This window comes from Schistocerca serialis, chromosome 11 (genome assembly GCF_023864345.2).
Source record: "Schistocerca serialis cubense isolate TAMUIC-IGC-003099 chromosome 11, iqSchSeri2.2, whole genome shotgun sequence".
Classification (NCBI taxonomy): domain Eukaryota; kingdom Metazoa; phylum Arthropoda; class Insecta; order Orthoptera; family Acrididae; genus Schistocerca; species Schistocerca serialis.
In genome coordinates, this window is record NC_064648.1 from 148,763,462 (window position 1) to 149,051,819 (window position 288,358).

A 288,358-nucleotide genomic window follows, 5' to 3' on the forward strand; every position below is an offset into this window, starting at 1 on the left:
TGCATCCTCTTTCCAATGTGCAGCTTTTCATCACCACAGACGCAAGCGATACTGCCATCGGCGCTGTCCTTAGCCAGACAATCGACAGCCAAACTTCGCCTCTGCAGTTCTTCTTGTGCAAGCTCACCAATGCACAACGGAAATATTCCGCGTTTGATATGGAGTTGCTCACGGCCTACGAAGCGATTAAGCATTTTAAGACTGACATTGAGGGACGCCATTTCTATGTTTTAACGGACCACAAACCCCTAGCTGCGGCCATTACAAACCCACCAGCTGACCCGCCTCCTCGCCATTTCAGATACATGGACTCCATATCTCAGTTCACCGCCGATGCCACATAAAGGGTGCTGACAAAATAGTTGCTGATTTCCTTTAACAATTCGACACCGTCCATTCACTATTAGACCTTTCTGAACTGCCTAACCTCCAACCTGCCGACAAGGAAACACAAAACCTGATTTCAGATTCTACTTTATCACTATACTTCGTCCGCACCACCTTCCCTGGCATTTCTGGTGGGATCTGGTGCAACCACAGTATGGGCACGTTACGCCCCCTCATCCCAATGACGCTCCGTTATGCTGTCTTCAACGCACTGCATAATTTAGCCCACCCTGGTGTTCGTGCGTCCGCCCGCCTCGTAGCGGAGCACTTTGTGTGGTGAAATGTCAACAAGGACTGCCAGCAATGGGCACACTCCTGCGTCGCATGCCAATGCTGCAAAGTACACAAGCACACTTCATCCCCCCTCGGCGCCTTTTCGATCCCTCCTGGGCGTTTCCAGGATATTCACATTGACGTTGTCAGCCCTCTCTCCCCCTCTAACAGCTTTCATTATGTTCTCTCGTCTATCAACCGAACAACTCGCTGGGTCGAGGCTGTCCCCCTCACCAATATTACGGCAGAAACTGTTGCTTGAGACTTCGTCGAGTCATGGGTATCGCATTTTGGATGTCCAGCTATCATCACGACTGACCAGGGCAGACAATTTGAGTCAGCCCTGTTCAACAGGATTTATAACATTTGCGGCATCCGGTACATCTGTACCACAGCATATCACCAGCAAAGTAACGGGTTAGTCGAGCGCTGGCACCGCACTTTCAAGGCGCCTCTTCGATGCCACGACTCTCTATGGACGGAGGCCCCTCCTCTTGTGCTACTCGGCATTCATGAGATCTGTAAGGAAGACCTCAAAGGCACAACAGCCGAGTTTGTATACGGCCAGAACATTGTTCTCCCTGGCGAACTTGTGAGCCCTTCCACTTCTCTCCCTCAGTCTGACTTACCTTCCTTCGTGGCCCGCATCAGACGCCACTTCATCAACCTCCATATCCCTCCACCCGCCAGTTATTCCCGCCCTAAGGTTCACGTCCCGAAATCTCTGGACAATTGCGAGTATGTCATGCTCCGAGATGACACTGTCCGTGCTCCCCTCCAACCTCCATATACCGGCCTGTACCGAGTTCTCAGCCAACACCTATCACATCCAGATAAAATATTCAACTGTTACAGTCTCTCTCAACAGACTTAAGCCTGCTCATGTCGAGCCTTCTTCTACCACCCTTCAGGCCATGACCACACCACTCACTCATGGCTCACGACACTTCGACCACTCCCTCCACGTCGGACTTACACACTCAATCGAGTGACTTCCACCTCCAATCATTGAGCTCTCCTCTGACCTCACCTTCTACTCCAGTCTCACGCACTCCGTCAAGTGACCACATGCTCCCCACGTCATGCTTACGTACGATCACACCCTCGCTGCCGGGCCCTTCGCCGGTCCCTTCGACCTCTCCACCATCGCCTGCCTCGCCCTGTCGAGGTTTCTCATGGCCCCCATCTAGAACGTGCCCTAGCTCGAGGTGTTTGTGCCTGTCCCCCCAGACATAATCCACAACATGTCAATAATACTGCGCGATTATACACTGTTTGGGTTGTGTTTCTCTTCACCCAGTGCTCATGACACAACCTCCGCCATTCCCTGCCACCTGGTGAAATGTGTTCCCCTCCTGCCCGATGTCGACCTGGACATGCTTCGTGTGTTTGCCACACGCACCGGAGACGTCGTCGTCGCTCCGTTCCACCCACAAACCACCGGCCTACCTGTCACCGCACGACCAGCATGCCCAGTACGACTCCCGGCTCGCTTCAACGACTTCCAGGTTCGGTGGCCGAACTTTCCTTCATGACATCTACCCACACAGCTCCCTGACGATGCTTGACCCTGGTCCGGCTCCCGCAGACCACCCCTGCCGACGCCATAGTCACCCCTCTCCCCCCTGGCCTCTCAAGAGAACTCCTGGGGGACGGGCGGGAGGGGTGGGGGGGGGGGGCTATGTGCCGCTGATGAAATCGACACCAACATCGATATGCATTCATTTTTGGACTCTAAGCATTATCTTTGGCTGTTCTGCCATGTTCACTTCAGTTCTTTGTGATCCTTGTATGTGTTAAGGTTAATAAATGAACTATTGCTAAATAGGTGTGATCATTGGTGCAACCAGCCCGGTAATCCTCCTCAAATGAAACCCATGTCCTCTGATAGTTTCAGCACTGTATCTGGAAGTTTGTCACAGATTGATTGTAATTCAGATACTTCTGTTTGAATAATGGTTACATTTTTTTCTGACTTACGGTTCTTATTTCTGTAATATCATGCAGAAATGTTCCTTCCTCTCTCTTTGATATTTACACATGAAAGAAAAAAATTTACATTGTTAGTTTACATAAATTAATATTTTCATCTACATTTGTCCTGTCATGGTCACCGATTACAGTGTAATTTTTGAAAAGAAAGTGGTGATAGTTCTTATTAGAGAGAGTTTTTATCAAATATGTGGACAGTATTATTACTGTTCCTTTGTGAAATAACACTACATTGGATGACAGCGGCTGTGCCTATGATTCACATCATAAAGGGAAGAGAGAAATACAATTTCATTAACATTATTTATCAAAGTATCAAATACCTAAAATTTCGTTCCATAGCTGACCATTTATAAAAGAGATTTGCAGTTTTTACACCATGACTGATGACATGCTGGCAGCATCTTGGCTTTGTTTTTGTCCTATTTATGACCAAGGCAATGTACATGATTTCTTCTCTGGCAGGTTGTAACAAATCACTTGACAAATAAATAAAACACACTTTGCTTTAACTTTAAACTGTATTTTTTTTTTCAGGAAATACATTCAGCATTCCAGTGATATTTTAGCCTGTTGGTAAGAAGAAAGGACAGACTGTGTTCTGGAATAATCTGAGAGAGTTTATAACACTACTGTCTGCTACTGCTATACCATAACCTTAAAGTTGAAGGCAGGTCGTGAAATAAAACTATCTTGTTAAAGCAATTATGGTATAAAGCAACAGAGCAGTGTTACCCTCTGAGAGGAATTTTGTTGTGTTGACCACATTGTACCTAACGGAGGTGGCTTATCGGAAGTGAAAGTCACAATTACATAAATATTTGAACAGTAACAAACAACATTTTTGCCTAGCTATACTGTTTAAAGAATAAGGAAAACGGTCGCCAGCCTAATTAGGCAAGAGAAAGATTAACGTTCTCATTTAAGAAAGTAGGTATGGGCAACTTTAACGGACAAACACAACCTATACTTGGCCACACGTGAGTGCAATGAACTCTGACACATACATATGTTTACGGTAAGATTGAAGCTAACAGCTAGAGCAGCACAAACTATTTGCAAAAATATAACAGATACTGAAACTCACTATTATTTTCAGGGCTTGTTCAAACTGAATGGTCTTTATAAGATTACCATTAACATTCACTGCAGGATCATAAATTGGACATAGGTAAAGTCTCTCTCAGTTAAATACTTTACTATTTAAAATGAAAGTTGATTGGAATCCACTAACAGGTTGCTTCTCACTATCTTTTGAATAAAGAAATTATGATTTTCATAAATAGTGGTCTTCCCGTTACTTGTTACCTGGCATTAGCACAATAGACAAACTGTGGATTCTGTTATATTATTAATATGCACATCCAATACACAAGAGAGACAAACACTTAGCAATCATGAACATATAATTTTCTACTATTGCAGTTTTCCACCTTTACCACAGTGAAACACAATGTTGACAAATTTGCAAGAAACTGACTCACCTTGTAAAATTTACTACAGGTAGCACTATGATCATTAACTAAGCAAAACTTCAACCTCAATTTTAAGTACTTTAATCTATAAAAGAAACAGCAAATTGTCTTTATTACCACAGTCTTCTACTTTCAAGTAAATGATTAAATAGGTGACTTTGAAACTTCACAAAGCTACATTTACTGCCTCCCACAATTTCACTAAAGCCACAGTAAATCTGAATATTCCCTTTTCATCAAAGATCAAACAACATTATGTAATTAACTGTCTAACTTTGAGGCTTTCATTTTTTTCCACAAAATAGGACACTCCGTAATCATAACTCAAATGGAGAGGAACCTGAGAGGTGTTGTGATAGGGAAAAAAATCAAGGTAGGTACATAAATTCAATTATAAGTTACCTTATATTTGTGCACACTAAATCGCCCAATAAGCTGATCCTTCACTGTACATTATTATAGTACTCCTTTACAGTGATTGTGCAATGTGGTGGCAACTGCATGTTGGTAGGCGGATTTGCAGACAGAATTGCTGGGCTCTGTCCCTTCTTGGTGGCGATGATGGATACCAATTCCAGAATCGTTCCAGCTATTTGCCCATCCATCCGAGGCATTGGAAAGCGGCAGAAAAAACCTCTCTTGGAACCAACAGAATATGCAACTTTTAAATGGCAGTTCACAGTTTGGTAGCTCGTCCCCGACTGACTCTCAATTCCAGCTTTTCTACCTAGGCCAACCATAATTTGCGTGCGCTACACATTTCCGTTCCTGAGGGGAACCACTACACCTTTTATATGCAAACTAACTAAGAAGCCTAAGTGAAGGTCAGCAGTTAACATAACAGCAAACATACATTTTAAATAAGACAGAACATTTGCACATATTGACATTTCTACAAAAAATTATTCACACAGGAATTACGATTATATACAGCAAGTTTTCTTTCCTCCAAATGGGACAAAGAATTTAAATGACAGATATACTACATTGCATATAATCAAACTACGACATCAAAGTTTTAACAAAGGAAAGAGTATACAATTTTATGTTATCGATTCAAACACACACATTTACAGAAGCTCAACGATGTAACATTAAATAAAACAAAAGGCAAAATAAATCAGTAGAGCATTAGAACTATGGTGTTACAAGTTTCTTGACATGTTTCATCCAAAGAGAGCCTCTAGCATCTAGAGGTGCACATTCACATGTACTGTCATCCATGCCACTGCACTTGCAATAAAACAATCTTAATGTTATGAGTAAAACATAATTAAAAATTCCAGAGTAGCACTTGCAAAAATTTTCTTATCCTTTCTTGCTCCATATTTATTTATTATACTGCATTAACTTATGAGAAAGAAGAAAGTTCCATGGTTCTGATCACCATAAACTTTAATATGATGAAATAAATGTAATAATTAAGTTATCTAAAAGACCAGATTACAACCAGTCAGGCTCTGAGTATGTCCTCTCACATTCAGATAACACACTGCTTGCACAGCTGATGATGTTTATTTCGCTTGTGCCACTCTTTTGTACTATATGAAACAGTCAGTCATCAAGTCCAGAGCAGGATGCGACTGATGGAGCACAAAAGTCTTTTTCCACATCTGGATGGTGGAGCATATTTGAACATAACAAAGCCATTTGATTTGTTAAAAGCTTTCTGGCACTATGGTGTTCATATCTAGGGTACGTTCTTCTTTAATAGGTCAAGCAGTTCTTGATTACTGAGGTGCTGTTTGGGAACAAAATTTCAGAAGAAAACTCCTTCAACTGTTTCTTTATTGTAGGAAGAGGGAACTTGTATTAAGGTTTTATTTTATACAGGTCAGGAGCGATCCTGGTAGCGGATATAATGTGTCCTAAGAATTTTATCTGCTGTTTGGCAAACTTTGATTTTCCAAGGTTGGCAGTAACACCCAATTCTAAAAACTTTTTTAATACTCTCAATAGAACATGCTCCCACCATGTATACATAACAGTCAGTAGATCATCCACATAAACGGCTGGCTTGAGAACTGTATCAAGAGCAGGGCTAAACATACCAGAACTAATATTTAATCAGAATGGTAATACTTTAAGTCAATCTGAACATCCTGAGAAGATAAACACCATATACATTTTACAATCCTTTCATGAGTTCACCTCCCAGTATGAGGATCTCAAATCGATAGTAGTTAGATAATTTGCTTCATGAAATCTCTGAAGCTGCTCCTTGAGCACTTCTGGTCAGACCCTAACAGGTACTACAACTTTTTTTATAGACCAGGGGTCAAAAACTAGCCACACACTTGCTGCTTTCGATACTGCTAACAGTACACAGTTGTACACGGATAGTGAAGTTTCAGTGATATTCCAACCCAGCATGTTAAATACCTTCTGCTTCCACTGCATCCCTTTTCGCCCATGGAATGGAATAAGTTTGGTGTGGAAATGTATTGTGGGGACTGACATTCATATGATGTATGTAACCCCTCATCACTCCAGGTTTACTGTAGAAAATCTGAACAAATGACAGTACTAACTTTGCCAATTCAGCTGTCTGATGTTCGTGAAGGCACCCAGATTATTGTATCTTGGTGTAAATGTAGTCGGTATCAAGCAAATCTCTTCCACATTCATTGACACAGGTTCGTCACATTCACACAATGTCACCATATGCCCACAGCACCTTGCTGGCTTCTATTTTTAACTTAAGAATCTGCCATGACATGCTCTAGTACAAATTAAATTCAACATTATTTCTTCCCCCCTCCCCCCCCCTCCCCAATATTTAGTAGGCAAGTTCCACTTCAGAGGCTGACTGTTGCATCCCCACATTGTAGGTATTCCATATGCAGTGAGCAAGGTGCAGGTAACCTCTATTTGGGATGGGTCCATCACACTTGAGCAGTATTCTAGAACTGGTCATACAAGTGATTTGTAAGCAATCTACTTTGTAGACTGATGTCACTACCCCAGTATTGTTTCAATAAACCAAAGTCTTCTGTCTGCTTTACCCACAACTGAACACTGGTGTTATAATCATAGATTTCTGAAGTGCACAGTTTTGCAGTTCTGAACATTTGAAGCAAGTTGCCAATCTTTGCACCATTTTGAAATCTTATCAAGATATGAATGAATATTTATACAGCTTCTTTTGGATAGTACTTCATTATAGGTAACTGCATCATCTGAAAAAAAGTCTCTGGTTACTACTGATATTGTCTTTAAGGTCATTAATACACAACATGAACAGCAAGGGTCCCAACATTGTTCCCTGGGGCACATCTGAAGTTACTTCTACATCTGCCGATGACACTCCACCAAAGATAACACGCCGTGTTGTCCCTAACAAAAAGTCCTTAATCCAGTCACAATTTCTGTTGATACCCCATATGACCATACTTTTGACAATAAGCGTAGGAGTGGCAATGAGTCAAATGCTTCTCGTAAATCAAGAAATATTTGATTAGAAGCTGGAAGCTGTTCTTCAGGGACCTTAACCACTTGTATAGGTTTGGAATGTTGCTATGGCCAACCAGGAGCTGGTTCAATGTAGGTTACTGGCCTATTGCATCCTATATATGTGGTGGTCCACTAAAATTGGGTTGCCACTGATTTCCATTATTTGGAGGGGCCCTGTACTCCTCATTAGGTGTATTTCTACCCATCTTGTATCCAGGATGGTACGATGTTCATTATTTTTGTTTTACCACAAAAAACCTGAACTGTTTTGCATCTGATTATGACTGTTTCCATTTTTAGGGGCAGCTGGAGGCAGGATGCCATTGTTGCAAGTGACAACATGATTCTGACCATTGTTACTGTGGTTCGTGGAATGCTGTGTTGTCATGCCAGCATCGTCATTAATATACTTGGCATCCCCCTGAATCAGATCGAGTGAATCTACTACAGACAGAAAGTTTTGTACAGTATCTTCCAGTGCATGAATTGATTTTTCGCAAATGCAGTTTGCCTTTCAGTATTCCTATGACGCCTTTATATGCTACTGGATTATCCCAGTAGTGTGTTTCTCCTAAATACTTTGCAAAATGTGTTTGGAGTCTGTCTTGCTTTGAGATGTATGTCTCAGGACTGTACACCTCATATCTTAAGTGAGCTTGTATATGCTCTGACCAACACTTCACAAGGAAAGCCTGTTCAAATTGATCAAAAATTGAACATGCTTTGGAAGTTGTGGTGGCCCACAGTGCAGATTCTCCTAGAATGTATGATACTACAAACTGTATTTTTTGTCTCTCACTTTAAGTTTTAGGTAAGTTTTCCTCAAACTTGAAAAGAAAGTGATAGAATGTGGATACTTTTACTCAGGTGCATATACCTGGAAGTGCCAGTGCTTGGGAAAATTTTCTTCTAAAAAGCACACTCATTAATGTGGGTGCTGCCTCAACTGAATCACATGAACATTCTGGGCATGCGCTACTACGCCCTTAGTAACGCAGAATAGACTGAACATATTGCCCTTGTGTTACCATACTTTTTTTCATATGTGCCAATGTATATATTGTCTTATGCAGTGAGTACTTTATCATTTAACTTCCCGTTTCAGGACAGAGACCTGTGTATTGACAGTGTCACACCACTCAGGTAAATATCTGTCTTACCTGGCCAAGCTCACGTTATATTGTCTCTCGTGTAGTCCCTGGTTCAGATAGAATTTCTGCAGCAACAGATTGTACTACACCATGATTTTTCTTTTCAGCCTTCTCAAGAACATCAGTATTTTTCTCCGAAATACATTCATTAAACATTTTGTTAAACTGTTCACCCTGAGCGGACAGGGTCTGATTTATTCTCAGTTCTTGCTAAAGTGACGAATATTAATTTTTTGCATAAATTTTAAAGTATTAGTTTCCACCCTAGTCTGAATACTTTTTATTTCTTAAAATCCTCTGACAATTGGCTCTGCACACCCAGTATTTCACAGTATGCTTCTGAAGGACTTGCTATTTCAGTTTTTATGGAAACCAAAGTGATGGTAATCTGATTCTTTATATCTCTACCTACATCACTGAACCTTTGTTCAATTCAGTTGTTTTACAACTGGATCCAATTTTTTTGAAAGGCCATATGGTTGAAAAATTTGAGATCTGAAACATCTGAAATTGTTAGGCTAAGCAAAAAAATGCTACAAAATTGAAATGCTCTATTTGATGTTCAGTGATGAACTTAATTTAGTATACTTGCTATTTTTAAAACGTATCCTTTTATGTCTTCATAGTAAATAAGGAATCCAAGTCAAATGGTGTGGACTCATGCAAGTTATTATATTATGTGCTAGTTCTTATTCAGTCTCTTCTGAAGCAAGTTATCATTCCCACCTATTCAGTTCAGAGAAAATATCTTGATACTGATTTCGAAAATCACCTAGATCCAAAGACATATCTTGCACACTTGTTTGAAAAAATATCCAGGAATTAAAAACAAAATCACCAAAGAAGAAGGAAAGAAAATATTGAAGAAACGTGTGAAGTTTTTTGTACTTGTTAAACAATCACAGTAAATATTGCTTGATAACATTGAAATACTGAGGAAATTTTCTCTTCTTTAAGTTTCAGAGGCAGTAGTAGTGATTCCTTAATTCCCTGTTCAAAAGCTTTCAATTTGATAATGATACAATTACAAGGATTGAATTACAGTGGCAAAAGTTGACCATTGTACAGTGGGGTAACATTAACAATTCCTGCCAGTTTGTACTTCCTGGGTCGAATGGTGAGGTAGAAAGAATATTCAGCCAGTTGAATCTCCTGAAAATGAAGATAAGGAATTGAATGCGTATGGAAATGGTAAATGCCATATTAAGGATTCATGCAAGTCTTTGCAGAAAAATCAGTGCTGCCCTAGCTATGTACTTCCTGAGTTAGTTCTCAAAACAATTAGGACAATTGAAGCATATAAATCAAGACCATCAACTTCTACTGTAGGTTCTCTTTCCCATGACGATGATAACAGTAATGATGAAGATGAAATTCTTATCCAATTTTAGGTTAGTTTAGTAAAAAGAATCTTATTTATGCAGTCTATTTCTCGAGTGAATGGCATTCCATTATCATTTCTATGGTACCAAATAAAAATTTAAAATCTAGTTCTTTTAAAGAATTTTAGTTTTTTACCCTCATTTCAATTGGAAAAAGTTATGCAGTGTGTGGCACTTAAAATCCAGATAAATGAAACTTTTTTTACAGCAAACTTATTAAAGCAAATACAGATGAAAATGAAAATTCTTTTACAAATAAGTAGTTGTATGATTCAAGAGTAACATTACTTGGTGTAACCCCCTTCAGAGGCAATGACCACCTCCAATGTCCTGAAATGGTTGCATGCACTCTTTAAAACAGCACTGATACTTCAGTAACAGTGTGTAGAGATGTGACATTAGGGTTCCTCGTCTTAGTATTAACTCTTTTGACTATGCTCTAAACATAGTAGTTGAGGGGGGTCAAATCCAGGCTATTTGGGAGCCAGAACTCCTTTGACCAGAACATGCCAACATTATATGAGAGCCAGTTTTGGACTAAATGGCTCATATGAGATCCTTCTCTGCCATGTGACGCATTGTTCGTTGGCTGACATTCAACACTGATGCCAATTTCCTCAGCGATTGCCCCAGGTCCTTATAAATCAGTGCCTGAGCTTTTTCAATGACTGCCACAGTTCACAATACGCGTTTCCTTGAATGAGGTTTCCTTGCTGGTGTAGGGGTAATTTCACTACATAAAGGAAAACACTTGCGTGGATTATTTACTGGGAATATCACTTTTATTGTACTGCACAAACACAATACATACATATGTTAATGCGGGAATCGAACACACTGTTTCCTCCAAAGAACCTCACCCACAAAAAGAATGTTCCAGTGTCCTGTCGACTATCGACTTGTCACTCCCAGTGTGAAGCACCCGGTATGGTGGGGTAGTTAAACTTCAATTCTCTGTCTGTCCCAGTGCGGATTGTGCGGGTGTGGGTGCTGCTTGATGACTCCGCTGCTGCATTAGGTCCCCTGGTGTGGAGCTCCAGTGCGTCACAGCTGTCTGGCTCTGCAGAAGGTGTGGTTTCATTGCGAGTTGTGTCTGAAGTTGTCTGTGAGATTGCAGTCGGTGCTGTCATTATCCTAGCGGCTTTTACGCACTCCGTGGAAACCTTGGTCGACTTTCCCTGGAGGAGAATATCTATTGTGTGTCTGCCCCGTCCTAACACTTGGTACGGTCCAGTGTATGGTGGCTGTAAAGAATGATGTACCAGGTCTGTGCAGAACATGATGTGGGAACAATTATCGAGGGACTTGTGTATGAACACTGGGTGCGTGCCGTGCTGAGATGTCAGGGCTGCACGTAGCATCTCTGCCTGCTTCCTCATTTGTTGCAAGAGGTGGGGTAGTTGTGTCTCATCTGGGAGAGGAACTGGTGCAAGGAATTCTGCTGGAACATGTATTGGTTCTCCATATACCAACTCTGCCGGGGAACAACTGATGTCTGTTTTTAATGCTGTCCATAACCCCGGCAAAACCAATGGCAACGCTTGAGTCCATGAGTCCTCGTGGCATATCAGGGCAGTCTTTAGAGTCCGGTGCCACCTTTCCACCAAACTGTTGTTGGCCAGGTGGTAGCTAGTTGTCCGGTTTCGTTGGAAGCCGCAAAGTTTCGACAGCTGTTGGAACAGTGTCAACTCGAATTGGCGTCCTTGGTCGGTGGAAACGAAAAATGGGCACCCAAAACGAGCTACCCAAGTTTCCAAGAATGCCCGTGCAGTAGTCTCTGCAGAAATGTCCCTGATTGGTGTGGCCTCTGCCCACAGTGTGCAATGATCTACTGCCATAAACAAGTACCTGTAATCTTCCGAAGGGAGGAGGGTTCCAACCAAGTCAATGTATACATGCCGAAAACGTGCTGTTGGGGTTGGGAATTGTCCTACTGGAGTGTGAACATGGCATCCCACATTGCTACGTTGACACTGATAGCAGCTGTGGGCCCACTCCCGTGTATCTTTCTCGATTGAAGGCCACACAAAGTGGTCTGTCATTAACTTCACTGAGGCATTGGTTCCTGGGTGTGCCAGGTTGTGAATGCTGTCTAATACCTTTCGTTGGAAGTGGGGAGTGACGTATGGGCGTGGTCTAACCATGGAGGTGTCGCACCATACCTTAAATGGGACTTATCCCGTTAATGCGCGAGAAATAGTCTGCCACAATGTTGTCGGCACCATGGGTGTGATGCACGTCTGTCGAAAACTGGCATATAAACTCGATATGGCGGGCTTGGCAGGGGGAACATGAATCGCTGATTTTGTAGAAAGCTGCCACGAGAGGTTTATGGTCGGTGTATATGGTGGATCGCCTGCCCTCAACAAAAGGGCGGAAGTGCCTGACACTTTCATACATTGCGAGGAGTTCCCTGTCGTATGCACTCTAATGAGTTTGACCCATCTGTAGTTTTTGTGAGAAAAAACTTAGTGGCTGCCAATGACCCTTCACTCCTGTTGTAGTGCTGCACCGATTTCAACTTGGCTTGCGTCCACTACTATGGCTAGCTGATCTTGTGGTGCAGGGTGTGCAAGCCCCACTGCGTTGTGAAGGCAGTTTTGCCATGCCTTGAAAGGAGAGTCCATCTCGGGTGTCCATGGGAGTGGGCAGTTGCCAGTTTTGTTGTGTTCAGCCAAGGCATTGTTCAGTGGCGTCTGGATTGCTGCTGTTCCGGGGAGGTGGTGACGATAGAAATTTATCATTCCTAGGAATCGTCGGAGATGGTGGTAGTTTTGAGGCTGTGGTAGGGTACGCAACAACTCCAGCTTCTCTGGCAGTGGGAAAATGCCCTGAGCTGACACTTTATAACCCAGGAAGGTCACCACAGGTTCCCCAAACCTGCACTTGTCCTTGTTCAGTGTTGCTCCATGAGTAATAAGCCTGCTTTGTACCTCGTTTACGTGTTTCTGATGGTCAGAAGCATTCCCTGAAAACACCAGAATATCGTCTAAATAGGCGAAACAATATGGTAGCCCTCGTAACACTCTGTCCAGAGACCGTTGCCATGTTTGGGCAGCATTGTTCAGCCTGAATGGCATCACCAAAAATTCAAACAGCCCAAATGGGGTTGTCACTGCCGTCTTTGGTATGTCCTGCTCTGCCATTGGGATCTGATTATAAGCCTTACGGCAATCCAAAACACTAAATATGGTCGCCCCGGCCAGTGAATTGGTGAAATCCTGTATATGTGGCACAGGGTATCTGCCCGGAACAGCTCGGGCATTCAAAGCTCGATAATCACCGCATGGACGCCATGATCCATTCTTTTTACGGGCGAGGCGCAGAGGAGAGGACTGTGGTGTCACCGCCAGACACCACACTTGCTAGGTGGTAGCTTTAAATCGGCCGCGGTCCGTTAGTACATGTCGGACCCGCGTGTCGCCACTGTCAGTGATCGCAGACCGAGCGCCACCACAAGGCAGGTCTCGAGATACGGACTAGCACTCGCCCCAGTTGTACGGACGATGTAGCTAGCGATGCACACTGACGAAGCCTCGCTCATTTGCAGAGCAGATAGTTAGAATAGCCTTCAGCTAAGTCAATGGCTACGACCTAGCAAGGCGCCATTAGTAGTTTATTGCCTGAATCTACAGAGTCTCACTTGTATCATCAATAGCGATGTACAACAAGGATGAATTAAAGTTAAGTATTCCAGCAGCTACGTACTTTTCTTTATAGCATTCATTACGTATCCTGTTTCAGACCTATCTCTAGCCTGCGTGAGTTAACGCGTGCCTTTCGGCTACTTCCGAGTGGCGTGGCTGTTAACCTACGTCACAACAAGGACCATGGACTGTTGGATGGCTTATAGTTCCTTCTTGTAGTATCTCGTTGAACGTGGTCTTGGTTTCCCACAAGTGTTCAGGTGCAAGCCTGCGAACACGTGAGGAGACTGGTGGGCCTGGAGTTGTACAGATGTGGTGCACCATCTCATGCTTCGCCCTGTTCTGTCTTGTTCCATGTTGTGGCTTAGGTGTCGCCTTTGCGGTTGAAGCAGCAGGAGCCTGTTGTTGTGCCGTCAACTGTTTTGATGTCATTTGAGTCATCTGCAGGTCAGATTACTTCGTCGCTATGGTGTCCTCCCAGGTGGGTGCACTGAGGTTATCTACCCTTGGGCATGCATGAGACATCGGACATCCTTGTATTCCTGGGATAACCCATCCATTGGCAGAATGGACGAGTTGTGACTTGCGTAAATCCACGGACAATGCATGTTTTGCCAGGAAATCAACACCTAGTATAGGTTGGACGATATCGGCCATAACGAAGGTCCAATTGCATTTTTCTGGTAGCCCAATGTCCACTGCCAGTGTTTTCTGTCCATATGTGTGGATGGCAGAATCGTTGACTGCTTTCAAAGTGGTGTCTTCAGCACGTTTGTCTGAAGGGAAGAAATTTACAGGCAGAGTGCTGACATCTGAGCCAGTGTCAACCAAAAGCATCCATCCTGTAGAGCGATCGGGAACGAAAAGTCTTTTTCTAGCTTACAGCTGTGGGAGAAGGCCATCCGCATAACGTAGGCTCATGCTGGAACGGGGGTGTTCTCCTCCCATGCATCTGTGAGATTAGGTGCAGTTGCTTGTTGTCACCGTCGGCTGTGCCTAAAGCAGGCCGTGGGATGTGTTTGGGTGCGAGCACGGTGCCTCACACTTCGTAGCTTGCGCGCCGAAACGCTGGTGGAACCAGTAATAACCGGTGCCGTTGTTTGAGTGACGCGGCGGGCACGTCGGCTGGCGAAGACGCGTGTGTGTGTGTTAAGCACCGCACGTCTCGTGGCTCTAGCCACTGCAGCTGGGCGGTCAGCTGATCGATGGCAGCGCAGAGAGATCGGAAATCTTCGGTCGCGTCCGGTGCTCGTCGTGCTGTCGTGGCAGCACAAGCTGGAGGCGCCGCGTCAATCGGCTCCGGCCGTGCTCGGCTGGTGTCGTTGGCCGAGGTGGTTGCGGCGGCGGCCACTGTGGCGCGCGAGTCGAGCAGGAAGTGCGCTCTATTGGCCACTTGCAGCAACTCCCTTAACGGCCGGCCCTCATAAGCAATTAAGGTTAAGCACACCTGCGGAGGTAACTGTTGTTGCCAGATGTGCACAAGTAATGTGTCTGAGAACGTGGAAGAGTCCACTATAGCACGTAAATGCCGGTAAAAGTCTGAAGGCGACCTGTCACCACGTTTCTCGTGGTGCAGGAGCTGTGTTACCTGCTGGTCCACAAGTTTTGTGCAACGCGAAATTAACGCCGTCTTGAGGGTGGCGTAGGCTTGTTGTGGTGGGGGTTGCATAATTTTATCCGATATCACTGATCACGCAGGTTGGTACAGGTTGATATCACTAGCGTGAACTGTTCAATATCATCGACCATTTGTTGCTGCACGAAAATGTTCTCCATAATAGCGAACCAAATTTCCGGACGTTCGGGAACGAAAGGTGGGAGCCGAATTTGTTACCGCGACGCGGGTGGGCCACGAGAGCCGGCGAACGGAAAGTTTGAAACTCGTGGGAGCGGCACCGACGCGGGTGAGGAAAACGCGAGCACATTTGGTCTGATATCGGAGTGTCCTGCGGGCTGGTTGTGCGAGGCAATATCCTGTGGAGGCGGCGCAGGAACCGGCGGTTGCCGCGCCGCGGTTGGAAACGTAACGTCGTGGACGAATTCGGTATGAGATGTAGCAGTCCGTGGCACTGCGAACTGAGGGGTTTGCTGCATGGTGTCGAGCTCCTTCTTGATATTCTGGATGACGCCGTCGATGTCGCGGAAGAGGTTCTGTGCACACATGTCGATACGAGACGGCGCGGAAAATATCTAAAGAAACTTGTCTACTGCCACACCGCTTAGTTACAGGGTCACCACTTATATAGGGATAATTTCATTATATAAAGGAAAACGCTTGCGTGGATTTTATACTGGGAATAATCACTTTTATTGTACCGCACAAACGCAATACATACATACGTTAACGCGGGAAATGAACTTTCCTCCAAAGAACCTCTCTCGCAAAGAGAATGTTTCAGTGTCCTGTCGACTATCGACTTGTCACTCCCACACAGTGTTACCTACACAGAAGCAGTAAGTTTTGAGGTGCTAGTGCTGATGGGAAAAGCATTGGAATTTGGTCCATTTCAAGTTGTCTTCGACAATGTTGAATACAACACCCAGACACTTGTTGGAATTAGTAGTTTCCATGTAATGGAGGGAATGTAATGTACCACACCACCCAAATATAAGCCATTTTCCACATTGTTGTTACTATAATTTTCCCATTGTGAAGTCTTGTGACCTCATTATTTTTAACAAAAATTGTACATTGTTTTCAACTCTACTTATTTACCTATTCCATGGTGTGACCTGAAATTAGTCATCTATTATCATACTTAGGTGTAACATACCTACATATATTCTCATTTTACTGATGAATTAAGTAAATATGGGGCCAGTGGTGCACAAATCGTGAAGAGAATGAAACTACTTTGAAATTTCTTCAAAATTATTGTATTAATAATAGAATATTATGATAATTATTATTACTGTTATCAAATGCAAACTAAAGCAAATTATTATGTGATTTACATAAGTTATTTGAACACCTTTTGATTTTAGAAGTGATGAAAGCTTTCAATTTGTCATTTGAATGAACTTCATAACATATTACGAGATGAGGAATTGGATTTTACTGGTGGCGCCTAAAAATGAAATGAAATGTCGTGTGACGAGGGCCTCCCGTTGGCGCCTAAAATTATGCTAACTTTAACATGGGCCATACGTCATACAGTTGGTCTAACGAAAAAAGACGTTACAATCTATTCTATGAGAAATTTTATGCTCTCTATTTTCAACAATAGACAACTTCGCCGAAAACTAATTCATTTCCGAGTTATAAGCGAAAAACCCAAAGAAGTGTATCTTCTGGGGTTTTTCCATTTTTGACTCACTTTCAGGATGAAATTTTGGTGGGACATTCAAAATTTGGATTCAGCACCCTCGAAAATACGTAGAAAGCTTGGCTATCTATCATAGAAGCTCGAAAATAGCGCCGAATTCTATGCGAGATTCTTATGATAGTTTCCACAATGAAACCTTGTCTAGAAACGTGGCAGAAAGTCCAAAGTTTCTGGTCATATGTGAAGTATGCTAGCAGCAAGAAACAATCAACGCCTTCGCTGTGTGACTGCAATGGAAATACTATCGACAACAGTACTGCCAAGCAGTGTACTAAACACATCCTTCCGAAATTCCTTCACCAAAGAAGGCGAAGTAAATAATCTAGAATTCGAATCAAGAACGGCTGCCAACATGAGTAACGTATAAGTAGCTATCCTCAGGGTAGTGACGCAACTTAAATCACTTAACAAAAGCAAGTCTTCCAGCTCAGATTGTATACCAATTAAGCTCCTTACAGAGTATACTGATACAATAGCTCCATACCTAACAAACATATACAACTGTTCACTCGACAAAAGATCCATAGCCAGAGACTGGAAATTTGCACATGTCACACCAATATTCAAGAAACACAGTCAGAGTAGTCCACTAAATTACGGGCCCATATCATTAACGTCGATATGCAGGAAGATTCTGGAACATATATTGTATTCAAACATTATGAATTACCTCAAAGAGAATGGTCTATTCACACACAGTCAATACGGATTCAGAAAACATAGTGTTTCATAAGAACACAACTAGCTCTTTACTCACACGAAGTGTTGAGTGTATCGACAAATAATTTAAAATTTATTATGTATTTCTAGATTTCCAGAAGGCTTTTGACACTGTACCATACAAGTGGCTTGTAGTGAAATTGTGTGCTTATGGAATATCGTCTCAATTATGTGATTAACGTCGATATGCAGGAAGATTCTGGAACATATATTGTATTAAAACATTATGAATTACCTCAAAGAGAATGGTCTATTCACACACAGTCAATACGGATTCAGAAAACATAGTGTTTCATAAGAACACAACTAGCTCTTTACTCACACGAAGTGTTGAGTGTATCAACAAATAATTTAAAATTTATTATATATTTCTAGATGTCCAGAAGGCTTTTGACACTGTACCATACAAGTGGCTTGTAGTGAAATTGTGTGCTTATGGAATATCGTTTCAATTATGTGATTGGGTTCGTGATTTCCTGCCAGAGGGATCACAGATGGTAGTAATTGATGGAAAGTCATCGAATAAAACAGAAGTGATATTCTGGCGCTCGCCCTCTGCTGTTCCTTACCTATGTAAACGATTTAGGACACAATCTGAGCAGCTGTCTTGCAGATGATACTGTCGTTTATCAACCAGTAAAGTCATCAGAACATCAAGATAAATTGCAAAACGATTTCAGAAAGATATCTTTATTGTAGAAAAATTGGCAATTGACCCTGAATAACGGAAACTTTGAGGTCATCCACATTAGTGGTAAAAGGAATCCGTTTAACTTCGGTTACATAATAAATCACTCAAATCTGAAGGCCATAAATTCAACTAAATACCTAATAATTACAATTATGAACACCTTAAATTGGAACGAACACATAAGAAATGTTCTGGGGGAAGGCTAACCAAAGACTGGGTGTTATTGGCAGGATACTTAGAAAATGTAACAGATCTACTAAGGAGACTGCCTACACTATGCTTGTCTGTCCTCTTTTAGAATACTGCTGTGTGGTGTGGGATCCCTACCAGATGGGATTGACAGAGTACATCGAGAAAGTTCACAGAAGGGCAGCATGTTTTGTATTATCGTGAAATAGGGGAGAAAGTATCACTGAAATGATACAGGGTTTGGAAAGCACATCATTAAAACAAAGGCGTTTTTCGTTGCGACAGAATCTTCCCACAAAATTTCAGTCATCAAGTTTCTCCGCAGAATGCGAAAATATTTTGTTGACGCCAACCTACATAGGGTGAAACGATCATCATAATAAAATAAGGGAAATCAGTCCTTGCACAGACAGACATAGGTGTTCAGTCTTTCTACGCACTGTAAGAGATTGGAATAACAGAGAATTATTGTCATGGTGTTTCCATGAAGCCTCTTCCAGGCACTTAAATGTGATTTGCAGAATATCGATGTAGATGTAGAAAAATACTACAAAACGTTTATCTAAGAATCACCATCAGTCTCAGATAAGTAGTAGCATTGTGTACGAAATTGGCAGTATGCACATATGTGTACTTTTTTTGCTACTCATACATAAGATAATGTTGTTAATAGCAAATATACACCAACGAACCAGAACATATGACCACCTTCAACATGGCGACAATTGTGTGCTTCATGAATTTGACATGTCTCTAGTAGGTTTAAGGAGTGTCATTGATTTTCTATGGCAGTTTACACAGTTCCCAAAAATTATTGGCTGTTGATTTTTTGAGTGTGAGCCTGGTTCCATTAGCATCCCAGATGTGTTAGATAGCTTTAAGATCAGGGTAATTTGATGGTCAAGACATCACCATTTGGGGCAGCGGGTGGAATAATTGTTCAATGTTCCTATTATTTATTTAATGCTGTTGTTTGCCGTTCTCAACACTGGCTCTCTAACTACAATATTGGCAACCAGAAAGTGATTAGCAAAACGTGAAACCTGTAATTAGAATTCCTAGTGCCCACTTCATCTGAGAAATACATTTATAGCTAAAGCTTATAGCTCTGAGGAATTAGGAGATTGTCTGGGAATCATAATCAAAAACCATTCTCTCTGAAATGTTCACTATATTCTGAAAGTCACAGACCAAAAAGAATCCACACACTCCAACTACCAGAACAGTTCAGATTCTAATGCGCTGATGCAACTATAACTGTTCAAATTAAATGTTTAAGTGAATGCTCACCATAATTTGATGATAATGTTCATCAAACGCCACGCTAATAATAGTAGAATGTCTGTCCTGCGGCGGCACGTGAAAATACGACATACGCAAACTAAAGATAGATCATTAAAGTCATCCCAAAATTAACACTTCACTCGAAAACGATTTCATGGTTACGCGTATCCCGAGTAAATTATTACTGCATTCGAGGCTGTTTATATCAACGATACCGACGCGACGCGACTTCCAGCACAGGTGGTGTGCTAATCAGCATCTGGAGAGAACTGGGGCCTACCTTTTCTCTCGCAGCGCGTGTGGACGGCTTGGGGAACGCCTGATCAAATCTGCTCTTCCGACTAGCTGCTGGGCTAGTAATGCACCACTTTAAGTTATCGAATAAATCATTGCTTCCTTTGCTGATGGCCGATGAAGCTCTCAATTTAAATGTGCAATCAGCACACAGGTAGTTAATCATAATAAAAGTCTGACGTGGCTAAGTCAAATATTTTGGGTGAGGGAATTAATTTAATTACACTACACGCAGTAGACGAGCTCTGAACTTGCTCTTTGGAGATACGCTATCGCTATAGTTTTATAGTTATTCAGTTGAAACTTCTCAGATCTTTATGACTACAGCGGATCTCCCTTCTACTTAAATTTAAACATCCTAGCTTTATTTATTCGCCTACTTAATCTATCTTGCTTCCTTAATTTCTAAGACAAAAACCAGAAAATCATGAATTTCAACTAAAATTTTCGTTTGTGAGATCCAGAATACTGTTTCTACTAAATTATTATGCAAAAGGAATCTAAATATAAATTTGTAAGTTTCTAGCTCTTTTCTGTTGCGCCAATGATTTTTACAGAAAAGCATTCAAATTTCGAAAATGGTTAAAGTTATTGAACTGATATTCAACACATATTGATTTTGTATTACTCCTGACATGCTAGAAACGTTTCAGCTTATTTACTTCATTTTAAAGTATTGCGGAATATTTATGATGTCAGAGCTAGTTACAGCAGACTGGCTGGCACACAATTGAAAGACTGATGTGAATTTTATAAGGCGTGAGTACGCTGCTTCCCTACAACCATGAGTTAACTCTCATGCTTCTCCAACCACTGTAGCATGATTCGCCCTTGTGGCATGGACATTTACCCCGCTGAAAGACGCCAGCACCAACAGGACAGGCTGCAGGTAGTCCACAAAAATGTTCCCTTTGTCCACAGGTGTCACGGTACCCTCGAAGGCAACAACTGATCCCATGGTGTCTCAAGTGAATTTCTCTCATAGCATAATACTAGCCCGACTAGCCTGCATCTGGGGCACTGTTTCAAGCAGCCATTTGCCTAGATGATGGCATATCCAGACATGACCATTGACCTGGTGGTACACCCAATCATGTAACTTATTTCTATTGATCTGGTCCAAACTCAATGATCCTGTGCTCACTGCAGTTGTTGGGTAAACACCGGGCATATGGATCATCTGTGGTGTTCTCCATGTTTAACTGTGTGTGCTGAATGGTGTTCCCCAAAACACTTCCGGCTTCACCAGCGTCATAATCCATTGTTAGATCCACTACAAATCATTATTTCTTCTGCTTTAGAGAGCAAGCACGCCTCAAATGTCCTCATCTGACGTTCCTGGTCATAAATCAGCTTGTGGTTTCTTGATGGCAGCGATCACAGTGAAAAATAATTGGCTGAAAATTTGGGTTGGGACAGCACTATCTACAGTCAATTATGTGGTCAATATAAATACACTCTTTGGTTCACAGGTTTCACTTCTATGATCGACAGACCCCCTCCCTCACTGAATTAGTTATGGCCAGTCCATATCTTAATTATGTAATTAAGTCTCATTTACCAGGTATGCACATACAGCCCTTCTAATTATACAACAATAATCACTGTGCAGTATAATCTAATCAACCTGCAATGGTCTCACTCAGATGAAACAATACATGCGGCACTTTTAAATTACAGTTAGTCAGCAATCATTCTTAATTGTCCTTTACTGTTGGGGTTTTGCAAAAATTACAACTAAAGTTTCACATTGTTAAATACAAAATTTAGATCATTTACAATTGTAATTTTACATCTCAAATTAATTGAGGAGTGCAGAAAAATTGGTTGTGTCTGAACTTTATGTTACAATAGAAGTTTTGACTGAAATAAGCCTTCGTGATGAAGATAACTGCAAAAATAGCTAAATAAACAATAACCTTCATAAAAGTGCCAAGTACCTGGAAAGTAATTTAGTGCTTTTGTTCCTATCATGTTTTGGAGATTAGCTACATCTGTTTACATGTCAACAATGTGACTGAACTAGGAAACAATTACTGTTAAGTAACTGAACTGAGCTTTAGCAAAACTAGTTACCTGAAATGGTTCAAATTAATTAGGAAATTATTGTGAGTAATGTAATTTAGCCAAGTTGGGCCGATCTTATCCTCAGAATTACAGAATTATCTCTTTATCTTTCACTAACACTAATGATAACTAAGATAACAAAAATGTATCATTCAAGGAGGCAAATAACAAAACAAAATGGGAATGGGTCCCATCTAATTTTGCTACACACCTCCTTTAGTGAGAAACGTGCAACACCCAGATCAAATTTGCCATCGTTGGTGATGAACTAGTGTAGCAGCCTAACATTTATTTTAATGATGGTTACTTAATGGATAACAGCTGATCGGATTTAACTGCTATGGGAGATGTTTCACCTGGAATTTAACTGCTCAATAATACTATGTTCAAGGTAGAGAGGTTTTCCAGTTATCCAGGTCACGAAAGTTTGCAGTATGTGAGTTAATATACTATCGTTAAACACAATAGGAGACAGTCGCTACCTATGCCATACCTATCTTCATGTCTAATCTGAACACAGGTCTAATACACTGAAATATCATCACTCAGTCTTATAATATTTTGCACATTTTATCCTCATTGCAGTCCATTTGCTGGTTTGTTAGATATGAATGCATAATATAGGCACCCTGTGTTTATAATCACATTTGCTAAAAATCCTTTGTGATCATTCAGTATAATTATATTTTATCGTGGATCAACCCACCACAATTGGGATGCACTTAATCAGTATGGTATGCCTCCTCCTGCTATGTCACTGCAATCACCACACTCAGCTCACTGACTAAACTGCACATAACAACAACCTACAACTGTAGGTCCCTTACATCATTTCCATAAAAGACTTCTTTGGAGTCATGGGCAAAAAAGACAAGATAAAACGTTGTTGAGTGTTGCAAAAATAAGATAAACAACATTAAATTCAAGAACAAATAATAAAGATTGTGATGTATCATGGATTAAGTCCCTCTGACTTCAGTAGTGAGCTGCCTGTACAAAAACATCATACAAAAATTTCAGCACATCTTAATGAAAAGTGGTAAACAATTTTGTAGCACAGTGCAACTCTCATTTAACTTCTTGCACTTGCCTCTTTGCTTTGTCATCCTTTCAGTAGGGCTTTTTTTGTTCATACTGACACCCTTATTTCAGCTTAATTCGGGCCCAAATTACGAAAGGTAGAGAAGAAATACCACAATTAATAACAATGCCATTTTATCCCTATCAAACTGTTGACATGAAATGTGAGGAACAAAACACAATTCAAATATATCAAATCAAGCAACTAATTGAGAATTCTTTACATTCTATTAGCTCAGTCGAAAATGTAGATGCTAACTTAATGTTCTAAAGATGATTTACAGAACTACATACAATTATAACTGATATGGTTGTCCAGAAATAAACTTTAGAAGAAATGGCCTTTTAGTTCGCAATAGAGTAGTTATTGTGGTTAAATAGTTACCATTATTGCCAGTAGGACTGATGTAGAGCTTCCTTGTTCAGTAGACGTATGATAAAAAAACTTCAGCTGTTGTATTCATTATTTAGTAAATAGTAAAATAACTCTACTTATGAAGCTTAGTACAAATACGCTATTCATGAGAATAGCTTCACTTGTTATCTTCATGCTTTTTTCATCAGTTACATATAAATATATACAGATATAAATAGGACAACTCACGTGAAAACGAACGAGTGTTCAGGTATTAGCTCTGAAAATTCTTCATATTCAATATACCTTTCAAATCCCCATAAACGTTAAACATCCAATACATTCTCTCTCTCTCTCTCTCTCTCTCTCTCTCTCTCTCTCTCTCTCTCTCTCTCTCTCTTCCTCCATGCTCCTTAACTTCTGCGTTTTTTTAAATTGGAAGCCCCATTTTTTATTACATATTCGTGTAGTATGTAAAGAAATATGAATATTTTAGTTGGACCACTTTTTTCGCCTTGTGATAGATGGCGCTGTAATAGTCACAAACGTATAAGTACATGGTATCACGTAACATTCCACCAGTGCGAACGATATTTGCATCGTGATACATTATCCGTGTTAAAATGGACTGTTTACCAATTGCAGAAAAGGTTGATATCATGTTGATGTATCGCTATTGTGATCAAAATGCCCAACGGGCATGTGCTATATATGCTGCTCGGTATCCTGGACGACATCATTCAAATGTCCGGACCGTTCGCCGGATAGTTGCGTTATTTAAGGAAACAGGAAGTGTTCAGCTATATGTGAAACGTCAACCACGACCTGCAACAAATGATGATGCCCAAGTAGGTGTTTTAGCTGCTGTCACGGCTAATCTGCGCATCAGTAGCAGACAAATTGCGCGAGAATCGGGAATCTCAACACCATCGGTGTTTAAAATGCTACATCAACATCGATTGTACCCATACCATATTTCTATGCACCAGGAATTGCATGGCGACAACTTTGAACGTCGTGTACAGTTCTGCGACTGGGCACAAGAGAAATTACGGGACGATGACAGCTTTTCTAGCACGCGTTCTATTTCACGACAAAGTGTCATTCACCAACAGCGGTAATGTAAACCAGCATAATATGCACTATTGGGCAACAGAAAATCCACGATGGCTGCGACGAGTGGAACATCAGCGACCTGGACGGGTTAATGTATGGTGCGGCATTATGGGAGGAAAGATAATTGGCCCCCATTTTATCGATGGAAATCTAAATTGTGCAATGTATGCTGATTTCCTATGTAATGTTCTACCGATGTTACTACAAGATGTTTCACTGCATGACAGAATGGCAATGTACTTCCAACATGATGGATGTCTGGCGCATAGCTCGCGTGTGGTTGAATCGGTATTGAATAACATATTTCATGACAGGTGGATTGGTCATCGAAGCACCATACTGTGGCCCGCCTGTTCACCGGACCTTACATCCCAGGATTTCTTTCTGTGGGGAAAGTTGAAGGATATTTGCTATCGTGATCCACCGACAACGCCTGACAACAGGCGTCAGCGCATTGTCAATGCATGTGCGAACATTACAGAAGGGGAACTACTTGCTGCTGACAGGAATGTCGTTACACGTTTTGCCAAATGCATTGAGGTTGACGGACATTATTTTGAGCATGTATTGCATCAATGTGGTATTTACAGGTAATGACGCTGTAACAGCATGCGTTCTCAGAAATGATAAGTTCACAAAGGTACATGTATCGCATTGGAACAGCCGAAATAAGATGTTTAAACATGCCTACGTTCTGTATTTTAATTTAAAAAACCTACCTGTTACCAACGGTTCGTCTAAAATTGTGAGCCATATGTTTGTGACTATTACAGCGCCATCCATCACAAAGCGAAAAAAGTGGTCCAACTAAAAAATTCATATTTCTTTACTTGTTGTTGTTGTTGTGGTCTTCAGTCCTGAGACTGGTTTGATGCAGCTCTCCATGCTACTCTATCCTGTGCAAGCTTTTTCATCTCCCAGTACCTACTGCAACCTACATCCTTCTGAATCTGCTTAGTGTATTCATCTCTTGGTCTCCCTCTACGATTTTTACCCTCCACGCTGCCCTCCAATACTAAATTGGTGATCCCTTGATGCCTCAGAACATGTCCTACCAACCGATCCCTTCTTCTGGTCAAGTTGTGCCACAAACTTCTCTTCTCCCCAATCCTATTCAATTCTTCCTCATTAGTTATGTGATCTACCCATCTAATCTTTAGCATTCTTCTGTAGCACCACATTTCGAAAGCTTCTATTCTCTTCTTGTCCAAACTATTTATCGTCCATGTTTCACTTCCATACATGGCTACACTCCATACGAATACTTTCAGAAATGACTTCCTGACACTTAAATCAATACTGGATGTTAACAAATTTCTCTTCTTCAGAAACGCTTTCCTTGCCATTGCCAGCCTACATTTTATATCCTCTCTACTTCGACCATCATCAGTTATTTTGCTCCCCAAATAGCAAAACTCCTTTACTACTTTAAGTGCCTCATTTCCTAATCTAATTCCCTCAGCATCACCCGACTTAATTAGACTACATTCCATTATCCTTGTTTTGCTTTTGTTGATGTTCATCTTATATCCTCCTTTCAAGACACTGTCCATTCCATTCAACTGCTCTTCCAAGTCCTTTGCTGTCTCTGACAGAATTACAATGTCATCAGCGAACCTCAAAGTTTTTATTTCTTCTCCATGAATTTTAATACCTACTCCGAATTTTTCTTTTGTTTCCTTTACTGCTTGCTCAATATACAGATTGAACAACATCGGGGAGAGGCTACAACCCTGTCTTACTCCCTTCCCAACTACTGCTTCCCTTTCATGCCCCTCGACTCTTATAACTGCCATCTGGTTTCTGTACAAATTGTAAATAGCCTTTCGCTCCCTGTATTTTACCCCTGCCACCTTTAGAATTTGAAAGAGAGTATTCCAGTCAACATTGTCAAAAGCTTTCTCTAAGTCTACAAATGCTAGAAACGTAGGTTTGCCTTTCCTTAATCTTTCTTCTAAGATAAGTCGTAAGGTCAGTATTGCCTCACGTGTTCCAGTGTTTCTACGGAATCCAAACTGATCTTCCCCGAGGTTGGCTTCTACTAGTTTTTCCATTCGTCTGTAAAGAATTCGTGTTAGTATTTTGCAGCTGTGACTTATTAAGCTGATAGTTCGGTAATTTTCACATCTGTCAACACCTGCTTTCTTTGGGATTGGAATTATTATATTCTTCTTGAAGTCTGAGGGTATTTCGCCTGTTTCATACATCTTGCTCACCAGATGGTAGAGTTTTGTCAGGACTGGCTCTCCCACGGCCGTCAGTAGTTCCAATGGAATATTGTCTACTCCGGGGGCCTTGTTTCGACTCAGGTCTTTCAGTGCTCTGTCAAACTCTTCACGCAGTATCATATCTCCCATTTCATCTTCATCTACATCCTCTTCCATTTCCATAATATTGTCCTCAAGTACATCGCCCTTGTATAGACCCTCTATATACTCCTTCCACCTTTCTGCTTTCCCTTCTTTGCTTAGAACTGGGTTTCCATCTGAGCTCTTGATATTCATACGAGTCGTTCTCTTATCTCCAAAGGTCTCTTTAACACTCTCTGTACCAGGCCTATTTTATGCACCCGTCCCTAGAAACCGGGCAATTTTACCAATATTAAAAAAATTACTGCATCAAATCTACTGTTTGGATTGTGGCAAATTTGGTACCATCTTGAAGCTGCACATTTCTACTTTAATTCTGAGTGAAAGAAACTACTTTACAATGCACAGCTTTAAGGTACAGTTATAGAAATCACTTAGATGTTTTAAGAATTTAGAAAAAGTCATACGAATAAGGGAATACAATTGTGATTTATTTTTAACCAAAATTGTGGCACTACATTACATGTTTCTGATAGTATACAGTATTACATATAAATTTCACACAGAATCATATTGTTTTTTAGTGTGGAAAATTTTAAAGCAAGGTTCCAGGCAGAGTGCAACGCCACACTGTTCACATTCGTATCGTGTCTCTTTGCGAGAAGCCTTGCCACTCTGTTTCTTGCTCCTGGAACTGCACACGTGACACACACGAGCAGCATACTTCTTAGTAGTTGCAGGTATGTGCTGCAAAAAATGTCTCTTTGTTAGCCGACCTACAGTTCCTTCATTTCTTGGAATGAATTCAAGTGTGTCGTCTTCAACAAGCTGAACTGCAAGCACTGTTATAAAGTCTGTTATTGTAATTTTCTTCCTGTGCACTGCATTGTACAGCCAAAATGCATTTGATACTCCCATAAGCAGCAAATGGAAATATAATTTTCGCCACCATTTCACAGTTCTGTGCTGGAACGGATTGTACTGCAGGCGTTGGTCTCCAATATCCACTCCAATTTTATTGAGGTTGTAATCAAGTACCTGAAGTGGTTTCAATACTACAGACCCATTTCTCTTAGTATGCGTACCAAATGTTGCTTGATGCCTTGTAGACAATGTATACACATCTCTCTTATCTTTCCACTTCATTGCCAATACATTATCTTTACGCCGAAAAGACATTTCGCCCTTTTTCAGCTTAGCAGATACTAAATCTTTAGGCAATCCTTTCCTGGATTTGTTCACAGTACCAACAGCTCCAGTGCCTTTCTCTGCCAGTTGCTGAAATAGCTCTGGACTGGAATAAAATCGATCTAAATACACAGTGTGGCCTTTGTTCAGCAAGCTGCTGTCAGACAACAATCGCAAAATAACCGCAGACGAAGAATTGTCAACAATATGCTTACCAGCATAAACTTCAAAATTTACAACATAGCCACTACTGGCTTCAGCAACAGCATATACTTTCAGTCCATACTTATGAGGCTTATTTTGCATGTAAACACGGAAACTCACACGACCTCGAAATGGGCAAATTCCTTCATCAATTGTCACTTTTTCTGAGGGACGATATGCCTGGATACATCGCTCCTTCAAATTATTATAATATGGCAAAACTTTGTAAAGTGGATGAAATCCATCTTCGCCTGGTTTTTTCTGATTTGAATTGTCAACAAGATGCAAGCATGACAGTATCTGAGTGAAACGCAAACGGCTCATGACATGGGGACAAAAGTTACAACTAAGAACAGGATTAGTGCTCCAATGGTCCGCAATTTTGGGCTTTTTCGAAACACACATGTGGAAAATAATACCCAAGAAACGCCTCATCTCACTTATAGTCACTGGCTTCCACGAACTCAAAACTGAATGGGGCTTCAGATTATTTCCTCTTCTTTTCTTCTGTATTGTCTGTGATGCATACAAATTTGTCTGTCTCTTGAGTTCATTTACGTCACTGTCAGTAAGGAACACTTTACTGCAATCCAGTACAGAACTCGACTCATCAATATCCACTAGTATCTGCCTGGGTGTCGTGTTGACAGGCAGAGGTCGGTAGGTGTCAACTGCAGTCCACTCACTGTCTTTCGGATACGGCACAGCTGCTGGATTTGAAGCAACACCTTCAACATCATTCTCGTCTTCATCTGAAGACAAACTGTCATCAATCTCGTCTTCTAAAAAGAATATCACATTATGTGTAACTACATACATCGTTTACACATGTTCAACAGATATGTGCGTACTGCACAATTACGTGGAAAATTCGGAAATACGTACCTTCAAACACACCATTGCATTCAGAATCGTCTGAATCACTCTCTACATTATCCAGAGTGTCGCTATGATTGATCAAATCCGCAATTTCTGCGTCTGATAAACCGCGCCGAAACATGATGACAAACAACTGAATGATATACAGACTGAGAACGCAAAGATAAGTTTTAACATGAATTACAGCGCTGCCGTGACATCTATGGACGCATTTTGTTAATAAACATCTGAAAAACGTATAGCGCTGGCCAAACCCGTAGAAATAACGTTGCAGTGTTTTGAATGAAATTAAATGTAGCGGCCCGTAAATTTTACGGGCTTGGTGATTTTCGCGCGATCCCAGGCCCGTAAATTTTACGGGCTTGGCGCTTAGAGTGTTAATTTTCCTGTAGGCGGTATCTATCTTACCCCTAGTGAGATAGGCCTCTACATCCTTACATTTGTCCTCTAGCCATCCCTGCTTAGCCATTTTGCACTTCCTGTCGATCTCATTTTTGAGACGTTTGTATTCCTTTTTGCCTGTTTCACTTACTGCATTTTTATATTTTCTCCTTTCATCAATTAAATTCAATATTTCTTCTGTTACCCAAGGATTTCTACTAGCCCTCGTCTTTTTACCTACTTGATCCTCTGCTGCTGTCACTACTTCATCCCTCAAAGCTACCCATTCTTCTTCTACTGTATTTAATTCCCCCATTCCTGTCAATTGCTCCCTTATGCTCTCCCTGAATCTCTGTACAACCTCTGGTTCTTTTAGTTTATCCAGGTCCCATCTCCTTAAATTCCCACCTTTTCTTTACTTACTACACGAATATGTAATAAAAAATGGGGGTTCCTATTTTAAAAAAACGCACTTGTTATCCTTTTGACTTATGGCAGCGCCATCTACTGGGCCTATCATAGCGCTATCTGGTTTCCCCCTTCAAGGTAGATAAGTTTCGTTCTTTGTAGTTTTTTCGTTTGACGCTTATTTCGTGAGATATTTGGCTCGGTCACGGATAATGGACTACCCTGTATATTTCCTTGCAAATGGTTGACATCTTGCTTGATTTGCTGATCTTGGTTCTGCCTCTGTTTTGCTATCTCTTCCCTCTAATTCACAGTTAGATCAGTTTCCTCTGTTTCTAGTTATTAATAGTGATGTTGCTTTTTGTGGCACTTCTGTCATATCATTTAATGTGTTGGTCATAACGTATCTCATCTTCAATCTCCTCTTACATTTCAGTCTTAGCTTCCATAACATCTTTCTGTCCTCCTCCTGTTACCTCAGCTCTGAGTCTATTCATATCATCTCTGCCTCTATCTGAATTTCCTTGCAGTCTGGCACATCTTTCTTCATGGCCTTTGTTCCTTTTTCCTTCACACTCCTGCCACCACTTCTTCCAGCTTTCTTTACTCTCTTGGAATACTACCTTCATTCCTTTTAAATTTGTGTGATGTCTTCTCTGTGGTTTCCTGGGATGTTTTTTCTAAACACTCTTTGGTTCTGTGCACACTTACTTTCTTGTTTTTAAAAACATTTCTAACTAGGGTTGTATCCTTTCCCCATATAGAGTTGGCTTCTCTCTTTCTCTTTTTACTGGCGTTCAGCGTAACTGGTTGACTGGTGTGTTGAGCTGTCAGCTGACAGTCGACAATTATTAATTTCTGAATCATCTCTATCTTCCTGTACAATCTCTCTTTTTCTTTACGTTTCACCCTCAACTCCTGTTCTGGCTCAGAAGACGTCTTGGTTATTCACAATGAGCTGAAAAGTTTCTGAATAGAACCCTTTGGTAAACCAAATGCTCCTCCTAATTAACAGTTAATTCAGTAAACCTTCACTGCAGCATTTCACTTAAACCAAATTAACAAAAAGGCTATCAGTACTGAATACAGTAATCTTCACAAGCCTACCAGAACCAAATCCGAAAATCAACATTTGGAGTTTTACACTAAACATTTACATGATTTATATCATACATTATAAACTGATCAACATATGAACATGTAATTCACCATAAATACTTCATCTGATTTGCTGCTCCTTCATAGCATCGCTGCTTAGTTGTATAAACATGCAAACTTGAGCATCCAATACTTCAGAGGAAAATCGTAAAATATATTGGAATTACTGTTTATAATTCTCTACATTAATGCAAAAAACGCAATTTGAAGCCATTTATTTGCTCTGAAGATTGCGTAATGTTGGTTACCATAGCGCCAGCAGATCTTATTCACTCATCCACTGACACCAGCACAAGTAGCGATGTTTTGTATAACAACGGTGAGACGTGTAATGTGTGAGCAGATTTTGTGTCCGATATTGCCTGACCCCTATCTGTTTCTTTACAATTACTACTTGCTACATTGGAAGAGTATCAATTCACTTAACGTACAGTTGTCAAATGCAGCACAAAATTGCTTTGGAGATGGGTTGCTGCAAAAATCGCTTCTGTGCCTTATAACTGAAAAAAGTTTTCTAATGTGTCTTGGTTAACTTTACGTGAGAATAATTATAATTTTGTTCCAGTCAGTACCTCATCAGCAAGCATTTTCAATGCACATATATTACTTGGAAGCTCCTTTACATATTTTATACTCTTGGAGTTATCTTTCCCATCACAGTCTAGAATTTCCAAGAATGAATCCATGACTTCATAACTTGTAGAACATCCAAATGCGCTGAATCACTACTGATATAATTTTTTAAAGGCACAAGCCCTTTGACACTTCATGTATTAAACGCATCTAAAACGTCATTAACTTTCTGAAAAAATACTGAAGTACCAATTGCAGATAATGGCGTACTACCACACACAAGTGTCAATACCAGCCGCCACTCTGTGGCTTAACACACAAATTGCAGTACCCACCTTCATTTTTGGAAAAGTTGACAGTTCCACAGCTTTTTTAGTGAGCTTGTGAGCTAACTTCTTTTTTCTTTGCAAGTCATTTGAATGGGGCTGGGAAATGTCCTTGCAAGAAGTAGTACCAACCGAACCATCATTTGATGTATGAATTATGTCGTACTTATACAGATTGTTTCTCATAATCGTTAACAAATGTAGGTGTCATAGAAAAAATAGGTCTTCTGCTCCTCATATATCATACTTGGATTGTCCTGTGTAATTCCCAGTCCCTTTCTCCAAAAATTTGAACCCTGGTCAGTCACACAAGTCTTCACAACTAACCAAATTTCCTTACTTCTTTGACTACTTCATGAATATAGCAGTCAAAAGGATAGCTGCCACTGTTCCATTATTAAAATAGCATAGCAATGGTTATTGAAACCTATTCGTCATTTTACTGTTCATGTAAAGTCCAAGTCCTCAAAGCTAATACCAGTCATAAGTGGTGTCATATCTTAAATTTGTCATTAGAGATATTCCATTCAATGATATATTCACTAGTCTACCAGTATTAGAGAAATGCTGCATTTTCTTCTTTAAAAGATGGATATATTGTCACTTATGCCACAATTTATTTTTATGCCTTCCACATACCTTTGTAATGTACGCATTGATGGAAGCATAAAACATTACGACGAAAACGTTTGTGGCAGTTTCCTTGTCACTGAGAGTTGAGATGGCTTATTTGGGATGTGAAACAGCGGCGACAATGTATTCCACACGAGTTAATTATTGTCTGCATTCATGAACTGGTTTGCTTTGAAGTGTATGAACAAAAGTTAACATTTTTATATGACTAAACATGGTCTTCCTTCATAGGGTCTTCTCGTCTGCTATTCACAAGCCATTTTCTACTCCTAAAAAGAAACATTAATCGTAAATACATGCATAGTTTGCAAGCGAATCCTGATGATACAGTTTAGGATCATAATGGTACATATCTCTCAGGGTCCTTAGGAAACTTAAAGACAGGCGGATGTGGTGTCGTCTTGTTGTTGCTGCAATTTATTTCGCCACAGATGCTCCCATTTGTAAAAATCATTGTACAAATAAAAATAAACAACTAGTAGTCACTTTGGCTTTCACGATCGCACTGTACTCAACAGTTTTACTTGTGCACCGCTTGGCGCGCTGCTAGCGAATTAAGCAACAAAATTGAGGTGAAGTGTCGCGACTATTATGTTACACTGTACCACTCGTGGCACTTGAAGTCGCTACTATCGCACGGCGCAGTGTGTGATTCGTGTGCTATGTCCAGATTCCTTGTACGTGGCAGGTGTAGTGACGTGTAGAATCATCTTGCCGCTTCCTGTTCTTTGGCTCGGTTTCTCCGGATGCTTGTGTGAGGTCAGTCAACAACTGCATCGCTGTCAAAACTAGTGTATACGTTATGGTTTATGGGTCATTGTAAAATTATCCGGTTTCAGCCTTTTGAGGCACAAAATTTTAGACAGAAAATCACAAGAAAAAACTGCTCTAATTAGTTCATAATGGGCATTTGGCCTTATTGGGTATGGTAATGTCCATAGAGGTCTTTCTTTAACGTCTGAATTTCACAGTTTTCTTACGCTGATTTTAACATTCACACTTTTAGACATTGTTCATTGTGACAGTTTCTACTGTTTGGCATTGTGAAAACACACATCATTCACGATATACAAACATTATTGCCCTGGACAGTCGAAATTATACTGTTGTTTCTGCAATTTTTGGCTTTCAAAATTAAGTTTTATCACACTCGCTGCAGTTTAATATTCATTATTATTTGATCCTAAGAATAGGTCCTAGGCATGGTACCCACGAAGCAACACCCCTGATTAAATTTGCTGTCGTTGGCGATCAAACAATGTAGCAGCCTAACCTTTTATGTTAATGTCTGTTACCTAATGGATAAGAGCTGATCGGCTTTAACCACTACAGAAGTTGTTTCAATAGAATTTTGGCAGCTCAATAACATTACGTTCAAGTAAAAGAGGTTCTGCAGCAATCAAGATCACAAAAGTTTGCAAAGAGTAAGGAAATATGAGGATGGATAAAAAAAATCATCTGATTTAAAAAAAAATAATCATAACTACTTTGTTATTTGAGATATGTGCATGAACAATTTACAATTGGAAGGACCAAACTCTCAAGTTTTACATGGTTCCCACTAGGAAGCAGCAGTGTGTGGCCACTTCAGTTCTAGTAAAAATGGTGTTGGGACAATAGAAAGTGTTTCGAGTTCTACATTTTGCACAGTGTGGGTCAGTAATAACTGTTCAGCGTGACTTTCATACTACATGTGGTGTGGATTCTCCTACAGCACAGAGCATTAGATAATGGCGTGAACAATTGAGAGAAACAGGTTGTTTGTGTAACAAATCGCCGAGCTGTCCCCGAGTGTCTCACACAGATGTCAAACACATCCGCCATAGTTTCACAAGGACTCCACAGAAATCCTTTCACTGTGCACCTCAACATGTCCTCAATGTCCGTCTATCGTGTGTTGCATTGACGTTTGAACATGAAAGCATACAAAATTTAGCTACTGCGTGCTCTTCATGAAGGTGACAAACAACAGTGTGTGGAGTTCAGTAATTTCATTCTTTGCAAGATGGAGGATGACAATTTTCTTCCATGCTTAGTGTTTAGTGACAAGGCAACCTTCCATTTAAATGGGAAGGTTAGCTGTCATAAGTGAGAATATGGGGTACGGAACAATGATATGAAGTTGCACAGCATGAGAGGGACTCTCCAAAATGTAATGTATTTTGTGCAGCTTCAAGGGAAAAGGTGTATGATCCATCTTTCTTTACTGAGAACACTGTTACAAGAAGCACATATCTCAATATGCTTGAGAACTTTCTTTTCCCACAGTTGGAGACTGATTCAAATGAGTTCCTTTACCAAGAGGACGTTAAAAATGGGGTACAGCCACATTGGTAACTGGAAGCGCTCTAATTTTTAAATCAAGGTATTACTGAGCCATGGATCAGTCGCACTGGACCAAATGATTCAGCCTTATACACTACTGACCTCCAAGGTCACCAGGCCTGACTGTATGTGATTATTTCTTATGGGAGTTTATAAAAGACTCTGTTTATGTGGCTCCATTACCAACAACAATGAATGAGCTGTATGGATATGGTATGTGTTCTTTCAGACATGTCTGAAAGAACAGCTACCATAGGTGACCATGCAGTGCTCTAAAATGAAACAATAATTAAATCAAGACCCTACACTGCCAACAGGCATTGATATACATCAATGGGGACAGCTGAAAATGTGTGCCCTGACCGGGACTCATACCCGGGATCTCCTGCTTACATGGCAGACACTCTATCCATCTGAGCCACCGAGGGCACAGAGGATAGTGCGACTGTAGGGAGTTATCCCTTGCACGTTCCCCATCAGACCCACATTCCCAACCTAATGTGCACACACTACATTCATAGTGCCTCTGCCATCTTCATATAGTTAAGGCTAACCGGCCATTGACCTCCTTCTTCTGTGCAGATGCACACATATTGCCTGAACTCTTACGGGACTCAGTAAGATTGTCTGCCATGAGTAATGAGTGTAAAGGGCAGGGGCACTACGAATATACTATGTGGACATTAAGTTGGGAATGTTGGTCTCACAGGGAGCGTGCAAGGGATAAGTCCCTGCAGTCGCACTATCCTCTGTGCCCTCGGTGGCTCAGATGGATAGAGCGTCTGCCATGTAAGCAGGAGATCCCAGGTTCCAGTCCCAGTCGGGGCATACATTTTCAACTGTCCCCATTGATGTATATCAATGCCTGCCGGCAGCACAGGGTCTTGATTTAATTACCATTTCATGAATGAACTGAGTTGTGGCACAACAGCAGCTGTGGAAGCTGCAACTCAAGACATGCTCACTGCAGTGTGGGAAGAATTTGAATACTGCATTGACATATGCCATATATCTCAAGGGAGCATATTGAACGCCTATGAAGAGGTATGAAAGAAACTTTTTGAGTTTCTCATTCACCAAAAAAATTCATTTTATATGTTCATTAGTTTCAGAAATATAGACAAGCATAATTGGAAGAATTTTTTTGATACACCCTGTGTTATCGTCAAACACCATAGGATACATTCGCTACATTTGTCACACATATCGTCATAACTAATCTCAGCTGAGGTACAGTATATGGAAATATCACCAATCCTCATTATAGTATTCTGCACACATTATCATTACTGCAATCCATAGGCTGACACAGTAGATATGAACACATAATATTGGTACTCCATAATTTTAATCATAATTTGCTAAAAATTATCTGTCAGTACTCAGTATAATTCCTTTGGCTTACTGAGGGTCAACCCACGGCCATGAGGAGCATGGCTAAGAGGACATGTAGAATAGTGTAACCATAATAAGTGATTTAAATGGCAGAGCGGAGGTGTGCCCATAGGCTCAATAGCGCCCTCTTTTGTGTGACCTTACAGGTCACTATTACATAATGCTCAGTCAGTGTGGAAGCATCATATAACATGAAACAGTGAGGTGTATTTGGAACCAGTGGAAAGTAGAGGGCTGTACACTGATGACTGCCACTTGTCTGCTTGGCATAACAGACAGAAGAGTTTCACCCACAGTGTTGGTGTTACTTTGGAACACTGCAACGCTTATGGACATACCTTCTGCGGGCGGACTGGTGGTACACACGTGCCATTGCATCAGCTTCCATTGACCAGAATCCACCAATGTCGCAGGCTGCGATAGGCACATAATGCTGACACTGGTTTTCTGAGTGGCAAAATGTAGTGTTTTCAGATGAGCCCTACTTCACCTTATCCTACAGTGATTGTCGCATGTACATTCGATGCCACTGTGGTGAACACAGTTGTGCAGACTGTATTGTTGAGTGACGTAGCAGACACATGCCAAGTGTGATGATTCGGCCTGCCATTGCCTAGAACACACAATCCTTGCTCCTACAACTTGTGGGCAATCTGAACAGTTACTGCTAAATCAGGGAGGTTTTACAGCCTTCGGCACTGCACATCCTGCAGGCCATTCCACGTACCATATTTCAGCATGACAACACCCAGTCATGTTGTCAGAAATGTGTAAGCCTTCTTTGAAGAGAGCGGGTACCATTTGTTCACTGGATGGCCTGTTCACATGACATGTCGCCCATAAAACCTGTCTGAGATATGGTCAGTCAGCAACGTGTTTGTTCAGTTCCTCCTGTTGCCACAGTTGATGCTTTGTGGACTAGCCTACAAAACAAGTGGCAGAGTATTTCCCAACAGTGTATTCAAGCTCTCTTTGATTCTATGTCATGATGTCTAACAGCTCTGACTACAGAGTGTCATGATACTACTCTATACTGAATTTCCACAGTCACGATGCGTGTACAGGACTGTAATACTAATAATTTCTGTAGTATCATCATGAAAAATGAATTTCGTTATGACCACATCTCTCGGTCTTCGTGTTTCACTTTTTCAAAACAGCAGTGTATAGTTATCGCTGAGTGAGCCACCTTGGATCCCTCACACATGAACATCCAACACCAGATCGCCTACTCACAGTTTCACTATCCTTTAGTCACTTTCCATAGATGCTCACGACAACAGCACTTGAGCAGCCAACCAGCGTTGCCATTTCTGACATGCTTGTTCGCAGGTGCTGGGCCACAAAAATTTACACTTTGACAAAGTCACGTATGTCAGCTCATTTCTCCATTTGTAGCCTGTATTGTCACTAGGATGAGCCTGCATTGGTCTCCACTCTGCTTATCTGATTTCTGTACGGAATGCCTGCAGTACTACCTGGCGCCATTCGTTCCTGCAGTGGACGGTGGCCAGAGTGTTTTGGTTCGTCACTGTACCTTCACACAAAAGTCAATTCATAAAATATATAGTACGACAAATTTTCCATCCTTGGTTGCCCTCTACACCAATACACTACTGTCTATTTGGAAGCAGTATTGCAAGTGAATCGCTTTTTTGTATTAAAAAGCACAGCATGCGATTTGGAGCTAAAGAGATTAGTTTTATACATAAATGAATTTAGTTGTTTGTGCGCTGTTTAGTACTGGGTAACGTCTACATACAGATAACTAGATAAGCATCTGCACCATCTAGCTTTAAACTATAATTTCATTTGCTAGTATAAAGCACATGGACAACTCCTGAGAGAGCAGCAAGTGTGATTATTCAGAACTGGAATTTAATTCAAATCCATGGTACTTAGGAAATCTATCAAAACAGTATTCTTTGTAATTGTCTCCTTTCTTATACTCCAAATATGATTTCATAGTTTGTATTTTTCTCACTTACTGTGAATAAACATGTTGTTTTCTCAAATCTCTGCTTTTATTTCATAATATTTGTTGTTATGTAAGTGTCAGACTCTATTCCTAACTTTTAAGTTGTTATGACGTTTCTTATTTTCTACCAAATTCATATTGTGTCATGCCTGTAATAATGCAAAATATTCCTATCACATCCCGAGGGTGGAGTTTACAAGGGATATAGTGACAGGGGTGCCTGGTGCAGGGAATACAGAAGGTTGGCCAAAGTGAGAAGGAATCTTCTGCCCAACTGAACGTTTCCCCCTCGAAATTTAGGTACCAATTACAAGCAATGGGGGTGGGAGGTGGATGACAACTACAGAAGTGAAACACTTCTATAGAACCAGTGAGCCCTAGCCCTAGTATAGAGAAAAGTGCAATGCGAAACAGCCCTAACATACTACAGGCTCAGGAGACATTGGAGAGTTGGTGGCGAGCATCAAGCACAGTTTTTTAACCTTCCCAGTGTCTGTTATGTGAGGCTATCTGCTAATGTTAGGATAATTTAACACATACTGCAAAATTTTTTCAGAAGTTTAGAAGGAAATCCAGATTATGATTATGATTATTATTATTATTATTATTATTATTATTACTATTTTAGTGTTTCACCTCTTCTTGACAGGAGATTTTGTTAAGGAAACAGTTGTGCCATTGATGGAATGATATAACTTTAGAGAGGATTAGTTGCCAAGATTCTTGGTGGAAATAAGGGGTCAGGTGTTCTTTGCTGACTAGAAAGAAGGAGTTTCGCCTCTGAACTTGGCACTGAACACATAAATACATTGCAGGCAGCACTCTCAACTGAAACAGCAGAGTGGGGTCCAATGTTCGAGTACTTGCCACTGTGATTGTAGCATCGTACTGGATGGAACCCAGACATGGTGTCACATTGTGCTCATACTGCACTGACACCAATAGCGAACATGATTAGCGCCTCTGGTATGTTGGGACCTTCATGAACTAGAAGTTAAGTTTCATGATCTGTTTCACATTCCCATGTTTCTCAGTGCATTTTCGTTTGCATGGGCTTCTTCAGTTCTCTGTGTAGAAAATCAATCACAGTGATTGATGTGTAGCAGGATGAGGTAAATTTCAGAAAGTCAGATACGTGATTATTAACTAATCTTGACCCTCCACCAGCTAACTTTGCATTCAAATAGTTCACTTTAGAGATTCCCATAGTTAATATTCTAGGCTTGTAATTCTCATGATTTGACTATTTACTTATATGCTTGTCCATTCTAATGCTTTCTCCAACAAACTGAAGAGTTCAATTAAATCATGTCTTTGATTTGAGTAGCTGTTGCCTCCCATACCACATTTAGTATTTTTCAAAGATAAAATGCAAATTTCCCACCTAAAGATTCACTGCTTGGCCCATGACCTTTCATAGCGTTAATCGATCTGTTACATACCTTTATTCCAGCACTGAGTCTCAAGAGTGTTATGTATCACGACTACTTCTGGTTCAGTTAAAGTCACACACACATATGGGGTTTTGCACACTTCATTTGTGTTCTTACAACAGTACCTTCAACTGTGAAGATTAAAGTTTGCCTCCTGATTTTTCTGGTTTAACAATCTCACCAATGAAAGTGAGAACATAGAGTTTCATAATAGAAATTAAGTAAAGTAACACTCAGTAGAATAGTTACAATGGGTTTTCGAAATTTCAAAATGGACTGGAACTTGGAATTTTACCAGGTTAAATTGGCACACTTCTGCACTTACCTTCAAGTCCGATGAAAATTAAAGGGTGGTGTGATTTTGTAAATTCAGTAGTATCTCCATCGAAAATGTTCCCTGCACTTCTTTTCCTTGCATTGTCAGGTGAATTTCAATACACTACCTATGAAATGCTTTTCTCAAAATGCAGGCTGTAACTTTAAATACATTTATTACAAATTTGTAGCAGCATTTAAAACGTCTCCACATGACAAAATTTATCACAACACTCTGTCTCATACCACCATGCTTTTCCTATAATTTTGCAGTTATTAGAATTTCGCCTGAAATTGCACAAATTGCAGTAAGATTCTACAATCCTGGATAGCTAATTAGTTAATGCAGGAGCATTTCTTTATGAACGTTCATATGTAACAATAGCTTAACATAATTACACATACTAACTTATTTGTCCCAATAATGCTTTCCACAAAAGTGTTAATTACTATCATATTATGTACTCATAAATACGCATGTTCCTAGCATGTTTTTGATTGTGTAATATGTGATACACTTACTACTTATTGAACCAGATGTCGAAATGGATCAATAACTGTGTTTGCTTATATACAAACAATGTTGGCGGCATTTTCAATACAATATTTCCATGTGCTGATTGAAATTTACACAATAGGTTGATCAATTACATTCAAAACATTCGTTTTAATATGAATGATGCAAGAATAAAACATTCAAGTTGGATGTTGTATATGCACATAACAATTTGTGGTGTGCTGCAGTTTCATTCTATATACATCACCACAATTTTCCACAGTACATACACACTCTCCCCACCGCACTGAATATCACACATAAGACATACAGATGAGACACTGACAGGGTATGCATGTAGTGGAAGTGGGAGATTTTTTACAAAAATGTTATGGTGTATGTCTGTTTGCACTAAAAGATAGTGACAACAAGCAATCTATCAATCACATTATATGAAGTTTGTTATTTACACAAAGTGTAAGTGTCAATCAATGTTTTTACATCAGAAATCAATTTACATAGACACACAATTTCCCATGTTGTGAAAGGTGTTCACCAAATCCTTTTCGATAGCACACGTGTGCCCCTCTTTCCTCACACAGTTTTAGAGTCACCTCCAAGATTCAAGTATGCACCTATCTTCATCATCTTGTATCCTACTTCTTCCAAATCTGGTCTAGCACTTCAACCTCAACACATCAAGTAGTTTCAGAAAATTATGTATTGAACTCATTACCAAACAACCACTCACAGCATGATTAAAGGATAACAGATATCATCAAACAATCAATGCACTTGGGTAGGTTTAATAAATCATAATGTCACAATAATTCAGTCTTATGAAAGTAACAAATTATCACAAGCAATAACACGATTAAATGTAGGGATATACAGCTAAAATGTATACACCTCAAATAATATTAGTCGTTGACATGGAGAAGTTAGTAATAGTTTCTTTGCCATCCAACCAGTCATAATGCTATTTATAAGTGCAATTTATGCTAGCAGCAGGGATTTATGTGCTATATATGAATCAAGGTTACAAAATAAAAGTATTAATTAAATTTTCTACTAATTAGAACCAAGATTAAATCATTTATATTCAGATTTATCTATATTATCTATTCATTATGGTTGAAGGCTCGTTCTCTATGTTTATTTTGTATGTGAGTTACATGGATAGACAGAGATTAATTCTCGCTGCCATGAGAACTTGGTAAATATATACACTTATGCTGTTTCATTACACCAATTTCGTAAAATCGATGAGTAGTGTTTACAGTGTAGACATGAGCAATGCGACAGCACAAATAGTATTTTAGTGTTTTATATGATCTTGTGAAGATGTGTTATGTAAAATCCATTTATCTCTCTCTGTTCATCTACTATGCTGTGTAATGATGTAGAAGGAATCCTTAGAACAGGTTTCCTCAGCTTAGATTATAAGTGACACAGAGATACAAATTATTTTTGTGTCCTTCTCTGAACTTTAGACACTGAATAGCAAAAGCTAGCAAATTTGCAAATAGATATCACATTAGTATTTACAATCTTAGATAGTAATTATAAGTCATGATCCTTAACAACAAGTTTCCTCTTACTTCAGTATATTCCAGTAGTAAATGAATCATAGTTAGGAGTGTTCCTTCGTAGTACTGTCATCTGTTCATCTTTCAGTCAACATAGTATACATCAGTGTTCTGGCATAATGTATGGATTAGAAATGGCTGAATTCAGTTACTGTGGCAATAATTAGTTGACTATGCTTCTGATATAATGATTGAAAAATAGTTTAAACAGTATCCATCAAATTCAGTTGGTTCATTGTATTTAAAAAGTGCTTTCACATAAATATAGATCATTCCAACAAGTTACTTGAAGTATTTGACCAACATTTACACATGACATTATGTGCATCCAGTCTTTCATACAGAAGCAACCATTAGAAAATCATATACTTAAATAATACCAGTCAGGTTGTACAAGCTGTTTCTGCCTATCCCAAATGATTATTAATCCACACTCATATAAAGAACGAATGAAGAAATGTTGAATGTGAAATGTTGGTATTAACAAATGGATACTTCATGATTCAATAACACTTAGTACATGCAAGTACTCAACTGTATATATACTTCATATACGGCAAACCCTAATTGTAACAACATGAGAAAATGACCAATCCTGTTGTTCAGTAAGTATTTTCCAATTAAAATTTGAAAAATATCGTAACAAGTAATTTACATGCTTTACAAACTACCTCTGTGATTGAATGTGCTTCTAGACATCAATAGTCCATTGAATTTATCTTTTCACAAAATTATTTGATAACAGTAAAACTCCAAGTCTAGTATAGCATCAGAGACAACAATTTACCCACACGTTTTCTACATCACAAATAACTCTCTGGCTTCATTCCTACTTGAGAAACCCCCAATTTCTCTTTGTGCATAATTCTCTTAAAGAGTCTAGACTTGCTACAAGAAACACTCAATTTGTATAAGTTTATTCCAAACGTTTTCCATAATTAACTGTTCTTCTATCTTGAGGATTGAAACACATGTTGCATCTCAGACCCATCAGATGTAATTCGTGTATTTCTTTATACAGCCATCAGACTTATAGTAAACACAAGACAAACCTCCATCTTATTCCCAGATACAAACATGTTACAGTAGAGAATACTATAACTACATAATAATAATAATCATCAAAGTATTCTAATACATATCATACTTCATGAATGTCTCAAAAAAAAACATGAAGAAAATCCCTACATTCCATCATCACAGCATACATAAACCAACATGAACATCATAATATTCACATTCACACCCAATATGACAACATAGTTCCTCAATTCACTGCTTTCACATAGTAAAATATTCTGACTACAGTGCATTGATTTACAAATGACAATCATCCTGCACATGTTCAATACTTTCAACCTCTTTTGCAATATATATCAAACATTTATTCGGTTCACTGATAAAATTACACATACATGACACAAAGTACTCACATATTACAGTTCTCATAAATTACGCATGATCTGAAAAATAATATGCTCACTCCATGCATCACCCACAGTAAAATGTAGACATGAAAAGAGACAAAAGTTGTTTAAGTTTGAAAACTGAGCTCAATATTCTCCTCTCACAACAAAATTCTACTAACAGTTCCATTTTCTCATAATAATTTCATTCAGATACTGACTTCAAATCTCAAACATGACAAAAGTAAACCAACAAGTCTGACTTCCTATCTTTCCAGCCACAAACAGAGCACAAGAGTTCCCTAAAACATTGAAAACTTTATGTTTTTCTGATTTCCATAAAAACAGATAGAACAGAAACCCAAAGTATATCTAATCTCAGAACATGCAAAATATCCTTTTTCTTCAAAATCAAACAAATTATTCCTTTTTAAAATAGAAGACAAATTAGTCGCTACATGAGCATAAATATAAACAGATTTTTCTATCTGAACAGCATAAAGTACCTTAAATGTAATCATGTTACAGAATTCCTGAGAAGCAATATGAAATATTTCATTTCGGAAGCATAACATACTTTTTTAAATCTTTGGAAATTAATAGACAATCGTTTCAGTAACACTGTTGTGGATCCACAGTTGATAATATCTAATATATGTACACCTAGCACATGTAGGAGGAGGATAGCACAATAACAGGGGATAACTTATCTGTAGATTAGTCAGAGAATAAAAGTCGCAAAGAAATAGAACGTTTTCTAAAAGTATGCCACATTAGTGCAGGAACTGGTGTTCATCAAACACATAGTACACAAGTGAGTCTATTTCCACCTCTCCGCTCCCCGAGGGCACTGAAATTTTGTTTCATATAGATCATCGCTGTTTTTATCATTTTCTTGTACTTCTAACATGAATTTCTTTGAAAGCTCTTATTTCGACTTCACATTACATGTATACATCGAAAATGTGGAATGGTAGTTGGAGCTAGACGCAGGGGACTTTCTATTTCGGTAATCGTTAGGGAATTCAGTATTCTGGGATCAACAGTGTAGATAGTGTGCCAAGAGTACCAAATTTCAGGCATTACCTCTTACAACAGGCAACGGCGACGACCTTCACTTATCTACCGACAGCGGTGGCGTTTGCGTAGAGTTGCCAGCGCTAACTGACAAGCAACACGGCGAGAAATAACCCCAGAATTCATTGTGCGACGTAGGACGACGTATCCGTTAGAACAGTGCGTTAATGGGCTATGGCAGCAGTAAACCAATGCAGGTGTCTTTGCTAACAGCACAACATCACCCGCAATGCCTCTCCTGAGCTGGTGATCATAGCAGTTCGACCCTAGACGGCTGGAAAGTCATAACCTGGTCATCTGAGTCCCGATTTCTGTTAGTGACAGCTGATGATAGGGTTCGAGTGTGGTGCAGACCCTATGAAGCCACAGACCCAAGTTGTCAACAAGGTGCTATGTGAGCTGATGGTGGCTCCATAATGGCGTGGGCTGTGTTTACATGGAATGGACTGTGTGTTCTGGTCCAGCTGAACAGATCATTAACTGGAAGTTGTTATAGTCAGCTACCTGGAGACCATTTGTTCCCAAACAATGATGTCACGTCACCAGCTCTGATGGTTCAGAATTGGTTTGAAGAACTTTCTGGATAACTCAAGAAAATGATTTGGCAACTCAGATCGCCAGCATCACTCACATCGAACATTTATGTGACATGATCGAGAGGTCCGTCCATGCACAACATCCTGCACTGACACAGTCACAATTATGGATGGCTATGGAGACAGCGTGGTTTAACATTTCTCAGGGGAATACCAACAACTTGTTGAATCCATGCTATGTCGAGTTGCTGTTCTATGCCAGATGCATGGTATTAGGAGATACCCCATGACTTTTGTCACCTGAATTATTACTATGTGTTTATGTTGTGTACAAAGTTCCACATAGTCAGCACGTACACAACTTTCCCACTAGAGCGCGCCCCGCTAAGCACAACAGCGCAGGCGCAGCGCTCGTCTGTCTCCGCACTACGAGATGGCGCTGCCTTAGAGACGGACCAAATTCTGCTTCTGCCGATCCGCATATTAATATGTAACACAGCCAATGAGATTGCTGCTAACGTAGAACCTTTTCTCCTCGCAGATCACACTCGCACAGGGATACCTGAACGCTCGAGGTATTACAATGAGTGTACAGACCTCCGATCAGTCAGTCTGCATTAGTCTGCACCAGTCTGCCTTAGTCTGTACCAGTCTATAGTCATGTTTCAATCTGCGCCTAATAAGATTACCATATTCCTGTACATAGCCATGAAGATAAATGTATAGACACTTTGTCAAGTATCGGAGATATGTGAGAATAAGGTTAACGTACCAAGACCAAAAGAACTTCAGGTTGTCAATTGTAAACGGCATCCAGAATCAAGTTACGTAATGTCTATTCTTTTTACTATTTTAATAAATGTGTGTGAAAATTAATCAAGTTCTGTTTAAAGTTGGTCACCGTCAATCTGCTACTCTAAGCGTGCAAGTGGCATTTCTATCGTCTGACCTAACGGCAGAAGATAAACACGCCACGATAAGACCACGAGACATATTGCTGACACTCGCCTACTTCGTTAGAGCGACAAGTCAAATAATCTGATGGTGTGTGTACCGAAGGTCTTACAGTACGCACACCACAGTTTATTGGTATGTGGGTTCCGTTTTTTCATTATATGATTTTTGTACTGTGTTTGGGTCGAAATTGTTTATGTAGGCTATATATTGGAGTATAGTTATTTCTTTCGGTATTATAAGTTGTTCTAGTGGTAGATTAGGAATCCCATTACTCATGGAATGGAAATACGTGTATTTTTGGGAGTCTGAATGATAAGCGCTATTGTGTCTGTTGTAGTTGCCACACAACAATCAGTAACATGCATAGATACGCAGACATTAGTGACGTCTCGATGCAGTCGGCAACGATGAATAGGAGAGGCTGAAGAAGATACGCCCTCTTTCTCAGGACAGCAGCGTCCTCACACAGAGGTCAATATAGAGCCGAGCATGGTAGAGGTCTGTCCCAGTTCATGACCTCAGTTTCAGCTGTCAACATACATGATTAGGATTAAAGAGTTATTCAGGTCTTAGGTGGAAGTATACTTTTTTAAGTGCTGAACATTTTACTTTAAGGGATGCATTGTACTTTAAGTGATGTTTTAATAGTCAATGACATTTGTAAGTTACCAAGCACTTATGTGGAAAATAAAGAGAAGTAATATTTGGCATATTGTACTTCTGATGATTCATCTTCCAGAGCAATTAAAGAACCTACAGTTATGCCTAGATGATGGTAGCTTCGTCTGGTCATAACAGTACACGTTTCAGAAGTGTGTTTGTTGTTCCTGATTTTCATTTTTAATTCTAGGAGGTTAAAGATTCTTGAGCGTAAAATATGTTCCATAATTATCCAACGAATGATACAATACGATATAGGCCCATAATTACTTCCATCTGCCCTATGACCTTTCTTTAAAACAGGAATGACCTGCGATATTTTTCAGTCACTAAGTAACCTCTGTGGCTCCAGTGATCAACGATAAAATCCTGCTAAAAGGGCAGCAAGTTCTTTCGCATAATCTTTGTAGAATCTTACAGGTGTCTTATCTGGCACTGATGCCTTTCCACTACTAATCGACTGAAGCTGTTTTTCTGTTCCGCGATCAGTCATCTCAGTTCTGCCATTTCCACGTTCGCACGATGATTGAAAGGATGAACCGCGTGCTACGATCTTCCACGGTGAAACAATTTCGGAAGGATGAATTCATTATTTCTGCCTTCTCTCTGTTACCTTCCGTTTCCGTGCCAGAATGGTCACTGAGGAAATGAACAGAGGATTTCGAACCTGTTACTGATTTCAAAACTAAACTAAACAACGCCAGAACAGGCGATGAAGGCCCGACCGTACCGACCGACCGCCGTGTCATTCTCAGCCCAGAGGCGTCACTGGATGCGGATATGGCGGGGTATGTGGCCAGCACACCGCTCTCCCGGCCGTATACCAGTTTACGAGACCACTTACTGATCTTACGTAAAACCAAACCTATTAGGGTTTTTACTCAGATCGGTTGGCAAAATTTTACTTTCAGAGTCGTTGAACGCTTGTCTCATTGTTCCGCTTACACTCGTTTTCACTTCAGCTTTCGTTTGTCTGCTATGTTTTGACCCATCTTGAATCTGTGATGAAGCTCTCTCTGTTAACGTAGCAGTTTTATAACACCGCTATTAAACCATAGTGAGTTTCCCATCCCGTAAGTCCTCGTTCAGAACATACTTGTCTACAATGCTTTTGAATTTTTTCTATTTGTGCTCCATATCTTCATCCTCATTATACTCTGCAATTTGCATCCTGTCTCTCTTGCTAAGTAAAAATGTCTTCCTACCCTTCTTAACATTCCTTGTAAAACCCGTAACCATGGTTGCTATGAGAGCCTTATGATCACAGATACCCACCTCTACGTTAACTGAGTCGATAATTTCAGATTTGTTTGTTGCTAGGAGCTCCGAGAGTTGTTTCGCTATCCGCTTGACGTAATTTTCTGATACGACATTCCGCATAATGTCACACAAATCCCTGTCTCTGATACCAGTTTAGATAGCATGACTCTCCAAAACTGTATCTGGCAAGGTGAAATCACCACCCTTTACAACCAGGAAAATTACTAACGATATTGCGTAAGCTCTCCCTGAAGTGCTGTACCACTACAGTTCCTGACCCAGGCGGGCTTTGAAAACACCCAAACACCTTGTTTGACCGAGCTGTGATGCTTAACTTCACCCCATGGTATGGTCATGTGACTAGGGCCTCCCGTCAGGTAGACCGTACGTCGGGTTCTAGTCTTTCGATTTGACGCCACTTCGGTAACTTGCGCCTCGATGGCGATGAAATGATGATGATTAGGACAACTCAACACCCAGTCCCTGAGCGGAGAAAATCTCCGATCCAGCCAGGAATCGAACCGGGCCCTTAGGACTGACATTTTGTCGCTCTGACCAATCAGCTACTGGGGGCGGACAACTTGACCCAGATTAATTCAAATTCAGAATCCGTGATAACCTCGATGGATATTATCGAGTTCTCTACTGAAGGAAATACGCCACTACCGCTGGCGGACTAACCTATCCTTACTGTAAACATTCCATTTCTGAACTTGAGATTTCGTGATATTCAGATCCAGTTTCAACTAATGTTCTGTTCCTAATAATTTCTGAGTATCATAACCTTAAAGAAGCGATATTAATTCAGTGAGCTTTTCTTGGATACTGCTGCAGTTTACTGACATCATGTTAACCTTTTCTACACCCCACATGTTGGGACGAGCATGCACGAAAACATTGTGGCTGATATAACTTCGATTTTGGACGGCAATTCATCTCTGATCTCGGTGGAGGGGTGGGGGGCGGGGGGTGGCGGATTGGTCTAACCTAAAATCCCCCATGCACATGACATACACTCCGCTACACTATTAGCCGCTTCCTGCGTGTTAAGGGGACTCCTACAGTTGTGCAGTCGATAGCGGGGGTCGAGAAATTCGCATCCGATAGCGTCACAGAGGCGTCTGAGGCGCTGGCGTAGAGATTCCACTCTGCTACACACCAGAGGACCGCAATCAACCCTTGCTGTGTTTCCAGAATGAAATTTTCACTCTGCAGCGGAGTGTGCGCTGATATGAAACTTACTGGCTGATTAAAACTGTGTGCCCGACCGTGACTCGAACTCGGGACCTTTGCCTTTCACGGGCAAGTGCTCTACCATCTGAGCTACCGAAGCACGACTCACGCCCGGTACTCACAGCTTTACTTCTGCCAGTACCTCGTATCCTACCTTCCAAACTTTACAGAAGCTCTCCTGCGAACCTTGCAGAACCAGCACTCCTGAAAGAAAGGATATTGCGGAGACATGGCTTAGCCACAGCCTGGGGGATGTTTCCTTGCTGTGTTGCTATAAATAGCTTAGCCTCCACCCTGTGTGCAGGGAATATTCTTAAATTATTCTTGTAGTTCCTCTTTTAACCTCTCCCGTCCCAAGAGAGATATTAGAATGAGCACTAAGAGGCTTTTGTTATCCACCGCAACTATCTCGCCATTCATCATTAATGTTCAGAGTGTCAGCGACTAAGAACGACAAGCACACAGTGACAGGATTGCTAGAACAGTGTGTCCATGGTTGCAAGTCCTTAAATAATTTCAAGCAAAGTCGGCTCCATTCAGCGAATGACGCCACACCTGTGATGGCGCCGTCTGTATGAGTGATCTCGTGAGAACACGGTGCTCTGTCGTCGATTCCGATTGGGCAGACCGTTATCTCACGTGTCTGTCTGATACACCAGAGAAATACGAGCTCATTTCCTTTTTATGAGAAGCTTCTATTACATACGGCACCAACGAACGCTCATTCCCTCCTGGCCACAAAATTTGTTGGACGCGATATCGTATTTGTAAACGGGGATTATTACTTTCGTAATTGTAAGATACGGCAGAGCTATAAATCTAATGTCCATTTAGCAACAGGAATAGGTAACCTTTGTAGCGTGTGTTGTACGCTTTGTTGACTGACATCATGGACATTTCAATGACATGGAACATTTACTGCAGACACGAACGCTACAAGCTGCTTCTGTCAATAATTTTACTTGCGAAGTTGTTTAACGTAGACCTCGTGCTGGAGGTTTGATAAAAGTTGCTCATAACGAAATTTTCAAGATGACGTACAAAATACAAAACTAACTCTCGGTAGTTATATTGCTAAGCAAAATAATTTCGCTTTGGTACCATTAACTTCTTGACCCGTCTACAATGCAGTTTCGATGGAGTTTCGATTTCTCAAAAAAAAGGCCTATTTATCTCATATTTATACTGAAACATACAAATAATGGGACACATAGGATATACGAGGGTAAGTCAGTTATTATCCACAAAGTACTTATAAATGGTTCAAATGGCTCTGAGCACTATGGGACTTAACTTCTGAGGTCATCAGTCCCCTAGAACTAAGGACATCACACACATCCATGCCCGAGGCAGGATTCGAACCTGCGACCGTAGCGGTGATGCGGTTGCAGACTGTAGCGCCTAGAACCGCTCGGCCACACATGCCGGCAAAGTATTTATAAAATTTTATTGTTATCAAATAGGAAACTAAACAAGAACATCATTTTTCAGCATAGTCTCCTTGCATTGCAACACACTTTGTCCAAATTTGTACAAGCTTCCTGATGCCCTCGTAAAAGAAGGTTCTCGGTTGAGCTGCGATCCAGGAAAGCACCGCTTCTTTCACTGCTTCGTCCGAGGCAAATCAGCGGCTGCTTAAGGCCTGTTTGAGTGGACCAAACAAATGATAGTCAGAAGGTGCAAGATCGGGACTATATGGAGGATGACCCAGTGCTTCAAATTTGAGTTTCTGGGGCTGAAACAGCGGTGTGGGCAGCAATATGCGGACGGGCATTGTCGTACAACAACAAAACACCTTTTGACAGCAATCCTCGGCGTTTGCTTCGAATTGCAGGCTTCAGCCTGGCAGTAAGCATCTCACCGTAACGTACACTGTTTACTGTTGTGCTCCTTCCCCCATAATGTTCCAGCACTGCTCCTTGTGCGTCCCAAAAAACCGTAAGCATCAGTTTTCCTGCGGACGGCTGGGTCTCGAACTTTTTCTTTCACGGCGAATTTGGATGTTTCCATTCCATACCCTGCCGTTTACTCTCCGGTTCGTAATGATAGATCCATGTTTCGTCACCAGTAATGATCCTGTCTAAGAAGTTGTTCCCTTAGTTACCATAGCGATCCAAATGTTTTTTGCACATGTCCAAGCGCGTTTGTTTATGCAACTGTGTGAGTTGTCTTGGGACCCACCTTGCTCGAACTTTATGAAACCCAAGTCTGTTGTGGATGATTTCGAAGGCAGAACCGTGACTAATTTGCAGACGATATGCCACTTCGTCAATAGTTAATCGTCTGTCTAAGAGAATCATTTCACGTGAACGATCAATGGTTTCTTAATTTGTGGCGGTAATCGGTCGTCCGGCACCTTCATCGTGCGTAAAACTTGTGCGACCATTTCGGAACTTTTCAATCCATTCGTAGACAGTCTGTTGGGGCAAAAAACTGTTCCCGTACTGTATCGAAGGTCTTTGATGAGTTTCGGCCCCTGATACACCATCCGACCAGAAGAAAACTGATCACTGAAAGTTGCTCTTCTTTAGTGCAAATAGCGGAGCAGCCTTGATTAACAGCATGGCGCCGGCCTGAGTGGCCGAGCGGTTCTAGGCGCTACAGTCTGGAACCGCGCGACCGCTACGGTCGCAGGTTCGAATCCTGTCTCGGGAATGGATGTGTGTGATGTCTTTAGGTTAGTTAGGTTGAAGTAGTTCTAAGTCCTAGGGGACTGATGACCTCAGAAGTTAAGTCTCATAGTGCTCAGAGCCATTTTTAACAGCACGGCAGCGATAACGAAACGAACCAAGCAGCTTGATAATTGCGAATATATAACAACAAATAAAAAAGCATGCGTCATCAACGTAAAACGGCAGTACTACCAAAATAAACAAAAACATAACTAAATTGCGGATAATAATTGACTTACCCTCGTAGTACAAATTAATGACGAAGTAGCATAAACAGTTGATGATGAGCTTTTTCATTTAGGACAGTCAAGGACAACCAGTGGAAAGAGTGGAAAAGAAATCAACAGAAGGGTTAAGCTAGGGTGCAGTAATGAACAGGATTTTCGAACCCAAATTTCGTAAACAAATTGAGCTTTATCAAATTTGCCAATTATATAACCTCGTTCTAAGATAAATGTTCTAAGAACTGTTATAGTTTTAAGTGTGGTAAAATAAGTTGTAGATTTTCCAGTGTAGTTTTTCACTGTTAAAGCTGAATCTTATTTTAGGTAAATGGTCTCTGCAAGACAGTGGTGACAAATGCTCTCAACGTATTAACCTTACTGCACGCACAGTTATAACAAAGTGCTGTTATGCAAACTCAAACAAAATCGATACAATGTTACTGAATGAATGAAGAGAAACTTTTAGGAATCTACTGAACTGAGTTTACCCTCACTGTTAGGGTGTGAACGTGTTGCGTAATGTATACTGCTGTAAAAGAAATGGATAGACGTAATAATAATGATGAGCGTATGGCATTGGTGGCCGGGAGACCCCTCGCGGCCGGCCGGTGTGGCCGTCCGGTTCTAAGCGCTTTAGTTTGGAACCGCGTGACCGCTGCGGTCGCAGGTTCGAATCCTGCCTCGGGCATGGATGTGTGTGATGTCCTTAGGTTAGTTAGGTTTAAGTAGTTCTAAGTTCTAGGGCACTGATGACCTCAGTAGTTAAGTCCCATAGTGCTCAGAGCCATTTGAACCATTTTTTAGACCCCTCGCAGGGTGGTTCGGCCGCCACTCCACAAGTTCTTTGACGCCAGTACAGCGACTTGCGAGTGAATGAGGATGAAATGATGATGAAAGACACACGACAGCCAGTCATCTCGAGGCAGAGAAAATCCCCGATCCCGCCGGGAATCGAGAACGCTACCGCAAGACCACGAGCCGCGGACATGGATAGACGTATTTGTAGCTCATAGAGGTATACAGAGAGGTGACAAAAGCCACAGGATATCCCCTGATATCGTGTTGGGCCTCCTTATGCTGGTTTAGTACAGCAACTCGAAGTAGTGTGGACTCAACAAGCTGTTGAAAGTCCCCTGCAGAAATACTGGGCCACTCTGCCTCTACAGCCGTCCACAATGGCAGTGGTTTTGCCGCAGTAGGATTCTGTGCACGAATCGACATCTCGATTACGTACCATAAATTATCGATGGGACTCATGTTGGGCGATCTGGCTGGCCGAATCATTCGCTGGAGTTGTCCAGAATGTTCTTCAAACCAGTCACGAAGAAGTGTGGCCTGGTGACATGGCACATTGTCATCCATAAACTTTCCATCGTTGTTTGTGAATAAGAAGTCCACGAATGCCTGAAAATGGTCTACAAGTAGCTAAACATAACCAGGATCCATCCCTTTCCTTATAAATCCACTCCACACCACTATGGGGCCACCGCCAGCTTGGGCAGTGCCTTGTTGACAACTTGAGTCCGTCCCTTCGTGGGGTGTGCACCACACTAGAACCCTACCATCAACTCTTACCAACTGAAATCAGGACTCATCTGACAGGCCAGGGTTGTCCAGTCATCTAGGGTCCAAATGGTACTAAGCTCAGCACACGGGCTACAGGTGATGATGTGCTCTTGGCAAAAGCACTCCCTTCGGTCGTCTTCTGCCATAGCCCATTAACACCAAATTTCGCCGCACTCTCCTAGTGGATACATCGCTCGTACGTCCCACATGGATTTATACGGTTATTTGACGCAGTATTGCTTGTCTGTTAGCACTGACGACTCTACAAATGGCTCTGAGCACTATGGGACTTAACATCGGAGGTCATCAGTCCCTTAGAACTTAGAACTACTTAAACCCAGCTAACCTAAGGACACCACACACACCCATGCCCGAGGCAGGATTCGAACCTGCCACCGTAGCAGTCGCGCTGTTCCAGACTGAAGCGCCTACACCTGCTCGGTAGCCGCGGCCAGCGACGACTCTACGAAAACGTTGTGTTCTCGGCCGTTAAGTGAAGGCCTTCGGCCACTGTGTAGTCCGTGGAGAGAGGTAATGCCTGAAATTTGGCATCCTCGGCACACTCTTGTGACTATGAATCTCGGAATACTGAATTCCCTAACTATTTCCGGAATGGAATGTCCCAAGCTGCAACTACCATTCTGAGTTCAGAGTCTGTTAATTTCCGTCGTGCGGCCATAATCACGTCTGAAGCCTTTCCAGATGAGTCACGTCAGTGAAAATGACAGCTATGTATGTGCAGATCGCTATCGCATGATTTTTGTCATGTCAGTATGTTACTGATTAGATAATTAGAGGGTCCTTGAAATTCTATATTTTCGAGGAACAGGAAGTACGGAAACTCAATACACATAGCAGCTCTGAGTTTGTGACTAAGGCCGGTATTACACTATCAAATTTCTTTGTCAACTATCTTTGTCCAATATCTTTGTCAAAGATATTTGATGGTGTAATAGGGAACTTTGTCAAATGTCGTCCAATATTTGATCAAATCTAGGGCCTCGCTGTAGATTTGATCAAAGATGTCGCTTGTCTTCTGTTCACTGCAGTGTGACATGTTACCACACGGAGCGCTAGCATTGCTGCAGCATTCTGTCGTCTGTAGTGTTTTTATAAACATTGCCAGTAAATACAATTGGTGTGTGCCGACAATTACAAAATTACTAGAGTTGTATGAAGCTGATGAGGCGCTTTACAACGTGAGGCACGCAGAATACAAAAACAGATTAAGAAGATTGGAGACCCGACCTGACCTGACCTAACCTAACCTAACCCAACCCTCTCCTGTAGCAAGGAATCGGAGTGTTACAGTGAGCCTGTCTTCTGCAGATGTAGCAGTTCTTAAGTGAGTATTGTGCTTTGTGATATGAGGATACACTTCATTGAACACATACAGAAATGTATGTACATCCATTCTTAAGTAATTGATGTACGACTTGACGTCCTCCACTATAAGCTCACGTAACAAGTTTTGTTGAATGCCCTTATTGTGTCGTCGTAAAACCCACAGCTTCACCCAGGTATGTTTCCTTTTATTCCCCCCTGCTTCTCCTCCACTGTGCACACAGTGCAACTGTGGTACACGCAACTGCTGCGATTAATAACAAGTTGTTGTTGTCAACCATCTTCAACTTTGACGAAAAATATGGTGACTGTGTAATACCCCTTCTAGCGCTACGTCAAAGATCTTTGTCAAATATATTTGACGGAATATTTGATCACATCTTTGATCAAATCTTTGACAAAGAAATTTGATAGTGTAATACCGGCCTAAACAACGACGCAGACGGCGGTCCGCTGCGCAACACACAGGAGGCGGTGGCGGCGGTATATAAGGAGACGTGGCGGCTGGGGATCGCAGTGGGCCAACGCCATCTGCGGCGACGACGATGGCTCAGAGCGCGCTGCGTCCACTGTTGGCAGCCCTGCTGGTTGTCATGGCGACGGCAGGTGTTCCCAAACAAGGTGGGTCTACGTCGCAGTAAAAATTATACAACCGCGGATGAAACGTCTGAAACGGCCAGACCAGTTGTATGGTTAAAATTTTAATTAGCTTTTGTTATCACTGCAAAGCGTTAATCCATGCATCATTTCTTGACGTTTCTTATTACCTTTGCGTTTAGATTTTAACGGCACTCTCCAGTTACGCGCAATCATCCATTTTTATGGTTCTGTGCCTCATTTGGTAAAAACGGATCGCTTATAGGATCGCTTTGCTGCCCACCTGTCTCTCTGTCTGTCCCTCTGTTTGACTGTTAAGAACCATTTTTCTCAGGAATGGGTAGGCCTATCAAGTTGAAATTATATGGTGTGAAAAAAAATTTTTTTTTTTGTTATTTACTAACCAACTCTCCATCCATCTGTTTTTCTCAGGAACGGGTAGGCGTATCAGGAAGAAATTTACACTGCTGGCCATTAAAATTGCTACACGAAGACGAAATGCAGATGATAAAAGGGTATACATTCGACAAGCATACTAGAACTGACATGTGATTACATTTTCACGTAATTTGGGTGCATAGATCCTGAGAAATCAGTACCCAGAACAACCACCTCTGGCAGTAATAACGGCCTTGATACGCCTGGGCATTGGGTCAAACAGAGCTTGGATGGCGTGTACAGGTACAGCTGCCCATGCAGCTCCAACACGATACCACATTTCATCAAGAGTAGTGACTGGCGTATTGTGACCAGCCAGATGCTCGGCCACCATTGACAAGACGTTTTCAATTGGTGAAGGGTCTGCAGAATGTGCTGGCCAGGACAGCAGTCGAACATATTCTGTATCCAGAAACGCCCGTACAGGACCTGCAACAAGCGGTCGTGCATTATCCTGCTGAAATGTAGGGATTCGCAGGGATCGAATGAAGGGCAGAACCACGGGTCGTAACACGACTGAAATGTAACGTGCACTATTCAAAGTGCTGTCAATGCGAACGAGAGGTGACCGAGACGTGTAACCAATGGCACCACATACCATCACGCCGAGTGATACGCCAGTATGGCGATCACGAATACACGCTTCCAATGTGCGTTCACCGCGATGTCGCCAAACACAGATGCGACCATTGTGACGCTGTAACTGCAGCCACGGTCTCCGAGGTGATAGTCCGTGTTGCTGCAAACGTCATCGAACTGTTCATGCAGATGGTTGTTGTCTTGCAAACGTCCCCATCTGTTGACTGAGGGATCGAGACGTGGCTACACGATCCATTGCAGCCATGCGGATAAGATGCCTGTCATCTCGACTGCTAGTGATACGAGGCCGTTGGGATCCAGCACTGCGTTCCGTTTACCCTCCTGGACCCACCGATTCCATATTCTGCTAACAGTCATTGGATCTCGACCAACGCGTACAGCAATGTCGCCATACGATAAACTGCAATCGCGATAGACTAAAATCTGACCTTTATCAAAGTCGGAAACGTGATGGTAGGCATTTTTCCTCCTTACACGAGGCATCACAACCACGTTTCACCACGCAACCCCGGTCAACTGCTGTTTGTGTATGAGAAACGGTTGGAAACTTTCCTCATGTCAGCACGCAGGAGGTGTCGCCACCGGCGCCAACCTCGTGTGAATGCTCTGAAAAGCTAGTCATTTGCATATCACAGCATCTTCTTCCTTTCGGTTAACTTTCACATCTGTAGCACTTCATCTTCGTGGTGTAGCAATTTTAATGGCCAGTAGTGTATGTCACATATTAAGGTACATAGTCCCTTAGCATTGTGACAAATGCTAGCCTCTAACACAAAACAAGCAAAAGATATACCGCCGTTTATGTCACATATTTTGACACTCACAAACTGACTCATAAAAACATGTAACGTACTACCCCTTGGCCTAGAATTATGAATTCGGGCAATAAGCAAGATTTCACAGTAACACCAAAGGAAAAAATCCGAAAATTGAGAATTTGTAATTAAAGCTGAAATTTCTATCGTGTACTACGGTCTACCGCCTCTTGGAGCTGTAAGAAGTTACGCTTCTAAGTCAATGCCATGAAAAGACAGTGTCATTTACGTGACATATTTTGATATTCGCAAACTCACTCATTGAAGCCTATAGGATACATCCCGTTGACGTAAAATCATTGAATTTGGGAAGAACCAAGGCTCCACAGAGCAAGGAAAGGAGAAAAATCATAAAACTGTTAATTTTTAATTATGTCACACAAAAAAGTTTCTTTTGAAATTTGTTATCTGTCTTCAAACTTAAAACATTCCCAGTAACGATATCTTGCCAGTATTAATGTCGATATCTCGCAAAAATGATCTAGATCCTCAACTCTCACTATGGAAGAACTCTCTATATACACAAATAGAGCCACCGTTAGTATACGTCTACCCAAATATGTAATTCCCCTGGACACACACACACGCACACACACATTTACATCCTTCATTGCATGTCAGAAGATATACTAAGGTTTAAATAAGAAATTAAAAACTTGTTGGAATGTTGTTTTTACTTTTAATTTCCTGCACAAACAAATACATATATTATACTGACACTATATCTTACCAGTTTTAGGTGGAGAGTGTTTTGAACTATGAATGCGTAAGATACCTTTAGAAGTCGGGTTGAACTACCTCTGCCAACTGTAGCAAAAAATTTGCCTTAACTAGTACCAAATGCTTTGTGTACTCCAATTTGCTTTATGTTGTAGATTGCCTTTTTTCTTTTTCTTGTTTTGAAATGAGTGGGGAGACTAATCCCGGTGCATAAGGGAATTCGATTGCGAGTCTCACCACAACAAAAGGAATCAGGGATTCCTATGACCATTTGTCACTTCTGATCTCGTGGTGGGTCAGAATGAGGACAAAGGTTGGCAGCCCTTCAAGGGGGAGGCGGGGCTAATGCCCCCACAGCACTCAGCTACCTGCGGACAGTGTACGTTCTCGCTTGTTTTACTGTCGCGGCCAACTGCCGCAATATACTATATGCATAATATCTGAAACGCTACCATATGGCTGCCATCAATTTCGCTGGCATATCATTATTCAGAATGACAGTGCATCATGTAATTTCAAATTATTTCGAAAATCAAGTTTATGGCAGATACAGTCTATAAAAATGAAAACAAGCATCTTCTGTTCACAGGCAAATCGTGTTGTTGCCGATTTGATCGAAATTTGTTGATAAGAGGTCGAAAGGGATAAAATTTGCAATAACAAAGATGGCTATAAAAAGCAAAATTAAAAACTGAACCCAGTTTGGCTTAATGTTTTTTATATGTGCCTAAAATTTGTTTGGTTAGAGGGATACAAATCGTAAATCGGATCTTGTAAAGACAAAATATGCATTTTAGCCAATGTTAACAGAAACATCGCAAATTAGGTGGAACTACGTACCTCAGTCGCAGCATATTGACCTCGAGCTTCGGCAGAGATACATCAGCTCCTTCGAAAGAGTTTGTTTTTTAAACGAAAGTACAAAATAGAAAAGTTGAGCTATACTTTCGCATAAGGCTTTCGTACTTGTGTAAAGATGGCCCCCGAATTTCGAGAAATAAATTATTTTTTTTCGAAATTCTTGATAGGTATATAGATATAGAGATAGATATATATAGATATATAGTCCTAGAGTTCTTTGTACAAAATTTGAATAAGTCTGCACAATTTCGAATTACGATCACAGTTATGAATACTTAACAAGAATGACCATACTGTTCAAAAGACTGTAAGCAGTATCGTAACGTGTATCCCTCACATCCTTCGCAGTTAACTTTTTTTTGCTGATTGTTGCCTACTTCTTTACTAATAGGCTTCAAAGAGACATTTCATCCAATTGATCGTGTTTTCTTTTAACAGAATTCCATGATATTCTTCTATTTAATAAATATTCTGCCGCTCGTGTTCCTCACGAGAAACAAATTTTTGTTGCCTCCTGTAAATTACCACAGGATCTCCATATTACTTCAGATTATAGAGTACTTCGCAGCGCAAATTGAATGTATGTTAGCACGATCACTGAAGACGCTGCAGAATCTATCCATGTCACAGTTTTACCTTAAAATGTTAAGTGAAATTAGGGGACGAAACTCTACGTAATCTTACACAGATGTCTAACCAATGGCGGGTTGACTGTTATGTTATCTGAGGAGAAAGTTTTCAAGTTTGAGTAAGTATCTAACTGACAATTTTCGGCAGAACTCTTGGACTGCTGTCCAGAACTGTAAACGAAACTGTTATAGAAATTAATTATTTTTTTTTTACATAGAGAGGAGCCTCATTACTACAATTTTCCCGTAAACAATTATCATCACAAAGAAATGTGATTAGGGTTTTTTGCAGAAATCTTGGGAACTATTTAAAGCTGTGACCACCATTTTTTTTTCAAAACTGGCAAATAATTTTTTCACAAAGTTAAAATTTTCCCAAATAATTGCGAAATTCTGCAGAACTTGTTAAATTTTGCGCAGGTAACTCAAAAACTGTATCATATCTGTCAAGAACTCTAAACATAATGTATATGTTTGTCGAAAGTCGGGTGCTAGCTTCACCAGACTGTGTGTGAGAGAACAGTTGATGGAAGCGATGGCCCACGAAGTGTCTTACGACACTACAAATAAGAGGTGATTTTGTCTTTCAGCAAATGTTAGCTGTAATTTTTTTATTTTGCCGACTGGCTACTAGTTTCGGTACACAGTACCATCGTCAGGATATCCCCTGCCATGCACTCGTCACACTGGCTTCCCAAGTAAATGTGTCAAAAATGAGTATTTGACAAAGCCAGTGTGATAAGTGCATGGCAGATGATGTCCTGACGATGGTACTGTGTACCGAAACTAGTAGCCAGTCGGCAAAATAAAAAAAATGGTGACTGTAGACTACGCGATATGCTTTTTCAGTGTCGCATTGTCGGCTGTTCCATCGACAATATGTCTGGAATGTGTGTTAGTCACAATTTCTAAAATGGATGGGGTTGTTGGGTTGTTTTGGGGAAGGAGACCAGACAGTGAGGTCATCGGTCTCATCGGATTAGGGAAGGACGGGGAAGGAAGTCGGCCGTCCCCTTTCAAAGGAACCATCCCGGCATTTGCCTGGAGCGATTTAGGGGAATCACGGAACACCTAAATCTAAGATGGAAACCAAACGTGTAAACTTAAATTACGCGCTAAGAACTGAGAGACTAAACGGGGAACAGCGAGTATGAGTGGTAAAAATGCTTCCTGAAGCAAACGGAGTAAGTGACTGCCGAAGGTAAATGGCTGTTTATAAATAATGTGAGGTACCATCGAAACATCAGATGTTTTTTCCTGAAGTCAGTTCACATATAGTAATAGATACTGTCAGAGAATGTAGTGCCCGTGCGCTATTTTTTGTAGTATATTAAAAATACCTCTACTTCTTAGTCTTAAAACAGGTACAAGTGACAAAACATTGTACTTACTGTGCTATGTTTTGAAGATGTTTTGTTACAACACACTGATGTACATAGTAAATTACATGATTATTCAAAAACAAGGATATGTGGTTAAATAAACAGAAATTAATATAATAAGCTGGAAAAATAAGTAAATACAAAAAAATTGGAATATGAAAACGAAAATTGGTGTAGATCCGACGCATATGAGCGATTATTCATAATCACTTTCTATAAATTGAGGTGACAAAATTCATAGGATGGTGACATGAACATGTACATGTAGCGGTAGTGTCAAGCGCAAAGGTATAAAAGGGCAGTGCATCATTTGTGCTCAGGTGATCCATGTAAGAAGCCATCCGACGTAATTATGGCCGCAAAACGGGAATTAACAGACGTTGAATGCAGAGTGGTAGTTGGAGGTAGACGCATGGGGCATTCCATTTCAGAAAAGGTTACGGAATTCAATATTTCGAGATCCACAGTGTCAAGAGTGTGCCGAGAAGACCTCACCTCTCACTATGGACAATGCAGTGATTGACAGCCTTCACTTAACAACCAAGAGCAGCGGCATTTGCATACAGTTGTCAGTGCTAACAGACAAGCAATACTGCTTGAAGTAACCACAGAAATTAATGTGGGACATACAACGAACGAATCCGCTGGGACAATGCGGCGCAATTTGGCATTAACGGGCTATGGCAGCAGACGACTCACGTGAGTGGCTTTGCGAACAGCATCTCACCCGGGCTCGTGACCACTTCGGTAGGACCCTAGAGGACTGGAAAGCCATGGCCTGGTCAGATGAGTCCCTGTTTTACTTGGCAAGAGCTGATAGTCGGGTTTGAGTGTGAACCAGACCTCACGAAGCCATGGACCCAAGCTGTCAACAAAACACTGTGCAAGCCAGTGGTGGCTCCATGATGGTGTGGGCTGTGTTTACATGTAATGGACTAGGTTCTCTGGGCCAAGAGAATCGATCATTGACTGGAAATGGTTATCTTCAGCTACTCGGAGACCATATGCAATCATAGAATTCGTGTTCCCAAACAACGATGCCAAAAGCCACAGTTGTTCATCGTTGGTTTGAAGAACATTCTGGGGAGTTCGTGTGTATGCTTTGGCCACCCAGATCACCCGAACATTTATGGTACATAATTGAGAAGTCAGTTCGTGCGCAAAATCCTGCAGTGGGAACACTTTCGAAAGTATGGATGGCTGAAGAGACAGCAAGGCTCAATATTTCTGGAAGAGACTTTCAACCACTTGTTGGGCCCATGCTGTGTCAAGTTGCTTCACTATGCTGAACAAAAGGAGGTTGAACACGATATTATGAGGTATTTCATGACTTTTGTCACCTCAGTGCAAATCACAGTCAGTACGTATAGAATCATAAGTATTTCCTCCTGTGGTATCTCTTAAACAACGCCCTTTCTGGGCAACACTCATGACGCTGTACCATTCTGTTGTGCAATTTTAAGTCATCTCTTGCCCCTCTCTACCATGTCCTCTACTTTCCCCACTTCCTCTTTTTACACCCACAGTAACTACTCTCTGAGAATGGGATATATAGTTATAAAACTCGTGATAAAGTGGGGAGATGTAGTTCTCCAGCTTCTTAGGACTTCTCCATTTCCCACATTTCATTTCAAACCCGTCTTATGCAAATGCTGCAGAAGAGATGTTGATGGGTGATCAATATCGATCCACCAAGAATCCTCTTACATGAACTCAAGATAACAGTTTAGTGAATATTCGAACTGCACGGTTAGTATTTCATTTGCTGATTCAGATGCACCTGATATTCCTCCTTTTTGTATTGTTTTCTTCTTTGTTTCTAGCAACTTTATCCTTTGGTGTGGCTTGCATGGGTTTCATTGAAAGAAAGTTTTATGTTTTAATTTTCACCATGCAAAACGTTTCGCTAAGCTGCTTCTCTTCTTCTATCCTGTCTTGGACGACAAAGCGCTTATTTACCTTTTCGCAGCGACCAAAAACTTTATCACCTCCCATATGCATATGGCAAGGTTCAAGGACCTTATGATTTATTGTGTCAACATCCAGCCATTGCCTCAAGATGTACAAGCGGTATTTCAAAAAAATAGCCTATTTAAACATGCATTAAATATTACTACAAGTAGTCGCAAAAGCATACACATCACGCTGTTGCTGTACTTTCAAGCAAGAAAAAAAAGAAAAAATACAAACCTGAAACTTCAGTAAAGACTAATTCTCCTTCTCTCCGTCATTTGACGTATACTAGCTGTGTTCTAACATTGGCTTAGAGCTTAAACTTTATCAAGACAGAATGCGTCGCTATGCACGAAATCGATTGTACTTCTTTTTCTAAGAAGAGATCAACACATTAATTTTCCAGATACGCATTTAGATCACTTTCCTGTGAAATGTCACTTGTACCACGTGCACTCATCGTCCCTGAAATGCAAGGTGAGTAATCGGAGCCGACCGGAGTGACCGAGCGGTGCTAGGCGCTTCAGTCTGGAACCGCGCGACCGCTGCGCTCACAGGTTCGAATCCCGCCTCGGGCATGGATGTGTGTGATGTCCGTAGGTTAGTTAGGTTTAAGTAGTTCTAAGTTCTAGGGGACTGATGACCTCAGTTGTTGAGTCCCATAGTACTCAGATCCATTTGAACCATTTGAATGATCGGAATGAAAAGATACTCATGTTGTCAATCAATTTTGTGTTGTAACCGAAAGTGTCTGTTGTATTACACCAGAACCAGCTTCGACAACATGAAAATTTATTTGCTGTGACGCCACATGCGCAGGACTGCTCAAATCGCTCGCCAATATTTTATGAAGTTTTAGACTTCAATACACATTTAAAGGGTTATTACGAGGGCAGTTCAATAAGTAATGCAACACTTTTTTTTTCTCAGCCAATTTTGGTTGAAAAAACCGGAAATTTCTTGTGGAATATTTTCAAACATTCCCGCTTCGTCTCGTATAGTTTCATTGACTTCCGACAGGTGGCAGCGCTGTACGGAGCTGTTAAAATGGCGTCTGTAACGGATGTGCGTTGCAAACAACGGGCAGTGATCGAGTTTCTTTTGGCGGAAAACCAGGGCATCTCAGATATTCATAGGCGCTTGCAGAATGTCTACGGTGATCTGGCAGTGGACAAAAGCACGGTGAGTCGTTGGGCAAAGCGTGTGTCATCATCGCCGCAAGGTCAAGCAAGACTGTCTGATCTCCCGCGTGCGGGCAGGCCGTGCACAGCTGTGACTCCTGCAATGGCGGAGCGTACGAACACACTCGTTCGAGATGATCGACGGATCACCATCAAACAACTCAGTGCTCAACTTGACATCTCTGTTGGTAGTGCTGTCACAATTGTTCACCAGTTGGGATATTCAAAGGTTTGTTCCCGCTGGGTCCCTCGTTGTCTAACCGAACACCATAAAGAGCAAAGGAGAACCATCTGTGCGGAACTGCTTGCTCGTCATGTGGCTGAGGGTGACAATTTCTTGTCAAAGATTGTTACAGGCGATGAAACATGGGTTCATCACTTCGAACCTGAAACAAAACGGCAATCAATGGAGTGGGGCCACACCCACTCCCCTAACAAGAAAAAGTTTAAAGCCATACCCTCAGCCGGTAGAGTCATGGTTACAGTCTTCTGGGACGCTGAAGGGGTTATTCTGTTCGATGTCCTTCCCCATGGTCAAACGATCAACTCTGAAGTGTATTGTGCTACTCTTCAGAAATTGAAGAAACGACTTCAGCGTGTTCATAGGCACAAAAATCTGAACGAACTTCTCCTTCTTCATGACAACGCAAGACCTCACACAAGTCTTCGCACCCGAGAGGAGCTCACAAAACTTCAGTGGACTGTTCTTCCTCATGTACCCTACAGCCCCGATCTCGCACCGTCGGATTTCCATATGTTTGGCCCAATGAAGGACGCAATCCGTGGGAGGCACTACGCGGATGATGAAGAAGTTATTGATGCAGTACGGCGTTGGCATCGACCAGTGGAATGGTACCGTTCAGGCATACAGGCCCTCATTTCAAGGTGGCGTAAGGCCGTAGCATTGAATGTAGATTACGTTGAAAAATAGTGTTGTGTAGCTAAAAGGTTGGGGAATAAACTGGTGTATTTCAATGCTGAATAAAACAACCCCTGTTTCAGAAAAAAATGTGTTGCATTACTTATTGAACTGCCCTCGTAGTATTAATATTGCTGTAAAAGTAACTTATTAGTTGACTTTCATTCATCTGAGTCTTTATTTTTGTATTATTGAATCGAATGGCCTGTTATTTAAGAGTGTGCTTACGTCGTTCATCGAAGTCTCAGCATTGTGCATTTCGCGGCGTGCAGTTGCAGCTGTGGCGGTTCTAAAGCTAGGTACTTACAAAGTTGTTTATGTACTGTTGTTCGGTTATTAAATTTATTAGTTTCCAACAGTGTCTCGTCCTGTTTCCGGTGAAATAACGGTTCAATAAACATTTGGAATTTTTGTCCACTGTGTTTATAGAGTTGTTTGTGCGTTGTAGTCATTTATTAAATTTAGTACTGTAGTTTACAACTGATGTTTCTTATCGCTTATAGTGAAATATTTCAGCGAAACTCCCTTTTACTGTATTTAATTTCGTTGGGTGTTCCAGTGGTCGCTTGAATTTTTAGTTCTAGATAATAAATTGTGTGAAGTTTTTATGATATTCGTATTGGTTGTAGTTTAGTCACATTAATGAAGTAGTTGCTTTCTTAGTACAGAATGAAACTCGAGATCACTGTTGTTAGTTATTTAAATAGTTCTACTGTAGTAACTGAACTTAGGTAATGTAGATGTTCAATTTCTTCAGTAACTTTACATTTTACCATGAGGGAGAAGTTTGGGCTTTACCGTAGGTTCGTGAATAGTGGGTTATGGTATGAGATTTGTTCAAAGTATTTTCATTGGGGGGAATGCAGTGGGGAAACCAGTGGGCAGTCTAGCGAGATTCTCTCCGGGAAATGCAGAATTTGTAGCAGAAATAAAGTTGACAGAGGGGCAGGAGCGTAAGATCTGAGCTCTTCAGGTGCAGTTTCAAAATGCAAAGGAGGAACTACATATGATAAGGAGGGTGAATGACATTCGGGAATGGAACTGGCAGTTGGAAAAACTGCAGCTAGGAGGAGACTATATTCAGACAGTTGTACTTTGCGTATAACCAGTAGATTTGACCAACTAGCAGAGTGTAGTGGAGCCCCTTGTAGCTGTAGATCTAGCAAACGTGCAGCAGTTCTCAGCAGTTAGGGAGCTTAAGTCAGTTGCAAAGTGTAACAGAAAGAAGAAGGTTCTGCTGCTAGGTAGATCACATGCCAGAGGTGTGGGCCAGCAGTTGCAGCAAGTGTTGGGGAGTGAGTAGCGGGTCCCAGCATTGTGAAGCCTAGTGCCGTGTTGGCTCAGGTGATTGTTAACATAAGGGAATTATGTAGGAATTTTACGAAAGAGAATCAGGTAGTGATTGAGGGTGGGGTTGGTAATAGTCTTGTTATGGGCGGGGAGTATGATGTAGGTGGTGATCTGGTAAAGATAACTAGTCAAATTAATGGCACAAATGTGCACTTCGTGCAGCCGTTTCAGCGTCATGATCGGCCTCATCTTAATACTGCTGTTAAGCGTGTTAACATGGGATTGGAGAAGGCACTGATGGCAGAGGACATGGGTCACATTGCAGTGGTTCCAGTGGTGCCAGTTGAGTCCATCAGGCAGGTTTCACTAGGCATGGCCTGCACCTCAACAGGTATGGCAACGGGAGGCTGGCGAAGCTTATAGGTGAGAGTGCAGTGGGCGGTGGTGGGATCACTCATGGGAAAATTACTGTAGTAGCTGGTGTTAGAGCTGCGCCTTTTTTAGATTGAAGTCAGCTGATAGGTATCCCTGCTTCAAGGAAGTCCCTCCAACAAAGGAATTAACTTCAGAGGAGGCCAGATATCCAAGTAGTGAAGGAATTACCATATTTCGTCAAAATATAAGTCATTATTGGTACATCAGAGCACCACTTAAATAATTTGACGATTCAGAGGCTTCCTTTACCAGAATACGGATTAATTGGCTGTTATTCAAGGAATTCTTTCCGGAGTGAACATAAAAAACAGTATTCCACTTGAGTCCATGGACATGTAATGGCACAGCACTGAACAGGTATATGTATGTTGTGCAGGGGCAGTTGAATTTAGTGAAACTAAACTTCTAATTGTTGTTATTTATAGGTCCCCTAACTTCAGAGCATTTCTGCCCGAGTTAACAAGAGTTCTTGGTTCACTTTATAGGAAGTAACAAAAATTACTTCCATGTGGTGACTTCAGTACTAATTTTGTATGTGACTGTGCAAGAAAAAGGATTTTGGAAGATCTCCTAAATTCATACAACCTGATGCAGACTGTTTTCTCCAACCAGGGTGCAGCGAAACAGTAGCATAGCCATAGACAATATTTTTATTCATTCTTCATTATTAGATGGGCATTTTGTTAGTAAAAGGGTGAATTGCCTTTTAGACCATGATACACAAATTTTAACACTAATAGGATTTTGTACTCAAACAAATGTTGTACATAATTACAAAGTACGTAGGAAAGCTGATCCAAAGGCAATAGAGAGTTTTTTAAACCTCGTTAAGGAACAAGAGTTGCTGGTTGTTTATAGTGCTGATAACATAGATGATGAATATAATGCTTTCCTTAAAAATTTCTCATGCTCTTTGAGAGTTTCTTTCCATTAGAATGTCCTAAACAGGGTACTCGCAGTAAAAGGCAGCCTGGGTGGCTGACTTGTGGGATAAGGATATCATGTAGAACAAAGTGGGAATTATTTCAAAATGTTAGAAGTAGTCACGATCGAGGTACAGTAGCCCATTACGAACAGTATTGTAAAGTGCCTAAAATGTTATTATGAAAGCAGAGAGGATGTGGGATGCAAATACAATAAATAATTGGCAGGATAAAATTAAAACCATGTGGTTTTGTTGTGAAGGAAGTGTCTGGTCAGCAGCACAAGATCGACGATATAGTCAGTCCATAGTAAAAATATTTCTGTTACCGATAAATCAGACGTACAAACAGTATTTAACAATCATTTTCTGAGCATTGTCAGTGAATTAAATAAAAACTTAGTTTCTACAGGGAATCATATAACACGTTGGAAAATGCCTTGTCATGACTGATGACTGAGATACTACTCTGTGATAGTGACAACAGGGAGATTGAATCAATAATTAAATCACTGAAGACTATAGACTCTCATGAATATGATGGGGTACGTAGCATAATATTAAAGTATTGTGCCACAACTGTTAGCCCTGTGCTTAGCCATATGTGTAATTTTTCTTGTAAGAAAGACCAGTTTCCTGAACGATTTAAGTAGTCAGTAGTAAAGTTACTTTACAAAAATGGAGAAATGGATTATATAGATAATTTTAGACCCATTTCTATGCCATCGGTACTTGCTAAAGTTATTGAAAAATCTATACATTAAGGATAAATGATCATTTCATTTCACATTATTTGCTATGAAATGAACGGTTTTAAGAGTAGTTTAACAACTGAAAATGCTATAATCTCTTTTCTCTGTGAGGTACTAGATGGATTAAACAAAAGGTTTCGAACACTAGGCATTTTTTTATTTAACTAAGGCGTTTGATTTTGTTGATCACAAAATTTTGCTCCAGAAGTTGGACTATTGTGGAAAACTGTGAGTGACTCACAATTGGTTTACCTCTTACTTTAGCAACAGACAGCAAAAGGTCATTATTTACAGTGTTGAGAAAGGCTGTGATGCGGGATATAGTGGGTTACAGTTAAGTGGGGGTGCCCCAGGGGTCAGTGTTGGGGCCACTCGTGTTCCTTGTTTTATGTAAAAGATATGCCCTCTAGTATTGCAGATAATTCTAAAATGTTTCTTGGTAGTAAAGGATGTTGTGTGCAACGCTGGCACTGTTTCAAATACTGCAGTGCACGACGTAAGTTCGTGGCTTGTAGAAAATAAACTAACGCTAAATCACAGTATGACTCAGTTTTTAGAGAGTATAACACACAATTCAATTAAAACTGATGTTTAATTTCATGGAATGGGCGTATGATTAGTGAAACTGAATAGTTCAGATTTCTAGCTGCTCATATAGATAGTAAGCTTTCATCGAAAGCCCAAGCCGAGGATGTCGTTCAAACACTTAATGCTGCCATTTTCACTGTCCAAAAGTAATCTGAAGTAAGTGATAAGGCGGCAACTGTGGCCGAGAAGTTCTAGGCGCTTCAGTCTGGAACCGTGCTGCTGCTACGGTCGCAGGTTCGAATCCTGCCTCGGTCATGGATGTGTGTGATGTGCTTAGGTTAGTTAGGAATAAGTAATTCTAAGTCTAGGGGACTGATGACCTCAGATGTTGAGTTCCATAGTGTTTAGAGCCATTTGAACAATTTGTAAGTGATAGTTAGATACGAAAAGTAGTCTGCTTTGCTTTTTTTCCATTCGCTTATGACGTATGTATTATATTTTGGGGTAACTCTTCCCATTTTAAAATTTTTGTCTCATAAACGGGTGGTTCGGGTAATAAATGGTGCAATTCCCTCTTGTCGTCCCCTGTTCACTAGTCTGTATATTCTGACACTGGCCTCTCAATATACAGGGTGCGTCAAAAAAATTTATACACACCTTTAAGCGTCATAGAAAATTTATTTCCCATTCTACAATGTTAAATTTCTGGAAATCGAAAGCTTAAAGTCCAATTGGAAAAATAAATATACTTTGCAAATGTGATTAATGTTCAAACTGGTGGCCTTCAGCATCATACATTTCTGAGTATGAGTCACCACCGATTCCGTACATCGTACCAAAGTGTCCAATGAGATTTCTGCGCACACTGCCTGAATCTCATTCCAAAGTGTGTCCAGGATACGCGGTTTACGTTTGTACACCTCATCTTTTACTGTGCCCCATAAGAAGAAATCCGGCGGCGTGAGGTGTGGAGAGCGTGCAGGAAACTCGATTGGTCCCCTGCGTCCTATCCACTGGCCTGGCACATTGTGATCCAGGTATGCTCCTACGTCCCTATGATAGTGCGGCGGGGCGCCATCTTGTTGGAAACAAAACTCATCATTACCGTATAATGCACGAATGGCAGGGAATATGGAGTCGGAAAGCATTGTTAGGTACGTTTCTCCAGTAACAGTACCTTCAATGCGGAAAGGCCCCTTGCAGCCTTTTCAACTGTGAGGATTATCTTCAGCCCATTACACACAATTGTGCCTATTGACAGTTTCATTGAGTCTGAATTGGGCTTTATCCGACCAAATTATGCTACCCATAAATCCCGGTTCACGTCTCACCATCTCCTGAACCCATTCACAAAATTCTCACCTTCCATCTGGATCGTCGTCACTTAGCTGTTACACCACTTAATTATCTGCTTCCGCGCTTCAAAGCTCAAACGCACGACCGCCATGTTGCAGTTACTTCTTTGCCACTGCTGCCACCTGTTGAAGAAACATAACATTACTTTCTCACAGATATTTAACCTTGTAGAATGGGCAATAAATTGTCTATGTTAGTGCACAGTGTATATACATTTTTTTGACGCACCCTGTATATGTTGTTGTTGTGGTCTTCAGTCCTGAGACTGGTTTGATGCAGCTCTCCACGCTACTCTATCCTGTTCAAGCTGCTTCATCTCCCAGTACCTACTGCAACTTACATCCTTCTCAATCTGCTTAGTGTGTTCATCTCTTGGTCTCCCTCTACCATTTTTACCCTCCACGCTTCCCTCCAATACTAAACTGGTGATCCCTTGATGCCTCAGAACATGTCCTACCAACCGATCCCTTCTTCTAGTCAAGTTGTGCCACAAACTTCTCTTCTCCCCAATCCTATTGAATACCTCCTCATTAGTTATGTGATCTACCCATCTAATCTTCAGCATTCTTCTGTAGCACCACATTTCGAAAGCTTGTATTCTCTTCTTGTCCAAACTATTTATCGTCCATGTTTCACTTCCGTACATGGCTACACTCCATACAAATATTTTCAGGAACGACTTCCTGACACTTAAATCTATACTCGATGTTAGCAAATTTCTCTTCTTCAGAAATGCTTTCCTTGCCATTGCCAGTCTACATTTTATATCCTCTCTACTTCGACCATCATCAGTTATTTTGCTCACCAAATAGCAAAACTCCTTTACTACTTTAAGTCTCTCATTTCCTCAGCATCACCCGACTTAATTCGACTACACCCTGTATATATATATATATATATATATATATATATATATATATATATATATATATATATATTCTTTATGCTCTGAGCGCCCGTAAACCCCCCCCCCCTTCTTTATGCTCGCTTCTTGTCGACAATATCAGCTTATTCCCAAGACTTAGCAGATTTGACTCACTTAATACTAGGCACAGATCCAATCTACATTTGCATCTGACTTCCTTGACTCCTGTACAGAAAGTCGTGCAGTATACTGCTGCAACTATTTGCAGTAAGCTACCACAAGCATTCCGAAATTTTTGTAGTAACGCACGCACTTTCAAATCGAAACTGAAGAGTTTCGTCAAGGGTCACTGATTCCATTTTGTCGAGGAGTCCCTTGAAAAATTAATCTGATTCCTGTGTTATATTGCTGATTGCGTTTACATAAACTTATGGCTTGTCTTTTGTCTGGGTTCATAAACATTTTATTACATCTCTTATCACTTTTATGTTGGTCAAATGGCACAAATGGCTCTGAGCAGTATGCGACCTAACTTCTCACGCCATCAGTCGCCTAGAAGTTAGAACTAATTAAACCTAACTAACCTAAGGACATCACACACATCCATGCCCGAGGCGGGATTCGAACCTGCGACCGTAGTGGTGGCTCGGTTCCAGACTGTAGCTCCTAGAACGCACGGCCACTCCGGCCGGCTTTTATGTTGTAACTCCATGTACTGACACGTTCCATGACCTTGGACATTTGCTCCTCAGTTTGGTCCTACGGAACCAGATGTGTAAAATAAAGTAATTAGAATAGGTTACTACCGACAAACGGCATCCATTTGAAGCAGACGACCATACACAAATCGAGTGCATTCAACCGACCTCAGACTGATTTCAAATGGTTCGAATGGCTCTGAGCACTATGGGACTTAACATCTAAGGTCATCAGTCCCCTAGAACTTAGAACTACTTAAACCTAACTAAGCTAAGGACGTCACACACATCTATGCCCGAGGCGGGATTCGAACCTGCGACCGTAGCGGTGGCTCGGTACCAGACTGTAGCGCCTAGAACCGCACGGCCACTCCGGCCGGCTTTTATGTTGTAACTCCATGTACTGACACGTTCCATGAGCTTGGACATTTGCTCCTCAGTTTGGTCCTACGGAACCAGATGTGTAAAATAAAGTAATTAGAATAGGTTACTACCGACAAACGGCATCCATTTGAAGCAGTCGACCATACACAAATCGAGTGCATTCAACCGACCTCAGACTGATTTCAAATGGTTCGAATGGCTCTGAGCACTATGGGACTTAACATCTAAGGTCATCAGTCCCCTAGAAGTTAGAACGACTTACACCTAACTAACCTAAGGGCGTCACACACATCCATGCCCGAGGCAGGATTCGAACCTGCGACCGTAGCGGTGGCTCTGTTCCAGACTGTAGCGCCTAGAACCGCACGGCCACTCCGGCCGGCTTTTATGTTGTAACTCCATGTACTGACACGTTCCGTGACCTTGGACATTTGCTCCTCAATTTGGTCCTACGGAACCAGATGTGTAAAATGAAATAATTAGAATAGGTGACTACCGACAAACGGCATCCATTTGAAGCAGTCGACCATATACAAATCGAGTGCGTTCAACCGACCTCAGACTGATTTCAAATGGTTCGAATGGCTCTGAGCACTATGGGACTTAACATCTAAGGTCATCAGTCCCCTAGAACTTAGAACTACTTACACCTAACTAACCTAAGGACGTCACACACATCCATGCCCGAGGCAGGATTCGAACCTGCGACCGTAGCGGTGGCTCGGTTCCAGACTGTAGCTCCTAGAACGCACGGCCACTCCGGCCGGCTTTTATGTTGTAACTCCATGTACTGACACGTTCCATGAGCTTGGACATTTGCTCCTCAGTTTGGTCCTACGGAACCAGATGTGTAAAATAAAGTAATTAGAATAGGTTACTACCGACAAACGGCATCCATTTGAAGCAGTCGACCATACACAAATCGAGTGCATTCAACCGACCTCAGACTGATTTCAAATGGCTCGAATGGCTCTGAGCACTATGAGACTTAACATCTAAGGTCATCAGTCCCCTAGAAGTTAGAACGACTTACACCTAACTAACCTAAGGACGTCACACACATATATGCCCGAGGCAGGATTCGAACCTGCGACCGTAGCGGTGGCTCGGTTCCAGACTGTAGCGCCTAGAACCGCACGGCCACTCCGGCCGGCTTTTATGTTGTAACTCCATGTACTGACACGTTCCATGACCTTGCACATTTGCTCCTCAATTTGGTCCTACGGAACCAGATGTGTAAAATGAAATAATTAGAATAGGTGACTACCGACAAACGGCATCCATTTGAAGCAGTCGACCATATACAAATCGAGTGCATTCAACCGACCTCAGACTGATTTCAAATGGTTGGAATGGCTCTGAGCACTATGGGACTTAACATCTAAGGTCATCAGTCCCCTAGAAGTTAGAACGACTTACTCCTAACTAACCTAAGGGCGTCACACACATCCATGCCCGAGGCAGGATTCGAACCTGCGACCGTAGCGGTGGCTCGGTTCCAGACTGTAGCGCCTAGAACTGCACGGCCACACCGGCCGGCTCAGACTGATTTGAAGAGAGCGGAGACCTGAGCAGGACGGTCTCACAACGTGACGTATTGTTTCAGGCAGGTGGAGGCCACTGGGCGGGGCGAGAATCGTGAACGGCGCGCGCGCACTCGTCGGGCAGTTCCCGCACCAGGCGCTCGTCCTGGGGGACGGAGTGGTGCTGTGCGGCGGCTCGCTCATCTCCGAGCACTCAGTCCTGACGGCCGCACACTGCACCGTCAAGTGAGTGCGAACAGCAGCCGGGAGGCCAGCTGTGCGTGGCGTTCAAAGAGTAACGTTGTCTCAAGCGGCAATACCTAAGTTCGTGTGCCGGCCGCAGTGGCCGAGCGCTTCTAGGCGCTACAGTCTGGAGCCGAGCGACCGCTAGGGTCGCAGGTTCGAATCCTGCCTCGGGCATGGATGTGTGTGGTGTCTTTAGGTCAGTTCGGTTTAAGTAGTTCTAAGTCCTAGGGGACTGATGACCTCAGATGTTAAGTCCCATAGTGCTCGGAGCCATTTGAACCATTTTGAACCTAAGTTCGTGAGCTGAGCCTTCGCTGTTGAGTGGATGTACAGGGTGAGCACAAAGTCTTGCCCCAATAATAAGTTACATTTGATGCCGTTGCATAGGTTAGTGTTAGTACACTACTGGCCATTAAAATTGCTACACCACGAAGGTGACGTGCTACAGACGCGAAATTTAACCGACAGGAAGAAGATTCTGTGATATGCAAATGATTACCTTTTGAGAGCATTCACACAAGGCTGGCGCCTGTGGCGACACCTACAACGTGTTAACATGAAAAAAGTTTCCAACCGGTTTCTCATACACAAACAGCAGTTGACCGGCGTTGCCTGGTGAAACGTTGTTGTGATGCCTCGTGTAAGGAGGAGAAATGCGTACCATCACGTTTCCGACTTTGATAAAGGTCAGATTTTAGTCTATCGCGATTGCGGTTTATCGTATCGCGACATTGCTGTACGCGTTGGTGGAGATCCAATGACTGTTAGCAGAATATGGAATCGGTGAATTCAGGAGGGTAATACGGAACGCCGTGCTGGATCCCAACGGCCTCGTATCACTAGCAGTCGAGATGACAGGCATCTTATCCGCATGGCTGTAACGGATCGTGCAGCCACGTCTCGATCCGTGAGTCAACAGATGGGGACGTTTGCAAGACAACAACCATCTGCACGAACAGTTCGACGACGTTTGCAGCAGCACGGACTATCAGCTCGGAGACCACGGCTGCGGTTACCCTTGACGCTGCATCACAGACAGGAGCGCCTGCGATGGTGTACTGGACGACGAACCTGGGTGCGCGAATGGCAAAACGTCATTTTTCGGCTGAATCCAGGTTGTGTTTACAGCATCGTGATGGTCGCATCCGTGTTTGGCGACATCGGGGGGAGCGCACATTGAGAGCGTGTATTCGTCATCGCCATACTGGCGTATCACCCGGCGTGATGGTATGGGGTGCCATTGGTTACACGTCTCGGTCACCTCTTGTTCGCATTGACGGCACTTTGAACAGTGGACGTTACATTTCAGATGTGTTACGACCCGTGGCTCTACCCTTCATTCGATCCCCGCGAAACCCAACATTTCAGCAGGATAATGCACGACCGTATGTTGCAGGTCCTGTACGGGCCTTTCTGGATACAGAAAATGTTCGACTGCTGCCTTGGCCAGCACATTCTCCAGATCTCTCACCAATTGAAAACGTCTGGTCAGTGGTGGTCGAGCAACTGGCTCGTCACAATACGCCAGTCACTACTCTTGATGAACTGTGGTATCGTGTTGAAGTGGCATGGGCAGCTGTACCTGTACTCGCCATCCAAGCTCTGTTTGACTGAATGCCCAGGCGTATCGAGGCCGTTATTACGGCCAGAGGTGGTTGTTCTGGGTACAGATTTCTCAGGATCTATCCACCCAAATTGCGTGAAAATGTAATCACATGTCAGTTCTAGTATAAAATATTTGTCCAATGAATAGTCGTTTATCATCTGCATTTCTTTTTGGTGTAGCAATTTTAATGGCCAGTAGTGTAGTTTTTTTAAGACCACTTACGTTAGTAAACCTCAACGTGTGCTCCCTTGGTAGCTCGGAGAATGTCGAGGCGTTATTCCAGTTGTCGCCAGGTGTTTCGTAACATGTGTTCTGTCACAGTACCCACAGCAGCTTGTATCCTAGCCTTCAGTTCGTCGACGTCAGCAGCTGGTGTGCCGAGGACTCTGTCCCTGATATAGCCCAAGGCTAGGCAACCACAAAGCCTTCACGATCTACCATTCCTTACCAACATATCAAAGTGACCAACTTTTAAAAATTCAGTTGCTACATTTTTAATTTTTGGATACCAGTACTGTAAAATAACTATTTAAAATAAGAGTTTTAAATCTTCACTACTTATTCGAAACATAATAATTTTATTTCATAATATTCTCAAATATATTCTCATACCAATAACACAAGAATTATTTTAAATTTAATGTGAAATCTGAGTAGCAGTTTTGTCAATAATTTCCTCGGTATTTGGTGTAAACTTGTTACACTTAGTCGAATACACGAGTCCAGATGTTCATCAGTCAACCTTGTTCTGTTTCTATTATTTATAAAGTTCATATTTGAAAACAGTGATTCACACAGGTAGGTGGCAGCAAACAAGGCCCTTTATTCTAAGAGCAACACTAAAAATGACTCTGAGCACTATGGGACTTAACTTCTGAGGTCATCAGTCCCCTAGAACTTAGAACTACTTAAACCTAAATAACCCAAGGACATCACACACATACATGTCCGAGGCAGGAGTCGAACCTGCGACCGCAGCGGTCGCGCGGTTCCAGACTGTAGCCCCTAGAACCGCTCGGCCACCCCGGCTGGCGAGAGCAACATCAAGAAAAATGGGATATTTCTCCTGAGGAATTAGAGGCCAACATGTTTTGGGTTCTCCAACACTTTCGAGAAACAAATAATTTTTTAATAATATTATTTCAAGTTCCAGAGCTGCCCTATCTATTTCAAAAACTTTCGCAATGGAAGAAGATACACTCCTGGAAATGGAAAAAAGAACACATTGACACCGGTGTGTCAGACCCACCATACTTGCTCCGGACACTGCGAGAGGGCTGTACAAGCAATGATCACATGCACGGCACAGCGGACACACAGGAACCGCGGTGTTGGCCGTCGAATGGCGCTAGCTGCGCAGCATTTGTGCACCGCCGCCGTCAGTGTCAGCCAGTTTGCCGTGGCATACGGAGCTCCATCGCAGTCTTTAACACTGATAGCATGCCGCGACAGCGTGGACGTGAACCATATGCGCAGCTGACGGACTTTGAGCGAGGGCGTATAGTGGGCATGCGGGAGGCCGGGTGGACGTACCGCCGAATTGCTCAACACGTGGGGCGTGAGGTCTCCACAGTACATCGATGTTGTCGCCAGTGGTCGGCGGAAGGTGCACGTGCCCGTCGACCTGGGACCGGACCGCAGCGACGCACGGATGCACGCCAAGACCGTAGGATCCTACGCAGTGCCGTAGGGGACCGCACCGCCACTTCCCAGCAAATTAGGGACACTGTTGCTCCTGGGGTATCGGCGAGGACCATTCGCAACCGTCTCCATGAAGCTGGGCTACGGTCCCGCACACCGTTAGCCCGTCTTCCGCTCACGCCCCAACATCGTGCAGCCCGCCTCCAGTGGTGTCGCGACAGGCGTGAATGGAGGGACGAATGGAGACGTGTCGTCTTCAGCGATGAGAGTCGCTTCTGCCTTGGTGCCAATGATGGTCGTATGCGTGTTTGGCGCCGTGCAGGTGAGCGCCACAATCAGGACTGCATACGACTGCCAACACCCGGCATCATGGTGTGGGGAGCGATCTCCTACACTGGCCGTACACCACTGGTGATCGTCGAGGGGACACTGAATAGTGCACGGTACATCCAAACCGTCATCGAACCCATCGTTCTACCATTCCTAGACCGGCAAGGGAACTTGCTGTTCCAACAGGACAATGCACGTCCGCATGTATTCCGTGCCACCCAACGTGCTCTAGAAGGTGTAAGTCAACTACCCTGGCCAGCAAGATCTCCGGATCTGTCCCCCATTGAGCATGTTTGGGACTGGATGAAGCGTCGTCTCACGCGGTCTGCACGTCCAGCACGAACGCTGGTCCAACTGAGGCGCCAGGTGGAAATGGCATGGCAAGCCGTTCCACAGGACTACCTCCAGCATCTCTACGATCGTCTCCATGGGAGAATAGCAGCCTGCATTGCTGCGAAAGGTGGATATACACTGTACTAGTGCCGACATTGTGCATGCTCTGTTGCCTGTGTCTATGTGCCTGTGGTTCTGTCAGTGTGATCATGTGATGTATCTGACCCCAGGAATGTGTCAATAAAGTTTCCCCTTCCTGGGACAATGAATTCACGGTGTTCTTATTTCAATTTCCGGGAGTGTATATTCAATAGTTCAATGTCAGCCCAAGGGAAAGATACAGACTGAGTTACCACTGAAATCTATATTATAGCCCCAGAAAAAGCCAAGGGGCGTAATGTCTGGGGAGAGGAGTAATGTCCGGATCGGTGTATTGGAAAGAACGGTCCAACACCCCGGTAACCACGCTGTCCAGACATTACGCCCCTTGACTTTTTTTGGGGGCCATATCAAGGACGGAGACTTCGTCACACCAGTTGCTGACGACGACGAACTGAAGGCTAGGATACAAGCTCCTGTGGGTACTGTGACAGAAGATATGTTACGAAACACCTGGCGGGATCTTGAAGCCGGCCGCGGTGGCCGAGGGGTTCTAGGCGCTTCAATCTGGAACCGCGCGACTGCTTCGGCCGCAGGTTCGAATCCTGCCTCGGGCATTGATGTGTATGATGTACTTAGGTTAGTTAGGTTTAAGTAGTTCTAAGTTCTAGGGGACTGATGACCTCAGGTGTTAAGTCCCATAGTGCTCAGAGCCATTTGAACCATTTTTTGGGGAACTTGAATACGGCCTCGACATTCTCCGAGCTACCAAGGGAGCACACGTTGAGGTTTACTAACGTAAGTGGTCTTAAAAAAAAAACTAGTAACACTAACCTATGTAACGGCATCAAATGTAAATTATTATGTCAACGGTTATTCTGTTGTAAATTGTTATAATCAGGTCAAAACTCTCTACTCCTCCTGTACTATGTAACAGTTGCAGCTTAAAACACAGCTGATTCCAGTTCTTGCAGGTACTGTTTCAGTCATTTGCTTTTGTAACATTTCCCATGTTTGTCATGATGAGTAGTGAATATTAATGCCAGACTTCCCGATCATCAGGGATAGGTTGAGAGTACAGACTGGAAAATTTGAGGTGTAAAATGTAGCTCTGGTCGCGCAGGATTGAGGCGTGGTGAATAACCGGAATGAAAAGACAAAGATAATGTCAATTTTGTGTTGTAACCGAAACTGTCTGTTATGTTACACCAGAACTAGGTTCGACAACGTGAAAATATTTTGGTGCGCTGGCCTGCTGTTCAAATCGCTCGCCAATATTTTATAGTTTTCGGCTTTGTAAAATGACTTTTTTTAATAATAATATCAATATTTATATATGCGTATGGAGAGAGAGAAATTGATTTTTGATTGAGATTTTTACTTTAAGTCGTAACTGGTACCTGAATTTTGGTTGCTGCCTCTTTGAATGATCAGCTTCTACACCAGTTGGTGACGTATTGCAATTTGGAGGAAGTTATTATTCTTTATGGTTTAAAATATGACTCTGTTAGTTACTTGGCCGTATTGCGGATAGCTTTGAGCCCAAGTTTTCGTAGCTTTTTATACCTAAGGGACCACTGTTGTAAGTAAGTAAGATCAAACATCAATCTGCTTTTTGTGAGAAAAGGAGACTGCTTGGCACACAAACGTCCTTCAAACTACACGTCCTGCTACATCAAAATTAGTCAGTGGAGTTCAGCACCATACTGTTGTACAAGAACATAATCCAATTACTGTAATTAAGAAATTATGAGAGGTTGTTACTTACTGAATGAAAACTATAGAGAATGCATTTCTTTTCCTGTATTTTAGTGAACTTTGTACACTTACAATTCTGTCGATTGATAGACGGCGACGACAATGAAGTTCACCTCCTTTTCCAAAAACAAGATATTTCTATTCTTCACTTCCAGAAAATTTGTATACATAAATGTTTGGCAATTCTTACACATACTTCACTCGGTTTTATCACTAAAATATCAATTTTCAGTAAATGTAACAATACGTTCTGAGCGACGGCCTAGCAACACGTCCTCTTTCCACAAGATACAGATCAATAGTCCTCTTTTTTATTAATAAATCGATTGTCTTTTTTTTTTTTTAGAGTCCATACTCAAAGATTCTCTAATACTATTGTTGCGGGGATTGCGCGCTAAAGAGTTTCTTGCTGTTCAGCTGCGCTTCACTTCACTTCAAGTACTTTTTGAATCACATTTACATTTACGGTATTTACGTTCATTACTGACCTTCTCAGAATAAAATCAGGCACAAATTAGTTAAAGAAAAATAACAACTTCAGATACTTATTTTAAAGATTATTGGTGTGAATGTTTGCTGTAAAAGTAATTTATTAGTGGATTTTCATTCATCTCAATCTTTATTTTTGTGTTACTGATCGAGTGGCCTGTTATTCCTGAGTGTGCTTAGTCTAGGGTGTCCATTTCATTTTCATTGAAAAAGGGGACATTTAAAATAAATTAGAGAAAAACGTGGGACAATGAAGGAAAAAAACGGGACTTCAATATTGTATTGACTAAATTTAATACACATACAAGTTTACCGTTACAACGTGCACTCAGATGATCCCAAATCACTTTTTTCAATTATTCTGCCACACTATCACCGTACTTTTCACTTTTATGTACTTTATCAAGAAGTGCATTTTCGTTTGAAATTGTATCATAAGAGTCGGTACACGATACACCATGAAAGTGTGTTTTGACAATGAGCAAGGCCCTCACTGTTTAAACTTTCATTCTGTTTTTTTTTTTTTTTTTCATCTGACCACGAAGAGTTCACTAACGAAAACACACGTTCCATAGCAGCATTTGACCCAGGAATTGCCAGACAAAACTCCACCAAATCAATCATGTTTTTCATGTTAATGTTTTTACTTTTGAAATAAGCAAATATTTTACACCACGTTGCACTAACACTTTCTTTGTCTCCTTCTTCACTTTTTATGAGGTTCTGTGCACACGAAAATTCATCGAACAGTTCGTCTTCATCGACAGGAAAATTTGGTACAATACTTTTAACAAATACACAACAGTCCTGAATATTATTTCTCTGTAGCTGCTCCTTTTCAGTATTAACCCAATCAAATGCCTTAAAAGGTATGAGAAATGGTAAACACCATTCTTTAATATTTAAAATTACTTGCGATTTTTGACAGTTCGGTACGTGTTTGGGGTATGCTGAAAGTCATCACACGCCTCCTAGCGCTAAATAATTGCGCAGTTAATAGCTAGTCAAACAACGAGTAACGTAAAATACTCTAGCCAAGCGGAATCATAAAAAAAGGGACATTTGAGCGTCCCCAAAATAACTTTCGGGACAGCGGGACATTTTGGTAAAAAACGGGACTGTCCCGGGGAAAACGGGACGAATGGACACCCTAGCTTAGTCGTTCATCGAAGTCCCAGCACTGTGCATTTCGCCCCGTGCATCTCCGACTATGGCGGTTCTAAAGCTAAGTACTGACAAAGCTGTTCGTGCACTGTTGTTCGCTTATTAAATTTATTAGTTTTCAACGGTGCCTCGTGCTGTTTTTGGTGAGATAACGGTTTGATAAACACTTGGAAACTTGGAACGGTCAGCAATTTCATTTAAGAACAATCTGTGTTCTATAGCTGTTCAGATTTCGGGAAACACTTGCTAGCGTGAATGAAAGAGTTTGTGCATGACTGTGTTAGGATTAGCACGGGTTCGGCAGTGAATGTGTGTATTATCAATGTTCTGAATATACCGAAGTTTTGCCGGTATTTCCACCTTTCATTCGAAATTAAAAAACCTTTTCCCGATTCTTGGAATAGTTACGTCGTATGCAGCCTGGTGCGAGTTGCAGTTCGGCAGGTTTCTGCTCGAATTTCCAACCGGAAACCTGCTGCAGCGAGTTCTACATCTACATCTACATCCACACTCCGCAAGCCACCTGACGGTGTGTGGCGGAGGGTACCTTGAGTGCCTCTATCGGTTCTCCCCTCTATTCCAGTCTCGTATTGTTCGTTGAAAGAAGGATTGTCGGTATGCCTCTGTGTGGGCTCTAATCTCTCTGGTTTTGTCCTCATGGCCTCTTCGCGAGATATGCGTAGGAGGGAGCAATATACTGCTTGACTTCTCGGTGAAGGTATGTTCTCGAAACTTCAACAAAAGCCCGTACCGAGCTACTGAGCGTCTCTCCTGCAGAGTCTTCCACTGGAGTTTATCTATCATCTCCGTAACGCTTTCGCGATTACTAAATGATCCTGTAACGAAGCGCGCTGCTCTCCGTTGGATCTTCTCTACCTCTTCTATCAACCCTACCTGGTACGGATCCCACACTGCTGAGCAGTATTCAAGCAGTGGGCGAACAAGTGTACTGTAACCTACTTCCTTTGTTTTCGGATTGCATTTCCTTAGGATTCTTCCAATGAATCTCAGTCTGGCATCTGCTTTACCGACGATCAACTTTATATGATCATTCCATTTTAAATCACTCCTAATGCCTACTCTCAGATAATTTATGGAATTAACTGCATCCAGTTGCTGACCTGCAGTATTGTAGCTAAATGATAGAGGATCTTTCTTTTTATGTATTCGCAGCACATTACACTTGTCTACGTTGAGATTCAACTGCCATTTCCCGCACCATGCGTCAATTCGTTGCAGATCCTCCTGCATTTCAGTAAAATTTTCCATTGTTACAACCTCTCGATATACCACAGCATCATCCGCAAAAAGCCTCAGTGAGCTTCCGATGTTATCCACAAGGTCATTTATATATAGTGTGAATAGCAACGGTCCTACGACACTCCCCTGCGGCACACCTGAAATCACTCTTACTTCGGAAGACTTCTCTCCATTGAGAATGACATGCTGCGTTCTGATATCTAGGAACTCTTCAATCCAATCACTCAGTTGGTCTGATAGTCCATATGCTCTTACTTTGTTCATTAAACGACTGTGGGGAACTGTATCGAACGCCTTGCGGAAGTCAAGAAACACGGCATCTACCTGGGAACCCGTGTCTATGGCCCTCTGAGTCTCGTAGGTAGCTGCAGGCAAAGGATGAAAGGAAACCGCGCCGCCTCACATGGTGCATCTGTGCCGGGAAAACAGTTAAAAAGCCGTAGTAAAAAGTACGATGAATCCGAGGTTGAGAGAAATTTTGTGAAAGACCGTACAGTGAACGATGATGAAAAATTAAGTAAATCGGTATGTGCGGAATTTTGAATGGAACCTGTAAGAGTTGCCGGAGAGACGTACAAGAAAGAAAAAGATGTTGAACAGCCACAATCGTGCATCGAAGCAGCAGACGGCGTCACAGCGGTATCAACGAGCAGCGGTACGGCAGGGCAGCGCTGCCAACTTACACGACGAGCGGGGACCCTGAAACTGGGACGGCAGACGCAGGAGGTCGGACTCCCAATTTCAGCACGCCAAGGCTGCAGCGTTCAACGAAAGGTAAGTTTTCTACATTTGTGTGTGGCTGTGTGTGCTGGAACACTGAGTAACATGCAAAGTGATGTTGTTGTTGTTGTGGTCTTCAGTCCTGAGACTGGTTTGATGCAGCTCTCCATGCTACTCTATCCTGTGCAAGCTTCTTCATCTCCCAGTACCTACTGCAGCCTACATCCTTCTGAATCTGCTTAGTGTATTCATCTCTTGGTCTCCCTCTACGATTTTTACCCTCCACGCTGCCCTCCAATACTAAATTGGTGATCCCTTGATGCCTCAGAACATATCCCACCAACCGATCCCTTCTTCTGGTCAAGTTGCGCCACAAACTTGTCTTCTCCCCAATCCTATTCAATACTTCCTCATTAGTTATGTGATCTACCCATCTAATCTTCAGCATTCTTCTGTAGCACCACATTTCGAAAGCTTCTATTCTCTTCTTGTCCAAACTATTTATCGTCCATGTTTCACTTCCATACGTGGCTACACTCCATACAAATACATTCAGAAATGACTTCCTGACACTTAAATCAATACTGGATGTTAACAAATTTCTCTTCTTCAGAAACGCTTTCCTTGCCATTGCCAGCCTACATTTTATATCCTCTCTACTTCGACCATCATCAGTTATTTTGCTCCCCAAATAGCAAAACTCCTTTACTACTTTAAGTGCCTCATTTCCTAATCTAATTCCCTCAGCATCACCCGACTTAATTAGACTACATTCCATTATCCTTGTTTTGCTTTTGTTGATGTTCATCTTATATCCTCCTTTCAAGACACTGTCCATTCCATTCAACTGCTCTTCCAAGTCCTTTGCTGTCTCTGACAGAATTACAATGTCATCGGCGAACCTCAAAGTTTTTATTTCTTCTCCATGAATTTTAATACCTACTCCGAATTTTTCTTTTGTTTCCTCTACTGCTTGCTCAATATACAGATTGAACAACATCGGGGAGAGGCTACAACCCTGTCTTACTCCCTTCCCAACCACTGCTTCCCTTTCATGTCCCTCGACTCTTATAACTGCCATCTGGTTTCTGTACAAATTGTAAACAGCCTTTCGTTCCCTGTATTTTACCCCTGCCACCTTTAGAATTTGAAAGAGAGTATTCCAGTCAACATTGTCAAAAGCTTTCTCTAAGTCTACAAATGCTAGAAACATAGGTTTGCCTTTCCTTAATCTTTCTTCTAAGATAAGTCGTAAGGCAAGTATTGCCTCACGTGTTCCAGTGTTTCTACGGAATCCAAACTGATCTTCCCCGAGGTTGGCTTCTACTAGTTTTTCCATTCGTCTGTAAAGAATTCGTGTTAGTATTTTGCAGCTGTGACTTATTAAGCTGATAGTTCGGTAATTTTCACGTCTGTCAACACCTGCTTTCTTTGGGATTGGAATTATTATATTCTTCTTGAAGAAGTGATGAAGATTTTGTAAATACGCTAATAGAGGAAGAACTCTTATTCAGTGTAAGTGCTTCACAAAATAACGCGCCTTAACAGAAAGAAGGAGTAGATGCTAAAGTAAAAGAGGAGGTTTTTGACGATACTTTTTGTTATTTATGGACAGTGTCGTAGAATCTGCTTCAGTATGTCAGTTAATGCAACTAGTGGGTGTAATGTAAATCCTGAAAGTGACATTAAGCATGAAATCGGTAACAATTTTGATGATGAGCACTAAAGTTTAGTGCCCAGGGAAAGGCATGTTGTAACGATGATAAGGAATATACAGTGGCCACATAGTTAAAGGAAGTTTAACACATATGACGAAAATTGTACCTGGATGAAACTGAAGAACAGTTATTATAAACGGAATATGAAAGAATGTGGAGATTATATATATATATATATATATATATATATATATATATATATATTGTAAATAAAAAATTATGTTTCTGCCCAGTAGAGGTAAAAAATATAAAGAAGAAGTGATGCAAAGAGACACTGCATAAAAGTGGTAACTATCATCATCATCATTTAAGACTGATTATGCCTTTCAGCGTTCAGTCTGGAGCATAGCCCCCCTTCTACAGTTCCTCCATGATCCCCTATTCAGTACTAACATTGGTGCCTCTTCTGATGTTAAACCTATTACTTCAAAATCATTCTTAACCGAATCCAGGTACCTTCTCCTCGGTCTGCCCCGACTCCTCCTACCCTCTACTGCTGAATCCATGAGTCTCTTGGGTAACCTTGCTTCTCCCATGCGTGTAACATGACCCCACCATCTAAGCCTGTTCGCCCTGACTGCTACATCTATAGAGTTCATTCCCAGTTTTTCTTTGATTTCCTCATTGTGGACAACCTCCTGCCATTGTTCCCATCTACTAGTACCTGCAATCATCCTAGCTACTTTCATATCTGTAACCTCAACCTTGTTGATAAGGTTATCTGAATCCACCCAGCTTTCGCTCCCATACAACAAAGTTGGTCGGAAGATTGAACGGTGCACAGATAACTTAGTCTTGGTACTGACTTCCTTCTTGCAGAAGAGAGTAGATCGTAGCTGAGCGCTCACTGCATTAGCTTTGCTACACCTCGCTTCCAGTTCTTTCACTATGTTGCCATACTGTGAGAATATGCATCCTAAGTACTTGAAACCGTCCACCTGTTCTAACTTTGTTCCTCCTATTTGGCACTCAATCCGTTTATATTTCCTTCCCACTGACATTACTTTCGTTTTGGAGATGCTAATCTTCATACCATAGTCCTTACATTTCTGATCTAGCTCTGAAATATTACTGTGCAAACTTTCAATCGAATCTGCCACCACAACTAAGTCATCCGCATATGCAATACTGCTTATTTTGTGTTCACATATCTTAATTTCACCTAGCCAGTCTATTGTTTTCAACATATGATCCATAAATAATATGAACAACAGTGGAGACAGGTTGCAGCCTTGTCTTACCCCTGAAACTACTCTGAACCATGAACTCAATTTACCGCCAACTGTAACTGCTGCCTGACTATCCGTGTAAAGACCTTTAATTGCTTGCAAAAGTTTGCCTCCTATTCCATAATCTTGTAGAACAGACAATAACTTCCTCCTAGGAACCCGGTCATATGCCTTTTCTAGATCTATAAAGCATAGATACAATTCCCTGTTCCACTCATAACACTTCTCCATTATTTGCCGTAAGCTAAAGATCTGCTCCTGACAACCTCTAAGAGGCCTAAACCCACACTGATTTTCATCCAATTGGTCCTCAACTAATACTCGCACTTTCCTTTCAACAATACCTGAGAAGATTTTACCCACAACGCTGACTAAAGAGATACCTCTATAGTTGTTACTATCTTTTCTGTTTCCATGTTTAAAGATTGGTGTGATTACTGCTTTTGTCCAGTATGATGGTAACTATGTATTATAAAATGTTTGTAAATAATTGCATTATGTGAAATGTTTTTTTCACATTGTTCTCAAGCTGAGTTAAAGTAAAGAAAAAGTTTTAAGTCTTGCTTTCAATAGCAACTATTTTTTTGTAAAAACTCATTAAGTCTTCTAAAGGAAATAAATTCTGGAAAAAAAATGTTCTAGTAGATTGGTTAAAGTAAAATAAAGAGGCAATACTCTTAATTTACTTTCACTTGAAGTCAAGTTAAACGAAATATAAAATTTGTAAATAAGTTCTTGCTATAATAAGTGATTGTGCATTAGAATGTATGTAAAGAAAGTAGTCTTAGATGGAAGTATGGTTCCAGGAACAATCTTGCATAGTTGTAAACCCTGGAAGGACAGATATGTGGAGAATGGAAGAATGCTATCGACAGTACAATGCAAAGTTGCCATAATCAAAAACAAGGGAAACATATGTGACTAAAAGACTATAGTGATGTGCCGGTGTTAAGGTAGGAGAAATGCCATTATTAAATGGAATGACACAAATCACAGTGCCTTAAAAAGAAGTGGACAAGTAGTTAACCTCAAAAAGCTTTCATGAAACATGAATTTAAGAATGTTGAAAATGTTATTAATATGTTGATAATTTATATTGAAGATTTCCATCAATTTTGTGAAGTAAGAAATGATTTTTCATAAAGAAATTAAAAGATTAGAATAGGTTAGCTGTAGACTGCCAAGTCCAGAGTAAGCAATTTGTAGTTTTAGTTTACAAGAATGAGAATTTTTTGAAAGATTTAAAATTTGAAGCCAGGATCGATAATTTCTATAATTCTAAAACTTTTGAAAAAAAAAATTGTACTTATGTCGCTCCTGTCTAGAGTCTGTGTATCAGCAGAATGACTCATGTGTGCTCAGTGACAGATGGTGTGAAGCGGGTTCAGTCGAGTACATAGTTCTAATTTTCATCCACCACAGTACAGCAGCGGACAGAGACATTCAAAAACCAGGTCAAGAGAATGTTTTTGTGAGCTGTTCTGCTTATTTCTTAAAGGCTTTTTTGTCTATTTATGTTTGTACAATTTTGTATATGCCATGCCTTTAGTTGTGTGAATGATGCATGAATGTGGTCTAAAGTAAATATGTTGATCATTGTTCTATTGATGAACTTTGTACAATGGGGAATTTTGTATCACAATATGTTAAGTAAGTTTATGGTAAAAGGAAAGCTAATTCGAGTGCAAATGAGAATAGTTAATGACGTCATGTATAAAAAAAATCAGTATGTTAAATATTTATTTCGCGAAAAAGCACAGTTGGAAAGTGTGTTATTTGTGATTGGTCAGTCATGAAAAGCGCGGGCTAACGCCGGAGAATAATGTTGTACTATTGGCCTTAAAGATAACTGACCAATCAGAACAGAATATTCCTCGTGCACCTTTTCTCTTGGAGACATACAAGGTGCATCTTTGCAAGATGTGACAACCCTGCAGGCTTGCGTAGGCACAGAATCTTTGACCTTGGTCTATACGCTGCTTCTAGTCCAAGCGGCACATCGATGCAACTGCTCAGTCGTGAGTTCTGCTGTAATAAGTTAACACGTGTTTGTGTCTCTCGTCGTGGCAATGGAACCGCATAATATTGTGCAATGGTATGCCATTTCTTTTTGCGTTAAATTGGGTGAAAACGCGACAAAAACTTATGGTAAGCTTCAGAAGGCTTTTGGAGTGGAGGTTATGTCAAGAGCTCAAGTTTTTCGTTGGCATAAAATGTTTAGTGAAGGCAGAACAAATGTTGAAGTTGAAGACTGCAGTGGACGACCATCAACCTCATGGACAGATGTCAAATTCGCCAGGGAGGGTGAACTTGTACGATCTGATCGAAGATTATCCGTGAAAATGATTTCAGAAGAACTGAACATCAATCGAGGAACAGTTCGTCTAATAATGATTGAAGATCTTGGTGTGAGAAAGATTTGTGCATAATGGTCCCCAAAAACCTCACACCACAACAGCGAGAAAGACGAAAAAATGCGGAAGCCGATCTGTTAGAGCAAACGGAAATAAATCCAGAATTGTTGAGCCGTGTTATCACTGGTGATGAAAGTTGGTTTTTTCAGTACGATCCGGAGACAAAACGCCAAAGTTCGCAATGGTGCTCAAAGGAAGCACTCAGACCAAAGAAAGCTCGCAAGTCAAAGTCAAAAGTGAAATGCATGCTTGTATGCACAGGGAACTGTTCATAATGAGTGGGTGCCTCCTGGACAAACAGTTAACCAATATTACTACAAAGAAATCTTAGAAAGACTTCGTAAAAGAGTACTTTGTGTCTGTGCCAACATTGCTGATAATTGGATTCTGCAATACGACAATGCGCTCTGTCAGTACAGCAATTTTTAATCTCAAAACAAATTTCAGTACTACCACAGGAACCTTACTCACCAGATAAAAGCTCTGTGCGACTTTTTTTCTATTTCCAAAAGTCAAAACGGCGGTCAAGGGACACCATTTTCAAACAACACAAAATGTCCAAAAAGCTGTGACGAGGGTCTTGGAGAATATTACAGAAGATGAGTTCCAGAAATGTTACCATCAATGGCAGAAGCGCTGGAAAAAATGTGTACAATCAGAAGGGAACTACTTTGAAGGAGACAACACTAAACTTGTCTAAAACGGTAAGCAAAAATTTTTTCACGTCAGTCCCATTACTTTATTGTCGCACCTCGTAGAATGCTAACAACAATCTAAGGGGTCCGAGTCCAGACTTTCAATGGCATGGTCGGTGTGCCAGTGAAATTCGCACCCAGTGAAATTACGTGCCCTTAGCGCTAGGATTTCACCCGGAACAAATCCCGCCCAGTCACCCCCCCTCCACGCCTATCCATAGTGTAAGGCCCTCCCCTAAACAGCCGCCAGTTCCGCAAACTGGAAGCTACAACAAAGTTGTTATCGTCGCAGTCCAACACGTGTTATACTGTGACGAAATTCAGTAACGATAAGAAATTTAAGCTTTTCTGGATAGTAATGTAATATGAATCTGCATTATTAAAGAAATAAAAATATTTATAGAGAATTGAAAGCATCGCCAGCAATAGAAAACAAAAAATAACGTGATGCTATTTAGGGGCAATAAGGAGAAATTTTCATTAACTAATTCACTTACTATAATATGTTTATTTGGGGGAAACAGCAGAGCAAACATACAATGCGAAAACAATGGCCTTGAATCTGTCATGTCGGCAGTAAAGCCACGGATGCACTCGAATAACTCCGTTGTCTAAAATCACCGTTATATGGAAATAAGTGAAGGTTGTTCTGTTTATGTAGGCCCTCATAGTAGCTCACGAAAATTAAAGAATATAAGAATGTCATAAAGTAGAAATGCCCAATGAAAGCAGTAAGATATTTGCATGTATGACATATTTCGTTAGTATTTGCATGGGTAATGGGTGAATTTTAACTTGTAAATTCTTCCAATACCATACCTGCGCATTATAAACGGGGTTACAAAGGATTGTGGGTGTTTCTGTGTGATTAGTGACCTATATGCTGTTGCAAACGTCTCAGGAAAATAATGTGTCGTTATTCTTTGTCCTGTCTGTTTTTAACCAAAAGATTGATTAATTTCGTAAATGTCATTCAAACCATTTTTTAAAAATAATAATGTGATGTTTATGTTTGTCACAGAGCAGTTATGGAGGAAATATATTCTGCGGTGTTTCACGGCTGTAAAACGTCCTTCATGCTGTGCTAGTTCTTCTTTCACCCCTAAAATTTTTCAGCAAAACTATTCAGTGAATAGCACGCAAAATCAGCTTGGATCGATCTAGCAACAACAAAGTAATTTTGATGCCCTCTGGAAGTATAGTGAACATTGGTGCTTGTTTCACATATATTGCCTGAGTTCTGAAACTTAAGTGTCAAGTACACTGTGGTTCCTCTTTCTCCAAACAAATTATTCTTTGAGGGTAGGTTTATCCTGTTTTAGGTTTGGGTGCTTTTCCTCACATAGATGTATGTTTCTTAATAGGCTATTCATCTGGATACTGAGTTCTCGTATTTAAAGAATTCAGTGATACATTGCTTTCTGTGGAAGTACCTGGCACAGCTGAGGCCAATTGTGCACGTTTCTTGTAATGTGTCTTTTAACCACCGGGGAAAATTGAAGACCTAGCAAGATATTAATGTAACATTCACTCCAAGTGCAGCCGAACGCGGTAAACCACGTGGGTGAACTGAAACGATGCCCAGGCGTCGAACAAAGACCGGGAAAACCGGGGGTGAGTGGGCGGGACTTGTTCCGGGTGAAATCCTAGCGCCAACGATTCCTGTGAAATAATTGGCACCCAGAAAAGGTCGAGGAAAGGTCCTATAATCTCTCCGTCCGATCTCCGCCCGGCAGGTAGAAACGCCGCTCGGCAGGTAGGAGAGCCGAAAGCCTTATACACTCCTGGAAATTGAAATAAGAACACCGTGAATTCATTGTCCCAGGAAGGGGAAACTTTATTGACACATTCCTGGGGTCAGATACATCACATGATCACACTGACAGACCCACAGGCACATAGACACAGGCAACAGAGCATGCACAATGTCGGCACTAGTACAGTGTATATCCACCTTTCGCAGCAATGCAGGCTGCTATTCTCCCATGGAGACGATCGTAGAGATGCTGGATGTAGTCCTGTGGAACGGCTTGCCATGCCATTTCCACCTGGCGCCTCAGTTGGACCAGCGTTCGTGCTGGACGTGCAGACCGCGTGAGACGACGCTTCATCCAGTCCCAAACATGCTCAATGGGGGACAGATCCGGAGATCTTGCTGGCCAGGGTACTTGACTTACACCTTCTAGAGCACGTTGGGTGGCACGGGATACATGCGGACGTGCATTGTCCTGTTGGAACAGCAAGTTCCCTTGCCGGTCTAGGAATGGTAGAACGATGGGTTCGATGACGGTTTGGATGTACCGTGCACTATTCAGTGTCCCCTCGACGATCACCAGTGGTGTACGGCCAGTGTAGGAGATCGCTCCCCACACCATGATACCGGGTGTTGGCCCTGTGTGCCTCGGTCGTATGCAGTCCTGATTGTGGCGCTCACCTGCACGGCGCCAAACACGCAAACGACCATCATTGGCACCAAGGCAGAAGCGACTCTCATCGCTGAAGACGACACGTCTCCATTCGTCCCTCCATTCACGCCTGTCGCGACACCACTGGAGGCGGGCTGCACGATGTTGGGGGGTGAGCGGAAGACGGCCTAACGGTGTGCGGGACCGTAGCCCAGCTTCATGGAGACGGTTGCGAATGGTCCTCGCCGATACCCCAGGAGCAACAGTGTCCCTAATTTGCTGGGAAGTGGCGGTGCGGTCCCCTACGGCACTGCGTAGGATCCTACGGTCTTGGCGTGCATCCGTGTGTCGCTGCGGTCCGGTCCCAGGTCGACGGGCACGTGCACCTTTCGCCGACCACTGGCGACAACATCGATGTACTGTGGAGACCTCACGCCCCACGTGTTGAGCAATTTGGCGGTACGTCCACCCGGCCTCCCGCATGCCCACTATACGCCCTCGCTTAAAGTCCGTCAACTGCACATACGGTTCACGTCCACGCTGTCGCGGCATGCTACCAGTGTTAAAGACTGCGATGGAGCTCCGTATGCCACGGCAAACTGGCTGACACTGACGGCGGCGGTGCACAAATGCTGCGCAGCTAGCGCCATTCGACGGCCAACACCGCGGTTCCTGGTGTGTCCGCTGTGCCGTGCGTGTGATCATTGCTTGTACAGCCCTCTCGCAGTGTCCGGAGCAAGTATGGTGGGTCTGACACACCGGTGTCAATGTGTTCTTTTTTGCATTTCCAGGAGTGTATTACTGCAATGTGTGGCCGCAGTAATGTTGCCAGCAACACTGCTGCAACACGTCAGTGCCCGGGCGATATCCGTCTCAGTTCTTGTCTGTATGTGTTTACGTTTCACTCGCAGCATCGATTCATGTATTCTTCTTCCTCAGCCGACAGTGCTGCTGTGTCAAACAGCATTATTTCGTTCTTGGAGATTAGGTTCGTCTAGTCAATTACAGGAACCACTGCTCAAAGAATGCAGAAATACAGAAGCAGCTACAGGTAAGTAAAACTGGGCAAACGAGACAACCAATGAGAAATCCACGAACGTGATAAATGCATCTACAACTAGAGGCGAAGAAGCAGAAAGTAATGTACATAAAGAGCGTTTTCTGAAAAATGACGTTCTCACTGCTATCGTTTTAGCAGATCTGCAGTACTGAATAGAAATTTTATTCTACATCGGTTATTAAAACGCCTGAACATTTCTGAAGCTTCATCGAAAATTTTAACTGTGCATCAACTTGCAAACTGTTATTATTTTATTACGATGGTTGTATACATTACTTTGCACGCCTTATGACTCTGGTCAATTACTACTTTAATAAAATCTTTGAGCCCTTCCACCAAAGCATTGCAAATGCCTTGTACCATGAAGCATATTGAAAATTTTTCAGTGCGTCGCATCTGGCAGCTCAAAAATGTGTAAGAAAAGACATTTTTTAAATATTTACAACAAAGCTGGTAGTTAATTGTTTAGTGTTGGTTGACTAGTTTCGGACTTCGCCCATTTTTACAAGCCACTTCTTACACAGAACAAAATCTGTTGCGATTCGATACGTTGACAGTAGATGATACAGGTATCATAAATAATATGGTTCATATGGTAAGTATTTACGTATTTTGTATTTAGGATGTGTTCGGTGTGACAATTCTACTTACGTCACCACACCTAAATGTATCTCATATCTTCGTTCGAAGATGTCACAATTCTATTTACACCTTACTGTACCGTATCATTTTCGGACATGTGTGAAAGAACAGATACCATCTTCATACACAAACAGAACTGTCCACACCAAACACATCCTAAATGCAAAGTACGTAAGTAGCTGCCATATGAAGCGTACCATTACTGATAGGCTACATGTATTACCTACTTTCGACGCATCGACTCATTACAAATTTTATTCTCTGTAACGACTGCCATCTGAAAATTGGCAAAGCCCAAGACTTGTCAGCCAATACAAAATAACTAGCAGCTGTGGTGTAAACTTTTAAAAATGTATTTCTTTCAGCTCTTGAGAGAGCTCTGTGTCAACCCCCACTAGCCGAAAACGAACGGTTGCAACTCGTATAGATATAGATAATAGAGGTATTGGTTTTACCAGTTTTCGTACGAATTACTTTTAAACGACATATTCGAAATCGGATTTCAGCATTCGGGAAAAGGTATGTTCCCAGTCCCAAGCTAAAGCTTCGGAAGCAGTTAGCCTGTTTTAAAAAAGAAAGCATCCATGATGCCCTATTTCAGCCGGCCGAAGTGGCCGTGCGGTTAAAGGCGCTGCAGTCTGGAACCGCAAGACCGCTACGGTCGCAGGTTCGAATCCTGCCTCGGGCATGGATGTTTGTGATGTCCTTAGGTTAGTTAGGTTTAACTAGTTCTAAGTTCTAGGGGACTAATGACCTCAGCAGTTGAGTCCCATAGTGCTCAGAGCCATTTGAACCATTTTTTTGCCCTATTTCTTTTCTTACTAATTTTTTCTTTGTAGAATGCAAATGTAGGAGAGCTCCACTCACATCCACTATCTTGCTTTTGTTTATTACGCGGCCATAGCGAGGCTCATGTAAACACATTTGGCCCGGAAATGTTTCGCCGCAAATATTGCCGGGCAACAGTGGCCGGCAATGTTGCCGTACAATTGGCTGTCATTCGTGTGGCCGTGGCATTTCCAGACAACACTGCAGGCCTACATTGAATGCAAATTTTTACAGTCCGTGTAAACGTACTTTTACTTCGTCAAAGGGTGAAGGGGACTAGTGATGACCGAATACGATTCGTAATACTACGTTACTTATTATGAGAAGTGATCATTTTTTCTGTTAGATGATTTTTACTTAGTACTATATCTTCAGAGACTACAAGCGAAAACTGAGAAACCAATTTACAAACACAGAATTTAAAGATGTAATCACTTGTACTTCACAACGAATACTTTAAAATAAACATAATGTAAAATATGGGCCGCAGCCGTGGATCAGCATATAGTACATGTAATGTATCTAAGACGCATTGTCGTACTAACTAAAAGTCCAGGGTTTGGCGCGAGTATAGGTGAAATTGTTGTACACGGCTTCTCACGTTGCACCTAGAGTTACATACGCACAGCCCTTGTACTGGGGGCTTTCATCTTCGCACATTATGCGACAACACATGTACATGTTATACTATTCGTAGTTATGAGCCATACTTTTTGATGTTTATTTTAAAGTATGCTTTTGACAAATAGAAGAGATACAATTTTTAAATTATATGTTTGTAATTTTGTATATATGTTTCCGATTGTTTCCGGAGAGGGACGACGTTGGCCGACACAGGCCATATGAGAAAATTTTGTGATTGCATCAGAGAGAAAACGAAAAAACATGAACAGTCAATCATGGTACTCCAACATGAAACGTCATTTCTTATAGGAAATGATAACAGCCAATCATGGTACTCCAACATGAAACGTCGTTTCTTATAGGAAATGATAATGTTGCGTGTATGGATTTTTCTTAATAAACAGACTCCCATCACACTTTATCAGGGCTTTGGACTGGCTAAATGGCAAGAGCAAACTGTCATTTAGGCGTGTTTAAAATCAGTTTTTTGTGTTTTTAAAATTTTTTGTTTTTGTATTTAATCTTTTAAATTTTATATTTTATTTTTAAATTTGTAAGTTACTATGAGTATTTACATTCTGCCATTCTTTTCATATATATCGTCCAACATTAACATATGACTTCATTCAAATTTTTGGACATAAGAGATTGCTTTCAAACAAGCCTTCCTCTTCATACTTTCCTACTATTTTTTCCAGCCTTTCATCAAGTTTCCTATAAGTTGTTTTCTTTCGTTTGCCTTCCACACTTAACTGGGACCTCATTAATGCACATGCAGAGTTCTCTGCTTCTGTCCTCATACACTCGATCACGTCTTTAATTCCAGGATTCGGTTTTCCGAGAAGATTTTGAATTTTGCTGTGCCAACCTTCTACAGCGTTGGTGGTGCGATGGCACCGTCTGTGGCAGTTCCAAAGACTGATCGGGTTTTCATCATTTTCCAACCACCTGTCTACAAAATAGTCGAAAAACTGAGAAAGCTTGTGAATGTATCACGAGCCAGCCACTGCAGACATCTTCAGGTCGAAGGAACGCCAGAGCAGCACACATGCGAATTAGCGGCCTTACTTCTTCGTTTTCTCTGTATTCGCAAGTAAGTCCCAAGTCTTGCACTTTCCTCCACAGAGAGTTCTTCATATGGATATGGCTGGCATGCACTTGCACCGACACGATCACAACTTTTAGTGCAGAAATCGCAGCTGGTTCGAAATCAACGGTGACATTACTGGATTTCCATTCTGCATTGTGCACAACATTGCGGGAAAGACGGATATATGTTTATTTTCTTTCGTTTGTAAAGAATGCAAAAGCCACTGGATAGATGTTTGTTTCGTACTTTGAACTTCCGAAATCTGCATGAATACTATATATTTGAAAAATTGCTTGCTACAGCATTTGAAGGTCCCATCCATAAAAAAGTCTTGTTTGCTCTTTAGAGCCTCTCTTCCGGCTTTTACGTTAAAAACTATGATCCTACGAATCTCCAAAACTGTCACCACTTACGAGAATACTGCTGCCGTCATTCATGTTTAGTAACTCTGTTTGAAGGTCAATTTCTTGTCGTGTTTCTGGCTCTTTCTGACAGTCATTCGATTTACCCGATGGATGTATAATATCGTCTTCATTCCTTGCTCTTCTGGCATTTCGGCAACAAAATCATACCCTCGATTTTGCAAGTCGCCTAACTCTTCGGTATATATTTTAGAAATCGAAGTCTCTTCCTCTCGTGAATGGCGAGGTTCATCTTTGCAAACCACGACACCACACAGTGCGATACAGATGGGCCCAACAACATGCCGAATGAACCGCTCAAGATTGGCATTAGGTTCTCTTCACCGATGAGTATCCCATATGCCTTCAAACAGACAATCGTCAGAGGCAACGCGGTCAGGCTGAACGTCTTAGACACGCTGTCCAGCGAGGGTGTCTGGACAGTTGCCACTCCGGGCATTTGCCACGCCGGAAATTTGTCACGGTTTTACCTGCTCCGAAGGGTTCAGTCTCTTGTGTCCCCCCCTCCCCCCCACCTCCACCTCCTCCATCTTCCTCCTCACCCGCCCGCCCAGTTTGCTTTCGAAGTTCCTAACGTGACCATCAGTATGGAAGTTATTACAACCAACAAGGGCCGGCCTCCTGCTCATTACAAAGGTTACGCGTATCTTAAACACAGGGAATCTAAAGAAGGCGGCCGAAGACTTCCGGCATAAGAAGTCAGCCTCATTCTGCCAACGGCCTTGTCAAAGAGGGCGAAGGAGCGGATAGAGGTTCAGGGCACTCTCTTGTCCTAGGGGTGGGAAATTGCCCCTAAAGGCGGAAGAATCAGCAATGATCAACGACATGAGGATGCAGAAGGCAATGGAAACCACTGCATTAAGGACACGTAACGTGTATCCACAGGACATGTGGCCTGTAATTGAAGAAGTGTCATGATGATCTCTCCATTGGCAAAAGAGTCCGGAATAGTCCCCCATTCGGATTTCCGGGAGGGGACTGCCAAGGGGGAGGTTACCATGAGAAAAAGATTGAATAATCAACGAAAGGATAACGTTCTACGAGTCGGGGCGTGGAATGTCAGAAGCTTGAACGTGGTAGGGAAACTAGAAAATCTGAAAAGGGAAATGCAAAGGCTCAGTCTAGATATAGTAGGGGTCAGTGAAGTGAAGTGGAAGGAAGACAAGGATTTCTGGTCAGATGAGTATCGGGTAATATCAACAGCAGCATAAAATGGTATAACAGGTGTAGGATTCGTTATGAATAGGAAGGTAGGGCAGAGGGTGTGTTACTGTGAACAGTTCAGTGACCGGGTTGTTCTGATCAGAATCGGCAGCAGACCAACACCGGCAACGATAGTTCAGGTATACATGCCGACGTCGCAAGCTGAAGATGAACAGATAGAGAAAGTGTATGAGGATATTGAAAGGGTAATGCAGTATGTAAAGGGTGACGAAAATCTAATAGTCATGGGCGACTGGAATGCAGTTGTAGGGGAAGGAGTAGAAGAAAAGGTTACAGGAGAATATGGGCTTGGGACAAGGAATGAAAGAGGAGAAAGACTAATTGAGTTCTGTAACAAGTTTCAGCTAGTAATAGCGAATACCCTGTTCAAGAATCACAAGAGGAGGAGGTATTCTTGGAAAAGGCCGGGAGATACGGGAAGATTTCAATTAGATTACATTATGGTCAGACAGAGATTCCGAAATCAGATACTGGATTGTAAGGCGTACCCAGGAGCAGATATAGACTCAGATCACAATATAGTAGTGATGAAGAGTAGGCTGAAGTTCAAGACATTAGTCAGGAAGAATCAATACGCAAAGAAGTGGGATACGGAAGTACTAAGGAATGACGAGATACGTTTGAAGTTCTCTAACGCTATAGATACAGCAATAAGGAATAGCGCAGTAGGCAGTACAGTTGAAGAGGAGTGGACATCTCTAAAAAGGGCCATCACAGAAGTTGGGAAGGAAAACATAGGTACAAAGAAGGTAGCTGCGAAGAAACCATGGGTAACAGAAGAAATACTTCAGTTGATTGATGAAAGGAGGAAGTACAAACATGTTCCGGGAAAATCAGGAATACAGAAATACAAGTCGCTGAGGAATGAAATAAATAGGAAGTGCAGGGAAGCTAAGACGAAATGGTTGCAGGAAAAATGTGAAGACATCGAAAAAGATATGATTGTCGGAAGGACCGACTCAGCATACAGGAAAGTCAAAACAACCTTTGGTGACAATAAAAGCAACGGTGGTAACATTAAGAGTGCAACGGGAATTCCACTGTTAAATGCAGAGGAGAGAGCAGATAGGTGGAAAGAATACATTGAAAGCCTCTATCAGGGTGAAGATTTGTCTGATGTGATAGAAGAAGAAACAGGAGTCGATTTAGAAGAGATAGGGGATCCAGTATTAGAATCGGAATTTAAAAGAGCTTTGGAGGGCTTAACGGTCAAATAAGGCAGAAGGGATAGATAATATTCCATCAGAATTTCTAAAATCATTGGGGGAAGTGGCAACAAAACGACTATTCACATTGGTGTGTAGAATATATGAGTGTGGCGACATACCATCTGACTTTCGGAAAAGCATCATCCACACAATTCCGAAGACGGCAAGAGCTGACAAGTGCGAGAACTATCGCACAATCAGCTTAACAGCTCATGCATCGAAGCTGCTTACAAGAATAATATACAGAAGAATGGAAAAGAAAATTGAGAATGCGCTAGGTAACGATCAGTTTGGCTTTAGGAAAAGTAAAGGGACGAGAGAGGCAATTCTGACGTTACGGCTAATAATGGAAGCAAGGCTAAAGAAAAATCGAGACACTTTCATAGGATTTGTCGACCTGGAAAAAGCGTTCGACAATATAAAATGGTGCAAGCTGTTCGAGATTCTGAAAAAAGTAGGGGTAAGCTATAGGGAGAGTCGGGTCATATACAATATGTACAACAACCAAGAGGGAATAATAAGAGTGGACGATCAAGAACGAAGTGCTCGTATTAAGAAGGGTGTAAGACAGGGCTGTAGCCTTTCGCCCCTACTCTTCAATCTGTACATCGAGGAAGCAATGATGGAAATAAAAGAACGCACACGCTATGCCCGAACTCGTACGTGACTTGGTAGATTAATCTGCCACGAGTAATGAGTATGATGGGCAAACATCTATTAGACGCACTACGAATGTAGTGTTGTGGACATGTTGGGAATGTGGATCTCACGGGGAGCGGGCAAGGGATAAGTCCCTGCAGACGCACTATCCTCTGTGCCCGCGGTGGCTCAGATGGATAGAGTGTCTGCCATGTAAGCAGGAGGTCCCGGGTTCGAGTCCCGGTCGGGGCACACATTTTCAACATGTCCCCAATGAAGTGCATCAACGCCTGCTTGCAGCTAGGGTGTCTATTTAATTACCATTTCAATAAAAGAAAGGTTCAGGAGTGGAATTAAAATACAATGTGAAAGGATATCTATGATACGATTCGGTGATGACATTGCTATCCTGAGTGAAAGTGAAGAAGAATTAAATGATCTGCTGAACGGAATGAACAGTCTAATGAGTACACAGTATGGTTTGAGAGTATATCGGAGAAAGACGAAGGTAATGAGAAGTAGTAGAAATGAGAACAGCGAGAAACTTAACATCAGGATTGATGGTCACGAAGTGAATGAAGTTAAGGAATTCTGCTACCTAGGCAGTAAAATAACCAATGACGGACGGAGCAAGGAGGACATCAAAAGCAGACTCGCTATGGCAAAAAAGGCATTTCTGGCCTTAATTTGATGAAGAAATTTCTGAGGATGTACGTCTGGAGTACATCATTGTATGGTAGTGAAACATGGAGTGTGGGAAAACCGGAACAGAAGAGAATCGAAGCATTTGAGATGTGGTGCTATAGACGAATGTTGAAAATTAGGTGGACTGATAAGGTAAGGAATGAGGAGGTTCTACGCAGAATCGGAGAAGAAAGGAATATGTGGAGAACACTGATAAGGAGAAGGGACTGGATGATAGGACATCTGCTAAGACATGAGGTACTAGAGGGAGCTGTAGAGGGCAAAAACTAGAGGAAGACAGAGATTGGAATACGTCAAGCAAATAATTGAGGACGTAGGTTGCAAGTGCTACTCTGAGATGAAGAGGTTAGCACAGGAAAGGAATTCGTGGCGGGCCGCATCAAACCAGTCAGTAGACTGATGAAAAAAAAAAAAAAAAAGGTGTTGTTTCGTGGATGTGCTTACGCCGAAAAGCGGATCATTGCAAGAGAAAGCTGCTTTCGAGGAACGGAGAAGTGTTGAACGTGTTAGAACATCTTTGTGGACCACCTGACGATGCGGCTCAGAAAGTGAGAAAGCAAGCGGAGAGAGCGAAGAGAAAGCCTCGAGAAGAAACTACACAGTTATCGGAGATATACGCGGATGAAATGGGAAATCTACGTAATAAAGTTTATGACTTTGTTAAAGTGGTGCCTAATTCCGAATCTATGAAGAGAACCATGCGTCGTCGATGGAGTCAAGAGTGGGGGATCCAACAAGAGCCTAAGAACTCTTATGAAATTGATCTTCATGAAGATCTATTAAAATGGGAGATGGCAGTAGTTTTCTTCTGGAAGACGATAGATTAGAGGTGTGAATAATGATTTTTAGTAGAAGCAAAGGAAAAGAAAGTTTAAAAACATGTTCCCATTTTTTTATGGATGGAACATTTAAGAGATGCAGCAAGCAGTTTGCACAGGTCTACACCATACACGTAGACTTAGGAGGCCCGATTAAAGAAACAAACATTCTTCCTACTGTATTTGCACTGCTCCCTAATAAGAAGAGACACATATGTTCGTCTGTTTTGTCTGATAAAACAGGCAGTCTCTGAGTGGTGTCCTAGACAAGTAAAGGTGGACTTTGAGGCAGCTGCGATATCGGCCATTCGTCAAGTTTTTCCCACAACTGAAATAAATGGATTCTATTTCCATATGAAGAAGAGTTTATGGACAAGAATTTGATTTCTCGGTCTAACTGAGGAGTACAGCTAAAACGAGGATTTAAGACTTCACGTCAGCATGTGTGCAGCACTGGCAGCTGTAAAACTGGAGGAAGTAAGCAATGGATGGATTGAGATTCATGCACAAGCTCCTGATAACTGAAGGTTCTCTCAATTTTTTGACTACTTTGTGGATAACTGGCTAGAGAATGAGGATATCGCAATAGAAATGTGGGACTGTTACGGAAAAAGGCACCGATCGACGAATGCTGTTGAAGGGTGGCACAAGAAAATAAATAGTATTATTGGAAACCCTCACCCTAAAATCAACTATTTGGTGGAGTGCCTGAAAAAGGAAGCAGAGCTCACAAACTGCATGCACATGAAATTGGAAATGAATATTGAAGGTAAGAAGAGGAAGAAGAAGTACTTGAACCTGGACGACAGGATAGAGAGAATCGTAAATATGAAGAGACTGGCAACATTAGGCCTTGCTTGAAAGCCATTGCCCATATTCAGAAACTGGACTAAAATACGTTAAAAATAATGTATTAAAAACTATGAAGACCACTGAGTTCTCGCAGGTTACTGAGATAAAATTATTAAAACATTCAAGCAGCATTATCGGAGCTAATATTAAGTTGTAATTGTAAATAGAGTGTACATTAGTTCAGCGTATTTAGGCTGATTTTTACACACGCCAGAATGGTAGATGGTCATTTATCATTTTCACGGTCCAAAGCCTGTGCAATATCTTCCAGTATTATGGCCATACTATTAAATAATTGTGAGTTCTAAAATAATTTTCTGAAGCTTCAGAATCGCAACTAGTACCTAAAATATCATGGTTTGTTAAACTGATAGTATACGCTTTCGTAAAAGAAAATGGGAACTGAACCTTTGAATTGCACCTAAAATTGACATCCCAAAACTGATCTGATGCTAAGGTTGACAATTTCGGCACCTCAAATATTTTTTATTTAAGTATAGCTGCCAACATTTATAGTAGATGTAAATCTACTTCAGTACATTTAGATATAGTCCTTTAAAAATTAAAATTTCTTACTAAATTGTTGATTATCTTTAAACAGGTCAGTAAAGGCAAGGAGCTTACTACTGAAAATTAATTGTTACTAAAGAACATCAGAAAAATATGTATTAGACCTACTTTTGTTATACGTTAGAGATTTTTTGAAAAGATATTTGATCATTTCCTCTGTCACTGACAGTGTAATTTCAGTTGCTTTGCAACACCAGGGATATCTACTTCTAAATATCTACTTCTAAATTATGTTTGCAGCTGCTCTCATTTAGAATTCTGGAATATTTTCTTCGTCTTCTTTGGTGAAGGAATTTCGGAAAATGCATTTACTAACTCCACTTTAGTGGCACTGTCATCAGTAACATTAACGTCGCTGTCGCGCAGTAAAGGTACTTACTGAGCCTTTCCGCTGGTTTACTTAACATGGGACCAGTATCTCTTTGGATTTTTCGCCACATTTCTAGAGCGAGTTTCGTTGTGGAAACTATTAAATGCATCTCGCATTGAAATCCGCACCAAATTTCGAGACTCAGTAAAACTTCACCAATCTTGGAGATTTTGCGTTCGTCTAAATTCTACGTGCCTTTTTCGGTGCTCCTGCAACAGCTTTCTGTCATGTTTTGTGTACCAAATACCTTGAGTGCTGTTGATACTATTTCTTTGAACTTAAGCCACATATGGTATTCATTTACAAAGTTTGGAAGTATTGGAGACTATCTCTTAGAAAGATGTCACCCGAATTTTTAGCTGCTTTTATAAATAGATATATTTCGCGTTTAGTTTTGGTGAATTTCTTTGTTACGGAAGTGAGCCTCTCTACGACTGCGTGTTCACTAATCCCTATATCCGTCGTGATGCTCAGGATTATTTGTGGCTAAGAGGTCAGGTGTGTTTTCGTAACCATTTACAATTTGAATGGCCTCGTCAACTAATTGCTAAAAATAATTTTTAAAAAAAGCATTTAGAACAATTACGGAAGTTGTTTTCTATTTACAATAGGGTGTATGAAAATGTATTTTTGTCAACATGCGGAAGGTAGATTGAAGTAACTGCCAACTATAATTGTATGAGTAGGGTACCTATTTGTGATGAGACTCAAGTTTTCTTTTCTTTGAACTGTTCAGCAACTGTTTCATCTGAGACAGGGGGTCGGTAAAAGGAGCCAGTTATTAATTCATTCCGGTTGTCGAATATAACCTCTGCCCATACTAAGTCACAGGAACTACCTGCTTCAAAGTCGATTGTGAGCGTACATTACTTTTCCGTAAGTTGTCCTTCTTGTTTCTCTTGTAGTGCGGACAATTACAATTACGGCTTTTCCTTCCAGAACCTAAGATGCTTTCTCTGTGACCCTGTAAATACCAGAACTAAACAATGTAGAACAACAACGTACGTTACAAAAAATGTTTCAAATGGCTCTGAGCACTATGGGACTTAACATCTGAGGTCATCAGTCCCCTAGAACTTAGAACTACTTAAACCTAACTAACCTAAGGACATCATCACACACATCCATGCCCGAGGCAGGATTCGAACCTGCGACCGTAGAGGTCGTGCGGTTCCAGACTGAAGGGCCTAGAACCGCTCGGCCACACCACCACGTTACAAGCGTAGCGTTCTGTATTACTTCATTTCCTTATTTCTAACATTTTAAAATTCTAAGTCGACTTTAGATGACATGTCAATCATAGATGTTCTTATCTCTATTTATCAAACGTGTTTTCAGTTATGTTTTGAGCATTGTTCCGCTACACTACATTAACTAATGTTTTTAGAGAGTAAATTAATATGGAGTATGTCGTTCTCCTTTTCAAACATTCACAAACCCATTTATGCGTTCCCTATTGTCTTTTGGGCATGCAGTTGTAGTAATTAAAGTGGGCACAAATGCAGTGGTCAAAAAGAAATGATTACCGTACATTCGCATTCTCTTTACATCGTTCCTTTCTTGTTGCTCCCCTGCCGATGGACTGTTTCAATCGCGATCAGTAAGCGTGAAAGGAAGCTACCGTACAGGCAGAGGGATCTATATTTATACGTGGCAGAACTAATTACATACTGACATAATCGTCGGTATTGCTTTCGGTTCCCAAAAGTAATAAATATTTCGATTTCGGAAAAGAAGCTCTGTATTTGGCCAATATGTCGAAGAAGAAGGTCCCTTACGTACTGGTCGTATCGAGTAAGATGTGGAGGCGGCGGTTTGAAAGCGGACAGAGGTAGTACGAGGAAGGGCGTCCCTTACCTGAGGGATCACTACCTGGGGAAGGAGCAAGTGTGGCTAATGTCCGGCGTGGCAAATGTCCGGCATTCTCCAGCGAGTGCAGCAGGGCGGAGGTTCCCTGCTGTTTTGGGTTGGCATTATGTGGGGCCGACATACGCCGCTGTTGGTCACGGAAGGCGCCGTAACGGCTGTACAGTACATGAATGCTATCCTCTGACTGATGGTGCAACCATATTGGCGAGGCATTCGTCTTCATGGACGACAATTCGCGTGCATATCTTGTGAATGACTTCCTTCAGGATAACGACATGGCTCGACTAGAGTGGCCAGCATGTTCTCCAGACTTGAATCCTATCGAACATGCCTGGAATAGATTGAAAACGGATGACGTCACCCACCAACCACTCTGAGGGATATACGCCTAATCGCCGTTGAGGAGTGGGACAATCTGGACTAACAGTGACTTTATGAACTTGTGGATAGTATGCCACAACGAATACAGGCATGCGTCAATGAAAGAGGACGAGCTACTGGGTATTAGAGGTACCGGTGTGTACAGCAATCTGGACCACCACCGCTGAAGGTCTCGCTCTATGGTGGTACAACATGCAATGTGTGGTTTCATGAGCGATAAAAAGGGCAGAAATGATGTTTATGTTGATCTCTATTCCAATTTTCTGTACAGGTTCCGGAATTCTCGGAACCGACGCGATGCAAAACTTCTTTTGATGTGTCTAGTTTGAAAACCATACAGCGTACTTAATATGCCACCGCATTATTACGAACTGGAAAAACTTTAATTGTAACATCATTGCAACAGCAGCCTGAAAGACTATATGATGCACTTCTCTTGTGACAAATAAGAGTGACTGCTGGCTGAACTGAAGGCACCCTTAGGGAAAAATTGAGTTAAGGCTAAATCAGCAGTGATAAAAATTTTCATGGTCAGTTATCTGAATTCATTGAGTGTTTTAACGCAAAGCCGGTTTGGCCGAGCGGTTCTAGGCGCTTCAGTCTGGAACCGATGGAATTGCGCCACCGCTACGGTCGCAGGTTCGAATCCTGCCTCGGGCATAGATGTGTGTGATGTCCTTAGGTTTGTTAGGTTTAAGTAGTTCTAAGTTCTAGGGAACTGATGTCCCCAGATGTTCCCATAGCGCTCAAAGCCATTTGAACAATTTTTTTAATGTAGAGGAAGAACTGTTTGGTAATAAATATGGCTGATAACATCAAGCAATAATTAATCCTGTGGGAAAAATCAGCTTCAAGTTCACGATACAGAACACTTCGTGGAATTCGAGGAGATCATCTGTGCACCAGGTGTGGCTCATTATGTTTCAATAACTGAACCATTTCATCGTCAATTCTGAAAGAGATTCCAAGACGGTGCACTACTCAAGACGGACTTCATTTCATTTACCATACCGTTCTCGCTTGTGGCTGCTAATGTATCTCATTACTTCCAACTTGAGCTCCTCGACGTAGAGTGTAGTATCCGGGTCAGCTGTATCCAGCTCAGTGACCTGTATTTCCCGTCGAGAAATCTGCAAGACATTTATGAAATGTACCGCAAGAGCAATCTCCCAATCACCAGACAAGATGCTTAAGTTATTTCAGTCTTTAGTTCAACATATGTACATGAACTTTTTTTTCTGTTATGAATTTGACAAGGCCCTACGAAAGTTAGCATTTAACAAATTTTAATCTGTGTATTTTTATCTGTGTGACTGTTAAGAACCATTGTTCCAGATGCATTATACATTCTTATATCGAAGTGTCTTTAAATTTATAAACATCAGTCTTATTGTATATAAAACTTTTTGTAGTTCTGCTCATTTTATTAGTACGATCTAATGCACAAAGTTAGTGCTTGGTAGAAAAATAAAAAGTTGAAAATAAACACTAGTGACAAAACACTGGTTATAGAAGCATGCTACAATATTCGACTCTTAGAAACATTTGTGCTGCATTGCAGATACGTCATCCTAAGTTTGACAGTTGTGGAACCATCTCACTCACACACCTGCTTGGAATAACACAGTGGTGGGGGAAGCAGGAGCACGCGAGCGGACTCAACTGCTCTCGCCGAGTGAGAGTGCAAATCTTAGCCAGGCCTGGTCTAAATATAGGTCTCAAAGTTTTTATAGCGAACCTATTCATCCATTTCTACCAAAACGAGTAATATTTCTGTTCTTGTCTAATTTTGATGCCCAGTAATGTTATTCATCTCGTATGTAGGATAAATCAATTAGTAGACTATATATCATTTCCTAATTTTTAATCACTCGTCCTCGATTTTTTAGAAAGATCTACATCTACATACATACTCCGCAATCCGTCATACGGTGCGTGGCGGAGGGTACCTCGTACCACAACTAGCATCTTCTCTCCCTGCTCCATTCCCAAACAGAACGAGGGAAAAATGACTGCCTATATGCCTCTGTACGAGCCCTAATCTCTCTTATCTTATCTTGTGGTCTTTCCGCGAAATGTAAGTTGGCGGCAGTAAAATTGTACTGCAGTCAGCCTCATATGCCGGTTCTCTAAATTTCCTCAGTAGCGATTCACGAGAAGAACGCCTCCTTTCCTCTAGAGACTCCCACCCGAGTTCCTGAAGCATTTCTGTAACACTCGCGTGATGATCAAACCTACCAGTAACAAATCTAGCAGCCCGCCTGTGAATTGCTATACGTGAAACCAAAGTATACAGTGCTATTGATCAACAGAGGTTTGCTCCATCACTAATCATTGTCACTCCATATGTATCTGTTTTAAACAAGACTGCACAACACAGAAAAACGTACACTTGTCGATACCACTGTTCGACAGCCTATTAATTCACTACAAATTCGCTGCCTGACTTCATGCAGCCAAGATCTAAAAAAAGATCATTATCAAAGAGTAAACTTAACTTCTAGCAAACACAGAATAAAGTGAGAGTATGTTTATTTATGCCAACACTTCAGCACTTAACACATACATCCACTGATATTAAGAGTATTACACTAACGCAATAGTCGGTATGAACTCATCACAAGCATGTAACATCATATCACTAATATGAAAGAGATATAATTAGATTGTCCATGTGCAGTCAGATATAAAATTGTTGAAAGTGACCTCCATAATGCGATACACATCACTAAAAATATCACTGCACATTCGTAAAAAAATATTGTAATATTTATTGACTACTTGCACCAACATGTCATTCAGTTTGTTTTTGTGTTGAAATTTGATAAAACGTTGTAGTTCAGAATGAGATTTTCACTCTGCAGCGGAGTGTACGCTGATATGAAACTTCCTGACCGATTAAAACTGTGTGCCGGACCGAGACTCGAACTCGGGACCTTTGCCTTTCGTGGGCAAGTGCTCTACATTGTAGTTGTTTCTCGCCTCTCAGTTTCGAAAGTCCACCATGTATACGATCTCCCACCCGTAAATTCCTCTCTGACATAGCTCTTCTGTCTCCCTCTTTCCGTGTTGTTTTTCGCTGTCCTCTTTTCCTTCTATAAAATGTAGTCCATTCTATCATCTTCTTAAGCTATTTGTCCTCACCCACATAGCGCACACACCCATATAGTCTCCATCGTTTTGCTTTGAATATATCCATTACATCGACGCCCATGTTCATTCTCTTCCATATGTCTTCATTTTTAACTGTATCCCCTCAGTTTCAGTTTGTTTCTACAGTTTGATACTAGTGTGACGGTGATACTTGTAAGCAAAATTCTTGAAGTACCCTCATGAGAAATAATCAGGTGGGGTAGATCAGAACACAGGAGGTGCCAATTCCCTTTCAAAGTTAATACCACGAAAATACTCATGTATAAAAGTCATGGTGTACATGACGCAGAAGTGACATGCGGAAATCACTTCTAATTTGTTGGTGTTAATGTGCTATGTTTATGAATTGTGCATACAGTTTTCTCAGGTAAGTGAAAATGTGCATATCACTCACCTATGTGATACTGCATGCCATACTACCACCGTTTGAGAATGCAGATGTTACTCCCTGCGCTGGAGTCGATTTTCCATTTCCCAAATGCATCAGTTCTGTCGAAGGTGCAAACATACCTCCTCACACAAAAGCCTGTCATCTAGCTCTTCATCATCTACAGTACCAGATGACAGTCAAAGAAAGACATACGTATGAACCTTCTTCTCACAACTCTTAAACAGCACACGTTCAGTACAGAAGCACCTTTACACACTTGAACGGTGCTGTGTGGACGCTACCAGTGTAGAGACGAGATTGGCTGGAGATATTGTCTCACACGGAGTTCAAAGGACTCGACGGTATCACCTTGCACATCCATAATTTTGCCATAAGGCACTATGAGTCACTGTGTAAGTGGATCCCTATGTATATCGTACTCTGTGGTGTAATGTGTAACACATTTCTCCTTCAGTTATAAAAACAACTCACCAAGCACAAAAATTTAGATTCTACCACAACAAAATTTACATTCTACGATAACGTTGCATCACAATTTGAATAACTGTGACATTAAGTTGGACCACAACATGCATCTGTTTGCCAAAAGCTGTCACCATACAAAGGATGTTTGCAGACACTCGCTGTGGAACTAAGTGCCAAATATTTCCTCAAAAATTAGCAAAACGAGGCCTTGGGCGACATATCACATCGAGCTCTCGCAACGTACAAAAGTCCTCTATTGCTGCATTTGACGACCACAGCTGATCAACTGCTCTCTCGCACCTACCATGTTGTGCACTACGTGTAGTCACCTTCTCGACCCCCTCCCCCACGAAGACATCAGGTGATGCTGGTCTTGGAAATCACCCTTCTCTCAGTCAAGATATCGCCCTCAGTGCCTTACCTACTTCAAAGCCTCAGAATCCACAGATTCAACATTCTCCAACGCAGAATGTTCTCACTGACATGTCCCCTAAACTGTCTGTGAATTGAAAGACACCCCTTGAACCTTGTTTTCCCTGGCTGAAATCTCTTCAACCTGCGTGGCATAATGCATGAGGACTCATACTTTATCAGCCTGGTAAACCACCTACATGATCACAAAGACACTGTCAATTTCGGCCCACCAACTCTCCAGAATTGCTCAGCTGCCAAATCATCGATAATCTAGCAGCTATCGCGCCCTCCATCTGAAGTTAATGCGCTACATTGTCCACGAAGAAAGCTTTTGTTCACAAACTCCATCCGAATTCTGGGGCCAGCTATGGGCTCTAGTCAGTGCCTACTGATACCTGACATCACTATCCACAGTGCTGCAGAGCTTCAGGTCCACCTCATTCCCAATCTTCATTTTCCACACAGTTTCCACAGAGCAGATGTGGATAATCCCATACTGGATATAGACTTCCTGAAACATTTTGGGTTGTCACCTAGTATCCAGTCAGTTTCATTGCTTCACCACGCCTCCATCTCCCTACTCCCAGGGTTGTTTGGCTCTACTCCCTTTTCCCCCCTCTAATGACCCCCTCCTTATATCTCTCTCCAAGTGCTCCAATCTAATTGCTCAACTCACCATATCACTGGTCAAGCTTACACTCGAGTTTCTGTGATGCGCCAGCTGATCAACGCAGCATCCATGCAATTGTTGTAAGCTCATCAGACACTGTCAGCTGTCCATTGAGTATCCATCACACGCCGACAACACTTTGGCAACCATGCCCACGTCCTCTCTGGCGCCATCTACTGCACAGGACTCCAACACCAAAGACATTTTTCTCTCCATGATTCCTCCCAATGCGTCCTGCCCTTTGGGCTAATGAAGACATTACTCCTGCAGCTTCACGTGATGATGGTTATGTACAATTAATAATAGTACTTTTCACAATACCAATATCATAGAGAGATCCCCTGTATGACATAAGGCCCATTGCCTCAATCCCAAAAAACTGTGCTCCATTTGTGCAGGGGCTTCAAGGTTCTGAACCCTCGCACTATTACAGAAAATCATCTAGTTGCACACACTCAAGAGTTCACCCAACTGCATAATGGTGCACGTGTGTTCAGTCTACTTGATTGCCACAAAGCTCACCACCAAATTCCCTTGTTCAAGGACGACATCCCAAGAATGCTCTATGTCTTTGCAGTCTTCGAGTACTGTTTCACATACTGTATGGTCCCAAAAATTTGGCCCAGACTTGACAACGGTTTACTGATTCTTTAATTTTCAATCTCCAATTCGCATTTGCACATTCGGATGACACCTTGATTGTTCCCCCTCCGCAACAAACATCAACAGCACTTGGCACATCCAGGATACACTTCAAAACAATTACGTCGAAATTAACTGCAAGAAGTTTCAACTACCTCGCTACAGTGTAACTTTTCTTGGTTTCATGGTATTGGCATCTCTTCGATAGCCAACTGCATTGAATTTATCTGACACCTACATCTACCAATTGGACTTTCATGAATTGTGAAGATTCCTAGAAGTTAAGACTTCTACTGTCACCATCTCCCTTATGCTGCCTCCATCCAGGCACTGCTCACTGACCACCATCTGCTTGCAGATGCCATCTTCAACCTGAGCAAAGAAGTGCTTCCCTGATGCCTGTGGTACATGGACCTAATCAGCCAGTTTTCGAGTCCATGGTGAATGATATCAAGTCCCCCACTGGCCTGGAGGAGTTGGCCCATCGGCGGGCCGACGACATCGAGGTGGCAGACGTGCTAAAGAACACAAAATGCTCGCTGGCTCACGTGCCACGCCAACTAGCTGGCTACTAATCTGCAACATTTAGGGGGGGGGGGGCGGTGTACTCTCCGACCATTGGTACCTCCCCCTCTCTGATGGTCAGCTCTCAACTTCCTATAATCTCTCGCTCACCCAGCCTCAAGCTGGCTGCCAAACGACTCGTCTGGCTGGGGGGAACGATTGTCGCGATTGGATGTGGATCAGTGTACATTTCCAAGGCAGTAAAGTGGGACGATATGCACAGGCTCCTCTGGGACAGTTCTCCGTACCATAAATTCCAAAGCTCCCTGCCTGACATAATATTGACAAACTCCCAGAGGTGACTCTGCTATGAAATAATTAACAGTGACCTTGTTTCACATTACTGAAACGTATTTTAACGAATAACTACAACTACATACATAAGACACCAATGTAACGGAGTGTGATTTACTCAATCTTTAATTGATAAGGCAGTGTATCTGGTAGAAGTTCATAACCGAGTCTCTGAGTGAGAACATTCCCAAACATGCCATACATCCAACTGATCAAAGAGCAGTAGTCCTTCACTCAGAATAATGAAACTTTCGCCATCCCATCTAACTGTACCAACAGGACAGATCGAAGATTCATACACAAGAATTCACATCATGTAAGTTCAATACAGCACTCTACTACAGCAGCCCACTTGCAATGTCGTTAGCAGAGCTTCAGAAACCGCGAAACTGCCCGGCACTACCCCATCAGACAGTGTGCTACAATGCAAGTGGCAACAGAACGCTCATCAACACAACTCGTATCACTCGCTGGCCACAATCAAAAGTATCCATCCCAGTGCCAGTTCACCTTGGTATTTCTTTTCTAAAATTCACATATATCATTTTATACAATTTTGGCTCTGTAACATCAGAAAGTATGGTGAAGCTCAACAGCTTTTGGAAGCACATCCTCATGATTTCATTTAGTGAACTGAATACCTTCCATTCGGGAGGTCGACGGTTCAAACCGACGTCTGGACATCCAGATTTAGGTTTCCTGTGATTTCCCTAAATTGCTCCAGGCAAATTTCAGGATGGTTCCTTTGAAAGGGAATGGCCGATTTCCTTTCCCATCGTTGACAAAATCCTAGCTTGACCTCTACATTAAACCCAATATTCCTTCCTTTGAATGCCTTGTCCCTACCTACCATTGCTCACCACAGCACTACATATACAATTTCTGCTGTTGTCACTTGTTGGGTCCTTTGCAAGCTGCCTCTCTGCCTCGTGGCTCCATTCTTTTAGGAAAAAGAAGCTAAACACTAACTAGTAACAAAACCCCAGTCGATTTGGAGAATTGTGCCAGTCGCACAGCACAAAGGAGCCACATGTAACACTACTGGTTGCTACAGATACGGCTATCACATGATCTTTTTGGTCTCGCTATTACTTACATAGGACTATAAAAAATTTACCTAAGCTTTGACCTAAGGAATGTGTGAGTCACAGCAAAATCTCCTACGTTGTCACTTTCTGGTAGTAAACTGAATGGCAACACAGGTGTAAATACAAAGAGTAGTGGGAATAGTATGGCCAAAACCGACATACACAAAGTATACTCGGTGATTTTTGTTTCTGTTGAGGTATTCAATCAGAAGACTGGTTTGATGCAGTTACCCGTGCTAGTCTGCCCTGTTCAAGGCTCTTCTTTCTTCTCCTTCTTCTTTATCCTGGCCTTATCCGATGTCTCCAAGGGATCAGCTTGTCAGTGTTAGGATTTGGCAGAGTTAGGGGTAGAGAATGGTTGGATCCCTTCCTACCACTGCCACCACTCCTTTTCCCTCCTTTTGAATACAGCAAAATGCCATGGTGATCTAGTTTATTTTGTATAGGCACTACAAACCACATGACCACAGCATTTTGGTATATAGATCTTATTGTTGACACTCGCAAATAATGCGATAGGCATAAGCTTCTGAAGAGCACTAAGTACCACAAGCCTGTTAAGAAATTAAATTTCTTTTCTGCAACTCATTGCTGATTATTTCGCTCTGTTGTTGTTCTCAGTTTAGAGACTGGTTTGATGCAGCTCTCCATGCTACTCTATCCTGTCCAAGCGTCTTCATCTCCGAGTAACTACTGCAACCTACATACTTCTGAATCTGCTTACTGTATTCATCTCTTGGTCCCCCTCGACGATTTTTACTCCCTGCACTTCCTTCCAATACTAAACTGGTGATCCCTTAAGGCCTCAGAATGTCTCCTGCCAATTGATCCTTTCTTATAGTCAAGTTGTGCCACAAATTCCTCTCCTCCCCAGTTCTAGTCAGTACCTGCTCATTAGTTATGTGATCTACCCATCTATTCTTCAATATTTTTCTGTAGCACCACATCTCAAAAGCTTCTGTTTTCTTCTTGTGTAAACTGCTTATCCTCCATGTTTCACTTCACTTGGCTACAGTCCATACAAATATTTTCAGAAAAGACTACCAGACACTTAAATCTATACTCGGTCATAACAAATGTCTCTTCTTCAGAAACGCTTTTCTTGCCATCGCCGGTCTACATTTTATATCCTCTCTATTTCGACCATCATCAGTTATTTTGTTGTCCAAATAGCAAAACTCATCTACTACATTAAGCGTCTCGTTTCCTAATCTAATTCCCTCAGCATCACCTGATTTAATTCGACTACATTCCTTTATCATCGTTTAGCTTTTGTTGATGTTCTTCTTATATCCTCCTTTCAAGACACTGGCCTTCTGTTAAACTGTTCTTCCAAGTCCTTTGCTGTCCCTAACTGAAATGCAATGTCATCGGCAATCATCAAGGTTTTTAGTACTTCTCCCTGGATTTTAATTCTTATTTCAAATTTTTCTTTTGTTTCCTTTAGTGCTTGTTAAATAAACAGATTGAATAGCATTGAGAATAGGCTGCAAACCTGTCTCACTTCTTTCACAACCATTGCTCCCCTTTCGTACTCCTAGACACTTATAGCTGCCACCTGATTTCTGTACAAATTGTAAATAGCCTTTTGCTCCCTGTAATTTACTCACCATCAGAATTTGAAAGAGAGTATTCCAGTGAACATGGTCAAAAGCTTTCTCTAAATCCACAAATGCTATAAAAGTATGTTTGCCTTTCCTTCACCTATCTTCTAAGATAAGTCGTAGGGTAGTATTGCCTTGTGTGCTCCTACATTTCTACACAATCCAAACCGATCGTCCTCAGTGTCGGCTTCTGCCAGTTTTTCCATTCATCTATTAGGAATTCGTTTTAGTATTTAGCAACCGTGACTTTTTAAACTGATAGTTCGATGATTTTAACATCTGTCAGCACCTAATCTATTTGGAATTATTACATTCTTCATTACACTGAGGGTATTTCGTCTGTCTCATACATCTTGCTCACCATATGGAAGAGTTTTGTCATGGCTGGCTCTCCCAAGGCTGTGAGAGCTGTAACGGAATGTTGTTTACTCCCAGGGCTTTGTTTTGACTTAGGTCTTTCAGTGCTCTGTCAAATTCTTCATGAAGTATCATATCTCCCATCTCATCTTTATCTACATCCTCTTCCATTTTCATAATATTGCCTTCAAGTACCTCGCCCTTGTATAGACCCTCTATACACTTCTTCTACCGTTCTACTTTTCCTTCTTTGCTTGGGACTGGTTTCCCACCTGGGCTTTTGATAATTGTATGGGTGGATCTCTTTTCTCCAAAGGTCTCTTTAATTCTCCTGTAGGTGACATCTATCTTACCCCTAGTGATGTATGCTTCTACATCCTTAAATTTGTCGTCTAGCCACTCCCGCTTAGCCATTTTTCACTTCCTGTCGAGCTCATTTCTGAGACGTTTGTATTCCTTTTTTCCTGCTTCATTTGCTGAATTTTTATATTTCTCCTTTCATCAATTAAATTCAATATTCCCATCTATATAAGTCACAATTCTAAATACGAGGCCTGTTCAGAAAGTAAGCTCCGATTGATTGCCAAATTGAAACCACAGTGAACATCAGAAATGTTTTACTTGTAACAATTAGCTACACGTTTCAGCTACTTCTCTACGTAGTCGCCGTTCTGACTTAGACTTTTGTCATAGCGTTGTACCAACTTTTCAATAGCCTCATCATAGAAGGCAGCCGCCAGTGCTTTCCGCCAATTCTCCACGCTGGCCTACACTTCGTTGTCTGTGTCAAAATGTTGTCTTCAAAGACAGCGGTTCATGTGACCAGAGATGAAACTCAGGGGGAGACAATTGCGGACTGTATTGTGGGTAATCTCACATTTCCATTTGAAAACGATGCAGGAGCATCTTCATTGCCCCTGCAGAATGCGGCTGAGAATTGTCTTGAAGAAGAAACAGCACGACAGTTATGTAATGTTAGCTGCATAGCTTCAGGCGAAATTTCTCACCAGGCCCTCGTACTTGGCGGCAGACACTATTTTCTAGACATCTTTACGCACTCACTGCGAGCTCAGAAATGAGAAGAGCGACGTGATGCTAACTGGGGTTAAACTAGAGACACTACCCAACACATCTGTGCAAAGCTTTATCGGATTTTCATAGTCGTTTCCATTTCGCGACCGATCGGAGCTTACTTTCTGAACGCCTCTCGTAAATCAAAATCTTATGACACATATAATATTAATTGACTGAGGTGCGAAACATCAATTGAATTCTAACTTATAGTCTCATCTCATCACATGTATGGCTAATCAAGTTTGGCATGTCAACAAATCGATAATGAGCATCTATCGAATTCATGTCATATTTGAGCCGTGCTGTGGCTCGCGTTGGTGCTGTTTGTAGGTTTCCGTCCCTGTTGCAGGCCAGACGGTATCATTTAGTTGGCATGGTTGCGGTTGTTTGTCTTCGTATGTTGACTGGCGCCACTCGGTTTTGCAAGCGTTATCTGTCCGCTAGTGGCAGCAGTGGCGATTATCGATATGTAGTAACTGTTGGCCTATCTGTGGGGCGACGTCGTTGTTTTTACAGAGCGTGTGAATGGGCCAGTTCAGTTGGGGACTCAGGAGGAGCCAGGTCCGTGCAGTGCAAGAACTCGCTAGGACCGCTGGCGGTGCCCATCTACTGCCGGATGGAAGGGCTGTGGTCACGAGGGTGCACGACCTCGTCGTAAACCAGATCCTGCAGGCTTTAAGATGAGTTCATTTCAATCCAAGTAGAGAAACCTCCACCATTGTGACATCTCGCGATTCTCCAGTGACTCGGGTTTGTGTTGCTGCTCGTAGTTTCACCGAGGCGAAGAGCAGTGAGTGGAGTGTTTGGGGAAAGCGGATCTGATTAGCTTTCCTCGATTTCTTATTACTACTTACTGCTTACTTCTTATGACTACTTACTGCGTTCAGCTTCTTACAGTTTGTTAAGTTCAACCAGCAGTATTTTTCCTGCCTGGTGGCCACTAACACCCCAGTTACCTTCCCTGGGGGTTGGTGTATGTAACGGCAGTGTACGTTTCCTCGCCTTGCCGCTGCTGTGTGGTAAGGCGTGTAGTTTTGACAGCTTTCTTGACTGTAGGCCATTTGTGATTCTTCTACTCCACTGGTAGTGATTCCTTTCTCGTTCCAGGCGTTCTAAGCACACTATTCTGGGGGCGTAGTGCAGTCCACTGGTTCCAGCTTTTGGCCCGCATCTCGTGGTCGTGCGGTAGCGTTCTCGCTTCCCACGCCCGGGTTCCCGTGTTCGATTCCCGGCGGGGTCAGGGATTTTCTCTGCCTCGTGATGGCTGGGTGTTGTGTGCTGTCCTTAGGTTAGTTAGGTTTAAGTAGTTCTAAGTTCTAGGGGACTGACGACCATAGCTGTTAAGTCCCATAGAGCCATCCATCTTTGGCGTGTTGTTCCATTCTTGCATTTGGTTTATTAGACGTCAGGTAGCTTTAGCAAAATTATCATTAGTCATTCGTCAGACTGAGTTACCATCTTGTGAAGTGAATGCAACTTTTGGCTGCCTATCTCATCACTCGCGAAAGTGTTTGTTGCCGGACCTTCTCAGAGGTGGATTCCTGGAGCACCATCTGTGACTGGCCCTTGTGTTTTGTTATTGTATTATTTTTTACCATACCTTGTAATGCCTATTGTTACGACAGAAGGCCACTTGTTACGACTTCTGCAGTACATTCCCGCTGTCCCTATACATATGCGACATTCCCGCTGTCCCTATTCATACCCGCTGTGTCATGGCCGCCATGAAGACGTGCTGCTGAAGTGCTCCTCGCTTTGATCGTGTTTTTGTGGTGTTTTCTTCGAGTTTTGTTATGAAAGTGATATCAGTGATTGCTGTTCTAAGGTACTGTACTGTGCATAAAATTTGAGATTATAAGTGTGCAAAATAAGGCATAGAAGATCTTTCTTTAATATAGGCTGTTAATGAGTCCTGATTGCCTATAAGTCAATGAATATTTCTCTCAATTAGTGTCTTCGGAACTTAAATTAGGAAATATGCTCTACTATTTCCTTTAGTGCTTGAAAAGTATTCTATGTGTGGATAATGAGACTGAATTGAGTAGAATGATGTTAGAAACTATATATTCCAACGTATTTTAGTTTTGGCGCGATAAATTGGTCTGCCATTGCTGCTTACGTAGTGACGTCATTTTGGCGGTAACAGTTCCGACAGGTTATCTCACCACCTGTTGGTGATTTGCTGTGGCTCCTCTACGTCATTACGGAGGGAAGCCCCATGATCGGCGGTTCCCCTTCTATTATCCGTTAAAAGGGGACTGTTTTCATATCGGCGCGAAACTGGTCGGTTTCTAGTGTGCAATTTGATTTGCTGGAATCATAACAACGTCATCTTGGCAGAATTATTTTATTGATTTTATTGATTGACCAAACCGGCATGGAGGGAGAGTATTTTAATTGAAGACGTACTGATAACAATTCGCAACGTGTCACTACTGGACACAAGGTAATTTACGCGGGAGAAACCGAACTAGGCGCGCGTACTGAACGTGCACAGATCTACGGGACAGTGGACGTAAAGAGGCACCAACGGAGTGGTACCCTACACGGACAAGATGTGAAAAAGCAAGGTACACCATCATATAGATCGAAAAAGAGTGAAGAAGCACATGGAAACAAAATGGCAACTTTTGATACACCGAAAAGTGCATCAAACGCCGAGAAAATTACCGCAGTAGAAGAAATACTTAGTGATTTTGCGGCCGAATTGAAAAGTAAGAAGGTTTCCACCAATGTCTCCCAACTCGTGAGAAATAGAATTTGGGCATTAGTACTGACACAATCGAGACTAGAAGGAGAGATAGATGTGTTAAATACAGAAAACACCCGACTTCGACAACAAGTAGAGGTGCTCACTACAACTAGAGCACTACAGGATTCGCAGTCCACTGAGGCCCTCCAACAGGCGAGGCTCGAAGGCCAAATAGATATGTTAAAAGAGGAAAATGACAGGTTGAGACAACAGGTGGATGAGTTGCTGCGTGAAACGATACCAGATGCAAAACAGAAAATACAAAATCTAGAGGATGAATTGCGGAAAGCACGAGAGGAAAACAGCCACCTTCAAGGCGTTGGGATAAAAACGACACAGACTTTCGCATCTGTGGTTGCAGTAGGTAACCCAAAACAACGTAAATCGGTTGCGAAGATGGAAAAAGCCAAGGAAAAGCAGGCTACAACACTATTTTTCAGACCTACAAACAATCAAAACACCAAAGATGTTCGGGACGTATTGACGAGAGAAATAGATCCTCAACAAGAAAAATTGAAAATTATGGCTATAAGAACCACACCGACAGTGGTGATAGTTGAAACGGCATCCGAAGAAGACTGTAAAAAGTTACAGGCAAAGGCAGAAACGATACAACATATTAGGTGTGAAGAAACTAAAAAACGAAGACCATTACTTATATGTCATGGGGTCCCAACTACAGTTATGGAGAATGAATTTTTATTACAGCTTTATAAACTAAACATGGAAGGAAATATTAGCGAAGAAGAATTTTCTGAAGGGGTGAAGATCAAATTTAAAGCAGGGCAGAAGGGGAGGAGCACAACTAGCATAGTGTTGGAAGTTACACCAAAGATAAGAACAATTCTTTTGAATCAAGAACGAGTTTTTATAAATTTTTTGGCACTGTATATTGAGGACTACGATGCAATAAGTAAATGTTTTAAATGCTGTGGGCTAGGCCACACAACTAAGTACTGTGATGATGAACAAATAACCTGCGCCAAGTGTGGGGAGAAGGGACATAAAAAAGCTGACTGCCTGTCAAGGGAACCTCCAATAGGATGCATTCCATGTAAAAGAAGAAACAAAGTATGTAACAAAGGAGGAAGCTCAGACTGCCCAACATACAAGATGCTGCATGACAGATTGATTGCTAAAATCCAATATGAATAGAGAAGGAAATGTAAATAAATTGAGGATATTACAGTTAAATATGAAGAATAGCATCACTGTGAGTAACGAGCTTCCTAAGGCAATGGAGGAGACACGAATTGATATAGCATGTTTGCAGGAACCGTATTCAAGAAATGGCAAACTGATATGTATCCCAAGTAATAGTAGAGTGATAACAGGAGATACACCACCGATGGCAGCATTGGTTGTAAAACCAGTAGATATAACTATTACTAAAATTACCCAGTTAAGTAATACTCATGCAACAACAGTAGAACTGAAAAGAGGAAACGATACGTGGATAATAGCATCCTTGTACGCCCAATATTCCCATGACATAGAACCATATGCAGATTGGATTAAGATGGTGGCCGAATATGCAAGGGGAGGAAAACTGCTCATCGCAGCTGATATTAACGCAAAGTCAACCGTTTGGCATGCAAACACTACAGATGATAGAGGAAGAATCATCAATGAAATCCTCGCTGAGCACAACCTATACGTTCTAAACAAAGAGGGAGAACCACCAACGTTCGACAATGGTAGGTCACAGAGCGAGATAGACATAACCATAGTAAACGACAAAGCCTTACCACACTGCCATAGGTGGGAAGTGCGACCAGGGCTTGTACATAGTGACCATAATGGGATAGTGATAGAGTTACATGGCACTCTAGAGACAAGTAATCGAGAAGGAAAGCAGTTCAATCTGAAGAGAGCAAACTGGCCTAAACTGAGACAGATAGTAGAATCAGCTGATCTTGCTTCAGAACGTGGTAGTGTGGACTACAGAATCCACGTCCTCACGCAACTGTTAGTGAGGGCACAGGAAGAAAGCATTCCAAAGCACAACTGCAGGCCCAAAACACGAACGCCATGGACAAATGAATTATCCCTACTTCGAAAAGATAGTAGGAAGAAACGCAAATTTTATCAAAAGGCGATAACCGCACAAGATAAAGAAATTAGACTGGCTGACTATCGTGATGCGAAGGCAAAATATAAAGAAAAATTAATCGCCGGAAGGAAACAGCATTGGGACAATTATGTCAAAACGCAACTAGCTGAAAATATTTGGGGCACGCCATATAAGCTATTGACGGAGAAGATTAAATCGCCCACCATACTGTCAACACTGAAACAAGGAAATGGGAACATGACGAGAGGATGGAGGAGTACTGCGGAATATCTGCTTTTTAAACTTTTGCCAGACGATGACTTGACGTCAGATAACCCAGAACACGCGAATATGCGACGACGTTTTAATGATGTCTATCTGACAGAAGCAGTAACTCCCCCTTTCGCGAATGAAGAAGTACAAAGGGCAATTCTCAGTATGAAAAGTCGGAAAGCACCGGGCCCGGACGGTATATATCCGGAGACATTACACCAAGTAGCAGTACAGATAACTCCTTTCCTGACAAAGGTTCTAAACGATGCATTATCAGAAGGGAAAATACCGGCTTCCTGGAAAACAGCAAATACGGTGATAATAAAAAAGGCAGCCGATAAAGACCCTACAAATCCGAGGTCATACAGGCCCATATGTTTATTAAACACCTTGGCGAAAGTTCAAGAAAGACTTTTATGTGATCGTCTGCAGGCCCACAGAGAACTTCAGGGGCTTAGTGAGCATCAGTATGGTTTTCGCAAGAATAAGTCAATAGATGACGCCATCAATCAAGTGCTTCGAATTATTAATGATACTGACAGGAAATACGCAGTAGCAATATTGATAGATATACAAGGAGCATTTGACAACATGTGGTGGCCTGGATTGTTCTTGCGGCTAAGAGAGCTGCAGCTCCCAGGAACCCTGTACTACAGCTTCAAAGATTACTGCCGAGATAGGGTCGTCCAATGGGAAGAAGGTAATAGGAAGGTAGTCAAAAAGATAACAAAAGGATGCCCACAAGGATCTATCCTAGGGCCCCTATTCTGGGATATCACAATTGAGCCACTTCTCAGTCTCATGGAAGAAAGTGTTAATACAGAAGGGATCGTGGGCTATGCTGACGATCTAACAGTTTTAGTCACGGCGAACTCAAGAGCTGAATTGGAAACAAAGGCAAATGACACCTTGCTTGAAATGAACAATTGGTGCCAGAAATATAAGCTAACAATAGCCCCAGCAAAGACGTTATATATGTTGATGAAGGGAAACTTACAGCGGAATCCAATGATAAGATTGGGTAATAATAACATTGCCAGGAAGAAGGTGACTAGATACCTTGGAGTCCAGCTAGACGAAAGATTATCATTTATGCAGCATATAAAGCTCACAACCGACAAGGCGGTAGCTATTCTACATAAACTCGCCAGAATAAATACCGCAGAGTATAGGATGCCACTAAGCATGATTAAGACATATTATTATGCAATATACGAGTCGATAGTGAGTTTTGCCTGTAGCACATGGGCACACAGATTACGTCTATCGACATATGTGACTGCCGCCAGAAGTGGTCAGAGGAATGTACTCCTGCGGCTGTCTGGCGCTTTTGGAACAACATCTACTGAAGCCCTATGTGTAGTGCTTGGGACGTATCCTATAGACATAACAATAAGGTACAGAGCAGCAGCATACTGGTTGAGACGAGGACAGAATCATAAAGTTCAGGAGATAACGGACGAGGATGTCCGAACCAGATATGACTTAAAGCGATGGAGACTGATGGAGTGGCAAAGGCAGTGGGACACCAGTGAAAAGAGCAGGCGCGTATATGAATTTTTTCCTGATATTGAAGAGCGCCTGAAAATGAGACATGCTGACCCAGGCGTAGGCATGATGCATTTCCTTACGGGTCACGGACCGTACCCAACGTATTTTAATCGTATACATCATGACAGAGCTGCCAATTGCATATGCGGAAACGTGGGCACACCAGAGCATGTTGTTCTCCAGTGCAATAGACATGAACCTGGTGAGGCATTACAACTACTACAAGATGATGTGAAGCAAGCGCTGCGGGACCCTGATAAATGGAAGCTAATTAGTGAGATGGCAGATAGAGTCTCGAGGGCCCTTAAGGAGGAGTACAGAAGAGACAGACAACTCCAAGCTGCGCAGATCCGGCCACAGCAACGACAGATACTCCAGGACGACAGTGACAGCGAAGAAACAGAGGGAGATAGCACTGAAGAGAGCTAACACGATGGGCATATTAAGAATTGTAAAGTTGTAATGCTCTCTTGGCACAAATAGAGACTACAGATTTGATGTACTAAATGCAAGTTTTAAGACTGACTAATTGTAAGTTTTATGAATTGACGTAGTAGTAATATTTTTAAGCTTTTAAATTGTTTTTGAGAAATTTAAGCTAGTGACTAACAACAATTTTAATGTAAATATTTACGTCCATGGCAAGCTTTATGTAATCACATCCTAGAAAGGTAACGTTATAAATGTGTTAAATGCATGTAAAACAGCGAGCTACACATGAAATCGTTAATCCTAAGTTTTATATTCCTTTTAAATTGGTAAAGTTTTATTGGTCTTATAGATGCAAATTAATATGAACACCAAATTAAGACTGTTTCAATTGAAAGTATGCATTCTAGATAAATGAACAATAACTGTATGTATAGTTAATTTAAACAAAATTTTATCAATATACTCCAGCATGTTTAAGACATAATCTTTAACCATTACTTAATCTTGTATAATATCTTAACTTATTTAACTTAAACTTTAGAATTATAATTTAAATCTATGTATATTTATTTTGTAATAAGTATTTATAGCTGCAATCTATACTTAGAATGAGGGCATAGTGGTCCACCTCCACGTTGGTGGGGCACGGGCAACGACACACAAGTATGGTTGTAGCGCTCTGTGTGTCGGCTAAGAGACCTGCCCATTAGCTAGAAAGGACCCGTCTTATGTATAAAGATGGCGGGTTATTACAAGAGTAGCAGCAGTGAAAAAAAAAAAAAAAAAAAAAAAAAAAAAAAAAAAAAAAAAAAAAAAAAAAAAAAAAAAAAGTACTTGTTAACAGCATACACAGTGGCTGTGGCAAAGACTGAGACGGCGTGGAATTTTACAATAATTTATTGAACTTTCTTTACAATTTTTCCCTCATCGTCGCTGCCCAGCCCTGCTGCTGCTGCTGTGTAGATTCTCCAACAATGTGCGCAATTCGCGCTGCTGCTCGCACTCAGGCCAGCAGTGCTCCGCTGAAGCCAGGATGCCCTGTGGTTGAGAGGTCAGCTGCCGCCGCCTGCTGCACCGGCGGCTGGGAAGCCGTCAGTCGCGGTGTCCGTGAGCTCAAATGACGGACGGACGACGCGCCGTGGGGCCGGGTTGCCGTGGAGTCCGGGCGTCAGTCCCCGGCGGCGCCTGTGGCCGAGACTGCGCTGCGGCCGGTTCTGCTGGAAGTTCTCGCTGTAGTCAGTCAGCCGCGGTGCCGACCGAACTCGGGCCGACCTCCAGAGCTGAAGTAGACATCTGGCGGCGAACGGATGACTCCTGTGAGCTGGAACAGACTTCCGGAATCGTCATCTACGAAGATTGAACATTCGGACAGGGACCACATCCGTCCTCAGATCCCAACTGCTTCCTAATGACTTCTGTCCGTTGCTGCCTGCGCTGCACTATTTATATCGGGCAGGAGGACGTTTCTTACCCTCGGTGGTAGCTTTTTGTTATTACTCGTGCAGTATATTGCAGCGTAACAGAGCGTGCCGGCCTCACTTCTCCTTACTCAGCACTCTCCAGGCTTCGCTCGGTGCTCGGTCAGTGTGCGTCCTTGCGTCAGTTTGTTGGTAGACTGCTACTGTCAGCAAGGCTACCTGTGCTGCACTTACTTCGCAACGTCTCGGTCGCCAGCTGCCTCTGTTTGGCCATTCTCCACTGCGTGAAGCAATGCTTACTACATGTGGCCGCAACACTATATTAAAGGTTATGTATGTCTAGTTAATAGTTCTGGTCGCCTTCTGGAATAAATCTAGCAGTGTAAGGGTTGTTTTACAAGGTTACCATCATCTTATTTCACCCGTTTGGTGGTCAGTTGCTTGTTTCTTTTATTAACCTTTGCTTGTATTTGCTGTTTTACAGCAGGTTTCTAAATTTTTTATATAATTGCCATTCCTGGCGTATAAGGCCTTCAGCTGTGACTGTGGTCATTTGCTTAAAAAAAATTGGAGATTTGTATTTTAGCAGTAAGCCTTAAAACCTTATTTACTGCCATTCCTGGTGTCTGATACCTTCTGCTGTGTTTGTGGCCACTTACTTTTTAATATTTCAGTATCTGTAAGTTGTAATTGCAGCGAGTTCTAAAACATTCTTAATTTATTGCCATTCTTGGCGTGTAAGGCCTTCAGCCATGATCACGGTGGCTTGTTCTTTTTAAACATAATCTGTATCCGTATTTTATGGTGATTTGCTAAATTGTAATGCACTGAAAACATTATTATTTACACTGTTGTTTATTTCTTCATTAATAATGTGTGGTATTTTTTTATTTATTGTTGAGTCTGGAATTACTGTTTTAAAAATAAATGTGTGTAACTGTAAACGGCAACCAATAGTAACTGATTATGGCCCCGTCCACAATCGTAACCGAATCCTGCCTCTCCTTCACTACCACCTGGTTTCAATATTGATCTTATTCTTATAGATTTATAGATTTGCGGTATAAGGAGGCATTTGAATGTGCAGAAACAGAGGAAGCAGAGGAAAATAATTTCAACGAAATGTTGTCACGCAGACAAACTGATGGTTCAAATGGATCTGAGCACTATGGGACTTAACTGCTGTGGTCATCAGTCCCCTAGAACTTTTTTTTTTTTTTTTGGTCATCAGTCTACTGACTGGTTTGATGCGGCCCGCCCCGAATTCCTTTCCTGTGCTAACCTCTTCATCTCAGAGTAGCACTTGCAACCTACGTCCTCAATTATTTGCTTGACGTATTCCAATCTCTGACTTCCTCTACAGCTTTTGCCCTCTACAGCTCCCTCTAGTACCATGGAAGTCATTCCCTCATGTCTTAGCAGATGTCCTATCATCCTGTCCCTTCTCCTTATCAGTGTTTTCCACATATTCCTTTCCTCTCCGATTCTGCGTAGAACCTCCTCATTCCTTACCCTATCAGTCCACCTAATTTTCAACACTCGTCTATAGCACCACATCTCAAATGCTTCGATTCTCTTCTGTTCCGGTTTTTCCACAGTCCATGTTTCACTACCATACAATGCTGTACATCCTCAGAAATTTCTTCCTGTTTTTGATATTAGTAGACTTCTCTTGGCCAGAAATGCCTTTTTTGCCATAGCGAGTCTGCTTTTGATGTCCTTGCTCCGTCCGTCATTGGTTATTTTACTGCCTACGTAGCAGAATTCCTTAACTTCATTGACTTCGTGACCATCAATCCTGATGTTAAGTTTCTCGCTGTTCTCTTTTCTACTACTTCTCATTACCTTCGTCTTTCTCCGATTTACTCTCAAACCATACTGTGTACTCATTAGACTGTTCATTCCGTTCAGCAGATCATTTAATTCTTCTTCACTTTCACTCAGGATAGCAATGTCATTAGCGAATCGTATCATTGATATCCTTTCACCTTGTATTTTAATTCCACTCCTGAACCTTTCTTTTATATCCATCATTGCTTCCTCGATGTACAGATTGAAGAGTAGGGGCGAAAGGCTACAGCCTTGTCTTACACCCTTCTTAATACGAGCACTTCGTTCTTGATCGTCCACTCTTGTTATTCCCTCTTGGTTGTTGTACATATTGTATATGACCCGTCTCTCCCTATAGCGTACCCCTACTTTTTTCAGAATCTCGAACAGCTTGCACCATTTTATATTGTCGAACGCTTTTTCCAGGTCGACAAATCCTATGAAAGTGTCTTGATTTTTCTTTAGCCTTGCTTCCATTATTAGCCGTAACGTCAGAATTGCCTCTCTCGTCCCTTTACAATAAAAAAACTGATCGTCACCTAGCGCATTCTCAATTTTCTTTTCCATTCTTCTGTATATTATTCTTGTAAGCAGCTTCGATGCATGAGCTGTTATGCTGATTGTGCGATAATTCTCGCACTTGTCAGCTCTTGCCGTCTTCGGAATTGTGTGGATGATGCTTTTCCGAAAGTCAGATGGTATGTCGCCAAACTCATATATTCTAGACACCAACGTGAATAGTCGTTTTGTTGCCACTTCCCCCAATGATAGAACTTAGAACTACTTAAACCTAACTAACCTAAGGACATCACACACACATGCATGCCCGAGGCAGGATTCGAACCTGCGACCGTAGTGGTCACGCGCTTCCAGACTATACCGCCTGGAACCGCTCGACCACCCCGGCCGGCAGACACACTGAAGAACCAAAACCTTAGATCTACTCCCTACGAACCCAGTGAAGCCATTTTACGGTACACTCTTGGAGCCTGCAGAAAATAAAATCTGTTACTGATGCGTTTTAGGGTTATTTTCTTTACTTAATGAGTCCCAGTAACTCTGTGATTCATAGAACTCCTTTTCCTTCGCCAGTCGTAAGTCTTGGGTACCTTCACCTATTACTGCATTTCATGGAATTTGGTTCGTCTTTTAGTGTAGCGTTTCTGATGAAATACAGGTTACCCTTCAGGCCGACATATGTAGTCCCTTGCATAACTGTTTATCGCCCAAATGTCCTATGGCTTCATTCCAGTTTTTTCCTCTGGAGTCTCCAGCACCGCGAAATAGCATTCCAAAGGCATAAACCACAATATTATCAACCACGCCCATGAAAACAACCAAGGGTTTCGCTGCTAAGTGCTAGAACACTGGTCCCTTGCTGATAGACTTTCAGGCTTTACTTCAGTATTCTGCCACGTCAACAACACCAACCGAAGTAAGTCATCTGCACACATTCGTATTTCCTGCGGGCAGCGATGACAAAATTAACAAGCTGGCCACCACAGTCATTGCAGTCGGCTGGTGCCCACACTGGGTTGCCCTGTCTCTCCACCTAGACTGCTGCATGCAAAAGCCGTGTGCTCTATGATGGGCAGGGCACGTCGCTATCTGAGCACGATGCTAGCCACGGCCAAGACACTTCGCTGCAATCTCAGATCAGTTTACCATGCGCTGCACTCATTTTGCTACCATATTTGGATTTCTCTCTTATCAGTGGTTTCGGACTGTGGTGTCACCGCCAGACGCCACACTTGCTAGGTGGTAGCTTAAATCGGCCGCGGTCCATTTAGTACATGTTGTAAGTAGGCTGTTTAGGTTTTTTTAGTGGTAACGCCACCTCTGTATGAAAATCACTGGCTGTGCTGTGTGCAGTCTGTGGCTAGTTTGCATTGTTGTCTGCCATTGTAGTGTTGGGCAGCGGCAGCTGGATGTGAACAGCGCGTAGCGTTGCGCAGTTGGAGGTGAGCCGGCAGCAGTGATGGATGTGGGGAGAGAGATGGCGGAGTTTTGAAATTTGTCATGAACTGCTATATTTATATATGATGATATCAAGGTAAATACATTGTTCGTTCTCTATTAATATCTTTCATTTGCTAACTATCCCTATCAGTAGTTAGTGCGTTCAGTAGTTTGAATCTTTTATTTAGCTGGCAGTAGTGGCGCTCGCTGTATTGCAGTAGCTTGAGCAGCGAAGATTTTTGTGAGGTAAGTGATTTGTGAAAGGTATAGTTTAATGTTAGTCAGGGCCATTCTTTTGTAGGGAATTTTGAAAGTCAGATTGCGTTGCGCTAACAAAATATTTTAGGTTTTTTTAGTGGTAACGCCACCTCTGTATGAAAATCACTGGCTGTGCTGTGTGCAGTCTGTGGCTAGTTTGCATTGTTGTCTGCCTTTGTAGTGTTGGGCAGCGGCAGCTGGATGTGAACAGCGCGTAGCGTTGCGCAGTTGGAGGTGAGCCGGCAGCAGTGATGGATGTGGGGAGAGAGATGGCGGAGTTTTGAAATTTGTCATGAACTGCTATATTTATATATGATGATATCAAGGTAAATACATTGTTCGTTCTCTATTAATATCTTTCATTTGCTAACTATCCCTATCAGTAGTTAGTGCGTTCAGTAGTTTGAATCTTTTATTTAGCTGGCAGTAGTGGCGCTCGCTGTATTGCAGTAGCTTGAGCAGCGAAGATTTTTGTGAGGTAAGTGATTTGTGAAAGGTATAGTTTAATGTTAGTCAGGGCCATTCTTTTGTAGGGAATTTTGAAAGTCAGATTGCGTTGCGCTAACAAAATATTGTGTGTCAGTTTAAGCACAGTCATATATAAATTGTTCAAAGGGGACGTTTCAATGTCGGACCCGCGTGTCGCCACTGTGTGATCGCAGACCGAGCGCCACCACAAGGCAGGTCTCGAGATACGGACTAGCACTCGCCCCAGTTGTACGACGACTTTGCTAGCGACTACACTGACGAAGCCTTCTCTCATTTGCCGAGAGACAGTTAGAATAGCCTTCAGCTAAGTCCATGGCTACGACCTAGCAAGGCGCCATTAGCCTTACATAGTTTGATAGTTATCGTATGAAATGTCTCATCAAGAATGCTGTAATTCACATCAAAGAATAAAAGATAAGTATTCGAGGAGCTGCATACTTTTCTTGTTAGAATTCACTACTTATCCTGTTCCAGAATTCACGCCCGTCTGCTTAGATAGCGTGCATTTAGGCCGCCTCTATTTACAAGGTGTTGGCACATTTGCCAACACATCATTGGCGACGAGGCAACGGAAAGGGTCTTGTTCTTTCTAATTGCTTACATTTACTTGTGTCATGACTTCGCCACAATCTCCAGATGTACTGTCCGAATTTTATCGCTTGCAGAATCAGCAGACGCAGGCGTTATTGGATGCCCTTGGACAGCTCGTCCAGGGTCAACGTGCACTGCAACACGACGCGGCAGCCGCCGCTTCGCCGCTACCGCAGCCACAACATGCAGTTGCACCGCAGTTTCGCAATTTTGACGCGGCGAACGAGACTTGGACCGAGTGGTCACGCCAGTTTGGATTTCATCTCGCCGCCTACAGAATTCAAGGTAACGAGCGGCAGCCTCACTTATTGTCTTGTGTCGGCGTGCAAACGTATCGTGTGATAGTGAAATTGTTTTCCCGACGCGACGTAGCGACTCTGTCCTACGATGAAATTTTGTCGGCATTGGACGCCTATTTCAAAGAAACAGTTAATGGAGTTGCAAAACGGTATACGTTCTTTCGTACAAAACGTACGGCCGGTCAACCTAATCGGGAGTGGGTTGCAACTTTGCAAGGCCTTACTAGGGATTGTGCGTTTGAATGTGACTGTGGCCTTCCTTATTCAGATACTATGGTGCGTGATGCAATAGCACAGAACGTTTCTGATGTTCGCATACGAGAACAGATTTTGAAACTAGTTAATCCATCCCTTCAGCAAGTGATAGACATATTGGATAGACAAGACACACTTGACTGTGCTCAGGAATCATTTGGAACTTCGCCAGCTGTGTGTCGCATTAACCGGGCGCGCTGCAAGGAACTGCAAACAGCCTTCGCGCACGTCCGCACAACCACGTGTCCCGCGAAAGCGAGCAAATGCAGTGCTGAAATCATGCCCGCGGTGTGCAACTAGACATTCGCGTGAACATTGCCCGTCACGCCAAGCTATTTGCTTTTTCTGTAATAAGAAAGGACATGTTCAAAGTGTTTGCCAGAAAAAGCTCAGATCAGACAATCACAATCATTCCAGGCCCTTTGCTTCGCGCCGGAATCGAACCAAGGACACTCAAGCTCGTGGACCTTCGCCCATGGACATTCATGTTGTTAATTCCACTTCGTTCAGTGCCACTGTCTCTAACTGTGACGGTGTTCGTCCCACAAAAAGTGTGCGGCGACGTCGCCGGAAATCACGTCAATTAGCAAGTGATGCTGTGCCTGTATCAGTTCAAATTGCACGAGACAGTCGCTCTTGTCGTCAGCAGGACAATAAACTTTTTGTAGATTTGGACTTTCATGGCAAGGTCATACCATTCCAGCTCGATACCGGAGCTGCAGTTTCATCTCAATCAGCTGCGCCTCTGTCGTCGCACGGGTTCTGCCGCTCCCCGTCTGCTTTCAGCGACGGTGCCGTCCGGTCAGCGCCCTGGGGACCCATCTACTGGCTCGCCTCATCCCCAGGTGTTACCGACGATGCCTTCCATTCTGCCCCATGGCGACGCGCCGCCGCCGCCGCCGCCGCCGCCGCCTGTTCTCCCGCCGGCGCCGCCCGCAGTGGACGCTTCGCTGCAGCCGCCAAGCTCCTCCATGGGTCACGCGCCGCTGATCGCTTCCCGTGACCAGCTGTCCTCCGCCATGGAACTCTTGCCGGCTCCGGACCACATGACGTCGTCGCGCGTCGGGTACCCCGACGCAATGGAGGTCGACCCTTCGGCCCCCCCTGTCTCATTACGGGCGCATACACCGCATGTTGACGTGCACCCTGGACTAGGTTTTCAGGCGTTTCCTAGCTCCCCTCGGACCGAATGGCCGGGTGCGGGTGGCACAGCCTCGCCTGTTGTTAGGCTCCCCACCTCATCGCATACGTCAACATGGGGTCCTCCCCACGGCGGGCGGAAGCCTTATCTCACGACCGTTCGCCGATTTGCGGGGGAGGAATGTGGTGTCACCACCAGACACCACACTTGCTAGGTGGTAGTTTAAATCGGCCGCGGTCCATTTAGTACATGTCGGACCCGCGTGTCGCCACTGTGTGATCGCAGACCGAGCGCCACCACAAGGCAGGTCTAGAGATACGGAATAGCACTCGCCCCAGTTGTACGACGACTTTGCTAGCGACTACACTGACGAAGCCTTCTCTCATTTGCCGAGAGACAGTTAGAATAGCCTTCAGCTAAGTCCATGGCTACGACCTAGCAAGGCGCCATTAGCCTTACATAGTTTGATAGTTATCGTATGAAATGTCTCATCAAGAATGCTGTAATTCACATCAAAGAATAAAAGATAAGTATTCGAGGAGCTGCATACTTTTCTTGTTAGAATTCACTACTTATCCTGTTCCAGAATTCACGCCCGTCTGCGTTAGATAGCGCGCATTTAGGCCGCCTCTATCTACAAGGCGTTGGCACATTTGCCAACACATCACGGACAGTTATCACATGGTTACGATGAAGTGCGAGAGCTTTTTTTACGTTTCCTATGCGTTCGACAAAACTACAGTATTGTGAATTTATTGGTAAATGAATTGCGCTTCTGTTTGTCACACTCTCTAAAAGTGTTTCTGCATATATCTGTAGACATTTCAAACATACACCTATTACAGCTGAGCAGCGACTTATAGACTGGTCTGCTGCATCTGAATGTCTCATGTATTGATTTTCAATCAACCATATGTAGCAATTAGTTCTACCGCCAGTCTCTGCTTAAAAACTGCTGATACTACATTTACTGTTGCAGCTTCAAGAAGTACCATATACGCCTGGGAGGCATCCACATGACGGAGAACGATGATACCACCATCTGGACCGCGGAAGCCATCTGGGCCAGGGCACATCCAGAATTCAACGCGTTTGGGAAATCAATCAATGATGTGGCTGTTATCTTCCTGCCTAAGCGTGCTCCTTTGAGCAGTGAGTGGTGCAAAGTACAAAATAACACAGACTTCTTGCTTCATAGGGCGCGAGCTGGCGCCTGTGTGTGTGTGTGTGTGTGTGTGTGTGTGTGTGTGTGTGTGTGTGTGTGTATGAGGGATAAAGAGAGAGAGAGAGAGAGTAGGGGAGTGCGCTGTTTGCAGTTACTTAATGTCAGTAATGTGATGAAACGTTGATGCATTTACATTTCTTTCCGTTCTTGATTCATTTAATCAACTGTTCTTATGTTACCAGAATCTTCCATCGGTTCTTGGTAGAACAAAATTATAATAAGTGAGAAGCACCAGTTTCCTTTTGTTCTACAATACTACTTTTAATTTTGTTAACCGGGTTTCGGCTTACGAGGCCATCTTCAGACAATTACTGAGTATTGTTACCAAAGTAGTTACAATGTTTGCAAACAACATTGGAAGAGATGTAACACGTCTAGACTGAAGCATAAACATACAATAAGTAATATCGTTGACAGAGTGGTGGTAATGCAATGAAAAAGAAAAAAATTGAACAGTAAATAAATAAAAATGGAGTAGACAGGAAAAAACTTTAACACAAAATAGGAACAGCCTGCCTACATAATAGTTTCTATTAATAAAAATAAAATAAAATAAAATAAAGTTAGTACTTGACGAGGTTACATCAGGAGGTATTATTATAATTGTTCAGATATTTATTACACAAGTTATCTGATTGTATGGTGTTGTCCAGTTATTTGTTGGTCGTAATCACATTCAGCATCAGTACTTTCTTGTCTCCAAGGCACTTGGCAATGTGCCAAGTCCATGGAGGAAAGGGGGGTCACTAGGCCATTCACGCCCCCCCCCCCCCCCCCCCACATCAAGTGCCCCCACTAGTTAGCCAAATGTGGTAAAGTATCAGGATTTCCGAAAAAAATTGGCGGCTATGTTGCATTACTGACTCCCAAAAATTCGTTTTAGGACTGGACCACCAGACACAATGTTAAATTCCATTCGAAGCTATATATCATTCGCTGTGAAATACTGGAACGAGTGGGTAGCATATTTCTCTCTCTCTTTCTTTGGGTCCTCAGTCTTCTGACTGCTTGATGCGGCCCTCCATGAATTCCTCTTCTGTGACAGTCTTTTCATCTCAGAGTAGCGCTTGCAACCCAAGTTCTCAATTATTTGCTGGATGGTATTCCACTCTCTGTTTTCCCCCCAGTTTTTATTCTCTACAGCTCGCTCTAGTACAATGGAAGTTATTGCTTGATGTCTTAACAGATGTCCTATCATCCAGTCCCTTCTTCTTATCAGTGTTTTCCATATATTCCTTTCCTCACCAGTTCTAAGTCCCATAGTGCTCAGAGCCCCACCAGTTCTGTGGAGAGCCTCCTCATTCCTTACCTTATCAGTCCACCTAATTTTCAACATTCTTCTGTAGCACCACATCTCAAATGCATCGATTCTCTTCTGTTCCGGTTTTTCCACAGACCATGTTCGACTACCATACAGTGCTGTGCTCCAAACGTACATTCTCAGAAATTTCTTCCTCCAGTTAGGACCTACGTTTGATAGTAGTAGATTTATCTTGGTCAGAAATGCACTGTTTGGCAGTGCTTGTCTACATCTACATCTACATATATACTCCGCTAGCCACCAAGCGGAGGGCACAATTCGCGCCAAAGTCATATTTACCCCCCTCTGTTCCACTCGTGGATCGCGCGAGGGAAAAACGACTGTCTGAACGCCTCAGTACTAGCTCTTATTTCCATTATCTTTGAATGATGATCATTACGCGATTTGAAAGTTGGTAGTAATAAAATATGCTCTACATTCTCGGTGAATATTGGATTTCGGAATTTTCTGTTTAGCGCGTCGGCTATCTCCAAGTGTGTCCCACTTCAAACTTTCTATGAGATTTGTAACGCTCTCGCGATGGCTAAATGCACCAGTCACGAATCTTCTTCCTTTTCTGTGGACCTTCTCAATCGCTTGAATCAGACCCAACTGGTAAGGGTCCCATACAGACGAACAATACTCTAAGACTTGAACCAACATATTGTAAGCTATTTCCTTTGTTGAAGGATTGCATCGCTTCAGGATTCTACCAATAAACCACAATCTAGAGGTCGCCTTACCCGTTACTTGTGTAATCTGATCATTCCATTTGAGATCATTTCGAATAGTCACACCCAGACACTTGACTGATGTTACCGCTTCCAAAGACTGATCCTTTATTTTGTACTCGTACATTAATGGGGATTTTCGCCTTGTTATACGCAGTAGGTTACACTTACTAATGTTGAGAGAGAACTGCCAGCCATTACACCAGGCATTTATTTTCTGCAAATCCTCATTGATTTGTTCACAACTTTCGTTTGATACTACTTTCCTGTAGACTACAGCATCATCGACAGACAGTCTAAGGCTGCTCTCAATACCATCAACCAGATCGTTTATGTAAATACACTCCTGGAAATTGAAATAAGAACACCGTGAATTCATTGTCCCAGGAAGGGGAAATTTTATTGACACATTCCTGGGGTCAGATACATCACATGATCACACTGACAGAACCACAGGCACATAGACACAGGCAACAGAGCATGCACAATGTCGGCACTAGTACAGTGTATATCCACCTTTCGCAGCAATGCAGGCTGCTATTCTCCCATGGAGACGATCGTAGATATGCTGGATGTAGTCCTGTGGAACGGCTTGCCATGCCATTTCCACCTGGCGCCTCAGTTGGACCAGCGTTCGTGCTGGACGTGCAGACCGCGTGAGACGACGCTTCATCCAGTCACAAACATGCTCAATGGGGGACAGATCCGGAGATCTTGCTGGCCAGGGTAGTTGACTTACACCTTCTAGAGCACGTTGGGTGGCACGGGATACATGCGGACGTGCATTGTCCTGTTGGAACAGCAAGTTCCCTTGCCGGCCTAGGAATGGTAGAACGATGGGTTCGATGACGGTTTCGATGTACCGTGCACTATTCAGTGTCCCCTCGACGATCACCAGTGGTGTACGGCCAGTGTAGGAGATCGCTCCCCACACCATGATGCCGGGTGTTGGCCCTGTGTGCCTCGGTCGTATGAAGTCCTGATTGTGGCGCTCACCTGCACGGCGCCAAACACGCATACGACCATCATTGGCACCAAGGCAGAAGCGACTCTCATCACTGAAGACGACACGTCTCCATTCGTCCCTCCATTCACGCGTGTCGCGACACCACTGGAGGCGGGCTGCACGATGTTGGGACGTGAGCAGAAGACGGCCTAACGGTGTGCGGGACCGTAGCCCAGCTTCATGGAGACGGTTGCGAATGGTTCTCGCCGATACCCCAGGAGCAACAGTGTCCCTAATTTGCTGGGAAGTGGCGGTGCGGTCCCCTACGGCACTGCGTAGGATCCTACGGTCTTGGCGTGCATCCGTGCGTCGCTGCGGTCCGGTCCCAGGTCGACGGGCACGTGCACCTTCCGCCGACCACTGGCGACAACATCGATGTACTGTGGAGACCTCACGCCCCACGTGTTGAGCAATTCGGCGGCACGTCCACCCGGCCTCCCGCATGCCCACTATACGCCCTCGCTCAAAGTCCGTCAACTGCACAAACGGTTCACGTCCACGCTGTCGCGGCATGCTACCAGTGTTGAAGACTGCGATGGAGCTCCGTATGCCACGGCAAACTGGCTGACACTGACGGCGGCGGTGCACAAATGCTGCGCAGCTAGCGCCATTCGACGGCCAACACCGCGGTTCCTGGTGTGTCCGCTGTGCCGTGCGTGTGATCATTGCTTGTACAGCCCTCTCGCAGTGTCCGGAGCAAGTATGGTGGGTCTGACACACCGGTGCCAATGTGTTCTTTTTTCCATTTCCAGGAGTGTATTAAAAAGGAGAGGACCTATTACGCTGCCCTGGGGCACACCTGAAGTTACTCTTGTTTCTGTTGAAGTCTCCCCATTCAGGACGACATACTGCTCCCAGTCTGTCAGAAAACTTTCTATCCAACCGCATATGTCATTGGATAGACCGTAAGCGCGCACTTTTTGTAGCAAGCGACAGTGTGGAACCGAGTCGAACGCCTTTCGAAAGTCGAGAAATATGTCACCAACCTGGGAGCCGGTATCTAGAGCCTGTTGCATATCATGCACAAAGAGGGCCAGCTGTGTCTCGCATGACCGCTGTTTCCTAAAACCCTGCTGGTTTCTGCAGATGAGCTTCTCGGAGTCTAGAAAGGTCATTATGTCTGAACACAAAATATGTTCCATGATTCTACAACAAATCGACGTCAGTGAAATTGGCCGGTAATTATATGCATCCGATTTTCTACCCTTTTGATAGATTGCTATGACTTGGGCCTTCTTCCAGTCCCGTGGAACTTTCCGCCGTTCCAATGATCTCTGATAGATGCCGGATAAGAATGGTGCTATATTTGTAGCATAGTCAACATAAAATCTTACGGGGATACAATCTGGGCCAGATGCCTTTCTGGCGTCTAAGGATTTTAACTGTTTTACAATCCCAGATACACTAAACACTATGTCAGCCATCCTTTCGTTTGTTCGATAATTGAAAGGGGGAATGGTGCTGCAGTCCTCTATCGTAAACGAGTTTTTGAAAGCTAGGTTTAGAATTTCGGCCTTCTGTTTATCATCATCAGTTACATTACCCGTACTGCAGCAAGAGAAGGTATTGAATTATTTGTAGCGTTCATAGATTTTACGTACGACCAAAATGTTTTGGGATTATTTTTAGAATCTGCAGATAAAATATTGCTTTCAAATTCGTTAAAAGAGTCTCTCATTGTCCTTCTGACAACTGCTTTCATTTCGCATAATTTCGGTTTTGTCAGCAGGGCAGTGACTATGTTTAAAACGACTGTGCAAAATTCTCTGCTTTCTCAACAACTTCCTAATGTGTTTGTTGTACCAAGGTGGATCCTTCTATTTTTTATGTCATCTTCCCTCTGTTCATCATAGCCAATTTTGCTGCCTAGGCACTATAACTCCTTAACTTCATCTAAATTGTGATTCCTAGTTCTGATTCTCAGTTTCTCGATGTTCTCATTCCTACTACTTCTGTCTACCGTCAATCGATGTTCTGTACCCATTAAGCTGTTCGCCGAGGGAGGTACCTCAATGGTTATCACACTGGACTCGCATTCGGGAGGACAACGGTTCAAACCCGCGTCCGGCCATCCTGGTTTGGGTTTTCCGCGATTTCCCTAAAATCGCTTCAGGCAAATGCCGGGATGGTTCCTTTGAAAGGGCACGGCCGATGTCCTTCCTCCCCATCCTTCCCTAATCCGAGCTCGCGCCCCGTCTCTAATGACCTCGTTCTTGACGGGACGTGAATCCTTTCACCTTGAATTCTAATTCGAGTCTTGAAACTTCCACCGCGCATGGTAGCCGCGCGGTCTCGAGCGCCTTGTCACGATCCGCGTGGCTTCCCCCCGTCGGAGGTTCGAGTCCTTCCCTCAGGCTTGGGTGTATGTGTTGTCCTCAGCGTAAGTTACATTAAGTAGTGCGTAAGCTTAGGGATCGATGACCTTACTAGTTTGGTCCCGTAATACCTTACCACATGTTTTGAAACTTCCATTAATTTCTGTCGTTGCTTCTTCAGGATATAGATTGAACAATAGGGGTGAAAGATTATATACCTTTTTAATCTGAGCACTTCATTCTTGGTGCCCCAGTCTTATTGTTTCCTTTTGGTTCTTGCACATTTTGTATGTTACTCATCATTCCCCGTAGCTTACCCCTATTCTTATTATAATTTCGAACATCATACATCAGTTTTCATTGCTGAAGAACGCTTTTTCCAGGTCGACAAGCCGTATGAACTTGACTTGATTTTTCTTCAGTCTTGCTTCCAATATCAGTTACGACATCACAACTCCTTCTCTGATGCCTGTAGCTTTCCTACGGCCGAAGTGATCGTCACGTTACCGATCTACAGTTTTCTTTTCCATTGTTCTGTATACTATTCTTGTCAGCAACTTGGATGCATGAGCTGTTAAACCGATTTGTGCTACAGTTATCGCACTTGTCGGCTCTTGGAAGCTTCGGAAATGTGTGGATGATATTTGTATAAAAGGCCCATGGTATATCTCCAGTCTTATACATTCTACACACTGACGTGAATAGTGGTTTTGTTGCCACTTCCCCAAACGTTTTTAGAAGTTACGATGGAATGTTATCTTTCAAATTCTGATTACAATACTGGATCCCCTAACTCTTTCCTGTCGACTCCTGTTCCTTCTTCTACAACATCATCAGACAAGCCCCCCTCCCCTACCCACCCAACGAAGCCTTCAATGTATCCTTTCCACCTACTCACTCTCTCCTTTGTATTTGACAGTGGAATTCCCACTGCATTGCTGATGTTACAGCCCTTCCTTTCAATTTGACTGACGGTTGTTTTGACTATTTTACATGCTGAGTCAGTCCTTCTGACAATAATTTCATTTTCAATTTCATCAAATTTCTCAAGCAGCCATTTCTCCTTAGCTTCTTTGTACTTCCCATTTATTTCATTCCTACGTGACTTGTGTTTCTACATCCCTTAATTTCCATGAACATTTTTGTACTTCCTTCTTTCATCGATAAGCTGAGGTATTTCTTCTGTTACCCATTGTTTCTGCACACTCACTTTCCTTTAACTGAGCTGCCTACTGAGCTATTCCTTATTGCTGATCTACAGCCTCAGAAAACTTCAAGCATCTCTCCTCATTCCTTAGTACTTCCATATTTCACTTCTGTGCACACTGAGTCTTCCTCACCAGTATCTTAAAACTGCCACCTACTCTTCATCATTACTAAATTGTGGTCTGAGTCTATATCTGCTCCTGGGTATGTCTTATAGTCCAGTATCTGATTCCAGAATCTCTACTTGATCATGATGTAATCTAATTGAAATCTTCCCGTATCACCCGGTCTTTTCCAAGTATACCTCCTCCTGTTGTGATTCTTGTACAGAATATTCGTTATTACTAGCTGAAATTTATTACAGAACTCAATTAGTCTTTCTCTTCTCTCTTTCCCGCTACCAAGCCCATATGCTCCCGTAACTGTTTCTTCTACTCCTTCCCTACAACTACAACTGCTTTCCAGTCCCCCATGAGTACTTTATTTGTATCTCACTTTATTTCTCTAAAAGTATTTAAAAACCAAGATTGTGCTTATAAAATATAAACAACAAATTAAGAACTCGTATTGTTGAAACTGAGTTATACCTTAAATAGCATCCCACAAACGATGAAAACGCGAAATGAAAGCAAGTACTGTTTGATATTCCGCTTGCTCCTGGATCCATCAGATGGCTAAACAGTAGAAAAGAATGCTTACTGCCACCAGCAGATGGCTGCGCTGTAAAATCGAGTAATGTTCGAGCTTTGTACCACAGCGTCTTACTGCCACCAGTAGATTGCTGCAAGGTTAAAAAACGCAACAAGGCCGTAAATTAATTATTTTACACATCTGAGATGTTGAAAAATACTAAAATGTCTAAAATACGTAAGCAGTGCAAAATCTGCGTCGTTAACACTGTGTATCCACAACCTGGTTGAGGCTAATACATGAAAAAAACGCTCTAAGAGTCAAATCAATTAATGTGATGTCACTATATTGGAAAAATGTGTCAGCATTTTAGAAGAAGGTACGAGTTAATTTCCATATATACACACATTAGTGTCCAAAGTGCTGAAGTATACAACCCACTGCTGGATTTCCACACCTAGTAACAGTTAACATTTGAGAATGAAGGGCTAATAATTCGATGACGTAGAACTAAGCTGACTTGGATTATAACTACAGAAAAGCACGTGCCGGCCGCGGTGGTCTCGCGGTTCTAGGCGCGCAGTCCGGAACCGCGCGACAGCTACGGTCGCAGGTTCGAATCCTGCCTCGGGCATGGATGTATGTGATGTCCTTAGGTTAGTTAGGTTCAAGTAGTTCTAAGTTCTAGGGGACTGATGACCACAGCAGTTAAGTCCCATAGTGCTCAGAGCCATTTGAACCATTTTGAAAAACACGTGATAGCTAAATTACTATGCTGAGCAGGCAGATTTACTCTCTAATCGTAACTAAATGGGTCTACGGTTGTCAGTCACAGTTCACCCTCAAAATAATAATTTTCTCATTTAAATTGTTCTTGGGCACCAGTTTAGGACGGACAAAGTTAATGGACCATGATATACACTAGAAAAAAAAAATACACTCCTGGAAATGGAAAAAAGAACACATTGACACCGGTGTGTCAGACCCACCATACTTGCTCCGGACACTGCGAGAGGGCTGTACAAGCAATGATCACACGCACGGCACAGCGGACACACCAGGAACCGCGGTGTTGGCCGTCGAATGGCGCTAGCTGCGCAGCATTTGTGCACCGCCGCCGTCAGTGTCAGCCAGTTTGCCGTGGCATACGGAGCTCCATCGCAGTCTTTAACACTGGTAGCATGCCGCGACAGCGTGGACGTGAACCGTATGTGCAGTTGACGGACTTTGAGCGAGGGCGTATAGTGGGCATGCGGGAGGCCGGGTGGACGTACCGCCGAATTGCTCAACACGTGGGGCGTGAGGTCTCCACAGTACATCGATGTTGTCGCCAGTGGTCGGCGGAAGGTGCACGTGCCCGTCGACCTGGGACCGGACCGCAGCGACGCACGGATGCACGCCAAGACCGTAGGATCCTACGCAGTGCCGTAGGGGACCGCACCGCCACTTCCCAGCAAATTAGGGACACTGTTGCTCCTGGGGTATCGGCGAGGACTATTCGCAACCGTCTCCATGAAGCTGGGCTACGGTCCCGCACACCGTTAGGCCGTCTTCCGCTCACGCCCCTACATCGTGCAGGCCGCCTCCAGTGGTGTCGCGACAGGCGTGAATGGAGGGACGAATGGAGACGTGTCGTCTTCAGCGATGAGAGTCGCTTCTGCCTTGGTGCCAATGATGGTCGTATGCGTGTTTGGCGCCGTGCAGGTGAGCACCACAATCAGGACTGCATACGACCGAGGCACACAGGGCCAACACCCGACATCATGGTGTGGGGAGCGATCTCCTACACTGGCCGTACACCACTGGTGATCGTCGAGGGGACACTGAGTAGTGCACGGTACATCCAAACCGTCATCGAAGCCATCGTTCTACCATTCCTAGACCGGCAAGGGAACTTGCTGTTCCAACAGGACAATGCACGTCCGCATGTATCCCGTGCCACCCAACGTGCTCTAGAAGGTGTAGGTCAACTACCCTGGCCAGCAAGATCTCCGGATCTGTCCCCCATTGAGCATGTTTGGGACTGGATGAAGCGTCGTCTCACGCGGTCTGCACGTCCAGCACGAACGCTGGTCCAATTGAGGCGCCAGGTGGAAATGGCATGGCAAGCCGTTCCACAGGACTACATCCAGCATCTCTACGATCGTCTCCATGGGAGAATAGCAGCCTGCATTGCTGCGAAAGGTGGATATACACTGTACTAGTGCTGACATTGTGCATGCTCTGTTGCCTGTGTCTATGTGCCTGTGGTTCTGTCAGTGTGATCATGTGATGTATCTGACCCCAGGAATGTGTCAATAAAGTTTCCCCTTCCTGGGACAATGAATTCACGGTGTTCTTATTTCAATTTCCAGGAGTGTATAATCGATTTTGCTTCACATTACTGCTGTTGTTACAAATGGCACAGTGCTACTGGAGGCTATGTAAATAACATCAATTTGCAGTCAGAAGGCTCCCTGAAAGCTACATAGACTGTGTTTTTTTTGTATTATTACTCACAATATTCTAAGTATATGTCAGCAATGCAAAAAAATGAGATGTTCACATTGTAGTGGCATGTAAATACGTGTAATGTTTAATCAGTCTGTGCTGTTACATTTCTGTAGACTGTGCCTCACGAAAATAAAACCTGTAACCAACTACAATACCACAATCACATGCCCGAGACAACTGTCTTACAGGGAAGCAACGAATAAGGTGCTTCTATTACCAACTATGTCCGCCTCCGTAGCTCATCGGTAGCTTTACCGCCTGCCACGCTAGGGAGCCCGGGTTGAATTCCCGCCAGGGGACTGGGTGTTGTGTGTCCTTCATCATCATTTTCACCATCACTGACACGCAAGTCGCCGAAGTGGCGTCAGCTACAAAGACTTGCATTACGGCTACCGAACCCCGGAGGGGATATCCCGGCCATTAATTCCGTACGATCATTTCATTACCAAATATCGCTTAAACTTGTAACGTGCTGGGGCACACAATACTCCTTAAAGCCTGTACTATGGTAAGTTAACGGGCTTCACCTTATGAGAAAGGATTTTAGTATAGATATTGACCGCGTGTACCTAAATGGTGGCAAATCAGACTTACACCCACTCTGTAATAACAATGATACGTCAAATAAGTCCGAAATGCAACTACACGCCAGGACGGACAAAAAACAACACAGAAGATGCTACCAATTTGTTAATAATACGGTCGCCACCCTAATTAGGCATTAACTGAGTTTCTTACCTGTACAAGCTGATGCACATTCATGCAAAACAACACGTAGTAACACTGCATAATATAGTAAATTTTTAGAACCAGAAAATCTATTGAACTGATAATTTCACTTTCTGTACTGATGTGGATAAACCATAAATACATAACACTACACTATAATGTTTACTACAAATCTTCGTACTGTCTATTGATCTGATTAAAATCGGGCATACGTTACCGTAGAAATAACACTTTCGAGTCACACATACAATGTCAATTTTGATAAAGATAAAACACTGATAAATTTTGGCTTTTATATTGGCTTTAACTTTTGCTGGTCAAATCAATTTAGAGCACTTCAGAATTCAAATGAATAAAAAAAAAGAGGGGGGGAACCCTGAAACTGTTATGATCACTGTATTAAAAATTTGATTATTGAAATCATTATGCGCTCAAGATTTCCAATATATGAGTTACTACTCTTTTTATCTTATTTCCTGCTTATTTAAATACCTTTATATCTGTCTCGAAATAATTAAACTTCATTACTAAATCCATATTAAAGTTATCTTCCAACTTTGTCAGACCTTCGTTATTCATTTACTGGTTCATTAACAAAACAGTTCTTTAAACATCATTCTAACATAGCTAGGTATGCAGGTAATTATTATTAACACAAACTTTAATTTTTCATCTCGGGACGCTCGGATTGCACAACATTTGGAAAGGACCCTATCCAGGTTAGTTGAGAGGATAATTAAATGATAGGACAGTTCTCGTAAAATTTAAGTTGTTATTGAACAGTATGGAACAAAAGTAACACTGGTCCATACGAATACAGTACTAAAAGTTTCAACCTGTCTGTATCGATGCGGCGGTTGGCGGGCGGCGAGATGGCGAGGCACAGAGCACACGTACAACCACAGCTATGGCTCTTGACGTATCGGCGCTTTAATTCTTCTTAGCGCCGCAATACTTTTCCATTTACTGCCTATGGAATTTTGCCATGCTGTGTGGGCGTTGGAACGGCATACCCGAGGCTCAGTGAAACTACGTCTTCCAGGAGAGCCTCCTCGCTCCAGAAGGTGTTGCTCAAACCAGTGCCAAACTCCAACTACTACTGAGCCCGTTATGCCGTGCAGTGCCCGCGCGCATTTTCCCGCACTCGCCTGCCACCCACCGCTCCCCTACAGACAGGGTATTCACCCGAGGTTTTGCATTCTACATATCCTAACACATTGCCTACGTATGGACCAGACGCACAGTTACAATTTTAAACATGTTACAATGACTTGTACTTTCATTTTCAACTCCTCTGTTATGGAATATAATTGTCTTACTATGATCACTGTTGGTAATGCCTCGCTGCTGTTGCTGCTGCAACTACATTATTTCGCCTCTGTTTTCTATGTGTCATGACGTCGATATCATAGTCTCTGCTTCTCTGCCTCGTGATGACTGGGTATTGTGTGATGTCCTTTGGTTAGTTAGGTTTAAGTAGTTGTAAGTTCTAGGGGACTGATGACCATAGATGCTACGTCCCATAGTGCTCAGAGCCATTTGAACCATAGTCTCTGCAAACTGCCAGTGCCATACTGTCCCTCCGCAGTGTTCGCAATGCCATACATCGTAATATTATCGTAAGTCCACACATGATCGATATCAAGGGGTACCTACCATTAGGTGTATATTTCAGCTGAAGCAGCACCAGGGATTGGAAGCAACTCTAACATCATTTCCGGTATTGACCCACTAAACACATACCACCGCTGTTCCCACATGTACACCTGTATATATATATATATATATATATATATATATATATATATATATATATATATATACATACACTCCTGGAAATTGAAATAAGAACACCGTGAATTCATTGTCCCAGGAAGGGGAAACTTTATTCACACATTCCTGGGGTCAGATACATCACATGATCACACTGACAGAACCACAGGCACATAGACACAGGCAACAGAGCATGCACAATGTCGGCACTAGTACAGTGTATATCCACCTTTCGCAGCAATGCAGGCTGCTATTCTCCCATGGAGACGATCGTAGAGATGCTGGATGTAGTCCTGTGGAACGGCTTGCCATGCCATTTCCACCTGGCGCCTCAGTTGGACCAGCGTTCGTGCTGGACGTGCAGACCACGTGAGACGACGCTTCATCCAGTCCCAAACATGCTCAGTGGGGGACAGATCCGGAGATCTTGCTGGCCAGGGTAGTTGACTTACACCTTCTAGAGCACGTTGGGTGGCACGGGATACATGCGGACGTGCATTGTCCTGTTGGAACAGCAAGTTCCCTTGCCGGTCTAGGAATGGTAGAACGATGGGTTCGATGACGGTTTGGATGTACCGTGCACTATTCAGTGTCCCCTCGACGATCACCAGTGGTGTACGGCCAGTGTAGGAGATCGCTCCCCACACCATGATGCCGGGTGTTGGCCCTGTGTGCCTCGGTCGTATGCAGTCCTGATTGTGGCGCTCACCTGCACGGCGCCGAACACGCATACGACCATCATTGGCACCAAGGCAGAAGCGACTCTCATCGCTGAAGACGACACGTCTCCATTCGTCCATCCATTCACGCCTGTCGCGACACCACTGGAGGCGGGCTGCACGATGTTGGGGCGTGAGCGGAAGACGGCCTAACGGTGTGCGGGACCGTAGCCCAGCTTCATGGAGACGGTTGCGAATGGTCCTCGCCGATACCCCAGGAGCAACAGTGTCCCTAATTTGCTGGGAAGTGGCGGTGCGGTCCCCTACGGCACTGCGTAGGATCCTACGGTCTTGGCGTGCATCCGTGCGTCGCTGCGGTCCGGTCCCAGGTCGACGGGCACGTGCACCTTCCGCCGACCACTGGCGACAACATCGATGTACTGTGGAGACCTCACGCCCCACGTGTTGAGTAATTCGGTGGTACGTCCACCTGGCCTCCCGCATGCCCACTATACGCCCTTGCTCAAAGTCCGTCAACTGCACATACGGTTCACGTCCACGCTGTCGCGGCATGCTACCAGTGTTAAAGACTGCGATGGAGCTCTGTATGCCACGGCAAACTGGCTGACACTGACGGCGGCGGTGCACAAATGCTGCGCAGCTAGCGCCATTCGACGGCCAACACCGCGGTTCCTGGTGTGTCCGCTGTGCCGTGCGTGTGATCATTGCTTGTACAGCCCTCTCGCAGTGTCCGGAGCAAGTATGGTGGGTCTGACACACCGGTGTCAATGTGTTCTTTTTTCCATTTCCAGGAGTGTAATAATGCAACAGGGTAATTTAAAGATAAAGACCATAATTTGTGTGTGAAAGAGTATCAAACAGCGATAGGCAAATTGCACCAATGATGGTATTGTGCAGCGAAACGCTTCCCCTGTTTTAATATAGCTATCCTGTTGGAATCAGAGTGGATTATTCTAGCCCTATGCAGATATGATATAGTTAACAGTCCACCTGTACAGCAATAGACAAAAAGCAGAAACATTGTGAAACACCACACTGTGACCGTTCTGTAAGTTATTCGTCAACTGACATCAAATGGAAGCAGCTGACTCGGTGCAGTGCCAGTCGGCAGTCAGCCCTATCGCGCTGCAACGCAGTGTTGCCTGAACCATCGCAATCCAAGGGGACTCCGACCCAATGCCAGCACAGCTGATGAAGTCACAACATACAAATATAGGAGGCGAATTACCAGACTGGGAACTCGAATACAATGTGTGAACCTGCTACAGTTGTGTGACTGTAAACTGTCATGCAAACGAGACACTCATCACTTGCCATCAGTCATCCAGTTCTCATATGCTGTAAACAGTTTTACTGTACAACTGCAGTGGTATTTGTGATCAGCAATAAGGCGACACCACTGACATGGTGCTCTCAGACCAGTCATTCTATGAATAGTACATCACAGAGTACATGCACATGGCTGCACACATATGTTTGCTAAGGCGAATTTCCAAATAACGTCTGTACTTCATAGTATGAACATTGCTGTATATGATTTACATACTCACTAATAGCACTGTTTAATAGACATACAGGGTGAGCACAAAGTCTTGCCCTGCTTATAACAATTTATTACAGAATAATCGTCGACAGGAAGTGCAAAATGCCTAACCTGGGATGGCTGGAGAACCAAAGTTAGCGATGTAGAGGCATATATTACTACTAGGGGTAAGATAGATGCTGCCTGCAGGAAAACTAAAGAGACCTTTGGAGAAAAGAGCACCTGTATGAATATCAAACCAGTTCTAAACAAAGAATGGAAAGCAGAAAGGTGGAACGAGTAATATATAGAGGGTCTATGGTTCAAATGGCTCTGAGCACTATGCGACTTAACTTCTGAGGTCATCAGTCGCCTAGAACTTAGAACTAATTAAACCTAACTAATCTAGGGACATCACACACATCCATGCCCGAGGCAGGATTCGAACCTGCGTCTGTAGCGGTCGCTCGGCTCCAGACTGCAGCCCCTAGAACCGCACGGGAGGGTCTATACAAGGGCGATATTATGGGAGTGCAACAGAACGTAGATGAAGATGAAATGGGAGGTATGATACTGCGTGAAGAGTTTAAAAGAGCACTGAAAGACATGTCGAATCAAGGCCCAGGGAGTAGACAACATCCCAGTAGAACTACTGATAGCTTTGGGACAGCCAGGCCTGACAAAACTCTACCATCTGGTGAGCAACATGTATGAGACAGTCGAATTATCCTCAGGCTTCAAGAAGAATATATTAATTCTAATCCCAAAGAAAACAATTGTTGACAGGTGTGAAAATTATCGAACTATCAGTTTCACTTTAAGTCACGGCTGCAAAATACTAACACGAATTCTTTACAGTCGAATGGAAAAACTGGTAGAAGCCGACTTCGGGGAAGATCAGTTTGGATTCCGTAGAAATGTAGGAACAGGTGAGGCAATACTGACCTTACGACTTATCTTAGAAGAAAGATTAAGGAAAGGCAAACCTACGTTTCTAGCGTTTGTAGACTCAGGGAAAGCTTTTGGCAATGTTGAGTGGCATGCTCTCTTTCAAATTCTGAAGGTGGCAGGGGTAAAATACAGGGAGCGAAAGGCTATTTACAAATTGTACAGAAACCAGATGGCAGTTATAAGAGTCGAGGGGCATGAAGGGAAGCAGTGATTGGGAAGGGAGTGAGACAGGGTTGTAGCCTATCCCCGATGTTATTCAATCTGTATATTGAGCAAGCAGTGACGGAAACAACAGAAAAGTATGGAGTAAGAATTAAAATCCATAGAGAAGAAATAGAGACTTTGAGGTTTGCCGACGACATTGTAATGCTGTCAGAGACAACAAAGGTCCTGGAAGATCAGTTGAACGGAATGGACAGTGTCTTGAAAGGAGGATATAAAATGAACATCAACAAAAGGAAAACAAGGATAATGAAATATAGTCGAATTAAATCAGATGATGTTGAGGGAATGAGACATTTAAAGTAGTAGGTGAGTTTTGCTATTTGAGGAGCAAAATAACTGATGATGGTCGAAGTAGAGAGGATATAAGATGTAGACTGGCAATGGCAAGGAAAGCGTTTCTGAAGAAGAGAAATTTGTTAACATCGAGTATGGATTTAAGTGTCAGGAAGTCGTTTCTGAAAGTATTTGTATGGAGTGTACGCATGTATGGAAGTGAAACATGGACGATAAATAGTTTAGGCAAGAAGAGAATAGAAGCTTTCGAAACGTGGTGCTACAGAAGAATGCTGAAGATTAGATGGGTAGTGGTAGGACATATTCTGAAGCATCAAGGGATCACCAATTTAGTACTGGACGGCAGCGTGAAGGGTAAAAGTCGTAGAGGGAGACCAAGAAATGAATACACTAAACAGATTCAGAAGGATGTAGGTTGCAGTAGGTAGTCAGAGATGAAGAAACTTGCACAGGATAGAGTAGCATGGAGAGCTGCATCAAACCAGTCTCTGGACCGAAGACCACAACAACAACAACAACAACAACATTTGAGAACTTTCGAGGTCAGTGTGGGTGGTGGGTATTTGTCATCTTAATATAAATCTGTATGTTTGTCAAACTAACATCTTAAACCTAGACAAAACAGTATATTTTACAATAAATAAAACATAGTAAAGGAATATAGTGTGTGTATAATGGTTCCTGTATGCAAATTAAAACCATTCAAATATCATGTCAGTGGATCAGATTTGATACCTAAGTGTGTGTGCTCCAATTTGAGCTGATCAAAAATAGCAACGTTTTACAAAAGATTCATCTGGCATTACGTGCGCCTTTCATTAAGTCTAGTGTCATTTGTGGTATTCGGCGATTTGTTCTCATTTAGTCGATTCAACTGAATTCGTGGTTCAAGTAACACATCACACTCACTCAGCGTAGCACTTGCAGGGGCAAACTCCTTGCAGTTCAAATATGTGTGAACTCTTATGGGACTTAACTGCTAAGGTCATCAGTCCCTAAGCTTACACACTACTTAACCTAAGGACAAACACAGACACGCATGCCCGAGGGAGGACTCGAGCCTCCGCCGGGACCAGCCGAAACTGCTTGCAGTGTAAGCCCTCTGTGCGGCGACACGGAACTCGGCGGAGCCAGCATTGCCTTGACGCCCCTTGCAACCTGTCAGTCAGCCCGTATTCTGCCAAAGAAGCAAACACGACCCACTACCTATTTGATCCTTCAATACAAATGCGCCTCGCTGGGTGAGGCTACGGAAGTCCCAACCCTGGCTGACCGAACACACACAGCAGAAGATTCGTTAGGACAAAGACTGACGCAAGCGCAGCAACAGGTACCGAGAACAAGACATGTGATTGCACTTTTTCACTCCTGATGCAGCAATCAGTGTCTTCACACGGAAAGAATACCGACCACAACACTGCACACCTCAGAGAATGGGACCTTTGCCTCAGTCAAAGTAAAATCAACCAAACAAATAAGCTTACGCATCAGCTCTCTCCACACAAAATTTGAACATCACACAAAAAAAAATCGAAATGCACTTTATCGAACACCATCAAATCCACCAAAAACCATTAAATCCAGTGCCACCTCCACACTTCAAAAATGGATCCACAGGATTAATTTGAATACAATTTACGGCCACAATAAACATGCACACAAAATAAACACCCCAAAAACCTAACCTCTACCTATAAACACTGGCTACCCACCAGGAAGTGAACCTTTGAGAAGAATGCACTTCCAATTATTGCTAGCGTTCAACACAATATATATGTCCCAGTAACTAACGTTACTACCATACTTGGCCAGAAAGTCTGTGCCTAGAACAGTATTGGTACACAGACTTTGTACCACAAAAATTCTGTGCACATACACTATGGATCAAAAGTATCCGGACACGTGGCTGAAAATGGCTTAAAAGTTCGTGGCGCCCTTCATAGGTAATACTGGAATTCAATATGTTGTTGGCGCACCCTTAGCCTTGATGACAGCTTCCATTCTCGCAGACGCACCTTCAGTCAGGTGCTGGAAGGTTTCTTGGGGTTGTCAGCCCATTCTCCATGGAGTGCAGCACTGAGGAGAGGTATCGATGTCGGTCTCACCAGTGAGGCCTGGCACGAAGTCGGCGTTCCAAAACATCCCAAAGATGTTCTATAGGATTCAGGTCAGGACTCTGAGCAGGCTAGTCCATTACAGGGATGTTACTATTGTGTAACCAGTCCGCCACAGGCCGTGCATTATGAACAGGTGCTCGATTGTGTTGAAAGATGCATTCGGCATCCCCGAATTGCTCTTCGGCAGTGGGAAGCGAGAAGGTGCTTAAAAAAACAATGTAGGCCTGTGCTGTGATAGTGTCACGCAAAACAACAAGGGGTGCAAGCCCCCTCCGTGAAAATCACGACTACACCACAACACCAGCGCCTCCGAATTTTACTGTTGGCACTACACAAACTGGCAGATGACGTTCACCGGGCATTCGCCATACCCACACCCTGCCATCGGATAGCCACATAGTGTATCGTGATTTGTCACTCCACAAACGTTTTTCCACTGTTCAACCGTCCAATGTTTACGCTCCTTACACCAAGCCAGGCGTCGTTTGGCATTTACCGGCGTGATGGGTGGTTTATGAGCAGCCGCTCGACGATGAAATCGTGTGTGATGGTCTGGATAGATGTATGCCTATTACACATTACGAACCTCTTCAACTGTCGGCGATCTCTGTCAGTCAACAGACGAGGTCGGCCTGTACGCTTTTGTGCTGTACGTGTCCCTTCAGGGTTCCACTTCACTATCAAATCGGAGACAGTGGACCTAGGGATGTTTAGGAGTGTGGAAATCTCGCGCACAGATGTATGACACAAGTGACACACAATCACCTGACCACGTTCGAAGTCCGTGAGTTCCAAGGAGCGCCCCATTGTGTTCTCTCACGATGTGTAATGACTACTGAGGTCGCTGATATGGAGTACCCGGCAGTAGGTGGCAGCACAATGCACCTAATATGAAAAACGTATGTTTTTGGATGTGTCCGGTTACTTATGATCACACAGTGTAAGGGACTCCATTCACATTCACCTTAAACGTGCCTTCATTTTTAATCGGCCTCCTGTGACTGCAAGTAGCTGTCTTGATCTTCACACTCCTGATAGGATAAACAACATCTACACTATTTAGATGATTAAAAAATGATTGCGAAACACAACTCACGTCGCTTCCCGTGTCCACCAGACAGTCCGCAGCCGCATTATTCGCCACATCGTTCATGATAGAAACTTTTTTACTTATTCTTTCCTCAGCTCCATCTCTGCCAATAAGTCGCGCTCAGTCTCCTTAAAGTTATCAATCCATATACTGTTAGTTATAAAGTCGTTCGGAGATTCAGCACCACTATCACCGTAAAATATGTTAGAAATTCCGGCTGAATTTCTTTTCATCCGCATAATTTCCTTGCCATTTTAATCTTCTCGGAGAACCTTCCTCTGTGGTAACAACTGATACAAATCTGCCCTATGCAACATGATTTTTCCGCTGAAACTCATCCTCCTCTTTACTGAGCCAATCAGGACAGATATCATCAAAGGCCACTTGCTCTTCAACACGAATAGAAAGTCTTTCACCTATTTCATCTATCTGAAATGCTTAAACTATTACCAATTTTTCTCTCATTAGATACCTGTGTGTCACTCTCTATGTCTGAAATAATATCTGCTACAGCTTCTTGCTGTTTCAACCATTTGCGATTAGTAAGTGTCTTTGTTAATATAAAATCCTTACGCTTTCTTCCTGCAGAAGATGAACTACAGGGTGATTCAAAAAGAATACCACAACTTTAGGAATTTAAAACTCTGCAACGACAAAAGGCAGAGCTAAGCACTATCTGTCGGCGAATTAAGGGAGCTATAAAGTTTCATTTAGTTGTACATTTGTTCGCTTGAGGCGCTGTTGACTAGGCGTCAGCGTCAGTTGATGCTAAGATGGCGACCGCTCAACAGAAAGCTTTTTGTGTTATTGAGTACGGCAGAAGCGAATCGACGACAGTTGCTCAGCGTGCATTTCGAACGAAGTATGGTGTTGAACCTTCTGATAGGTGGTGTATTAAACGTTGGTATAAACAGTTTACAGAGAATGGGTGTTTGTGCAAAGGAAAAATTCTGGACGGCCGAGAACGAGTGATGAAAATGTAGCACGCATCCAGCAAGCATTTGTTCACAGCCCAGGAAAATCGACTCGCAGAGCTAGCAGAGAGCTGCAAATTCCACAATCAACTGTATGGTCCTACGAAAAAGGTTAGTTGCGAAACGTTATCGTCAGAAATTGGTTCAGGCACTGTCTGCAGCTGATAAGATTAAAAGAATAGATTTCTGTGATTTTATCCTTCCTCAAATGGAAACAGATGAATCTTTCGTTTCAAAGATTTTGTTTAGTGATGAAGCAACTTTCCACACTAACGGGAAAGTCGACCGTCACAATGTCTGTATATGGGGCACTGAGAATCCGCGGGAAACAACTCAGTATGAACGTGACTCGCCTAAGGTGAACGTTTTCTGTGCCATTTCAGCCAATAAAGTTTTTGGACCCTTTTTCTTCGAAGGTGCTACTGTAACTGGACTACAGTATCTGGAGATGTTAGAGAATTGGCTGTTCCCTCAGCTCGAACAAGAAGCACAACAATTCATATTTCAGCAGGATGGAGCGCCACCACATTGGCACTTATCTGTCCGTAACTACCTGAACGTCAACTACCCGAGGCGATGGATCGGCCTCCAGGCAGCGCGTGACAGAGCACTTCATCACTGGCCTCCAAGAAGCCCTGATCTTACCCCCTGCGATTTTTTTCTTATGGGGGTATGTTAAGGATATGGTGTTTCGGCCACCTCTCCCAGCCACCATTGATGATTTGAAACGAGAAATAACAGCAGCTATCCAAACTGTTACGCCTGATATGCTACAGAGAGTGTGGAACGAGTTGGAGTATCGGGTTGATATTGCTCGAGTGTCTGGAGGGGGCCATATTGAACATCTCTGAACTTGTTTTTGAGTGAAAAAAAAAACCTTTTTAAATACTCTTTGTAATGATGTACAACAGAAGGTTATATTATGTCTCTTTCATTAAATACACATTTTTGAAGTTGTGGTATTCTTTTTGAATCACCCTGTATATAGCTATATTTTCTTAAAATTTCTTTGTTTCCTCAGCTTGCCCATATACCAATCTTTGAAGTGACTAGTAAGTAATAAGAGCCGATGTCATTACCTCTAAACACATCAATATCTCCTATTTGAGAGACTTTTTTATTAGCTATTACATAGCTAATCATTGAGCGTGAACCTCTTGCGTTTCAGGCGTGTTTATTTGTGTGTTTATTTGTGAAGAAGGCATTTGTAATTATTAGCTCATTAAATGTAGCAAAATCTGTTCCCATTTTCATTTAAAATTATCTTACCAAATGTGCCTACGTCATCTGCTATTGATGCCATTCCAATTATTGCATTTATGTCTCCTAAATGACCGGTTCATTATGTTTATTTACTTGTTTTTGCAGCTCCTCATAAAACATTTCAGAATATTCGCGTTTTCCTTCTTCAAGTGCATATACTCCAATGACGTATAAATATCCTCTATCAATTCTAAACCTAGCAATTACTATCCTTTCACTTATGTGGTCACGAAACTCTTTCTTTTCCATTTTTCGTCTACAGGAATGCCTACTCCACTCATTGCTCATTGTGTGTGTTCGACTCCACAGGAAATTAATGTGTGAAACCGCAGTCTTCCTTCTGTCTTCTGTCAGAGATGTAGAAAAATACCAAAATTCCTTGAGAACTACAAAAGTGCGGAAACAAGTAACCTTTTCCGCACAACTATGGGCGTTCCAATTTTGCTAAACAGAATGTAATTCGGACGCTTTCGAAAACAAACGTTTTGTCGTTGTAGTCCACTGAAATGATGCAACTCTATAATATCGTCATCCACAGCCGCTGAAATCCATGGTAAATTGAACTTTAATACAACCGCAAACAGCTGTGAATTGATGATTTATTCCCGAGAGGTTTCACTGCACGAAAGCAGCATCTTCATCTGGTGCAACATAGCAAGGAAAGCATCCTTGTAATTTATGTTGTTGTTGCGGTCTTCAGTCCTGAGATTGGTTCGATGCAGCTCTCCATGCTAGTCTATCCTGTGCAAGCTTCTTCATCTCCCAGTACCTACTGCAACCTACATCCTTCTGAATCTGCTTGGTGTATTCATCTCTTGGTCTCCCTCTACGATTTTTACCCTCCACGCTGCCCTCCAATGCTAAATTGGTGATCCCTTGATGCCTCAGAACATGTCCTACCAATCGATCCCTTCTTCTAGTCAAGTTGTGCCACAAACTTCTCTTCTCCCCAATCCTATTCAATACCTCCTCATTAGTTACGTGATCTACCCACCTAATCTTCAGCATTCTTCTGTAGCACCACATTTCGAAAGCTTCTATTCTCTTCTTGTCTAAGCTATTTATCGTCCATGTTTCACTTCCATACATGGCTACACTCCGTACAAATACTTTCAGAAACGCCTTTCTGACACTTAAATCGATACTCGATGTCAACAAATTTCTCTTCTTCAGAAACGCTTTCCTTACCATTGCCAGTCTACATTTTATATCTTCTCTACTTCGACCATCATCAGTTATTTTGCTCCCCAAATAGCAAAACTCCTTTACTACTTTAAGTGTCTCACTTCCTAATCTAATACCCTCAGCATCTCCCGACTTAATTCGACTACATTCCATTACCCTCGTTTTGCTTTTGTTGATGTTCATCTTATATCCCCCTTTCAAGACGCTATCCATTCCATTCAACTGTTCTTCCAAGTCCTTTGCTGTCTCTGACAGAATTACAATGTCACCGGCGAACCTCAAGGTTTTTATTTCTTCTCCTTGGATTTTGATACCTACTCCGAATTTTTCTTTTGTTTCCTTCACTGCTTGCTCAATATAGAGATTGAATAACATCGGGGAGAGGCTACAACCCTGTCTCACTCCCTTCCCAACCACTGCTTCCCTTTCATGCCCCTCGACTCTTATAACTGCCATCTGGTTTCTGTACAAATTGTAAATAGCCTTTCGCTCTCTGTATTTTACCCCTGCCACCTTCAGAATCTGAAAGAGAGTATTCCAGTCAACATTGTCAAAAGCTTTCTCTAAGTCTACAAATGCTAGAAAAGTAGGTTTGCCTTTCCTTAATCTAGCTTCCAAGATAAGTCGTAGGGTCAGTATTGCCTCACGTGTTCCAATATTTCTACGGAATCCAAACTGATCTTCCCTGCGGTCGGCTTCTACTAGTTTTTCCATTCGTCTGTAAAGAATTCGCGTTAGTATTTTGCAGCCGTGACTTATTAAACTGATAGTTCGGTAATGTTCACATCTGTCAACATCTGCTTTTTTTGGGATTGGAATTATTATATTCTTCTTGAAGTCTGAGGGTATTTCTCCTGTCTCACACATCTTGCTCACCGGATGGTAGAGTTTTGTCAGGACTGGCTCTCCCAAGGCTGTCAGTAGTTCTAATGGAATGTTATCTACTCCCGGGGCCTTGTTTCAACTCAAGTCTTTCAGTGCTCTGTCAAACTCTTCACGCAGTATAATATCTCCCATTTCATCTTCATCTACATCCTCTTCCATTTCCATAATATTGTCCTCAAGTACATCGCCCTTGTATAGACCCTCTATATATTCCTTCCACCTTTCTACTTTCCCTTCTTTGCTTGTAACTGGGTTTCCATCTGAGCTCTTGATATTCATGCAAGTGGTTCTCTTTTCTCCAAAGGTCTTTTTAATTTTCCTGTAGGCAGGAGATAAGCCTCCACATCTTTACATTTGTCCTCCAGCCATCCCTGCTTAGCCATTTTGCACTTCCTGTCGATCTCATTTTTGAGACGTTTGTATTCCTTTTTGCCTGCTTCATTTACTGCATTTTTATATTTTCTCCTTTCATCAATTAAATTCAATATTTCTTCTGTTACCCAAGGATTTCTACTAGCCCTAGTCTTTTTACATACTTGATCCTCTGCTGCCTTCACTACTTCATCCCTCAAAGCTACCCATTCTTCTTCTACTGTATTTCTTTCCCCCATTCCTGTAAATTGTTCCCTTATGCTCTCCCTGAAACTCTGTACAACCTCTGGTTTAGTCAGTTTATCCAGGTCCCATCTCCTTAAATTCCCACTATTTTGCAGTTTCTTCAGTTTTAATCTACAGTTAACAACCAATAGATTGTGGTCAGAGGTCACATCTGCCCCTGCAAATGTCTTATAATTTAAAACCTGGTTCCTAAATCTCTGTCTTACCATTATACTGTATAATCTATCTGAAACCTGCCAGTATCTCCAGGCTTCTTCCAGGTATACAACCTTCTTTTATGATTCTTGAACCAAGTGTTAGCTACGATTAAGTTGTGTTCTGTGCAAAATTCTACCAGGCGGCTTCCACTTTCATTTCTTATCCCCAATCCAAATTCACCTATTACGTTTCCTTCTCTCCCTTTTCCTACTACCGAATTCCAGTCACCCATGAGTATTAAATTTTCGTCTCCCTTCACTATCTGAATAATTTCTTTTATTTCAGCATACATTTCTTCAATTTTTTCGTCATCTGCAGAGCTAGTTGGCATATAAACTTGTACAACTGTAGTAGGCGTGGGCTTCGTGTCTATCTTGGCCACAATTATGCGTTCACTATGCTGTTTGTAGTAGCTTACCCGCACTCCTATTTTTTTATTCATTATTAAACCTACTCCTGCATTATCCTTGTATTCGCCTGACCAAAAGTCTTGTTCTTCCTGCCACCGAACTTCACTAATTCTCACTATATCTAACTTTAACCTATCCATTTCCCTTTTTAAATTTTCTAACCTACCTGCCCGATTAAGGGATCTGACATTCCACGCTCCGATCCGTAGAACGCCAGTTTTCTTTCTCCTGATAACGACGTCCTCTAGAGTAGTCCCCACCCGGAGATCCGAATGGGGGACTATTTTACCTCCGGAATATTTTACCCGAGAGGACGCCACCATCATTAACCATACAGTAAAGCTGCATGCCCTCGGGAAAAATTACGGCTGTAGTTTCCCCTTGCTTTCAACCGTTCGCAGTACCAGCACACCAAGGCCGTTTCGGTTAGTGTTACAAGGCCAGATCAGTCAATCATCCAGACTGTTGCCCCTGCAACTACTGAAAAGGCTGCTGCCCCTCTTCAGGAACCACACGTTTGTCTGGCCTCTCAACAGATACCCCTCCGTTGTGGTTGCACCTACGGTACGGCTATATGTATCGCTGAAGCACAGCAAGCCTCCCCCACCAACGGCAAGGTCCATGGTTCATGGGGGGAGAGTAATTTATGCATTAAGAAATTAATTAAGGGCAGCCAATAAAAGTAAAAAGTAATGAAAGTACTTCCAACTAAGAACGCTAGGGGCGTCTCCGTGTGCTAATCTGTGTGACGCTACTGTAAGTACTTTCATTTAGTTTCACTTTTATTAGCTGTCTTTAATTAATTTCTTGAATATGTGGATGACAAGGATTTTTCCTTTCTGTGTAGCACCGGCTGGTGATGCTGCTTTAACTCACTGAATCTGGATGTGGGAGTAAATCATCAATTAACAGCTGTTTGGGGTTTTATTCACGTTCAGTTTACCTCTGAAATGAGAATTGTTCATGTTTTGGGACGTAGGCAAAAAAAAAAAAGAGATACATGCAGTGTAGCATATGACACAGCATTGCCGGAATGACTATCGAACCGACTGACAATGCTGAAATCTAAGCTTGAACAAGCAACATGCCAGTAGGATGGAGCCATGAAACCCAAGCAAATTACACAAACTGGATATTTAGCCTACTTCTTAAATGATGATGACAATGGCGATATCCGCAATGATGACAGTGACAAAGATGATGCCACAAACGGTACCATGAAGACGACAATGGAAATGATGGAGATGAACATGTTGATGATAATGAAGATGATAACGAAGACGAAGGAAGGCAGCAGAGGTATCAGCATCTGTCCTCCAGAAACCACGTGATGTGCATGTCAGAGGTCGCTTCCAGGCCTGGATTTGAGGGGGGGGGGGGAGGGGGGGGAGGGAGCGGGGGAGGCAAACTGTTGTATCTGTCCCGGGCGGCAATTTCAGGGAGCGACAAATTCATGTTCTTAAAGAAAGAACTTTGTTTCACAAAGCGTCTAGCATCCAGCGCACGTTGGTCTGTCGATTGCTCATATGATCTGAACTGCTCCCCTGTTGGTATTTGAACATTGAAATGGTTCAAATGGCTCTGAGCACTATGGGACTCAACTTCTGAGGTCATTAGTCCCCTAGAACTTAGAACTAGTTAAACCTAACTAACCTAAGGACATCACAAACATCCATGCCCGAGGCAGGATTCGAACCTGCGACCGTAGCGGTCTCGCGGTTCCAGACTGCAGCGCCTAGAACCGCACGGCCACTTCGGCCGGCTATTTGAACATGTTTGAACACATTCTAAGCTGATTTCTGAACGAATCCTGTTGATTTTTGAATGCATGCGTAGTGTACGAGATGTCTCCGACAGAGGAATCCTCGTCGCGTCTAGAAATAAAAAACTCTCCCGCAAACAAAAGGCGACGAGGCTATACGAGCTGAGCCGTATAAACCCGAACGGGTCAATGCCAATGGCTGTTTCCTTATGTGGTTGATTGGGAGTGCGAATGATAAGCGTTGTTACAATTATTAGCGAAATCTATAATTTCAGACTACCAGTGTGAAAATAAACGACTAACAGGAATAACAGGCAAGAAAGATTACGTATTATCTTCTCGATGTATCTAAGAAAACGAAATTTTGACAGAAAATGTGTGACAGACCGCTACACTACTAAGGGCCAGTTGTACAGTCCTCGGTTAACAGCCACTTAAGTTCTAATCTCGGAACTGCGCGGAAAACGCGTTGTACGAACACGTAATAACTCCTGACCTGAGAGTAAACGGGGCATAACTAAACTGAAGTTAATCAGAGAATAAGTTTTGACAATATCTGGAATAGTTACAGAATTAGTGATGACAGGGATGTTTGTTAGAACGAAGAAGCAGAAGAAACGGGGACGTCACATAAATAGTATGGAAGAAAATGAAAAAAAATTTCGTAGTACTCTTATTTTTCGATCTGATGATTGAGAAATTGGAGCATATGAATGAAATGTGAAACTTAGGTGCTTTGTGAATTACATTCTTTCGTGTTAGTTGTATAAATGAGGTAGATAAAAATGACCATTTGTGCCAAAACAGTCTCGCTTATTTTGCGCGTGTTACAAATGCTGCAAATTTAGAAAGACCTACTTCGTTTCGTCTACCAGACAGTAACAAATATACGCAATCTATTCGAGAAACCACACCAGCTTCTTCAGTATTAGACAACGATATTTTGATTTTTCATGTAGCAAAACGTTTAACGAACTTTCATGAGGTAATAGGTTCTTTCGCAGAAAGGAAAGCACGCTGTGTAAAGCTGTAGCAAGTTCAGAGAGAAACAAAAAATTCTGGGAGCTAAGGTTTGAAGAAATGTGTGTTACCTTGCTTGTCTCTTGTCTTTACTGCTCTTATGTCTCCTATGCTTAATTGTATTTCACGCAAAAGAGGAAGTTATTAGCTAATAGGCAATTAAGAGTGAACATTTCCTGAAGAGTTCTTAATTCCCCCTGTCACAAATAATCCCCACCCAATATTAACTGTGAGTTTTTTTTTTAAGGGGGATAGGATGACACACTGGCCGACTGGGAGCAGAAGAGGCACCACGGGACATTTTAATTTCCATTTCCACTGTCCTGAAAATAGGTTTGGTGGCTTACATTACAAAATACACACGTTTGAATTCCAGAGAGCGAAATACAGTGATCTGCGATAGAAGAATACTGCGTGAAGAGGCGTGGCACAGTACTTCAGCACCCTTTGACCAAAGAACATGGTTTATATTTCCTCGAACATGTTGGTTTTATATATCAAACTCATCAGAAAGGTGTGCACCACAAAATGAACATATTTTTGGAAAATTGACATTTTTAAAATTTTTGATTTCCTATCTCAAATGCTTGAGGGGAAGGGGGGGGGGACTATCAAGGTTTTGGCCCAGTTCAGAAATATCGTAGATCCAGGGCTGGTCACTTCCCCTCGAGTCATGTATACTGGTTTCTCCCGGTTCCATTCTCTCATGGAGTGTGTGGGATGAATGACTGATTAAACGGCTGCTCACTCGATTCTTTGTCTAACTTGATGCTCTCGGTTCCTACGACAGTGATACATACGGAGTAGGAGCACATTCCTAGCTTTCTCATTCAATAATAACGGTCTGTGAAACTTCGTGAGTTGTCTTTTGCGGAATAGTCGGCGTCTGCCTTTAAGTGTCTGCCATTTCCTGCTTTTCAGCAATTCTCTGCGACCCTCTCGTGTATCAAAGGTGATGTGACGTTGATGGGAGCCCTCATCAAGTTACCTACAACATAAGTCTTGTAAGATCAAGTTTTACCTTTATTGTCACAACCATCTGTACAAGGGTGAGTGTCATAACCATCTGTACAATGTGGTTCGGTAAGTCTGGTAAATTTCCATGAAAGAATTAAACATTTTTGTTGCACATTCGTGGTTGATGAGTTTGATTATTCCAAGGATTGTACACTGCTGGCCACCGTAAATGCAACACCAAGAAAGACATGAGGTAGCACAACAAGATTTATTTTGTAGATAACATGTTGACCAAGTATCAAATGATTACGTTTACAGACGTCTGTAACATGTGGTTCCTGCCAGAATCAGTAGCCAGAGTAGCCGCCTTTGTTGGAGATCACCGCTGCCACACGTCTCGGCATTGAGTCAAAGAGACGTTGGATGTGTTCCTGGGGTACAGCAGCCCAAGCAGCTTCCACACGTTGCCAAAGATAATCTGGTGTGGCAGCTGGAGATGTAATCTGGGTCACTCGTTGAGCAACCATGGGCCGCATGTTTTCTATCGGCGAAAGATCCGGAGAGCGAGCCGGCCAGGGAAGCAATTCAATCTGGTTATTGACGAAGAACCTTTGGACAATGCGTGCCACGTGTGGTCGCGCATTATCCTGTTGAAACATGGCTGTGGCCGAGCCCTGAAGGTAAGGAAGGACAACTGGCTCCAGCACCTCGGATATGTAGCGCCGGCTATTTAAAGTACCGGCAGTGCGTACTAGAGGCGTGCGAGAGTAATATCCAATACCGCCCCATACCATAATACCCGGTGCAAGACCAGTGTGGCGGTGCATAATGCAGCTGTCCAGCATCCTCTCTCCACGGTGTCTCCACACTCGAATCCGACCATCGTGGGGCTGCAGACAGAAGCGTGTCTCGTCAGTAAAGACAACGTCATTCCACTCTGCCGTCGACATCCGTCTGTCATCACACCATTGGCGACGGAGACGTCTGTGGTTCTGCGTCAATGGTAGACGAAGCAATGGACGTCTTGCCGACAGACCACTCTGCTGTAAACGGCGTCGAATGGTACGCGCAGACACTGGATGATGCGTTACAGACGCAATGTGCTGTGCTATGGTTCGGGATGTCACTGAGCGATCCGTCACTGCCATGCGCACAATTTGCCTATCAGCACGTGCAGTGGTGCACCGAGGTGAATGCGATCGACCACGCCGGTCCGCCGTACCCTCCTGCATCCAACGGTCACATATCCGCATTACAGTTGTTTGGTTTCGTCCAACACGACTAGCGATTTCTCTGTATGATAATCCACAATCTCGGTAAGCCACTATCCTTCCTCAGTCGAACTCGGATACTTGATCAAAAGATGTTCGCTGTTGTCTACGAGGCGTAACTGATCGTCTTGTGAAACAACCACAAGGTGAACACACGTGCCGAACGTACACTCGTCGAAATCGCCGAGCCTTAAATGGCGCTATGAGGTGGCGCCACAGGCGCGCTTGATGTGCGTCTGCGCTGGAATTCTAATCAGTTGCATATCTCATCGCTGCAAACCCATGGTGTAAATTTCACTTGATTCGGATGCTTCCTTCAGGGTGTTGCATTTACAGTGGCCAGCAGTGTATAAATAATTTCAACAATGTACAGTTTACAGTTCATTGTTAACAGCCATCTGAGCTAGTGTCTCGACTGCGAATGAAAATGAAGAAAACTGAGTTTTGTGCTGGTATTAAACATTTTCATTTGATGGATTGGACTGCCGCTCCAATTAAAATAGAACTTGATGGAGTGCACACTGATTCCGCACCATCACTGATGGCCAGTCATCTACATCTACATCGACATGAATACTTTGGAAATCACATTTAAGTGCCTGGCAGAGGGTTCACCGAAACACCTTCACAATTCTCTATTATTCCAATCTCGTATAGCGCACGGAAAATATGAACACCTGTATCTTTCCGTACGAGCTCTGATTGCCCTTATTTTACCCTAGTGATCGTTTCTCTCTATGTAGGTCAACAAAATATTTTCCCATTCGGAGGAGAAAGTTTGTGGTCGAAATTTCGTGAGAAGATCCCGTCGCAACGAGAAACTCCTTTCTTTTAATGATGCCCAGCCCAAACCCTGTATCATTTCTGTGGCACTCTCTCCCACATTTCGCGATAATACAAAACGTGCTGCCTTTCTTTGAACTTTTTCGATGTACTCCGTCAGTCCTACCTGGTAAGGATCCCACACCGCGCAGCAGTATTCTAAAAGAGGACGGACAAGCGTAGTGTTGGCAGTCTCCTTAGTAGGTCTGTTACATTTTCTAAGTGTCCTGCCAATAAAACGCAGTCTTTGTTTAGCCTTCCCCACAACATTTTCTATGTGTTCCTTCCAATTTAAGTTGTCCGTAATTGTAGGTATTTAGTTGAATTTTTGGCTTTTAGATTAGATTGATCTATCGTGTGACCGAAGTTGAACGAGTTCCTTTTAGCACTCATGTGGATGACCTCACACTTTTCGTTATTTAGGGTCAACTGCCACTTTTCGCACCATTCAGACATTTTTTCTAAATGGTTTTGGAGTTTGTTTTGGTCTTCTGATGACTTTATTAGTCGATAAACGACAGCGTCATCTGCAAACAAGGAAAGACGGCTGCTCAGATTGTCTCCCAAATCGTTTATATAGATAAGGAACAGCAAAGTCCCTATTACACTACCTAGGGGAACGCCAGAAATCATTCTGTTTTACTCGATGACTTTCCGTCAATTAATACGAACCATGACCTCTCTGATAGGAAATCACAAACGCAGTAACATAACTGAGACGATATTCCATAACCATGCAATTTCACTAGGAGCCGCTTGTGTGGTACAGTGTCAAAAGCCTTCCGTAAATCCACAAATACGGAATCGATCTGAAATTCCTTGACAATAGCACTCAACACTTCATGTGAATAAAGAGCTAGTTGTGTTTCACAGGAACGATGTTTTCTAAATCCATGTTGACTGTGTGTCAATAGACAGCTTTCTTCGAGGTAATTCATAATGTTCGAACACAATATATGTTCTAAAATCCTGCTACATATCGATGTTAACGATATGGGCCTGTAATTTAGTGGGTTACTCTTACTTCCTTTCTTGAATATTGGTGTGAACTGTGCAACTTTCCAGTCTTTGGGTACCGATCTTTCGTCGAGCGAACTGTTGTATATGAATGTTAAGTATGGAGCTAATGCATCAGCATACTCCGAAAGGAACCTAATTGGTATACAGTCTGGACCAGAAGACTTGCTTTTATTAAGTGATTTAAGTTGCTTCACTACTCCGAGGATATTTACTTCTACGTTACTCATGTTGGCAGCTGTTCTCGATTCGAATTCTGGAATATTTACTTCGTCTTTTTTTGTGAACGCATTTCGGAAGGCTGTGTTTAGTAACTCTGCTTTGGCAGCAATGTCTTCGATAGTATCTCCATTGCTATCGCACAGAGAAGGCATTGATGGTTTCTTGCCGCTAATATACTTCAGATATGACCAGAATCTCTTTGGATTTTCTGCCAGGTTTCGGGACAAAGAAAACCATTAGTTTTGGATTAATGAATTTAAATGTAGTCGGGCAAGCAGCGGAAACGAAGCAAGCTCTGGCTGCCCATTTAAGGTCACCACAAAGGAAACCATCCACAAAATTCATGGTATGGTAATGCAAGATCACCTAATAGAAATTCGTGAGATTACTGAGCATGAAGGCATCTCAAGAGAACAAGTGCATAACATCCTGCTCAGAGTACTGGCTACGAAGATTTGTGCGAGATAGGTGCCACGTTTCCTGACAATCGACCAAAGGCACATCCAGCACACCATTTCAACACAATGTCTGGTGATATTTAATCGCAATGCGCAAGATATTTAGTGCCGATTTGCGACTGTTGATGAAAACTGGATCCATGTTACACACCAGAGTCAAAATAGTAGTAAAAACAACAGACGAGGGCTGGTGATAGAGCACCGAGGGAGGCAAAGACCATTTTGTCAGCTGGTAAGGTGATGTCCACTGATTTTTGGGACTCTTGAGGAATAATCCTTACTTGAAAAAAGGCAGAACCATATCTGGGCCCTGTTGTGCTTCATTGTGGGATCGTTTGAATCTTGAGCTGCCTAAAACGGACCAAAAATGGTTCAAATGGCTCTGAGCACTATGGGACTTAACATCTGAGGTCATCAGTCCCCTAGAACTTAGAACTACTTAAACCTAAATAACCTAAGGACATCACACACATCCATGCCCGAGGCAGGATTCGAACCTGCGACCGTAGCGGTCACGCGGTTCCAGACTGAAGCGCCTAGAAGCGCTCGGCCACACCGGCCGGCGAAAACGGACCAAGGTTTGCATACAAAAAAAGTGATCTTCCAGCAGGATAATGCACCATCCCACACATCAGCTATAACTATGGCGAAAGTGCATGAATTGACCTTTGAAATGTTTCCACATCCACACTATCCACCAGCCCCAAGTGACTTCTTCCTGTTCCATAACTTGAAACTCTGGCTTGGTGGGAAGAAATTTTCAACAAATGAGAAAGGCAACGAGTATTTTACGGCGTTTAACAGAACCTATCTTTCCGCTGGGATGAATAACCTAAAGCATCCCTAGACCAGGCGTATATCCCCCAAAGGAGACCACGTCGAGAATTAAGGTGAGTTGTTTAAGAAAAATTTTTTCTTGCTTTTTTACCAGATTTATCGAATCAACCTCGCATTACTACCTCACAGTATTACTGGTTAGGACATCTTGTCAAGACGAAATGCAAATTATAAAAGCGTAGTAAGTATATCGCTCTGTATCATTACATAGATACCACTTTCTTCATTTAGAGAATCCATAGTTAATGCATTGCTAGTGTGATTTGTAACATTTTGTTCTCAAGGTTCCATCAGTCTGGTGGAGTTACCTTCTTTTTCTGACCTACACGATACCTTCGAGGGACAACGAGCTTTCGTCAGCGGCTGGGGACTGGATGCCGACTGTAAGTGCACCGACAAGTTCACTTTGCTACACCTGTGAAAATACTGTAAAGAATTACTTGCGTTTGTGTCGGCCAGTACCTCTTGCATTCCTTCCTTGAGTACGATTTCTATTGTGTATTTACACATTACGGTGGCTCCTGTTTCACATCCTTTTGAAGTAATTTCTTCATTGGTTATTTCCCAATCAGGATCCTTTTGGTGTAAAAATGACGTTTATGAAATTTCGGCTTTGTAGAATAAACAGAACAGGTTCAAAATGGGCAAATCCATAAAAATAAAACCATCGATTTCGCAAAATGTTCTTCGTAGCAAATTCATTCATTACCCACTGTAAGCAGATATGTCTGCTGTATCATGTTTGACTGAATGCGTTCTCATGTCACGGGCTGCACTGGCTGAATGACACGACGGGTGCGTAGAGAGAGCTGAGCGAACCGGACCCTGCTGTTCGTATGTACTCCTAAATCCTGACCAGTTCAGCAGTCCCTCAGTTTCGTGGGAAGGCAACAGTCACAACAACGACGTTGCCTTCCAGTTCTATTCGTTTAGAGAAAAAAAAATTATTTAGTCAGGTATTACTTTCATGAAATAATTGGAAGCACACTGCCACATGTCAAACAATTGTTAAACATTCTTCTTTTACAGTTTGCATGTGTGTATATTAACATTCTAGGAAAGTGCCACACTAACCGCATGGGAAGTGATGCTATATTGGGAAAAAGTACGGGGTCTTACTTAGGAGCTGAGAAACTTAACAGCAAAATTAACAAGATTTGTATCAATAACAGAGGCAAATGCAAAAACATGTTGAAAGGTTGTCGATCATTCATAAACAAAAATAATACAAATTTTGTTCCCAAATTTCAGAAACTTTTTGACACAGCACGTGCTAATGCTTCACATGCCATTACTATTGAAAAATGGCGAAAAGTCGAGTAGCAACCATCCGTTGATGATGAGAAACGATTCCATGCTACTTCAGAGACAGAACTCAGCGTCTCAGGAAATAGAGGCAGCTGGAAAGAAGGTCGGTTGTTTAATTTTCTGTGATGCTAAACTTTTCTTAAAATTGTTCGTCCGAGCAAATTTACAAAATGAAAAGTCAAGTACAATTAGTGTTGAACAAGAGTTATTTGATTTGGAGGAAGCTCCAGGAACATCGACTGATAACAATGTCCAAAAAATTCCGTCACCACTAGTAAAAAATACAGACATCAAAAAAAGTTTTGCGTCACCTCAGTTCCGAGACACTCGGAATCTGTACAGAAAATTGGAATAGAGATCGACATAAACATTTCCGCCCTTTTTATTGCTCATGAAATCCACACACTGCATGTTGTACAACCATACAGAGAGACCTTCAGATGTGGTGGTCCAGACTGCTGTACACACCGGTATCTCTAATACCCAGTAGCATGTCCTCTTGCATTGATGCCTGTATTCTTCGTGGCATACTATCCACAAGTTCATCAAGGCACTTATGGTCCAGATTGTCCCACTCCTCAACGGCGATTAGCTGTATATCCCTCAGACCGGTTGGTGGGTCACATCATCCATAATGTATCCTAGGCATGTTCGATAGGGTTCATGTCTGGAGAACTTGCTGGCCACTCTAGTTGAGCGATGTCATTATCCTGAAGGATAATGTGCACGTTGGGGGCGCGAATTATCGCCCATGAAGACGAATGCCTTGCCCATATGCTGCCGATATGGTTACACTATCAGTCGGAGGATGGCATTCACGTATCATACAGCCGTTACAGCACCTTCCATGACCACCAGCGGCGTGCGCCGGCCCCCACACAATGCCACCCCAAAACAGCAGGGAACCTCCACCTTGCTGCACTCGCTGGACAGTGTGTCTAACGCGTTCAGCCTGACCGGGTTGCCACCAAATACGTCTCCGACCATTGTCTGGTTGAAGGCATATGCAACACTCATCGGTGAAGAGAATGTGATGCTAATCCTGAGCAGTCCATTCGGCATGTTGTTGGGCCCATCTGTACCGCGCTGCATTGTGTCGTGGTTGCAAAGATGGACCTCGCCATGGACGTCACGAGTGATGTTGCGCATCATGCCGCCTATTGCGCACGCAGTTTGAGTCGCAACTGGACGTCATGTGGCTGCACGAAAAGCATCATCAACATGGTGGCGTTGCTGTCAGGGTTCGTCCGAGCCATAGTCTGTAGGTAGCGGTCATCCACTGGAGCAGTAACCCTTGAGCGGCCTGAGCGAGGCATGTCATCGACACTTCCTGTCTCTCGGTATCTCCTCCATGTCTGAACATCATCACTTTGGTTCACTGCAAGGCAGTTGGACACTTCCCTCGTTGAGAGCCCTTCCTGGTGCAAAGTAACAATGCGGACGTGATCGAACCGCAGTATTGGCCCTTCTAGGCATGGTTGAACTACAGACAATACGAACCATGTACGCCTTCTTAGTGGAATGATTGGAACTGATCGGCAGTCGGAACCCCTCCGTCTTAATAGACGCTACTCATGCACGGTTGTTTACACTTTTGGATGGGTTTAGTGATATCTCGGAACAGTCAAAGGGACTGTGTCTTTGATACAATATCCACAGTCAGTGGTTATCTTCAAGAGTTCTAAGAGCTTGGGTGATGCAAAACTTTTTTGATGTTTTACATAGCATCAGTTACAAGGTACACAGAACGTAAGAATTTCTGAGTAATAAACTGCAAAAGTTATAATCATAACCTTTTTAGTTACTAGCAATCACTGTTAGGTTTGTTAGTGAAATATGTTTGTTCAGATTCTTCCATTACAGCTGAGCATGAGCCAGTTCATTTCTTATCAATAATCAACTGAGAACACAGTAAATTTCATTCACAGATGTATACAACTTAGTATTCTGCACAACACATGACACGGATAAGCTTTATCTAAGTTGAACAATGGAACTAAAGGTGTGTCTCCTCTTTACTTCATATGTACTTAGCGTGTAATCGAAAATTCTTGAGTGGGATACAGGAAGTTGCCCAAAAGAAACAACTGCATATTGTCTTTCGTAACTCTGTGATGTCTCTTGTTATTAGCAACAGATTACTGTGATTGCATAATGTGCTCCTTGCATGACCATGTAGACATTTACTGAAGAATATCAGCCCATTTATATGACCACTACTTTTGTGGGCATTGAGCCTGTGTGCTGGGAGAAAAAGCTTAGCGACCTTCTTGTTGCAGCCGGTCAGGGTGGCCGAGCGGTTCTAGGCGCTACAGTCTGGAACCGCGCGACCGCTACGGTCGCAGGTTCGAATCCTGCCTCGGGCATGGATGTGTGTGATGTCCTTAGATTATTTAGGTTTAAGTAGTTCTAAGTTCTAGGGGACTGATGACCACAGCAGTTAAGTGCCATAGTGCTCAGAGCCATTTGAGCCATTTGAACCTCCTTGTTCCTGAGGTGGGCCTAGGGTGTCCTTTGTCAGCAGAGGGCAGTCGACAGATCTCATTAAGTTAACCACGCCTCCATGGGGGCGAGGCAACCCTTGGTATAAGTCAAAGCTATGTCCTGCTTTAATAAGTCACAGCTGCAGAATACCAACGCGAATTCTTTACAGATGAATGGAAAAACTGGTAGAAGCCGAACTCGGGGAATATCAGTTTGGATTCCGTAGAAATGTTGGAACACGTGAGGCAATACCGACCTTATGACTTATCTTAGAAGAAAGATTAAGGAAAGGCAAACCTACGTTTCTAGTATTTGTAGACTTAGAGAAAGCTTTTGACAATGTTGACTGGAATACTGTCTTTCAAATTCTGAAGGTGGTAGGGGTAAAAAACAGGAAGCGAAAGGCTATTTACAATTTGTACAGAAACCAGATGGCAGTTATAAGAGTCGATGGGCATGAAAGGGAAGCAGGGGTTGGGATGGGAGTGAGACAGGGTTGTAGCCTCTCCCCGGTGTTGTTCAATCTGTATATTGAGCAAGCAGTAAAGGAAACAAAAGAAAAATTCGGAGTAGGTATTAAAATCCATGGAGAAGAAATAAAAACTTTGAGGTTCGCCGATGACATTGTAATTCTGTCAGAGATAGCAAAGGACTTGGGAGAGCAGTTGAACGGAATGGACAGTATCTTGAAAGGAGGGTATAAGATGAACATCAACAAAAGCAAAACGAGGATCATGGAATGTAGTCGAATTAAGTCGGCAGATGCTGAGGGAATTAGATTAGGAAATGAGACACTTAAAGTAGTAAAGGAGTTTTTCTATTTGGGGAGCAAAATAACTGATGATGGTCGAAGTAGAGAGGATATAAAATGTAGACTAGCAATGGCAAGGAAAGCGTTTCTGAAGGAGAGAAATTTGTTAACATTGAGTATAGATTTAAGTGTCAGGAAGTCGTTTCTAAAAGTATTTGTATGGAGTGTAGCCATGTATAGAAGTGAAACATGGACGATAAATAGTTTGAACAAGAATAGAATAGAAGCTTTCGAAATGTGGTGCTACAGAAGACTGCTGAAGATTAGATGGGTAGATCACATAACTAATGAGGAGGTATTGAATAGAATTGCGGAGAAGAGGAATTTGTGGCACAACTTGACCAGAAGAAGGGATCGGTTGGTAGGACATGTTCTGAGGTATCAAGGGATCACCAATTTAGTACTGGAGGGCAGCGTGGAGGGAAAAAATCGTAGAGGGAGACCAAGAGATGAATACACTAAGCAGATTCAGAAGGATGTAGGGTGCTGTAGATACTGGGTGACGAAGATGCTTGCACAGGATAGGGTAGCATGGAGAGCTGCATCAAACCAGTCTCAGGACTGAAGACCGCAACAACAACAATGTCTGGGTGCTGGGCACTTTATACTGCGTCCACCTTACCACCCCCTGGAGATACATCGAGCACGGCACTTTTGCGATTGTGTGCTGACTTCAAAGGCTTGGACACCATACTGCCAGGCGACTAATGCGGAAGTCTCGCATCTGTTGTCGCTCTAAAAATTTGGTTTACCTAGTGAGATTGCCTCGTGCCACCTAGTGCAAGTAACACTGCTTGTCCAGCGCCAAACTCATAACGGTAAAATTTTGGATTGTGTATACAAAGAGGGGAAAGTTTTCTGTCCTTTACCTGACTATCCGTAAATTTTATGATGTTTCTCGTCTGTCATGAATGGAGTCATCTCGTCCACCCTGGGGTTTCGAAAGGTTAGAAGCTTGGAAGAAGGAATTAACTGTTTGGGATTGGAGATTTGGCGGAGATGCAGCTGGAGGAGGTGAGAGCCGATGGATGCCCATCTGTCGCTGTAGGTGCACTCTTCGAACTTTGAGCAGAGGAAAGTATTCACAGTCCACAGTAGCGCAAACCACAGTCTGAGTACTTCACTACCCATACTTTTTGGGTGTGCAAACTGAATAGCTGACTTAATTCCAATTTGTATATGTTTTCTTTAATTTTACATCAGCGAGCTGCACGGACAAATGTATCTCACTGTGAACATTTTAGATTGGGCTTTACCGTTACTATTACTGACATCAAATAAAACAGATTACTATTACTAGTCACTGTTTATTTATCTCCAAGACGCGTTTCAAAGGTTTAAACCTCCATCGTCAGATGGATTTACATTTGTTAGTATGACATATGTGTGCGTTGTGTTACGATGTCTGGAGGAACTTCGGGCACTGTCTCCAGTGGTCACAGGTTCCTTTCACTGTCCTAACAAAAATGGTTCAAATGGCTCTGAGCACTATGGAACTTAACTTCTGAGGTCATCAGTCCCCTATAACTTAGAACTACTTAAACCTAACTAACCTAAGGACATCACACACATCCATGCCCGAGGCAGGATTCGAACCTGTGACCATAGCGGTCGCGCGGTTCCAGACTGTAGCGCCTAGAACCGCTCGGCTGTCCTAACACATCACATGTATACTGTCATATTTCTTAAAAAAGCTGATGATGGAGGTTTAAACCTCCGAAATGCGTCGTGGATACAAATAAGGAGCGACTGGTAACAGTAAATTTGTTGTTTCTTGTGGTATCTTGGTGCTTTAGACTCCATGTGGTACTGCTTCCATAGTGTTCCTCACATATTGTTATTCTCACTCTCTTGCTAACTTGATTAGTCGTTCAGTTGATATTATTTGTTTGATAACTTTTGATTAAATTTTGTGGAACCCAAGAATAAATAAAATTCCGTTAAAGATTGACTTGATTTTTGTTTAAAGACTCTGACCTTCTTCTACGACTTTCCTCGCTGGGTGACCTATAAAGAAATATAAACATATTCTGGCATACTAGCAAGTTGTGCTTTGCTGTGTCAGTGTTGTTCTTTATGGACAGTGGTGGCATTAGACGATAATACGAGTATATCGATGTTTCACATTCTGCAACAGCAGCTAGCAAAGCCCACACGCTCTGCTCTTTAATTCAGTGGCCCCCTTCCAAGTCAACCCTGATCCTGGATCACATGTCTTTATGTTTCAGAAATTACCAGTTATAACCACAGAATGAAGCACCTCTTGGGGTATAAATACAAATATCAAAAAAAGTTCTGCATCACCTCGATTCCCAGAACTCTTGAAAATAAATGTTGACTGTGGATAATTGTATCATAGACACAGTCCCTTTGACTGTGCAGAGATGACACTAAATCCACCCAAAAGTGTAAAGAACCATGCATGGGCAGCGCCTATTAGACGGAGGGGCCCCGACTGCCGATCTGTTCCAGTCATTCCACCAGGAAGGAGGTACACGGAACGTGTTGTCTGTAGTTCAACCACGCCTAGACGGTCAATAGCGCGATTCGACCGCATCAGCATTGTGCCAGGAGGGGCTCTCAACAAGGGAAGTGTCCAGGCATCTCACAGTGAACCGAAGAGATGTTGTTCGGACATGGAGGAGACACATAGAGTCAGGAAGTGTCGATGACATGCCTCGCTCAGGCCGCCGAAGGGCTCGTACTGCAGTGGATGACCGCTACTCACAGATTATGGCTCGGAGGAACCCTGACAGCAACACCACCATGTTGAATGATGCTTTTCGTGCAGCCACAGGACGTCGGGCTACGCCTCAGACTGTGCGCAATGGGCTGCATGATGCGCAACTTCAAGTCCATGGCGAGGTCCATCTTTGCAACCACGACACCATGCAGCGCGGTACAGATGGGCCCAACAACATGCCGAATGGACCGCTCAGGATTGGCATCATGGTGTCTTCATTCATGAGTGTCGCATGTACCTCCAACCAGACAACCGTTGGAGACGTTTTTGGAGGCAACCCGGTCAGGCTGAACGCCTTAGACACACTGTCCAGCGAGTGCAGCAAGGTGGAGGGTTCTCTTATGTGCAGGGGTGGCGTTATGTGTGGCCGACATATGCCGCTGGTGGTCACGGAAGGCGCCGTAGAGACTGAACGCTACGTGAATGCCATCCTCCAACCGATTTTGCAACCATATTGGCAGCAATTGGCGAAGCATTCGTCTTCATGGACGACAATTCTCGCCCCAATCGTGCACTTCTTGTGAATGACTTCCTTCTGGATAACGACATCGCTCGACTAGAGTGGCCAGCATGTTCTCCAGACATGAACCCTGTCGAACATGCCTGGGGTAGATTGGAAAGTGCTGTTTATGAACGACGTAACGCACCAACCACTCGGAGGGATCTACGCCTAATCGCCGTTGAGGAGTGGGACAATTTGTACCAACAGTGCTTTGATGAACTTGTAGATAGTATGCTACGACGAATACAGGCCTGCAGCAATGCAAGAGGACGTGCTGCTGGATATCAGAGGTAGCGGTGTGTACAGCAACTGGAACCACCACCTCTGAAGGTCTCGCTGTGGTTTTCATGAGGAATAAAAAGAACGGAAATTATGTTTATGTTGATTATTCCAATTTTCCGTACAGGTTCCGGAACTCTCGGAACCGAGGTCATTCAAAATTTGTTTTGTTGTGTGTAGTTACCTTATGTTGGATGTTCAAGTTCTTAATGACATACGAGGTTGTTATAATGAATTTCTTTTGGTTACAGTGCGGTCACCTCCAGACCTTCTTCAATGGACCCAGGTGAAGGTTGTTCCCAATAACGTATGCGCGCAGTTCTACGACACTGGCAACGTTGTTGAAAGTACACTGTGTGCCATTGGAGAGCACACGGGTGGCTGCTCTGTGAGTAAAAACTGTGGTTTCTCCTGAGCACTTGGTCTTTGGCAAGTTCTTCTCCTGTGCTTTTAAGAGCTCTGTAATAGTTGTGAAAACGTAAATGCTATTTCCAGTGAAGACCTGTAATTAATTAACATTGAGACAATTTATTTCATCAGATTAACTGTATTTACCAATTGGAGGCTGTCTCTCTCTCTCTCTCTCTCTCTCTCTCTCTCTCTCTCTCACACACACACACACACACACACACACACACACACACACAAAATGTTCAAATATGTGTGAAATCTTATGGGACTTAACTGCTAAGGTCATCAGTCCCTAAGCTTACACACTACTTAACCTAAATTATCCTAAGGACAAACACACACACCCATGCCGAAGGGAGGACTCGAACCTCCGCCAGGAGAAAACACACACACACACACACGGACACACACACTATGCTTGCATGCACTGAATACCTATTGCTGTAGTATGTAATATAGCTACAAGCGACTGGTAATGCCCTCATATGTTCAGTCGTTATTAAAATGTTACCATCAACAGATGTCATTGTGACAGAAAAAGGACAAAGGAGAAATATTTTTTGCTGAGTGATAGTTCTGTTGATACAAACAATGGGACGTAATTTTTGTTACGATAGAATTATTTATTGCCTGACATTGTGGAAATAATGAAAATTAATCAGAATTATTAATTATAAAAAATTTTGACTTGAATATGGTATCTCTAATCATTGACAGAAAAAAGGATTAGGTGTGGCAATTTGAGCATGGGAGACAGATTATAATATGATTGTTTTATTTAAGTTAAATACATATATTTTCGATGAGCTTTTGCAAAGCTTTTTATCACACAGTTAACATTTTCCCATCAAACACTACACTATTTAAGTTAAATACATATATTTTCGATGATCATTTGCAAAGCTTTTTATCACACAGTTAACATTTTCCCATCAAACACTACAATCTGAAGAAAATGTGTAAAATTCTCTGTCATCTCAGTGCTACTTTCCTATATGTCAGTCGTCACAGACTTTACACAGGAGTCCTCTTGCGCACTTCACTATTGGTCTCAGCAGTGATGGTGAGTTACTCTGTGAGCCTTGCAGTGGTGTGTCACTGCCTCGGCAGCAGGTGAGGTTGAGTGGCCTCTGCTCTGTGTTTGCCGTATCCTGTCCTTTGGCAGCAGTTACACATGCATCTCTCTCTGTCCCCAGATCCCTCTACCTTTTCTCTTTCAGTGTCAACTTGCTAACTACCTTCACCACCACCAGCACATGTGTCACAGCCTCACTGCACCAAACGAAGCCAGACCTGTACAGCCTCCAGGCAACCATACACAACGTCATACCCTGCCACCCTCCATACCACAACCGCCCTTCCCTCAAGCAGCCGTTAAGAAATCCACAAAACGTCAAACCACTGACATCTCTCCCACTCCCACACTTTAAAAACCACTAACTCAACCTGAAGACAGTATGTGGATACAGCTCCCTCTCAAACTTCTTCCCCTACCATCTACACCTTCATCCTCTCCAGCCCTTACCCAAAGTTCCTCCTTCTAAATCAAAAAATACTTATCCAATCTCCACAGGCAATAAATCATCCCAAAAAGAGACTCTGTCTTACTGAAGTCCCTAAACCCCAACTTCCATACAGCCTTGCTCCCCAAAATTCCTCACATTACCTATGGTCCCAAAGCCTCTCCCCACCACACGCAGTGCTAAACAACCTCAATCTCCCTGCTGTTCTCCCACCCTCACCACAGGGATCACAAAAGTCGACCTTGAAATCATAGATGAGGAAGTCGCATCTGAGCTGAGCAACCACCTCGATTGAGAAGTCCAACAAGCCCTATGTGTCAATAATGACATGGTCCCACTCATCTTGACCATATTTTCCCTGAATCTTCCACCACCATAGACCTTCTCCTTAAAGAGGGAGCCCAGATCTATCACTGTTGCTACAAGGTAGAGCCTTCAAAATCCAATCATCAGTCCTACCCCTGCCAAAAATCCTTCTGTTACAATGAATACCTTACTGCAGACTGTAAAAACTCACCTACCTGTCCACACTGCAAAGCCTCACATTTTCTTAAACAGTTCCCTAACCTAGCATCCCCTCCTACCTGTAACACCTCCAATGGCTCCCACCTCACTTACTCTGCAAAATGCAAAGCTAAGACACAACCTGCCAGATCTGAGGTCACTGTCCCAATCCATCCAACTGATATCCCCAGTCGCCCCAACAATTCCTTCTACCCAACTCCCAGTGCTTATTATCAAATTAATTACGATCGTCCTTCAAAACACCTACCCATTCCAATGTCTACACAGCCTCCAACAAATTTCCTTACTACTCAGTCCATCTTCCATCTCAACACTGAAGCTGCCTACTACCATGTCCATTTCATCTTCACCCACCATGACATCCTCATCTAAACCTCCTTAGATCTCACCTACACAAACCTGTCTTGTTCTTTATAATGGTGAGGCAGCACTAAAAAATCCTGTACCACAACATCCGCTCCCTCCCCATCAATAAACATCTTTTAATGCATACTGTATCCCAACATAGCGTCCATACGTCTATCCTTAATGAAATACCCCTCCAACCTTATCACACTATCTGAATCTCTCCCTACACTCTACACCACACAGATAACCCCTTCCCCTACCCTGAGGTGGAGTTTCAATTTGCGACAAGAACATCTCTGCTCATCCACAACGTTATATTATACTCCCACCAAATACCGTATACTTAACCTCTTTTTCCAAATCTTAACCATTACCTGCTCCACCATCTACATGCAACCCAATCACCCAACCCCCTGAAACTTCCTCACCTACATAGATTGTACCTTTTCCACCTATATTATTGCCATTGACCTCATCATCCATAGTAGATCACCCACAGAACTACAGTGGTGTCATCAGTTTACTGATTCCCAGCAAGGTGACATTGTTCCCATCCCACACCTCACGTGTTCTGAAAGTAACACCAGTGTCATGCTAGCACCTCCCAACCCCATTAGACACCCCACTGGAAGAGACCACCTACTTTTAATTCTCACCAAATCCTCCACACAACCTCATCCTTACCCATCCTATCCCAATCTCCATCAAGGAGTTATCCAAGACTAATGCCACACCAACTGGAATGTCTATTAGAAATCCATAGAAATACAGACCGGAAGCAACCCCCTATCCTCCAGCGACCTGATGATATACCTCATGCTACATCCTTTCTGCAGCAGACCTTGTCAGACGCTTTATCCCCTCAAATTCTACCAATACCATACATATATCCTTATTGCGCCACCCTTTCCTACAAGCCCAACCACTCTTCTGAGAACCCCATTATATGTACTGCTCCTTTTTTCAGATTCATGATTGGTATACACTCACACACCACCATAAAATATTGAGACATATCAGGAAATCTTTAAATGCAAAAAAAAAAAAAAAAAAAAGTGGGAACTCGCGCCAGACATGCTCCAGACTCAGTGCTACACTCCCCATTAAGCCTTCAAAGTACTGGAAAGCATTCACTCCACTCACTGGCAATAACCCCATACCTCACTAGCCACTTCTCTATGGGAACCTTCCCTTACCTAACAACCTGAGCAGAGCTTATCATTTTCCATCCTATTTGTCTGACATCTTCTCCATCCCTGATGACTCCACATTTCGATGACAAACTTTTGCCTAACATCCACTAATGTACAAATATCGCTGTCCCACCTCTGGCCCCCAGCTATGAATACTTGGACAACACAACACAAACAGAATTAAATGCACTAATACAACATGAAACAAGTGTTCCACAAAAATTGCAAAACTTCCCCCAGTCACAACTGCATTACTTACAGATACCTGAAAGAATGCTTCCTCTCCTTTCTGACCACCATTGCAGCCCTTTACACTAGTATCCTCACCAGAGGTTACTATCCTCAACAATGGAAAACATCCAAAATCCTACCTTTCCTCGAACCACACAAACCTCCTACTGATACTTTCCCTTCTGCCCCATCTGTCTCACATCAGTGTTTAGCAAGGTCCTCAAATCCTTCCTCTCCTGACACATCTATCAACATTGGACAAACCACATTCTTCTTGTTACCCAATTTCTCCTCTGATGACAAGCTACTGCGTCTCATCCATCTCTTATCACACCAACTCAACTACCGAAAATTCCACTATGTTTTTATCCCTCAACCTAGAAAAAGCTTATGACCCTATAGGCACTCCAGTTTCCCTTTAAAACTCCAGACATATGCACATTAACGAAGCCCATGTCATTGCATCCTTCCTATCTAATCATCCATTCTTTGTCACTGTTAACAATACCAATTTCCATACCTTCCATCCTATTGCGGGAGAGCCCCAAGGCTCTGTCCTCTCTTCTCTCTTTTATCTCCTTTACACTGCTGATACACCCCAACCATCCTTACCAGTCCTCTTAGTATTCTGATAATACCTCTTTCTGCACACGCTACCCTACACTCTAGAAATTCCAGCTTTCCCTCCAAATCGACTTCAATCAGTTTACCTCTAGCTGTAACCAATGACTCCTCAAGATCAACCACTCCAAAACCGAGGCAATAATTACAGAATGAACCACCCTCACCTTCTATGACTTCTATCTTACAATTTAAAACCATCCTATGCAGTTAACTACCATGTTAAAATATCTTGGACTAACTCTTGTTCAGAAACTAATGTGGGAACATCATCCACTAATCGTTCAACAGAAAGCCCACAATAGACTGAAACTACTAACCGGCTGAACTGAGGGATCACAACCCCCACCATTCTTCACACCTACAAAATCCTGATCTGACTCATCCTCTTTCATGCAAATGTTGCATGGCTCTCCAACCTACCAAAGTCCCTCCACATCCTCTAATGCCATGCAATGTATTCCATCTCACTTTCCATATCTATTTACCTTCCCCCACATGGATCCCCCACTACCTCATCATGTTCCTACCTCTTGTCACCCACATCAAACACCTCCACAGTTCCTATATTATCTGCAAACTAGATTCCAATAACCCCATTGTCTCACCTCTCAACACTGGTATGCTACTGCACCTTCACACACTCTATACCCCATCTCAATGCAACTTCAACTCACTCCTTCCCCAGAAGGTAAGATCTGCCCTGAAATTTATCTCTCCTACCAGCTTTAATCCTTCCCCACCTATCTCACTCCATATCAGGGCTCCTCCCTCCTTTTCCCTCTCTATCTACCCCTATCCATTTATTCTTTTACCACTACCTTTCCCACACGCCATATCCTCCTCCTACTCCTCTTCACCCTGTGTCTTTCCCATCACCTCTATTCCCACTATCCACTGCACCTCCTACCTATCATCTCCATAACTTCCCCACACTTCTCAACATCTACAATACTTCTCACAAAGTGCAGGTCCTCCAGTTGTTAAGTGAAGGTGTAGTGCTCCACTGTTTTTTCATAGAAGACAATCGCCACATTGTATTTGCGTATTTGTGTTTTTTAAATTGTATATATTTTTCATCCTTTTAGCTGTCCATCATTAACCTTCGTAATTTAAAACGAAACCAGTCCTCATATTACCCCCTGCCCCATTTTTGTTACATTATGCAGAATGATCTTGGCTGAGGAGCAGAATATTCTACCACTGACAGCTCATATGGAATGAGAGGGATGAAATAACAAAAAAGAAAAAAAGTGTGGAGCTTTGGAGGCTAGATACACAGTTCTCTCTACTGTAGTGAGGCAACTGGTGGCAGCAATGGCGTCACTACAGCGAGTGGTGCTCTTGTTATGTTGACAATGATTGGCTGATAATGTGCAGAATATTGGTTGCTCACAACTCAGCAACTGAGACACTTCCCTCAGGTGGTGACATAAACTCGATTTCCCAACCAGCCTGGGGCTCGGGAATTTTGTGACTGCAGAGAAGGGGCTCACCCTTTTAAAGTCATAAACATTCCTGTTATAATACAAGTAGACAAATCCAAACTTATGGTCGCATATTTGGACATTTGGGCTAGGCAGATTTTTAAAGGGGACTCTGATTCTGAACTATGTTTGAATTTAAAATAAAAAAATCTAGGATCGTCATCTTGAATTTCACACCAACATGACAATGGCCTATTTTGGATTTTTGAATTTTCTGACAAATTTTGAATTTCCTGCAAAATTTTTAATTTTTCCCCATATTTTGAATCTCCCACCACTTTGTAGATAGGTCAATTAGCCTTTATCTCTGGGTGTGGGAAGAAGAGTGTTGGGACCTACATACAGTACATGATAACAGGGAGACAGGATAGGGAAAGGGGAATCTGGCAACAATGCAAGGGGACTCTGATTCTGAACTGTGTTTGAATTTAAAATAAAAAATCTAGGATCGTCATCTTGAATTTCACACCAATATGACAATGGCCTATTTTGGATTTTTGAATTTTCTGACAAATTTTGAATTTCCTGCAAAATTTTTAATTTTTCCCCATATTTTGAATCTCCCACCACTTTGTAGATAGGTCAATTAGCCTTTATCTCTGGGTGTGGGAAGAAGAGTGTTGGGACCTACATACAGTACATGATAACAGGGAGACAGGATAGGGAAAGGGGAATCTGGCAACAATGCAAGGGGACTCTGATTCTGAACTGTGTTTGAATTTAAAATAAAAAATCTAGGATCGTCATCTTGAATTTCACACCAATATGACAATGGCCTATTTTGGATTTTTGAATTTTCTGACAAATTTTGAATTTCCTGCAAAATTTTTAATTTTTCCCCATATTTTGAATCTCCCACCACTTTGTAGATAGGTCAATTAGCCTTTATCTCTGGGCGTGGGAAGAAGAGTGTTGGGACCTACATACAGTACATGATAACATACTAGGGAGACAGGATAGGGAAATGGGAATCTGGCAACAATCCAAAGTGTGCCTGAATCCCCTAATGATTATGATGTTGTTTGGACACGAATTTGATGGACGTCTGTGGAACATAGCATCATGATAGTTGAAGCAAACATTGTGATATATGATGTAAACAATGCCCTATTTTTACAATGCTGTGTTAATGTAATTTCAATTGAATTTGCTTCAAATGAACTGAAAGTAGGTCAGCATTCAGCTTCAGACTGGCTACTATCTGCTGGTTGAAAACATCTACATGTAGCTAACAGGCTCAGCTGGCATCCTTTGACTACCAGATGGGCTTCAAGCGATTGTGGAAACACCTTTTGTCCCAGTTGTGAATAGCAGACAAACTTGGAATTGCAATTGGGGGTGGGGGGGGGGGTGGGTGAGGGGGTGAGAAGGGGGAAGAAATACCGTTTCTCTCTTGTGATTCAGGTGGAAGGAAGGTGACCCTGCAGGTCAATGTCTTTTGTCCTAAAACCAGAGGCTCAAACTGGCAGGAGAAAAACGTCTTTAGTGTAACAGGGAAACGGACATCATTTGTCTTAGGTGAGTGACATCATGCGAAAACTCGGAAAATCTGCCAACAGTGCAGACTATGTTGTATTCCAAGTCAGCCATCTAGAATCATCACCTCGGATTCTGACATCATGAAGCTGCTCCATTATCCTAGGTCAGCCATCTTCAGTCACAATCTTCGTTTCTGATGTCATACACCCCAGACCAGTAGGCAAAGGTCGCCATCTAGATTTGCCATCTTGAATTTTCGAATTCCATACCAAAACAACAATGTCCTATTTTGGATTTCTTAATTTTTGTGAAATTTTGATTTTCCTGCCAAATTTTTAATTTTTCGCTAGATTGTACGTAGGGCAATCGCCCGATGTCATTGGCGATGTGAGGAGAGAAGCTTGGGGAACCTGCCTACAGTACACGACGTCATTTTGGGGAGACAGGATGGAGAGAGGGTAATCTGGCAACAATGCAATGCATACCGGAACTCCCTCAGCATATCTACTCACAATCATATTGTTTGGATGCGAATTTGACAGACATGTGTGAAACACAACATCGTGATAGTTGCAGTAAACATTGTAATATATGACGTAATTAATGCCCTTTTTTACAATGCTGGTGTATTTTGGTGATTTTTTTTAATGTTGTGGCTTTTGACAAGTGGCATGTATTTGGAAAATAATTTGTTAAAACTCTTTTGTGTTGTACACCAAGTGCAGGCCGCTGATCTATCTCCGATCATTTTTACCAGTGCAGACATCTGCTGGTGGCAGTAAGCAACTGAGGGCATAAATCAGCAATTGATAGCATTTTGCGTTTCTCTGAGATAGTGGAATAATATATAAAGCAAAATTCGTCTTTAGCAACTACGTGTTACCAACATACACCAATCAGCCAGAACATCATGAGCACCTTCTTACTATTGATACCAATCCATGCAGGCAATAGCAGTGTCATCTGGCGAGGGATGACTGCTAGTCAGACACACACATGGTGCATGTACTACACTGGTCAACACTCATTTTCTTGCCAAGGATATTTGAGTGGCTTTAGGATGGGTTAGTGGTGCTGAGGACGAATATAGCAACCATTTATGCAGTTTGGCTCTAGTTTTTGAGATAATGCATGATTTATTCAAAAAATTAGAAAAAATTGCTAATACTGAACTCAAGCGCTACAAACTACAATGAAAAAAGAAAATAATCTTTATAAATAGCTTCTATGAAAACCTGATAGGCATTTGTCCACGTATAAAACATAATTGAAAAGTTTCTCTATAAGTATATCATTTTCCGTCCATGACGAACCGCTTCCTGCACGCTTTCCTTTTATAGGTCTCTTCAGAACAGTCACGTTGCAGATTCCAGCAATAATATGCCATCATATGCCTGTCCCATCTTCCTTTATATCTTTCCTCTATTCCTTTCATATCTTGATGGAACCGCTCTCCTTGTTCCTCACTGAAATCACCTAGATTACGAGGAAATCGATCCAAGTGGCTGTGAAGGAAGTGCAATTTTATGCTCATGTTAGCTCCTAAGTTTTGAAAGTTAGTGAGCATGTTTTTGACCAGTTCCTCGTTATTGGGAGCTTTATCATTGCCCAAAAAAACATTTTACAACAGCGACAAAACTGTTCCAGGCCGATGCTTCAGTGACAGTCATGACACTTGTAAAATTGGTATCGTTGATGAGCCTGCGAATTTGAGGACCAACAAATATTCCTGCCTTAAGTTTTTCACTACTGAGTCCATGGAACGTATTGCAGATGTATGTGAAGCAATTACCATTTCTGTCTAAAGCTTTGGTGAATTGCTTCATTAGTCCTAACTTAATATGTAATGGTGGAAGAACAATCTTGTCCCTAATAACCAGAGGTTCATTAATGATGTTTGCTTCACCAACAGCCATATGTTCCCTTGGAGGCCATGTTTTCTGCTTCCAATGTTCGTGCTTTGCCCTACTATCCCACATGCAGATAAAACATGGGTGCTTTGTGTATCCACTTTGTTGTCCAAGCAAGAAGTTCGCCATTTTCAAATCAACACAAATCAACCACTGGTGCTGCATATACTGAATTTTCTGCAGAACCATCTTGATGTTAGCATATGCTTCACAAAGTTTTGTTGAGTGGGCAATTGGAATAGATGCGTAACGATTGCCATTGTGTAGGAGAACACATTTTAAACTTCTAGTGGAACTGTCTATGAAGAGACGCCAGTCCTCTGGTCTATATTCCGGCAGCCCCAATTCAAGTAAAAGTCCAGGTATATTGCTGCAATACACTATAACCTCTTCTTGGTTGAAGTATGGAAGAAGGTTTTCTTCTCTCGTCCGGTAAGCTGTTATTTTAACACTTGGATGAAGACAGTTCTTTTCCTTAAGCCTGGATGCTAAGAGTTCTGATGCTTGCTTTGAAAGATTGAGTTCTCGTATCAAGTCACTGAGCTCCTTCTGGTCGAACTGCTGGGGTTGTGTCTCACGTCCTTCGTATTCCGAACCACTACTTGTACATTCCTCGCCGTGTACATCGTCATCTGATGATGTTAGCGTGGGTAATGTTGTGAAGGTTGGTACAGGAACATCGTTGCTGTGCACCACCGGTCTTCTTGCTGACTCCAAATCGGGATATTCCCACTTTCGTTTTTTGAACCTATTAAAACCTTTCACATTAACAATGCAAAAATAGCAATCATCTGTATGGTTCTTCTGCTCTCGCCATACCATAGGCACTCCGAAGTTTAAGCTTTTCCTTTTTCGTTTTGTCCACTGCCGTAAGCACTCCACACAGCATTTACAAACTTTATGGGGTGCCCACGCCTTGTCTTGATCTCCAAGTTTAATTCCGAAATATGCCAGATACGCTTCCTTCACAAAAGGAGTGATATTCTTCCTGTTCTTTTGAAGAACGTATTCACCACAAATGTAGCAGAACTCATCTGGATGGTTCACGCAAAGACGGCGTGAAGAACTCATGTTTTCCTAAAACAAAATTGCACAAATACTACATATTATGCAGAACTTTATTGTATTTGCATGTCAATCACATCCAACAAACATCATTAATTGTTTTGTGTGAAATGAATACTCACCTCTTATTTGCTACGTCACGATGAAAAGGTTCTATCTCCTTGAAGCTGCACTGCACATGTGTGTGACTTTCGACCATCGCCATTTTTCTTTTTTACACTGAACGCTACCTATCGGCTGTTGCGGGGATTACCTCGGCCAACAAATGAATGTCGAGTACCGCCGAATTCAAATCTGCACAATCCTCAATATCTTCAACACACGCACCACACAACAGGACTGAACACATGCTGACAGTGTGATGTTTGCATGATGTAATCCTCAACCACACAGATGCACTCCCTGAGCACAATTGTTTAATAAAGATAGTACAATATCACTAATTAAAAAACAGGTAGCAAATACATTACACCATATATGGACCCTGCAGTCGATATTATCCACATGAAACTCTCATTTCCACAAATAACCTATATCTCAAAAACCAGAGCCAATTTGGAAAAAGTACAAATATACTCGGAATGAGTATCATAACAATATCCCATTTTCGTTCAAACTTCCCTGGCAACGAAAAAAAAAATTTATTTTGTAGAGCTGTGCTATCAGTGAGCATGCTGTCTGTGTGTAGAATGGGGAAGACGTGCAATCTATCTGAGTTTCACTGAGGGCAATCTGTGATAGCATGGAGGCTTGGCATGAACATTTTGGAAAGTGCACAACTTGTCAGGTGCTCGAGGAGTACTGTGGATAGTGTCCTCAATATGTGGCGAAACCAAAGGGAAACCACGTCCAGACACGGAGTTTGGCAGCCACCCTCATTATAGATGTCAGATGTTGTGGGCTGAGCGGATTGGTAAAACAGGGCAGGCAGCGAATTGTGGCGGAACTAACATCAGACTTTAATGAATCTTCCTGGCAGATTAAAAATGTGTGCCCGACCGAGACTCGAACTCGGGACCTTTGCCTTTCGCGGGCAAGTGCTCTACCATCTGAGCTACCAAAGCACGACTCACGCCTGGCCCTCACAGCTTTACTTCTGCCAGTATCTCGTCTCCTACCTTCCGAACTTTACAGAAGCTCTCCTGCGAACCTTGCAGAACTAGCACTCCTGAAAGAAAGGATATTGTGGAGACATGGCTTAGCCACAGCCTGGGGGATGTTTCCAGACTGTAATGCTGGACAGAGTACGAGTGTGTCTGAGCACACAGCGCACTGTACACTCCTAATTATGGGCGTCTGCAGCTGACGATCTGTGCATGTGCCAATTAACACCACGACATCGGCAACTACGACTGAAATGGGCACGTGACCATCGGCAATGGACATTGATGCAGTGGCAGAGCATTGCACGGTCTGATGAATCCCAGAGCTTTCTTCATCATGGTGATGGGAGGGCGCGAATACGTCATCTTCCAGAGGAACAGCTGTGGGATGGAAACGAGGTGGTGGTGGCTCCATCATGTTCAACTGGACATCCATGGGTCCAGTGGAGCCTGTGGAAGTCGCCAAGATGGCCAAGGAGTATCATACACTGGCTGCAGACCACGCACACCCCTTCATGATGATCATCTTTCCCAATGACAGTAGCATTTTTCAACAACACAGTGTGCCATGTCAAAAGGCCAGGAGTTTGATGGAACAGTTCGAGGAACACAGTTGCGAGTTCCAATTGATGCGATGACACCTCCCCCCAACTCGTCAGATCTGAACCCCACCGAACACTTCTGGCATCTGATTGAATGCAGAACCAGAGCTTGTCACTTCCCTCCCTAGAATTTACGGAAATTAGATGATTTGTGCGTGCTGATGTGGTCCCAATTCCCTCCAGCGAACTATCAGGGCCTCATTGCTTCCATGCCATGACATGTCGACACTGTTACCCATGTCAAAGGCGTACATACTGGCTACTGGGTAGGTGGTCATAATGTTCTGCCTGATCAGCGTCTAGATTTGAATGAAGTAGCTTTGAATGAAGTCGCCCAAGGTGACTGATGAACCCAGTCTACAAACGATTTTTTTTTCCTTTATTGAGTTTCGATTCCCCCCAAAGGGGGCAGGCTGACAGCAGCTTATTACGCTGCTCTGCAGCCTACAGACTTTTTAAAACGTAAGAAAGAAGATAAGAAACAATAAAACCAGGCGATAAAACGGTGACTTAAATTGTAAAACTGCGGAAAATTGTGGAAAGTTAAAACATAAAACAAAGGGCAGGCAAAGTGAATAAAATACACAGGAAGCAGACAGGTAACATAGTAGACAGACAATTAAAATACATGGCGACAGTCTGGTTTCTGTTCACAAGAGATCTAAAATCACACCCAGCGACAGTATGATGTCCGTTTGCAACACTTTGGAAAAGACACACAACACTAAACACTCACTGTAAACACTGCACTGAAATGTCGGCACAAAGGGGACACACCATAGCCAAGGGCAGATTGGGGGTGGGGGTGGACCTGGACAGATGAGGGGGAAAACAAGGAGGGAGGGGAGGAAAAATGAAAGGGGGAAACAAAAGGAGGGAGATGACTCATAAGGGGGGGGAGGGGCAGGGCAGACGCGAGAGGGAATGGGAAAATGCAGAGGAGGGAAACGCAAAAGGACTCGGGGGAGAGAAGGGGGGGCAGAGAGAGGGTAGGCGGGGAAAAAAGAGGATGGATGGGGGGGAGAGGGAGCCCGGAAAAAGGACAGAGGAAAGGAGGGGGGAGTGAGGATCAGAGTTGATAGGAGGCATAAATGGAGGGAGAGAGGGCATCATCCGGGAGGGAGAGTTGATGGAAGCCACCTTGGGGAAGGAGAAGAAGGATGTAGAGATGGAGGGTAGGGGGGACACAACAGTGAAGACATGGCAGGGGGTGGGGATTTCGCATACGACTTTTAAAAAAGATTTTATTCCAAATTGGCGCGGCAAGAAAACCGAGAATGTTTTACATATTAGTGCCGTCGTGAAAGACTTCGTTCTCATAAACAGAAATATTTAACGAAAATACGTCACACACTTTAAAAAGTATATGAATTGTGTAAAATGACGAAGATGCTGTGAACAATGTTTTCATGAATGCTGCTGTCGCAGACGGTGTCAATGTGTGCCCCGGTGGCGCCACCGCTTCCCTTGGAACATAAACCTTGGAAGGTACATAATCGCTGACCAATCACAAGCCGGCCAATCAGAAGCCGTTCACGGGCTATATAAGGCCACGACAGCAGCAGTGAAGACAGTCAGTCGCTCCTGACGATGATGATGGAGGCTATCGTCGAAAGCTTGAGATATTATCCTGAAGTGGCGCGGCAAGAAAACCGAGAATGTTTTACATAATATTTCAGTTTGTTCGAACACTGTTGTGTGCACTAAAGATGGGGGCCCCATTGTTATCTGCTGTTTCTTTTTATGGCAGCTATAATACTAGGTTCTGATTGGAAGAAAGGACAGGAATGTGATACATTAGGCAATGCTGGTGTGTGTGTGTGTGTGTGTGTGTGTGTGTGTGTGTGTGTGGGTGGGTGGGTGGTTGTGTGCACATCATTTTATGTATACAGGGTGTTACAAAAAGGTACGGCCAAACTTTCAGGAAACATTCCTCACACACAAAGAAAGAAAATATGTTATGTGGACATGTGTTCGGAAACGCTTACTTTCCATGTTATAGAGGTCATTTTATTACTTCTCTTCAAATCACATTAATCATGGAATGGAAACACACAGCAACAGAACGTACCAGCGTGACTTCAAACACTTTGTTACAGGAAATGTTCAAAATGTCCTCCATTAGCAAGGATACATGCATCCACCCTCCGTCGCATTGAATCCCTGATGCACTGATGCAGCCCTGGAGAATGGCGTATTGTATCACATCCGTCCACAATACGAGCACGAAGAGTCTCTACATTTGGTACCGGGGTTGCGTAGACAAAAGCTTTCAAATGCCCCCATAAATGAAAGTCAAGAGGGTTGAGGTCAGGAGAGCGTAGAGGTCATGGAATTGGTCCGCCTCTACCAATCCATTGGTCACCGAATCTGTTGTTGAGAAGCGTATGAACATTTGGACTGAAATTTGCAGGAGCTCCATCATGCATGAACCACATGTTGTGTCGTACTTGTAAAGGCACATGTTCTAGCAGCACAGGTAGAGTATCCTGTATGAAATCATGATGATGTGCTCCATTGAGCGTAGGTGGACGAAACTAAAATGAGCTCTAAGATGGAAATTAAGCGTTTCCGGACACATGTCCACATAACATCTTTTCTTTATTTGTGTGTGAGGAATGTTTCCTGAAAGTTTGGCCGTACCTTTTTGTAACACCCTGTATAATACATATCTTTGAATGTGAAGCTATATGCGTCTTTGTAATAAAACACTGATTAAATACTGAGGTATAGATGCAAACACAATTTTTTAAGTTTAAAATTAAGTAATGCAGCATGGCACTGTTTTTGCGCATCATATGAATACTACATTCTGGTTGGGAAGAGGAAGGGGAGGTTGTGTAGGACTATAGAACACAGTTCAGTTTGTTCTACCTTCTTGTAACTTGTAAATTTACTTATTTGTTACATTCATTTATTGAGACTACATCCTGACTGGGTGCTTTCTTTTAATACTTTGCTGTAATTGGTTGGTAATAAGGGGTTTTTAATTTACCACTAACACATCTGTGTTACTTCTGCCATCTTGAGCCTTTGATTGGCTTTTCGTTTGTAATACTTCACTGTGATTGATTGGAGAGAGAGTGAGACAAGAGGCAAAAAGGGTGTCAGGAGAGGGGAGAGAGGCTTGACTACCTCATGAGGTCAAAGTCAAATCTCATTGACCCTGACCCTGAATGCAGGCAACCTGCTCGAATATATGCAGTTTTCAAGCTCATTTAATTGCATATTTGGTCCAGAACACGTATAGCATTATTATTTAGGAACGTTTGTAAAATTGAAGGCTGATTTGTTTGCTATGAACCAGCTCTAAATCTGTTACGTTATTCCCCTGTCTGTGTTGAATGAGTATGTTTGCGCCATTCGTCAGTATACGAGGTTTGCCCAGAAAGTAATGCACCGCATTTTTTTTCTCAGCCGAAAACAATGCTACGAATGCGAAACGTTGACGTATGTATTATTCGAAGTCTCCTGAGTGAGCACACCAAGTTTCCATCACGTCCGACAGATAGCGTTGCTGCAGGACAGTTCCAAAATTGCGTTTGTAGCTGATGTACGGTACAAGCAACGTGCATTCATTTACTTTCTCACTGCAGAGAGAGAGAGAAAGTGTGGGGAATAGTCATTGTGAAAAGTCTATGGACCATCTGCTGTCGACAGAAGTACAGTTAGTCACCAGAAGGCGGCACGGCGGAGCTCCACGATTTGCAGCGGTCGGGGAGACCATCCACGGCTGTCACACCTGACGTGTTGCAGCGAGCTGATGTTGTCATTCGCGAGGACAGACGCATGACGGCGAGGCAGTTGGCGCCGCATCTCTCAGTCAGCAAGGGAAGTGTGGATGCAGTTATCTGCAGTTTTCTCGGATATTCTAAAGTGTGTGCAAGATGAGTCCCGTGGTGTTCAGAAATGGCTCTGAGCACTATGGGACTTAGCTTCTGAGGTCATCAGTCCCCTAGAACTTAGAACTACTTAAACTTAACTAATCTAAGGACATCACACACATCCATGCCCAAGGCAGGATTCGAACCTGCGACCGTAGCCGTCTCGCGGTTCCAGACTGTAGCGCCTAGAACTGCTCGTCCACTCTGGCGGGCTCCCATGGTGTCTAACAGTGGATCACAAATCGTACAGAACAAACATTGTTCTTGATTTGTTGCAACGTTCTGAAGCTGAGGGGGAGGCTTTCTTGTCCCGGATTGTGACAGGTTATGAAACCTGGGTTCACCATTTTGAGCCCGCAACAAAACGACAGTCGATGGAATGGCGCCATTCCCACTCCCCACAGAGGAAAAAATTCAAAGCAGCTGCTTCCGCCGTTAAGGTTATGATCACCGTGTTCTGGGACTGATTCTCGTCGATGTGACGCCATTCAGAAGTGTATGTCAACAAAACTCAAGATGCGCTTCCATCGACTTCAGCGCCCCAGCAACCCAGGAGATGTCTTCCTGCAGCACGATAAACCTTGGCACCACAAAGGTCTGAGGACTGCTGAACACCTCGCAAAACAAGGCTGGACAGTGTTACATCATCCACCCTAGGGCCCTGACCTAGCCCCCTCTGACTTCCACTTGTTTGGGCCATTTGTGGAAAACCCTTTGAGGACGATGAGAGGTGATTCACACAGTGAAGCACTGGCTTCATCGCCAGGACAAGTACTGGTACTGACAGGGCACAAACGCCCTTGTTTCGCGCTGGAGGAAGGCCATAGAACAGGATGGAGATTACGTGAGGAAATCGGGTTTGTAGATAAAACACCATTCTTTCGTCTGTGTAATTCTCATTATGTTCAATAAAGAATTGTTGAAGAAAAAAATACGGTGATTTACTTTCTGGGCAACCCTTGTACTTGTTTCATCAGCAAACGCTACAGTTCTTGAAGCATTCTCAAATGAATATGGTATATTCTTTATGGGTAAAGTGCAATCGAACGAAGCAGATGGAAAAAGTAAGTAAACTGTTAATTATTTCAACACTAATTGTCATTACTCATAATGCATTTATCCTGCTGTGGGAAAAGACGGTCAACATCTTCATGGAAAAATGTCTGTAATTGTCCACAAGACTTGGCATGCACCTCTTCGTCCGAAGTAAATCGACGTCCATGACTGCCTCTCCTCAGGGTTCCAAAGACATGGAAATCACATGAGGAGAAAGCGGTACTCTTTGGAATATGAGCGAGGGCTTTCTAGCGAAACGTATGCAAAGTAGTCGAACAACACTGACGACATTATCCTTAAACGGGATGACGCTGTCTGTCAACATTCCTGCGAGTTCGCACTTGGTGGCACGTTTCAGTCCATGCACAGGGGGAAGTGGACGTTTCGCTAAAATTGATGCACGCCATCAGGTAGTCGAAACGGTATCACCGTGTTGCAGGGTCCACACACATGTTGCCAAAGCTGTTTCGACTACACTGCAGAAGTTTTGCTGGAAAGCCATCACACTTCCTCCATATAGACCCTATACCTGGCCATGCGATTTCCACAATTTTGGAGCCGTATAGAAAGACATTCGTGGTCGCCGATTTCCTTCAGACGAAGAGATGGTCGCTTGGATACTGTCATGGTTCCGTAGGCAACTGCAAACACTTTTCCCTGAAGACGCAGTCCGTCTTGCATCACAATGTACACTACTGGCCATTAAGAATGCTACACCAAGAAGAAATGCAGATGATAAAGGGGTATTCATTCGACAAATATATTATACTAGAACTGACATGTGATTACATTTTCACGCAGTTTGGGTGCATAGATCCTGAGAAATCAGTACCCAGAACAACCACCTCTGGCAGTAATAACGGCATTGATACGCCTGGGCATTGACTCAAACAGAGCTTGGATGGCTCGTATTGTGAGGAGCCAGTTGATCGGCCACCATTGACCAGACATTTTCAGTTGGTGAAAGATCTGGAGAATGTGCTGGCCAGGGCAGCAGTCGAACATTATCTGTATCCAGAAAGTCCCGTACAGGACCTACAACATGCGGTCGTGCATTATCCTGCTGAAACGTATGGTTTCGCAGCGATCGAATGAAGAGTAGAGCCGCGGGTCGTAACACATCTGAAACGCAACGTCCACTGTTCAAAGTGCCGTCAATGCGAACAAGAGGTGACCAAGACGTGCAACCAGTGGCATCCCATACCATCACGCCGTTTGATACGCCAGTATGGCGATGACGAATACAGGCTTCCAATGAGCGTTCACCGTGATGTCGCCAAACACGGATGTGACCATCATGAAGCTGTAAACAGAACCTGGATTCATCAGAAAAAATGACATTTTGCCATTCGTGCACACAGATTCGTCGTCGAGTACACCACCGCAGGCGCTCCTGTCTGTGATGCAGCGTCATGGGTAACCGCAGCCACGGTCTCCGAGCTGATAGTCCATGCTGCTGCAAACGTCGTCGAACTGTTCGTGCAGATGGTTTTTGTCTTGCAAACGTCCCCATATGTTGACTCAGGGATCGAGACGTGGCTGCACGATCCGTTACAGCCATGTGGCTAAGATGCCTGTTATCTCGACTGCTAGTAATACGACGCCGTTGGGATCCAGCACGACGCTCCGTATTACCCTCCTGAACCCACCGATTCCATATTCTGCTAACAGTCATTGGATCTCGCGATACGATAAACCGCAATCGCGGTAGGCTACAACCCGACCTTTATCAAAGTCGGAAATGTGATGGTACGCATTTCTCCTCCTTACATGAGGCATCACAACAACGTTTCACCAGGCAACGCCGGTCAACTGATGTTTGTGTATGAGAAATCAGTTGGAAACTTCCCTCATGTCAGCACGTTGTAGGTGTCACCACCGGCGTCAGCCTTGTGTGAGTGCTCTGAAAAGCTAATCATATCACAGCATCTTCTTCCCGTCGGTTAAATTTCGCGTCTTTAGCTCGTCATCTTCTTGATGTAGCAATTTTAATGGCCAGTAGTGTAATAACAACTATGGCGATTCCTTTTGAAATGATAAACGTTTAACTTACTTTTTCTCCATCTGTCCCGTTTTCATTTCACAGCCCCTTGTGGATCAGTGCGTGATTTCTCTTGAAAGCTGCCTCAATACTTGCAGCAGAACTGCATTATATGTATGAAAGAAAAATTTTTTTTTCGTTGCAGGGCGACAGCGGTAGTGCACTTGTTATCAAAACGAAAGACGGTTTCAAGCAGATCGGCGTGGTCAGCTTTGGGTCCGCGGACTGCGACACAGCTAAACCCTCCGCTTACGCCAGAGTAACCTCCTTCCTCGAGTGGATCACCAGGACTGCCAAAATGAGGAAATGAAAAGCTGGCGCCGTCCGTGATGCGGTTCACAAGTAACGTCATCTCGTTCAACGGTGGCCTATTTAATCATGAGCTGTGTGGAGTATTCAGTTTGACAGTTTCGTTTGTGCAAAGAAATATAGATAAGACGGCAAAATGGACAACAGTTTCTTTGAGGGAATCTTTATGGTACCTCTCTGTTTGCCATATTCATTTGCTCAAGACAAGTAATGTCTACCGCATTTTGAACTTGTTTCTTCCTTAAATAATTTTGTTCTCGTTTTACCACAGATATGATGATGCTGTTTCAACAGTGCCTCATTTATGGATTATAAAAGAAATAAAATAAATGTTTCAATCATTATAATTGCCAAAACAATATGGTCTCGGACTTTGCCGTGAACTTTATACTCAGTACCGTGGCAGTCCACTCTCAGTCAAGGTAAGACTCAGAGGTGCAACAGCTGTGGTGCTCGCTGTTACTCTATAGCTCGACGGAGTGTTTCATGGGCCTGAGCGAAGCTGGAGGCGTGTATCCAGTGCACTCTGGTTTACGATATTATGTCACAGCTCCTCGTAATTTCGTTTCCAATTATTGCTGTTTTATCCACTTAATTCCAGATGATTGGGGACAGGGAAGGTGACTGTGGATGGTAGGAGGTCATGACTCTACAGCTTCATGAGTTCTGACCAAATGAACTTGAAGTAACCAATATCAGGCCCGCCCAGCTAGCGCATGGTCTAACGGACTGATTCCCAAGCAGGAAGGCATGTCGGTCCTTGGCACGAATCCACCCAGCAGAGTAGCGTCGAGGCCCGGTGTGCGGGCCAGCCTGTGGGTGGTTTTTAAGGCGGTTTTCCATCTACCTCGGCGAATGCGGGCTGGTTCCCCTTATTCTGCCTCAGTTACAATGTGTCGGTAGTTGCTGAACAAACACTGTTTCCACATACACGTACACCATAACTATTCTACCATGCACACATTTGGGATTACACTCATCTGGTATGAGACATTCCCGGGGTAGTCCACTGGGAGCCAAGCTGCACAGTAACCCTGGGTTCAGTGTGGGGCAGCGGTGGGGTGGGTGGACTGCTGTGGCCTGTTGTGGGGTTGTGAACCACTCAGGACTATGGTTGGACTAAGCCTCTCCATCGTTTCTAGGTCCCAGTTTAATACATACATAGATACATACAACCAAAATCAGAAAAGAAACACTTTCCTGGCATTCTGAAACTACTACATATATATTCACAAACCAGTTTTCGGCTTCCTTTACCATCTTTAAGTGACAACTGATGCTGCAGCACAAGTTAAACGACATGTTACACAAGAATTACATGTATCACAAACAGCTCTGTCAGTAGCACAGAGTAGTAGTAGTAGTAGTAGTAGTAGAGTAGCAAGGAGAGCTTGAGCCCAACAAAAGATGCCACTCCCTAGAACATCATCGACGATGTCTCCAACAACATCATGGGATTTCCCCAGTGTCCCGTCCCACCACCCCACTCTCACCAAGATCAATAGGTCTGTGTATAAAATGGCGGGAAATTCAAATTTTGGTGGGACATCCAAAATCTGTGTGTGAAATTCAAAAAATGGCCCAATTGCGCTAGTGTGTTTTCCATGGTAGGAGGTGTGTTTCCTATGAGAGTTTTTGTCCTAAGTAAAAACTGAAAGGAAATTCAAAATGGTACATCGTCATGCTAGTAGACCTAATAACAAGCTAAAAAGTTCCACTCACTACATCACAAACTTTAAAAGGGTGAAAATGCTCCATTGGACACCAAATACAGCATTTGTTCTGTCTGACAGAAGCTGTTTCTACGTTATATAACAGCAGCTGTTTAGGAAATTCATATCCAGTTACAGTTAGAACATTATGGCACACCTATAAAATGATCGTCAATGATGGTAAACGTATGTGAGGAAACAGCAACGTCTTCTGAAAGTAGTACACTTTTCCCTTCTTACCCATGACATTTCATCACAAAAAACAACCACCAGTGTCAGACACCAGATCATGCTTCATGCTGTATTTAACATTAACTTTATGTTCCAACTCGTACTTGACAACATAACTGCAGAGCAGTTACTATATGTCCACCATAGATTGAGTCTCCATATTACGAAGCATAAGGCGCACAGGTACAGCACATTCTAAGGCTTAAGGTTACTTCACAGGGGCACACATTCGTCCTCCCATTGCTCCATATGCAGCTGGAATAGCAAAAGGGGCCTACTAGCAGTTATATAAGATATTCTTCACAAGCAACCTTGCTGAGTATATACAATCGTCTTTCTAAAGATTGAAGTTTAATAGAAGTGGCATCAAATTCTTTTAACACCACGTTCAACACATACCTCTCATTTATGACGAATTGTGTGTTTGTACAGGAAAATGACGTATAATAGTTCACAGAGATGTGAGTGTCGGTGTGGCTCAGTTGGCATAGTACTATACTACATCTGTAGTAGTAGATTCAATCGATTCCAACAGTAAGCACAACGACGAATTCAGATTTCAATAGGTTCCCAACTAACCATTAGGTTAGGTTAGGTTAGTGTTGTTTTAACGTCCCGTCGACAACGAGGTCATTAGAGACGGAGCGCAAGCTCGGGTTAGGGAAGGTTGGGGAAGGAAATCGGCCGTGCCCTTTCAAAGGAACCATCCCGGCATTTGCCTGAAACGATTTAGGGAAATCACGGAAAACCTAAATCAGGATGGCTGGCGACGGGATTGAACCGTCGTCCTCCCAGTCCAGCCTGCTAACCACTGCGCCACCTCGCTCGGTTCCAACTAACCATAAGATGCTGAGCCATCTATACCCACAGAGACCCACACTCTCTTTTGATGGGTGACACTAAAACTTTTTAACTAACACTAATTTTTGCTGCAGACACGCCTTGGTCTGATGTGAATTTGACATCAATGTAGACGAAATGTTAAGAGCTGACCCTCTTCCTATAAACAGAATTTTATCTAATGTCTCGGCTGTCACTGCATTCTTAAGTGATGCCTCACATAAATTATAAGTGTTTTATGGTTGACATAGGACATCTAAGATTTCCAGCAGACTTCTATCCACTACTCACCAGTAGCATCCTGGCTTATTACCTATCATGAGCGAGGTCTCTGCTATGAATTTGTAGCATGTTATTCACATCTGATATACCAACACGATAAACCACAGAGGAGAGTAACGCTATTTCTGTGATATCATCCTGCAGGTACTAACCTGCATGGTTCTAAGATTAGAATCCTTCACGTCTTCAATGGCGTCAGAATCCAAGATGGCGACCAGGGGATATGAACTCAGTCCAAAGTAGTTGTTCCAATTCCCATGGCGCTGTGGTCGTCTACCCCACCATTAATCCTCAACACAGGGCTACTAGCTATCAGGTGAACCCACCGCTTGTGCTCTGTACTCCATAGTGAAAGGCCGATCATCATCGTGGTGCAGTGTCATCAGAGATCTATCACCTCCAGATGTAAGAAACTGACTCACACAGTTGATTGTAGCTACTAAACAATTCCTTTCTCTCCCATTGTTTATTTATTGTTCGACAGATCCCTGATGTAGACGTCACAGTGTCTGATGCATCTGAGGAGCAAAAGCAGCAGGAGATACAAATAAGCATGTGGCTCCCAACACAGAGTGAAAATCAAGTACATTTGAGCGACAAAAGAAGCAGAAGTCTAGTCACCATGGAGACAAGCCCCCTTATTGCAGCTCCTGGCACACTTGAGTGAAAATCGAGTCAGTATGCACAACCATATCCATTACTTACACCACTGAGTCAGCACACGGACTGACTCCATGATGCAGTGCCTGGCATATTGGAGTTGGACACAGAATTGTTTCTAGACTTTAATTTAGCAACATATTCAACATATACGCCAATTGTCGAGCCCCAGCATTGCACAGTGCAACTGATACATCAGAGCAGAAATAAATTCACCACGTAGAACTGTTTCCAGACTTCGACTTTCCCCTATCACTGTCGTCTTAACCACTTGTCAAGCTGTTACCACAGTTTAATGCAGATATGGAAGTGGTATTATTCACTAAAACGTAAAGTTGAATGTGAATGACAGTAAAAGTGTAGTTGTAAGGATCTCCTCAGATCATGAGTTAAACATAATGGTAATTTTTGAAAATCCACGATTTAGTGCTCTCAGACTATGAATGGTACCAATTATGTCGAATTCAACACAAATAAATGCCACGTTCAGCGCTCAAACAGCTGCAGTGTTACTAGAGTTTCATACAATATGTGTGGTGGACTATCCAAGAACAGAGAAAATATACAACCACACAGTGCATTCACTTTCAGATGGCTATGTTCAGAAACTTGATGGGTGCTAGTTCAGCCATCCAGAGTGTAACGTCTGAGTGTGATGAGTTGTGTGCATACATATGTGGATTTTCTGGAAATGTCTGGCACGTGCTTAGAGAACTTACACATCAGAACACTTCAGAGGAAGCCTTGACTACGAATGTCGATGAGTTCTGTGCTTCGATACGCAGAATTTACGATGCATCTACATCATCACTACCAGACGTTGCTACAGAATTATGTGCACATATATATTTATTTCTGTACCCTTGAAACGGAACTTGTTGTCCCGTTCCATATTATTCTCAGTAAGTTCCGCTGCCGGAAAATAATAACGAGAGTGTTTTCACTCAGCAGAAGGAAATGATTGGCTAAGAAGCAGAAGAGAATGGACCAAGCGGTGTTTATTTATTTATTCATTGATCTTTATTTCGTGTGTGCCACGTTTCCTTGCATACTTTCCCTTCCGCAACATGGACTGTATGAATGAGATATTACGTGAAGTAGTAGAAAACTTTGGTCACAGGTCGTAGCATTGCATGAGTAGAGTGGTTCTGTGGTACGATAGTACCAACCCCTAAACGCGAACAAGTTTGGCAAAGATAGTGTGCAAGTCAGGATAGAGAGGTCGCGAAGGCACGAGTATTGGCTCCGTGAGGTTGGCGAACCATCCCCTCCACCGCCTTTTGAACGTACAACGATCAGGCGAGGTGTCCGCAGGTCCACTTGTTCCTGGGTAGCAGCGCTGGACAGACGTGGAGACGCAGCTCTCGATTCTGTTAATGTTAACAAAGGTATCAGAATGTCTCCAATTAGATTCTACACAGAGTACGCGAAAAACTTGCCCCCCTTCTAACAGCCGTGTACCGCAAGTCTCTAGAGGAACGGAGGGTTCCAAATGATTGGAAAAGAGCACAGGTAGTCCCAGTCTTCAAGACGGGTCGTCGAGCAGATGCGCAAAACTATAGACCTATATCTATTTACAGACGGGCGAAATTTGGCACGGACTTCAATGCGAGATGCCTTTAATAGGTTCCACAACGAAACATTGTCTCGAAATTTGGTAGAAAATCCGAAGAAATTCTGGTCGTATGTAAAGTACACAAGCGGCAAGACGCAGTCAATACCTTCGCTGCCCAGTGCCGATGGTACTGTTACCGACGACTGTGCCGCTAAAGCGGAGTTATTGAACGCAGTTTTCCGAAATTCCTTCACCAGGGAAGACGAATGGAATATTCCAGAATTCGAAACACGAACAGCTGCTAGCATGAGTTTCTTAGAAGTAGATACCTTAGGGGTTGCGAAACAACTCAAGTCGTTTGATACAGGCAAGTCTTCAGGTCCAGATTGTATACCGATCAGGTTCTCTTCAGATCACGCTGATACAATAGGTCCCTACCTAGCAATCATATACAACCGCTCGCTCACCGATAGATCTGCACCTGCAGATTGGAAAATTACGCAGGTCGCACCAGTGTTTAAGAAGGGTATTAGGAGTAATCCATCAAACTACAGACCTATATCATTGACGTCGGTTTGCAGTAGGGTTTTGGAGCATATACTGTATTCAAACATTATGAATCACCTCGAAGGGAACGATCTATTGATACGTAATCAGCATGGTTTCAGAAAACATCGTTCTTGTGCAACGCAGCTACCTCTTTATTCGCACGAATGGCCGCTATCGGCAGGGGATCTCAAGTTGATTCCGTATTTCTAGATTTCCGGAAAGCTTTTGACACCGTTCCTCACAAGCGACTTCTGATCAAGCTGCGGGCCTATGGGGTATCGTCTCACTTGTGCAACTGGATTCGTGATTTCCTGTCACGAAGGTCGTAGTTCGTAGTAATAGACGGCAAATCATCGAGTAAAACTGAAGTGAAATCAGGTGTTCCCCAGGGAAGCGTCCTGGGACCTCTGCTGTTCCTGATCTATATAAATGACCTGGGTAACTATCTGAGCAGTTCTCTTAGGTTGTTCGTAGATGATGCTGTAATTTACCGTCTAGTAAGGTCATCCGAAGACCAGTATCAGTTGCAAAGCGATTTAGAAAAGATTGCTGTATGGTGTGGCAGGTGGCAGTTGACGCTAAATAACGAAAACTGTGAGGTGATCCACATGAGTTCCAAAAGAAATCCGTTGGAATTCGATTACTCGATAAATAGTACAATTCTCAAGGCTGTCAATTCAACTAAGTACCTGGGTGTTAAAATTACGAACAACTTCAGTTGGAAAGACCACATAGATAATATTGTGGGGAAGGCGAGCCAAAAGTTGCGTTTCATTGGCAGGACACTTAGAAGATGCAACAAGTCCACTAAAGAGACAGCTTACACTACACTCGTTCGTCCTCTGTTAGAATATTGCTGCGCGGTGTGGGATCCTTACCAGGTGGGATTGACGGAGGACATCGAAAGGGTGCAAAAGGAGGGCATATCGTTTTGTATTATCACGTAATAGGGGAGAGAGTGTGGCAGATATGACACACGAATTGGGATGGAAGTCATTACAGCAAAGACGTTTTTCGTCGCGGCGGGATCTATTTACGAAATTTCAGTCACCAACTTTCTCTTCCGAATGCGAAAATATTTTGTTGAGCCCAACCTACATAGGTAGGAATGATCATCAAAATAAAATAAGAGAAATCAGAGCTCGAACAGAAAGGTTTAGGTGATCGTTTTTCCCGCTCGCTGTTCGGGAGTGGAATGGTAGAGAGATAGTATGATTGTGGTTCGATGAACCCTCTGCCAAGCACTTAAATGTGAATTGCAGAGTAGTCATGTAGATGTAGATGTAGATGTAAATATCTCTGACATCGATCTGTTGTAGAATTTTAGAACATGTTTTTTGCTCGCGTATCATGTCATTCCTGGAAACCCAGAATCTACTCTGTAGGAATCAACATGGATTCCGGAAACATGCGATCGTGTGAGACCCAACTCGCTTTATTTGTTCATGAGACCCAGAAAATATTAGATACAGGGTCCCAGGTAGATGCCATTTTCCTCGACTTCCGGAAGGCGTTCGATACAGTTCCGCACTGTCGCCTGATAAACAAAGTAAGAGCCTACGGAATATCAGACCAGCTGTGTGGCTGGATTGAAGAGTTTTTAGCAAACAGAACACAGCATGTTGTTCTCAATGGAGAGACGTCTACAGACGTTAAAGTAACCTCTGGCGTGTCACAGGGGAGTGTTTTGGGACCATTGCTTTTCACAATATATATAAATGACCTAGTAGATAGTGTCGGAAGTTGGAGACTTTTCGCGAATGATGCTGTAGTGCACAGAAAAGTTGCAGCATTAGAAAATTGCAGGAAGATCTGCAGCGGATAGGGACTTGGTGCAGAGAGTGGCAACTGACCCTTAACATAGACAAATGTAATGTACTGCGGATACATAGAAAGAAGAATCCTTCATTGTATGATTATATGATAGCGGAACAAACACTGGTAGCAGTTACTTCTGTAAAATATCTGGGAGTATGCGTGCGGAACGATTTGAAGTGGAATGATCATATAAAATTAATTGTTGGTAAGGCGGGTGCCAGGTTGAGATTCATTGGGAGAGTCCTTAGAAAATGTAGTCCATCAACAAAGGAGGTGGCTTACAAAACGCTCGTTCGACCTATACTTGAGTATTGCTCATCAGTGTGGGATTCGTACCAGGTCGGGTTGACAGAGGAGATAGAGAAGATCCAAAGAAGAGCGGCGCGTTTCCTCACGGGGTTATTTGGTAAGCGTGATAGCGTTACAGAGATGTTTAGCAAACTCGAGTGGCAGACTCTGCAAGGGAGGCGTCCTGCATCACGGTGTAGCTTGCTGTCCAGGTTTCGAGAGGGAGCGTTTCTGGATGAGGTATCGAATATATTGCTTCCCCCTACTTATACCTCCCGAGGAGATCACGAATGTAAAATTAGAGAGATTCGAGCGCGCACGGAGGCTTTCCGGCAGTCGTTCTTCCCGCGAATCATACGCGACTGGAACAGGAAAGGGAGGTAATGACAGTGGCACGTAAAGTGCCCTCCGCCACACACCGTTGGGTGGCTTGCGGAGTATAACTGTAGATGTAGATGTCTCAAAACTGCTCTTTAACAAAGTGCAGATGTTGAAATCAGGTTTGAGATTACCACCAAATCCCCATAAGGAAGTTTATTTTCATAATTTAGTCAGATTTCAGTAAGAACTTTGCGTTTGTGCCTTGGTCAGGCTACGCACCATGGGCCTTAAGCTCACGGTCGTATTATTACTCTGTGTTTAACCGAAGTTCACTCATTTAATGTATTTTCATGTTTTCTTTCTTTTACAGTAATATTTGGGGGAATTTGTATTTATTTTTCATATGTTTTCTTTGTGTACTTGCTTTCCCGCCACGTGGTCGGTTGGAGCAACCGCCACATTGGTAAACTGCAGTTTCAGTCTGAAAATGTATAGCATGCGAGTGAATAACCATACGGTAGTGGGTGAGTGTAAGATAGAGAAGGAATAATCTTGTGTGTCCGTATTTTTTGCATTTCTTTGGGCTTCCGCTACTTGGCCCCGTGGATGGAATAGTATTGGTGTGATAGTTAGTTGATGTTTCTTGTGCCCACCATAACTATTTGATTCGCCTACAATGAAGTGCATTAGGTAAAATAATCGGTTTAAACTCTTGTATCTAGAAAAGTTTAGATTTTAATACCATTGATGGAATAAAGACTTGCAAAAATTTTTCCGCCATATGATAGTAAATGTTCTCCCTCCCAACTCAGTAACGTGGTGTTGTTCTGAAAGCAAGATTCAGTCGTAGTTAAGTGCACCACTTGCCACCCTTTCTTCAGAGTACGTTTTAACGAAAATTGAAATATTTAGGCAAACACTCTTCCGTCCTGACCGAGTTCACTTTTAGTGTCTTTGCTGAACTTGTTCTGTGTGACCTATAGTAATTGATTGTAATAAGCATGGGTTTAGGTATAATTGTGTGACTGCATAAAATTACATTGAAGGTAGGTCTGCGCTCCCCTCTCCCTTTCCATAATTACATGGCGAAAGTGAATCATGTTAACTAGAGAGACCAGTTGTGTCGATGCATATTCCAACAGACACACGGCTAGTTATTGAAATGCCATCGGTGTTGAACAAATATCAGTTAACCCATACCCTCAATTGATTACTTCCTCCCATAATCATAAAGAATAGACCAAATATTCACCTGCATCAAATTTTGGAAAAGAAATGGGAATACACTAAAACAGTTCATAATCTTTTCATAGATTTTACAAAAGCATATGATTCAGTATTGCAATCAAAACTGTAACAGAATTCTCTTGGAACTTGGAATACCAAAGAAGTATGTTAGACTTATAGAAGCAGTCATCAAAGGTACACGAGTGGGCCTTCGGCTCCGAAAGCCCATACCGATGATTTTTCGTTGAACTGCTCACACGCTGACACTTGCTGATGGCTCTGCATAGATATCTGCAGCAATTTGCGGAAGGGTTGCACGTCTGTCACGTTGAACGGTTCTTTTCAGTCGTAGTTCGTACCGTTCTTCCAGGATCTTTTTCCAGACGCAGCGATATCGGAGATTTGATGTTTTACCGGATTCCTGATATTCACGGTACACTCGTGAAATGGCCGCACGTCAAAATCGCCGCTTCATCGCTACCTCGGAGATGTTGTGTCCTGTCGCTCGTGCGCCGACTATAACACTACGTTCAAACTCACTTAAATCTTGATAACCTGCGATTGTCTTGTCTTATACAGGCGTTGCCGACCATGGAGGTAAAAATAAGAGGAGTTGTCATGACGTCACAAACTTGAAGCCGACCCAAGAGAAGGTCCGCCATGTTAGCTACCCCAAAACATTCGCTTCTGGTGGTTTGATTCCGTGTAGTCGTGAAGTGTTTTGATAAAAAAAATGCCGGGCTTGCGTCGCTCACGGGTGTACTTATCGTTCTGATTGTAATCTAATGTTTAAACAAATCACATTTCATTCGTAAGTGGACTTATTTAAGCGCTATTTTCTTATATATACTTGAAATTCTGATGCACTGTAAAGTTTTACAGTATGGTTTTATTTCTGTGATTTAACTTTAGATTTCTATCAATCCAAGGCGAAGAGCTGTCTGGAAGTGAGCATTACACTTGGTTTTCACTGTGTGGTTATTCTGAAGTAACTGAAAAGTCCTGGCAAGAAATATCCTGGAAATGGGGACTAATGTTTTAAAATGCAATAATTTAATATAAAACTAATGTAACTACATGTAGTTAATTAAATCTTCAGTAAAATGTGTGGAACACCTGTTACAGTGGTTAAATTATAAGTACTTAAATGGTTACATATTTGTTAAAGCAAAGTCCCCTATCGAAGTCCTGGCTTAGATCATTACATTAATCACTGTGTTGTCGTATTACCCAGTAAATTTCTGTTCTTTGCCACACTGAATGTCATTTGGTAGGTTCAATTTAAAAAGAAAGCAGATGTGGAAATTGCAATGGGCCTGACAATCTTAAATTCAGTTCTGTTCCTTCGTAATTTAACGTATTTTTCACTTTGTTGACATGACAGCTGGCTTGTTTATATCATCCCTGCATACATCTATGGGACACCAAAGGAAATAAGGTAAGTTTCTTGCAAACGTGAACATTTAAAATTTGCATTTGACTTGAAAATGCAACGAATACAAATCGGTGCCTCTAAACTATCAATCATTGTTTTTGGAGTTCTGGCTTTATCAATTATCGACACAAACACAATGAAAGTGAATAGGAATGGATTACAAAAGCACGCTTTTCATAGCACATACGTCTCTTCTCGATTATTCTAAGCGTATAAACAAAAAGGAATTACAGTACTGAGGCAAGAAGCGTAATATTTTTACGTATTACTGTATCGAATACGCAATTAAGACGAGAAAAACGTTTGAAGTTGCGTTCCTTATGCTGTGTTGTTCACTAAAACCGAGTAACATTTACTATATAAAGCAAATATCACGTGCACACGACATAAATAACGAACAAGAAGCAATTGTAAACACTCGTCTGCTAATGTTTTGGGGGATCCAAGATGGCGGCAGGCCCTGCCCACTGGCTTCAAAACAACGTACAGCGCAAGTCTGTACCGCCATCTCCCCTTATTCTACCTCCATGTTGCCGACCGTAACGCCGTATTCTGCCTGTTTACATATCTCTGCATTTGAATACGCACGCCTATACCAGTTTCTTTGGCGCTTCAGTCTATTTGCTAATGGGTAAGCGGTTCTAGGCGCTGCAGTCTGGAACCGCGAGACCGCTACGGTCGCAGGTTCGAATCCTGCCTCGGGCATGGATGTGTGTGATGTCCTTAGGTTAGTTAGGTTTAAGTAGTTCTAAGTTTTAGGGGACTGATGACCTCAGAAGTTAAGTCCCATAGTACCCAGAGCCATTTTTTTCTATTTGCTAAGATAATCGATCTGTGCCGTTGTAATATTGTTGTAAGAAGCTTCTATTAATACCTGAATTGGAAAAAGCGACTTTTATCAGCAAATGATTATTAAACAATATGAATTGCTTCCAGGTAGAATTACTGTGCTTTCGTTACGTATCCCTCTGCTGACGTAACTGGCGTCCTCATATCTAGCCGCACGGCTTCAAAGCGCCGTCCACTGACAACCCCATGTGGTCCACCGGTTCCTGCGTTGGGTTCTGAATTCTTATTCCCGACTGTGTATGTTCTACAGCACCGCTTCACTGACTGAATGCTGCATGACGCGATACAAAATGGTAAAACTGCAAAATATAAGGAAATGAAATGTGACTTGGAACTAAGGGGTACCTTACAACCATGAAACTAAACACAGCGTCATCAACCTACGTACCAACCAGCCAGCAGCGCGCGATAGCCGCGTGGTCTCGGGTGCCTTGCCACGGTTCGCGCGGTCGGAGGTTCGAGTCCTCCATTGTGCGTGCGCGCGCGCGCGCGCGCTCGTGTGTGTGTGTGTGTGTGTGTGTGTGTGTGTGTGTGTGCGTATTGTCCTTAGCGTAAGCTAGTTTAAGTCGGATTATGTAGTGTGTCAGCCCAAGGACCGATGGCCTTAGCAGTTTCGTCCCATACGAACTTACCACAATTTTCCCAAAATTTTTCCAACCATCCATTTGGGGTGAATTCGGCCCATAATGCTAGATTACGTTCCCCAGTATTCCTCACATCAGGAAATGATGTGATCAGGACAGGCAGTTGCGAGATCTTCCACAGAAATGTTTATGCTTGGTTCCGGTATTACTGGCGTGTTAGAAACTGAAGGAAGTTATCTCTGATCCTCGAGCGGACTGTTACTTTTAGCGGACAAACAGATTCACGGAAGTAGCGCCGGCTCAGCTCTGTTCACATTGCGCAGTGATTACCCCTAGACCACAAAGAGATAATGCATGAGAATAGCACAAGTGGAAGCCAACATTTCCTGTAGAATCTTCAACATCCTGAAGTGATGTCAGTTCACGCATATGGCCACCACCAGATTTTACTTCTGTTATTACAAAATCAATGATTAGCCGAGACAGCTGGTGAAGATGTAATGCTACTTGAATTACGCAGCCATTACGGCACCTCACCTCAACCTCTCGATACCAGCAATATTCTACTGTGTTTCCGTAAAGTAGTTAACATATTTCTGAGACAACATTCAGATTTGATTTCATTAATGTAGAGGTACTTTGATACATCGATATGTTTATATTGCAATGATATTATTCTTATGTGAATTCTCTCTTTTGTCACTATGATCTTTGATGTACTTGTAACTCTGATTTTTGGGCGCATAAGCGGTTATTAGGGAGTCAAGTCTTGGACGTCATGTTGAAGAGACGCAAATTGTAGTCAGTTTATAAAATGCGAACTTTAACAGTGAGGAAGATATTTTCAAGTATGTTTTATAATGTGATGTTTTGTGTGTAACGTGATACTGCAACAATAGTAATAAAAAAAGAAGTGCAACTTAAATTCGGAGTGCTGATTACTTTTTGACATCACCATTGTGCTAACTTTCAAAGGTTTAATCTTCGAGAATGGTTTGTGAAACACATCTATAAAACTTTTGAATACAGCAGAATAACACCTAGGCCCCTTTGCATCCGAGCTTGGAATCATCACTACCTAGATTTTCGACGATAGAGCCATGAATTCACAACGAGACCAGCGTGGGAAACACGAAAAGATGAGTGCCTAGTTTCTCCATTATTTCATGAAATGATTTTATTATCTGTGCTCTAATGACACCTGCTACATAATATAACATTGTTGTTGCCCGAAAATGCAGTATTCAGCAGCGTGAGCAACACCACAACCCTAATTAATTTTTAACCTTTGTTGTGGTAGGGTTGTTAGAAAGAATAATACGATCAAACAAGAAAACGAATGAAATTTCCCGGCAGATTAAAACTGTGTGCCTGACGGAGACTCGAACTCGGGACCTCTTAGAAGATGAGGTACAGGCAGAAGTAAAGCTGCGAGGCTGGGTCATGAGTTGTGCTTTGGTACTTCAGTTGGTAGAGCAAGCACTTGCCCGCGAAAGGCAAAGGTCCCGAGTTCTAATCGCACAGTTTTAATCTGCCAGAAAGTTTCATGCCAGTGCACACTCCTCTGCAGAGTGAAAATGCATACCCGGAAAGAAAACTAATGTACTGAACTCGCTGTACTCCACCTGCAGGAACTCAGGGGTCGTGATTCTCGTACAGTGTGGCGAATCCTACGTTACAACATGCGCACAACCCACTGTAACCACGAAGTCCCTTCCCTACCGGTTGGAGCACATTCGGTTTAGTCTGGGGCGCGACAGAGGCGGTGGCTGTAAAGACTCAGATACCACAACGCTTTCTTGCACTGATAATTTTTCTTTATTTTATGAACCAATCGTCATGTAAAGATACCTTCAAACCGAAAACTAATTCCAACAAACTCGGTTGACAAGTGTTTTCAATTCGATTTTTGACTCAGTTTTCAACTGTTGCCAACAGTAAACAAAACGGCCTCCGTCTCAGATTCAAGAGAGGTCAAAACCTCGGTGACATACAAGAGGTGAACGAATCGAAAGCGAGTGTAGGAAAATCAATGAGAGAAGCGTTCAATGATTCTGAAAGTAAAATTTTGTCAGCCGATGTGGGTAAAGACCGTAAGAGTACTTGGTGTTAGGTAAAATCAATAAACTGTTGGAAATAAACTATTAATTTATTCAAAAACCGTACTGGTAACGAAACCCTAGAGAGAAGGCCGAAATACTGACATCTACATCTACATCTACATCTACATGAATACTCTACAAATCACATTTAAGTGCCTGCCAGAGTGTTCATCGAAACACCTTCACAATCTCGTATTGCGAGCGAAAAGAACGAACACCTATATCTTTCCGTACGAGCTCTGATTTCCCTTACTTTATCAAGGTAATCGTTCCTCCCTATGTAGGTCGGTGTCAACAAAATATTTTCGCATTCGGAGGAGAAAGTTGGAGACTGGAACTTGGTGAGAAGGTTTCGTCGCAACGAAAAACGCCTTTCTTTTAATGATGTCCAGCCCAAATCCTATATCATTTCTGTGACACACTCTCCCATATTTCACGATAATACAAAACGTGCTGCCTTTCTTTGGACTTTTTCTATGTAATCCGCAGTCCTACCTGGTAAGGATCCCACACCGCGCAGCAGTATTCTAAAAGAGGACGGACAAGTGTATTGTAGCCAGTCTGCTTAGTAGACCTGTTACATTTTCCAAGTGTCCTGGCAATAAAATGCAGTCTTTGGTTAGCCTTCCCCATAACATTTTCTGTGTGTTCCTTCCAATTTAAGTTGTTCATAATTGTAATACCTAGGTATTTAGTTGAATTTACGGCTTTTAGATTAGACTGATTTATCGTGTTACCGAAGTCTAACCACTTCCTTTTAGCATTCATGTGGATTACCTCACAATTTTCGATATTTAGGGTAAACTGCCACTTTTCGAACCATTCAAATATCTGAATTCGGTCTTCCGAAATTATTTCACAGCGGAAGATCGTAACACAATCCCTTCTTTCAATCATCGTACGGCCATCGAAATGGCAGATATTGAGATAACCGATCGCGGAATAGAAAAGCAATTTAGAAGTGGAAAGGCACCAGAATCAGATGAGATACATATACAACGATTATGGGTAAGAATTTGATCCCCTTCGAGCAATAAAATCCCAGTTCATTGTCGTTTCCAAAGAAGCTTGTAGGCTAGATGCACACAATTACAGACCTATATCGATGATGTCAATCTGCTGTAGTGTTAGGGAACATGGTGTATGTCACAGAACTATGACGTCTTTGAGGAACGAAAAATCTCCTCTATGATAGTCAGCATGGATATCGCAAACAGATATCTTGCGAAACTCATTTCGCTCTGTTTACCCATGAGGTCCATAGCGCTGTAGACATCAGCGCTCGGCTTGATGCCGTGTTCCTTGACTTGGGGAAAGTACAGGGTGATTCAAAAAGAATACCACAACTTTAAAAATGTGTATTTAATGAAAGAAACATAATATAACCTTCTGTTATACATCATTACAAAGAGTATTTAAAAAGGTTTTTTTTCACTCAAAAATGAGTTCAGAGATGTTCAATATGGCCCCCTCCAGACACTCGAGCAATATCAACCCGATACTCCAACTCGTTCCACACTCTCTGTAGCATATCAGGCGTAACAGTTTGGATAGCTGCTGTTATTTCTCGTTTCAAATCATCAATGGTGGCTGGGAGAGGTGGCCGAAACACCATATCCTTAACATACCCCCATAAGAAAAAATCGCAGGGGGTAAGATCAGGGCTTCTTGGAGGCCAGTGATGAAGTGCTCTGTCACGGTCTCCCTTTGCACAAACACCCATTCTCTGTAAACTGTTTATACCAACGTTTAATACACCACCTATCAGGAGGTTTAACACCATACTTCGTTCGAAATGCACGCTGAACAACTGTCGTCGATTCACTTCTGCCGTACTCAATAACACAAAAAGCTTTCTGTTGAGCGGTCGCCATTTTAGCATCAACTGACGCTGACGCCTAGTCAACAGCGCCTCAAGCGAACAAATGTACAACTAAATGAAACTTTATAGCTCCCTTAATTCGCCGACAGATAGTGCTTAGCTCTGCCTTTTGTCGTTGCAGAGTTTTAAATTCCTAAAGTTGTGGCATTCTTTTTGAATCACCCTGTATTTGACACCGTCCCGCACTGCCGTTTTGTGAAACAAATACGAGCCTATCGAGTATCGGAGCAGATCAAAAATGGTTCAAATGGCTCTGAGCACTATGGGACTTAACATCTGAGGTCATCAGTCCCCTAGAACTTAGAACTACTTAAATCTAACTAACCTAAGGACATCACACACATCCATGCCCGAGGCAGGATTCGGACCTGCGACCGTAGTGGTCGCGCGGTTCCAGACTGAAGCGCCTAGAACCGCTCGGCCACACAGGCCGGCGGAGCAGATCTGCGGCTGGATTCACGACTTCTTTGCATGTAGACCTCAACACCTAACTGTTAACGGGACAAATTCGACGGGTGTAAAAGTAATTTCCTGAATACTCCAAGGAAATGTTATAACCGTAAATGTTCACTGCTGGCCACCGTAAATGCAACACCCTGAAGGAAACATCCGAATCAAGTGAAATTTACACCATGGGTTTGCAGCGATGAGATATGCAACTGATTAGAATTTCAGCGCAGACGCACATCACGCGCGCCTGTGGCGCCACCTCATAGCGCCATTTAAGGCTTGGCGATTTCGACGAGTGTACGTTCGGCACGTGTGTTTACCTTGTGGTTGTTTCACAAGACGATCAGTTATGCCTCGTAGACAACAGCGAACATCGTTTGATCAAGTATCCGAGTTCGACAGAGGAAGGATAGTGGCTTATCGAGATTGTGGATTATCATACAGAGAAATCGCTAGTCGTGTTGGACGAAACCAAACAACTGTAATGCGGATATGTGACCGTTGGATGCAGGAGGGTACGACGGACCGACGTGGTCGATCGCATTCACCTCGGTGGACCACTGCACGTGCTGATAGGCAAATTTTGCGCATGGCAGTGACGGATCGCTCAGTGGCATCCCGAACCATAGCACAGCACATTGCGTCTGTAACGCATCATCCAGTGTCTGCGCGTACCATTCGACGCCGTTTACAGCAGAGTGGTCTGTCCGCAAGACGTCCATTGCTTCGTCTACCATTGACGCAGAACCACAGACGTCTCCGTCGCCAATGGTGTGACGACAGACGGATGTGGACGGCAGAATGGAATGACGTTTTCTTTACTGACGAGGCACGCTTCTGTCTGCAGCACCACGATGGTCGGATTCGAGTGTGGAGACACCGTGGAGAGAGGATGCTGGACAGCTGCATTATGCACCGCCACACTGGTCTTGCACCGGGTATTATGGTATGGGGCGGTATTGGATATTACTCTCGCACGCCTCTAGTACGCATTGCCGGTACTTTAAATAGCCGGCGCTACATATCCGAGGTGCTGGAGCCAGTTGTCCTTCCTTACCTTCAGGGCTCGGCCACAGCCATATTTCAACAGGATAATGCGCGACCACACGTGGCACGCATTGTCCAAAGGTTCTTCGTCAATAACCAGATTGACTTGCTTCCCTGGCCGGCTCGCTCTCCGGATCTTTCGCCGATAGAAAAGGTGTGGTCCATGGTTGCTCAACGAGTGACCCAGATTACATCCCCAGCTGCCACACCAGATGATCTTTGGCAACGTGTGGAAGCTGCTTGGGCTGCTGTACCCCAGGAACACATCCAACGTCTCTTTGACTCAATGCCGAGACGTGTGGCAGCGGTGATCTCCAACAATGGCGGCTACTCTGGCTACTGATTCTGGCAGGAACCACATATGGTCACAGACGTCTGTAAACGTAATCATTTGATACTTGGTCAACATGTTATCTACAAAATAAATCTTGTTGTCCTACCTCATGTCTTTCTTGGTGTTGCATTTACGGTGGCCAGCAGTGTATTTGAGTGATCTACTAGAAAGCGTCAGATACTATTTAACACTGTTCGGAGGTGATGTGGCCGTCTATAAGAAAGTAGCAACGCCAGAAGACAATAACGATTTGCATAACGGCCTGCAGAGATCTGATTAACGGTTGACCCTGAACGTTAATAAATGTAACGTATTGCGTACACACAGGAAGAGAAAGCTACTACTGTACAGCTATACTACTTATGAGATACTGCTGGAAACAGTATCTACCATAGAATATGTAGAACTAACTATCTAGAGCGCCCTTAAGGAGGGATGTAATGGGTTTTGGTAAAAACAAAAAAATCGATTTTTCAAAAATATTATTTTTTTGATCTACACAGTTTAATCTATGTTGTGTGTGTATGTTATCGCGATAGCAGCTTTAGAAATGCCTATAAATTGTTAAACTGATTAACTCTGCACTGGCGGCCATTCCCACATTTTCCGACATTTGGGGCACTGCTTGCTTCAGTGGAATTTTTGTCTGTGCGAAGGCTATTTTCTTTCGATATCTTTGGCTGACATCTATATCTCTGGTTGACATCTATATCTTTGCCTGAAAACTTTCTTGCATGTTGTTTATTTACGTTTTGACAATACCAACACGTATCAGTAGGTGGAAGGTTGAATTCACAAACCTTTACGTGGAAGTCAAGAATTATGGGTAATGGGTGGTGGAAAAGGCATTGAGAAACTGTGGCAAGAAAAGCATGCACTAGCATGCAATAAAATTATAGTGGCTCTGAAACATCCTCTCAGAAAAATTTTTGAATGACTGTGCTGGCAAAACCTCTACTTTATTTGATTTTGAAACAGCTGACCAAAACTGAACATACTCAGACATTTCTCTCTTTACTTATTCTGATCAACACTAAACTGACACAATATTTTTAGCGCAACGCAATCTGACTTTCTATAGTCCCTACAAAAGGAAGGCCGTGACTAGCAATAACCTATACCTTTCACGAATCACTCACCTCACAAAAATCTTCGTTACTCGAACTACTGCAATACAGCGAGCGCCAATACTGCCAGCTAAATAAAGGATTCTAACTACTGAAGGCACTAACTACTGATAGGCACAGTTAGCAAATGAAAGATTTTGATAGAGAAAAAACAATGTATTTGCTTTAATAGTGTTCAAAAGCCATAATATATATATATCAGTTAATGATATCCAGTATTACAAATTTACTGTCTGTGATGGACACACGTCCAGATCATCTGCTCTCAAAACTCCACCATCTCTCTCCCCACATCCACCACTGCTGGTGGCTCACCTCCAACTGCGTAACACTATGCACTGTTAACAGCCAACTGCCCAACACTACAATAGCGGCTATTCCAACAATGCAAACCAGCAACAGACTGCACACAGCACAGCCAGTGATTTTCACACAGAGCGCTGCGTGGCGTTACCAATATAGAAACCTAAACAGCCTACTTTTACCAACATAAAAACCTAAACAGCTTACTTACATAGCCCCCATGCTTCCCACAAAAAATTTTACAAATTGTTTTGGGCAGTGGCCAATAATATTTGAAAAATTTTTTATAATTGCAATAACAAAGAATTCAAATGCACATACTTATTGATTCAATGTTGGTCAAAAGCTAAAATTTTCTCACAGCCCATAAAGACAGTCCTGATCATTCATCACAGTATTAATTATAATTTTATGCACAAAGTCTGAGCAGTAAAAGAAATGCACATGGAAGTAGAGGATTTCCATGCAGTCTTGAAGAAGTAGTGTTGTCCTTCCAACAGAAAGATAATGGTGACTCTTGACATGCAGACAGGTAATGGGCCACAACAGTGCAAACCCACAGCAGAGTCAGTCGAAGTTTTGAAGAATATTGGTAGGTAGGTAATCACAGAACAGACCACTGTAGTCCTGTAGAGATTATGGTATTGGTGGGCCACCAGCTATGTAAGTAGGCTGTTTAGGTTTTTATGTTGGTAAAAGTAGGTTGTTTAGGTTTTTATATTGTCTGTTTCTATGGTTGTCTCTGTCACATTCATTACTATAGAAATGCGATCTTTCTCTGTAATCATTACTACTCTGCCAACGGTTGTCATATGGGTGGTGTCTGTTTTGGTCACGATTTGCGTTCTAAGAACAGCCTTGCCGTGTCCAGTTATTATTTCTGTCATCGCGGAACTGTGACGGATGTGACCTGTAATTGTTGTGCTCCTGTTTTTGCTTTCCGCGATTGTCGGTGTCAATTTCCAATTCTTGTAACAGTCCCTGAAAAGCTTCTATGTCGTCTTTGCAACGTCTTGCCAAAATAATATGTCGTAAATGTTCAGGCATTTGATTAAGCAAATGTGGATGAGTCCTGAAGGGCTGTATGGGTTTGACAGGTACTGATTCTTGTGCAACATGTCTTGAAAATATTTCACAAGACTGGAAAACTCAGATTGTTCGAAATGTTTCATCAATATGATGCTATGTTTTACTCGGTCTTGTGTAGCTTGAGACCAACATGCTGACAGGAAGGCATGATAAAATTCTCCTTCACTGTGGCACTCGTGAATGACCGATCGCATTCGTACAGCTGGTTCATTCTCTAAGTAGCCACACATAAATTCTAATCAGTGCTCTAATGACCAGTTGGGAGGAAAACAATGAGAGAATTGATGAAGCCAGGCTTGTGGATGAATGTCGTTGCCAGAATTCTTAAATGTTTTGAATTTACGTGTAGTAATGAACAGCTTATAGTCAAAATCATCGTGTCGGCGAGTCGCATATCGGTCATCGTTACGTCGTGTCGGCGGTTCCATCTCAAAATTCGGTGCACCTTGCCAATTTCGTTCATAATTTCCTAAATGCACCACTGCTGGCGGCTCACCCCCAACTGCGTAACGCTACGCGCTGTTCACATCCAACTGCCCAACACTACAATAGCGACTATTCCAACAATGCCACCCAGCCACAGTCTGCACACAGCACAGCCAGTGATTTTCATACAGAGCGCTATGTGGCGTTACCAACATAAAAACCTAAACAGCCTACTTACAGCTCAAGTGGAGGGATGGGGGCTGCTGCAGTTGTGAGGATGTTCTCCAGATCTGAGGACCAGTATAGTGCTAGAAATACTAAATACCTTGGTTCTCTTCGTTTAAACCTGTGATAGATAAGAATCCGTACAATACAACAATAGAAAAGTTGGAATGTGTTGGCGACATGGAAAAGAGGTTTGGTGGTAGGCTTCGTCGCTTGCTAGAAGAGAAGAAAGGTGAAGTACTTGAGGATGGGACACCACTAGGAGGAAAAGGCAGGATTACTCGAAAAGAAGTTGATTCTCTTCAATTATTTTATGGTAGACCGATCGGGAAAAACACACATAATTTAGAAGCAATGAGGCGTGCTGCGTTGGCAATTTTTTTTTTTCCACAAACTATCCACTGACCAAACATCAATGCACAATCTGTGTCCGAAAGACGATTGGTGTAAGTTCAACAACAAAAATGAGACGAATGCAGTTTTATGTTACAATAACGGAAATAATGGCAGAATTGAAGTGCTGAAGAGAGTTGGTATAGATCATGGTGTGTTTACAAGAAACGCATTTTACACCATCGACGAGAGCAGGGCCAAGAAAGCTAACAGATCAGTCAGCGTCTTACCTGCAAATACAGGCCAGGCAGATTCGAGGAGGAGAGAAGAGAAACCTGGAGGATGAGCAGTATCGGTATGGAGGATTTTAAAATTGAGGTAAGCTCATTACATGTACAAGTGTGACAAGAAAATCTTTGAACCTCATCTTACTTGTTTTACATGTTTTACATTATTATAAGTCTTTTCTCAAAAAGTATACGCGCTAATGCTATGAAATTTTCAGGAACTGTCTCCCTGGAACTAAAAAATACGAGATCCTGCAATTACATTCTGATTTGTAGATGACTGTATGTAGAAAAAAGTTAACTTTTGATGTGCAAAACTAAAAACTCTGTTAATGATACAATTTGTACCATAAATTAAAAACTGTAGTTCAGTGTTGTTATAACCTTCTCAGGACACAACAATAATATTTTCATATTATCTGCATATTTAGAATTTGACTTATGGCTTTTTATAAAAAGACAATAAAAAATTAAAAACTCAAATTTCTGACAAAATATTAATACTGAATATTTTATCATATTTTTCCGTTGAAACACAGCTGTTTTTTTTTTTACACATGAAAAATTTTAGATTTGTACATTAATAAATATGGCTTTAATGGCTTTTTAAATAAATGTTTACGTTTTCCGTTACATCCCCCCTTAAGTGGAATGATCACATAAAACAGATAGTAGGGATAGTAGATGTCGGACTGAGAGTAATAGGAAGAGTCTTAAGGAAATGTAACTCGTTCACAATGAATGTGGCTTGTAAGGCGCTCGTTCTACTTATTCTCAGACTGATTCTTGAGTACTGGGAGCCTTACCGGGTGGGTCTGGTAGAAGAGGTAGATAACATCCAAAGAAAAGTCGCGCGTTTCGTCACGGGACCGTTTACTCGACGCGAGAGCTTTACCGAGATGTCAGTAAAGTGTAGTGCCTTATGTTTCAAAGAAAGAGAAGTTTGTTAATGCAATTTCGAGAGATTAGTTTCCGGGAAGAGTCGGAAAACATATTGCTTCGTCGCACATGCATCTCTCATAACGAGCAAGATGAGAAAATTCGAGAAATTGGAGCCAATTCAGAGGCTTGCGGACAATGATTCTTCCCTCGCGTCATTCGCGGGTAGCGCAAGGTAGGGTGATGAGTTAGCTGTACCAGAAGAACCCTACGCCACACACCATCAGGTGGCTTGCACAGTGTGAGGCAGATGTAGATGTACCGAACGATCAGTCTAATAAGGTTTGACTGCGAGACATTGTCGCGAATTACTTGTAGAACTACACTCCTGGAAATGGAAAAAAGAACACATTGACACCGGTGTGTCAGACCCACCATACTTGCTCCGTACACTGCGAGAGGGCTGTACAAGCAATGATCACACGCACGGCACAGCGGACACACCAGGAACCGCGGTGTTGGCCGTCGAATGGCGCTAGCTGCGCAGAATTTGTGCACCGCCGCCGTCAGTGTCAGCCAGTTTGCCGTGGCATACGGAGCTCCATCGCAGTCTTTAACACTGGTAGCATGGCGCGACAGCGTGGACGTGAACCGTATGTGCAGTTGACGGACTTTGAGCGAGGGCGTATAGTGGGCATGCGGGAGGCCGGGTGGACGTACCGCCGAATTGCTCGGATGCACGCCAAGACCGTAGGATCCTACGCAGTGCCGTAGGGGACCGCACCGCCACTTCCCAGCAAATTAGGGACACTGTTGCTCCTGGGGTATCGGCGAGGACCATTCGCAACCGTCTCCATGAAGCTGGGCTACGGCCCCGCACACCGTTAGGCCGTCTTCCGCTCACGCCCCAACATCGTGCAGCCCGCCTCCAGTGGTGTCGTGACAGGCGTGAATGGAGGGACGAATGGAGACGTGTCGTCTTCAGCGATGAGAGTCGCTTCTGCCTTGGTGCCAATGATAGTCGTATGCGTGTTTGGCGCCGTGCAGGTGAGCGCCACAATCAGGACTGCATACGACCGAGGCACACAGGGCCAACACCCGGCATCATGGTGTGGGGAGCGATCTCCTACACTGGCCGTACACCACTGGTGATCGTGGAGGGGACACTGAATAGTGCACGGTACATCCAAACCGTCATCGAACCCATCGTTCTACCATTCCTAGACCGGCAAGGGAACTCGCTGTTCCAAAAGGACGATGCACGTCGCATGTATCCCGTGCCACCCAACGTGCTCTAGAAGGTGTAAGTCAACTACCCTGGCCAGCAAGATCTCCGGATCTGTCCCCCATTGAGCATGTTTGGGACTGGATGAAGCGTCGTCTCACGCGGTCTGCACGTCCAGCACGAACGCTGGTCCAACTGAGGCGCCAGGTGGAAATGGAATAGCAAGCCGTTCCACAGGACTACATCCAGCATCTCTACGATCGTCTCCATGGGAGAATAGCAGCCTGCATTGCTGCGAAAGGTGGATATACACCGTACTAGTGCCGACATTGTGCGTGCTCTGTTGGCTGTGTCTATGTGCCTGTGGTTCTGTCAGTGTGATCATGTGATGTATCTGACCCCAGGAATGTGTCAATAAAGTTTCCCCTTCCTGGGACAATGAATTCACGGTGTACTTATTTCAATTTCCAGGAGTGTAACTCTTCGAGCTACATCTACATCTACATGACTACTCTGCAATTCACATTTTGCTGTAATGACTTCCATCCCAATTCGTGTATCATGTCTGCCACACTCTCTCCCCTACTACGTGATAATACAAAACGAGCTGCCCTTTTTTGCACCCTTTCGATGTCCTCCGTCAATCCCACCTGGTAAGGATCCCACACCGCGCAGCAATATTCTAACAGAGGACGAACGAGTGTAGTGTAAGCTGTTTCTTTAGTGGACTTGTTGCATCTGCTAAGTGTCCTGCCAATGAAACGCAACCTTTGGCTCGCCTTCCCCACAATATTATCTATGTGGTCTTTCCAACTGAAGTTGTTCGTAATTTTAACACCCAGGTACTTAGTTGAATTGACAGCCTTGAGAATTGTACTATTTATCGAGCAATCGAATTCCAACGGATTTCTTTTCGAAACTCGTGTGGATCACCTCACACTTTTCGTTATTTAGCGTCAGCTGCCGCCTGCCACACCATACAGCAATCTTTTCTAAACCGCTTTGCAACTGATACTGGTCTTCGGATGACCTTACTAGACGGTAAATTACAGCATCATCTGCGAACAACCTAAGAGAACTGCTCAGATTGTCACCCAGGTCATTTATATAGATCAGGAACAGCAGAGGTCCCAGGACGCTTCCCTGGGGAACACCTGATATCACTTCAGTTTTACTCGATTATTTGCCGTCTATTACTATGAACTGCGACGTTCCTGACAGGAAATCACGAATACAGCCGCACAACTGAGACGATACCCAATAGGCCCGCAGCTTGATTAGAAGTCGCTTGTGAGGAACGGTGTCAAAAGCTTTCCGGAAATCTAGAAATACGGAATCAACTTGAGACCCCCTGTCGACAGCAGCCATTACTTCGTGCGAACAAAGAGCTAGCTGCGTTGCACAAGAACGATGTTTTCTGAAACCATGCTGATTACGTATAAATAGATCGTTCCCTTTGAGGTGATTCATAATGTTTGAATACAGTATATGCTCCAAAACCCTACTGCAAACCGACATCAGTGATATAGGTCTGTAGTTAGATGGATTACTCCTACTACCCTTCTTAAACACTGGTTCGACCTGTGCAATTTTCCAATCTGTAGGTACAGATCTATCGGTGAGCGAGCGGTTGTATATGATTGCTAAGTAGGGAGCTATTGTATCAGCGTAATCTGAAAGGAACAAAAGGCAAAGCTACATTTAAAGTCCCTGTGCACCGTGGTGACAGAAGTCATGGGATGGCAATATTCACATACACAGATGGCGGTAGTGTGGTGTTCACACAGTATAAAAGACCAGTGCATTGGCGGAGCTATCGTTTGTACTCAGGTAATTCATGTGAAAAGTTTCCATCGTGATTATGGCTGCATGGCGGGAGTTAACAGAGTTTCAAAGTGGAGTCATAGCTGGGGCTACAAGCACGGAAATTGTTAGGGAGCTCAATATCCTGAGATCCACAGTGGCAAGACTGTCCCGAAAACACCAGACTTCAGGCACTGCCTCTCACCACAGACAATGCAGTGGCCAGCGAGCTTCACTTAACGACCGAGAGCAGCGGCGTTTAGGTAGTGTTGTCGGTGCTGACAGACAAGCAGCACTGCGTGAAATAACCGCAGAAATCAATGTGGGACATACAATGAAGTTATCCGTTAGCACAGTACGGGGATGTTTTGCGGTAACGGGCTATGGCAGCAGAGAAAGGACGCGAGTGCCTTTGATAGCAGCACAACGAGGCCTCACCGCCTCTCGTCTGTTGTATCTGAGACGACTGGGAAACTCTGGCCTGCTCAGATCAGTACCTGTTTCAGTTTGTAACAGCCGAGGGTAGGGTTCGAGTGTGGTGCAGACCCCACAATACCATGGATCAAATTGGCAACTGCACAAGCTGGCGTTGGTCTCATAATGATGTTCACCTTTTTTACATGGATGGGACTAGGTGCGCATGTCCAACTGAACCGATCAATAACTGGAAATTGGTATGTTAGACCACTTGGAGACCATTTTTCGCCATTCATGGACTTCACATTCCCAAATGACAATCGAATTTTTATGGGCAAGCGTCCCTGACCTCATAGGGTTCACAATGGTTCAAATGGCTCTGAGCACTATGCGACTTAACAGCTGAGGTCATCAGTCGGCTAGAACTTAGAACTAACCTAAGGACATCACACACATCCATGCCCGAGGCAGGATTCGAACCTGCGACCGTAGCGGTCGCTCGGTTCCAAACTGTAGCGCCTAGAACCGCACGGCCACTGGCCTCATAGGGTCAGAGTTGTTTGTGACGTTTTAATTTCGCAGAATGGGGATACAATTAGTGCGACTGAACAGTCCAAATTTGTAGGTGTTTCGATAAGTAATAAGCCCATGTTCAAGATTTTTTCAAAGAAAAAACGGATATCACCTGCATTTTTTATCACTTATTCGTGTAGTACGTAAAGAGATGTGAATGTTTTAGTTGGACCACTTTTTTCGCTTTGTGATAGATGGCGCTGTAGTAGTCACAAACGTATAAGTACGTGGTATCACGTAACATTCCGCCAGTGCGGACGGTATTTGCTTCGTGATACATTACCCGTGTTAAAATGGACTGTTTACCAATTGTGGAAAAGGTCGATATCGTGTTGACGTATGGCTATTGTGATCAAAATGCCCAACGGGCGTGTGTTATGTATGCTGCTCGGTATCCTGGACGACATCATCCAAGTGTCCGGACTGTTCGCCGGATAGTTACGCTATTTAAGGAAACAGGAAGTGATCAGCCATATGTGAAACGTCAACCACGCCTTGCAACAAATGATGATCCCCAAGTAGGTGTTTTAGCTGCTGTCGCTGCTAATCGGCACATCAGTAGCAGACAAATTGCGCGACAATCGGGAATCTCAAAAACGCCGGTGTTGAGAATGCTACATGAACATCGATTGCACCCGTACCGTATTTCTATGCACCAGGAATTGCATGGCGACGACTTTGAACGTCGTGTACAGTTCTGCCACTGGGCACAAGAGAAATTACGCGACGATGACAGATTTTTTTGCACGCGTTCTATTTAGCGACGAAGCGTCATTCACCAATAGCGGTAACGTAAACCGGCATAATATGCACTACTGGGCAACGGAAAATCCACGGTGGCTGCGACAAGTGGAACATCAGCGACCTTGGCGGGTTAATGTATGGTGCGGCATTATGGGAGGAAGGATAGTTGGCCCCCATTTTATTGATGGCAATCTAAATGATGCAACGTATGTTGATTTCCTACCTAACGTTCTACCGATGTTAATGCAAGATGTTTCATTGCATGACAGAATGGCGATGTACTTCCAACACGATGGATGTCCGGCACATAGCTCGCGTGCGGTTGGAGCGGTACTGAATAGCATATTTCGTGACAGGTGGATTGGTCGCCGAAGCACCATACCGTGGCCCGCACGTTCATCGGATCTGACGTCCCCGGATTTCTGTCTGTGAGGAAAGTTGAAGGATATTTGCTATCGCGATCCACCGATAACGCCTGACAACATGCGTCAGCGCATTGTCAATGCATGTGCGAACATTACGGAAGGCGAACTACTCGCTGTTGAGAGGAATGTCGTTACACGTATTGGCAAATGCATTGAGGTTGACGGACATCATTTTGAGCATTTATTGCATTAATGTGATATTTACAGGTGATCACGCCGTAACAGCATGCGTTCTCAGAAATGATAAGTTCACAAAGGCACATTGGAACAACCGAAATAAAATGTTCAAATGTACCTACGTTCTGTATTTTAATTTAAGAAACCTACCTGTTACCAACTGTTCGTCTAAAATTGTGAGCCATATGTTTGCGAGTATTACAGCGCCATCTATCACAAAGCGAAAAAAGTGGTCCAACTGATTCATATTTCTTTACGTACTACACGAATATGAAATAAAAAATGGGAGTTCCTATGTAAAAAAACGCAGTTGATATCCGTTTGACCTGTGGCAGCGCCATCTAGCGGGCCAACCATAGCGCCATCTGGTTTTCCCCCCTTCAAGCTAGACAAGTTTCGTCCTTTGTAGTTTTTTCGTTTGACGCTTATTTCGTGAGATATTTGACCTGGTCGCTATGAATGGACCACCCTATATATAAATATTCCTTACTGTCATTTTTTGTTAACAATATTAGCTTATTCCCAAGAATTAGCAGCTTTCACTCAGCCAGTCCTAGGCCGAAATCCAGTCTGCATTTGGGTCGCACTTCCTTAACTCACTCGGTCGTTCCAGCCTGAGAAGTCGGCAGCGGCGGAACATTGCCTTAACGAAGGACACAGGATGATGTATGACAAGGCACAATTGATCTCAAAAAATGGTTCAAATGGCTCTGAGCACTATGGGACTTAACAGCTGTGGTCATCAGTCCCCTAGAACTTAGAACTACTTAAACCTAACTAACCTAAGGACATCACACACATCCATGCCCAAGGCAGGATTCGAACCTGCGACCGTAGCGGTCACGCGGCTCCAGACTGTAGCGCCTAGAACCGCACGGCCACTTCGGCCGGCTCACAATTGATCTCTTCTGCTTCTCGCTATTGGGAATGTGTTCTTAAAGAATCAATTGAAATTAGATTATCCAGTAATATTATTAACAGGGATAAAGGTTTTCCTCTAAGCAAGATATGGAATCCGATTTTGTCCGACATTAAGCAACAACGGTCTTCTTTTCGATCATTGCATTCTTCCAACTAGTGCTGTTGCGATTTATCGTTTCTGCCGTCTTCTCCCACTGGCGCGCTTCGCGTCTAGTTGCAGCCAGGAGGCGCTGCCCATCATCTCGCGAAAGTGCGGTTCTCTGTCCGTCGTGTATAAAGGTTTCCGTCGTCGTGGCTGGAATTCAGTTCCGGCGAGGCAGTGCACGAGCATTAACTCAGCTGAAGATGGCGGCCAGCTGGTCCGCCGAAATATTGTGTCTGGACGACGACATGATCCGGCTGCAAACCCGTGAAGAATATCAACATTCAGGACCGTTAGTGCTAATGGTTTAGACAGCTATCGTACATGTACGGGATGGAATCGAGAGGTCACTTCGTACACAAAACCTTGCGCTGTCAAAAGTTTCGCAGTTATGGAATGCTGTAGAGGCGGAATGATTTGGTATTTCTCCAGGGGGCTTCCAGCGACTCGCTGACTCCACGTCACGTCGGGCTGCCGTACCACGCCAGGGGAAAGGAGGTCCGACACCATACGAGGAGGTGTCCGGTGACTTTGGTCACGTCGGTGTAGATTTACAGAAAGATTCTGACGGTGCTAATTGACATGCACTCTGCGAGTTTTGAAGGTAGCAGAGATGAAATACGGCCAGTGAGAGGTTATTTACAAATTCTACAGGAAACAGACTGCGGTTGTAGGAGTTCAAGGAAGAGGAAGGGAAGCGTCCGTGTTGTGAGAGATTGCGCACGATGTGGGACACGTGGGGAGGACGTGGTTCGCGGTGAGCGAGGGCGGGACGTTGGCGGGGGCAGAGGGGAGGCTGCGGAAGGTCCAGGCGGGGGGCGGCGTATAAAAGGCGGGGCTCGCGACCGGCCGCCACTGCAGCGGCGGAGGAGGCGACGCTGGTGAGTGTCTGCGCTGTCCTTCCATCAGTGCGCGGTTTGCTGTGTCTGTCACTCCACTCACCTTCACAGTCTCTCGTTCTCTGTGTCACCCACACTCGATAGCTGCGAAGTCGAGCAAACCGAAGAAAAAAACCCTGTTTTCTTCTTCTCGACTGTTTCCCACGAGCTGTAGCGGAACAACTCTTCTGATGCATCCTGCCCCGGTACGTGTCAGTTACGCCACTTTAGCACCCTACTGCTGCTTACAGCGAAACCGAACGGGACCCGGTCTGGCAGAATTTCCTTCGGGCGGCCACAGTAACTTTGATAGACTCCTCTCGATACCTACTTGTTCAAATGGTTCAAATGGCTCTGAGCACTATGGGACTTAACATCTGTGGTCATCAGTCCCCTAGAGCTTAGAACTACTTAAACCTAACTAACCTAAGGACATCACACACATCCATGCCCGAGGCAGGATTCGAACCTGCGACCGTAGCGGTCACGCGGTTCCGAACTGAAGCGCCTAGAACCGCTCGGCCACACCGGCCGGCCCTACTTGTTCGAATCCACCCAAAATTGCAACATACGTAAGTTGTCATATTTTATGCGTATTACTTACAGGGGATAGGCGAAATAATATGAACACCTGCACTTACTTGGTAACGGTTTGATAATAAGGGACTGGACTCCCTTTTGTCCGTAATACAGCTGCGATTCTTCTTGGAATACGGACTTTGAATGTGGTCAGGTGATTGGGTGTCACTTGTGTCATACGCCTGTACGCGAGATTTCCACACTCCTAAACATCCCTAGCTCCACACCTTCCGATGTGATAGTGAAATGGAAACGTGAAGGGACACGTACAGCACAATATGTGGACGACTGGTTGCAACTTCCCATGTGGTAATTCCATCTACTAGTGTCATAGTAGTTATTGTCCGCAGCTCGTGGTGTTGCGGTAGCGTTCTCGCTTCCCGCGCACGGGGTCCCGGGTTCGATTCCCGGCGGGGTCGGGCATTATCTCTGCCTCGTGATGACTGGGTGTTGTGTGTCTTTCATCATCATTGACGCGCAATGTCGCCGAAGTGGCGTCAACTACAAAGAACTTCCAATACAGTGGCCGAACTTCCCCCCCATGGGGCCTCCCGGCCAACAATGCCATACGATCATTTCATTTCGTAGTAGTTATTATGGTTTGGCCAGTATCCTTTATCATTGCCATAATAACTTTCTTATGTAAATTCGATGGACTGCAATCAGTATGGTTCCAGATGGGTCACATAATACACTAGTTTTTTTTTTCTTGTCCTACCACGATTATACCATTGCCGGTGCAGTGGAGGAGGTTGTGCTATACTGTTATCGTTGTTATTATTCAATTTAGCATCCTCTCGTATCAGGTCAAGTGATTGCAGCACACACATGAAGTGTTCCAGATCAGTTTCAGATTTCTCGACGCATTTGTTCCTAAGATGCAGTAGTTGACTGGCTTTTGATACTCTTCGAATGTCGCAGTTACATAGGTCTCATCCCAGTAACGTGTTTCATTTATGTATTTTTCAAAATACTTGCAGCGGATACAATGTCTGCTATTTAAGGATTCCGGATTAAGGACCTCCTTTCGACGTCTTTCCTGAACACAGCGAGATCAACATTTAGCTAAAATCTCTTGCTCGAATTGCTCGTAATCTTGACAATTCACTGCAGTCTCTATGGCCCAAAGTGCGACCTCGATCTGTATGAAACATGAGATGAAGTGAATTCTTCGTTGGTCAGTCTATGACGTCGTTAGTACACCCTTAAAATAGTTTATGAAAAAAATGCAGTGGAGACTTTTTGTTTCTTCGATATCTGCGTGATTCCACTATCTATTCACAATAAAGTGCCTTCAATGAACCACCTTCAAGCAGTCTCTCTACCGTTCCACTCTCGAACGGCGCACGGGAAAAACGAGCAATTAAATATCTCCGTGCGAGCCCTGATTTCTCTTATTTTATCGTGATGATCATTTATCCCTATGTAGGTGGGTGCCAACAGAATGTTTTCGCAATCGGAGGAGAAAACTGGTGAGTGAAATTTAATGCGAAAATCCTGTCGCAACGAAAAACGCCTTTGTTTTAACGACTGCCACTGCAGTTCACGTACCATGTCTGTGGCACTATCTCCCCTATTTCGCGATGATTCAAATAGAGCTGCTCTTCTTTGTACTTTTTCGATGTCATCCGTCAGTCCCATCTGATGTGAATCCCACACCGCGCATCAATATTCCGAAATATGGCGGACAAGGGTGGTGTAAGCAGTCTCTTTAGTAGGCTTGTTGCACCTTCTACGTGTTCTGCCAATGAATCGCAGTCTTTGGTTTGCTCCACCTGAAACATTATCTATGTGATCGTTCCAATTTAGGGATTTTGTAACAGTAGTTAAATGCATCTGAGTACTTTAACAATTACTTGTAGTAACACAAGTACAGAAAAATGGCGCTGTTACAGGCAAGCACACCCCCATCCCTTGCTCCCTTTCGGCGAATCATCAGCTCATAATGTCACATACAGCACTTCAATTTGAGAAAAATAAAAATAAACTGAAGTTGATATCAATATGACCGCAACTAATATAGGTATGAAATAAGACTATGCGCCATTTAGAGAACACTTTTTCACAATTAATTTGGGGTAAGGAAGAATTACAGTGTCTTAAGCTATTTCAGATATTACTTAGCTGAATTAGGCAGTGTCTATTGGGCAGAACAGCGTGATATATATCTTGTAAGAAACTGAATCATAAATAGTGTGAAACATTAATCTACACTAGCTAATTTACATTAAATTATGCTAACTAAAATTACTTGTAACTATATTTGTTACAGGTTGTTCTGCATGGTACAAATTTTTTGAAGGTTGTTTACCTGGCGTGATAACTTTTTCCTGGCACTATGTGTTGCAGAAGCATTTTGTGGTTCATCTGCATTTTTGTGGCGATAGTCACAGATTCCAGCCACAGTAGCCTGGCCTCTAATACAGGTAAAATATTTTTTTTTTTTTTTGAGATCGTATAAGTTCGGGTAGAATTAATAACAATTTTATATTAAGTGCGTTCAGTGTTTTCATAAAGATTTCCATCAATTTCATTTGCAGGCTCTGATTCTGAAGTCGCAGCGTATAGTTTAAAAACGGACAATGGAGGTAAGTGTTTTTTTCCATTATTCCTGAACACTTTTCATGGCTCAAGAACTTCATCTGATGCCAGCTTATTTCATTGTGGTAGTCTTACTTAGTGATTAACAACGTCTTTAAGTCACAGTGTAATCATGTGAGTCTATTGCCTATCACAGTACTCAGAATCACAAACATTCATAACTCTTGCTTGTGGTGTTACAGATCACTAGTTGGTGTGCTATTTATTTGTGTCTTGTATACATGTTCCATAGATCCTTACAGTGATAATCGTAGCCTGACTTAGGAGGGCATCAGTTATATTTTCACGAAATGGTTTAATAACGCATCATTAGGCATCTGCAGTAGAAGAAGTGTTGTGTTGTGCTGTATATCTTACATCGTTTTTGCCAGATACACTGAGGCTGCAGTGTCCACCATTGAAACGCTAGAGTAGAAGGTGACACAAAACCGGCAAAGTGCAAAATTCGAGTAACTCGCATGGTTATTTACCGACATTCACATATATAATCTTACTTTTCTTGGTATCTGAATAAACTGACATATGTCAGATAAACTCGCCTCTGAAACTTAGATCCATATACTTCACCTTTTTTTGTTGATTGTATCAAATCTTCTGCTTGTGTCGCGATATAGTGTGTATTTTGTTATGTTGCATGCCGCCTGAAGCGTATTTTGTGCCGCAGCATCAGCTGTCATCGAAATTTGTACTCGAGACGATACTAGCAGTGGTATCATCGTTCAAAGATCCGTTCACCCCCAATTCCAGTGTATATCAATATGTATAAATGCGAATTTTTGTGAATTTCTGGAAGGCATGACAGTTTTTCATGACAAATTCCACAAAAATTCGGCGTTTGTGACGTAGTTACTGTGGAAAAGCTGTAACTAACAGACCGTGTTGCACTCAGCTCTCTCCTTCAACAGGAATGTATACTGTCTCCATATATCGCAAGTTGCAATTTTTGAGTTTGACAGCGCTCAAAATCTCAAAAAATTTGAAGCAAATTAGCAAAGGTTATGCTAGGTCTTTCTGCGGCGTTAATATAAATCTCGTTTTGCGCTCCGATTGCCTCGTTTTGCGCTCCGATTGCTTCAATTCTTACTGCGAATTAGCAGTAGTGTCAGGTACACTGATTGAGAAATTAAAAAACAATCAAAAGGCTTATTTTAATGTTATTTGTTTACTATTACGAAAAACATTAGGTCAGACTGTAATGGTACTTGAATTACGTAACCATTACGGCAGCTCAACTCAACCTCTCGATACCAGCAATATTCTACTGTGTTTCTGTAAAGTAGTTAACATATTTCTGAGACAACATTCAGATGTAATTTCATTAATGTAGAGGTACTTTGATACGTCGATATGTTTATATTGCAATGATATTACTCTTATGTGTATTCTTTGTCACTATGATCTTTGACGTTCTTGTAACTCTGATTTTTGGGCGCGTAAGCGATAAGCAGTTAGAGAGTCGGACCTTGAGAAAGTCAAGTCTTGGACGTCATTTTGGAAGGACGCATAACGTAGTCAGCTTACAAAATGTGAACTTTAACAGTGAGGAAGATGTTTTCAAGTATGTTTTGTATTGTGGTGTTTTGTGATTTACGTGATACTGCAACAAAAGTAATAAAAGAAGTGTAACTTAAATTCGGAGTGCTGATTATTTTTTTTTACATCACCATTGTGCTAACTTTCGAAGGTTTAATCTTCAAGAATCGTTTCTGAAACACATCTATAAAACTTTTGAATATAGCAGAATAAAACCTAGGCCTCTTTGCATCTGAGCTTGGAATCATCATCACCTAGGTTTTCGACAGTTGAGCCATGATTTTACAACGAGACCAGCGTGGGAAACACGAAAAGATGAGTGCCTAGTTTAATCATTATTACATGAAATGACTTTATTAACGGTGCTCTAATGACACCTGCCACACAATAACTTTGTTGTTGCCCGAAAATGCAGTATTTACCAGCGTGAGCAACACCACAATCATTATTAAATTTTGACCTTTGTTGTGGTAGGGTTGTTAGAAGACGCAAAGAAGCACCACTCTTAACGTTGTTCTTGAACATGGGCAGAGGTAGTTAACGTTTGTAGCAGGTGGAATTCGCTCTGACTACTGTCAAATGATTGGAAGCTGCTGAACATTATACCCATCCTCCTTGCCAACAAAGTCGAGACGTTCCCCACTGACTATCCCGTGACTTTTGTCACAGCGGGGAGGGTATGGTCTAAGGGCAAAGTGCTGCAGAGTGACTCTGTTGACTCTACACTTCCGAATCTTTGACAGTGGAACCAGTTCAGAGGGATAAGGAGACCGCAGCTGTGGACCTGGCCGCCCTTCTGGACGCCGGGGACAGAGCCGTGGTGACGCTGGTGGCGGGCGACACACGTCTGGTGGCGCACAGGGCCGTCCTGGCTGCCAGGAGCACCGTGCTCGCCGCCATGTTGCGGAACACCACGCTGGAGGCCAGCAGCGGCCACGTTGCCGTCTCAGGCGTGGAGGGTCCACTGCTGCGCCAGCTGCTGGCCTACAGGTACACACTCCGGGCCCCCCAGCTGCACAGCATGGCGCCACAGCTGCTGGCCGCTGCTGACAGATATGGACTGTCCGCCCTGAAGGCGGAGTGTGAGCAGCTGGTGGCCGCACAGGTGTCTGGGGGGGCCGCAGCGGCCGCAGCTGTGCTCCAAGTCAGGCGCTCCTCTGACAGCCTCAGGCAGGCCGTGGTTGACTTCGTAAAGGCTCACCTGCTCCACGTGATGGGAGGGACTCTGCACAGCCAGCGTGAAGATCGGGCGGAAGTGAGCCGCCTGCTGTCTGTTCCATCAGCAAAAACCAGGTAAGTTTGGGACAACTCACATGTTCATATTGTAGAATTATATATGTACACTATGTGATCAAAAGTATCCGGACACCTGGCTGAAAATGACTTACAAGTTCGTGGCGCCCCCCATCAGTAATACTGTGAATTCGATATGGTGTTGGCCCACGCTTTACCTTGACAGTAGCTTCCACTCTCGCAGGTGCTGGAAGGTTTCTTGGGGAATGGCAGCCCATTCTTCATGGAGTGCTGCACTGAGGAGAGGTATCTATAGTTCTGGACAACATGGTTGTGGAGAGAAGCAGCGATTAATATGTCAATGGTGTAAACGCCCAGAAGATGACCCCCTACGTCGGGTTGAAACCGGTTGGTGGTATTATAACAATAATAAATGCGATTAGGACTGTTCTTGAATTATTGAGAGGTATCTATGTTGGTCAGTGAGGCCTGACACGAAGTCAGCATTCCAAAACGTCCCAAAAGTGTCAGTTGATTCTCGTGATATGTGCTGGACTTTTCTCCACTCCTTTCTATAACTCAAGTAGGAGGTGTGTTTTGGGACAAGGGCGCTGTATTTGCTTCTTGGAAGAGCCACGGTCAAATCTCATGCTGCTTGTCTTACGTGTAGCTATCTGTAGCGATACTAAAGGCTGTCTAGTGAATTCCAGTGCTTCATTCAACCAGGACTTCGCTAGTCCATGCACAGCAACTACTAATCGGTCTCTAACATCCTCAAAATTGATATGACCTCCAGACAGAACTATCCTCAGTTAAATATAGTACAAGTCATCCTTACAAGTCTGGTGAGCAGTAATACTCATAATTTTCCTTTATTTCTCAGCTATTTTTAAATTTTTATTCAGTTTTTAACTAGAGTTCTCGCCTTCGAGATAACGGTGTCTGCATTGTCTGACTTATTTCTCATTTAATTGTATCCTGTCTCGTAAGCCACTCAAACCTGATCTCTCCTGCTCATTGTCGTGCAACACGAAAATGAATATTGGAAACAAAATACGTATCACCAGCAGTCTTTTCAAGATATCCTATGACACACACTTTAAACATATTCTGTCTGCAGTATTCAAATGTATATTTCAGAAAGTTGATAACTTAAATCGGATAATGTTATAATTCCTAACCATCATCTTCTTCAGTGCCACATGTTATGCATTATTATATGGTAATTGTATGTTTTCTCGTTAAAACATCAACTTCACAGCTTTTCATTAACATCACCTGTATGTCTATAAACAGCTTAATGTTATGTCAGTGGTAAATTCGTAGACGACTTTGCTAGATTAAGTAACCAGAACACACATTAACACACGACCACAAGAAATCTGTCAAATCTGTTAATTACAATACATTGAACAAGATACTCATTTTATTACATGGTCAAACGATTACTGCCTTAAAACATTGCTCCTACATGTGGCATGGTTAATAAAACTCTTAAAATGTTTCCTTTTTTCTTTTCCCATGACTACATCTCCTCGATCATTGGCTGCATTCGTAAATTCCATATCTAGTTTCACTCCTACCACAGTTGTTTCCATTTGTCAACACATTACCTACAAACTTCTGTGGAGAGGCTAACTTTGCACTGATCCATCCTGAAAACATTCCAACTATGTTTCAGGATTGCACTGAGATAAAAAAAAGCCTGTCATATATTTCAAAATGTGTTACTCTAAATAAAGCAGTAAAATTAAATTACTAACCACAGGCATATAATTATTACACACACACACACACACACACACACAGTTCACTTTACAGACATTTTCTTCTACTATCTTCTCCTCTCTGCCCAAAATCACATTTGTCTTTAATCAATTTCTATACGCAATCATAAATTCCTGATTATTTACAAAAATACACTTTTTCTACTAACTTATCCAATATCTTTGTCACTATTTTCAATGACTTATCGAACATTTGAGTGTAACAAGAACAGTAGTCCCCACAAATTATACACTGAACTTTTTATTAATTTTTATATTCTAATGAAGGGTGGGAAATGGGCAAAGAAATTGTTCGTTTCCTTTGACATAATCAGGCTAATTGAGAAAACTATTGAGTGAATTGGGGAATACTTTAGACTGAATTTCTATAGCCTACTTTCACCACGAAAAATCTGACAAAGATGGACAATTGGGGTATCAAATATAACAGTGTGAGGTGCAGGTTTGAAGAAAGATGTAATTACTTGAAGAAAAAATCAGGCTAGTAAAGGAAAATGTAATTGATCATTTCAAGGGAAACTGAAATATTTCATTATTAGATGCTACTAGCTGTGTAAATAAAGTGTCGAAATCTTAATCCCTTCAAGTCCCATCCATTTTCCACATATATACACTCCTGGAAATTGAAATAAGAACACCGTGAATTCATTGTCCCAGGAAGGGGAAACTTTATTGACACATTCCTGGGGTCAGATACATCGCATGATCACAGTGACAGAACCACAGGCACATAGACACAGGCAACAGAGCATGCACAATGTCGGCACTAGTACAGTGTATATCCACCTTTCGCAGCAATGCAGGCTGCTATTCTCCCATGGAGACGATCGTAGAGATGCTGGATGTAGTCCTGTGGAACGGCTTGCCATGCCATTTCCACCTGGCGCCTCAGTTGGACCAGCGTTCGTGCTGGACGTGCAGACAGTGTGAGACGACGCTTCATCCAGTCCCAAACATGCTCAATGGGGGACAGATCCGGAGATCTTGCTGGCCAGGGTAGTTGACTTACACCTTCTAGAGCACGTTGGGTGGCACGGGATACATGCGGACGTGCATTGTCCTGTTGGAACAGCAAGTTCCCTTGCCGGTCTAGGAATGGTAGAACGATGGGTTCGATGACGGTTTGGATGTACCGTGCACTATTCAGTGTCCCCTCGACGATCACCAGTGGTGTACGGCCAGTGTAGGAGATCGCTCCCCACACCATGATGCCGGGTGTTGGCCCTGTGTGCCTCGGTCGTATGCAGTCCTGATTGTGGCGCTCACCTGCACGGCGCCAAACACGCATACGACCATCATTGGCACCAAGGCAGAAGCGACTCTCATCGCTGAAGACGACACGTCTCCATTCGTCCCTCCATTCACGCCTGTCGCGACACCACTGGAGGCGGGCTGCACGACGTTGGGGCGTGAGCGGAAGACGGCCTAACGGTGTGCGGGACCGTAGCCCAGCTTCATGGAGACGGTTGCGAATGGTCCTCGCCGATACCCCAGGAGCAACAGTGTCCCTAATTTGCTGGGAAGTGGCGGTGCGGTCCCCTATGGCACAGCGTAGGATCCTACGGTCTTGGCGTGCATCCGTGCGTCGCTGCGGTCCGGTCCCAGGTCGACGGGCACGTGCACCTTCCGCCGACCACTGGCGACAACATCGATGTACTGTGGAGACCTCACGCCCCACGTGTTGAGCAATTCGGCGGTACGTCCACCCGGCCTCCCGCATGCCCACTATACGCCCTCGCTCAAAGTCCGTGAACTGCACATACGGTTCACGTCCACGCTGTCGCGGCATGCTACCAGTGTTAAAGACTGCGATGGAGCTCCGTATGCCACGGCAAACTGGCTGACACTGACGGCGGCGGTGCACAAATGCTGCGCAGCTAGCGCCATTCGACGGCCAACACCGCGGTTCCTGGTGTGTCCGCTGTGCCGTGCGTGTGATCATTGGTTGTACAGCCCTCTCGCAGTGTCCGGAGCAAGTATGGTGGGTCTGACACACCGGTGTCAATGTGTTCTTTTTTCCATTTCCAGGAGTGTAGTTAATTGGTGTAATGTTTGACTGTTAAAAAGGCTTCCTTCGAATCAAGTTATACATTTAGGTTCTTTCGAGAACACAAGGGGCTAGGAACTAAATTGAGATATCAAAAACTTCTTCTCTTCAACGTCTGGCTATTTCGTGCATAAAAAGTAGCACTGGTGTAGTATTTAACTGTCAAAATGCCTTACTTCTAAGCAAGTGTTAAATTCAGGACACTTGGAGAACGGAAAACGTCAGGAGAAAGGGGATTCATGTTGAGCGATCTAAGTGGCCAAATCATTTGCTCGAGTTATTCAGAATGTTCTTCAAACTAGTTGTGAACAATTGTGAGCCAATAACGTCATATCGTTGCTGGGAACGTGAAGTTCAAGTAGCTGGACTCGAGCATTTCCAGTCAATGGTTCAGTCTGATAAGAGATGCCAATCTGTTCCATGTAAAAACCGCCCACGCCATTTTGAAGCCACCACCACCAGCTTGCACAGTGACTTGTTGCGGACTTGGCTCCATAGCTCTGTGAGGTCTGCGTCACCGTCAAACCGCACATCAGCTCTTACCAACTGAAATCGGAACTCATCAGACTGGAGCACGGTTTTCCAGTCGTTGCAAGTCCATCGTGATCGACCGAAATCTCTAGGGATGCTGAAAGACAACAATAGACGCCAATGCCTCACCATAACTCCGGACATGCTTTACAGTGCTGGTCACAACATTATTCCTCCACTATAGCTATTGTTGAGGAATGATGGTGGACATATTGAGCATTTCCTGTAAGGAACATCATCTTTGGTTTGTCTTACTTTGTTATGCTAATTATTGCTATTCTGATCAGATGAAGCGCCACCTGTCGGACATTTTTTGAACTTTTGTATTTTTTTGGGTCTAATAAAACCCCATGTCATTCCAAGGATGTGTGTCAATTTTTACCTCTCTATCTACATTATTCCGTGGTTTATTAAGTTTTCAAATTTATACTGACTTTTTGATCACCCTGTATATATGCATGTCGGTATTCCATGACTTTTGTCACCCTAGTGTATTTTATTCAAACTGTTCTTTCGTACACCTACTGGTACTGGAAACTTGTGAGAAGTTGTGTGTAAACTGATTACTTAAATGACTGGCCATTCATATTGCGAATCGGCTATTTTCTGTGGCAATGTGTGCTCTATTGTCAGTGTGCGGACAGACCCACAGCAATACTGCCCCCTGGCCTCCCCGTGAACACACTTTGCCATGCGTTGTCCCTGTGTGCAGCTCGCCAGCCACTGCCGACAGCTGGACGACCCCCACCGCTCAGCCGCTCAGCGACCACAGCTGGAGTCCCGACGCAGCCGCACCGACCACGCCTACCCACCACACTCCCCCACCTGACAGTGTTGACATCGCTCTCCTGCGGTGAGTTGCGTCACTACTCGTGTGTCTCTTTCACATTCACAACACACCTTATTGGGGATTTCACGAAGTGTTATGGTCATGAAATGGTATGTCACTTTACTGTATTTCCTCTTTACATCTTATAAACATGTAATTGTGTATGTTTGTTCAACATCTCATTCTAAGTTACTGGAGCGATTTCAAGCAAACGTGACACATGTAACACTTCCTGTCTGGAATGAAGCACTGTGGAGGTAACAACCACCTACATCTCGAAGAGGTGAGGATGGGAATGTTATTGAAGCACATCGCCACATACTCTAATACCCAGTGTAGGAGACGTTTGTGGCTGCTTCAAAATCAGATTCAGACTACAGAGATTCCTCTCTCTTAACGGCCAAAAACACTGAGGTATATAACTGCCCATGTAACAGAACATGCACTTCCAGTAAGTTGGCCATCCAGAATACGTGTCAGACGGCAGCAGGAGCTTTGTAGCACTGGAGGCGTTGGTGAGGCAAACAGATTCCAAAAAATCCACAACAATGATGCAGTAATTGCTACGCTAAAGATCTTACAAGGCGACAGGTCCTATCAATTTGCATCTGGTTGCCGCTACAACAGTAGTGACAGAAAAACGTCTGGACCTGAACCATCTCGATTGCTCTATGAAAAAGTGCCTGATTCCACAGCCCAGACTTTCACTCACATTTTTAGTGTTGTTAGAATCTGTAGATGTGACTTTGACCTCTTTAACTGTTCTGTGTGTGTCAAAAGTAAGTAGCACCGTTGCAAGTGTTTAGTGTGAAATCGTGGGTCCTTGTGGACCAGTGCACACACCAGGCGAAGGCGCAATGTCTCCAACGAGACCACGCCTTGGAAAGCAACATGAGGCTCAAAACAGCATCCAGCCTGGTGGCCACTGTACCGTTGTTCAGAATTCTCATTTCCTGTCTCACATTTCCATACAAACGTTCAAGAATCGTTTCCCATAGTTATCAGAATTGTAATATCCATTCTTAAAATATGAAATATTTGATTTTGAGCCAGAAGGGCGACATTAGCAACTCCATGTGCATGTGATATTTATAAAGGAAGCAACTGAGTACTTAATCGATTGATGGATTTTGGATTAAACAGGAATGATATCACATTTGGCAGGAAAATAACATGAAATTATCCTAAATTGTCTCTACCTTAAAAATAATTTGCTACATTTAATTGCTGGACGCCATTTTTAATATCAGAATTTTAGTATTATTTGTTCTGCTGATTGTGGTGAGGCAGTTACATGCAAATGGTATGGTGAATTTCTGAGGACATACATCAATCGTTAGACTTCCATGCTGTGTTTAGAAAGTCAAGATTTACTTGGAGCAAATGTGTGTGTGTGTAATTGATTGTCAGTGCATGTTTTGTTACTATGGAAGCACATTTATTTGTACAAATGAGGACTTGCACAAGAGAATGAGTTTCTGTATATAAGCAGTGGAGTCAAGTTACTGCTATAAAAATATTTTAGCCAAATTATTTCTTGATAAAGAGTAGGTTTCTGGGTTTGGTTAGGCTGTTTCAAAAAATTTGTGAATAACTTTTCTACAATGACAGGAAATACACACATAAAAAAAGCTTTGTATTGCCTCAGTTCAGAGAGTTCCGGAACCTGTACAGAAAATTGGAATAGAGATCAACATGAACATCATTTCCACTCTTTTCATTGTTCATGAAAACCACACACTGCATGTTGTACCACCATACAGTGAGACCTTCAGAGGTGGTGGTCCAGATTGCTGTACACACCGGTACCTCTAATACCCAGTAGCACATCCTCTTGCATTGATCCATGCCTGTATTCGTCGTGGCATACTATCCACAAGTTCATCAAGGCACTGCTGTTCCAGATTGTCCCACTCCTTAACAGCGATTCGGCATATATCCCTCAGAGTGGTTGGTGGGTCACGTCAGAACCTCTACCTTGCTGCCCTCGCTGGACAGTGTGTCTAAGGCGTTCAGCCTGACCGGGTTGCCTCCAAACACGTCTCCAACGATTGTCCAGTTGAAGACATTTGCGACACTCGACGGTGAAGACAACGTGATGCCAATCCATTCAGCATGTTGTTGGACCCATCTGTACCGTGCTACATGGTGTCTTAGTTGCAAAGGTGGACCGCGCCATGGACCATCTAGGCATGGTTGAACAACAGACAATATGAGCCATGTACTTCCTTCCTGGTGAATGACTGGAACTGATCGGCTGTCGGACCCCCCTCTTTCCAATAGATGCTGCTCATGCATGGTTGTTTACGTCTTTGGGCGGGTTTAGTGACATCTCTGAACAGCCAAAGGGACTATGTCTGTGATACAATATCCACAGTGAAGGTCTATCTTCAGGAGGTCTTGAAACTGCAGTGATGCATAACTTTTTTTGATGTGTGTACTGAAATACCTGGAGATCTAATTAGTATTTTATGTTCTGTTTGCAACTGTCAGAATGGGTTGATGCACATAGGATATTATGACTGGGTGCAAGAATTATCTCTTTCAGTAGAGGCAACACTACTGAACTGTAGCATTTTGTGGTCAAGTGATGTTGCTGTTGGGGAATCGATGGGACAAAATTGTGAGACTCGATTTCATGAGAGAAGCAATGTAGGATCTATAACGGAGATATAATTAAGACTTTGAGAGTGTTGTGTTTGACTTCATACACAATGGTAAAGGGAGATGGGCTGCAGGGTGGTGAGGCAACTGTTTCCATAAGAAAGCTGGACAGGAGCAGAAATGATTAGCAAGCAAATTAACGAACAGGAGATTACTTTTAGTTGTATTTCTTTTCTCTCTCTCTCTCTCTCTCTCTCTCTCTCTCTCTCTCTCTCTCTCTCTCTTTTAGGGTCACCAGTCTACTGACTAGTTTCATGCGACCTGCCACGAATTCCTCTCCCGTGCTAACCTCTTCATCTCAGAGCAGCACTTGCAACCTACGTCCTCAATTACCTTCTGGATGTATTCCAATCTCTGTCTCCCTGGACAGGATTTGCCTTCTACATTCCTCTCTAGTACCATGGAAGTCATTCACTCATGTCTTAACAGATGCGATATCATCCTGTCCCTCCTCCTTATTAGTGTTGCTCACATATTCCTTTCCTCTCAGATTCTGCACAGAGCCTCCGCATTCTTTACCCTATCAGTCCACCTAATCGGCTGTTTCCTGTGGCAGTTTGTGCTCTATTGTCAGTGTGCGGACAGACCCACAGCAATACTGCCCTCTGGCCTCCACGTGGACACACTTTGCCACGCGTTGTCCCTGTGTGCAGCTCGCTGGCCACTGCAGACAGCCGGACGACCCCCGCCGCTCAGCCGCACAGCGACCACAGCTGGAGTTCCGACGCAGCCGCCCCGACCATGCCTACCCACCACACTCCCCCACCTGACAGCGTTGACATCGCTCTCCTGCGGTGAGTTGCGTCACTACTCGTGTGTCTCTTCCACGTTCACAACCCATCTTATTGGGGATTTCACAACGTGTTATGGTCATGAAATGGTATGTCACTTTACTGTATCTCCTCTTTACATCTTATAAACATGTAATTGTGTATGTTTGTTCAACATCCCATTCTAAATTACTGGAGCGATGTCCGCCCCGGTAGCTGAGTGGTCAGCGTGACAGACTGTCAATCCTAAGGGCCTGGGTTCGATTCCCGGCTGGGTCGGAGATTTTCTCAGCTCAGGGACTGGGTGTTGTGTTGTCCTAATCATCATCATTTCATGCCCATCGACGCGCAGGTCGCCGAAGTGGCGTCAAATCGAAAGACCTGCACCAGGCGAACGGTCTACCTGACGGGAGGCCCTAGCCACACGACATTTCCATTTACATTTCCACTGGAGCGATTTCAAGCAAACGTGACACATGCAACACTTCCTGTCTGGAATGAAGCACTGTGGAGGTAACAACCACCTAGATCTCGAAGGGGTGAGGATGGGAATGTTATTGAAGCACACCGCCACGTGCACTAATACCCAGATTACATTCATCCAGTATTTGAGAATGAGAGTACTTAGTAACTCGAAATAAACTTTAAAACACAATTTCATACCTATTTCCTCTTTGATCCCCACTGGCACCTACGAAATAATGAAAGGATATTGCAGCGGCTGTGTTACCCCAAATTACGATGTAATGTGGCTTGGGACATGCATTCATGTCTGGAGGAATGCGACATCGTAATTCGGAATAACACCAACACTGCAATATCGTATTCATCCATCGATACTGGGCAAACGCCTTTCAAGTAAAATGTCTCCGCTGTATGGGAATATACATAATGTACGCACGAGAACAGGTTGTAGACACATGGTTGACAGCATATAAAAGTTCGCGTCGTGCTCAGATAGCGTAATGGTAGGGCGACTGTCGTGATAAGTGGGACATACGGATTCGAGTCCTGGTCTGGTACAAATCTTTACTGTCGTCATTCCGTTGTACGGTTCATGATTATCCATATTCGCAAATGCAAACACATATCATGAAAGGAAGAATATTTATCGTTCTCTAAATTTTCGCTGATCGTGCAGAAAAATTGCCGTTTCTCGTATGACGTTTTCATTTATTACTTTGTTACTACAAACTCCGTTCCTAACGCATTTTGCATACTGCATTCACACATAACGGAAAACGTCGCTGAAAAAACATATCATTGTACGGCACATAGTTCGGGGTAGATGATGTAATAAATACTGTCATGCGCAAAAATCTACCGTTCCCGGCGTGATGTTTCGCTATATCACTAACTCTATTCGCAACACATCCACGTACCAGATATGTTCAAAAAGTAATCGAAAATTTTATTTTCGCGTTGTTTATACATCCAATTTTCAAAATTTTCTTATGATGTTAGTACACATGTCTGTGATGTGTTCTTCAGGGTGTATACGTGGGACAAGGAAAAAAAATTCCCGGATTTCCTGGTTGAAAATACACTTTCTCCCGCATGAAAATAAACTTTTTCCGTGTTAAAAGACAGTATACTTTTCCTCGGCACTGTAAAACTTATCAATTCTTAGAATATTTATGGTTTTCTACACAGACGTAGAATTTGCCGGCACTTTAGAAAACGAAACACAGGGGAAAAAAACACGTTTTGGAAAGATCTTTGATGTGCAGCAACATGTACGCTGCATTTCTTCGTTTTACGGAGATATAAATTCGAATTGCACCAAACACTGCATGTTACTCTCCGAAGCAATGAAATCGAGATTGCCACGCGCTTTTGTAAGCCAGTCATAGCTCATGTCACGCTATCTCGACAGCTGATGACAGCACAGGACACGAAGTGTAGTCAACCAATAGCAAGATCACTCTTAAGTTCCCTAAATCGTTTCAGGCAAATGCCGGGATGGTTCCTTTGACAGGGCACGGCCGATTTCCTTCCCCATCTTTCCCTAACCCGAGCTTGCGCTCCGTCTCCAATGACCTCGTTGTCGACGGGACGTTCAAAAAAAATACTCACTTTTAAGTAGCGCGAACACACAAAAAGAAAAGTTAATGGTTTAAATTAATATACAGTTTTGCTAGAAGAAAAACAAAGCTTTCACAAATAATATTGGTCTTTCAGATTAATAAGCTGCATGAAAAGCTAAGCTTCCACATATAATGCTGATCATTTTGCGTGTGTTACACTTTTAGATACAGCACACAAATGTGCCAATAAAATTTTTAATAACGACGTAAATGTCTGATCTTGTGGGCTCGAAATTCTTCTAGATGGTCGTCCTCAAAGAGTTAATCTTTAAATGAGAGTGAAACGCTCTGTGATTTAAGAAATTCGTTGTACATTCTCGCACACAGTTCATCTTGCGTAAAAGGAAATTTACTTTGAAAGTAACACTTTTCAAACCACCTTTCGCAATATTTTCCCGTGACCTGTTAGAAATTGGTTCGTTTCAGCAGTTGCCAGAGAGCGACAGATAACAGGCGTCACTGCGCCTGCCCAGCTATGACGACGCAGGAAGCCCGCATGTTCGTACGTGTAAAATATTAAAAGATCTTGCATTATGTCATAAAAGAAACAAGACATCAGAGGATACTTCAGGAGCATCGGAATTTCGTGAACTATACTAAAATGAATAATTCGGCTTAAAGTCCACAATCGTATGTCCAGATTCTGATGTAAGTTTTCTTGAGTACCAGTACTGTATTATCTCATGTTTGGTTCTTTATTATGGCATAACGCCATACAAGCTAGAAGATGGAAAACGTGCACTTGAAATGCTGCAAACAGTTGAAACTAGCCAACAGTGTGAAATTAAACACTTCGTTTCAAATAAATTGACTGCCTCAGTGAAAAATACAGGGTGATTCAAAAAGAATACCACAACTTTAGGAATTTAAAACACTGCAACGACAAAAGGCAGAGCTAAGCACTATCTGTCGGCGAATTAAGGGAGCTATAAAGTTTCATTTAGTTGTACATTTGTTCGCTTGAGGCGCTGCTGACTAGGCGTCAGCGTCAGTTGATGCTAAGATGGCGACCGCTCAACAGAAAGCTTTTTGTGTTATTGAGTACGGCAGACGTGAATCGACGACAGTTGTTCAGCGTGCATTTCGAACGAAGTATGGTGTTAAACCTCCTGATAGGTGGTGTATTGAACGTTGGTATAAACAGTTTACAGAGAATGGGTGTTTGTGCAAAGGGAAAAGTTCTGGACGGCCGAGAACGAGTGATGAAAATGTAGCACGCATCCAGCAAGCATTTGTTCGCAGCCCAGGAAAATCGACTCGCAGAGATAGCAGAGAGCTGCAAATTCCACAATCAACTGTATGGAGAGTCCTACGAAAAAGGTTAGTTATGAAACCTTATCGTCTGAAACTGGTTCAAGGCAGGCAGCCCGTGACAGAGCACTTCATCACTGGCATCCAAAAAGCCCTGATTTTACCCCCTGCGATTTTTTCTTATGGGGGTATGTTAAGGATATGGTGTTTCGGCCACCTCTCCCAGCCACCATTGATGATTTGAAACGAGAAATAACAGCAGCTATCCAAACTGTTACGCCTGATATGCTACAGAGAGTGTGGGGTTATATTATGTTTCTTTCATTAAATACACATTTTTAAAGTTGTGGTATTCTTTTTGAATCACCCTGTATTAATAAAAGTCAAATCTCTTTAGCAAACCGACAAAAATAACTTCATCGTTCTGCAAGGTTATTAATGCTTGACTGTCAGAAAGATGGAAATAAAACCTGAAACTAACAACATATTTTAGCCTTCCGTAACTATGCGAACTTATTTTAATTCATTTGGTAGGTCCCGGCCACAGAAATCCGTTTAGTTTTCATTTAATGTGAGAGCAATAAACGAAGAGGAAAGAGCAAAATCACTTAACGTAAGCACAGGTCACATGGAGACTAACCACCTCCTCACTACAACTCAGACTGCTCTGTGCATCAGCCCTGGATCTACGGTATTTCCGAACCGGAGCAATTTAGATAGTGGCACCCAGCCACACATCTGTGGCCGGAAGCGGAAGAAGGCGACTCAACTGCGCATGCGCAAGAGCCCGCCCGCAACTGCTCAAATGAATCATATGTAAACAACTGTCATGTCACGCTCATCGGAGGCAATTTGTTGTTAGGCAGCACTGCATATTCTTCCCAAAGCCTTTGACACACTTTGGTTGGTAGACGCTTGTATGAGCACTGTGTTTTGTTGTTGTATATGGCGCCATTTACTTTGCGACTTAAGTTTTATTTTCGTTTTTCTTTCTCTCGTTCACGTTTTTTTGCTGCAGCATTATTCTGCAGAAGCGGGATACAGTAATATTCTTCGTTATAGTATTGGTTCTTACCAGTCAAAATCACAAAAATTTAACTGGTAACTAAGACAAGGAAAAGTTCCCGGAATTCTAAGAAATTCCCGGTTTTTTGCCGGTTTTCTCCCGGACGAAAAAATTCCCGGGTTTTTCCCGGATCTCCCGGGTCGAATACACCCTGGTTCTTGCAATATCAGTTGGGTTGGGTTGTTTTGTGGGAAGAGACCAAACTGCGAGGTTATCGGTCTCGTCGGATGAGGGAAGGACGGGGAAGGAAGTCGGCCGTGCCCTTTCAAAGGAACCATCCCGGCATTTGCCTGGAGCGATTTAGGGAAATCACGGGAAACCTAAATCAGGATGGCCGGACGCGGGATTGAACCGTCGTCCTCCCGAATGCGAGTCCAGTGTGCTAACCACTTCGCCACCTCGCTCGGTCAGTTGATCTGAATATTTAGTTTAATGTTGACATTCGAAAAGGTTATACGTTTCTTAAGTTCCCATCGAATCTTTGTTGGCGAATAATATTGATCAACCAATTTGCAATAATTTTTAATTGAAAAATGGAATAAAGTTCAGCAATACATTCAACATTTTGATCGTGGTCTTTGGCGAATCTACTATAAATAAGACAAGAGTTTACGAGTGGTATAAAAGTATGACAGAGGGTCGAGAAGTTGTTGACGATCGCCGTGAACGCTGTAAGATAGCCATTACTGAAGACAATGTGGAAGAAGCACACAAAATAGTTTTCCAAAATTCCCGAATCACCACCAGAGAGGTTGCTCATGATTTTGGTACGTCCTCTGGCCCACTCCAAGCAACTTTTCGGGCGTTTTCGGCATGAACTGTGTAGCACCAAAGTTTGTTCCAAGATTATTGAATTTCGACGAAAACCAACGCCACGTAGACTTCACTCAGAAACTGCTGAATGAAGTCGACAACGATCCAGATCGTCTAAACGTTAGAACAGGAGATGAAAAAAGGGCGTGTGGATATGACGTCAAAACTAGGGCCCAGTCGTCCTAATGGTAACTGCCTGAAGAGCGAAGACCGAAAAGGTTCGACGAGTTCGATCACGTGTGAAGGTTCATCTCACTATTTTCTTCTCTTACAATGGGATAGTGCGACAGGAGTTCTTGACTTATGATCGTACGTTCAGTAAGGAATACTACCTGGAAGTTATGCGCCGTTTGGGTGGAGAAATCCGAAGAAAACGACCAGAAATGTGACGAAACCGCTCGTGGAAATCGCATCGCAATAATGCTCCCACTGACACCTCAATATTTCTTCGTGAGTTATTGGCAAGAAACAAGGCCGTTATGTTTACTCAGCTAACCTACTCGCCGGACTTGGCGCTCTGCGACTGCTTTCTGTTTCCGACGGTGAAGAGATGTCGTTGTGCCAACACTAATGAGAGAAAAAGAGGATCGCTGAAGGAGCTGATAACGATAACGAAAAGTGAGTTCCTGAAGTGCTTGCGAGATTGTAAAAGCTGGTGGCACAGGAGTGTTATATCTGAGGGGGATTACTCTGAAGAAAACACAGCGGATGTTGATGAATAAATAAAAATTCTTTAAGAAAGACAAAAATTCCCATTACTTTTTGAGCACACCTCGCATATCAGTGAATGTACTGCAAAATTATATCATAGTAATACACACATATCAGGAGATTGTTGGCCTCACATGGGCTGAGTGCACCACGCCTGCCAACAATGCTACGTAGACACAGGTCAAGGTGTTAACCAAGCTCGACAGTGTTTTTATGGGTGTTACCACTGTGGCAAGGCCGTTAGATGCCGGGGATGCCACTCACAAAAGCGTCTGGTGAGCTGTGTCCTGTAACTGTTCACCTGGGTGCAGGAGGAGGCTGTCCTGTGTTCGCACCTCGGACACACTGCTATGGGTTTACACCACTGCTCGCCCTACAAGCATACACAGGCAGCCAAAGCAGAAACTCTTCCCAGTGTAGGAGACGTTTGTGGCTGCTTCAAAATCAGATTCAGACTGCAGAGTTTCCTCTCCTTTAACGGCCAAAAACACTCAGTCATATAAGTGCCCATGTATCTATAGTAACAGAACGTAGACGTCCAGTAAGTTGGCCATCCAGAATACGTGTCACACGGGAGCAGGAGTTTTGTAGCACTGGAGGCGTTGGTGAGGCAAACAGATTCCGAAAAATCCACAACAATGAAGCCAGTACTTGCTAGGCTAAAGATCTTACAATGCCACTGGTCCTATCAATTTGCATCTGGTTGCCGCTACAACAGTAGGAGTGATAGAAAAACGTCTGGACCTGAACCATGTCGATTACTCTATGCAAAAGTGCCTGATTCCACAGCCCAGACTTTCACTCACATTTTTAGTATTGTTAGAATCTGTAGATGTGACTTTGACCGTTTCAAGTGTTTAGTGTGAAATCGTGGGTGCTTGTGGGCCAGTACACACGCCAAAGACAGGCGAAGGCGCAATGTCTCCAACGAGACCACGCCTTGGAAAGCAACATTGGGCTCAAAACAACATCCAGCCTGTTAGCCACTGTACCGTCGTTCAGAATTCTCATTTCCTGTCTCACATTTCCATACAAACGATCAAGAATCGTTTCCCACAGTTATCAGAATTGTAATATCCATTCTTAAAATATGAAATATTTGATTTTGAGCCGGAAGGGCGACATTAGCAACTCCATGTGCATGTGATATTTATAAAGGAAGCAACTGAGTACTTAATCGATTGATGGATTTTGGATTAAACAGGAATGATATCACATTTGGCAGGAAAATAACATGAAATTATCCTAAATTGTCTCTACCTTAAAAATAGTTTGCTACATTTAATTGCTGGGCACCGTTTTTAATATCAGAATTTTAGTATTATGAGTTCTGCTGATTGTAGTGAGGCAGTTACATGCAAATGATATGGTGAATTTCTGAGGACATACATCAATCGTTACGAGTTCTATGCTGTGTTTAGGAAGTCAAGATTTACTTGGAGCAAAATTTATCATGGTAATCTAGCTAGCGCATGAGTCATTGATTCACTCTCTTATCCTGTGGTTTACTGTTGCGTTCAGATATGTTGCAACCAAAAGACTCCACGTTCATTGTGTGTGTGTGTGTGTGTGTGTGTGTGTGTGTGTGTGTGTGTGTGTGTAATTTATTGCAGGTGCATGTGTTTGTTATTATGCAAGCACATTTATCTGTACAAATGGGGACTTGGACATGAGAATGAGTTTCTGTATATATGCAGTGGAGTCAAGTTAGTGCTATACAAATATTTCAGCCAAAATATTTCTTGGTAAAGAGTAGGTTTCTGCATTTGGTTACGCTGTTTCGAGAAATTTGCGAATAACTTTTGCACAATGGCAGGAAATGCACGCACATAAAAAAACGTTTTTTATCGCCTCAGTTCAGAGAGTTCCGGAACCTGTGCAGAAAATTGATATAGAGATCAACATAAACATCATTTCCGCCCTTTTTATTGTTCATGAAAACCACACACTGCATGTTGTACCACCATAACAGCGAGACCTTCAGAGGTGGTGGTCCAGATTGCTGTACACACCGGTACCTCTAATACCCAGTAGCACGTCCTCTTGCATTGATCCATGCCGGTATTCGTCATGGCATACTGTCCACAAGTTCATCAAGGCACTGTTCATCCAGATTGTCCCACTCCTCAACGGCGATTCGTCGTAGACCCCTCCGAGTGGTTGGTGGGTCATGACGTCCATAAACAACCCTTTTCAATCCATCTCAGGCATGTGTGACAGGGTTCATGTCTGGAGAACATGCTGGCCACTCTATTCGAGCGATGTAGCTATCCTGTCAATGTCACAAGGGAGAAGCACGAATAAACTTGTTGCACCGTAGTGGCTCCAAGTCCATGCAGGGGGAGAGGCTGCCGCCGACCATCAAATTGTTCAAATAGCTCTGAGCACTATTGGACTTAACATCCGAGGTCATCAGACCCCTAGAGTTAGAACTACTTAAACCTAACTAACCTAAGGACATCACACACATCCATGCTCGAGGCAGGATTCGAACCTGCGACTGTAGCAGCACCACGGTTCTGGACTGAAGCGCCTAGAACTGTTCGGCCACAACAGCCAGCGCCGACCATCCTATACTGTGAATCTCGTGTTCCCATACTGTGATAATTTTCCTTATAAGGTGTGTGTGTGTGTGTGTGTGTGTGTGTGTGTGTGTGTGTGTGTGTGTGTGTGTGCGTGTGCGTGTGTGCGCGTGTGTGTGTGCGCGTGTGTGTGCGTGTGTGCGCGTGTGTGAGCGTGTGTGCGCGTGTTCGGAAATAGTGTTGGAACATCTGTGATTTTTTGCAGGACATTATCTGAAGAGGAGAAGGGCAGGAGGCTGATCCAGGCATCTATTCAGGGCTCAATGCAAGAGCTGCAGGCACTGCTGGCGGCTGGAGTGAACTTGGGGGCGAGGGACATGAACGAGCGGACCCCCCTGCATTGGGCAGGTATCAAGGGATACGAGGAGATGGCGAGGCGCCTGCTGGCGGCAGGTGCGGACGTGGGGGCGAGGGACAAGTTCCAGCAGACGCCGCTGCACTTCGCTGCGTGGGGCGGCAGCGCGGCTGTCGTCAGGCTGCTGGCGGCGTCCTCCGCCGACCCCGACGCCAGGGATGTGGACGGGTGGACGCCGTTGCACACTGCAGCGTTCAGTGACGAGACGGAAGCGGCTACGGCGCTGCTGGAGGCAGGGGCCGACATGGGGGCCGTAGATAACAATGGGAACACCCCACTGGACATCGCCAGACAGTACAACAAGCAGCACGTGATAGACGTGCTGTGATAAACCTGAGAGTCCCACACATGTCTGTGGACTAAAATAAATAAACATTTTTAGCAGTACTTTTCGTTGTTTGTAGAATAAAGCCTACAAAAACTCCTGCAGTAAGTTTTTGTACACATTCTTAGACAGTGTGTATAAATCTTGTAGTGACACCAGATGGATAGCATAACGATAAAAGCAGCTGTATAATGAAAAGTAAAAAGACTCGAGCTTCCATTCTTGAAAACTAGATAAAAATCGAAAAATAATCCATTAACAATAAACACTGTGGCCCAGTTGTGCTCTCTCACGATGTCTAATGGCTATTGAGGTCGCTGATATGGAGTAGCTGGCATGAGTCGTGCTTGGGTGGCTCAGATGGTAGAGCACTTGCCCGCAAAAGGCAAAGGTCCGGAGTTCAAGTCTCGGTCCGGCACACAGTTTTAATCCGTCAGGAAGTTTCATATCACCGCACACTCCGCTGCAGAGTGAAAATCTAATTCTACCTGGCAGTAGATGGCAGCACAATGCACCTAATATGAAAAACGTATGTTTTGGAGGGTCACCGGATACTTTTGATTACATAGTCTACCTAATTATTGAAAAATGCTTGGTAGGAGCATGTTTGGTGGTATCTAAAACTACTGTAGATTTCTCCATCGCGAAAATTTTGCTTTACAAGGTCTGTAATGAGAATGCAATTTCACTTCAGGTCTAAGAATAAATTTACTGCTTCCTGTGCAGATGATGCAAAAACAGTCAACTGTATTTACAGTGTGACATGTTTAGCAACATTCACACCATTTCAGTTCTTATCCCAGAGTAAATTTACACTCATGTCTTCAGTACGCATAGTTCTGTAGCTACTGTGTTAAATTACAATTGGACGCTGGTACCAATATACACACCACATCATCAGAAGTCATGTTATCAGTCTATTGTCAGTTAAAAAGAATGGTACAACAACGTCGAAACATACACATTACAGGGTGCAGCAGCAAATTTTCCATCTTCCCATATTTCCCTTCTGCCCACCTTCAGTGAATTTCTTTTCAGCCCAGCGCCATGTCAGCAGAGCAGCTGCAGAGGCTGCAACACAACAAGCCGAACCTCAGCAGTCAGTCTGCTGAACTACGGCTCGTGGCAACTGGAAAACAGTTTTGGCCAGTCCTGTCGGAAAACTAAGCAAGCCACACAGCACGTGAACTGTACACCACTCCCAGGGAATGAAAGCCAATTGTGTTCTTAATATTTCGAAAAATGGCTACTTTGCAATTTGTCAGAATAGATTATAAATAATTGCGGTGATCAATCTCCATTATCAAACAGGTTATTTCCACTTGTAAGGGTGGGGGTTTGTTTCTTTTTTTTTATTCTAGAATGGAGAACATCTATGTGGGGAAAATGATAACTTTAATGTCGCAGTATTTCTCACCAAATTACAGCTTTAAAACAATTTTCAACTTGACAACATAAAAACAGCGCAATGGGTAACGCATCTTGCCAACATCAAAAAGGGAAATAATTTTATACATAACAATATTAAATATTAACTCTCTGAAAGAACACTAATCCTAAGCACAATATTATGAAAGTTTAATTGGAAGTTTCATTACACTATTGCTCCTACACATACGTTATGATGTTGGTCAGTACTACGAAAATCGTCCGATTCCAGTTCAAAGTTCAGTACTATTTAGGATGACAATCAAGTCTATGGTGGATGATTAGTCAAGTGACAAATCTGAGGGCAAGATTACTCAAGGCCGCTAGAGTTTACAGTGGACGCAAGCTGGTGAACCAACAAAGTTATGCCTCTGCACGCGGTATTTACCTTAAGCTTGCAGCTGTCTGCAAGGCCGATCTCTCCCACTGAAATTCCTACAAAACTAATCTGGCCTTTGCTGAACTTTCCAGCATAAACTTTCCTTATGTTTCTTGCTATGCAAGGAAACATGTACTCAGCCCTAGTTTTATTATACAGGCACATGGTTGGAGCAGTGTGCATATTATAGTGCCCTCTCAGTTCTTGCAGAACAATTAACTAATCTTGCTAATTCGCTTCTCCACAGTTGGAGCTAACCGTTGCTGCAGCTAATTTTTTAGCTGGAGTGCAGCCGCTGTGAATGCACTGTCCACATAGATTTCTTCTCTGTGTCGTACGGAGCGTTAAGCACTCCATTCTGCACTTGAGAAGAATCCACCTGAAAAATTTCTCTCTTTTCCTACTCATGGCAGAACTACCTCCATCCACTTGTGTTCCTTTTTCAAGTCATGGCTTTTTTCAACCACTAGGTACGTTCCCCTTCAGTACTTTTCACCTTCCTAGTGCGTTTCCGCCAATCGGACGTTCTGTGACTGTTCTGGACGCCTGGGTTGGGTTGGGTTAAGTACATTGACCTTTCTTTGTCACACACTCGCTGGACGAAAATGCATCACCCTTTTGTTCGTATCCCATTTGAATTCCGAAATGCGGTTTTCTAAAGCTTCTTCTCTGCCCTTGTGCAGATACCCCGCTACAGGTGGTCCTCTGGCTCGAATCAACTGGCCAGGGATCGCTGCCCTCCTTCCTGCCACCCCTTTAAGTGGTTTCTGGCGTAACTCCTGCAGTGCAACTTTGCTACGCTGTTGTGGAGCTGGCTTTTGAAAACTAAAAGCAACTCGTGTTCCCTGTTCTACCTTCCACTCAAAGACATGCATTGTATAGGAATGGTGTGTTAATTACCATCAATTCCTTTTTGCATTTCATATTGATAGGCAAATGTTCTCATAACTGCCGATTTACATTATGTCATCTTCACCTTCTTGTTGCGATTTGTAAATGTCTCATGTAAGGTGCGAATCTGACCATTTATTCTGCCACCTTACACCCTGACTACCAGGAAGCAGTGACAGCATATCTTACAAGCCGTGATATAATGAGAATGTAAGCTAGCCCAACAGATATTCAAAAACAAAGTGATCATCTATGAAACATGCATATAGTTTGTTTATGGCAAAGGACACTGAAGCAGCCACCAGACATCATAACACAGTCACAAACGGTACACAGCACAGGCAAAAAGAACATTAATATCATCTTCATATTATTATGCCTACTTTTCAACATCAGACTTCAATAGTAAAAAAAATGCAATTGCCCTTCAGGCAGAAGACAGATTGTCAACTACCAGTGCAAGACAGCGAGACATATTTCACAATGCCGACTTCTGAGTTGTATTTCACCAACATTTACCAAAGATAGAAAACATTAATAATTGATTCTTTAATTTCACAATAATTAATGGGCTGCAACCATACCTCACTGAATTCGATATAATATTTATGTCCAGATTGTTAAGCAATCCTTTATTCTAACTCTTTATTTTCCCTCATTAGGCTTCCTAGTCACATCTGTCACAAAAATCCGAACTGATCCTCATTCCAACAATTACTACACATGTCCTTAAAATCACCACCAAAAAACTCGTGATAAATAGAGCTAAATTTGTATCATCTTGTCTACAAATATTTAAAAAATTTAGATTATTTCTCACTAGTTGGTTTGGTAACTTTCCAATATGTTCAGGCTTAATAAAAATTATCTACTCATGTCTATCTCAGGTAAAATAGTAACTAACAACATCCTGATTTTCAAGAATGAAGTCATTGAATACAAGTGAATTATCTTGACATTGATCCAGTGCAAGAATTTAATCATTATTTGCACTAGAAGTACTAAACTTTTTATTATTTTTGTCTTTCACTTTCTTATACACCTTTATAAATTCTTGATTTTTGGCTAATCTAAACTTTCAGAGTAAACATATGAATGACTGATTTTGTTCCATTTCAACCAGGTCAGAGGTAAAATATATTATTGTCAATCATTAATGCTGTCTTTCCACAATCATTAGGTCCTATTGTTGCACCCTGAATGAAATGTGATGAACGCTTACAATGCTTACTTTTTGATTTCTTCTCTGGAGTTATTTTTGGTTCACAATCAGTTTTCATTTCGTTAATGATATTTTTAGTAGTAATGAATTAGCCACTTATTTCAATTGAGTGACAAGCCATCTGTTCTAAAAAAAACAGAAAGGAAAAACGACTGACTGTACCTATACAGCACAGCTATAATAATATCACATTGGTTGGTTTATGTACAAAATTTTTGACACCAAATAATACATTGAAAAATATTAACTGTATTGTGATGAGGAAATGATAAAAATTCATGTTGGACCCTATAGCTTAAAAACCATAGCAAATTTTACTGGTGCCAAAAAGCCAAATATACCCATTCAACCAAATGAGATTTTAAAACGAGTTATTGTTGAGAGCTATGTTAAATTGTACATGGAAAAAAGATAACTGTTGATAGTGTGTTTAGATTTAGTAATACAACTATTACTGAAACTTCCTGGCAAATTAAAACTGTGTGCCAGACCGAGACTCGAACTCAGGATCTTTGCCTTTCATGGGCAAGTGCTCTACCATCTGAGCTATGGGCAAGTGCTCTACTATCTGAGCTACCCAAGCATGACTCATGAACCATCCCCACAGCTTCAATTCTGCCAGTACCTCGTCTCCTGTGAGGATGGGTTGTGAGTGGTGCTTGGTTACCTCAGATGATAGAGCACTTGCCCATGAAAGGCAAAGGTCCTGAGTTCGAGTCTCGGTCTGGCACACAGTTTTAATTTGCCAGGAAGTCTCATATCAGCATACAATCTACTGCAGAGCGAAAATCTCATTCAAGATGTTCTTAAAATTATTCCATTTGAATTAATTAACATTAATTGCAATTTAGCTGATGTGATGTTTGTGAAGTATAGTGATCACTTTCATCGAGAAACTAACATTATTGCTCCATTTGGGCCTAATGTAGGATTCAGAGCATTAGTAATTCATGAGTAATAGAACAGTGTATAAAGTTCTGGATTTAGAAATAACTGTAACTAATGAAAATGATAAGCTGGTTAACTTCAATGGTGCTAGTGGGACAGTTATTTGAGAAAAGTCTTAATAAATTTTTGTCGCTATCAGGTAAGTAACATTGACAGCTATCAGTTTTACTCATTCAATTTGAATGAGAAATCTAAAAAATAATCTAAATATTCCTAAGAAACATATTGAAATTAACATTCACATGAGTGCTGGTTCAGTTCATTCAAATCATGCTCAGTTCTACATGGGCTTTAGTATTGCTGATATTCATTATTATCCAGCATAAGATGGTAAATCCAACAAAAAATTAATCGATAGTTATGTGGCAAACGTATCTGATTTTATAACAGAAAAGAAAGGTAATAATATTCTGTACAGAACATCTTTTTATTTCACCATTAGATTTATTGTATTTGACTCAATCTCTTGTTGAAAAAATAAGCATGGAAGGGCATATAATTAACAACGGTAAAATAAATAGCAAGGAAAATGAAGTGTTTTATCCATCAGAAGTGTTTGGTGGCTTTTTTAAAAATTGTAAAGAAATTATGTGGGTGGTGATCCTACTGTAATTTTTACTTGGAGTTCCAGTGCTGGAGATGATATACTTACACGAGCTAACTACAATGTAACTAAAACTGAAGTAAAAGGTACTCTTCCAAAAGAAGGTGAAATTGTTGTAGAAAGCATAGAGATTCTTGTTACTATCGTTAAATACGAACCAACTTATAAGACTGAATATTGACAAAAACCGAAAATTCCAATATTTTTCTATGAATTGCAAACTGTAGAAGTGTCTGGGTTAAGTTCTAAGAAGAATTTCAAGCTAGATATCAGAAGTTACTGCAACTCACTAGAATTTTTCACGCCTGATTTTATTTTCGTTGCATTTCAGACTGATTGAATAATCAACTGTTTGTTTCATCACTGTATGATCAGGTTCAACTATAGACTTTCTATTCCAAAAATGAGAGAAATGAAGTTTTCCTGAAGCAAATGTGGAATATTAATCCACCAAATAATATTTTTCTCAAAGCTTATGATGCATTTCCTGATTTTAAATGTGCCACATAGGTGAAGGGCGATGTAAATGTAAAGCCATATAATTTCATTACCAAATCTGATTTATACCATTAATACGATTCATAGAAAAATATTGCTAGAAGTCAAAAGATGATGATGATGATGAAACAGTGTGCAGCTTATCATAATTGGGAAAGAAAAGGGGGGAGGCAGAGAGAGAGAGAGAGAGAGAAAGAGAGAGAGAGAGAGAGAGAGAGAAAGCTGAAAATCCCTCTGATGTTTCCTTCAGGGGACTGAAGGTTTTGTTGAATTTTATTAATAAAAAATTTTTCTATGTAAATGGAAGCACTCAAGAAGAAGCTCAATAGTGCAAGAAATCCTAATTTGTTCTAAAAAATTTGTGAGCTGCCAATATATGTTCTGAATATTACTGACTGACTTTTTGAGTACTAGACATGCAGAAAAATTTGTATGCAACTGAATAACGAGTTTAAGAATATTCTGTCTCAGATATTTGAAATTAACTGATGACAATTTTTAGTTTTTTTAAAAGGAAACGTTAAATTACGATACAATGGAATGAAGAAGTTTACAAAAAATAATGAATTTCATTCACATTGTGAATTCCATTACAATATTTACCTTATTTACTTACCCTATCTTACTTGCTAAATTTGAAGAGAAAGTTATATTGATTACTAATGATATTTTATGCTTTATACATTATGGAATCTCTGGGTGATCAAGAATCCTTTCCCCAAATTATTACAAATATAAATGATTTTTTTGAACAATTCTTAGAAAATTTATGAGGGAAAATAAATAAATGACAAAATTACCCTTCATTTCCCTATGTTTTCATTTATTTCCTTCCATTTTTCTTCACTTCTGACCATTTCTTTATTTTTTACTAAGAAAATTTTTTAAAAATGATGAAAATTCCACAAAAATAATGAAAAAATGGTAAAGGTAGATATATATTTTGTAAGTTCTGGGCTATTTTTTCTTAAATGATATCAGAAATTAAGAAAATCCTACATCATAAAAAACTCATATCCACTTAAGGTTATGAATAATTTATTGAAAAATATAAAAAAATTTAAAATAAATAAATAACAATAAAAACTGACAAATAAATGAAATAAAAAAGTTAATCATTGAAATTTCCTTCCACTTCCCTCCATTCCAAACCATCTCCCTCCATTTCACTCTGTTTACCTATGTTTTCTTACTTTTTTGAAAAAAAAAAAGAATTCCTCAAAATGAATAGTTTATAGTACAATAAATATTTAGGTTCCGGTTATTTTTATCTTAAAATACAGCAGAAATCGCGAAATTCCGGAGAAATTGTGCAATTTCGATGGTTGCAGGAAGAAATGAGCCTGAACTGACGTATTTATCCTACTCTACTAACTAGATGTTATATCGTTGCACTACTAATAATCCCTGCCAAAGTTACATAATTCCACATAATTATGAAGGGGGATTGTAACGGATTCTTACATTCCCAGGGGTTGGGCTGGCATAGTGATTCTGTACATAAGTAACACTCCTTACATTGGTGATTCACAGTGACTGTGTTGGATACCAGCTGTACTCCAGTATTGTCATCAGAATATGTGCAGGAACTAGTGGGGACTGCAGCAAGATTCTTGACTACTTTGTTAGACATCAATTACTAGACGCCACAATCTGATGCTGGTGATACCAGAGTTGCTTGTGTTGAAATCCTATGCATACGAATGATATGGACGAACACTGCCATAATATTTTATTCTTTTAGGCATCAGTATTTATCACGTTCATTGGTGGTCAGATTAACTTGTACGCTGAGCGGTTCTAGGCGCTTCAGTCCGGAACTGCGCTTCTGCTATGAATGCAGGTTCGAATCCTGCCTCGGGCATGGATGTGTGTAATGTCCTTAGGTGTGCAGTCTGGGATCCTTACCAGTAGGACTGACGGAGTACGTTGAAAAAGTTCAAAGAAAGGCAGCACATTTTGTATTATCACGAAATATGGGAGTGTGTCACAGAAATGATACGGAATTTGGGCTGGAAATCATTAGAAAAAAGGCGTTTTTCGTTGCTACGGAATCTTCTCACGAAATTACAATCACCAACTTTCTCCTCCGAATGCGAAAATATTTTGTTGACACCGACCTACAGAGGGCAGAACGATCACCACAATAAAATAAGGGAAATCAGAGCTTGTACGGAAATATATAGGTGTTCATTCTTTCCGCATGCTATACGTGATTCGAATAATAGAGAATTGTGAAGGTGGTTCGATGAACCCTCTGCCAGGCACTTAAATGTGATTTGTAGAGTATCCATGTAGATGAAATGATGTTGGAGGAAGTGGGGTGGTTCACTTTGAACAAGGGTGGCCTTTTTTCTAGGCATCAGTCTTGTGACCGCTATGATGTGGCCCACCATGAATTGCTCTCTTGTGCCAAGCTTTTCATCCCAGAAAAGTACTTGCAATCTATGTCATCAGTTATTTGCTTGGATGTATTCGAATCTCTGTCATCTTCAACAATTTATACCCCCTACAGTTCCCTCTAGTTATTCACTGATGTATTAGCAGGTGTTGTATCTCCTATTCCTCCTTCTAGTCAGTGTTTCTCATACATTCCTTTCCTCACCTATCCCATGGAGGACATCCTCATTTCTTACCTAATCAGTCCACTAATTTTTAATACCCTTCTGTAGCACCGGAACATCTCACTTACTTCGATTCTTTTCTGTTTCAGTATCCCAGTGTCCATGATTCAATATCATACAATACCGTGCTCTAAATGTATATTCTCAGAAGTTGCTTCCACAAATTAACGCCAATTTTTATACTAGTTGACTGCCCTTGGCTGGGAATGACCTTTATGCCAGTGCAGGTCTGCTTTTTATGTGCTCCTTGCTCCACCACAGATTATTTTACTGTCTAGGTAGCAGAATTACTTAACATCGTCTACTTCATTATACCCAGTTCTGATGTTAAGTTTCTCACTGTTCTCGTTTGTGTTACTTCTCACTATTTTAATCTTTCTTCAGTTGATTTTTAATCAATATTTTGTACTAATTACAATATTTCTTTCCTATCAGTACAGCCTGTAATTCTTCACTTTCACTGAGGATAGCAATGTCATCAGCGAATCTTATCACTGATTTACTTTCACCTTGTATTTTAAACCTACTCTTGAACCATTCTTTTATTTCCATCGTTGCTTCTTCGAAGCGTAGATTGAACAAAAGGGGCCGCAGACTACATCTGTGTGTTACACCATTTGTAATCTGAGCACTTAATTCTTCGTTTTCCACTGTGTGTTCCCTCTTGGTTCTTGAACATATTGTGTATTATCCATCTTTCCCTAAAGCTTACCCATATTTTTGTCAGAATTTCGAACATCTTGAACCGTCTTATTTTGTCAAATGCTTTTTCTGAGTTGGCAAATCCAATAAATACATCTTGATTTTTCTTCGGTCATGGTTAAATCATCAATCACTATATCAGAAATGTCTCTCCCCATGCCTTTATCCTTCCTAAAGCCAAAAAGATTGTCACCTAAAATGTCCGAAATTTTCTATTCTATGTATTATTCTTGTCATCAACTCAAATTATGAGCTGTTAAGCTGATTGTGGATAATTCTCGTACATATTAGCTCTTGCTGTTTTCAGAATTGTGTGGATGATATTTTTCTGAAAGTCTGATGGTACATCACCAATCTCTACATTCTACATGCCGCAGCGAGTAGTAGTTTGGTTTCCACTTCCCCCCACGAACTTAGAAATTCCGACTTGATGTTAACTAACCCTTCTACCTTATTTGGTCTCAAGTTATCACAAGCTTTTTTAAATTGTGGCTCTCTCTCTTCCCTTTCGACTCCTGTTACTTCTTCTATCACATCAACAGGCAGGTGCTCCATCTCACAGAGACTTATCTACTCTTTCCACCTATCTACTCTCAGGTTGTGTCGAGGTATAGTTTGAACAGTGATTCTCACTGTGTTTTCATATGGCGTGAACTAGGAACCAGATACCAACCGCTTAATGTTCTTGAAAGGGACCTGTATGGAGGTCTGGTTTGATGGTGTGGGGTGGGATTATGATTGGTGCACGTGCACCCCAGCATGTCTTTCACAGAGGAACTGTAACAGGTCAGGTGTATCAGGATGTCATTTTGCACCAGTTTGCCTGCCTTTCCACGGGTGCAGTGTGTCCTACCTTCCTCCCGATGGATGATAATACACGGCTCCACCGAGCTGCCATCATGGACGAGTACCTTGAAACAGAAGATATCAGGTGAATGGAGTGGCCTGCCTGTTCTCCAGACCTAAACCCTATAGAGCATGTCTGGAGTGCTCAGTCGACGTATCACTGCACATCTTCAAACCCCTATGACACTTCAGGAGCTCCAACAGGCACTGGTGCAAGAATGGGAGGCTATACCCCAGCAGCTGCTCGACTACCTGATCCAGAGTATGCCTGTGTACGTGTGCATGGTGATCATATCCCATATTGATGTTCGGGTACATGCACAGGGAACAGTGGCGTTTTGTAAGCAGCTTCCACTTATGTAAAATTTGAACAGCTTTCACTTAGTTATATTCAGCAGAAATCCAACCTGCATTTGGATTGGATCTCCTCAACTCTTGTGCAGAAAGGTGTGCAGTATACTGCTGCATCAATTATCAATAAGCTACCACAAGAATTCAAAAATCTCGGCAATAATCCACGCACTTTCAAATCGAAACTGAAGAGTGACCCCATGTGCCACTTCTATTCTATTGTAGAGTTCTTTGAAAAATTGAGTTGATTCTTATGTTATATTGTTGACTGCTTTTACTGAAATTTATGGTTTGTCTTTTTTTAGGTTCATTAACATTAGTTTTATCTGTTATCACTTTTATGTTGTAATTTCATGTACAGACACATTCCATGACCCTGGGAGATTTGCTTCTGAATGGCGGTGGCAATAATAAAGCAAAGGTGAAGCAAGAACGGAAAATGTAGACTGCAGCAGCTTGCAGCCCTGTGTTCAGCAAGATGGTTTGACTGATCACCATCCCAGATGAGCAGCATGACTCCCACATGATATGGAATGCTGCCCTCACGGAAGATCAAAGCAGACTGGAAGGAAATGCAAGAGTTCAAATCGATCACGAGGACACAATTTTGTTTCCTGGAGGAGGAAAACAAGGGGACGCTGTTATTCCAAGAGCAGCTGTAATTCCCCCTCATAGGAATGAATGCCACGAACATTCTGATGGAGGAGAGTCGTGATGGGGATAGGGGAGGAGGGGAACAAATGGAAGGTTGTTGCCTCAGCAGCTGCAGAGTGCCTACCTTCAAAGTCTCCCTGCTACAGGTACAGAGGCTGGAGGATATTATTCCATGAGATCTAGAGAGGTGTTAGCAGTCTCACAGGGTCAGCCTGCAGAATCCAGGGCAGAAAAACTGTTGGCAGTGTGAACTGGCGAAATGGACATTTGCTGGGTGAGATTATCACACAGTGACACTGTGGAAAAGGATCTCCAAGTCAGCAAAGTAGAAGACCATCTGTCTTTGTTTGATTTTTTCGAGCCTTTGCGGTTCGCAGATGAGGACTCAGGCGTCTGTCCTTTACGGCCTGCTGGTTGTGTAGCAGATGATTTTCCCACCTGTGGTGAAGGTTTGGTGGCATGTTTCGCAGCTGGAGGAGGAGATGGGAATGCTACTATGACACTGGGCGATTTTCAACTGTAGTGCTGAATATGAGGTCACAAGTCTGCGTGGCCATGCCCTTTGTGGAGCAAGGCATATCAAGAATGGTGAATGCCAGATGGTAAAATGCAAGGTTTTTGACTAGCCAGCAAGCTGCGAGTGACAGGGCAAAGCAGTTTTTCCTTCACCCAGTTCTCCTGGATGGCACACTCATCGAGATACATGGGACATTCTTAGGATGAGGCTGCATGGTCACCATTGCAATTCATACAGTGGGGAGAAAGAGGCAGGGAATTGCCCTTATGAGCATCCCTACAAAATGTACACAGTTGGCCATGTCTCAACAGGAATTCAAATGTGGCTGTAGTGTTGACACTGGTAACAGACCATCAGGTCTGGAACAAGCAATCTGACTGATGACTTCATAGTGTGCTCTGATCATTGACGGAAATAATACTCTGTCAAGTGTGAGGAAGTGTGTGTGTGTGTGTGTGTGTGTGTGTGTGTGTGTGTGTGTGTGTGTGTGTGTGTGTAGCGCAGGGGGCACTAAGGATACATCGACCTTTTTCATCACCCTATGGACTGGAGTGATGCCCCGATCAGGGAGGAAAGTTTGGATTCACCCCTGTCAGTCCATCAAGTAGCGTAATGTAAATAACAGTATGTGAAGAACTCAGCATTTGATGGACCTTGAGATGAACAGGATAGCTATGGAGGAGCAAAGCCATAAGCAGTTGTTGGGCTTGAAAATCGCAATTGGTCTCTAAAATCGAAGTTCCATTTCTTAAATGAGAGCACTATTTCCCAGTGCCTGTAATTGCATCAACACCTCTCTAAATAATAAACAGACTAACTGTACCGAAGGGCTGACTGTATTCAGTGCGTGATACATGATGAACTGACCTGCAGCTTGGAGATTCTTGGAATCTTTAGCCTCACTCAGTTTACATTTAGTAGACATACTCCGGGATGGTGACGGACTCGTTGTGAGAAAATCCTAAATGATTGCCAGTGTCTCTGATGGTGCGCTCCTTCCACCTGGGAGCCCCCTCAGAGTGGGGGCCTCACCCCCATTAAGTGATTGTTCACACCTCAGGTGACACCTCCCAGACTTCTAACAGAGGGACCAATTGGCAATATGGTAAGGTCACAGCTCAGCAATCACCCATCCCTGGGCCTGAGCTGTACCAGTGGGTACACAGGAACCCTACCTGTCGACCCAGAGCTGGGAATTATGCATTACCCAGTCACCTGTCACGCATCAGATGCATGGGCCAGCCTTCAGGAGCATACAGGTAGGAAGAAGAAGAAACAAGAAGCAATGAAGTGCACCGACACACAGTTTTAATCTGCTAGGAAGTTTCATATCGGCGCACACTCCGCTGTAGAGTGAAAATTTCATTCTAGAAACACCCCCTTTCTTCCTCAGATCGCTGAAAAATATTTACTACAGCAGACAGTTCCATCCCTCCACTTGTTCTCTCATAATTTTTTCAACAGTTCAGCTTATGGGCTTCTACTCTTTCTCTATCCACGCCAGCACATGTCCATCCTTGACAATATTTCGTCAAAATCTCAAGGTCCAGGACTTTTCCTGTGTCAGCACTTGTTGCCTTTTCAACTCCATTCTTAGATTTGTGTCCTCGTCTCTGCCAGGAACCATCAAAGGCAATACTGATATCAGTGCAACCATCATTTGCTTCCACTGCTTCTTTTGTTGCAAATATCATGTAATCTGTAGCCACTTCATTTACACAATCACCAATGACATTTGTGTAGTGTTTGTAGTGTTCATACTCTGTAGGACAGCCTGGTAAATTCATGATGCTGCACAACATTTTCCCAGCTGTCTGACCCTTCCCAATGCACCTCAGTCCATATACTAATCTTACGTTATTAGTATACAGGGTGGTCCATTGATCGTGACTGGGCCAAATCTCTCACGAAATAAGCGTCAAACAAAAAAACTACAAAGAACGAAACGTGTCTAGCTTGAAGGACTCCAAAAAGGCACCAAACCAAACCCCATGTATTTGTTCTTGCAGTGTGCTTCTGTAGTTCTCTTTGTCGCAAATGTTTGTTGTACAATAGGGGACAGTCTGAAGAGTAAATTCTGAGGCCGCTCGAAGAATCTGGATCTGATGTTGACAATGATGGGTTTGGAACTACAATTAGTTGTTCTGAAATAGATGGTACTTATAATAACTATGCGTTTAGGGATCACAATTATATTCTCGGCAGTTTCACTGATTCATTTATTTTGATGGTAACAATGTGTGTTCCAAAAATGAAAATGGGCTATCAGATGTATTACAACATTCAATGAAGCAGAGGCAGAATACAACAGAAGTAGTCCCAAAGCAATGTTGTTGACTGCGTAAATGACGATGTTCAACATCAATTACTGCTGTTTTAAGGTGCAAGTAATGTCTTGGCACGTTTTAACGCAAAAAGCACTGAATTTGGTTGTCGGAGCGTCTTTATTGACGCTAATGTCATAAAAAAACAAAGACAAAAACGAACTGCTACACTGCTGCAACAATTTCCAAATTGCGGAGGCAACATACGATAACTTCCAGGCCCATTTGGGCTGCTGTGACACTGCATGAGATGTATCAGTTTTTATCCATAATTATTCACATGTGCCTTGTACAGAAACCCAATGTTATGGACTATTGGAGCAATGTGCTGATACTAGATTCTTCTTTACCTGCAAAACTCATGAAGAGGCAGATTTCGGTCAATTCACTTTGCGCTTCACTTGAATAACAATGATAATTACATAGGAAGGGGGTCAATCAAACCATGATCCTATACACAAAATCCAACCTTTTTTTGCTAACTTTGAACTGGAAAGCAAGAACGGGTTTCATCCTGGCGAAAATCTCACAGTTGATGAAGGTTTATGTCCATTCATAGGGAGAATTCGATTTCGAGCATATATCAAGAATGAACTGAGCAGGTATGCTATAAAATGTTTCATTGTAAGTGATTCAGCAACAGGATATGTTTTGAACTGTGAAGTATGCACTGGTGCAGATGAGAAAGACAACAGTGCAGATTCAGTGGTGCTACATTTGTGCAACAGTTACCGTATTTACTGGAATCTAAGCCGCACCTGAAAAATGAGACTCGAAATTCAAGGGAGAGAAAAATTATAGACCGCATCTCCAAATCGAAAAAAGTTGGTCCATTGTAATATGAGACAATTTAGGTCGAACGAATGACGACACAGCTACAGTAGTTTGGTTCGAGTCTTAAGCTTAGCAGTTAAGCTTTACCAAGTAGCCATTGCTATGCGTCAGGCGCTCCGTCTGTATTTATACGGATACCCTTCCTTTTCCACGTGCTTCGTCTGGTTTAATTGACTGCTTATTTTTTTTTGATCTGATAAGCGCAGTTTTCTTTGTTATAGGTGCTTACGTCACTCTAAGCTGAAAATGCATTACTGTACTGTGTCATGCATTGTTTGTCGCATTCTGACAGTGCGTGTTTACAGCCTGTCGCCACTCGCGGCATGGCTTGCTTTTGTGCGCGCTAACGCCGCTTACAATTAAAAAAAAAAGAGGAATCATCTCATTAGCGAAATAATGACAAGAAACTCCTATTTGTTGTTACTTACACTGCCGCTTTCTTTGATAATGATCAACAAGAACCAAATAATAGACTGCGTATGATAGAAGATGTTCTGAACGAGAGTTTAGCGAAAATTTTTCTCCGTTTGAAAATCTTTGCAGGCGCCTCTTTAGTACATTACATTCTACACAGAAATTAGAGTCATCTTAGATTTAAAAATCTAGTCAATTGCCGTGCTTCGTTTCTGACTATCACTATTAGGCATAAGAATAATACGAATATAAACATGACATGATGTCTATTCTTCCGCGTTTGCTGTTGTCTCACTCTAGTTTCGTAGTTTATTCGGCAGACGGGATTTAAATGAGATAGCAGCAAACATGAAACAACACATGGCAAAATGTTTATATGCGTATTATTGTTATGGTGACGAGAATACTGCATGTGATAGTTCCTATTAGTAACCACCTCTTCTCACAGATAGGAAAAAATTCAGAACGTAGAGTAGACCATATTGACATACATCCCAAACAGTCTTGCCAGTCGGATTTTCGTAGTACATTGAAATGCTGCTACATTCGAAGATGAACAATACGAAATTTGTATTTACTTCGTTGGATAATGTATGAAAATGCAGTGGTCGAAACTCAGGGCGGAGAAAATAGCTCGTCTTCCACCTTTTTTAAAAAATTTATTTACTAACGCAGAGGTTTTGGCGCCAGTATTTATCTTTGTGCCTACAAAGCATGCCTGTGTAGCGCTACATAAATTCGACGGCAGAAGTAAGTTGTGGCGGCACCCCACCAACTTTTTTCAGAATTTACGTTTACTTTGCGCTCGATTCTAAGCCGCAGGCGGTTTTCTGGATTACAAAAACCGGAAAAAAAGTGCGGCTTAGATTCGAGTAAATACAGTATCTACATAAGTGTCATACACCGTACATGGGCCGGTTTTATACTCCTGTAAAATTATTTTAAAGATTGTTTGATGAGGGCAGATCTGCTGTTGGCACAGTAATGAGAAACAGAAGAGGCCAACCACAGGAATTCAAACAGAATAAGCTAAAAAGAGATGAAATAGTATTCAAGAGAAAAAATTCACTGGAAAGATACTAGGGGTGTGTTTGCCCTTTCTACTAAACATAGAATGACAAGTAGTGTTAGAAAGACAAAATTCAAGGCTGGAATGATAGAAAAATTGAAGCCTGATACTTGATTACAATAGAAATATAACTGGTGTTGATCATGGGAGATCAGCTAGTGACCTATTATTTTCAACGACAAACAATGAAATGGTGGAAAAAGGTATTTTTTTCCATGTACACTCCTGGAAATTGAAATAAGAACACCGTGAATTCATTGTCCCAGGAAGGGGAAACTTTATTGACACATTCCTGGGGTCAGATACATCACATGATCACACTGACAGAACCACAGGCACATAGACACAGGCAACAGAGCATGCACAATGTCGGCACTAGTACAGTGTATATCCACCTTTCGCAGCAATGCAGGCTGCTATTCTCCCATGGAGACGATCGTAGAGATGCTGGATGTAGTCCTGTGGAACGGCTTGCCATGCCATTTCCACCTGGCGCCTCAGTTGGACCAGTGTTCGTGCTGGACGTGCAGACCGCGTGAGACGACGCTTCATCCAGTCCCAAACATGCTCAATGGAGAACAGATCCGGAGATCTTGCTGGCCAGGGTAGTTGACTTACACCTACTAGAGTACGTTGGGTGGCACGGGATACATGCGGACGTGCATTGTCCTGTTGGAACAGCAAGTTCCCTTGCCGGTCTAGGAATGGTAGAACGATGGATTCGATGACGGTTTGGATGTACCGTGCACTATTCAGTGTCCCCTCGACGATCACCAGTGGTGTACGGCCAGTGTAGGAGATCGCTCCCCACACCGTGATGCCGGGTGTTGGCCCTGTGTGCCTCGGTCGTACGCAGTCCTGATTGTGGCGCTCACCTGCACGGCGCCAAACACGCATACGACCATCATTGGCACCAAGGCAGAAGCGACTCTCATCGCTGAAGACGACACGTCTCCATTCGTCCCTCCATTCACGCCTGTCGCGACACCACTGGAGGCGGGCTGCGCGATGTTGGGGCGTGAGCGGAAGACGGCCTAACGGTGTGCGGGACCGTAGCCCAGCTTCATGGAGACGGTTGCGGATGGTCCTCCCCGATACCCCAGGAGCAACAGTGTCCCTAATTTGCTGGGAAGTGGCGGTGCGGTCCCCTACGGCACTGCGTAGGATCCTACGGTCTTGGCGTGCATCCGTGCGTCGCTGCGGTCCGGTCCCAGGTCGACGGGCACGTGCACCTTCCGCCGACCACTGGCGACAACATCGATGTACTGTGGAGACCTCACGCCCCACGTGTTGAGCAATTCGGCGGTACGTCCACCCGGCCTCCCGCATGCCCACTATACGCCCTCGCTCAAAGTCCGTCAACTGCACATACGGTTCACGTCCACGCTGTCGCGGCATGCTACCAGTGTTAAAGACTGCGATGGAGCTCCGTATGCCACGGCAGACTGGCTGACACTGACGGCGGCGGTGCACAAATGCTGCGCAGCTAGCGCCATTCGACGGCCAACACCGCGGTTCCTGGTGTGTCCGCTGTGCCGTGCGTGTGATCATTGCTTGTACAGCCCTCTCGCAGTGTCCGGAGCAAGTATGGTGGGTCTGACACACCGGTGTCAATGTGTTCTTTTTTCCATTTCCAGGAGTGTATGTATGATGTGCGTCGTCCATTCTTACATTCTGTACAAGAAACTTCAGCCTGTCTCTCAAAACAATCCAGCTTGTTTACTTTTATGGTGAACCTGGGAAAACAAATAGCCTGTTTGCTGCTGAATCCTGCTTTTCATCTTCGTTGAAAGCTTCATGACTAACAGCAAGGCATTTCCCCACTCACATCGAATCAACAAGCAAGAAGTATGCATCAAGATACTGCATTGTTTGCTGTGTGAAGGGCACACGCAGTACCGACAAGTGAGAAGGGAGACCAGATGGTGGTGTGAAGAATGTAATGGAGGATTGTATCTACTTGACTGTTTCAAGCAGTATCTTAAAAAGACAAATTTTGCTCAATGGAAATGTTGTATACATTCAATGAACTAGTTCTAGTTTTGTACATTTCATAATAAATTCTGATTTATCGCAGTTACAAACTTTTTCTACCTCTGAATCTTCTAATTTTCAAAATATAATGATTCTGTAAGTATGTGATACCTTTCAAAAAACTTTAAACAAATGGTGAGATATAGGACGATAATACAAACATCAGTTAAAAGATTTCCTGACAAATAATGGCTGGTTGCGACAAATAATGTTTGGCCGAGACAAATAAAATAACTCCAACTGTAGAAACAGGGCAGAACGATAAACATGGGACAGCAAGCCGACTTCAAATAAAAGTCACTACACTCAGTGTTATGTTGTGTGGAATAAATGTTTGGCAACACTCTAGATCAACTGCAGCTGCAGACAGTGTGGCATTGGCAGAAAGTGGTCCAGGCCTGCTATGTGGGCTTCCCCCTACCACATCCACACTGAAACTAAACCGAACTACTCCCGAACAGGCCATGAAGGCCCAATGGTACCGACCAGCCGCAGTGTCATCCTCAGCCCATAGGCGTCCCTGGATGCGGACCTGGAGGGGCATGCAGTCAGCACACTGCTCTCCCGGCCGTATGTCAGAGACCGGAGCCGCTACTTCTCAATCAAGTAGCTACTCAGTTGCCTCACAAGGGCCGAGTTCACTTAGCTTGCGAACAGTGCTCAGCACACCGGATGGTCACCCATCCAAGTGCTAGCCCAGCCCAACAGCACTTACCTTCGATGATCTGACGGGAACCGGTATTACCACTGCAGCAAGGCTGTTAGCACATCCACATTATCAACCCTAAAGTAATTTTGAACAGACTATACATGAAGGCATTACCGGAACAGTATGAAAACTTCATTGTCTACAGCTGTGGTTAGTTTCAGCAATACGGAATAGCTTATGTATTATAAACATTCAGAAAAGTTATTGCATGTTAACGTTCAATGAAAATCAGAGAAACTAATTTTCATCGATGTAGATATCATTTTGATTACTTATCGTAACAGTAAGTCACTTGTTTGACACCTATTGTCAATTACAATTATTTATTTGATTTATGGTCCAAAAGTAGGGAATTCTACCTGTACTTTCATGATTCTTGCAAGGTAAACTCCCTATTGCATCTCCCTCAAATTAAGTGGTAAGGTGGCCCAGTGCTCATCAAAAGTGATGATAGATCAACCATGAAAACAGGAAGATGGCACATTGAATGGTGAAAAACTCAAAATGGAAACAGTGAATGATCCCAGGTGAACAAGTGCAACATCTAGGGAAGTTTAAGACCTACAGTGTTGGGGTTAAGTGGTCATGTTGGACTGCCAAGCAGATGAGATGGGCTCAAGACTTTCCATTCATTTTTTGACAACATTGTTAACAGTCTGTCCAGTCATTGAAATGTTTGGCCTCTTCTGTAGTCTTAGCAGTTGTCATACTTTACATTGGTTATATAGAATATGGGTCATGTGGTAAGAATACATTCCATTGCAAGTTCATGAGATCAATAGTGAGAGCAGGCAAGATACCACAGACATCTAACAGAAGTGAAAACAACAGGCAAAGCATATGAACCATGTTACAACAATGGAACTCAAAAGTCACAACTTCCAAAAATAAAATGCAACTTAAATGTTAAAAACTTGTTTTGACAAAGTGCACAGAAACTGTGTGTTTGTGAAACTATTGTGTTCACTTGTTGCAGCTTATGTCATAAACTATTATGTTTTCATCATTTCCTTGAGAGTGATCACATTTGCATTCAAATGAACACCTAAATCAGGCAATCTCACTCATTCACCAGGTGTGCAAATTAGGTGCAGAAGTAAGATTTGTATCCTATGATACACCTACTGTCACTAAAGCCTTGTATGACTTAGAAGTGTTTTCCTTTGGAGGATGTGATTGACTTGTCACCTTACTATAAAACTTTGCAGTTCCTATTCGAGAGCCACTTCCATTTGGTTAATACAGTAGTTGTGCAGAATCAATTTTCAGTATACATCCCTTCATTACACCTCACTGTAGAAATGGACGTTACAACACAACACAGGCACAAAGTTCATTACTGTGAATAGTTGGAAGAAAAAAAAAAAAAGGGAATGAAAAAACTTTGAACATGACTCACCCACTTTGTAGTCCAGCACTGTGACCCATTAACGACAACCCTGTGGCTTTTCCACATTGTTCTATGTTGCATTTGTGCTTGAACCATACTCCATTTCTATTTTGCTTCTTTTAATAATCCAATACACCTTCCTGTTTTCATGCTTAATTTGTGCTCAGTTTTTAATGAGCTGTCAACTGGGCCCTCTTACCACTAAATCTGAGGGTACAATGGGAACTTTCCCTTGTTAGTACCACCTCACCCGCACAACACTGACTGATTTATCAATTTTATGTGCAGCTTTGTGAAATATTTGTTCTCTTCGTTAATATCTCCTGCCTCAAATGCAGCTTCAATTTTTTTGACAGTTTATCAACAAAAGTATACATGACAATTTACAAGCTTAGAAATTTTATGATTTGCATGTGCTATCTTCTGTCTGTGGCTGTTGCTGAATATGCCCACTTTAACTGTTTTACAGTTAAGAAAATGGAACTCTGGCACATATAACATTATAGAATGCTTGACTATCCCAAAATTCAACAAAATATTGCAAGTTTTGCACAGTGTTATGTTACATTCATGTTGTATCACTGAAAATTGATGCTGTATTTTTTCCTCCCCTACTTTACGAAATAGGTAAGTTCCTTCTATCTGCATAGTAGCCTCATACAGTATTACAATGTCCATTGGTTGTTTTTCTGAGTGGTGGAATATTTGCATGTGGTGTGACATCTAGTTTTGTGGCCCGATTGTAGAAATTTTTAAGACTCGCCCATCAATTTTCCAGTTTGTCTGGCCTGTAGTTGGGCAGACTGCCTAGTGGGGGTAGTCATGGCATTATCAGCAGTGGCACCTGTCCATCTGGAGTTGCTACGTGCCAGGCTGCAGTTTCTCTGTTGACGTGACGCTGGACTGAGCAAAATGTGCTGAAGGTAGGGGGAATCTTGAAAGCATGATAATGTGCTGTAGCATGCTATACTGTGAGAGTGAAGGTCTGTGTTAGCTGACAGATGTATTTATATTTTTTAACTGCACCATTACAGCTGTGCAGGATGGGAATGTTGATGCAGTTCTTCGATTCTCTTTAATTAAGTGTAAAATGATAATAGGATTGCGGATGACAGGTGTATCATGCAGTGTGGTGTGAATATTGGTAGATATGGCATGAATATTCCTAGTAATGTCACACTGTAACCTAAATTTAGCTATGGGCATGTTAAAGTTCTTTTAACAAGATATGCGCACACATGCTTTCTGGGTCTACATGCCTCGTTACTAAATGCACTGATGATAGCTATACCACAGCAGAAATCTAGATAGATATGCCGTAACTGACACATGTGCAACATACTGATGTGTTCATCACTGATTATCACAATGTAAATAAACATATATGGCATCATCTGTACTGCAGACAAAGAAGCAAATGCTGCCTAAGATAAGAGCTGACAGTACATTCTAACCAAGCAACTTCTGTGGCAGGACCTGGCTGCAGTGCAGTTTACACAAGTTTAACATAGCACCATACATGTCCCTACTAAGTACATTTGAATAATGAAATGATGTAGAGGACTGTTTCACAGAGCTTATGGGGTGCCGCTGGGTGACATCTTTGGCAATCACTGATGCTTTGCCATTTGTGACTTTAAAATCATCGAGTCTTCTCCTCTCAGACTATCAGGAGTTGTGTAAGACATAATTTGGAAGCATTGCCTTAAATTGTATGAACAGTTTATATGACAAGAAAAATTAAATTTTCCTGTGTGAACTGGTTCACTGCTACAGAAAAGCATTTAGGGTTCTGTCTTCGAAAGATAAGTTACTTACATGAGTTTACTGATGTCTCCTCTTGATACTGTTGCTGAGACATTACTAAATGAGACATGCACTATGTAATCACAGGTGCAAAGGAACAATTTGAAGGATGATTTTTTTTATCATTTATTTTGAAACTATGGAGAAGTGATATTGTGGAAATTTGTTTTACACCACATACACTACGAAAACTGCAAACTTGATTGTAGCAAGTCAACCACCTGATGGTTATTTTCCTGTATGGCGAAATCCAGAGCTGTTGTTCCAGCGTTATTTCTGGCTGCCTTGTCCGCTCCTGCCTCGAGCAGCATGGACACAACTGTGGCATTGCCTGCAACTGCTGCCCAGTGCAGTGGAGTCCTCCCACAGGTATCTACGACATCTGGGTAGTTACAGTCAAGGGGAGGGTCTGATGCCACCAGCAGCAGCCACACCACATACTCGTGGCCCCATATTGCCGCCAAGTGGAGAGGCGTAAGCTGCTCGAAGTACTCCACAGCCCCCACGTCTGCCCCAGCTCGCAGCAACCATCTCACCACCTCCACGTGCCCTCTGGCTGCTGCCCGGTGCAGAGCAGTCCACCCAAAGTGGTCCCTCACCCCCACATCAGCACCTGCTATCAGCAATGCCCGCAGCTCCTCCACTGCCCCCTTCTGAGCTGCCCAGAGTAGCAACTTGTCTCGCTCCTCTCCACAGAAGCTCCTGCACAAAAGATCAAGATGACATTTTTCGCTATAAGCGCACACACCAAATGAAGAAAACTATCAGAGAATCCTCTTTCCAGAGACAAATTACAAATCTAGAAATGTTCCTTCTGTGATACAAAACAGCTTCAAAGTCAATGCGTAAGCTACAGATGTAAAGCAGAATTCCCTAAGCATACTGTAGACATCTGTACTCTATCATGCTCACAAGACTGGCAAGATTTTCTGCTTTACCATTATGCCACCTGGTCATATGACCAATTTTTGTTGGAAGCTGATCTTTTCACCCTTTATTTCCAAACAGTAATACCAGACTTTCATATAAACCCTTTGTAGTAAGACAAGCCACAGTCCTCCACAGACTATTCTCTCAAAGTTGCTACTTCCACATATCCTGTGGGAGAATCTCTGATATTAGTGTTTGGAACTCAAAGGTGATCCATGTGCCCCCTAATGTCAAAACCTGTAAATGGAGAACCCTTCCTTAGAACCATAACCTCTTTTATCAAAAAAAACGCGACATACCACACAGCTTCTGACCATACAACTTGATTAACACCTCCATAAATGACGGAACTTACTCTCTGACACAAGTTGGATGGCAGCAGGCAGCCATGAGCAGTGCAGCTCTGACAGATGGGCAGTTGAAGTTGGTGTGGGACTAACTGCCGGCAGCGAGACGGAATGCTGTACACACAGAGATTCCACAAGTGAGTATTTACATGAGGACCAGAACTCATACTGCATACAAGAATAGCCTGTCAGTTAATATGAAGACTTACCAGAGAGCTAATCAGTTCCTATACTATTCTTACCACATTCTCTGTAGGCATAACAAGCATGCAGTACAACAAACTGTTGAAAATGAAGCACCAAGTAAAGGCAAATGCAAGGGCCAACAATGTTTCTGGGTTGACATAATACTAGTGATCACTTCAAATACGATTCCACAGCAATAGTCACACAGAGGTTAGAATAGCACTTATCAGGTTGTCTCAGACCTTTAAACATACACTTATCAGAAAGTCTTAAAAATCATTTGTAGCTGCTATAGTAAAACTGGCCTGTAAGAGGCACACACAAACAGGAGTTTGACAGGTTTTGAACTTAGCAGGGGAGGTAATTCAGAGATGGTAGTATTGCAGAAAACTAGCAATAGTAACAGGATGGAACTAAGGCAGTGGGTAAAAATATTATCACAGATGATTTAAATATCATCCAATAAACAAACTTGACACACATTGAAAAATTAGCACTGTTAGCAGGCAACCATTAAAAACATAAAACTCGGAATTTGGGTTATCAACATACTGTAGAAATGATATTAAGGATTTCATGCACATGCAGCAAATGTGAAGGAAAATTTGTCAAACTGATGATGGTCAGAAACTACAAAAAGGATTCTGTACAAATTATCAATAGCATTTTCAAAATATACTTCTAAACAAACCAGATAATGTAGAAGTATTTGAATGTTATTTTTCAGTAACAGAATTTTTTAAAAGAATGGTTTTCTTTTTCAAACATTAATTTTCATATAAAATTACTCTGAACAAAAGAGACAGATTTCAGAGTTTACTCTGAAGACAAAAAAGTCTGCACAGTGCAGGCAATATCTCAAAGAGAATGTTAACAGTTGGATGAGTAGCCAGTTTCATACAGCATACGCATTTAAAAATATCTGAGAAATAAAGGGAAGCGACATGGACTGAGCACACGTATCTGATACAATGTAGTAAAGGATAGTTCAATCTTAACATCTTGTCATCAGTATTGTGTGTTAGAGATGTATCAGTGATTGAATCAGGAGTACAGAAGGTCACCTGCTATTGGTGCCAATGACACCCTGGTCTTTGGTAGCATCACAGACAACTTCAGGCAAGGTACCAGGCCAAAGATTTGGTGCCTGCTCCTCCAGGATGCAGTACAGTGTGTTAACCAGTACATATTGTTCTGTGCTTTGTAGACAGGAGTATACTGTAGTGTAGCACATGTTCTGGGCCACTGCTGAACATAGCAAGGAGGAAATGTGAAGGTGAGGCTAACCTTTGTGTGCGACCACTGGAAGCTGTTGAGTCACTGTATGGACTGGATTGTGGTCATGTGGGGTAGGTATGAGGTGTACTTATATAGGAACTGTAAATGTTACTAGTCACACAGAAGGTTTTGATCAACTGCTTTGACATTCTGACAATGTCACATTGGAACTGTGTTTTTATATACCTGTTTTTTATGCAGGTAATATGCAATTTTTTATAAAAGCAATAAGGAATGATGCAACAAAAATCACATGCACATGCACAGGAGGGGTACCTAGGAACACTTCAGAATGCAACATTTTGTGAATCTCAAAGCAGCTAGTCAGGAACTTTCGTAGACACACCATTTTGAACAAACATTAAAATTTTTATTTATATAGTTTCTTAAGCCGAACAAATGTCGTTATGCAATCGTCCTATAGACCCATAGCATTATCTTCATATTTAATCAAAAACTCTTAAAAGAGTTTTTGAAATGGTGGATAGAGAAACACCACTGTTCTGAAGATGCAGTTCGGATTCCCCAAGGGAAAACTGTTCGTGACAGCAGAGGGACTTTGATACATGATGTTCAACAGACCTTTATGAATAAATGTTTATATTCAGTATTGTGTGATAATAGCTGGCACTTATTACATTGTGACAATTATTACACTGGAAAGATAGTTTGTTTCTTCTGGGTCACACCTTATACTCATCTGTGGAATTAAATCTTTGCTTTGAGAAAGGAGAATCTATGTTCAGTACTATGCAAATGTCATCAGAACTGTGGGGGATGAGATAATCTCCCTCAGGCAGCTGTGCTGATCTCCCTCCTGTAAAATGTATGTGTGTGATCTTAAGAAATGTTGCTCACCAAGAGTATTCACCTTACAATTCACTGATAAACAATTTGACAGCTTATTCCAGTGACACACAAAAAGAAGATATTGTAGCATGCTGACTATATCCAGGCATCTACCATTTACACGAAAATTACAATCAGCCTGTGTAGTGTACTGCAGCATCACAGACACTTGGCAAGCAAGGAATGTTTTCACGGCAGTAACTAGACAATGATGATGCAGTGCTGCAAGGCAGGTAGCTTCTTGAAACAGTTAACTCAACAGTATTGCACAGAGTACTGCAGCAAGGGGTAAGCCAGGTTTCCGAACTGACAATGGCAGTGGGATTTCAGGATATGTGAATGATACTGCGCCAATACCGACAGTTAATACTGAACGTTTTTGCAATGAAATTATTCCCAAACCCGCAGCCCTAACAGAAAAATAGGGCTGTACTGGGCAAGGGCGCTGCACAGATCTGACAGTGAAACTTACAGGGCGAGAAATAGCTCTAAGCAGCACATCTGGCCTACCCAGATCGACACCAGGAGCATGGCCGACTCCTGCCCGGGAGACAGCAGGTCCCTTCCTATGAATCACCAGCCACGTATAGAGGTTGGAAGAGCATCTTAATGTGGCAGGCTTACTTACCATGATGCACCTGGACACTACTCTCAGCCATAGCAGAGATACAGCACGGCCGAATGCATTCGCCAATGGCATGCAAACTGCATTATCGAGGCGGCTGGTGCTCTGTGGAGAATACGTACAGACATTTTGGGGCATGCAAGTGTCCAGACCAGCAGAATTCAGTGGCCTGTCAGCCACTAACTCAGTGTACCAAGCAGTGCAGATGAATCAGTAAAGAATTGATCAAGTCGTAGGTGCCTTTCTCTGGAGTGTACCGCGCTCCCGCCTCACCACATCTGGCCACAACCCTCTAGCTTGTAGCCACCCCCTCTCCACTGGGGATGCTACGTAATGTATCATGCTGTGTCAAACATTGAGATTTAGCTGAAAAAGACTGGCCTGGGGATAATAGAAAAATCATTGGCAGTTGTTTTTACACAAAGAGGAGTTTCCCCATACCTGGAAAGTGCAAGACATGGAAAAACATCCCATTCAGAATTCAAGCAAAGTTCCTAGGCATTAGAATCGACTTGAGCTTAATATGGAGAGCTGAAGTCTTGCTAAAATCAAACTTGTTTGTGCGAATCTTACAGACAGGACCTTGTAATCAAAAGTTTAATGAATGTCACATACTATGCAGGATGGTGGTACTGAGTGAGGCAGTAACAAGGAGAGGTCACCAGTATTGGGATCAATATTTTGAAACCATCTATATTGTTATGTAGGTTATGATTCCAGGTAACACATCCTGCAGCCATTCACCCTGGTCAGCACGCGTCCGCGAGTTATCAACGAAAAAAGTTTGGAATTTTACATGACAGTAGCGTTTAAAAATAAGAATTTAGTAAATGGTAATATCGAGTAATGGATAGGGTATGGCTTTCAGGTGCTGATGGTCGTGGGTTTGAATCTAGTCCAGGTACTTTAAAGTTTTTGTTTTAAATATCTATCAAAATGGGTAATCATTTTTAATTTGAGTAATTTTTATTTCTGTTCTTTGTCACATTTTTCTTATTGTAAAAATTTCTCTTGCTCTCACTTTTCTTTATATTTTCCCACTGAATTTTTTTTAATGTTAATGTAATATTATACCTGTATTATAATATTTATTTGAAAATTCCAACATATTGGTTAAAAATCCAAACAAAATCTCTAAACTGACTGTGCAATCGTGTCGAAAATGTGTTTTTCGTTACAAGATGTGCATTTCTATGGTAATAGTTGTACAGAAATTTAAAATGTAGGATTAATTCCAGCTGCACTATGGGCAAACAAACAGATGAAAATTTGAATGGAAGAAGGGATTACAAGTGAAATGAATTTGAAGCAAAATGAGGAATAGAAACAATGAATGCAATAACATGGACAAAAAAATTAGGATGATAAAATGAAACAAATTAAATCGAAATTCATACCTAAAATTAATCTCATATGAATAAGGATTTCAAGTGGAAAAAGTAATTATGGGAAGAAAAATGATGGCAAATTACGTTAAAACAATGATTAAAATGATGTCACAAAGGAATAGAATTTAAAAATAAAAGCACTTAGACCAATTAATTGAACAACAGTATTGATAAAAGAAATTTAGATAATTTAAATATAACAAATTTCAATTATCTGAAGAGTTTCGAACCCACAGCCTTCTGCACAACAAGGACTTACCATATCAATTACACCACACAGTCAGTATGATACATTTTTAATGCCATCACGTGCCACACAAAATTTCGAAACTTTTTGTCAGTAACTTATAAACGAGGGCACACCAGGGTAAATGGCTAAAAAGTGTGATAGCTGGGATCTCAACCTACAGATGGTAATCATACAGATGGTTACAAAAAGTCCATCGAATGACTGGGGACCTCTCCTTGTAAGTGTACTGCAAAGTTTCTAAAGTCAAAATGGAACAAAAGTGTGCTGCCTATAATTACACTGAACAACAAATCTGAAGTGGAAGTGTGTAAACTGCATGATTTTGAGTTAGTTATGGTTATTTCAGTATAAAATGATACAAAATCATCATAAATATTTAGCTCTAGTTTTTTAAAAGTGATTCACATTTTTGTATAAATAACTCACTAACTAAATATGCATTTATCTGCCAAGATTCAACATAACAAAATTTAAGTTAATAATTACTTGAATCATGTTACGTGTTATGCATTGATAAATTTCAGTGCCATTCTGGAAGTACAAAAGTAAAATATTAAGAAAAACTGACTTAATATTACATGAATGGAAATACTTTGGAAGTCTACTTTGTACCAGAACTATGTAAAGCACAAAAAGAAATATATAAATTTGCTGGTCACAAATGTATATAAAGGAATACAAATGTTAAATGTCCATATGTACAGTATATACAACTACATATTTTGTTCAGAGATAAATTCAGAGGATGACCGTTTTCGTTTGGCTTGACGTTTATACACACATACTTGGGAACATCCCTTATGACAGTCTAGCAGTAATCTGCTGAAATAGTAGGGCTCCACTTTCTGGCAGACCTCTTCTCAAATGTGGCAAATATCTTTATGAAATCGCTCCCCATGTTCATTACTTACTGCACCACAATCTTTGGGGAAGAAGTCAAGATGAGAAAGTAGGAAATGCGATTTCAATAACTTGTTGGAACCAAGTTCTTCGAAAGATGACAACATGTTATCTACAATCTCCTTGTAATTTATTGCTCGTTTGCTCCCTAAGAACTGTAAACAGACTCTTAAAACATTCCCGTTCATGCTTTATCACCTTGTATGATTCCATCAAAAGTATGGTCTCCAAAAAGCTCTCGAATCTGTGGGCCTACAAAGATGCCCTCCTTTACTTTGGCACCACTTAAGGGAATTTTAGATGCAAGTACTTAAAACGCATCACCATCTCTGTTCACTCCCTTATAGTTTTTCATGAGACTCAACTTTATGTGCAAGGGCGGCAGCAGAATCTTTTTAGGATCTACTAGAGGTCCGCTCAATGTTCTTTATACCTGGTTGAAGAGGTTTTCTGGTGGGCCACTCGTGTTTACTGCAATGAGATGCACGAGCTCGGCTATCCCATTCACAAAGAAAGCAATATTTAGTATACCCTAACTGCATACCTAATAGCAGTGCAACCACTTTCAAGTCACCACAAGTGCATTAATAAAGTCACAGGTTTAAGAGGAGGCAGACAAAAAGAAAATTGGTATCAGAATGTGTCCAAAATATTGCACACAAGTAGGGCCAGGGACAATAATATAATCCATTGTTACTAGTTATGACTGACAACCCATAATTTTATTTTAAACTTAACATAAAAATTTCGTATATAATCATCTCACCACAATAAAACAGTGTAAAATGAAAACTAGAGCTAATTTTGAATTGTCTGTGATATTCGTGATCGGCACATTAGAACTGATAGAAATTGGCTATTTTCATTCGATTTGCATTTTCATTGCCTCACAATGTTATAGATATGATTCAAGATGTGGCTATAAGTGGCTACAAATAAGCAAACAGGAATAGTAACAAATTTCTTGTTTCTGGGGCACAGTGGCGTCTTTAGACGGCTTCACAAAGTAAGCCATGAACTTGAGCATAATCCTAAATGATGGTCGTCGACGAAACGTGAGCTCCAGCAACGAAACAGCGAGAAATGTCTATAATAATAATAATATTTTATTGTCGTTAAGCTTACAAAAGCAATAGACAACGTCAACCAATGCGGCACAACCAATGTGATTCGAACAAGATTTCCTAAAATAGCATTATTCCCCGGTTTACCGACTGGACTCTCAGCAGGCAACTCATAAAAAGGATTACGCACATGTGCTTCAGTCGTGGCCTGTTCCCAGCTCATCTGTTCCATATATGATCGAAGGAATCTCCAGTACACAACTTACGCAATGAAGGAGACGACGTGAACCATCTACTATTTTTGTGTACCAGACACAAAACAACAGTAACCTTTCATCAGAGAATTAGTTAACACCAGAGGTTCGCTTCCAACATTAACTGCAGTGTTTCTGTCAACTGAATAGAATGAACCCAGTATTAAATGTGATGTGTAAGCTGAAAATTGTGTGTTTTTATCTTTATAATGCAAAAGCGCGACAGATGACGTACGGGGATTGACCCCACACTTTCGACACACTACTTAGTACACATTCTTGTGTGCGCGACGCTAATTGTTGTTGTAACAGCTGGTGAGATCACTTTACTCGAAAGTTTTAATGCTTCAAGACTGGAAGATAGAGGCGAAGGTTTAGAAATTAGAACTTCGAGATCAAGGTAAGTCGCGGAAGTTTTCCTGCCTGGCCTGCTAGCTTATAACTGGTTTGAGACTGTGCAGTAGAAACACTGTAGATTAAGTGGGTGGAGTAGTAGCTTCTTTCCCTAACACCTTTGATAAAAACGGTCGTGCGGCATCTGGCACTATCAAAACGGACTGATGACACGCCCTAACTGTGGGGACAGATACCGCGATGTTTGCAACGCTACCAGGAGTCCATACTATTTTGTTTTACAGGAAAATGCCGAAAAAACGCATTAAAACAACGGACGGGGTAAAATGAACTGCAGATCTAATAGAGGCTGTGAGACTAATCGAAGGGGAATGTAAGGCTAAAAGGAAAGCAGCTCCGCAGCGCGGGATTAGCCGAGCGGTCTCAGGCGCTGCACTCGTGGACTGTGCGGCTGGTCCCGGCGGAGGTTCGAGTCCTCCCTCGGGCATGGGTGTTGGTGTTTGTCCTTACGATAATTTAGGTTACATAGTGTCTAAGCTTAGCGACTGATGACCTTAGGAGTTAACTGCCCCCCAAAAAACTGCTCGAATGAAAAACATACCGGAACGAACACTTACGACGGACAAGACGTGCTACGCACAATTTCAAGGTAACAGGGTATGGGCCATCATACTTGGGTGAAAATGCAGAAAGGAAATTAGTTGCCCGCGAAAAGGAATTGCATGCGTGTGATTTTCCTCGCAAACCGTCAGCTTTCAATAGATACGATTGAAAAATAAATTCAATCAAGAAAAGAAACGTGCACAGAAAGATTGGCTTCTCTCATTTTTTGAACGGAATACAGACTACCTTCCAAAGCGCATGGGCTTTCTGCTGCCAGAGCGACTGGAGTGGACACAGGCTACGTCAGTTCTTACTATGATCTATTGATAAAAACGTTGACAAATGGAATTTTGAATAAACCAGATAGTATCTACAAAGCAGACCAAACTGGTCTAGAGTTAAACAATGAGTATGGGAAGATTGTGGTGGCGAAAGGAAGCAGAGATGTCCATGTCACTGCTTCCGCCGAAAAAGGAGACGGTAACAGCTATTGCCTGCTGTAATTGTGAAGGAAATTTTTTAGCACCTTATTGCATTCACACAGAGGCAGATAAAAAAACAAGACGCTATCGACAACATGTGTCCAGTATCAGTTGTTCTAAGAAGAGAATCTGCTCATATCAACATCTTCATAAATTGGTTCAGAAACCATTTCCTTACTAAAAACACACCTGGCCTTGCCCTGCTCTGCTTCTGCTAGATGGTCATTTCCCTCGTATGAATTATGTCACACTTTTGATAGCAGCTTTTGAAAACGAAGTGTCGATAGTTTGCCTGGTCATACGACGCACTGTTTACAGTCACTAGACCGATCTTTTTGAAGCCGCTTTACAGCTAATGAAAGCAAAGACAGAAGAGCAACAAGGCAGCTCTTTGGAGAGTTTCCCTTATAGCACGGACCCGTGCAGAAACTGTCCAGACAGGAGTATCCGGGTGTAGAGCTACTGGAAGTATCCTGCTTGATATGGCAGAAATTCCTAACCACGCCTTTGTTCCACACAATAATACTGAAATTGAATTCACAACTAATGAAGAGGTCTCTAATGATGTGACTCCAGATCAGCCATCAACATCCGAAACAAATTTGTTTACAAGACACCCTTCTGTTCGCAAAAATTCCACAGATGCGGCTGCTGTTCGATTAACTGCACACATTTTCAGCGTAAATGACAACTCAGTGACTTCTCATGGAGGAACTATCAGATTTGCTGGAATAGATTTCACCTGTTCCTGCACTATCTCAGAGAAGTAAATCGCAAAGAAAACAGTCAGCAGAGTCTAACAACCCTGTTACGGCAACGAAAAAGAAAGGGGAATCACTAAAGGAAAGACGAAAGGAAAAGGATGTGCACAAAAACTGAAGCAGCTAAATGGGATCACGCACACACGCACACACGCACGGAAAAAACTGCCAAAGATGCGTCTGCTTGAAGACAATTTCAGAAGAAGATCTTTAGCTCGTCCGAAGAATTAAATTTTCAAGGAAAAGAATGTGTAGAGTGCCTTGATCTTTAACGAGAAACTGTTTGGATTCCATGTGTAGAACTTTCTAGATGACTTCATGAATTACGCACACTGAGGACAAACACTACTGGCCATTAAAATTGCTACATCACGAAGATGACGTGCTACAAACGCGAAATTTAAACGACAGGAAGAAGATGCTGTGATATGTAAATGATTAGCTTTTCAGAGCATTCACACAAGGTTGGCGCCGGTGGCGACACCTACAACGTGCTGACATGAGGAAAGTTTCCAACCGATTTCTCATACACAAACGGCAGTTGACCGGCGTTGCCTGGTGAAACGTTGTTGTGATGCCTCGTGTGAGGAGGAGAAATGCGTACCATCACGTATCCGACTTCGATAAAGGTCGGATTGTAGCCTATCGCGATTGCGGTTTATCGTATCGCGACATTGCTGCTCGCGTTGTTCGAAATCCAATGACTTAGCAGAATATGGAATCGGTGGGTTCAGGAGGGTAATACGGAACGCCGTGCTGGATCCCAACGGCCTCGTATCACTAGCAGTCGAGATGACAGGCATCTTATCCGCACGGCTGTAAGGGATCGTGCAGCCATGTCTCGATCCCTGAGTCAACAGATGGGGACGTTTGCAAGACAACAACCATCTGCACGAACAGTTCGACGACGTTTGCAGCAGCACGTACTATCAGCTCGGAGACTACGGCTGCGGTTACCCTTGACGCTGCATCACAGACAGGAGCGCCTGCGATGGTGTACTGGACGACGAACCTGGGTGCACGAATGGCAAACGTCATTTTTTCAGATGATCCAGGTTCTGTTTACAGTATAATGATGGTCGCATCCGTGTTAGGCGACATCGCGGTGAATGCACATTGCAAGCGTGTATTTGTCATCGCCATACTGGCGTATCACCCGGCGTGATGGTATGGGGTGCCATTGGTTACATGTCTCTGTCACCTTGTTCGCATTGAGGGCACTTTGAACAGTGGACGTTACATTTCAGATGTGTTACGAGCCGTGGGTCTACCCTTCATTCGATCATTTCAGAAGGATAATGCACGACCGCATGTTGCAGGTCCTGTACGGGCCCTCCTGCACTGAGATTTAAATATTTCGATATCAAAATAAGTTTCATAAATATCTCAGGTACCGACACTTACAAACATGACGAAGTATAACAAACTTTCACACATTATTTATGAAATTAGCACTCTGTTTCTGGCACTGAAATCAGTCGTGCGGTCGCTAAGGTTTACACGTGTGAGCCCATAACCTCGCGTCACATTTAACTCAAGTCATCTCGTGCTGAAGATCTCCGACAGAGGGGGACGGTGCGTGTGTTACGTGCGGGACGTGGCAACTGAACCGCGCCTCCACTGCCGCGACCAAACTGTCAACCTTGTGAATTAATTTAATAGCTAATTGCCGAAACCGAATAACTCATTCCTTTACATTTTTCAGGAGAAACAAAAAACCGAAAACTGCCATATGTATTACAGTTACATTACTGGAATTTTTCACAACTGAAAGTGACTTCATTCTGCTTTTACCGAGACAAAAAATTAACTTGCAGTACATCACTTCGATATTTAATGACTTCAAAGTTTGACTTATCTGGTTTCAACATTTTACAAACATGTCTTGCTTTTTTAGGATTTAATTGTATGAACACTGCATATTACATTAGCATGGTCTGACAAAATAGAACGAACTTAACGATTTTAACAGCAATAATGATTAACTGCACATTAGCTATAATTTTAGTCAACAACTGGCCGAGAAAGACTTTCATAGAATGATCTCTTGGGAGCAGGCACATATTCTGTTACTTTCATCACATCTTCCATTTTCATTCTGGAAATAGGTACTTGGTATGTTGGGTAGGCCATTGGAATGCTGTCCATTAATCCTGGAATGATGGGCTCATGCCTTTTTCTTAAGAGAAAAGTATGTCTTACTAATCCATCCATATACAGAGGGCCAACCACCTCTCCTGTCTCAATATTTAGAAATGGATAGGCACTGTGATTGCTGTGTACAAATGAGAGCGAGATGAGTTCGTGACGCTTCGCTTACAGATCCAGGCTGCTTTGGCTTCCGTCACACAGCTTGAGGCTGCTGCCAAAGGGCATCACTGTTGGGAGTTAAGACGCGGGGATGTGAGGGATGTCGAGCACGATCCACGTGTCCCCCGATCGATCGACTGCTGTGGCCGCCCCGGGTACTGCCTGCACCGAAGTTGACCTCTCACCTGTGGTCGAGTGGGAGATCATTCTGAAGTCCGGCAGGCGGCGAAAAACATTCCGTGGGGCCGATCGTAGAGCCTCCCTAGTTCGTTTGACGAATAGGTTTCGGCCGTTATCTGTGGCTGACGAAGTCTTTCAGCCGGATGCAGTCGTCCACCCAGTTCCAGAGGAAGCTTCTCGGCCCGCAAGGTCTGAGCTTTCACGAAGGGTGGGTTGCTGGTCGTTCGGAGCTCCAACGTTAGGCGCGTAATGGGGACCTTGAGGAACATGGCTCCCAAGGAGGGGAAGAAAGCTAGTGTGCACTCCGTGTGCATACTGTGTGCGGACATTTGCCACGCCGGATATTTGCCATACTTGCCCCTTCGCCAGGCAGCGATCCCTCAGGTAAGGGACGCCCTTCCTCCTACCTCCGTCCGCTTTCAAACCGCTGTCTCCACATCTTACTCGATACAACCAGTACGTAAGGGACCTCCTTAGACATCTTGGCCGAATACAGAGCTTCTTTTCCGAAATCTAAAAATTTATAACTTTTGGGAAACGAAAGCAATACCGACGATTATGTCAGTATGTAATTAGTTCTGCCAAGTATAAATATAGATTTCTCTGTACGGTAGCTTCCTTTCACGCTTACTGATTGCGATAGAAACAGTCCATCTGCATGGGAGCAACAAGAAAGGAACTATGTAACGAGAATGCGAATGTACGCTAATCATTTCTTTTTGACCACTGCATTTGCGCCTACTTTAATTACTACAACTGCATACCCAAAAGACAATAGGGAAAGAATAAATGGGTATGTGAATGTATGAAAAGAAGAACGACATACTCCATATTAATTTACTCTCTAAAAACATTAGTTAATAAAGTGTGGAGGGGCAATGTTCAAAACATAACTAAAAACACGTTCACTAAATAGAGATAAGAACATCTATGATTGAGGTGTCGTCTAAAGTCGACTTACAGTTTTAAAATGTTAGAAAAAAGGAAATTAAGTAATACAGAATGCTACGCTTGTAACATACGTTGTTCTACATTGTTTAGCTCTGGTATTTACGGGGTCACAGAGAAAGCATCTCAGGTTCTGGAGGGAAAAGGCGTAATTGTAATTACCTGCACTACAACAGAAACAAGGACAACTTACGGAAAAATAATGTAAGCTCACAGTCGACTTTGAAGCAGATAGTTCCCGTGACTTAGTATGGGCAGAGATTATATTCGACAACCCGAATAAATTAATAACTGACTCCTTTTACCGACCCCCTGTCTCAGATGAAACAGTTGCTTAACAGTTCAAGGAAAACTTGAGTCATCATAAATAGGTACCCAACTCGTACAATTATAATTGGCAGTTACTTAAGTCTGCCTTCCGCGTGTTGACAAAAATATATTTTCATATACCCTATTGTAAACAGAAAACAACTTCCGTAATTGTTCTAAATGCTTTTTTAAAAATTATTTTTAGCATTTAGTTGACGAGGCCATTCAAATTGTAAATGGTTACGAAAACACACCTGACCTCTTAGTCACAAATAATCCTGAGCATCACGACGGATATAGGGATTAGTGAACACGCAGTCGTAGAGAGGCTCACTTCCGTAACAAAGAAATTCACCAAAACTAAACGCGAAATATATCTACTTATAAAAGCAGCTAAAAATTCGGGTGACATCTTTTTAAGAGGTAGTCTCCAATACTTCCAAACTTTGTAAATGAAGACCATATGTGGCTTGAGTTCAAAGAAATAGTATCAACAGCACTCAAGGTATTTGGTACACAAAACACGGCAGAAACCTGTTGCAGGAGCACCGAAAAAAAAAAAAGGCGCGTAGAATTTAGACGAACGCAAAATCTCCAAGATTGGTGAAGTTTTACTGAGGCTCGAAATTTGGTGCGGATTTCAATGCGAGATGCATTTAATAGTTTCCACAACGAAACTCGCTCTAGAAATGTGGCGAAAAATCCAAAGAGATACTGGTCCCATGTTAAGTAAACCAGCGGAAAGGCTCAGTAAGTACCTTTACTGCGCGACAGCGACGGTAATGTTACTGATGACAGTGCCACTAAAGTGGCGTTAGTAAATGCATTTTCCGAAATTCCTTCACCAAAGTAGACGAAGTAAATATTCCATAATTCGAAACGAGAACAGCTGCAAACATAATTTAGAAGTAGATATCCCTGGTGTTGGAAAGCAACTGAAATTACACTGTCAGAGACAGAGGAAATGATCAAATATCTTTTTTAAAAGTCTCTAATGTAGAAGAAAAGTAGGTCAAATACATTTGATTCTGGTGTTCTTCAGTAACAATTTTCAGTAGCAAGCTCCTTGCTTTTACTGACCTGTTTAAAGATAATCAACAATTTAGTAAGAAATTAATTTTTAAAGGACTATATCTAAATATACTTGAGTATATTTAGATCCACTATAAATGTTGGCAGGTAAACTTAAAAAGTATTTGAGGTGCCAAAATTGTCAACCTTAGCATCAGATCAGTTTTGGGATGTCAATTTTAGGTGCAGTTCAAAGGTTCAGTTCCCATTTTCTTTTACAAAAGCGTATACTATCAGTTTAACAAACCATGATATTTTAGGTGATAGTTGCGATTCTGAAGCTTCAGAAAATTATTTTTGAACTCAATTATTTAACAGTATGGTCATAATATTGGATGGTAGAAAAAAGTTATCTTAACGTGACAACAATAAGGATACTTTTGTGAGGCTTGAAACACTTTAATTTTTACATTATGGACTACTTCGCATCACACTTTGCACAGGCTTTGGACCGTCAAAACGATAAATGACCATTTACCATTCTTGCGTGTGTAAAAATCAGCCTAAACACGCTGAACTAATGTACATTCTATGTACAATTACAACTTAATATTAGCTCCGATAATGCTGCTTATCTCAATAATCTGCGAGGACTCAGTGGTCTTCATAGTTCTTAATACATTATTTTTAACGTATTTCAGTCCAGTTTCTGAATATGGGCAATGGCTTTTAAGCAAAGCCTACTGTTGCCCGTCTCTTCATAATTCTTTACGATTCTCTCTATCCTGTCGTCCAGCTCCACGTACTTCTTCCTCTTCTTACCTTCGAGATTCATTTCCAATTTCATGTGCATGCAGTTTGTGAGCTCTACTTCCTTTTTCAAGCACTCCACCAAATATTTGATTTTAGGGTGAGGGTTTCCAATAATACTATATATTTTGTTGTGCCACCCTTCAACAGCATTCGTCGTTCGGTGCCTTTGTCCGTAACAGTCCCACATTTCTATTGCGATATCTTCATTCTCAAGCCAGTTATCCACAAAGTGGTCAAAAAATTGAGAGAACCTTCCGTTATCAGGAGCTTGTGCATGAATCTCAATCCATCCATTGCTTACTTTCTCCGGTTTTACAACTGCCAGCGCTGCACACATGCTGACGTGAAGTCTTAAATCCTCGTTCTAGCGGTACTCCTCAGACCGAGAATTCGAATTCTTCTCTATAAACTCTTCTTCATATGGAAATAGAATCCATTTATTTCAGTTGCGTGAATGGCCGATATCGCAGCTGCCTCAAAGTCCACCTTTACTTGTCTAGGACACCACTCAGAGACTGCCTGTTTTATCAGACAAAACAGACGAACATGTGTCTCTTCTTATTAGGGAGCAGTGCAAATACAGTAGGAAGAATGTTTGTTTCTTTAATCGGGCCTCCTAAGTCTACGTGTATGGTGTAGACCTGTGCAAACTGCTTGCTGCATCTCTTAAATGGTCCATCCATAAAAAAAAATGGGAAAATGTTTTTAAACTTTCTTTTCCTTTGCTTCCACTAAAAATCATTAATCTCACCTCTAATCTATCGTCTTCCAGAAGAAAACTACTGCCATCGCCCATTTTTAGTAGATCTTCATGAAGATCAATTTCATAAGAGTTCTTAAGCTCTTGGTTCCCCCGCTCTTGACTCCATCGACGACGCATGGCCCTCTTCATAGATTGTGAATTAGGCACCACTTTAACAAAGTCATAAACTTAATTATGTAGATTTCCCATTTCATCCGCGTATATCTCCGATAACTGTAGTTTCTTCTCGAGACCTTCTCTTCGCCCTTTCCACTTGCTTTCTCACCGCATCGTCTGGTGGTCCACAGAGATGTTCTAACACGTTCAACACTTCTCCATTCCTCGAAAGCAGCTTTCCCTTGCAATGATCCGCTTTTCGGCGTAAGAACATCCATGTAACAACACCTCCTTTAGATTCCCTCTGTTTAAGATACGCGTAACCTTTGTAATGAGCAGGAGGCCGGCCCTTGTTCGTTGTAATAACTTCCATACTGATGGTCACGTTAGGAACTTCGAAAGCAAACTAATGGCTCTGAGCACTATGGGACTTGACATCTGTGGTCATCAGTCCCCAAGAACTTAGAACTACTTAAACCTAACTAACCTAAGGACAGCACACACATCCATGCCCGAGGCAGGAGTCGAACCTGCGACCGTAGTGGTAGCGCGGTTCCAGACTGAAGCGCCTAGAACCGGTCGGCCACACAGACCGGCCAAAAGCAAACTGGGCGGGCGGGTGATGAGGAGGAGGAGGGGGGGGGGGGGGGGGGAGAGACAACGGACCCGACCCTTCGGAGCAGGTAAAATCGTGGAAAATGTCCGGACACCCTCGCCGCCCGACACGCAGTAAAGGTACTTACTGAGCCTTTCCGCTGGTTTTCTTAACATAGGACCAGAATCTCTATGGATTTTCCGCCACATTTCTAGGAAGAGTTTCGTTGAGGAAACTATTAAATGCATTTCGCATTGAAATCCGCACCAAATTTCGAGCCACAGTAAAACTCCGCCAATCTTTGAGATTTTGCGCTCGTCTAAATTATACGTGCCTTTTTCGGTGCTCCTGCAGCAGCTTTCCGTCGTGTTTTGTGTACCATGGGGTATCAGTTCCGTCTCATATTAATTTGTTTGGTATGAATCTCTCGAGTGCTGTTGATACTATTTCTTTGAACTTTAGCCACATATGGTCTTCACTTAGTTGGTTTGGAAGGATTAGAGACTGTCTCTTAGAAAGATGTCAACCCAATTTTTAGTTGCTTTTATAAATATATATATTTCGCGTTTAGTTTTGGTGAATTTCTTTGTTACGGAATTCAGCCTCGCTATGACTGCGTGTTCAATAATTCCTGTACCCGTCGTGATGCTCAGGATTATTTGTGGCTAAGAGGTCAAGTGTGTTTTCGTAACCATTTACAATTTGAATGGACTTGTGAACTAATTGTTCAAAATAATTTTATAAAAAGCATTTAGAACAATTATGGAAGTTGTTTTCCATCTACAGTAAGGTCTGAAAATATTTTTGTCAACATATGGAAGGCAGATTGAAGTCACTGCCAACTGTAATTGTACGAGTAGGGTACCCATTTGCGATGAGGCTAGTTTTCTTTGAAATATTCAGCAACTGTTTCATCTGAGACCGGGGGTCGGTAAAAGGAGCCGGTTATTAATTTATTCCGGTTGTCGAATATAACCTTTGTCCATACTAAGTCACAGGAACTACCTGCTTCAATGTCGCTTGGGAGCTTGAACACACATTACATTACTTTCCTTAAGTTGTGCTTCTTGTTTCTGTTGTAGTGGAGATCACTACAATTACGGCTTTTCCCTCCAAAACCTAGGATGCTTTC

General features: G+C 42.6%; 4 protein-coding genes and 1 non-coding gene across 7 annotated transcripts; 3 read left to right on the forward strand and 2 right to left on the reverse strand.

The window, feature by feature from the left end:
* Nucleotides 1-27,749: 27,749 nt before the first annotated feature.
* On the reverse strand, nt 27,750-29,402 carry LOC126426558 (piggyBac transposable element-derived protein 4-like). Its single transcript, XM_050088458.1, has one exon. It carries the CDS (start codon nt 29,400-29,402, stop codon nt 27,750-27,752), a length of 1,653 nt encoding a protein of 550 aa, XP_049944415.1.
* A 26,550-nt stretch (nt 29,403-55,952) lies between these two features.
* Nucleotides 55,953-193,783, forward strand: LOC126426560 (collagenase-like). The gene is made up of 5 exons (XM_050088459.1): nt 55,953-56,028; nt 74,339-74,501; nt 132,661-132,833; nt 174,246-174,382; nt 193,619-193,783. Exons 1-5 carry the CDS (start codon nt 55,953-55,955, stop codon nt 193,781-193,783), a joined length of 714 nt encoding a protein of 237 aa, XP_049944416.1.
* On the forward strand, nt 100,277-100,351 carry Trnat-ugu (transfer RNA threonine (anticodon UGU)). The gene has a single exon. It is a non-coding gene; the product is annotated as a tRNA-Thr (tRNA).
* A 30,123-nt stretch (nt 193,784-223,906) lies between the features above and the next one.
* LOC126426947 (ankyrin-3-like) lies at nt 223,907-247,813 on the forward strand. Of its 3 annotated transcripts, none has more exons than XM_050089056.1 (7): nt 223,907-223,925; nt 226,774-226,927; nt 227,042-227,089; nt 229,379-229,928; nt 234,946-235,086; nt 238,380-238,520; nt 247,212-247,813. In XM_050089056.1, exons 2-7 carry the CDS (start codon nt 226,840-226,842, stop codon nt 247,687-247,689), a joined length of 1,446 nt encoding a protein of 481 aa, XP_049945013.1. In that variant the 5' UTR covers nt 223,907-223,925; nt 226,774-226,839; the 3' UTR covers nt 247,690-247,813. The 3 variants fall into 3 exon arrangements, with proteins under 3 accessions (XP_049945013.1, XP_049945015.1, XP_049945014.1); XM_050089058.1 differs by having other exon boundaries at nt 234,946-235,058; nt 238,493-238,520; XM_050089057.1 differs by lacking the exon at nt 238,380-238,520.
* Nucleotides 247,814-270,112: 22,299 nt separating this feature from the next.
* On the reverse strand, nt 270,113-272,627 carry LOC126426561 (ankyrin repeat domain-containing protein 65-like). Its single transcript, XM_050088460.1, has 2 exons — nt 272,458-272,627; nt 270,113-270,632 (listed from the first exon to the last, which is right to left on the reverse strand). The coding sequence occupies exons 1-2, from the start codon at nt 272,625-272,627 to the stop codon at nt 270,113-270,115; spliced, it is 690 nt and encodes a 229-aa protein (XP_049944417.1).
* Between the last annotated feature and the right edge of the window lie 15,731 nt (nt 272,628-288,358).

Bases quoted from the DNA above. Each gene is read 5' to 3' on its own strand.
- LOC126426947 (XM_050089056.1), top strand. From the start codon at position 226,840: ATGTGTTGCAGAAGCATTTTGTGGTTCATCTGCATTTTTGTGGCGATA. The intron at 226,928-227,041 runs GTAAAATATTTT...TTTCATTTGCAG, and splicing joins TAGCCTGGCCTCTAATACAG to GCTCTGATTCTGAAGTCGCA. The intron at 238,521-247,211 runs GTGAGTTGCGTC...GATTTTTTGCAG, and splicing joins GTTGACATCGCTCTCCTGCG to GACATTATCTGAAGAGGAGA.
- LOC126426560 (XM_050088459.1), top strand. From the start codon at position 55,953: ATGGCTCAGAGCGCGCTGCGTCCACTGTTGGCAGCCCTGCTGGTTGTC. The intron at 56,029-74,338 runs GTGGGTCTACGT...GTATTGTTTCAG, and splicing joins GGCAGGTGTTCCCAAACAAG to GCAGGTGGAGGCCACTGGGC. The intron at 132,834-174,245 runs GTGAGTGGTGCA...TTTTGGTTACAG, and splicing joins TAAGCGTGCTCCTTTGAGCA to TGCGGTCACCTCCAGACCTT.
- LOC126426561 (XM_050088460.1), bottom strand. From the start codon at position 272,627: ATGTGCTACACTACAGTATACTCCTGTCTACAAAGCACAGAACAATAT. The intron at 270,633-272,457 runs GTGACCTTCTGT...TCTTTTGTGCAG, and splicing joins GTCATTGGCACCAATAGCAG to GAGCTTCTGTGGAGAGGAGC.
- LOC126426558 (XM_050088458.1), bottom strand. From the start codon at position 29,402: ATGTATGTAGTTACACATAATGTGATATTCTTTTTAGAAGACGAGATT.